This window comes from Megascapheus bottae, chromosome 19 (assembly GCF_031878675.1).
Source record: "Megascapheus bottae isolate mThoBot1 chromosome 19, mThoBot2.hap1, whole genome shotgun sequence".
Classification (NCBI taxonomy): Eukaryota; Metazoa; Chordata; class Mammalia; order Rodentia; family Geomyidae; genus Megascapheus; species Megascapheus bottae.
This window is the reverse complement of record NC_143527.1, coordinates 11,991,757-12,268,544: the sequence shown is the minus strand read 5'-3', so window position 1 is coordinate 12,268,544 and position 276,788 is coordinate 11,991,757. Positions and strand designations below refer to the sequence as shown.

At 42.4% G+C, this 276,788-nt stretch overlaps 4 protein-coding genes and 1 long non-coding RNA gene across 6 annotated transcripts; all 5 read right to left on the bottom strand.

Annotated features, from left to right (window-relative positions):
• Nucleotides 1–45,582: 45,582 nt before the first annotated feature.
• On the bottom strand, nucleotides 45,583–80,724 carry Fech (ferrochelatase). The gene is made up of 11 exons (XM_090353038.1): nucleotides 80,552–80,724; nucleotides 76,508–76,631; nucleotides 72,077–72,196; nucleotides 70,802–70,950; nucleotides 66,652–66,786; nucleotides 63,247–63,353; nucleotides 60,198–60,296; nucleotides 53,993–54,100; nucleotides 53,427–53,591; nucleotides 47,320–47,379; nucleotides 45,583–46,882 (listed from the first exon to the last, which is right to left on the bottom strand). The coding sequence occupies exons 1-11, from the start codon at nucleotides 80,589–80,591 to the stop codon at nucleotides 46,748–46,750; spliced, it is 1,242 nt and encodes a 413-aa protein (XP_090209164.1). The 5' UTR covers nucleotides 80,592–80,724; the 3' UTR covers nucleotides 45,583–46,747.
• An 8,069-nt stretch (nucleotides 80,725–88,793) lies between these two features.
• On the bottom strand, nucleotides 88,794–105,467 carry LOC150049641 (asparagine--tRNA ligase, cytoplasmic). Its single transcript, XM_090353037.1, has 15 exons — nucleotides 105,319–105,467; nucleotides 104,284–104,366; nucleotides 100,530–100,595; nucleotides 100,344–100,436; nucleotides 100,167–100,256; nucleotides 98,862–98,940; nucleotides 97,723–97,793; nucleotides 97,141–97,227; nucleotides 94,894–95,115; nucleotides 94,590–94,789; nucleotides 94,053–94,188; nucleotides 93,559–93,672; nucleotides 91,083–91,214; nucleotides 90,710–90,841; nucleotides 88,794–89,817 (listed from the first exon to the last, which is right to left on the bottom strand). The coding sequence occupies exons 1-15, from the start codon at nucleotides 105,359–105,361 to the stop codon at nucleotides 89,686–89,688; spliced, it is 1,680 nt and encodes a 559-aa protein (XP_090209163.1). The 5' UTR covers nucleotides 105,362–105,467; the 3' UTR covers nucleotides 88,794–89,685.
• Nucleotides 105,468–117,198: 11,731 nt separating this feature from the next.
• On the bottom strand, nucleotides 117,199–136,680 carry LOC150049640 (asparagine--tRNA ligase, cytoplasmic-like). The gene is made up of 15 exons (XM_090353035.1): nucleotides 136,540–136,680; nucleotides 135,504–135,586; nucleotides 131,951–132,016; nucleotides 131,765–131,857; nucleotides 131,588–131,677; nucleotides 130,266–130,344; nucleotides 129,155–129,225; nucleotides 125,998–126,084; nucleotides 123,272–123,493; nucleotides 122,968–123,167; nucleotides 122,428–122,563; nucleotides 121,889–122,002; nucleotides 119,396–119,527; nucleotides 119,024–119,155; nucleotides 117,199–118,171 (listed from the first exon to the last, which is right to left on the bottom strand). The coding sequence occupies exons 1-15, from the start codon at nucleotides 136,580–136,582 to the stop codon at nucleotides 118,040–118,042; spliced, it is 1,680 nt and encodes a 559-aa protein (XP_090209161.1). The 5' UTR covers nucleotides 136,583–136,680; the 3' UTR covers nucleotides 117,199–118,039.
• A 7,200-nt stretch (nucleotides 136,681–143,880) lies between these two features.
• On the bottom strand, nucleotides 143,881–239,884 carry Atp8b1 (ATPase phospholipid transporting 8B1). Of its 2 annotated transcripts, XM_090353033.1 has the most exons (28): nucleotides 239,567–239,884; nucleotides 202,576–202,778; nucleotides 188,797–188,894; nucleotides 187,461–187,574; nucleotides 183,980–184,078; nucleotides 183,806–183,867; nucleotides 182,966–183,038; nucleotides 182,790–182,860; nucleotides 180,351–180,433; nucleotides 180,068–180,226; nucleotides 179,705–179,793; nucleotides 177,710–177,900; nucleotides 173,172–173,380; nucleotides 170,754–170,797; nucleotides 167,925–168,081; nucleotides 165,124–165,312; nucleotides 163,894–164,006; nucleotides 163,096–163,260; nucleotides 162,144–162,255; nucleotides 160,593–160,668; nucleotides 156,683–156,815; nucleotides 155,575–155,863; nucleotides 150,829–151,052; nucleotides 149,157–149,240; nucleotides 147,234–147,479; nucleotides 146,787–146,925; nucleotides 145,096–145,226; nucleotides 143,881–144,257 (listed from the first exon to the last, which is right to left on the bottom strand). In XM_090353033.1, exons 2-28 carry the CDS (start codon nucleotides 202,754–202,756, stop codon nucleotides 144,036–144,038), a joined length of 3,753 nt encoding a protein of 1,250 aa, XP_090209159.1. In that variant the 5' UTR covers nucleotides 202,757–202,778; nucleotides 239,567–239,884; the 3' UTR covers nucleotides 143,881–144,035. The 2 variants fall into 2 exon arrangements, with proteins under 2 accessions (XP_090209159.1, XP_090209160.1); XM_090353034.1 differs by lacking the exons at nucleotides 188,797–188,894; nucleotides 239,567–239,884 and having other exon boundaries at nucleotides 202,576–202,704.
• A 10,476-nt stretch (nucleotides 239,885–250,360) lies between these two features.
• LOC150049638 (uncharacterized) lies at nucleotides 250,361–270,810 on the bottom strand. The gene is made up of 5 exons (XR_016538863.1): nucleotides 270,621–270,810; nucleotides 268,777–268,972; nucleotides 267,967–268,056; nucleotides 251,041–251,328; nucleotides 250,361–250,545 (listed from the first exon to the last, which is right to left on the bottom strand). It is a non-coding gene; the product is annotated as an uncharacterized LOC150049638 (long non-coding RNA).
• Between the last annotated feature and the right edge of the window lie 5,978 nt (nucleotides 270,811–276,788).

Below are 276,788 nucleotides of genomic sequence, written 5' to 3'. Positions count from 1 at the left end.
AGGTTGTGCTTTTGTAATAGATAAACAGGTGCGCTTAAAAAATGTATGTTCTTTTTTTTTTTTCCTTTCCCTCCCCCTTTGGATTTTATTTATTCTGGATTGGGAAAAGTTGCAGAATGAACCCAAAGTTTACAGTTTCATATTTTGCTGAAGAAACAATCTGTGTTCATTTGCTCTGTTGAAAAAGAATAATGATTATTTTCTACATTTGTGCTACTTGGCCTAAGCAATTACTTGTTCTGTGTTAACAGTGTAGTATTATAATTAGCAACTGCCAATCAGTGCTATAATTTTATGCATGAAGCTAAAAATTTAGCAGTGTGATGCATTGTGGTCTTAATAGCAACATTTTGTTTTCATTTTGAACTACTTCTTCCCCCTTTGGTTTGATGGACATTATTTATGCATGGGCGCCTATTGTTTGTTAGCCGTCGTGGAACAGTTGTGTATACATTAAACTGTGAAGAGTGTGCACAATTCATCCTCACACAGTGGTAATATTGGTTTTACTGGGAGATGTCTCACCTCAAAAATACCCTGAACATCCATTGGGATTTCAAAACAAGTCAGATTGAATCGGGTTCAAATTTTATAATGAGAAAGGTCATTCCAAGTTTGAGCTGGCCAACTTGCATTCTACAAATTGGATTCATCATAACCCAGATCTATCACTGTATCCAAGAGGGGTTTGATTGAAAAATGAACATTGAAAAGCAACCCACCCATGCCTTTTTAAAAAAATATATAGTAAAACGAGTTCTTTTGGCTTTATGTTCATACCTTCAAGTCTAGCTGGTAGGGTTTTACCTCGTGTCTATGTTTGAGAATTGCTACTTTTTTATTCTGGTTGTTTTCTTCGAGTGTTTTATTATCCCATAAGTCCCGAGTAAGAAACTCAAATGATATCAGTATCAGTCATTCATTCTGGTCTTCTTTTCTTAATCCACTCTTATGGACACATCCCCACCAACTAATTCTTCCAGTGACTGGATAAAAATACAGAGTCATTTCCCCAAATGCCACCTATTGGGGATCTGTCATGATTTTGTCCTCCCTGGAGAGAGACAATTCTGGCATACTCTGGACCTGCCTCTCAGTGTTATCCCTGTTTTATAAAGGGGAATAGAAGAGGAAGGTCTGAACCCATGTTGCTTCAAGGTCCCCGAAGTATTTGAGGACTTTATATCAAATATAGTGATAGTGGGTTGGACAAACATACTCTTATATTTTGGGTCCTGGTATCCATTCTCAACTTCCATACCTATCTCCAAAACCAATATGCTTGACATAAAGCCAAAACAACAACCAAACACGCTTTGTTTTGAATAGGAGAGGGCAAACAGGGAGATGATGGTGGTTACCTGGAAGTCTGCAATGGAAAACAGTGGAAATCACCAGACAGTAGAGCGTTCATAGTTTTGTCAATGAGAAAGCACTGCGAATGTGCTTTCATTAGTAATATGAGAAAACATTTTCATTTGGCCTTATAAAGTAGAGTGTGATAAGGAAGGCTTTGTAATATAGACTTTTTTATTTTTCCTTTTATTAATCTGCCAAAGATGGGAATAGATATGAGAATTTTAAAAATCAGCTTTTGTAAGACAGTTTGATGATTGTAATGGTGTTTTATCTTCCAGAAAGCTTTATGTGTGCTTCTGCAATAAATCAAAGCGATATTTGTTTCAGTAAATCCACCTCACAAAATCCTCATTCACAATAAACACAAACTGTTCCTCTTGATGCAGGTGTTGTAGGATCTACAAAGTTCAAGTGCATTTTTCCATCCAAAGAAATAAAAGAGGGGTGTCTGAGACACACGTGTACCCAGCCCCTTTTATTACAGGCAGTGCAGGGGTCTGGCTCACTGGGATTTGCCAAGAAAATTTGTCTTATGAAATTTGAGGTATATTTTGTTATGCCATTTTATGTCCTTTTTTGTTTTTAACTTGTGGAAAGTGATATGTTGAATCAAGTGTAAGCTGAGTTTTCCGGACAACTGAAGTAGCTACATTGTGAATGTTATTTTGTTATTAAAGGGTTTTTACTCAATGCTTTGTGCCAGTCAATGTCCTTTTACCTGGAGACACTGCTACCACATTACCTCAGTTTGGCTTAGTTTTCTTTCCTTCCCTCATTGGGTATACACGGGTCCAGCCTGGGAAATATATGGAAAGTTCTGGGCTAGCCAGTAGATTTAAGGTCTAAGGAAACGATCTCCATTTCTCTCAACTTTAAAGCAGGCTGGGCCCAATCTCTCTATCCTCAGTCTTTTGGGATCCTAACATTTCTTGGGAATCCTTTCAGGAGCACCTGCTAGCCTTCAGGCCAACCCTTATTAGCAAAGGTTAAAAAAAAGAAAATGGCAACCTCAAGTCATCTGTGACTAGCTAGATAGCCTCTAGCCAAGACCATAGCCATCGATTGTCTGTTTCTGAGCTGATCATCTTGACTATCTTGACTCACAACAAAGCCCTTCAACCAGAATGAGAGGCTCTTACATATCATCAGTCTCCTGTCTAGCTCTGTTCCACACACTATTTAACCCCATCTATAACTTTCAGAGAACACAGTTTGAAAATCAAGAGATGATATGGAGGAGAGTTTTCTAGTGTGCTACTTTTAGTTATGTCTTAGCTTTCCAATGAGTTGATTGGGAAACATTCAACATAGAACAGAAGGCCTCACTGTCTCTCCATGTCTGGATCCCATCTCACTGGGCCATACATGATGCCTATGCTGATGGCTGCACATACAGACAAGCTGGACCACAGATGCTGAGCCCCTAAGACATGCCCAGCAGTGCCTCCCACACCTCTGCTTGAAAGTCCTATTCAAAAAGTTGAGAACTTGTTTCTTTTTCCTCCCATATCCCTTGCTTTGGCTCAGTTTGACATTTATTGCCAGCAGTTAGTTTATTTTGTAAGAGAGGGTTGTTTTTTTCAGATTATGTCAGAAGTCTGCTACTCTGGGGAACCAAAAGGTGAGTTGCTGAAGACTACCTACCTATGAAACAGGTGATCACATTATTAACAAGTACTCATGTGAAGGTAAAAATAACGATTTCCTTCCTGAACTCTTGTGTTACATGAGCACAAATGGTGCCAGCAAATTTCTCAACTAAAACTTGAATTTCTGAATCAAAGACACAGTCTTCACACTTGACAAAGAGCTACTGGAATCTGGAGACAAAGATGGAAGTGATGGAGACATAATCTTGGTGTGAGTTTCTTTTTAAAAACTCTTGTCTCCAATCACAAAATCTTAGGTTTTCCCTCAGTCCAAGATCACTCTGCCAATCTAGAATGTCAAAAAATTTCACAGGCAAAGAATAATTAGAAATTAGCCAACATTCTTGGGGCCGGGAGTTTGGCCTAGTGGTAGAGTGCTTTACTAGCATGCACGAAGACCCGGGTTCGATTCCTCGGTACCACATACATAGAAAAAAGCCAGAAGTGGTGCTGAGGCTCAAGTGGTAGAGTGCTAGCTTTGAGAAAGTCCAAGGACAGTGCTCAGGCCCTTAGCCCAAGCCCCCCCCCCCCAAAAAAGAAAGAAATTAGCCAACATTCTAATGAGTTCTCTTCTTCCTGGATTTTTTTTTCAAAGAATTTGTTTCCCCAACTGCAGAGAAAAGACAGTAGCCATTCTTACTATTTAAATACTTCTACCCAAATTAATGCTTCATTAGAGTAGGTGCTGTAGATTATTTCTGGATCAATAAATTCATACAAGACAAACTGTCTTCCCACCAAAGTGAATCTTCAAGTATCTTCTTTAATCCAGTTTTGTTCTCCAGTCCAAGTTAGTCTTGGCTATTTTCTCCCATCAAGTCTTCAGTTGTATTTTATTTTGAATATTAAAAAGATATTAAAAACACCATTTAATTTTATATATTGCCAGTCCATTGACTGCTTTACAGTAAAGGGGACTGTAATGAAAGAAGGGAAAAGGTAAAGAAAGATGAAATTTGCCCAGCTCTGTTTAGACTTACAAAATGGAAAAGAGGTCCATTAAGCCATGGATAAATGACTGTAGAAGGGCCTCCTGTCAAAGCCCATATTCTGTCTCCTGCCTTTTAGACATCGGTTCCAGAAATCCAGTAGTAAAGGACTGTTCTAGCCCTTTAACCAGATTCAAGCAGGACACCTGGCTAGAGAGTTCCATGCCTATCTCTTGCTATTTCTTTGCCAATGCAGATATTACCTCTGAGAAAATCATAGGGGGGAGTTATTTTCACCATCGCTTTGACTTGTTTAAAATGAAAGAATGCACCTTTAAATGTGTACTCCTCAGAAAAAAAAAGAAAACCCACACACTGATCCACATTCTTATATTTTCTCCTTTACTAATATTCCCAAAACATTTTATGACCCAGATTTGGCATCATCTTAATGTGGTGAGTCTAACTGTGCAGAAAGATGCTTCCAGAGATGGCCAACAGGGTATATGTTCAGTGGCTGCCCTGAAATCTGTATGGGGATGAGGATAACACTTCATTTTCCAAGAGGTGCTCACCCCTTAAGAAGCTTTCAGTCTTTTTGTTTGAAAGATTCCTTTGAATGTTAGTTGCATTTTCAATTGGCTCATTTCCCACCCTGATGTTTTGTCTGCCACATTGCTTACACTGGATTCTTTCTATTTTTATTCCTATCATTAAATGGTAGTGCTGTATATTCTGCAATTAATGTCAAATAAACTGCTTTAATTCATGGACCCCTGGTTCAGTTGCCTTCTTTTTGGATAGAATTAAGCACTCTTTCTTTTGTTGCAATCCACTGTGATTTCTCAGAGAACAGCAATGCTGAACCGCATACTGAGAGTGCAACTTCTCTTCCTGGCAGGATGTGAGGCACATTTTTTTTAAATAACCAATGGATCTGTCATCTTTGTAATCAATCACAAAAGATTAAGGATGCTTCATAAATTACCTCATTCTTACCCTGTTAAAACTTTAGATATCTCCTATCCTACTCTTATCCTTATATAGATTGTCTGTCATCACAAGTGGCAAATCTGAAGGCAAATCATATTGTCACCCTATGGAAAAGTCAAGAATCAGAAACAACATGTTTTGTTGGGGGGTCTGGATAATCCAGAAAAAGGAGGAGTAAGCAAATGGAGAGAAGAAAGTTGGGAAACTTCAGTCATAGTATTCACCACATATATGTCAAAAATACAACCAGCTAACTTGAGCAAATTGCTGGGATTGGATGAGATGGGGAGGACAGTGGAAAGGATGACATTGGTAGGGCTGCATTGTACTCAAACTGACATGTTGAACTGAAGCTTGTCTCTTCAGCTACTTAAAGATGATTTAAACGAGGAAAGGATTGAAGTGAAAAAGCTTCATAGTCAACCTAGACTCTACCTGGAATTAGTTGGGTGACTTTTGAACAAGCCATCTAAATTCTCTGGACTTCATTATCTGCAACTGTACAAAGTCAAGGTCAAAACCTCCTTGACTTTCCATCAGCCTCCTTTCCATCTTTATTTGCCGCACATATTTGAGGACTTTATATTTTTGCATATGTCATATATTGGCTTATTATTTTCTGTAAGATAATGAGCTTCAGAGTCATTTGGTTCATTTCTAACTTACATATCCCCAACCTTCATAGGAGTTTCAAGTTACCCTCTGATCCAACCTACCTGAACTCAACCCACGAGGCACTAAGCCTCTTTGTATAGGCTAGGGGTATTCAGCTCTGGCTGCAGATCAGAATAATCCGGAGAACTTTGAAAATCACCTGATTCTAAGCCTATCCTGAACCAATTCATCTGCTTCAACAAAACTGAGTCTCAAATACTCGCGTAACAGTTTATGCTCCATAATCACTCTGAAACCTAGTGGTTTAAAAGAACAACAACTGTGTACCCTACCCCACAATGGCATATACAATATTACATATCTATTAAAATTCCAAAATAATATAATAATTTTATAAATTTTAAATAATCCTAAAATATAATAATTTTAAAACATTAAAAGAACAGTCACATTATGGTACACTATTGTACTGGTCATCAGTTTGAGTCAGCCCCCATTGACCAGCCACTCTGGTCTTGACTAGATTCACTCACATATCTTCTGTGAACAATTTGGTGGGCTGAGAGCCATCTCGATTATGATGGCCTTGGTTTGGACAACCAAACTCTTCTGGTTTTCATCTCCCAGCAGGCTGGGCTGGGCAAGGCAGGATTTTAGGATTCAAGGAAAGCACACAGACTCCCCTTGATGCTCAACCAAAGTCCAGCCCACTGACAAGGAGGAACCAGAAATTTCACTTCTTTTTTTTTTGACAACCACAAATCTTGATGTTCCCCCAAGGTTTTCTACAACCTCAATTTTTTTCTTTTGATAGTTAGTAGAGTAGTTACTAGAGTGTGAATTCTGGGGCTCATTCCTACTGAGCAGGTGCTCCATCACTCCAGCCACACCTCCAGCCTTTTTATATTAGTTATTTTTCAAGAGAGGTTCCACTATATACTTGAGCTGGCATGGACTGCAATTCTCCTATTTGTATTTCCCAGAATAGCTCAGATGACAGATCTATGCTTAGTTACTGTGTTTCCTCTGTAGCTGGTATAACAGGCATGTGCCATCACATCAAGCCATCAGTTGAGATGGAGTCTCACCAACTTTTTATTTTGCATAGGCTCATCTTGAACCATGATCTCCCAGTCTCTACCCCCCAAACATATAGGACTGAAAGCTTGGGGCACTAGGCCTGGTCTTGTGACCCTCAATTCTCACATTTGTCAACTCTCTCAGATGCCTTCATCGTATAGCATGCACTTATTTTACCTAACCAAAAAAACACAACCTACAGCCTGCAAACTTGCAAAGCAGATATCAGTCATAGACTGAGACATGGGTCCTATTCACATTCAAGGGTAGTGTATCCCTAGGGAATAGGGAAGGCTCATTCTAGAATTTTGACTGCTTCAACGTGAGATGTGGAATGAGGGGATTCCCTTCTGGGCCAATTTCATCCAGCTTCCTTTTGCTCTTTTCCTGTGCATTACCAGCAATGATACCTGGGGGGAAAAAAGAAAGAATAAGAGAAACAAAGTAGAAGAGAAGGGGGAACTAAGAAGACAGAATGAAATAGGGACAAACACTGTGCCAGTAGTAATATTGTAGAACCTAGAATGGTGAGAAAATTGTGTATTTCTGGAGCCTGTTTCCAGAGCTACACCAAAAGTGGTCACACCTCCAAATCTGCCTTCAGTGTTAAGTAAGACCCAAGATCACCATGAAGCCAACACTATGATGTAATGGTATGAGGATTTAAATTATCTAATATCTAAGGTGGATTTTTATAAACAATAGGAAGCTAAGTGGAGTCATGATGTAGACCTCTTATTTCTAGAAGCAGCCTCTACTACAATATGAATAGCTATGAGAGCTAGGCCAACTTCAGCACCACGGATAGTTCCCAAACCAGCTACTTTCCTACAATTGCTCTGGGCTGTTCCACTGCCTCTCCCACCCACTAGGTTACTGCCTACTCAGTATTTTTATTTTTTTTATTTATTTTTACTCTTTTTTTTGCCAGTCGTGGGCTTGAGCTCAGGGCCTGAGCACTGTCCTTGGACTTTCTCAAGGCTAGAGCTCTACCACTTGAGCCTCAGCACCATTTCTGGCTTTTTTCTATGTATGTGGTACCGAGGAATCGAACCTGGGTCTTCATGCATGCTAGGCAAGCACTCTACCACTAGGTCAAACTCCTGGCCCCCCTGCTCAGCATCTTATTAGCAGGTCCAGCAGAGAGAAAAAGGAGGTCATGAGTACTTGGTGGGTTTGAGTGGCCCCTAGGCTCCTCCAGCAGGAGACAGAAGGCTCAAGGGACAATTCACAATTCATTGTAATACTGAGGCTACTGGTCCCCAGCAGAATAACAGCTGTATCTTATGGACCAAATCTACCCATTATCCACCTGGATACTCTAAAACAGCTCCTTTCTAACAATGCAGATGGGAAAATAAAGAATAACTTTACTGTCTCTGTGTACAATGGAAAGCCTTACGTATACACATAACAGACAGAATGGCATCCAAGGTGAATGAAGTTATCAACTCTGGCATTAGTGCCTGTAACTCACAATTTACTATGTATTGTTTTGAGTTAAATACTCTTAATAGGTATTTGCTTTTGCTTATTTACTTTGCTTTTGGTTAGTTGGTTAGCAGAATTGGAGCTTGAACTCAAGACCTTGCACTTAGTAGGCAGACACTACCACTGAGCCATGTATCCAGCCCTGAGAAAGCTAGTTCCTTCTGAGATAGGGTCTTACTCCCTCTCAAGGTGTTGTTTGGGCCACCTATTTTAGGCTTCTCATTGTTGTGTAATGCCAAGTATATGCCACTTTGTCCACTCACCTTTTGTTGAGATGGAGTCTTAAAGATTTTTCTGGCTGGGCTAGCCCAGTACCACTGCACCTAGCTATGGGTTGAGAAGGTCATGAACTTTTCTCACCTTGCCTGAATTAAAATGCTCTCCTCCCATTCTCAGCCTTCCAACTAGCTAGGATTACAGACGTAAACCACATAACCTGGTTCTGTTTACTTTCATTCCCCAGCTCCCAAAGACAATCTATCTCTTGAATGTTTATGTTTGCATTAATTCTTTTTTTTCACTTGTTCATATCAGTGATCCTCAACCAGGGTTTATCCTCTGCTCCTTGTTCCATCACCAATATTTGGTGATGCTTGGAGATATTTTTGGTTGGCCAAATGAGGGAGTATTACTGGCATCTGGTGGGAAGAGGCCAGGGGATGATGGTAGGTACCTCACACTGCTCTGCACAGCCCCCAGCACAACACGTCCTCTAACCCCAAATGTCTATCCTTCAAGAATGAGACCCTCTGCTCTAGATTTACTCTCTTCTCCCTTACTAAAACTATTACTTTGTTTGCATATATTTATGTGAAATGTGTATTATTGGGTGCATGTATTTTAATTTATCTAATTAGCATCTATTTTAGACTATCTCATTTCTTTTAATTTTTTTTGCCAGTCCTGGGCCTTGAATTCAGGACCTGAGCACTGCCCTTTGGGCTTTCTCAAGGCTAGAGCTCTACCACTTGAGCCACAGCACCATTTCTGGTGTTTTTCTATGTATGTGTTACTGATGAATTGAACCCGGATCTTCGTGCATGCTAGGCAAGTACTCTACCACTAGGCTAAAGTCCCAGCCCCTCATTCCTTTTCTTATAGTTTACTCATCACCCTTTGTTTGAGGTCCATTTATATCACTGTTCATTCTGACTCATTCCTTCCAAACACTAAACAATAATCCATGCAGAGAATCAGCACATTGTACTCAACCACCATCCCCAGACATGGACCATCCACTTACATCACCTTCCTGTCACCAATAACATTGCTTCAGCAAAAATCCCTGTGCATGTCCTTCCGTGACCTGCCTGACAATGCTGTCAGATACAAATACCAAGAATGGGATTTTTGAGTTCAGTGAACCTGTCTAAAGATGGACAGCTGTTTGGAAAAGCTAGTCTAGTCTGTGCTCTTATCATCAGTGCAGGAGCCTCCGGGATCCTTCACTTAAAAAACATTCTTCCAGGCATGCCTCTCACCAAAAAAATGATATCAAGTCCTTATCACATTCTGGAAGAATTCATTAGATTTTTTTTCCCAGCTGAAAATATCCCTAGTAAGAGAAATAGAAAGAGGAGATCTGAGATTCCAATCCTTTGAAATTTCCTTCACTAGTGAATTTTCTGCCATCCAGCAAAGACATTCAAAATATCTTTCATTATTAAATTTCTGGTGGTGGAAGGTCATAGGGCTTGAACTCAGGGCCTGGGCACTGTCCCTGACTTCTTTTACTCAAGGCTAGTGCTCTATCACTTTGAGTCCTTGTGCCACTTCCAGTTTTCTGGTGGTTAGTTAGAGATCAGAATCTCGCAGGGACTTTTCTGCCAAGGCTGGCTTTGAATCATGATTCTCAGATCTCAGCCTCCTGTAAGAGGATTATAGGTGTGAGCCACTGGTGCCTAGCTGTGTTTTGGGTTGTTTTTTGTTTGTTTGTTTGGTTTTGGTACCAGTACTGGGGCTTGAACTCAGGTACTTTTGCTCTCATCAGCTTTTTCTATGCATGTCTGGTGCTTTACCACTTGAGCCCTGCCTCCATTTCAACTCTTTTTTTTTTTCAGTTAATTGGAGATAAGAGTCTCTCAAATTTGTCTTCCTGGGCTGGTTGCAAACCCCAATCCTCAGATCTCAGCCTCAGTAGCTAGAATAAAAGCCATGAGCCACTGGTACCCAGCCTTCATCATTAAACTTAAAAAAATACTTTTATAACTTCAAGTTGAAGGGCATTTCCCCCCTCGACAGTTTCAGCATAAATCCAGAGAACAAGCTAGAGGCTCCAAAGCAGAGAGAGCTTGAAATCTTCTGAGAGGCGCTCCTGCCTGGCCATGATTACTCATGCTTCTTTAGTCATCTGGCTCGCCCGCAGGATGAGGGGATCAATAAAATGATATAACCACAAATAACAGAAACCTATCAGTGATATATTAGCAAAGAGTGTTTAAAGGCAACTTTTAAAGATGATTCAATAACATTCTATGCCAAAGTTGGCTTGCTTCAATGTCCTAAAGCTAAAGTCCATCCCTACCAAGTTAGCCAGCTCAGACAGTGAGCCCTGACTGTCAGTCAAATGGGGCTGAGAAGCAGGAAAGGACCTTGAGGGACAACAGTTAGGCTGGCCAGACCACAGGCAGGCCCCAGAAGGGCAATCTACCACTAGTGGCAGTCATTCTGAGGGCCATATCCCCAGAGACGCACGAGGATGAAATCTCCACAATAAATAGCTTCAGAAGGGAAAAGTAGAGAATTTTGCAAAAACAAAACAAAACAAAACAACAACAACAAAAAAACCTTCCAGCTACTTTCTAGTAAGTGCTCCCCCTCATTTCCATCAAAATAGGAAGTCACCACTAGATTTCCTTTCCCATCCATTGCCGCAGGAATTTAGATGACTCAACTGAGCCTAACAAGCACCCAGGGGAGCCCAGATGAGAGGCAGAACACCTGCTCCCAGCCAGGTCCTGAGCATGATGTTAAATAAAGCAACAAAATTTATATACAGGGCCAGGAGTGTGGTGTAGTGGTAGAGTGTTAGTCTTGAGAAAGCTCAAGGACAGTGCCCAGGCCCTGAGTTCAAGCCCTGACACTGGCTATATCCTGACACTGGCATATATATGTGTGTGTGTGTGTGTGTGTGTGTGTGTGTGTATGCCATTCTAACTAGGCCTAGTATAAGCTATTTTTGCCATGTAAGGGCTACCATCAGTCATCATTATTGTTAGATTCTGACAATATTATTAGATAACAGAGCTGAGTGGCATAGAAACATTAAACCAATATACATGTAAAACAATACCAAAGTTATTGAGTGTATGAACACAACAAAGGGAGAATAAGGTCCATAAAGGATATTTAGTAATAGCTTACACTGTACAAAAGAGCTCTTTACAAAAGCCATATAATGAGTGATTGTTGTCTTTACTGTACTATGTTATCTCTCATCTCTTTTGCTGTCCCTTGGTTATCTCATATTTTTACAGTATTTTACCTTGTTATTTGATATATTGTATATATGCTTATTTGGTTATTTAAAATAGGATAGGGAAGGGGGGTAAACAAGATGAGGGGTGGGAGTGGGGAGAGGGAAATGGGGACCAAGACATGAGAAAGGGTATCAATGTTTGTGAAGTAATGCACCGTCTATCTGGTGAATATAATGTAACCCTTCTATTAATTACAATAAAAATATATGAAAAAAGATGCTCAGTACATGTGGTAGGTCACACCTATATGTAAGACAAAAGGAAATAGATGTATTCCTATGAGATAAGAACTACAATTTTCTTTCTAGAAAATAGAAAAGGAAGGCTGGGGGCAGTGGCTCATGCCTGTAATCCTGGCTACTCAGGAGGCTGAGATCTGAGGATCACAGTTCAAAGCCAGCCTGGGCAGTAAAAAAATCAGTGAGACTCTTATCTTCAATTAATCACCAGAAAACCGGATGTGGTGCTGTGCTTCAAGGGGCAGGGTGGTAGCCTTGAGCTGAAGAGCTCAGGGACAATGCCCAGGCTAAAGGGTAGGATGGTAGCCTTGAGCTGAAGAGCTCAGGGGCAGTGCCTAGGCCCAGAGTTCAAGTCCCATGACTGACAAAAAAAAGACAATAGGAAAGAAAGTCTCCCCTGCTTAGTTCTAAGCTAGTATGAGCCATAAAATATACTAGGTGAGATTTAAAAGATAAAATCAAAGCAATATTTTTAATTCTTTTAATTTTTATGTATTCATTTATATTTTTGTCAGTGTTGAGGCTTGAACTCTGGACTTGGCACAGTCCCTGGGATCTTCAGCTCAAAAGTAACACTACTACTTTGCCCACCGGCCACTTCGGGTCTAGTAATTAATTGGAGATAAGAGTTCCACAGACCTGGGATGGCTTTCAACTTCAATCCTCAGATACCACTGCTGCTTTTGTTCACCCATTGTCCCACTTTTCTGTGCCCCCTTACCCTCCCAAACACAAACTACAAACAAGACAAAAGGAAAAGACAACAAAAATTGCAACAACAAAATCTCATTTCTGTTTCTTGGAGTTCATTGTAAAACAGATTATTTTATGGGATCATATGTACATAGCTATTGAGCCTTTATGATTGTCTCCTAAGAATATCCTACTTTGGTATGGCTGTGTGACTGTTGTCTAGGGACCTGTATAATTTATCATGTCCAAATGTATTTTTTAAAGCATCCAGTGTGTTTATTTGTAGATTTATAGGCACACTGTAGTAATCACAAATGAGGAAAACAATGCAGCCTATGTTAGTAAAGCAGTATATTTAGCCATTCATTTGCTAATGCTAGGAAGGTTGGCCCAGGCACACATAATCAGAGCTACTGCAGATCATACCTTCCCTGGCAGATGTGATGCAGAACTGCCCTGCTTTCCTTCCACCTTGGGCCCTTTCAAGCCTTATCTCAGGAAGAAAAGGCTATTTATCCACTCACCACCCTTTTCAAGAAAAGTCAACATTTTAGCATTTGGACCCAGAATTCCCTAGATAGACCTTCATCTTCAACTCAGGGAGAAAAAAAATTATCAAATCAATCACACACACACACACACACACACACACACACACACACACACACACACACACACACACACACTGTATAAGGTAGAGCAGACCCTCAGCAAGATTTCAAAACAAGCATAAGTAATCTTTGATTCCCTTGCCTCTTCGGACCCTTTGGATTGATCCCTTTTCCCTCTGGACCCACTGGATCCCCATTGCCCCCCTTCCATCTTCAGTCAGCATAAAAATCACAGGCTAATGAGTAGCCAGGATTGCCAACTCTGTTGAGGACAGGAAAGGATGGAAGAGAGATAGCAAACCCTCTTTAGGGTGAAAAGAATCCAAGGAGTGTTGGTTGGCTAAAGCAATGATTATTTGTCTATTTACCTGTCATTTCCTGAGAACTTTAAAAGTTTCCTACCTCTGTGCTTCCACCCTGTGGAAAGTCAGTCATCATTGAACAGTGAAGAATTGATTCTGCCTCTGGGTGTTTCTATCAGCCAGTGGCTCCAGAGGCAGCTTTAGATTTGCATTTCTATCATGCCCTCTCAGGCTTGATGAAATAAGTTAACTTGTGCTTCCCAATTGCCCCATTCGTTTTCATAACACCTTTGGCTCCTTACAGTCCTAATCAAACTCCATTTTTGGAGATACTAGTCATTGCTTAGAAACTTGGGGAAGTTTCTGCTTTCTCCCTATGTGAACTTTTAGAAAAAGGTTTATTTTCCCCTCTAGGCTTATTTTACTTAGCTGAAGTCATTGGAGACAGCATAAACTTTGCATTTTTATCCCACCTCTTTCAAATGTGCTAGCACTGCACTTGAATTTCAATGATTGTGCTCAGTGATTTGCAATAGAGTATCAAAACTGCCGGAGCCCAGCACTTTCTCTATGGTAACAGCACTTACCATCTATTTACTCCTCAGACATACATTCATTTCTTTTTCCTCCCACAAATAATTAGGAACATTCTCATCTGAGTCTAGCACTTAGGTTAGTCACTGAAAAGAAACTAAATTGAAGACAATTCACTGTCTTTCAAAAGCTCCCTAACCCAAATGGGAAATCCAAATGGGAATAGAAGAACACACATAGTGTACTTCAATAACACCACAAAGTAATATGAGTGTGCCTTAAACCAGTTTTCTGGGATTTACATATATAGTTCAGGCAAAGGGCAGAACAAAGCCCCCATTTCAACATTACTACGATGGCTTAAAACATATTTGGATCCTCTGTAGGGTTAACTCCAGCATCAGTTAACAATCCAAAAAGAGCTGATACCAATGGCTCATGTCTGTAATCCTACTACTCAGGAGGCTGAAATAAGAATATCTCATTTAAAAGTCACCTGAAACAAGAAAGTCCATGAGACTCTCATCTCCAGTTAAATAACAAAAAGCCAGAAGTGGAGGCAGGCAAGGTGGCTCACGCCTGTAATCTTAGCTACTCAGGAGGCTGAGATCTGAGGATAGAGGTTCAAAGTCAGCCTGGGAACTAAAGAACCTGAGACTCTTATCTCCAATTAATCACTAGAAAAAAAATGGGAAGTGGGGCTGAGGCTCAAGGGTTAGGGTGGTAGCCTTGAGCTAAAGAGCTCACGGGAAGCACCCAGGCTTGGAGCCTAAGCCCCAAGACCTATGAAATAAATAAATAAAATAAAAGCTGAAGTGGAGCTGTGGCTCAAGTAGCAGATCACTAACCTTGAGCAATAAAGCTGAAGGATAGTGATAAGGCCCTGAGTTCAAGCCCCACTACTGGCACAGGGATATACACACGACTGTATACATGAATAGTAAGATGGAAATGGAAAGGGTCTGCTGGGTTCCACAAGGAGGTGTGCCTGAGAATCTTGGCCAGACAGTTCTCAGAGGGTGATGTAGATAGACAGCAGATTGCCATGAGCTAAAGGAATGGTGTAGGTTGAGGCATTGATGACTGAGAATGAACTCTTACTTCACATATACGCCCGAGTAATGAGACTTTCAAAGAATATATGTGTGTGTGTGTGTGTGTGTGTGTGTGTGTGTGTGTGTGTGTGTGTATTATAGGCACGTACAGGTATATTATTTCATATTGCAGGCCAGCATAACATTAGCTATATAATTGCATGGCACTCAAATGACTAATGTAAGCTCAAACGTCTTATTTAAAATATGTTGTATATTTAATTATGTCTCCCTAAAATTCATGGTTTGAAGTCTTCACCCTAAATATAGCTGTGTTTAGAGACAAAGATGTCAAGGGGTAACTAAGGTAAAATTGAAGTTAGATGGGTGACCCCTAAATCAGCAGGACTGGTGTCCTTTAAGAAGCAGAAGAAACAACAGGCTGAATAAGCCAAGAAAAAGCCCAGAGGAGGGGGACACAGGACGGGTATCTGTGAGAAAAGACCCAACTCAACAGCTACCTGCTGGCACCTTGACTTACTACTCAGAATTGTGAGAAAACAAATTTCTATTGTTTAAGAAAAAAATCCAGGAGAAGAATTCCCAAAACATACTTCCCTCTCTAACAAGACAGAGACGGTGTGGGTTACCTGTGATGTCACACTATCTGCAGCTCCAGCCCCTGAAGTACACTGAAGCATCTTCTAAAATGATTTCGCCAAATGCCATCTCTGAGGACCTAGATTTGTGAGGAGCAACAGCAGCAAAGCAAGCTGGGCGCTGAGTAAGTGTGATTCTCTCCAGGGTGAAGGGGCGTGTGCAGTCATACCTAAGCCCCAGTTCATGACAGCTAACTTTCCAATTGATTTTTTGCCTTTTCCTATCTGAGCTTGAAAATTGCTCCCATCACAAAACACTAAACTCATTTTTCTCGAGCTTCCTTGACCTAAGGGAAATTTAAAAAGGAGAGAGAAAAGAAGAAGAAAAGAAGAAGACAAAAGAAGAAAGCAAAACTGTCACAAGCAAGGAATGCTTTGCTCCCTCCTGAGATTTACATGTGACCAGGCTAGCTGCATGCATAATGTTTCCTTTCCCACCCAGGGTCTCAGTGAGCTGATTTTCTGGATAGTCAAGTCCCCAAGATTATTTGATTGCAGGTAAGTGTATAAACTCATTGTCCTATTCTTATATCTGTATCATGACTCAACAAAGACTTGTGCTACTCAACAGGGAAATTTACAGAAGCCAACAAGTCTTCATGCTGTCAAGATTTCTTCTGGCACTGCTCTGCTCCCACACCTATTCCTCTCTCTCTCTCTCTCTCTCTCTCTCTCTCTCTCTCTCTCTCTCTCTCTCTCTCTCTCTCTCTCTCTCTCTCTCTCTTTCTCTTTCTCCTTTACCTTGGTCTCTCAACTGGTCTCATTCCCTTCTCATATTTCCTTTCTGCTAAAACACAATGTCCCTCCCTTTGAAAGCCTTCAACTTCCTCACTTAGCAACAAAATAGAATCTTGGCACCATCCATGGGTACTCAAAGCTACTGAATGCATCCCTTCCCAGCGTCCCAGCCTCCTGCCCTACTTATTCTTTTTTTTGCCAGTCCTGGGGCTTGAACTCAGGGCCTGGGCACTGTCCTTGGACACTTTTTGCTCAAGGCTAGCACTCTGCCACTTGAGCCACAGCTCCAGCCTTTTCTATGTATGTGGTACTGGGGAATTGAACCCAGGGCTTCTTGCATGCTAGGAGAGCATGCTACCACCAGGCCACGCTGCTGGCTCCCAGCACTACCTATTTTTGTACCTGATGCTCCAAGCACACATTTTGGCCTAATTTTCCCTAAATGCCCCTTGCATCTTCCACATTTGCTCCACTGCATAGAACATTCTTTTTTCCACCATCTGCCGGCAGGAGCCTGTTCTGTTGGAAAGCAAGGCCCTGTGTCCTGGTTTGAGCTGTGGAAAGCCAGCTTCTGATGGAGCAATCTTCCATAGAGCAGCGTGAGTCCAGAGGCCTGGGTGGGAGGAGGTAGGGATTTGACGCACCATGGGAAGGCCCTCACACGTGCCCTGACACTTGGGCCTCTCAGTAACTAGCTTCTGAGAATGTTCACAGGTCACAAGAAGGATGCAAGGCAGGTGAAGGCAGATTTGGACCAGAAGCATGAGCCCCCAGAAGCCTGGGGAGCCCTTAAATTTTCTCCCACTCTTGAGGAACTGAATAATGATGCTACAAGTTTCTCCATTAAGATTCTAAAAGTCTCAAGGAAAAATTTACTTCCTCTTTGTGTCCATCTCATACACACACACATCAAAATGCTAAGATATATTCATATGCATATATATCAAATGCTGACATATGTCTGTCTGTCTGTCTGTCTGTCTGTCTCTCTCTCTCTCTCTCTCTCTCTCTCTCTCTCTCACACACACACACACACACACACACACACACACACACAATGGCCCTAACAAAAGAAGTCACTCTCTCATATGTGAGCTCCCATCTCTCTCCATGCCATCCTCCTTGAATGCTGATACAATATTTATTAAGGTTTAAATAGCACTGTTAAGTGCACATGTTGATTTAGAATGATGGACTGACTCAATGCAAAGAACAGGAACTCAGCCGCAGAGAAGGGACCCCCAAAGGACAAGTAGATATATCATTAGCTAAAGATCCAAGCTAGCAAATGTCAGCAGCAGGGAAGAACCATCCTTTAATTAGGACTTTCTTAACACCTATTGTTATCACTGATTTTTTTTTCAACTGGTTTTTAATAGACATATTTTTTTTAATTTACAAATTTTATCTATAAAATGATACATGGCACAAGATTACAAATTCAAACAGTACAGACTGGTGTTAAATGAACAATAAACTCTCCACACACAGTGCATACTTCAGAAGAAATTCTTTTAATCTTCTGTTCTTAATTCTTTGGACCCTTTACCACAATAATCCAAAATAACATACTGAGATCTTAATTTGGGGGCTCGGCAGCATTCAATGATATCAAATCATTGCCAGTCTTCTGACTGATGAAGAATGTAGTTCATTTACACGCCCAATCCTGTCTGCCAATTTTGAGTCTTATTTGATCTGTTAGTGTGTTGAACCTTTCATTAACTGCCTTCATCCTTTTTTTTCCTAGCCAGTTCTGGGGCTTGAACTCAGCACTGTCCTTAGGTCTTCCCAAGGCTAGAGCTCTACCACTTGTGCCACAGCACCATTTCCAGCTTTTTCTTTGTATGCAGTACCAAGGAATCAAACCCGGGTCTTTGTGCATACTAGGCAAGCACTCTACTACTAGGCCAAACTTCCGGCCTGCCCCCATCCTTTTATACAATACATACCTTTGTACTTATAAATAATGTATATTCTCCTCTATTTTAGGCTATCATTTTTACATAATATCTTTTGTCTCATCCCAAAGTAAATGAAGGAAGTTGTGCCCCTATATTTTCCCTTCTACCAACAGAATGCTCCCACCACCACATTAGCTGCAAAGTGCCCATTGTTGTATACATATCTCATGTATAAATATAATTAAATCTTAGTTTTGATTATGAAAATTGATACTTTAACTTTATTTATGTATACATAATTATGTATTAGTCATTGAAGAAATATGTGATATGATCCATTGGGGGGAAAATTGGATGTTATTATCTGATTCTTTCAAAGAACAATGTCCCAAGAATGAAGTCAAGTGGATTCTGTTATTATATTCCATCAGTTTTTAAAATCAGGCCATATAGTCAAGCACTGATGGTCCACAACCTGTAATCCTACCTGCTCAGGAGGCTGAGAGGATCACAACTGGAAACCAGTTCCAAACAGGAGAGTCTGGGAGACCCTTATCTCCAATTAACCACCAAAAAGCTAGAAGTAGAGCGGAGGCTCAAGTTGATCAGAACAATTCAAGAGCCAGGACTAGTGCACATGCATACACACACACACACACACACACACACACACACACACACAGAGTCCCTATTTCCACTTTTGTATTTGAACAAAGTCTTTCATCTTCTGTTTTTCCTTTTTTTCCCCTGGCATTTTCTATTGTCCTTTTTTTCCTATAGGGAGAAATAAAAATTAAGTCTTCCTCTCTCGAATTTCCCAGATTAGTAAGTACAGACCTTGAACTCATTCTCCAGCCAACATGGTTGGAAATTACTTTTTCATTGTATTTGGCTGAGTGCTGGTAGCTCATGCCTATAATCCTAGTTACTCAAGAGGCTGAGGTTTGAGGATTGCAGTTTGAAGCCAGCAGGAAAGTCCATGAGACTCTTAATCTCTAATTTACCACCAGTAAAACAAATGTAGAGCTGTAGTAGAGTGCTAGTGATAGGCAAAAGAGCTCAGGGACAGTGCCCAGGTTCTGAGTTCAAGCCCCACGACTGACAAAAAAAGACACATTCTTTAATAGTTTGGCTGGATATGAAATACTGAACTTGTTTATCCACCATTTGAAACTTAAAGACCACTATCTTCTGCTCTCCTGTGTTTTAATAACTAGTCTGTTATTATAGGCTTATTGTTTTGTTAATAATTCTTTTTGTGTGAATGTTGTATCTAGTGTGGTTGACATTTTGTCTCTTAATTTTTAATCTCATACTTTTCATCTTTCCACCATATTTTCTGTGCTCTTGGAGATTTTATCAAATTCATCTTCAACTGTTTTTTATTAAAGTTTTTGTTTTGACAATCCTATCTTTCACTTCCAATAATGATTTCAATTTTCTGAAGATTCTTTTTCAGAGTGTTCTGTTCTTGTTTTATAAATATATAATCTTGAATGTCTCTAAGGATTGTAATCAGATTTTTGAAAGTTCCCTCTATTTCTGAAATGTTTCTACCTTTAAGTTTTCTCATGTTAGTCTTCTCTTGGATGGCACTCATATTTATGAGTGAAACACAGGGATAATTAAAATAGAAAAACATGGTGGTTCCCTATAGGTAGTAAGTGATTTTATATTGCCTTTTTATTGTATTAATGGTTCAAAGGGGTTTCATTGTGATATTTCTATATAATGTACATTGATTATCTCATCCTTTCTATTATCTTTCTAAATCCTCTCCCAATGGGATATATTCTCACAAATAACCAGAACTTTTGCCCGAACCAAGTTGATGGTGAGCTTGGTTCTAGAAAGCTGATATGCCCTCATATCCCTTCCCTTACCCAGTAGCTGACATTTGAAAGGAGTTCGATTTAGGGGGATGGGAATCTCCTATCCTTCTATAGCCAGCTTAGTACATTCATAAAAAAGAACTTTGTTTTAGCTTATTGATTCACTCTCCTTACAGAACTCAGAATCTCTGAGCTTCTGATGTGTTTCTCTCTTTGACTCTTTGCTATTATGATGCTTCTGTGTTTACACACCTTCAGAGGAACTTGTGGGATTTTGTGCTCCTCTGCCATCCTGAACCAGGTTAGTCATCATTAAGAGAAATATTATTCCTTCTCCAAAGCTGTTGTTGGCCACAAGATAATATGGCTTGACTTTCAACTTTCATTCCTATGGTTTAATTTCTTTTCCTAGTGGTGGCCACATCATTGTTCTGTTTCTTTGATAAATGGTAAAACATCTCAATGGATGTTAAAGCAGAGTCCAAGCACATGAGTGTGACCCCATTTTCCAAAGTTGTTAACTTAGAGCATTGTTATAGACTTTCCTGACAATGAGTGTCTTGTGGAATGGAGAAATGAGGGCTCTAGGTTTGGTCATGAAGCAACAGAAGCAGTGGCCTCCCTGCAGTACCAGCATGGCATACAGGTAGACTGGGTTCTTCCCTTAGCCAGGGAACGTTCCAGAATGACTTTGGTGATCACCACCACAACGAAGACATCTCTGTTGTTTATGGTCTTTCAGAAGGTAACAATTTCTCATGGGATGAATGAGGGATTCCTGTGTTGGAATGCTATAAAAGGGCCCCTCTGACAAGAAGGACCTCATTACATGTTATCCTTTGACACTGTGCTTTATTTTTATTTATTTTGGTAGTACTGTAATTTGAACTCAGGGCCTCAGGCTTACTAGCAGGTGCAAAAGCAGTTGAGCCATACCTCCAGCCCCACCTCACCCCCCCACTTTGTTTTGCTTATGTTATTTTTCAGTTAGTGCCTCTACTTTTTGCCTATGGAAGCCTAGAAACTTGATTCCCCTACTTATATCTTTGATATGGCTTGGATGATAGATGCACAGCAGCTATTGGTTGAGATCGAGGTCTTGCTAACCCAGTCCCTGGGTGGCCTTGAACCTTGATCCTGCCAGTCTCTACCTCCTGAGTAGTCAGGGTTGCAGGAGCCAACATACCTGGCCCTAAATTTATTTCTTTATAAGTCACCTGTACTGTGCTGTGGTATTCAGTTACAGCATCACAAAAAGAATTGGACTCCATCCACAAAAGTAGTGGCTTGAGTATAGAGCTTAGACGAGATTTCCTGAGGGTCAGAGGGATCCACCCAGTACCCAGGCCACTACCTTCTCAAGTGACTACCAAGACCTCTGGACCCAGCATCTTGGTCCAATCCCAGATGATTTCCCATCTGGCAGGAGATACATGCCTCCAACTTGCACCAAAGCCCCAAAGTGCCCAGTATATTCCAGGCTCAAGCTAACGCCAAGGGACCCTAGGGCCCTGCCACAAGAAGGGTAATGGCAGGAAGCCATAATATATTAAAACAGTAGATTAAAACAAACAAGAGCATTTTAGACTGTATTACACATCACTTTCCTCACGTCTGACAACAGGAAAAAAAAAATCAAAGGCGGTAAAAGACAATCGTAGACCATAATGGTCTAATAACTTGGTGATAAAAGTGCTTGTGGGAGCAGCGTGGGAGGAGGCTGCTTCTGGTGCAGGCCTCAGAGCTCGCCCCCACGTCCACAGTGACGTGCTCAGAGGCATTACCGCTTAAGTGCTCGTTTAAGACTTCCTCAGCAAGCAGCGTCTTTGCTCGCTGGAGAATCATAATTAGGCCTCCATTGTGGGCCATATTCACACATTGTGCATCATCCTTAAAGATGACAGAAAAATAATTACCCAGAGCTAAGAGTAGATTTTAGATCTCATCATTATTCTCCATGAAAAAAAAAAAAGCCCACTTAATAATCCTCCTGTCTAGAGGTATAGCTTTCTGCATACTGAGCTATCTGTTTTGTTTTGGGCCTTGGCCTTGAACACAGGGTGGGGGTAAGGGGGGGTGAGAGAAGGCTAGCCCTCTACCACTTGAAGCACAGCACCAATTCTGGCTTTTTCTGGGTATGTAGTACTGAGGAATCGAACCCAGGGCTTCATACATGCTAGACGAGCACTCTACCACTAGGCCACACTCCCCAGACTACTTGGCATTTTCTAATCAAGTGAGACAAACTCCAGAAAAACCACAGATGAAGGAATTTGGGAATACATTTGCCCAGTGGTGATGAAATGTTTGGACTACTGTGTGTTAGGTTTTAAAATCAGTTTCATTTCCTAGTCTGTGTACCAAAAATAAATGCCATCAAAATATACAACTAGGCATGTTGGTCCCTGGTGAGCCCTCCTTTTTATCCTCACATGTCTCCCTACTGGACCATTTATAGCCCTAAAGTCTTGGCTCCGTGGGAGTAGCTTTCTGAGTCTTGACAAACAACTTGGCCCCTTACTCAGAATCTCCACTCCACATCTGTCCCTGTCTTGATCCTACCAACCCCATCCCAGCACCCAGTGGCTAGGACCCCCAGAGTAAGCATTCCACCCGGCTCAGCTCTCCAGGGGCTGCCCTTAAACTTGATTTCAGTCACCTTTGCTTTTTTTTTTTTTCATCTAAGCCTACCTACTGTCATTGCTTCATTTTTTTCTAGACTTACTTCTTTGGAAAAGAAGTATTTTCTAGATAGATGTTGGCCCTCCTGTGGCTTCCATTATGGCTTTTGGCTATATATTGCCCTAGCTTGCTTGGCTTTATTAGAATGCTTGGCTTTATTAGTCTGCTCTTCTGAAGCACACAACAGTCTATCCCAGTTCAACATATCTGTCATGGAATCAGGCCTTTGTAGCAGAACATCAGAGAGTCTTTCTTCAGTTGACTAAACTATTATGCAGTTATAATCCATTCTCTTCGTCCCTCAAGATTCTCAGCTCTCATCTACAGACCCAGAATAGTGGAGGGATAAATGGGAGTGGAAATTTCTAGACAGTGCCTAAATTTAATATCTACTGTTAATTTTTTTCCTTTAAGAATGATTTTCACTTACTCAAAATAAAACTGTTCCTTCCCCATCTTTATAATACCTGCGTAAGATGTGAATAGGAGCAGAGACACACAATAATGAGAGAGGAAAGGCAGAGGGACTTCTGACCTTCTGGTTAGCTCAGACCCAAGATAATCAATAACTGATTGAGCATGCCCATACACATTTTCTTTAAGCAAATGCTAAGCACATTGGAATTCATTTCCCCCTTTTCCTTCTCTTTTTCTCTATTAGCAACCAAAGCATTTGTGGACGATTTCATAGTTTGACAGATTATTTAAGACAGATTTATCTCCTTATTTTTGCAAAAGACGGTTATTTCCATTTTACTGATTCTAAACCTACATTGAATACATTATAAGCTAGTGAAACAGGCTTTGGACATAAGGGAGAAAGGAAGGATTTATTCAGCCCTGGTTTTAGGAAAACTGGCTGAGCTGGTAGTAGGAAATATGTAAATCTTCATCACCAATCATAAAATGAAATCAACTCCATACATATTGAAATTATAATACCTAAAAGATATAGAAAAGTATAAGAAAATATAGGTAGACATTGATCAAATTTCTACACTGAAAACATAAAATAATGCAAGAAGTCAATAAGAGGTATAGCATGTTAGAGTTTATATAGTATATAGGAGTCTACATAGCATTTTAGACACAATAATTTTATGCAGGTGCTAAAAAAAATAAAAGCAATAGACTGAAAAAATACTAGCTACATACATGACCAGCAAAAGGCTAACATTTTACTGTCAAGAGCACCTACACAAATCAATAAGGAAAATAAATAATAGGAAAAAGTATGAATAGATAATTTACAAAAGAAAAAATATATATGCCTGGGTAATACACATAAAAAGCTATTTGGCCATCAATGTAGTCAAAGGCATTAGAAATAAAGTCACCAAATATAGCTTCCTGCTTATCAAGTTAGCAAAAAATAGAAATATTGATAGGACCACATGCTGCCAAGGTGACACGAGAGGGGAATATAAATGGCATGACCTTTCCAGAAGGAAATATGGCCAGTGCTCCTCCAGAGCCATGAAGCACTTGTATTCTCCACCCTAGCGATGATTCTTCTCTAAGGATTTTTTCTAACAAGTAGCTGGAGATGAGGGCTGAGGTGTTTGTCAGGGCTTAGGGGAACAGCACTACCAGTAAGATACAGCAGCCATGATCATGGTGTCAAATGTGGCCCGTCTCTAAAACAGAATATTGAGAAGACTTCATCATTTTCAAATATTTTAATAGCAAGGAAAAAATGCCAATGTGATGACATTAAAGTGTGGAACACAAAAACTGTAAATAGTACAAGGAAAGTCTCTAATGTGCAGATGTATGCGTAGGGAAAGAATTGGGAAAGGGATGTTAGCCACAATTATCTGTAGTAGAACAATGATCCATAATTGTGTGTGTGTGTGTGTGTGTGTGTGTGTGTGTGTGCTTACACACCCATGTGCACATGTGAGCCTGTCTGGAGGCTTAAACTCAAGCCTAGGCACAGGCACAATCCCTGAGCTATTTTCACTCAAGGCTTGTGTTCTATTAACTGAGCCTCAGCTCTACTTCCAACTTTTTGCTTTGGTAGTTTATTAAAGAGAGTTTCATGGACTTTCCTGTCCAGGCTGTCACAGTCTCCTAAGTAGCTAGGATTATAGACATGAGCCATTGGTGTACAGCAATGGCATATACTTTTAAAAATCTATTTCTAATTTTCTACTATGAGAGGTATTTCTTTTATAGCAAGACAAAACAATTGAGAAAAGGTTTTATACTAATACATTTACTTTTTAATTTTAATTTTAAAGTATTTAATTGACAGAGATTGAATATATTGGTTTATGATATACTAGATGTATTATATGATTATTATGTGTTTACATACTGTGAGATTAAGTTAATTAATATATCCATCACTATTGGTAGGGGAGGCCTCATTAAACACAAAAATAGTAAGGTCCAGATGAAATGAGGGAAAGTTCATCAAAACCAGGAAATGGGTCAGATGGAACACAACGTATGAAAAATCATGACTCGAGTTGTTGCTGCCCTCTGAGAAATTTCAACCACGGTAGGAAAGACACAGCCAATCAATAGGTTCTGCAAAACAGGAAGTGGACAATCAAATGTAGCCTAACTAAAGACATGACCCCCACTCCTGACTGTCCAGTCTGTGCCCCTTTGGCCTGCTAGCTGCTTGTTGTGGCCCTCTAATAAACCTTTGTCTTGTTCTTCTGTCTTGGTAAATTACTTTCTCAGCCCTGATCTTGGTTGCTAATATCTATGACATGCATGCATGCATGTGTAAATTCACACATAACCTGCATACCTATCACATTAGTACTGTGTCCAACCATTGCTATCTGTTCTTCATACTGTTTCCTTTTTATTTTTTTTAATTTTGCTGGTCCTGGAGCTTGAGCAGCCTCCATGCTGTCCCTGAGTCTCTTTGTGCTCAAGGCTAACACTACCATACCACCACAGCACCATTTCCAGCTTTGCAGTAGATGTTGGAGATAAGAGTCTCGCAGACTTTCCTGCCCCAACTGACTTTGAACTATGATCCTCAGATCTCAGCCTCCTAAGTAGCTAAGATTACAGGCATGAGCCACCAGCACCCAGCCAAATTTTCCTTTCCACACTGGGTGTCTGACTAGCCTACATTTCCAGTTTCCTTTGCAATCAGGTGTGGCCAAATGGTAGCTTTGGTCCTTAAAATGAGGGTAGAAATAATGGTGCCTCCAGACTTCCAGACTCAGCTCATGAAACTTTCTACCCAATCCGTTGTTCACCAGTTCTTTCCTCATCCACTGTTAGAAGAGAAGAAATGGTAAACTCACTGAATATAGGAGCCTGGATCCCTGAACGACAGTGTATGAGGAAAGAAATCCCTTTTCCCAAAGAACTCACACTGGACAGTAATGTGGATAGGAAATAAACTTTCTAGGGGGGAACAAAAAGGGAAAACAGAAATGGAAGGCAAGTGAACAAATGTAGTCATGGTACTCAGTATAAACTATGTGAAAAATTAACAATGTAACTTGTGAGCAGGGACAGGAGGGGGAAAGTTGGGGAAAGTGAAGGAAGGAGTGACATTGTCCAAAAAGAATTGTACTCATTATCTGACTTATGGAATAGTAAGTACCTTAATAACAACAATAAAATTATAAATATATATGTATATATACTGTCAGTTCTGGAGCTTGAACTCAGGGCCTGAGCACTGATTTTGGGCTCTTTCCTCAAGGCTAGCATTCTGCCACTTGAGCCACAGCACCACTTGCGGCTTTTCTACGTATGTGGTACGGAGGAATCTAACTTGGATCTTCATGCATGCTAGGCAAGCATTCTACCACTAGGCCAAACTCCCGGGCCCCCAAATTATATATTTTTTAAAAAGAAATAAACGTTCATTGTGCTACGACACCAAGGTTTGAGGTTGTTTGTTGATGTGGTGATGCCATCTGAGCCTAAAGACTTCACTATTGTCCTATGGTGTTGGCAGATCATAGTCAGCTTAATAACCACTTTCCTGTCTTGGATAGTTCCATTGTTTCTAAATAATGCTATGATTATCTGAACAAATTAAGCTTTTTCATTTGCTTCTTCTGGCTTAGATGCACAGTACATTTCCCCAAAGGGGTATTAGCAAGGGAATTACCAATGCATTATCAGGGGATAAGCTCGTTCACAGCCCTTCATTCTCAATGGCCAGACTGCTCTCCAGGACACACGCGTGCGCACACACACACACACACACACACACACAGAGGCAAATAAGTGCAGTGTCAGCAAGGCATGCCCTTCCCCCATCCCAGCAAATACTGACCTTTATTATTTTTAGTTTGTTAATTCTGTGGCACCAATTAGGAAATGCTTTTAAGGTGATTTTACTGAAGCCATTTATACTTGGTTGGAAATCACTTTACTACAGAATATGTGGCAGATAATATTTTGATATACACCCCCTTTACACACTCACACACACACACACACACTTCTTCACCGTCTGGCCAGCCTCAGTGTCGGTGGCCACAGGGACACCCACAAGCTGTGCAGCAGGGAAGTGATGACATGGTAAAATGCAATAAAAGGAATTGAGCGTTCACTTCTGTGTTACAAAATCAGTGTGTGGAAACTCACAGAGGAGACTGGGGGGTACAGAGGAAGCATTCTGTGTTTCAAAGTCTGACTTTTGAGCCAAAGCTGCCTCGGGCTTGAAGGACTCAAGGCATACGGTTTAGACATAAATAATAGATTTGGAAGAATGCATGATCGACTTGAGCCAGGCCACTGTGCCTGAGGCTACATGAAGTTGCTCTGGACTGAGGCATGGAGAATAAGAGGAGGGAGTCTAAATGGTGGGTCCCCACGGCAGCCGTGTAGAACACTGGAAACAGGCCTCCTGCAGCCTGGCTTTCCACTGTTGGCTCATGTCCCTTTCCTCCATCTACCTCCTTGTCTCCCGTAACGACACACACAACAGATGGGGGCCTCACTTGAATCTTATAGCAGTTGCATGAAGGATGCTAGCAAAACCCCAGAGGCAATGCTAGTCTTTGAACCCCAGCATTTCCTTCAACCCCACTTTGCCACCTAACTGATGTTTAAGGCCACATAGCCACAGGCTAGACCTACCAAGGATGTATGCAGGGCCTGTATGTGTATCAGTCCTTCCTAGACTGCAGAATTCACTGGCGAGGGGTGTGGCTCAAGTGGTAGGGCAAGAGCCAATGAGCAAAAGTGGCAGATACTGAGTTCAGGTTATGGTCTCCAAATAAACCAACAAACCCACAACTCAGGAATTTAGGTGAAAACATCTGAGTAAGTAATATATGAACTACAATATGAAATGGTCCTTGTGCAGTTAGTCATGAATTCATGAAATCTCTAATCGGATGACCATGGGAAAGGTTTTTCCCTTTGTGGAAATTTCTTAATTTTGCACTCAGAGATAAGCATATGTACATACCCCCACTACTCCACAGGTCCCCTAAACCCCAAACACACACACACACACACACACACACACACACACACACACACACACACACACACACACACACACCACGGTCCTGAAAAGGCAGAGAAGATCAGGAATCTGGCACCAGCTATTGCCAGATGGCTACCCCTGTTCAAAAAGAACTGTGGGGCCTGGGTCTCTTTTTCATCTCCAAGGCCATTTGGCATAACCCCATTCATCTGTCAACTTCTGTGACCTTCATTTGATTCCCCGCTTGTGCCTGATTGTGGTGGCCAAACTGGATTGATTAGAGTTGTAGCCTTGTCATATTTTCACTCAAGAGCTAAACAAAGCATTTAAATGAACTTGTAGCCATGCTGACTGTCAGAATTCTGAAATTTGGTTACCCATTTCTCCCTTAGTCCCCTCATTTGGAATTATCACTGCTCTGTCTTCACGGTTGGTTAAAAAATGACATCATCAGAGTGAGTGAGTAGATGAATGTCCACCTCCATCCACCCATTCATCACTGGAAATCCTGGCTTCATTACTTGTGTGCCAGGCACGATTTCCCTCTACATCCCATAATTCATCCACGGATCTAATGAGCCAGGATTGAGTTTGTCAGTTTCCCCAGTTTTGACTGGAAAGGGCAACATTTTTTCTGACGCCCAGCCTCTTTTGGCCATGGAGAGGCAGCACAAAGAATAGGAGCGAAAGTCTAGGCACACTGTGTTCATTCATCATTTCTGCATCAAACCCTATGAAGGGCTCTCATCAAAGCAGGGACAGGCAACCCACACCTTTTCTTCTGCCCTGGGTCTACAGTCACTGCCATTTTTCTGAGAGTCACTTGGCCCCTCTACTCCGTTATTCCACTGTAATTGCCTTTGGTTCCTTTTTATGACACAGGAAGAAGCCTGGGAGGAGGTCCAGACATCTATCACCAAGGATCAGATCAGGCACATAATACCATGTTCCCACTAAATTCTCAAGGGCTTGTTCATTCATCCATCCCTTCCACTCTCCCTTCACCCATCCATCTGCTCACCTGTCCATTTGTCCATCCATTTATGTGATTCAGCAAATATCTATCACTTGCTTTCTATGTGCTAGGTAGTAAGTCAGATGCAGGGTTCTTTTTACCTGGGACTTGGATTTCATTCAGGTGTAATGAAGCCCACAGATTAGGAAAGAACCACCATGGAAAAGCTGGTGCCGCTGGGCACTGGTGGCTCATCCTAGCTACTAAAGGGGGCTGAGATCTGAGAATCAAGGTTCAAAGCCAGCCCAGGCAGGAAAGTCCATTTATCTCCAATTAACCACCAGAAAGTTGGGAGTGGCACTGTGGGTTAAAGTAGCAAAGCACTACTAGCCCTGAGCAAAAGAGCTCAGGGACAGTGCCCAGGCCTTGAGTTCAAGCCTCATGGCCAAAAAAAAAAAAAGTTAGTTCATTACTTACAGTTCCAAGGGGAATGGAGAATATCATACAAGACCACAAAAGGAAGTCCTTGAGTGAATCAGGAAGTGAACGAGTGAGACAAAAGCACAGACAAGAGCCTTGCTTATGTTCTTATGCAGAAGAATGGGTTTGGGGCAGGGGAAGCTACTGAGCGAGCATAAGACTATGTAATTTTAATCACTGGTGCTGAGCTAACTGGGCTAAAGGGCCAGTCCATAGTAGTCTGATCCCAGGTCTTGGGGTGATCTGGGGCAAAAGGATGGTGTCGGCGGCCTGTATCTGATGAAAGGGTGGCAGATGAGGATAGGGACTTGGGATTGGTTAGTTTGCATATCAAAGGCAATCTTACAGCCAAGTTGTTTGCTGTCTCTAGGAATTTGCTAACCCTGGCAGGGGCCAGGCCCCAATGTGTCAAAGCATCATAAAATATAGAAAACAGGAGCCATGATTAATAGATGGAGTTTCAAGAAATGATCATCTCTGCCCTTAAAGAGTTCACAGACCTTAATGTAAACAATTGCACAGGAATTATGCCAGTTACCTTGGAGATGTCAGTCACACACATAAACTTCACATTCTTGATAGAGGACAGAGAGATGACAGAGAGAACAGATCTAACTGAATTGGATTGACTTCTCAATAGCCAGGTTTATCCTTTATGACCCCCCCCAACATAGCTAAGGGGATGAGAGTAGACACTGGTCTCCACCTCAGCCAATCGGATTTGCTCTCTAGCACATCTGGGGTTGAGGTTCCACCTGTGTGGATGAAAATTATAAAAGGTAAACCCAGCAGTCAGGAGAGAGTCTGGCTCTCACCCTAGAGACCAGGGATCCCTAAGCCCCGCTCTACAAAGGAGTCATTTAGGAACTTCTAAGATGACTTAAGTCAGAATCACAACTCAGAGTCTCTGCTGGTGGTGTTTCAGCCTTTTCTGCTTCAACGTCCTTATCCCTGAAAACTCAGCTCTCCTGAGCCTGTGTCCCAGGAGAGCAGTGTATAATTGACAGGGCCTATGCTGTAATTGGTATGGATATTCTACATACCCACAGATGCATGGAGGATGGCATAGGTTGGGGGGACTTTTTAATCAACATTCTCCAACTAAACTTCTAATAAAATGATGTCCATCAAAGGAAGATGTGCAGTGCATCCAAGAAGTCAATACATCGATTGAGCCAGAGATGTTTTTAGAAAGGGAGATGAATAGGAAGGAGAGGGCTCCTAATTTAGCTGGAGAAGGGTTTCGGATGATGCTGTTGATATCTAAATATATAAATGTTTTCTTGCCCAGTAGTCTGTATGATTTACAGGAGGAAACAAAGCAAGACATGCACTGGACAAATAATACTGCACATGACCAGAAAGGAATGTTCATTCTGGTGTAGGCTGGGCCAGATTTTCCTGCCAGTAGAAGGATATCATCTGATTTTTTTAAGACAAGTAGGTTTGAGAGCAGTGAAGAAAGTTGACGATTAGTTCCTGGCCCTAGAGGGGGAAACCAAGTCTGTAGTTTCATAAAAGAAAATGATTCTTCCACTTTACTGAAAAACAGGTCGCATGAGGAGCTCTGACCTATCCTGAGCCTAAATTCTCCTCTTTTCATTCCTGCTTCCCTTCCCACAGGGTGACTTCTGTCCTCATGAAAACCAGAGGAACTCAAGGGCCTAACCTACCAAACACAAGCAAGCACAATGATGTGATAGGGGTTCTCTGATCACTCAGGCAACTACAAAGAGACACAGTTAGATGAGAGACTTGAGCTCACCTCTGAACACATGAATCCTTCCCAGGACACAGGTACATCAAACACGGCAAGCCTATAGGCAGTTCATAAACTGGGGCCCTCCCTCAAAACAGTTGTTCTCACAGGATGAGGTGGTTCTCACCTGAAATCCCCAATACTCAAGAAGTGGAGATAGGAAGATCATAGTTTGAGGATAGCCACAGCAAAAAGCACGAGACCCTATCTGAAAAATAATAAAAGCAAAGAGGGGCTGGGATTGTGGTTAGAGCAGTAGGGCATTGGCCTAGTAAATACAAGCCAAGTAGCACACAAATATAGAAAAAGGTACTCTCAGCAAATGGAAATAAACAGTACCATGGCTGAAGATGCTAGGACCCTCTTAAGCACTAGTTCTTAGACACCCAAGGCCTGGGAGTCATCCCAGCTATCTTTCTCTTAAAGCTGTTCCTCATTTCTCTCCCAGTGGCCTTCTGCCTCTCCAGTCCTCCCTCTCCATATCCCTTCCTGGACTCCCTTTCCTAGCTTTAGTCCACTATCTGTGGAATAACTGACTATCCAATTGGCCCTGCCGTGACCTTCAAAACTCAACCTCATTTCAGGACAGACCCCTTTCCCTCAAGGCTCAACTTCCACTCATTCTCTCCATCTTTATCCTTCCTTCACTCTTCTGGGGTAAGAACAACTAGGGACACATGAGTTGGAGCCCTGCCAGTCACCCTGTTCCAACACACACACACACACACACACACACACATACCACATACCACACACATACACACCACACACACACACACACACCACATACCACACACATACACACAGCACATACCACACACATACACACCACACACACACATACACCACATACCACACACATACACACCACACACACACACATACCACATACACACCACACACACATCCACACACACGCACCACCACCACCACATCCACATCCACACACACACACCACCACCACCACATACACATCCACACCACACACACACACACACACACACACACCCCACATACCACACACATACACACCACACACACATACACCACACACCACACACACATACACACCACACACACACACATACCACATCCACACCACACACACATCCACACACACACACCACCACCACCACATACACATCCACACCACACACACACACACACATTGTTCCCCTCTGTGAAATCCAGAACCCGACTCTTCTGACCTCTCTCCAAGGACATCCCTTCCCCCACTCCGGGTCCTGTTTATGGGCTTTTTTTCCACCATGGCAGTTTATTTGTAGCTAAAGGCTTTCAGCTCTGTTCAGCGTTTCTCCTTTCTGCTGCCGTGGAACATTTTCCATGCCACTAGGGAAAGCAAATGCTCCTCACATGCATTTTTGAAAGACCTTGGAAACCTCTGCATAAATCAGTAGGAGTTCGTTTATGGTTTTAGAATATTCTGGATAATTTATTTGGTGTCGACAATCCTGAGCCCTCGCCCTCCCCTTTTCCACCTGAGCCCTGTAGGGCTCCACTGCGTTCCCTGGCACGTTTGTTTTGGTTGGCCTGAAAGGCTAGCTGGCCACAAGGAGACTTTTATTATTATTCCAAATAGATCTTTCTAATGACCTGCTCTTCGGAGGTTTGATTCACAGCCAGTACTTCTTCCCCTTTTAAGAACCCAGCAGCTAATATAGAGCTCTTCCAAGCCACACAAGCTGCAGGTCTCGGGTTTCAGCCTTGCTCTGCCTTCCTTCCTTCCGGTGAGTCTGAACCCTGCAGTGTGGTGGCAGCAGGCAGATCCTCCCTGAACCTCCTGCCATTGCCTCATGGGCCACCATGGAGGCCAGAGAATGAACTAGCCAATGGTGACACAATGAAGCAAGAACACTTCGCACCTAATGGGTGCACAATGCTGTATTTGAGCATTCTTGACAACTCTGAGCTGAAGTGACCACACACATATACACACGCACCATTTTTTAACCATCAGTTGGCCCATGGCCACCCCCCAGGCAGCTCTTCTGACCGGGAGGAACACAGATTGCTGCTTTTGCTCTCTCAATATTTCCTCTCCCTTGAATCATGTGGCTAGGCCTTAAACTCCTGTCCTTTGAGGACAATCAGAATGACACCTTTAGTGTTTGCGCCTTGTTTTATGGCCTCATGATCTTGTGCCCTTGGAGTTCAAAGGTCACATCAGGCAGCAGGCCTGGAGGTTTTTGATGTAACCTCTGAACCCCAGAAAACAAAAGAACAGAGGCCCACAGAGACAATCCATCTAGAAATGATCCTATAAAGAATGCAACTCAATCAGCTCAGAGCATGCAAATCACCCAACATCTTCCTGGATTTGCAATGTTAAATCCAAACCCAGAGCCTGAAGAAGGGATACAAACCCCAGGAGCCCAATACATAAATCAAATCTTGAGAAAAGGAGAGAAATGAGTTTACAACCCGCTCAGTATGGAAGGATTTGCAAGATGTGATTTATAAATTGTTCTCTCCTCCCCAACCCCATCTATAAAGCACATGCTTCTATACATACCAATACCACACCACTACTGAAAACCAAGGCTTTCCCAACCATTACCCATGCAGAAGCCTGCAATGGAGAGGAATGGGAGGTTCATCAAAGGACAAGTGCTGGCCGGGAATTTGGCCTAGTGGTCAAAGTGCTTGCCTAGCATGCACGAAGACCTGGGTTCGATTCCTTGGTACCACATATATAGAAAAAGCCAGAAGTGGTGCTGAGGCTCAAATGGTAGAGTTCTAGCCTTGAGAAAGTCCAAGGACAGTGCTCAGGCCCTGAGCTCAAGCCCAGGACTGGCAAAAAAAAAAAAAAAAGGACAAGTGCTTTCTCCTTGTCTCTAGAGCCATTTTCCTAATAGACTGAAAACCAGTAGTGCAGGCCCAATAAGAAAGAAAGGAAGAAAGAAAGAAAGGAAGAAAGGAAGAAAGAGAACTAGCTGGATTCCAATGGCTCATACCTGTAATCCTAGCTATTCAGGAGAGTCAGGTCTGAGGGTTGAGGTCCAGTGGCTTTCTAGCTTGGGCAGGAAAGTGTGTGAGATCTTCAATTAACCAGAAAAAAGCTGGAAATGGAGTTGTGGTTCAAGTGGTAGAGTACCAGCCTTGAGCAAAAAAGCTAAGGGACAGTGCCCTGAGTTCAAGCTCCAGTATGGGCACACACATACACAAAAGAAAGAAAAGGGGGAGGCAGTGACGGGGGGGGGGGGGGGGGAGGAAGGGAGGGAAGGAGGGAGGGGAGAAGGGAGAGTAACAACTTGCCTTATAGGTGAAAGGGTGGCCCTACAAAAGAAGGTGACATTCTGTAGAACAGATGTCCCCTCCCACACTACCCAGATTGTCCCTCAACAGTCCTTAATACCTGGCACACATGTCCCCAGAGCAAAGGTCAGCTGGACTTGTGAATTGATGAGCTGCACTATTCAAACAGACAGCTGAGCGAGACTGTGTCCCTATTTTTCATGACTATTGAAGTTCTTTGTTTTGATTCTCTCTCTCTCTCTCTCTCTCTCTCTCTCTCTCTCTCTCTCTCTCTCTCTCTCTCTGTCTCTGTCTCTCTCTGTCTCTGTCTCTCTCTGTCTCTGTCTCTGTCTCTCTCTCTCTCTCACTCTCTGGCTCTCTCGCTCCCCCCCCCCCCCCGCAATAGAAAGACTAAATGTGTGTACCTGGATCTCCAGATGAGACGCTGATGTTGGAAAACAGAACTTGAGAAGTTTGCCAAGTCGTCTGTGGGAGCCAAAGTCCTGCTCAGGGTTCAGATGCTTTTAAGTGAAGACTGGGTTTGAAATTGATGCATGTACCTTTGCCTAGAAAATGTGAAGAATATATGTAGGGGCCCACAGCAAAAAAAAAAAAAAAAAAATAGGGAAGCAAGCAGATGAAATAGGATCCTAGGAAGAAAGAATCAGAATCAGAAGGTCAGAAGTCAGCTCTCTATAGCCTTGAACAAATCACTTCGCCCCTTGCCTGTAAATTCAGTTAAACTTGGGCTTTTTGGAGGCTTGCTCTGCACAGACCTGTTTATGGGCCGTGACATCCTTTATTCTGTCAAACAAAGCACTGTGTGCCTTCTCTGCTTCTGTGACTAACAGGACTAACAGGAATTCTACAACCTGTTTTCTTCCCAGGCAAAGCATAATTTTCCAAACGACACCTGAACAGCAAAATTATTTGTGTTCTTTTGGAAGGCTAGTATGAAAAATAGATAGGAATTAGCTGGGCACCAGTGGCTCATGCCTGTAATCCTAGATACTCAGGAGGCTGAGATCTAAGGAGTACAGTTCAAAGCTGGCTCTGGAGTTTTGGCTCCAATAGTAGAGCACTAGCTTTTGGAACAAATTGGCTCAAGGACAGAGCTTAGGCCCTGAGTTCAAGCCTCAGGACTGGCCAATAACAAAAAGAGAGAGATGCAAATTAAATTCGTGCTAAACTGTCCTGGAGAGTCTCTGCCAGATAAAGAAATAGTGTAGGCCTGCTATGGCTAGAAGCCTGGGAAACTGCTCCAACTTTGTGCACTGACCTTTAACACATTCCCTAAGAAGGATAAAGACTCAGGAAGAAAGTCCAGATGCCCAGCTCCCCTGCCCATAATAAAGACTGTTCCAGAAGACAGTCCCCACTCCCCAGTAGTCTTTCCCCAAACCATTCCCACCTCTCCTCCCTCCTAGTAGCCTATATTCCACTCCTGTGAGCCACTATATGGTTAGCGTGTAGGATGGTTATTGTCACTTGCCTGGAGTCCAGCAGAACCTGGAAGCTGATCCACTCACCATCAGTGGTGAGATCAGAGCTAACCAGGTCTTTCAGGACTCTAGCTCCCCATCCCTTTCCCTGAGGTGTAGAGAATGACACCTCTCTGTATCCTAAGCCCCAGAACCAGTGGCTGTGACTTGTTTTAGAACAAAGAATCTTTGCTGATTTTATCCAGTTAAGGCTCTGTAGTGAGGGGATGCTGGATTGTCTGAGTGGGACCTAAATCCAGTGACAAATGTCCTCATTAAAAATGAAGAGGATCTAGGCATTGGTGGATCACATCCATCGTCACAGCTACTCAGGAGGTGGCACTAGGGAGGGGCTGGAGTTCCAGTCTAGTCCAGACAAAAAAGTTTGAGAGATCCTATCTCTACCAGTGACTGGATGTGGTGTCATGTGACTGTCATCCTTTCTGCAGGAGAAGCATCAATAGGATGAGCTCTGTCTAAACCAGCCCCTGGCCAAAAGTGAGACCCTGCCTCAAAACCAAGGGAAGGAAGGAGGTTTTATATTTCCAGACTCCAGAATTAGGAAAGACATGGTGGCTTCAACCTATAAATCCTGGGGTATCATGGAGGCGTGGTTCAAGAGATAGAGCACTTTTCTAGCAAGCCCAATGGTTTGAATTCAAATCCTAGTATTCTAAAAGAGAGAAAGGAGACAGAGGGAGGGAGGGAGGGAGGAAAGCAAGAGAGAGAGGAGGAGGAAGGCCTGTAGATAATAGTTAAGGGACTCTAAGAAAGCTCCACTTTCTTCTACCCTTTTTCCCCCTTTCCAGTCTTAAGATCCACATATGTGCCTTTGCGCACGCGCGCGTGCACACACACACACACACACACACACACACACACACACACACACACAATGAACCAAGAGAGGAAGGGAAGATCAGTAATGAGAGAGCCCACTAATGGATTGGCTTAAGTATAGAACAACAGCCCATCACGGCTCTAGAAAATAATCAATCAAGCACTTAATTTTAAACATAAAAGTAAGCTGCCAGGAGACTGTTAATAGATAACCAAATAAATTAACAGTTGTAGGTGGGATCTGAAACCAGGTCAGAGTTTCCACAGAGCTCAGGAGCTCCATGCATATAAAGGGCCTCTCCAGCCAGGCACTTGATCTCATACTGTTTCAAAAGTGGGAAATCTCCTTTTAGCCAATATCCCTTCTCAGCGGGCCCATCACTTCAGGGAATTGTCCTTTGTGCGTCTTCCATAAATTTTATAACACCACTACTTTAAAATATTGATGTGCAACTTGGCCTTGGCCCAGGCCCGCAGTGGGTTAGCATGGACGTGAAAACCTTCAAGAGGGTATAAACAGGAAGGAACACATTCCCCGCTGACCTTCTGTAAAGGGACAATTGTGTAAGTGCAGTGGTTACCTGAACTGAAGCCTGCTTGGCTTTGATGGAAGGCTCTGACCTCTGAGAGCCAGCTCAGAGCTGTATGGGGACAGGCGGGACTGGAGACTCATCCAGGTAATGCCCAGGGACCTGCAGACTTGTGAAAGGGGAATGAAATCCATCATAATCCCCCAAATTGTTCTTACCAGAAACACAGCTTTTTCCCAATATTCAAAATCTTTGCAAAGTTATTGATGCACAAAAATCAACAACTTTGGAGTCTTGTCTTTTATCTCCACCCATGACCCTATCAGGACAAGTGACCAAAGAGAGAGAAAATAACCATCATAGAGAAAAGGGCAGGAAAGTGGTCCCTAGATTCCAGAGGGTTCCATGAGCACCCTGAGTTTAAAACATTCATTCCACTTCAAATTTCAGACTTGGCTCCAGATTTTGGAGTCTCCGTAGATACAAAATAAAATCCCTTTGTAATAATAAAATTCATTTTCCATCACATTCTTTGTGAAACAAAAAAGGCTGCAGAATTTAGAATTTTGTGCCCTAGAATATAATCACACGTTGAGAGAATATAACAATAGTCTGCTAATCAACTTAGCAAAATGAGTTGATCTTAACTCCATTAGGCTCTAATTCCACAGTGCTCACATCTCAAACACTACACAGCTACTCTGTTTAAGGCAGCAAGGGAACCGGGAGTGAGGGAACATTCCAGAACACACAGAAATGATTCCAACAAGGACTAGTCAGCAGAGTTAGCAGAGCTAACCTGTGCTGGCTCATGAGAGCCAATCATTAGCATGTCTTCCCAACTCTATGATCAGGGATAGCATGCTGGGAGCTTAGAATCTGCCACAGCGGGATATTTTCATGCTAAAAATCAACAGGTGTTAAAACTTTACTAGGAGGCCACTAGATAGTATTAGAAAAAAAAAAAAAGGTCTATATATTGAAATGAAGGACCACCTGTCCAGAAGCCTGCTTTAAGTAGGGTTACAGCTGCATAGACAAGGCAGGCGAGGAATGTTCTTTAAAAATGATGACATGACAGGGCTGGGAATGTGGCTCAGTGGTAGAGTGCTAGCCTAGCATGCATGAAGACCTGGGTTCAATTCCTCAGTACAGCGTAAACAGAAAAAGCCAGAAGTGGTGCTGTGGCTCAAGTGGTAGAATGTTAGCCTTGAGCAAAAGAAGCTCAGGAACAGTGGCCAGGAGGAGCTCAAGCCCCAGGACTGACAAACAAAACAAAACAAAACCTGACATGTTATTCCGAAAACCAGAGTTGAAGGAAGATATTGTAGCATATTTCTTGTGTGTTCAAACTTGCTGGAACCCAGTGACTGAAGCAAGACAATTTGGGGCAGGGCAGAGAAATGGCCTACTCACATCTTTTGAGCCCAAATCCTCATCAGACAATCCCAGCCCTGTGTCCAAGAGGGACCTGGCTCAAGCGAACAGCTTAGTGGTTTCTTTGCCCCCATCTCCCAGCTGGTCAGTCTTGGGCCATCTCCACTGGTACCCAATGAATATTCTACTTCTTCTGCCGTTGAGGTCAATCGAGCTGCAAGTGAAACATGATCCAGAGGTAATCTGATCCAGATGATGCAAAGGTGGATAGAAAATATAGGCAGAAGAGGATCACAATAGCTCAAAAGCTATGTACATGTGGTCATATAGGATGAGACGAAACAAAATGAACTCCAGGATATGGAAACAAGAGATTTATCTTTGTGATTGTTGTTCTTAATGTACTATGTTATTTCTTTTCTCATGAGGTTGCTGTATTGACTTTGTTACCTGGTATATTGTATAGACGCTTTTATTTGAAATAGGGAAAGGAAGAAGGGGAAACAAGATGATTGGGAGGGGTGAGGGGAGGGAAAGGGGGACAAAAACATGAGAAGGGGTACCAGTGTGGGAGAAGTAATACACCCACTACCTGACAAATGTAACTGTAGCCCCTCTACACATTACCCTGACAATAAAAAAGAATATGTATGTATATTTATGCGGAGGTTCCTGGGCTCTGGTGACTGATGCCTATAATCCTAGCTACTCAGGAAGCTGAGATCTGAAGGCTGCACTGTAAAGTCAGGTGGCGAGTGAAGTCCATGTTAGTGGAGCCGTGACTCAAGCAGTAGAATTTTAGCCTTGAGTTAAAAAGAGACAGATAGAAATAGTGTGGAGGTGGCGAGAAAGCATTCACTGTGCATATCCCTTAGTCTGGGGGAATCCCTATACAGTTTTTTGAGAAGAGATTTTAACCAAGAGCCATACTTCTGATCACTCTCTTGAAAACATATTCACATCTCAGGAAGACAAAGACAAGCTAGCCTTTCTACTGGACACCATTGTGGCTTAACTTGGCACTTGGCCTTTGGGGTTCACAGAGGAATCAAGCATAAAACTGGGGATCAAGCTCCGGGGGATCAAAAGATTACAGCAAAGGACAACCGTTTCTCAGGAACAGAAGAAGGCATTTCAGGAAAAGATGAATGGGAGCTGAGAAGCAGGCCTGTTTTGGTCAAGTTCTGAGAAAAAGGAAGTTGAAATTCACTGAGTCTTCTTTTTGCTTTTCTGTCACATAATGGATACAAGAAGGACACAAATAAACCTCTTGTCTGCAGAGCCTAAGTATGCAGCAGGACGGGTGTGCTTTTAAGGAAAACAGAACCCATACAGCCTTGAGGAACTGGGATGCTACAATGACATTGTTGAGGGGTCTCTCTGCTATTAGTGAGAAGCTTGGCTGCCTTAGGGGTCCACTAAAACCTGGGAGCTGAGAACATGGTGTTCCCTCAACACCACTGTCTCAACTGGCACAGCACCCCACAATCTGGTCCTTCAGAAGAAGATTGAGCATGAAGGGATGACTCCTGGCAAAGAAAAGCAGGAGCCTCGCTAAGAGTGTGGCCTAGTGGTAAGAGTGCTTGCCTAGCATGCACGAAGCCCTGGGTTCGATTCCTCGGTACCACATACACAGAAAAAGCCGGAAGTGGTGCTGTGGCTCAAGTGATAGGATGCTATCCTTGAGAAAGCCCAAGGGCAGTGCTCAGGCCCTGAGTTCAAGCTGGAGGAGGAGGAGGTGGAGGACAAGGATGAGGAGGACGAGGACGAGGACGAGTCGACGTCTCAGCTTCACCTTAACAATTAGTAGTTTCTGTTCCAGCTGCTGTGTGCACGCCTGGCTCTGGAGAATCTTCCTGATTTCACCATGGGAAAGTTCTCCCACTCAGCTTCTGATGGAGCTGCTGTTGTGGGATTTGCTTTCCAGGCATTTGTTAGTACAACTGGTGTGGGAGTTCGTGTTGGAGACAAATAATGGTACTAGAAAGATGAGCCCACTACATTTCTCTGGGGTGGCTTTCACCCCATACAGCGGTGATCAAGGATGCTTCTCTAGACAAGCAGGCTGGACAGCACAAGTTTGCCATTTGTACGTGTCATTTCCAGCACCTGCAGGACTATGCCTGGAAATGCTCACCAGCATTCTGCAGCCAGCAGCTAGCAATCTGCGAGCTAGATATATATGCATATGTGTGTGCATTGTAAATATAACTGGCTTGAAGTACACCTTTTATAAGTCATCATAAAATACACAACACTCTTTGCTATAAACTCCATATAGTCAGATTCTCAAAGCATGCTTTTGCTCATCTCACCAAGTTCACCTATGGCTGAGAACGATCAGCAAGTGTAATTCTGACATGAATCCTGCTTTTTTGTTTTGTTGTTCTCCACAATAAGTAATGCAAGTACAACTTCTTTCCAGATCAAAAACTTATTTGGATAAAACTGGATTATAGAATATTCCTCACAACTGTAATGTAATGACTATAGAGACAACTTTCAAACTGCATTCATATTTTCTCAATTCCAGATAACCAATATAGCAGTAAAAATAAATAGGATGTGATGGGTTTGAAGGTCACCTTTGCTTTGAATATAACTTAAGTATAGGTTATGAATGATGGAGGTAAACTGAAAGTTTAACTATCAGCTCATAAAACTGACAGGGCAGCCAATATAAAAATTGTTTTTTAAATAAGGAAATAAAAATATAGACTATGCAGAAGTTGGGAATGTGGCTTAATGGTAGAAGGCTTGCCTAGCACTCATGAAGTCCTAGGCTAGATTATCTAGTACACAGGAAAATTTGGAAGTGGTGCTGTGGCTTAGGTGATAGAGCTCTCTCTAGCCTTGAGCACAGAGAGGTTCAGGGACAGAGACCAGGCCCTGAGTTCAAGCCCCAGTACCAGCAAAAATAAATAAATAGCAATAAAATTACATTCAATTTGCTAGTTCTCAGATTTGCCACAAGATGCAATATTTTAATATTGCCAAGTGATTTAAATATGCATTCTTAAATACAAATTTTTAATATAAGCTCATTTACTTTTAGTAATTTGGCTGTTTATTGAATAATATTTAACATAAAATTAAGGATATAAACTGTAAATTTTGTCTTTTTTTTCTTGGCCATTATTTTTATGACCTATGTTAAGAGATACACTTTAGGATATACTTCCTAGATAGTTTGTAGTTTGGGTGTTTATATGTAGAAAAATAAATACTAGATGTATTAGATATAAACTACTGCCTTCTTTAATGTAATTTTGTTGCTTACTAAAAAAAACTTTTCTGCTCTCAAGATGACATCTGCTAACTTACATATATTTATTGCATAGAAACTATTTCTTAAGTCACTTTTTCTTTTTCCTTTTTTTTTTGTCAGTCCTGGGCTTGAACTCAGGGCCTGAGCACTGGCCTTAGATTTTCTCAAGGCTAGAGCTCTACACTTACTTGAGCCTCAGCACCATTTCTGGCTTTTTTTTTTTCTACGTATGTACTGAGGAATCGAACCCGGGTCTTCATGCACACTAGGCAAGCACTGTACCATGAGGCCAAACTCCCGGCCTTCTTAGTCACTTTTAAACAGTAATGTTTCATCTGAGAGAATGTTCATTTATGAATACTGATAATTATTTCAGCTGTTACTTAAATTATGCAAAAAATTAACCTCAATGTTAAAACAAAAAAATATGGAAAGGAAAAGAGAAAGAAAAAAGGAAAGGAGGGAGGGGAAAGGAAAGGAAGGGGAAGAAAGGGAAGGGAAGTTAGAGGAGGAAGAGGAAGAGGAAGAAAATTGCTTGTCCCTAGAAGAGCTACTGAAGGCTTTTACAAGGCCTCTCAATGACTGGGCACTTAGAACAAAACTACTGTGAGTAATGTTTGCAAAGCCTTTCTGGGTCACGACTTTAATTAACTGTTTTTAATTTTTAGAAATAATTAAAGAAATGATTAGCTTCTGTCTGCTTCAGAGGAACTGAATAGCCCTAGCTGACGGCACTAATTGAGGTATCCACAGGAAATCCTTCCTCAGCTTGCATGGTCTTGAAGAATTTCTCCTTTCTCCCTGGCACTGGGAGGCACAGTTAGCTGCCAGATTTTTTTTTCTGGTCCTGGGGTTTGAACTCAGAGCCTGGGCACTACCCCTTAGCCTTTGTGCTCAAGTCTATCTCTCTACCACATGAGCCACGTCTCGCTTTTTCTCAGTGGTTTATTGGAGATAAGAGTGTCATGGACTTTTCTGCTGTGGCTGGCTCTGAACTGTAATTCTCACATCTCAGCGTCCTGAGTAGCTAGGATCATAAGTATGAGCCACCAGCACCCAGCTTAGCTGCCACACTCTGACAGAGGGGTTTTCCAGGCCAGGGAAGAAATTAAAGATGCACATGCCTGTGCACATATTACATTTATTTAAAACAATTATCATTTATTAATTACAATAAAAAATACCAAAAAAATAAAACAATTATCATGTTCATTCTTTCTTACAGCCACCAGCTATAATTTTAGCCTTTGAGCCATAGCTATGCAATGCCCACTCCTTAGAACAGAAGGAAAAAACAGTGCAGAGACCCAGAGGTGCTGGTGTGGCCAGGAGCCCCCACACCACAGGCCAGGAGCAGCTCTTCCTGCTGGTCCAGCTTAGGCCGGGTAATACCCAACTTATTTTGGATAAGCTGAAGGGGATCAGATTGAGCTAACATCTCCCTCATGTGTCTTAAGTTACGGTTTCCTGAACAAGTTCTACATATAATTTAAGGGTACCGATTGCCAAAAACTACAAGTGGGGGGTTACTTGTTCCTAAATGACATGTCCTGCCACAGCAGTATATGACCTCAGGAGAGAAAGCAAGAAGGAAAAATGGAAAGAGAAATGGATGAATCTGACTTTAAGGTTGTTGCTATGAGATTGTCCTTCCTCACAGATATACCTTGGAGAATTTGGAGCAAAAAATTTCACATTCTCTTCCCACTTACTCTCCATTGTCTAGTTCCAATCATAAAGAAAAAGAAAAGTTAACGGAATCCCAGAGAAGCCTTCCACTCCAACCAGGGGGATTACTTGAGCCAAGGATGTGTATGCACTGAGATACTCACAGGGAAAGCCATGGATTTATTTATTTACTCAGCACCAAGTGGCCACTAATATACATTTAATGGGCTTCAAACAAATGAGTCCATTTCTGAGTGTAAACATGCCCTTTCATGCGGCTCTTTTGGAGAATGCTGCAAATGCACGGCCCTGTCCACACAATCAGCATGGCACGCTGAACTGCAATCGCACAGACCCTGCAAATCTTCTGCAGGGAGGACGCATCAATTAAAAATCAGGTCTAGACACAGCACAGCTTGAAGAAACTGCCAGCAGTTCATTGCTAATTACCAGGGCAAACATGAGTACTTCAAAGTTGACAAACAGGGAAACAATTCTCAGACTACGAGTGCTGAAAAAAGGTTTTATCAGCTGGGTGCTAGTGGCTCATGTATGTAATCCTAGCTATTTAGGAGGCTGAGATCTGAGGGTCACAGTCAAAGCCAGTTCAAGCAGAAAAGTCTAAGATTCTTATTTCCAATTAGCCAGCAAAAACCTAAAGTGAAGCTCTGGCTCAAGTGGCAGAACACCAGTCTTGAGCAAAAAAGCCAAGCAAGAGTGCAAGGTTCAGGGCCAAGAGTGTAGCCTAGTGGTAGAGTGCTTGCCTAGCATGCATGAAGACCCAGATTCGATTCCTCAGTACCACATACATAGAAAAACCCAAAAATGGTGCTGTGGCTTAAGTAGTAGAGCTCTAGTCTTGAGAAAGCCCAAGGACAGTGCTCAGGCCCTGAGTTCAAGCACCAGGATTAGCCAAAAAAAAGCAAGGTTCTGAGTTCAAGTCCCAGTACTGGTATATTCACACAAAAGAGTCCCACCAAATGCAAATGCTACCCTGGTGGGTGACCCTCATCCACCATGGTTATGTTCAAAGATGACTGCCTTAGAAGCCCAAAAGCCATAAGGCAATGATCTCAATAAATCCTCTGCTCCCATGAGTATCAGCATACTGTTGCAGACATCTCTGTCATTGCTGAAGTTTTGTTATCAAATGAAAAGCTTCAGATACCCTAGTAAGGGCTCTGTACCTTTTGTAACTTCTCCAAGCCAATACAGTTCCATCTCTAACAGAGCTGCAGGTGTGAGCAGAAAGATCACCAGCAGATTTCCTGATCCGGGGAGACTGGCTCCTGCCCCAGGCTACCAACCCAGAGAAGGCACTCCACTATGGGTCTGTCACCGAGTCCTTTCTGAACCTAATCTCCAAAAGGTTTTGGAAAAGGAAAGAGGAAAACTCCAAGTAATGTTTGTCATCTTTCCTGAGGAACACAACTAATAAAAAAATAAAGAAAGCCAACTGGAAAACAAAAGAAGTAGGTGTGATTCATATTTGAGGGCCATTATCACTGTAGAAAATGATTCACAGCACAGATGGCATTTTCTTTCTTCGTATTACAAGGTAAATTTCTCCTGCTTAATCATTTTAATCAGTTCTGATCTAAGAGACAGCATGAATCAAACAGGTTAAATCCTTAATAAAGTCATAATATTTATTAATCGTAAATCCTGAATATAGAAGATCTATGAATCCCTTAATTACTTCTACTTTATAAACTGGCTTTTTCAAACGATCAAAGAAATGCCTTTATTTTTTCCTTGAAGAACAAAGTCTCAGATGCCTTGAAAGAAAATCGTGATCATTACAAACTCCTCACAGATCCATCAAATATAGACCAGATTCTGATCCAACATCATTTCTGCATTTTTACAATTTTTCACTCAGAAATCCAAGGTGAAAATGACATCAAAAAAATCCACAGGAAAAGAAGGCAAGGAATGCCAGTCATAAAATAAACTATAAGTAAACTATAAAATAACTCCTAAACAACTATAGGAAAAGAGACCGAGATGGAGACACAGGGTGGAAAGACTCCCTGGGGCCCGGAGCAATTGAAGAGAGGAAGCTCATCGGTGGCATTTCCCAGCAGCCCAGTCTTTGGAGACCGGAAGTGGCAGAGCTTCCTTCCCTGAGGCACCTAAGTCTTCTCTATATATGTTAGCCTGCATGCCTGGAGAGTCTTCTGATGCCTGTGCTTCATTCTGCCTCTCCCCTCCCCCTCCTCCCATTTGGGGGAGGAAAGATGAGACTCACACAGCCACAATGACTAGTAACTGGTGGCTGCCACACAGACTCACCAACATTCTGTTACTTCTGACATAGGCAAAGAGCAGACAGAGTGCATACGTGTCTTGGGGCTCAAACCCCAAGGTTTGAGCATTTTAGGTGAAGGCTCTACCTCTTGGCTACATTGTCAGTTCAGCATTTCTTTTTTATATTTCACAAACTCATCTATGTCCATTTAAGAAATACTGCATGCATGAAGCTGTAACCAGATTCCAAGCATCTTACCAGCCCCCACAGATTACTCTGGGGTGGGGGGGTCAAAAGAAAAAAAAAACCTCTGTATATAAAAAGCAAACTCTGTATACAAAACAGATATGTGTCTCATAAGATAAAAAATACTGTTTTTTAATGTCCTCCTGGACATTCCAAACTAGTAAATCTCCCCAGAAAGGACCAAAAGTGCTTCTTGTAGGTAAATGCAAACAGAAACCCCTCGGTCAGGATAGTGGTCTATACCCCCAGAAAAACCACACAGCCTGTGCCCAAAGGCTGTGCACTGATGAACATGGCTCGCTTCTATCTCTAAATAGTGTCCTCCTCCAAATCCGAGGTGTCTGGAGGTTGGGCATTTGCCTAATCCCATGGGTCCTCAGACGGGGTCACAGCTGCTGGCCGGTGAAGAAGGATTTAGTCTCCCTGCAGACAGGATTTACACAGAGCGGACAGCTCAGAGTCAACTGCTTGGAGCACAGCTTGTTTGACTGCATGTGTGAGTGCACCAGATCAGCCAGGGCCTGCAAGACACAGGAGCATAGGTTCATGAGACGCTGTGGGCCGGCTGGTCCTGAGCACCCCCTCCTGCCTTCTGCCCACACCAGAGTCCTGGCTGGGAGATTCTTTTGTGAAATCGCCTGAGCTCAGTTTTATGACGTCTTCCTTTCCAGAATCTCCTCAGCAATGTTAGCAAAGGAGCCCTCCTCTCCCCACCCCTTCTACATTCCTTCTGAAAAGCAGATGTTAAGCTAGACATAGTTTGAGATGGTTAGAAATAGGAAAATTGGTGCTACCTACAGAGGAGAAAAGGGAGGGGGCAGATAAGATTCGATCTTATTTTTGTAATTAATTGGAACTCGGAATGTACTAATATGTGAGAAAAGCAATATTCTGCAAGAGTTTCTCAGAGGATTAGTCCTGGTATGTTCTACTAAAGTGCTCGCAACGCTGCAGATACCTTAGAGAACAATGGATTTCCATTAAGAGATTCTGCTCTTCTGATGTTTTCAACTCCACACTGAATCAAACGAGAAAGGGGGAGGGAACATAGACACATTTTATTTTCCTTTTCTTCCTTTTGTTAAAAAAAGCAACTGAGTATTACAAATATATATATATATATATATATGTAAACAAATAGATGCATAGATCCACATACACAAGTCAGCCTGACCTGGTGTAGCTGAGAGCTGGTAAGTGACAGTCTAGGAGTGTCACCTGCAACACAGCTCTTCACCTGCCACACCCTCTGCCACCAGGGTCCCCTCCTGCAGGTACTCTGTCTCTATGCTCAGGTTACTGGGATGGTATTCTCATGTGATATAATCATTTCTGTTCTAGTTTTCACCATTTTTCCCCTCACGTACATACTTACCAACTCTACCTAAGTACAATGTTGCATTAAATAAAATTTTTTATAAAAATATTATTCACGCTAATTGAAAGGACCTCCAGGATATTGAAACAAAAGCCATATAACGAATGATTGTTGTCCTTAATGTACTATGTTGTCTCTCATCTCCTTTGCTGTCCCTTGATTATCTCACATTGTTACAGTATCTCACTTTGTTATCTGATATATTGAATTTATTTGTATTTGGTTATTTGAAATTGGATAGGGAAGGGGGGAAAACCAAGACGAGAGGGGGTGAGGGGGAGGGTAATGGGTACCAAGACATGTGAAAGGGTATCAATGTATGTGAATTAATGTACCTTCTATCTGGCAAATATCATGTAACCCTTTTACTAATTACAATAAAAAAATATATTGTTCATTTGTGTTCTAGTTTTCACCATTTTTCCCCTCATGTACATACTTACCAACTCTACCTAATGTTGCTTTAAATAAAACATTCTGCTTGCTTGGTTGCTAAATGCCAAAACAAAAGAAATTAATTATAGGCGCTAACTGTATAAGGGATCTAGAATGGATCCAATGAACAGTTGGGTGCATGTATATATATATATATATATATAAAATATATGATACGTAAATACCCATATCTAAATGTGTGTGTGTGTGTGTGTGTGTGTGTGTGTGTGTGTGTGTGTATATATGAACTTTTTTACAGAGAGAAATTTTAGGAAAAAGGATTGGTCAGTAACATCCCTCTCTAAAACTATTCAGTTAATTACACTTAAATTACTGAGAACATCTACTTTTGACTTAGGTAACTAGAATTTTCTCTTTTCCATTGCTGATGAGAGAGCTTATCAAGTGATTGATTTTCTAGATTAGCATTAACATCCAGAGACAGCAAGGCAAACACTTAACTGACTGAGGAAGAGGCTATAGTTTAAAATTTTACAAATTTTAACAGTTCATGAAATGGCACAATGTCACTGGCAGCCAAACATGGTAATGCATTCCTGTAATCTCAACTTCTCCAGAGGAAGAGACAAGAAGATCCTAAGCTAGAGATCAATTTGGGTAACGTTAGTGATATTCTGTCTCAAAAATGAAATAAAGGTTGGCCGGGAGTTTGGCTTAGTGGTAGAGGGCTTGCCTAGCATGCACAAAGACTGGGGTTCAATTCCTCGGTACCACATACATAGGGAAAAAAAGCCGGAAGTGGTGCTGAGGCTCAAGTGGTAGAGCTCTAACCTTGAGAAAGTCCAAGGACAAGGCTCAGGCCCTGAGCTCAAGCCCAGGATTGGCAAAAAAAAAAAAAAAAAAAGAAAAATATAAGGACCAGACATGGCTGAGTAGACTGTTTGCCTAGCATGTACAAGGCCCTGGATTCAGACTTCAGCACCAAAAAACAAAAACAAGGAGGAAGTCATGGCAGCAGAATAACCCTGCTGGCAAAGGGCATTCTCTGACATCACTGCTGGGAGCCAATCAGTCCTCTTCTGGAGGGAATCTAGGAAAATACAGAGTAACTCGAAATGCTGGAAAAATGAAAATATTTATTATAAAGTGGTGTATAATAGAAATGCTTCAAAAATATCATATATACACACATGCATATGAATCAGAAATTTGTTAAGTTACAGAGACCTAATAAATATATCAATTTAGGCCCATGATATTTTTTTTCTAGTCATGGGGACTGAACTCAGAGTCTAAGCACTGTCCTTGGGCTTTCTCAAGGCTAGAGCTCTACCATTTGAGCCACAGCCCCACTTCTCGCTTTTTTCTATGTATGTGGTACTGAGGCATCGAACCCGGGTCTTCATGCATGCTAGGCAAGGACTGTTACCACTAGGCCAAATTCCTGGCCCTATGATATATTTTTCAAAAAGAAAACAGTCTCGGGCTGGGAGTTTGGCCTAGTGGTAAGAGTGCTTGCCTCGCATGCACAAGGACCCAGGTTCGATTCCTCGGCACCACATGCATAGGAAAAAAAAAAAGCCAGAAGTGGTGCTGTGGCTCAAGTAGTAGAGCACTAGCCTTGAGAGAAACCCAAGGACAGTGCTCAGGCCCTGAGTCTAAGCACAGAACTGGCAAAAAAAAAAAAAAAAAAAGAAAAGAAAAGAAAACAGTCTGGGGACTTACTGGTGGCTCATGCCTATAATCCTAGCTACTCAGGAGGTTGAGATCTAAGGATCCATTTTCGAAGCCAGCCAGGGAAGGAAAGTATGAGAGATTTTTATATCTAATTATATGCCTAAATGCCAGAAAGTGGAATTATGGCTCAGGTAGAAGTGCACTAGCCTTGAGCACAAGAGCTCAGGGGCAGTATCAAAGTCCTCAGTTAAAACCCCAGGACTGGCACAAAAAGAAAGAAAAAGAAAAACACAGGAGACCACAAAATCTGAAGAAAATATGAACAAAATATCATTTTTATCAAGCATGTAAAAGCTTAATGTAGCCAGGCACTGGTGTTCATACCTATAATTTTAAACTACTGAGGTGGTTGAGATATGAGAATCATGGCTCAAAGCCAGCCTTGGCAGAAAAGGCAATGAGACTCTTACTTCCAATTAGCTACCAGAAAACCAGAAGTGGCATTATGGCTCTAATTTTGAACAAAAAGCTCAGGGACAGAGACCAGGCACTGAGTTCAAGCCCTAAAATCAACAACAACAAAAAGAAGAGGAGGAGGAAAGAAAAGAAGAAGGAAGAGGGGAGGAGGAGAAGGAGGAGGAGGAGGAGGAGAAGAAGAGGAGGAGGAGGAGGAGGAGGAGGAGGAGGAGGAGGAGGAGGAAGAGAAGAAGAAGAAGAAGAAGAAGAAGAAGAAGAAGAAGAAGAAGAAGAAGAAGAAGAAGAAGAAGAGGAGGAGGAGGAGGAGGAGGAGGAGGAGGAGGAGGAGGAGAGGAGGAGGAGGAGGAGGAGGAGGAGGAGGAGAGGAGGAGGAGGAGGAGAAGGAGGAGGAGAGGAGAAGGAGGAGGAGGAGGAGGAGGAGGAGGAGGAGGAGGAGGAGGAGGAGGAGGAGGAGAAGAAGAAGAAGAGGAGGAGGAGGCGGAGGAGGAGGAGAAGAAGAAGAGGAGGAAGAGGAGGAGGAGGAGGAGGAGGAGGAGGAGGAGGAGGAGGAGGAGGAAGCAGCAGCCGGAGCCTAGTGATATAAAATGCATACATATTTAGTAAAAACTATAATCAAAATATCAACAGGCTCTCTCTAAGGAGTAAGGCTATGATTATGCTAGTCTCTATATTTCGCTGCACTAAGATTTTTATTATTTTTCTTATAAAAATGGCCATTTTTTGCTGGGCACTGGTGGCTCATACCTGTAACCCTAGATAGTCAAGAGGCTAAGATTTGAGGATTGCTATTCAGCAGCTGGGGAAGGACAGCTATGAGACTCTTACTCCAAAATACTCCCAAAAGCGGCAGTGACTCAAGTGGTAGATTAAGAGCCTAGAGAAAAAGAAACTCAAGGACAGACTCTAGGCCCAGAGTTTAAGCCCCAGGACCAGCACACCTAAACTCCTGAGTTCAAGCCCTGCCACGCGCACACACACACACACACACACACACACACACACACACACACACACACACACACACAGCCAAATAGCTACTGCTACTTTAGGGGAAAAATTTTTTTTGAGGTTAATTCATTTCAAATATATTAATATGTTTTAAACATATTCCATCTTCTCACGGAAATAATGACAGTTGGTGGTTTTCTTTGTCTCCTTTAAGGACTGGTTTATCAGTCACTAATACTCCCTGTTGTTAGTAGTAGCTTCAGCTTAATGGCGTGAATGGATGTAAACTTTAATTCAATACAGAAAAAAAAGACCTTTCTAAAGCCTTTTTTTATTTTTACATTCTTGTTATATATATATATATTAATTTTTATGGTATTGGGGATTGAACTCTGGTTCTTATGGTTGCTAGGCAAGTGTCCTGACTTCTAAGCCACCCTCTTCAATGAAAACTTTTGGTTTTTTTGCCAGTCCTGGACTTGAGCTCAGGGCCTGAGCACTGTCCTTGGACTTTCTCAAGGCTAGAGCTCTACCACTTGAGCACCACTTCTGGCTTTTTTTCTAGTATGTGGTACTGAGGAATCTCAGTGCTAGGCAGGTACTCTACCACTAGGTCAAACTCCCGGCCCTAGAACTTTTTCTTTTTTTTAAAAAGCAAGTTCACAACTAGCCAAGGTCCAGACAGAGGACACAATGGCATCACTGAAGGAAACCTGAGGATAATACTGAAATCTCACCTTTGACAATTACAACAGGCCTAAATTTAAAGGTGTTTGCCGATCCGATGCAGGCACCCCTGAACTTCAACCATTGTGTGCCCAGCATGGCACACTAATAAGAAGAACTGGCCCCAGTTCTGCTCCACCCCTTCATCCTGCCCTGAACCTGCACCCAGTCCCACAGAGGGCTGGGGCTCTGCAAGGCCAAGCATGGAGAGACAGAACCCTGACAGAGAATGGGGGTAGGGAGGAGGGAGGCCTTCCCAAGACCCTGTAGAAGCACAGACGTACACGAGAGGATTTTAAGGCTGGTCCTCAGAAAACCATGAGATAGGTAAACAATAGTTTTTCTCTACCCTGAACGACAATTCACATCCATCTTACATTACTAAACACCCAGAGTGGTATCTGGTATTTCAATCATCAGATTGATCACAACGTGATGGCAAACAGCTAATTAAGTAAGCACATAAAAGAGGTCAAGGAAATGACAATACATAGCACTTCCAGGTTTACTCTGGGCTCGGCTCTGAAATGACAATGGCACTACAGGTCTTGAAACCCAACAAGAAGTAGTATATTATCCCAAATAAAAATGACATCAGTGTACTTGGTGAAGGAAAAGAATTGTAAAACAGTAAACAGTCTCCCTCAGAATTAGTAACATGTACCATTATTCTTTCTTGGAGAAATTTAGGGTTTGTGTGCGTGTATGTGTGCATATGTGTGCATACGTGTGCACATGTGTATGTGTGTATGTGCATGCATGCACACCAAATACTGGGCCTTAAAACCCAGGGATGGCCTTGAGCCTTTTTTTTTTGCCAGTCCCAGGGCTTGAACTCGGGGCCTGAGCACTGTCCTTGGGCTTTCTCAAGGCCTACTGATCTACCACTTGAGCCAGAGCACCACTTACAGCTTTTTCTATGTATGTAGTACCAAGGAATTGAACCAGGTCTTCATGCATGCTAGGTAAGCACTCTACCAGTAGGCCAAACTCCTGGTCAGCCTTTAGCTTTTGACTGGCTTTTATAAGACTGGCATTCTACCACTTGAGCCACAGTTTCATCTCTGGCTTCACTGGTTAACTAGAGATAAGAAGCACATGAACCTTTCTGCCTTGGCTGACTTCAAATTGCAATCCTCAGGACTCAGCCTCCGGAGTAGCTAGGCTTCCAGATGTGAGCCACTAGCGCCTGGCTTTGAAATTAAATTGTTACTACTTTCACCTAGCATAGTAAACCATTAGGTTTAACAGAAACTTAAAAGTCCTCTCCCATGGCCGACACAAAGTCACTCGATTGTTTTGATTACTACTCAGATTAAGTAGTATTTGAAATGATGAGGATGCAACATGTGCCAGCGCACAGAGGAAACTGTGTTTCAAATGCACAATTTTCTGCTCTCTAATTTCTCTAAACATCCTTCTAAATCAAGTCATGTAGATGCTAGGCAGATGGGTGCACTTACCTCCTTGGCCAAGACTTGGGCGTACTCAATATCCAGCTCATACAGGGTTTCAATGTGGTCACTGGTAAACGCTATGGGAACCAAAAGGATATTCTTCCTTCCTCTTTCACAAAGGCCTCTGATGGCTTCATCTGTCTGAGGACCCAACCAGGGCACTGGACCAACCTATAGGAAAGGATTGATGTATCAATGCTGCTGTCCATAGCACATGGCTGGCCTCCACCCTAGGCATATACACACTGTTCCATCAGGAGCCAGAGCTTGCTTGACTGCATTTTAGTGTTACGACAAAAATTAAATCCTCCTAGAAGTTATCCAGGATAAATCAATAATCATTTCTGTCATTACAATTAATTACAAAAAATATTAAATCAATGAAAGTCTACTAGTCCCTGGCTTTCTGACCTCTATCTTACTTGCTTGTATAGTTCTTTCTGCCCATGGTGAGTAATCAGGTTCCAGAACTGTCTATCTCCATGAAAGAACCGAACCTAAGCATTTGATAACTGAGTCCTATTAGATGATCTCAACAGATGACTGCCCAAAAATACACAGAAACTACCTACCTTCGACTGCCAGACCAGTCGGTAGGGGTTGGAGTAGCCCAGCCTTTCCATGACTTTGTCAACGGTGGCGCCTACCTCCTGGGGATAAGGGTCGCCTCTGTTGACCACCTGCAGCAGACACACAATCATATTCAGCATCAACACCATGAAGGGCTCCAAGAGCTTCAAATCATTTGCTGACATGGTATGAGTGCCACACCAGAGTCCTTTCTGTCTTTGTGTTGCACTGATGATAATTTCATCTAAGCAGTCAAGGAGATTCCATGGTTTCATTTCTTCATCAGCCAAAGAGAACACTGCATACAATCATCCCCAAGGCCCTGAAGATGTTAAACTATTGTGGGAGATAAGCCTGCTCTAACCAAGGAAGATGGTTCTCTTTTTCTCTCTTTCCAGGATAGGTCAATGATTTTTTTCTCATGCTGGATAGGCCAGGCACTGGTAGCTCACACCAGTGATCCTACCTACTCAGTGGTCTAAGATCTGAGGATCGCCTGCAAAGCCAGCCTGGACAGCAAGGTCTGTGAAACTCTTGTCTCCAATCAACCACCAAAAAAACAGAAGTAGAGCTTGGTTCAAGTGGTAGAGCAATAGCCTTGAACACACAAGCTCAGGGACAACCCTGAGTTCAAGCCCCATAAGCAAAAAAAAGAAAAATAAACAAACACTGGATGGAAGAGTCAAAGGGAATGATTTGTTGTGCAGAAAAGAACGGATCATGTATAGAACTGATAAGCTTATGGTAAATACAAGTGGAACAAGAGGAAGCAGGAAGCAGATCATGATGGCTCACATGACAGGCACCTTCTACATTTTTCCCTCTTCACCCTTCCCCCAACAATCGATAGCAAATGTTTGATACATATCCTATAGGACAGCCTGTTAATGCCTGTGGAACTGTTCAGTACAAATTTTATTTTAGCTGCATCAATATTTCATCGTGCACTGACTCCCCAGCACCTTCACCTTGCTTATTTTTTTCTCTGTGACATCTCTTGTCTTCTAGCCTACCATACTATTTTCTTATGTATTATGTTAACTATCTTTCCTTGCTTTTCCCCAGGGACAAAAATTTTTGTCTGTTTTCTTCATTCCCATATCTAAGGTTGAACAATGCCTGGAATATAATAATTCTGCACAAATATTGTATTACCAAAATCAACAAAATATTTTGTGATTGTTTTTTAATGATTTGATAGCCACAATATATATATATTATATATATATATGTAGTAGAGATGAAAGAAATAGAAGAACAATAGGCTAATGATTGTAGAGCAATCTTGTATAGACAAATGGCCAATGTCTTTAGAACAACAAAAGCTTTGTATAAATCTCACAATATCACCTCAAAGATATCTTTAATTGCAAAGGAGAAAAAAATAGTAATTTTCCCATGAACACATGCAGCAAATGTCACCTTACCCAGTGACCATGGATCATATCACCAGAGGTTAAAGATAGCTATGTCATGGGTCCCGTGGGAAGCTGAGAAAGGCATTCTTACAAGGTGGCTTTCTGGCCAACAATGCATAATCACAATCTGATTATGGAGAGAGGTTCTATAACAGAACTGCAGTTCCACAAAACAATTCTCCCAAATAACAAAGGGACCAGAGTTTGAATGATTGTCATCAGCTGGAGGATACTAAGGGGACACGACAACTAAATGCAATGCAGGACAGTGGACTGGATCCCCTAAGACATTAGCATTAGGGAGAGCGGGTGAAGGCCATGGAAGCCACTTTTCTATAAGTCTAAAGATTGTTTCAAAAGAAAAGTTTAAACCGCCATTAGAAGTAAAATACTGAGGAAAGATCAGCGTTCTTTTCCCATCATCCACCATCTTCCCTTCCCAGCCTTAGCATTCCTCAGTCCACAGGCCCGGCAAAGCAGCAAGCTCAGTCTGAGAGAAGGAAAAGGAAGTGAAATTGAGGGCAACAGCTGGCAAGGCAGCACCTGGAATGTGCCTGTGCAAATGTTTCTTCCTGCCCTGCACGCATCTGTAATCCTATCTACTCAAGAGGCTGACATCGGAGGATCACAGTTCAAAGCCAACCTGGGCAGGATACATTCTCTGACACTTCAATTCTCATCATTCATAGGAAAAACACATGAAGGCCAATTTCATAATACAGGGAAAGATAATATGATCCTTTTAAAATTAAATAGACAGACCTCCAGAAGGGAGAAATGTATATACTGTAAATGCTGCAACGGCTTAGAAGAGGTGTAGGGGATGGAAAACTGCACAAAGCTTGACTTTGGTGACCACCAGATGGCGGTATGGAGCAGTGAGCAGAATGGCCCCCACAGTAAGGCTGGCCCATTAACATTAATCACACTAACAACTGTCTATCTGAACTGACCAAACTAGGTACTTATTCCAAGGCCTTCCATATGTCATATAGCACAAGAGCATGATCTTTCTTGCTTAAGAATACAACAATAGGCTAGGTGTGATGACTCATGCCAATAATGTTAGCTACTCAGGAGGCTGAGATCTAAAGATCTGAAAGCCAGCCCACACTAACAAATCAGTGAGAATTTATCTGCAACTAACAGTAAGAAGTTGGAAGTACAGGCATGGCTTCAGAGGTAAGAGCAGCCTCCAGCCTTGAGCAGAAAAAGCTAAGCAATGAACATGATTACACTGGTGCATTAGTGCAGGCTGGTAAATGTCTAGGAGTGGGATTACTGGGTCACAGGAAAGCTCTATCTATGTTTAGTTTTTTGAGGACCCTCCATACTGCTTTCCAGAGTGGTTGAACAAGTTTACATTCCCACCAACAGTGTAATACCTTCCCTTTTGGCCACATCCCTGCCAGCGTTTGTTAGTATTAGTTTCCTCCATAATGGCCATTCTAACTGGAATGAGGGGGAATCTCAATGTTGTTTTGATTTGCATTTGTTTTATGACCACAGCTGTTGAACACTTCTTCATGTGTCTGTTGGCCATTCTTATTTCTTCTTCAGAGAAGTCTCTAAGTGTTTGGCCCACTTATTGATGGGGTTGTTATCTTTGAAGATTTGTTTTAGGGGGATTGTTTTTGGTAAAATATACTGAGTATATTTTAGATATGAATCCCTTGTCTGATGCATAGCTAGTAAAGATCTTCTCCATTCTGTGGGCTTCCTATTTATCCTGCTATGTCTTTTGCCATGCAGAAACTCCTCAGTTCGATGAAATTCCATTTATCCATCCTTTCTTTGATTTGTTGTGTATTATTTACCACAGCTAAGACATGGAATGAGCCCAGATGTCCCTCAGAGGATGAATGAATCAACAAGATGTGATATATATGTATATATATATATATATACAACAGAATTGTATGCTTTCATCAGAAAGAATGACATTGTCCCATTCGTAAGGAAATGGAAAAACTTAGAAAAAATTATATTAAGTAAAATAAGCCAGATCCAAAGGAACATGGGCCATGTGGTTTCCCTCATTCGTAATAGCTAGAACATATCTATAAATCTACAAGTTAATCTAATGGATAGCAAAAGACAAATTATTACACTGGACATGATTAATTGATACTCTAGAAATTCTCACAGTAAGAACAAGGAGAATAGTCTTAGGAGAGGGTCACAAGGGCTCAATAGCTATGTGCATATGATCATATAAAATGATGCTTATCGAAATGAACCCCAAGAAGTGGAAACAAGAGGTTTTTATACTGTATGGTTTGCAGTTATTCCTTTTTCCTTTCTTTTTTTCCTTTGGCTTATTCCCTATTGCCCCTGTTTTCGGATTCTGTACCCTCTGTCTTGTATATAAGTTCATCTGATTTGGGGGAGGGAGAGGGAATCACAGAAACGGTGGGATAAAGGGTGAAATAATTTAACAGTGCTACTCCTTAAACACTATGTTGGAAATTAATTTTACAATCTGGGGGAGGAAGTTGGAAGGCAGAATGGGAAAAAATGAGGGAAGGGGTAACACTGTTCAAGAAGTAATGTACTCATTACCCTACTTACATAACTGTAAGCCATCTGTGCGTCACCTTTACAATAACATTTAACTTAAAAAAAAAGAAAGAAAGCCAGGTGCAATGGCTCACACCTGTAATCCTGGCTACTCAGGAGGCTGAGTTCTGAGGGTGGCAGTTCAAAGCCAGCCTGGGCAAGAAAGTCAGTGAGCCTCTTATCTCCAATTAACCATCAGAAAATCAGAAGTGGCCCTGTGGCTCAAGGGGTAGAGCGGTAGCCTTGAGCTGAAGAGCTCAGGGACCACACCCAGGCCCAGAGTTCAAGCTCCACAACCCACCAAAAAAAAAAAAAAAAAAGAAGGGCCTGGAGTTTGGCCTAGTGGTAGAGTGCTTACCTAACATGCACGAAGACCCGGATTCGATTCCTCAGTACCACATACGTAGCAAAAAGCCAGAAGTGGTACTGTGGCTCAAGTGGTAGAGCCCTAGCCTTGAGAAAATCCAGGGACCGTGCTCAGGCCCTGAGCCCAAGCCCAGGACTGGCAAAAAGAAAAAAAAAAAAAAAAACACACAGAAAAAAAGAAGGAAAAAAAAATTAAGCAAGGGGCCAGGAGTTTGGCCTAGTGGTAGAATGCTTGCCTAGCATGCACGGGCTCGAAAAAAAGCTGGAAGTGGTGCTGAGACTCAAGTGGTAGAAGGACAGTGCTCAGGCCCTGAGCTAAAGCCCAGAACTAGCAAAAAAAAAAAAAAAAAAAAGGCAAGAATTAGGCTCTGAGTTCAAGCCTCAGTACTGTGTGTGCAAGCATGCATGTGTGTATGTGTGTATGTGTGGGGGAGGGCACAAGGTGTGGTATTTTCATAACCTGTTATAATATGGTGGGAAAAAAAGTCTATAAGCAAACATGCTATATGGTCACCAGCAAACAGTGGTCCTCAGTTTTAGCAAATTAGAGACTGTAATTACTTCTGGAATTCAAATGGCAATATCAAGTTTTGAAGCTCAAAGAATCCAGCTGGAGAGTGCTTGTTTGAATGAAGGCTGGCTGTGCAGTGCAACTCACCAAAATCTGAGACTGAGCTGTGTTAAAGGGGCAGATAAAAGCACACTTCTTTTAGCTTTTTGTTAGGAGTTTTAAAATTACTTTTTGTTGTTGTTGGTCATGGGGCTTGAACTCTGGGCCTGGGCACTGTCCCTGAGCTCTTCAGCTCAAGGCTACCACCGCCCTACTCTGGAGCCACAGCCCCACTTGCCATTTTCTAGTGATTAATTGGAGATAAGAGTCTCAAGGTCTTTTGTGCTCAGGCTGGCTTTGAACCTTGATCCTGAGATCTTACCCTCCAGAATAGCTAGGATTACAGGTATAAGCCACCATGCCCAGCAAAAAATTACTTTGTTTTTCCAGTCCTGGGCTTGAACTCAGGACCTGCTCACTGTCCCTGAGCTCAAGGCTAACACTCTATCACTTTTGAGCCACAGTGCCACTTTGGCTTTTTCTGTATATATGGTACTAAGGAATCAAACCAGGGCTTCATGCATGCTAGGCAAGCACTCTACCACTAAACCACATTCCTAGCCCTAAAATGGTTATCTTTAAGTAGTTGTACAAGGGAGTACATAACATAGGCATAATGCATCTTGAACAATGTCACTCCTTTATCATTCTTCCCCACCTCTCCCAAACCCATCCATCCCTTCAATTTAACTGGTTCCGTTTTCATATGTATATATCAAATATTATGACATTTACCCACCCTTTCTTTCTTCATTCATCTTCTGTGTGCGTGTGTGTGCATGTGTATATGTATGCCAATACTGAGGCTTAAACTCAGAGCTTGAACACTGTTCCTTAGCTCCATTTTTTTTTTCTTTTGGTGATTAATTAGAGATCAGAGTCTCAGGGACTTTCCTGACTTAGCTGGCTTCAAACCTTGATCTTCAGATTTCAGTCTTTGAGTACCTTCAATTATAGGCTTGAGTAATTGACGCCTGGCTCTAAATTTGTCTTTGTTAGAAATCCTTGTATCTGAACATACTTTCCAGTTATCATTTGATCACATTAAGACAAGGTCTAATTATAATATTTTAATTTGAACTCATTGCTATGGGGTTTCAAGAAGTAAGCTGAATCAAGTTAAGTCTTCAATTATAGAGTTCATTCTTGCACTGGGCTTAGAATATAATGAAGCTGGGCCCATTTTACATATCAGAAAATGAAAACAACCCAATCCATGACCACTAGATCACCTAACAAAATGTTCTTACTTACAGACATTGGCAGCGAGTGAGCAGAAAAGAGAATAACCACTTCTCCTCTCTTTTCCAGTGGGAAATGGTCCAGCTCCTTCAGAATATGGTCAGCAAAGCACTAGGGGATATAGAGAAAGGTGAGGAGGAGTGAGAAGAAGGGGAGAGAAAATCTTTTTAAAATGAGAGCTATATTAAAAATCTCAAGTGCAAGCCTCAAAAGCAACAGAACTCTCTTTAAAAAAAAATAATAATTGCAAGCAGTACAGTCTCTTTGCTTTGGTTCATCATCAAAATGGATCCTAACGGTTTCAGGGGCCTGGGGAATTTGATGGGAAGCGTCTAAAGCTCACTAATGGCTCAGTGCAAATGAATGCTGTGAGCTGCGGCCCCTCGGGAAGAGCAGGGCACACTTCCAGATGCAAGGGAGACACAGATGGGAAGAAGTTGTTTTAAGACCTCTCATTTGCTCTGTTAGCAGGAAAACAGCTTACAGGGTCTTTCTAAATCCTCCTTACTTTGGCTTTCAGGCATATTACAGCAAAATACATTAGCCACAAACGGGAGAGAAATCAGAAAACACTCTATTTTTATGTCATCTTCCTCATCTAGATCCTCCCTGAGGAAGTCTTCCTCACAAGCTTCCTAGCCATAGGCTCCATGAAGCCCCATGGAATGCAGAGGAGGAAAGATGTGGACCTGGGGGCCATCTGGCCACATCAAGTGAACTGGAGCTAGAAGGGAGGCCCGCCCCCTCCTCTTGCTCCCTCCTCCTGCCTCCTCCATCCCCTCCCTGCTGAGTTGTCACTTCCCCATTCTAGGAGATAGGTGCTGAAATGTCTGATCTGAAGAGGCTTTCTTTCATCTCCCCCAGTAATCATTCTTTGTCATGTAACCTACAAAGAAAAGGCTACAAAAGATGGTAATGGGTTAGCTGACAAAACTGGAAGATGAACAGAAATTAAACTGGAATGTCAATGTTGAATGTGCGGATGCTCAGTAGCAACCATAAATTGTAGTTATGCAAGAAAATAGCCCTGATGTTGAGAAACATATACTCTGGGTTATTCGGGTTTAAAGCGTGGTGATGTATATACAACCCACTCTCAAGTGGTAATGTATGTATGTGCATGTATGAACACACACATACATATGTACACAAACATACACACACAAATATTTACATATACAACAGGAAAATGATAAAGTAGATGAGATAAATGTTCATTCTACGAGAATATATGGAGAGTTGCTTTTACTACTCTTAATATGGAAACTTTCTGGTATGTCTGAAATTGCTTCCAAATAAAGCAATTTAAAAAATCATAAAGAACTGTACAAATTTTCACTTGCTCATTTTTTTTACACTAGTGACCCACTATACTACAGGATATGTAAATTTCTCCCTTAAAGACAAGGAGGTATTATTGATCATTCTAGACCTCTCAAAACTTGATAAAGAAACACCAGGAGACACAAGACAGTGCCTATAATTAAAATTCCCTGTTGAGAGTTTATAATGCAGCCTTAGAGTAAAGGGATAGTATTTGATACAAACAAAAGCTATATTTCCTAGTAGTCTTTGAAGTGCTTGGGGACTTGGGACAACAGTATAGGTAAGAAGACCACTGAAAATATGACGTGGGACTCTGGAATATAGCTTCCTCCAGTCACTCCACTGGTGAGGTAAATCACCATATTCCTGGGAATGACAGTGAGATGACTATCTTGAGAATAGTCACTTGGGGAGGATCTAGCTTGAGGAAGATCACTACTTCCGACAATAGAGGTAGAGAGCAAAAGTAATACTTTTAGTTTTAAATCATGTTTTTGGCTAAGTTTCCAAGACAGGGTTTTAGTTTGATTTTCCATTTCCTCTCTTCTCTACAGTTTAGGTGGGTGTGGTTGTCAGCTCAGAAAGCTGTAGGTTAAGAACACTTTTCCATACTGGCTTGCCACAATCTCTAAGCCCTCTTCCACATGGAGGTGCCGTGGGCAAATGCTGCTTAAATCACCTAAAACACATCTGCGGGGTTTTCTGCGCATTCGGTGGGCTCCGTGCAGAATGAAAGAGGCAGCGACTCTCAGAGCCTTCAATCACACCCGCCGAGAGGGCAGATAAATGCCTCTAAAATTCCCTTTCATTTGATGAACACAGACTTCCTCAGTTAAGAGACTTTTCCATCTTTCTGCTTCCCCCTTTTCAAAGGGCTGAAGTTTAATGCAAATCTAATGACTCCCTCCATCAGGGCAGGCAGATGCTGCCCAGATTCCCTGGGTCCCCACACCACATGTCAGTGTTCCTCTCCACAAACAGAGCCCACAGGGGCAGGCAGGACAGGGGTGCCCTCGGGAGCATGGCAACCGGAAGGAGCAGAACCAAACACGACCCCCTTTTCTAAGAAAGGTCGTGCCTTTCACTTTTTACTTAAAAGTGTAGTTCCATGCATTAACCCTTTACCTGCCCACTGGAGGTGGGCTGCTCTGGAGAGGGCCAGTGGATTTTAGTGATACACAGCACCATCTAGTGGTCATGGACTTTAAGTGCCACCAAGATTTTCAAAGAATAGACATAGCTGAGATCATTCCAATAATAAAAATAATGAACTGGGAAAAAAAAAATCTAAATCAGTTCACGTTTCTATCATCGAAAATAACCCCAAATCTGAAACTTCCACTAAACAAAAAATGTATATGTACATTTTCCCAGCAGCGCTCTCAAAGCACAAGCGTTCAAAACCCACTGGTTTTTGAATTGTGATTTTAATTGATTTTCCTACAACCCAGCACCTCTTAATAAGAATAAAATAAAATAGATTGGTCAGGAGAAACATGAAACTTTTCCTGTGAAACGTTAAACTTATTTTCATATCCTAGGAACATGTAGATCTTTTGACATCTTAAAGGATTTGGAAAACAGGATGTTTAAGCTGTTTGTCAATGTCTGAATGCAAACGAGCTGTAACACCATGTAAAACCTTCCGTGTTCTATTTTCTCTCTTCCCAACAATTCAAGAATCTACTTTTGAAAACAATTCATAGAAGAAAACTCGGGTCACAGTGATGCTCACCTGGATGAGGAGGGGGTGTGTAGGCCACCTGTCAATCGTGCTCCACTTCATGGCAGGCTTCCTCCCCACGTCACTGTAGTATCTGTAGATGGCATTTAAGCTGCTGCCTGGAGCATACAGAGGGCCTCTTAATTGATACAATTCGATTATGGTGAAAATTTAAAAAAAGAGAAAAAAGACTAGAAAAGGCTATCACAGTAATTTCAGAGCAGGCATCTGATTCTATACAGAATCTCAGTCTAATTACAACCTTTCCAATACTCCAAAATGCATATAGATTTAACTAGCCTGCAAATGAAGATCACTAGAAAGCAATCCATCTCAACTGACTTTCAAAGAGGCCATTTCTAGTGAGAAACGTGAAGGCCATAGATTTATGAAATATAAGCAGTTATTACTTGCAGGGATCAAGTCTTTTGAAAGCATGTGAACAAAGATTTTTCCCACTCTAAAGGGAATCAGCCCCATTACAAAAAAAAAAATGTAGGGGAGAAGGAAATGAGCCATTATCTCCATGCTAATATCAGTAGTGGTCCATTCTAGCATAACTCTTTTCAGGTGCTTTTCTTTAGATGTTTTGTTTTACAAATCAATGTTATAGGCCGGGAGTTTGGTCTAGTGGTAGAGTCTTGCCTAGCATGCACAAAGACTCAGGTTCAATTCCTTGATACCACATACACAGAAAAAGCCGGAAGTGGTGCTGTTGCTCAAGTAGTAGAGTGTTAGCCATGAGGAAAACCCAAGGATAATGCTCAAGCCCCAAGTTCAGGCCCCTGGACAGGCCAAAAAAAAAGTTATAATGTGTGCGTGTGTGTCTGTGTGTGTATATATCTGTAATCCAGATCCAGAGGATTCTAGACACTTTTAATACGATGGAATATTTTGTGTTATAATGAAAGCTATTCAATGGCATTAGCATAAGGATTCTACCAGCATTCTTTTTTGTGTGTGTGGGTCATGGGGCTTGTGGCTTGAACGTGGCCTGGGCGCTGTCCCTGAGCTCTTCAGCTCAAGGCTACCACCCTACCCTTGAGCCAAGCCCCACTCCCCATTTTTCTAGAGGTTAACTGGAGATAACAGTCTCAGGTCCTACATATGATGTAAAAATCAATGTTAATAAATTCTTTAATAAAAAAAAGTCTCAGGTCCTTTTGTGCCCTTGCTAGCTTTGAACCTTGACCCTCAGATCTCAGCCTCCTGAGTAGCTAGGATTACAGGCATGAGCCACCACGCCCAGATTCTACCAGCATTCTTTATATTTTACCTGCTTCAACAAAATTCTCATCATTCTCTAAATTTTACCTAAATTTTAACAGGCAATCTAACAAAAGTGGGATTTATTTCTAAGTGAGAAATGGGAATTATGAAAATGTCAAGCCTACAGGATGACTGGTGGTGTTCACCTGAAGCAGTTATTTTCTGGGTCTAGGGAAGCAGGGCAACAGGAAACCATTCCCACCCGGCCTCTTCACCTTCCCTCTGAGACATTCCAACAGACCTTCTTACTGCCCATCGACTAGGTTCTCCACTATAAACCAGTAGTAAAGTTCCCAATTCAAGAGCTTTGTCAAGGGAAAGCCAAACTTCACCTCAACTGTATGCTCAGACTAGAATCTGTCTTTTAAAAGATGAATGAGTTCAATTTTGACAAATAGAATACAATGGATTTTGAGAACCAAACCGAGTACATTCAAGGGTCAAAAATAATCTCTGTAGAAATCAAAGCAGGCGCCAGCATATTCACCCACAATTCACCATCGTCCGTAGATAGAGACGAGTTTCAGGTGTACAAAAGGGTGTGAAACATGAAAACATTTGGTGAGAAGTAATGAAGAAGGGGAAAACAGGAGAAAGCTGCTACTCAGAGATATGCAGAAATGAATTAGCTCTGCGCCACAGTTTACGTCTAAACCAGAATACAAAACAAACAAGCCAGTGGCCCTACAGAATAAATGTGCTTCCCAAACACAGCCGCCACAGCTCAGAGTACAGACACCCACCGGGAAGCACCACAGGGAAAGTTCAAAACAATCAGTAAGTCCCAGCTGTGAAACAAACGCAAGAGATCCTACGCCTTGTAAACAGCCACCTTCTGAACTTAATTACTTTGAAGACCAGACATTTACATGTTGAGATGTATTCTGTAAAGCACGATTAAAAACAAAACAAAACAAAAAAAATGCTTAAAAATATCCTGAGTGTTGTGCTGGTGGCACACACCATGTAATCCTAGCTACTCAGGAGGCTGAGATCTGAGGATCAAGGTTCAAAACCAACTCAGGCAGAAAAGTCTTGTTTCCATTACCATTTGTTTACAATTAACCACCAAAAAGCCAGAAGTGGAGCTGTGGTTCAAACGGTTCAAGCCTCAAGCCTTGAGCAAAAACACTTAGGGACAACACCCATCCCCTTAGTTGAAGCCCTAGTACGTACGTACGTACGTGTACACACACACACACACACACACACACACACACACACACACACACACACACACACACACACATACACACACAAATTCAAAGATCTTACTTATTCGCCAAAATTCTATTACTAGAAATTCTGAAACGGTAGTAGATTTCTAGAACGAAGCACAATTCAAACTTTGGCGATGGGAGGTAAGCACTCATGCATTTTAACAGGTACTTTGCACCTATATTTAAGGTCACCACAGCACTGAATGCTTCTTCTAGTAGCTTTCTGTTTCTCTTATAGTTAGAGTAACATTAGTATCTAAAAGCAGATTGGGAGAGAAACTACACTGGCCTCAATCCTGAAACAATGCAAACAAATGTATTTGTGTGTGACAGAGGAACCTTACTAAGACTAATGATATCAAGATTGCCACATGGATTATTCTCCAGCCTCAGTTAAATACAGGGAGCCAGCAAGGAGTGATACTTTCCCAACCAAGAACACTGAGAGAAGCTTGCAAAAAGAACTCTAGACTTTAATCAGCAAACACCCCATAACTGAGTGAAGCAGCATGATACATGTTAACACCAATATTTCCCACACTGTATGGGCTTTTTGGCTTCCAAAATTAAAACAGCTATCACCTTTACCTTATTAATACAAAAATTAGAGTGGATATAAAAATGAGGTTGTACAACAAACCTAGAAGGTGGCTAGAGTCGCATTACTGATCCATTATCTGACTGCATTATCAAGCTGAGCATGCTCGGCCCTGCCTTCCACCTACCATTTGTAATTCTCAGCTGACTGGCCAATAATTCAAGAAGCAGATGAACCATGAGATTTCACATAGACTGCGCTCACAAGTTTAAAGGAGACAGGCTGGATTTGCCATTCAAATCACAAACAATTTATCTTTTCTTCGGCCATTAGACTCCCCAGTTTACTTTGCCAGGGTCATATCCACCTTCCCACTGTCTGACACCTTACCTGTGGTAGAGCAGCTGAACTGTGGATACTGAGTGAAAGCAATGGCCCGTTCTAGCCCATCTCTCTCCATCTCTTCAATTGCTTCTTCTGTTAAAGGATGGACATACCGGAATCCAATATAGTATTTGTGAGGAGCTATTAGGAGGCAAAGTGGAAAGTAGAAAGTATTAATCTTTATATAGATTCATCCAGTCACCAAGCATAATGGAGTGCCCAGAACAAAGGACAGTTAACCTAATTTCCTACAATGCTGAAAATGTAGACAAGTTCAGAATACTCTTTGGATCTTATCCATTCATTAGTTGGTACATGAACTTTCAGTCACTGTTTTCTGCAATCAACACCCATACCCACATGCCCTTACTTAACACAATGGCTCTTAAAATTCAAGCTGTTCTTTGTGTGGGGGGATGTGGGGGGTGGGGGAGCATACGTGCCAGTTCAGGGGCTTGGACTCAGGGCCTAGGCACTATCCCTGAGCTTTTGTGCTCAAGGCTGATATTCTGCCACATGAGCCACAACTCTACTTCCAGCTTTTTGCTGGTTAATTGGAAATAAAAGCCTCAAAGATTTTTCTGCCCAGGCCAGCTTTGAACTATGATTCTCAGATTTCCACTTCCCGAATATCTATGATTATAAGTATGAGCCACTGTTGCCCAGGTACAAGCTGCTATTCTTTTCGTGTGTGTGTGTGTCTGTGTGTGTGTGTGTCTGTGTGTCTGTGTGTGTGTTTGCTTTGCCAGTCCTGAGGCTTGGACTCAGGGCCTGAGCACTGCCCTTGGGTTTTCTCAAGGCTAGCACTCTACCGCTTGAGCCACAGCACCACTTCTGGCTTTTTCTGTGTATGTGGTACCCAGAAATCGAACCTGGGACTTTGTGCATACTAAGCAAGCGCTCTACCATAGGCCATGCTCCCGGCTGGCTCCCACAAGTTGTTATTCTTAATTCTGTTTTCCTCTTTTTGTTTTTTTTTGTTGTTGTTGTTGACAGGATGGCAGAGACTAAACAGATGAGCAATGGTGGCTCACACTGGTAATCATAGCTACTAAGGAGGATGAGAATCTGAGGAACAACATGCAAAGCCAACTTGAACAAGAAAGACTTGAGACTATTTTGCTTGTTCTGGGTCTTGAACTCTAGGCCTGGGCTCTGTCCCTGAATTTCTTTGCTTAATGCTAGTGTTCTACCACTTGGGTCACAGCACCACTTCTGGCTTTTTCTGAGCAGTTTATTGGAGATAAGTTTCATGGACCTTCCTGCCTGAGCTGGCTTCAAACAGTAATACTCAGAGCTTAGACTCCTAAGTAGCTAAGTTTACTGACATGAGCCATCAGTGCCTAGCAGACTTGAGATTCTTCTCTCCAATTAACCATGAAAAAGCCAGAAGTTGAACTGTGGCTCAACTGGTACAGTTTCAGCCTTCAACATAAAAGGGATAAGCCAGTGACCAGTAGCTCATACCTATAATCCTAGATACTCAAGAGACTGAGATCTGAGGATCTGAGGATAAAGATTTGAATCCAACCCTGGCAGAAAAGTCCATGTGGCTCCAATTAGCCATCAAAAATAAAAAGCTAGAACTGGAGTTATGGCTCAGATGATAATGTACTAGCCTTGAGCAAAAAAAGCACCAAGGACAGCACCCAGGCTTTGAGTTCAAGTTTCAGGGCCAGTACATATGAGCGCACAAACTCATGCAAACACACAATAGTATACTACAATGTTATTATCCAAAGCCTCTGTAGGGGCTACAATGAAGATTGTGCTAGCAGCAATGTTTAGGTTATAGTGAAGAAAATGACAAGGAATTCCCCCTATTTCATTTATAGATCTATAAATGAAAAATATTCCTAACAACTTGACCCAGGGAACCAAGAAACAATGTAACCTGTTACCAAGAGTAGAAACTAGGTGTTGGTAGACAAGAAAAGCATGTGCGTACATAAGAAGTGTGGTCAGAGTCAGTATGCTGTTTTGAGACTGTCAAAGAAAAAAGGAAGGGGAACCAACTTTATCATCTGCAGCTTTGTGACCCTCATGTGTGCCACATTGTATAAAAGAGATGAACTGTAGTTAAAACACACCAGAAACTGTGACCCGATAAGCTCCTAGTGACTGTTCAATGATTGCGTGTTTCACATCTGAACTGTCAACTGTCACAACACCACCGTCACATTCGCTGCCAAGCACCTCTTGGCAGTCCACATGAGGTTTAACAAGCTGATAGACATCGCTCTCTAATCTACAGCGCAATGATCCCATGAGATCTCTGGATACTGTGGGTCACCCAGTTTCTCATCAGTCTCTTTAGCTGTAGTCTAAGCACTGGGACTGAGGCATTCTCCGTATGGACTGAGGGCAGAGAAGGCTGCCCTTGCAGATAGAGGCAGGGTGAGGACCTCCTATCGAAATGTGAGGCAGTCAGCTAGCTACTCTGGAAAGCACAGATAATGCAAACGTTTACTTTAGAAAAAGGGGCATGGTGCTTTCTGACATGACCCACCCTGTGAAAGCAACAAGGAGACCTTCTGCCTGCCATGTGTCCCTGGAAGAAAGAGGGGAAGGGGGCCTTGCTGACATTTACCAACTCCACAACTAGTGGACACAGTCTGGCTACGTGAATTACTAAACACTTGATTCACAGATCTCTCCTGGTCTACCTCAAAGCAGTTGCTAGTACACACTTCGATGAAAACACAGAAAAGCACGATTTAAAATATCAGAATTTCACTAATTTAGCATGGACAATGGTTTCAAAGAGATGATATGATTCTCCAAGAGAAATATTTGATATAATGCTTTTTAATTGGAAGCACATAATTGACTCTGCACCAATAATGAGTAATAAAAGCTCACCTGGCTAGGGCTCATGCCTGTAATACTAGCTAGAAGAGCCAGCAGGATAGCCAGTGACTCTTATCTCCAGTTGACCAATAAAAAGCCGGAAGTTGTATGACATTCCTGGTGGCATGTCTTTAGGCACCTGACTTAGCTCAACTCCAAAAGGGAAGATAAAAGAATCTATTGCTAGTATCCTTGAAAATTAAATAAGATAACCCTGAGAGGCATCATTGTGGTACAAGACACATGGAAAATATTCACTATGTATAGCTTTTTCTTCTTATGCTAGTACTGGGGCTTGAACTTAGGCCCTGGGCAATATCATCTCTCAGCTTTTTTTTTTTTTTTTTTGCCAGTCCTGGGCTTGAGCTCAGGGCCTGAGCACTGTCCTTGGACTTTCTCAAGGCTAGAGCTCTACCACTTGAGCCTCAGCACCACTTCTGGCTTTTTTCTATGTATGTGGTACCGAGGAATCGAACCCGGGTCTTCATGCATGCTAGGCAAGCACTTTAACCACTAGGCCAAACTCCCGGCCCCATCTCTCAGATTTTATGTTCAAGACTCATGCTCTATCATTACAGCTACAGCCCTACTTCTGCTTTTTTTGATGGTTATTAGAGATAAAAGTCTCAAAGACTTTCCTGCCCAGGCTGGTTTTTGTTGTTGTTGTTGTTGTTGTTGTTGTTGTTGTTTTTGCCAGTCCTGGGCTTGAGCTCAGGGCCTGAGCAATGTCCTTGGACTTTCTCAAGGCTAGAGCTCTACCACTTGAGCCTCAGCACCACTTCCAGCTTTTTTCTATGTATGTGGTACCAAGGAATCGAACTCGGGTCTTCATGCACGCTAGGCAAGCACTTTAACCACTAGGCCAAACTCCTGGCCCCCAGGCTGGTTTTGAACCTAAATTTCTACCTCCTGAGTGGCTAGTTCTACTCTGTGTGTTGATCTAATTCCTAGGCAAAGAAAAAAGCCCTTGGAGTAGCCTCAGTCCCTTTCTTAAGGATTTCTTTCTAGCACAATGACAAATGTATCTTCAATTTCATTTCTGCTTTATAAACTACTTCGACTTCACCTTCACCTTCCTTTGAAACTAGTGTTCTCAGTTTTCCATTTGCTTATTTGTACCATTGAAAGTAATAGAAAAGGTTCTATAGTCAGAGGCCAAAGTCGTTCAGTAAAATGACTATGTGTGATACAGAAACCCACAAGTCATGAGTTGCTGATCCCATAACAGCATCTGGCACCTGACCTTGGTTTGAATGTAGTCACTGCCTTGAAAGAGCAAGCCCTGCACGTATGAATACATCCTCACCTGTGTCTGGGGAGAGCTCGTCTAGCAGCTTCACCATGCCTTCTCCTTGCCTGCAAGTCCACATCTTGATGGGGGATCCACCTCCAATCCTGCGGTACTGCTCTTGAATTTTAGGTGTTCGGCGTTTGGCAATGAATGGTGCCAGCTTGCTAAGTTAGTTAATATACAGGAAGTGAATTTTACCCAACTATAGCAACATCAAACATTTTCTACTCAATACACAAGATAAGCAAAATTTTAAGAAGACCCTAACAAGATCAAGCCTTTAAAAATAACCATGAGATCACCAGGCACCTGAGACTCATGCCTTTAATACCAGTATCTCAGGAGGCTGAGATCTTGAGAATTATGGTTCAAAGTCAGCCCTAGCAAAGTCCCTGAGACTCTAGCCAGCAAAAAGCCAAAAGTGAAGGTGTGGCTCAGGTGGTAGGGCACCAGCCTTGAATGCGAAATCTAAGCCAGAGCACAAGGCTCTACACTGGTATATAAGGGCACGCATGCACACATACACGCATACACGCACACACTCCTCCCCCCCCACGTCCTATTTCTGGATATAAGTGTTTATACTTGATTGATGATGGGGAGGGTGGAAAGCTAGGCAAAGGGGACACTGGCCTTTCACTATGAATGCTTTTATACTCTGCATTTTAGTCATATGTATGCACCTTTTTCAAAGAAAAAAAGAGGAAGAAGGAAGGAAGGAAAAGGAGAATAAGAACAAGCTATCATTAAGCACAAATGAATAATCATCATTGCTTTCCTGAGAGTTACTCAGCCATTAAGCGCCAAGTACAAATATATCTTTAAAAATCTTTAAAGGTACTTCAGCTGTGTCACGACAACTATGATTTCCAGGGCTCTGGGGAGGGAAGGGCTCCAGAATTTCTGCTTCTGACTGACATCACATCCTCATCTCCAACAGGATAACATGCTCATGTAACCACTACTAGATACATGTCCAAACCAGTTCACTCTTCCAACCAGAGCATTTAGGGGCCGGGAGTTTGGCCTAGTGAAAGAGTGCTTGCCTAGCAAGCACAAAGACCCGGGTTCAATTCCTCGGTACCACATACATAGCAAAAAGCCAGAAATGGTGCTGTGGCTCAAGAGGTAGAGCTCTAGCCTTGAGAAAACCCAAGGACAGTGCTCAGGCCCTGAGCTCAAGCCCAGGACTGGCAAAAAAATATATATAAATATATGATATTTATTACATAAAATATATATAATATACATGTATTTTTAAGTACAGATGTTTATACATCTCTTACTTACTTTTGGACAGGAAGTGTCATGAGATCTCTGTCCAAAAAGAGCCTCAGAAGGAAATCGTGAACTTCTCCAAGGGTTTCAGGGCCTCCCATGTTCAACATTAATATTCCAGTTTTAGGTTTCCTGGAGAAAATAAATGCAGCAGTGGATGTGTCACACATCTTATTTTCCTGTATGGAAGGAGCTTGCATCAGCTAACAGACTCTTCTACTGTGCATACAAAGGTAAAAACCTACAGGCCTTTCTGCTCTGCTCACAGGCCCATGTATGGAGAAGGTGGGAATCTCTCCGGCCAGGACTCTGATCTTCACCCTTCACTCCAGTTATGACTCACTGGACTCAAAGCATTTCCCTTTGTCAGTGTGAAAAGATCTGATTCTTTGCAGGAAGAGAATCAAAGTAGAAATCTAATATTGTTCTGTAAGGTCTAATGAATACACAAGTTCTTGATCTCTCCAAATTTCAGATTTCCTCATAGGAAATCCAGTGGCTATGTCAAAAACTGTGCAAGCCCCAATATCATCATTAAAAAAAAATAGGATTTCAGTGGATAAAGTACTTACTCCCTTAACATAATCTTACACACAAAAGTTCTGTCAAACCAAGGGCTGGGCGACAGTGGCTCACATCCCAGATCCTAGCTACTCAGGAGGCTGAGATCCCCAACGGTGACTAAATCAACCCAGCAGACAGGAAGACATTTCTTACTATATTCTAAAATGAATGCTGTTGCAATAACAGCTTTTTTGGCAATAGTAGCTTGTTACTGTTGGTACTGGGGTGCTGGGGTGGTAGTCAGGGCCTTGTATTCTTTCTCAGCTTTCTGCTCACAGCTAGCAATCTACAATTTGAGCCATACTTCGCCAGTCTTCTTTTTTTTTTTTTTTTTTTGCCACTCCTGGGCTTGAGCTCAGGGCCTGAGCACTGTCCTTGGACTTTCTCAAGGCTAGAGCTCTACCAGCCACTTGAGCCTCAGCACCACTTCTGGCTTTGTTCTATGTATGTGGTACCGAGGAATCGAACCCGGGTCTTCATGCATGCTAGGCAAGCACTTTAACCACTAGGCCAAACTCCCGGCCTTCGCCAATCTTCTTGTTGGTTGCTTTGGAGATGAAGTCTGGAGACCTTTACTGCCTCAAACCTTGATCCTCCCGGTCTGAGCTTCTGAGTAGTTACAAGCATGAATAACTAGTGCTTAGGTTCCACCAGTCCTTTCTGTGTTATTTATTGATTGTGTTAGTTATTAGGTTTGGGTTTTTGCCCAGGTGGTCTGGCCTATAGTCCTCCTACTTATGATTCTTCTCCATCCCCCGTTGTTGGGGATGACGAGAATGCACACTGTGCCACCTCTGTAGCTGGGCACCTCTGCAGCTGGGATGACAGATGTGTGCCGCTGAGTCCTACATCCACTCTCACTAGGGCTGGCCTTGAACCACAAAACCTCCTCCCAAGTAGCTACTTGAGACACCATGAGTGGCGTAACAAAAGGCAACTTTAACTGCCAATTTTAAATTAATTAACATTTGATAATAATGATTTTTCATATGGAAACCATGTTCTTGCCAAAACACACTGTTGGTGAATAAGGCAGACATCTGAATTTTCAAAGCAAAGTTTGTGAGTAAGGATCACGTTGTGGGGAAGGGAAAGGATACATGGTCGTGTGGTGGGGTGATCTAACTGAGAACCCATTACGAGTGTATCTGAGATCACTTTTCCATCATTATCTTACACGAGGATTTCTCAAGCCTGGTACAATCGATAGTTTGGGCTGGGCAATTCTGCCTTACAAAGGCTAGACTGTGTAAGATGTATAAGGTGCTCTGTAATGTCCTTGGCCTCTATTCACACTGCACCAAGTTGTGACAACCACAATGTCTCCAGACACTGTCAAAATGTGTCCTGGGAAGGAGAACAACCCGGTTGAGAATCACTGCCTTATTAAACCAAGTGGCGGAAGATATCAAGTGTTACAGAACTTCCTTTACACAGGAGTTCTATCTACCACTGGACTAACAGTGGTGTTGTTTTCTTGCTATCTAAAAATTTAGATGCATCACTTGGTGAAACTATAATCTTCCCTTAATCTTTCTACCTAGACCACCTGTCTTCTGATATCCTGCCTTTTACCCTCAAGATCTGTGATTCACAATAAATCCAGCGCATTTTCCCATGGATTGCTGCCAGTTAACAGATTACTGGTTAAGAAACCCCAGGCTAAAAAGACTTACCTAAGCCTAGAGGGTATCGATGTGCAAACGGGATTTAGAGCTATGTTTTTCATCTATAACACCTGAGCTCAGACAAGAGTGCCTTTAAGCAATGTTACTCTGCCCAGCTCACGGTTTTGCAAACCCACGCTGATGGGATACATGAAAGAGACGCACATGATTTGAAAATGCCCAAATACACATGCACTTAATTCAAAACTGTGCAGTGCATGAGGAATGGCGCATTAGTGAGCCCGAGGCCCCCTCGGTTCCATTCCAGAATGTGAAGTGTGAAGCTTTAGTCAAGGGCCTTCGCTTTGCCTCCGTTCCCTTTGTCTGAATGGAAAAGTGTACGCAGCAAAACGTATTTTATAATTCACTTGAAAAAGTTGAAATGTTTTGCCATTTGTGTATTCTAGGGCTCTCAAAACATGCAGCTTTTCCTTTGAACTATTAAGCCAATATTCTAATTGAGACAAGTTCACAATTAAAAAAAATATTATTCTACTCTACAATATCAGCATCAAACAAAGAAACAAAAATCCCCGCTTTTTATTAAACCTATAAGATTACAGCAACCTATGTATCTAATGCTTCCTCTAGAGCAATGTTTGGCAAACTACATACAGCCCCTGTACCAAATGTAACCATATAAATATATACTGCCTATTTTTGTAAATAAAAGTGTTATTGGGACACAGCTCTGCTTGTGTGCTTATTTGTTGTTACCTATGGCTGCCCTCACAGTACACAACAGTGGTAAGGAGCAGTGAACTAAAAGCATGGCCTACATAACCTAAAATTGTGTTACATACATTTATCAGAACAAGTCTATAGACCTCTGTCTAGTACAGTCTAGATACTAGTCTAGCCGCTAGTGTAGCTTAGGGTAAGAGTAAGCAACGTGGTCCTGTACCAGCATGAAGATGACAATACTCACCGCATCAACATCTCTACTATGGAAACACCAGAAAGAACATACGCCTGTAATCTTTGACTGGATCAATTAGTTATGATTTATTCAAGTACTCTGAAGCCATTAAGGTAGTGTAGAAGAATATCTATAGTTATACGATGATGTAGTAAATAATTGATAAAAAATATGTATAGGACAGGGAGTTTGGCCTAGTGGTAGAGTGCTTGCCTAGCATGCACGAAGACCCGGGTTCGATTCCTTGGTACCACATACACAGAAAAATATGTATAGTACTGTCACACGTCAGTAAGAACACACTCAGTGAATATTAATAGAGACAAAATACTAGACATTAGGATCATCATCTTTCAATCTTTGTTTCCCATTTGTGTTTTTCTATTAATTTTGAATAAATATGATATCGTTACTCAACAGAATCTATAGAATAATTTAGGTTTTTGTGGGGTGTTTTAGCACCACTGGGGATTTAACCTGAGGCCATACCACGCTAGGTTAGCACTGAGCTACAACCCCAGCAATCCTTTTATGTTTTTCCAATTTTAATTTTTGAAACAGAATCCCACTAAATTGTATGGGCTGACCTTAAATTCATGATCCTCCTGCTTCAATCTTCTGAGTAGCTGAGATGACAGGCCTAGCTTGATATTTGATTTTTACTTCGTTTTTAATACTTTAACATCAAGGCTATTTGTATTATTGACCTTTGCCACTGGGAAAATAGAGCAATGAAATCATTTTTCTACCAGAGTTCCAAATCAAATCAGTTCTTCAGCTTACAGTACTACCATTCGAGTCTCTTAGTGCTAAGGTGGTAAGAAAGGCCAGTGGGCAGGATTGGTGCCCGGCTTGGCATGCTGCCAGCCTGTGATGTCTGCTTTCTGCCTTCCTCACTAACTCCATCTTCTCAAAGGATAGAGTTGAAAGATGATTTGGGCCCTACTCCTAATGCCCTAATCCCAATCAAGCTCAACTGGGCAGTCAATCAATGAACTCATGATCGCAATAAAAAGCAGCAAACACAAAATAGGCAATAGGTAACATCTTCTAGAAATCAATTTCTCCCATGATTTGCAGACTGCATTTAACTAAATGTCTTTAAACAAAAGCCTGCTGGTGTTTAAAACTTGTAGTTCAACAGCTATTTTATGGAAACTAAGAAAATAATACACTGTTCCCTAATTTTCCAGCCTCTCCCAGAACCTCCACTCCTAGGTAGCATATGTCCATTGGTGTTCACAGTCATAAAGAGTAAGAAAAACTTTTCAGTACCTAAAATTGGATGCATACCTCTTTTCTGGTTGAACTTGCGGCGTTGTACTTTTGGCCCGATGGGCTGCCTCTGTGGTGGCTGCCGCTGTTGTACCCAATTGGCACTTCCATGGCTGCTGGGCCCTCGAGCTGCTGTGCACCACTGTGACAAAATTAAAGTGCTAGCATGAAATCTAGCTAGAAAGTAATTTCTTTTGAAGAGGCCCTCAGGGCATAATTCCTAGCTTTAAATTTTAAAGATGTGATAGCAGAGGTAAGATTTGTAGCATTTCTCTGCAGGAGGGTACCAGCCTCTGGGGGTATGAAGCAGAGGCTTCTGCCCCAGGATGGCTATAGAAGGACCTGCAGGGAGGCATCGTAGAAGCCACACACACCTCCCTTCTCTTGGCTGCAGAGTTTGCTATGAGCCTTTGCAAGAAACATGGCACATTTGCAATGTTACTGATGGCAGGATCACACTCGAGGAGGAAAGGTGAGCAGCCCACAAAAGAGGTAAGGAGCTGCTGATTTAGGAAGTAAACATTGGGCCAGTTTCCATGATCCACAGATCACATTTCTGCTTCCAAGCAGTCTCTAGAAAAGGACCAGTACTGGAAGTCCTAGTACTGCCTTCGACCGTGACAAAGGGGCCCATGTTATGTAGGCTCTGTCTGGAACTCCTCTTACAGCTCCCCCTCCCCACATGGCATATACAGTCGACACAGTCTCCCCCAGAACCCACATCCAAAACAGACCAAGATCCCAGGCCCCAAGTATCAACTGACATTCCCCACAATCCCCATGATAAGCATCTGTGTAATTTTCCTTCTTCTATCCATGCTGCTGGAGACAGATGGAGCCAGCTGTGTACGCAATTCTTGACCTACAGGTGCCAGGAAAGACCTGGTGGTGCAAAGAGAAGCAAGAAAGCCTAAAGGTCAACTATGCCAAGTCTTCTGCATTTCAAAGTTAGAGAAGTCACTCTTCCAAAAAGATCACTAGGTAGGTCAATTTGTCCATGTTATAGGATGGAACATATTCCTATTTCTTAGCTTGCTAGCCTCCTTATAATGTACATTCCCTGTGGATATGCTTCACCTGGGCCACAACAGTTAGAGAGGAGCCTGGAGTAGCCACCTCAATCAGAGTCCAAATGCTGTGCTTAATTGTAGCATGCAGTGAAACAACTCTCAAATACAGTGAGATGACAATGAAGCCTGCAATAAGAACAGAGCTGCTGAGGAGGGCAACACGGGACAGTGTTGCCACAGAGCAAGACTAGTGAGGTGAGCTGTGCTTTCTCCCATAGTATAAACACTAGCTTTCGTTTCGTTTGTAAGTTTCATTCTAGACAACTGCAACCATTCTCACTGTTTCCTTTTTTTGATTAAGTATTGGCAGTACTGGGATTTGAACTCAATGCTTCTGCTTGATGTTTGATAGACAAGTGCTCTCCCACCTCTACAGCATCTCAAGCCCTTTTGATATTTTTTCCTCTTTCATTACTTTCTTTGAATAATTAATTGTACACTGTTGCTTTCTGCTATTAATATGCATTAATTAAAAAAAAAAAACGTGACCCAAGTCTTCTCAGAAGCTGAAGCTATGGCAGTCTCTTGTTTTCCTCTCTCAAGTTTTAGCTTTTGGACAACCAATGTAGCCCAGCCCCCACAGTAAAGGGCTCTAAGAAACAAAAATCTGATTGAGCATCACAGTACCCAAGATCAATCCCTGTGCATGACAGCACTTCGTTTATGTGGAAGTCAAAGACCTGAGACTGGTAATTGGTCAGCAAGTCACCAACCACACCCTGGAATGAGGGATTTACTTGCCTCAATGGAGCGGCAGTCTGTAGGGTGGAAGAACTTGCCTTCTGAACTTTCTTGATCCCTACCAAAGACAAGTCTGGCACTGCTGGACCAGTATGAAATTCCCTCCGGCTCTAGGTATACCTTGAATACACTATAAGCCTGAGAACCTGCTTTGTCAAAACTAAGCAAATCTAACCACTAAGATCACTGCCGTTTGTGATTTTTGCTGCTTTAATCTTGGTCTGAAAGTTAATGGGAAGGGAAACATACTGGTAATACCGAAGCAAGCTTTTCTCTAGGACGTGAAGTGACAATGCTTCATGTCCTAGAAAAAAATCTTCCAATCAGGAAGACATTTTCCTTAAACCCTGAGACTTGCGCAAGCTAAATTCCTTTCCTGACGGTTTTTGACAGTTAATTACTTTTCTTGATGTCAATCTGTGAAACAAATAATACACTGCTTCCAAAGTGGTTAAGATGAAAAGTTTTTGATTCATCAGAAAGTTGTAGATCAGATAGATGCTGGTAGCTCATGCCTGTAATCCTAGCCACTCAGGAAGCTGAGATCAGAGGATTATGGTTCAAAACTAGCCTCGGCAGGAAAATCCATGAGACTTTTACAAGTGGGTAGATTGCCATCCTTGAGATAGAAAGCCAAGCAAACAAGCAGGGTCATGAGTTCAAAGCCAGTACCAACAACAACAAAAACAAAAAATTGTAGATCAGACTAATTCTTCAACAAATATTAGGTTCTATGTCAGAACTACTGCATGTTCCAAGGGATACTAATGACAAACAAGGAAAGGGGATGAGCCTCCACCACAAACTGTCCAAGTTCAACAAACAGAAAAAAAAAAAAAGACACCTCAACTATTTAAACAAAATCATCTCAGCTACTGAGGAGGTGCAGCTTGAGAGGACCAAAGTTCAAGGCTATCCCCAGGTAGAAAACACTACATCTATATGAAAATAATTAAATACCAAAAATAGCTAGAGGGCCCTGAGTTCAAACTTGAGTATTTGGAGATGTGGGGGTAGGGAATGAAGTTCAATTCCTTTGTAGATAAATTATAACCCAGAAAATGATGGAAAAACTAAACACCAAAGCATATGAAGCTACAGGTAGCCACTTATAATGAAGACAGTTAATGCATGGAAACTTTTATTTGGCTCACACCTGTAATCCTTAATACTCAGAAGGCTGAGATCTGAGCATCATGGTTGGAAGCCAGCCAGCACAGAAAAGTCCCCCTGAAACTCTTTATCTCCAATTAACCACTCAAAACCCAGAAGTGGAGTTGTGGCTCAAGTGGTAGCATGTAAGCATTGAACACCAATAGACCTAGGCCTTCAGTTCTAAACCCCACACTGACACTAAATAAAGTAATACATCAGTCTAGCCTTTTAAAGATAATGCCTTTGGTCTGTCCATGTCCTTAGTAAGCTGATGCTCATTATACCTTTAGTCCTTATTCTCTAATGGAGGCATCTGTCCCATAATACAATTTCAGAGTGGATTCTAGCTAGCAGGGGGGTCACACTGATAAATTAAGTAATTCCTCTGAAATGTAGTTAGATGCATACAATCAGGGTTTTCTTTGTGAGAGTCTTTCACATCCATAACGTTAGTGATGGGACTCTGTGTGCCTACTGGGTGCCACCTGCCTGCGTCATCTTCACGCAAGCCTAATCTTCACGGCAAGCCTATACTTTTCTCCCACCCAACCAGGCTGGGAACTACCATCAGTGTGTCCTTGCTTACTGTGGTCCCAACCAGGTATGTCCCCTCAGCTCACCGAGTGGCCAGAACTTACATTCATGACCTGTACCAGACACATGGGAGCCTCTGGGAGTGGAGATGTGGCTCAGGCTTGAGTGAAAACGTCATGTTAGGGAGTGAGGCCCTGAGTTCAAGTCCTGCTCCTGTCACACTCACACACACACTCGGTCCTGCAGGATGTCCCAGGTGGCAGGCCTTTCACACACCTCCCTCCCATAATTTCACCCAGCAGTCCTGCTGTCACAGTAACTATGGTCCTAGAAATCCTGCCACCGCTCCAGGACATGGCTGACTGTCGCCTCTGGAGCCCAGGACCCCCCCAGAGCCCCTCCAGTGGGCTCGGCGGCCCTTCGAGGGGGCGGATGTCCGGTCCTTCCTCACGGGCGGTTCTTCTCCACCTCTCCCGCAGCCCCGGAGGCGCAGCCTGCTGCCCACCACTCCCGCGGACACGGGGACCGCAGCCTCGGCGCCCGCCGTGGACACGCCACTTACGCGGACCGCGGAGCAGCGCAGTTCGCAGGGCCGCAGCCATGTTTGCGCCGGCTGGAAGTATTTCCGGGGTAGCGTCGGCCAGGAACGCGGGATCCTCCCGCTGCGGAACCCTCGGGAGTCCACCGAGCCCGGTAAGGGCTCCCCACGGCGTTCGGGGCCTTATCACGCGTGGCACGCCCCCACCCTCACCGCGCGCCCTCCCATTCGCTGCTGGGAGGGGGCGTGGCCTGGAGAAGGCACGCCCCTCGCAAGGAGCCAGCCCATTCGCTACCAGCATACAAGTCAGGCCTTGGGGGTGACAGGCAGGGACACGCCCCTCTCCTGAACCTGGACTTCCGGCTGGGTCTGGGAGACAGTCTCCCTCTGCCTGAGCTGGGCCTTTGGGCAGAGCTAGTGGCCGGGGGTTGGGGGGAGGAGGGCCGCCAAACGAAAGTGTGCAAAGTGTGCAAAAGTCCTGCCAGACTCTTGCTGCCAGGACCTTCCAGTTTCATCTGCCAGTCTGACCAAGATAAGTGCAGCAGCCGTGATTCAGCAACTTCCTGGATATTTCCATTTTCATCACTTCATGTGAGCTGTACTTTTGCATTCCTCCAGTCTGCAATTGTGCACAATAGAAAAAAGGATGGTTCTATATTATGCACTTACATAATGTTTCCGTTTCTCTGCGGCAGCACCTCTCTGAAGCAGATTTTAAAAGTGAGACCACAAAGTGAGCTTGAGAAGTGAAAAAGTGCAGGGCGCTGGTGGCTCAGGCCTGTAAACCTAGGTAGTCAGGAGGCTGAGACATGAGAATTGTGGTTTAAGCCAGTCCAAGTGGATAAATCCCCCGATATTTATCTGCAGTTAACCACCAAAAAGCCAAAAGTAGAGCTGTGACTCAAGTGGTAGAGCAGGAACTTTGAGTGAAAAAGGGAAAGTGCCTGTGTCCCAAGTTCAAGGCTCACTGCTAGCCCCCAACGTCCATTTAAAAAAAAGTGAAGACTAGGCAGAAAAATACCTTTCTTGGAGGAAGTAGCAAAGTGTGTTGGGATTATTTCTATCCACTTTCTCAAGTTAGCCATTCTGTCTCTAACTTGCACACAGAGCCAACGCAGAAGAAGCACATCTCTGCTATCACCAATTATACACATTCCTAGACGGCTGCCGGCTCATTCTACCCATATATGTCCAAAACATTTTAGATTATAAAACCAGAAAGGACCCATGTATCATTCATTCACTGAAACAATAATGAGCACCCACTGTGTACACTGGGAAAACAACAACAAAAAAGCAATGGACAGACCAGCTCAGAATCTTATACTAGGTTTGGGGAGTGAGAGAAAACAATCAGAACACGTATGACTTGCATTAAGAAGAATGAAGCAAGGCAGGACAGATGAGAATGGGAATTGTAATTTGAAACAGCAACCAGTGAAATCTTCATTCATGTTTAAGCGAAGGCCTCAAGGAATTAAGGGACCTGTCTATAAAACATTCAGGGAAGATGGAGCCTAGATCACATTGAAAACCAGTTTTCTGTAGCTCAAAGATGTGCCCTTGGTTGAAGTAGTTTGCTTGTTAAAAATAGTCCCTATAACACATCACAGTCAACATGTGGGCCCATCATGACACTTCTTGTTCTCACTGGGCCTTGGGCTCTGTGAGTTTCTACTCAGAATCCTACCTCTGTAAGTGAGGTAATACCTTGCTCACACTGGGCATAGCTAATCACACTTCTGTGCTTGTGTCCCGTGGCAGAGACCAATGAGGGCCCCATCACGTCCTTTGAGAAGGCAGGGAATGAAAGCATAAAGTACTCTTTCCTGGGGGACTTCAACGGACTCTTACTCCTCTCTACAGATCCTATACTCTATTTTCGTTTTCAATAAACTCCCTTTTTTACTATAAAAAAAAATGGAAGCAGAGCACCAGTGGCTCATGCCTATAATCCTAGCTACTCAGGAGGCTGAGATCTGAGGAACACGGTTTGAAGCCAGCCTGGGCAGGAAAAATCTCTGAGACTCTTTATCTTCAATTAACTACCAGAAAACCAGAAATGGAGTTGTGACTCAAAGTGGTAGAGCAGTAGTCTTGAGTGTGAAAGCATGGGGATAGCACTCAGCGTGCTTGGGCAGGGATGGGTGGGGCCGTGAGTCCTCCTTATAGCTATAAAACCAATGCAGAATGGCAAATTAAATGGATTGCAATTTATATTCCCTATCTAATCTCCAAATCCAAACATGACGTTCCCTAAGAAGAGTACAATACATTGCTATACACTTCACTCATTCTTGACTTTTATTACCAAAATTATATTGCTGCCAGTTGCCCTTTTTAGATGATCTTTATGAATACTTTTCTATCTGAAGCCAAACCTATTTTTCTAAATAAACTCCATAAAAAGGCTATAGAGTTCACATTCAGAAATGCTCTGCAGAATGAATAGGCAAGAGAAGAAAAGGAGGAAAGGCTCAGGAGGTTAAGATGTCTAATCTCATAGGAGTCTTTATCATCTCCAGAAGGCCCTGAATAAGGCACTTGTCCATCCTGGGCCCTGAGGCCCCACCTGCTAGGTGAGATAACAGGGGTGGTTAGTCTCTCCCAGGGGAAGCTGATAATTAGTGACAAGGCAGAAAAGTGTTGATCTCACAAAAACAACTGCTAGAACAGGTTAAACTTGGATCTGACCAGAGAAAGATATTAGCAAGCATGCTTTATTACATATATCAATATAGTAACATTTTTAAAAACTTCACATGTTTCATTTTGTTTACATTTTATTGACTTAAAAACTCAAAATTTTTCTTCCTGATACAGGTCTTATGTATAATGGACTCATCCATTATAACCAAGAGTACCATATATCCAACAGAGTACCATAACAGTTATTACACCTACCTAATAACTTCGTGTGTGTATGTGTGTGTGTGCGTGCATATGTTAGTCCTGGGATTTGAACTCAGCTGTCCCTGAGCTCTTGTGCTCAAAGCTAGCTCTCTAGCACTTGGCCACAGCTCTGCTTTCTGCTTTTTGGTAGTTAATTGGAATTGAGTTTTATGGACTTTCTTGCCCAGACTAGCTTTGAACCATGATCTCAGATCTCAGACTCCTGAATGGCTAGGATTGCAGATGTGAACCAACAGCACCCAGCTCTATGACTTCTTTCATACAAACATAAAATACAGCAGCTGTTCCATGAGCAATTTTATTATGTTCTTATGAAATGAAAACAAATAAAATGCACTTTGCATAAGTCCTTTGTAAAACTTGGAGAAAAAACAGGCCTTAATTCAGAAATGCAGATTCAATAAGAAAACTGGGGGGCCGGGAGTTGGCCTAGTGGTAGAGTGCTTGCCTAGCATGCATGAAGACCCGGGTTAAATTCCTCGGTACCACATGCGTAGAAAAAAGCTAAGGCTCAAGTGGTAGAGATCTAGCCTTGAGAAAGTCCAAGGACAGGGCTCAGGCCCTGAGCTTAAGCCCAGGACTGGCAAAAAAAAAAAAAAGAAAAGAAAACTGGGCAAAACCCTAGAAAGGAATAAAAAATTTGTACAACTATATGGGAATTACACACACACACACACACACACAGCACATTTGTGCATTTTTTCCAGTTTACACATTTTGAACATAATTATATACCAATTCAATTAGCAAACACAAGGCTAAAAGACAGTCTCTGGGCTGAGATAAGAGGTACCACTGCCACAAGGGAGAGGGTTTTTCTGAGCCTGGGTGACTTAATTAGTGAATAAAGCACTTGCCTGTCACAGTCAACATTGAGTTCAGCCTGTGATTGTAAATAAAATGAATTTGTTGGTTTCACCTCAATGCTTCAGGGAAGGAGGGGGGGGAAGCAAAATCCCCCAATTCATTATTTGCCATGATTGACACTTCTGAGCTACACAAACTAAATTTAGATTTACTGTTTCCTTAATCAGAAAAAGAATGGGGAAAGGGGTTTCACTGCAAGAGAAACTGGCTGCGTGTGACAAATGGTAAGCTGTAATGATTACTCAGAGAAACCCAATCGATTGTCCCAATTGTGGGGAGAGTCACTCAGTCCAGCACGTGGCAGGTACTGGGTATGAGGCAATGAAGTGGACAGTCTATCTTTATAGGCCTGACATACTAGAAGGAAGCAGGCAATTTTCTTATTAAAAAAAATACACACAGTATAATTACCAGGTATGACTAGGCAAGAAGAAAACCATGGCCAAAGCTGCTGGGTTTTACAGCACATGTAGACGCCATCGCTATGACAAGGCAAGAGACAGCAGGAACACTTAGTACGAAGGGAGACCGTGTGGAGGAGGGCTTTGAATAGACAGGTCAGAAAATGCTGGGATATATTTGATGTTTTTGTTTCCTAGAACTTCTGTAGAGTTATTACACAAACTAGGTAGGAGGGACTTTTTTTTTGGCACTTCTGCAGGTTAGAAACTCCAAACCAAATTATCAACAGGGTCACGTGCTCTCTGAAACCCAGAGAACCTTTCTTTCATGTCTTTCTGGTTTCTAGTGGTGTGTGGTGACCCTTGGCTTACCAGTCTTGTCTGCTTCTATAGTCATTCAGCCACGTCCACAAGCCATCCTCCCTCTCAAAAAGACACCAGTCATATTGGATGCAAGGCCCACCCTGATACCACCATCTTAACTCCATTACATCTGTAGTAAAGACCATTCCCTATTTCTTTTTTTTTTTTTTTTGCCAGTCCTGGGCTTGAGCTCAGGGCCTGAACACTGTCCGTGGATTTTCTCAAGGCTAGAGCTCTACCACTTGAGCCTTAGCACCACTTCCAGCTTTTTTCTATGTATGTGGTATTGAGGAATTGAACCCAGGTCTTCGTGCACACAGGGCAAGCACTCTACCACCAGGCCAAACTCCCGGCCCCACCATTCCCTATTTCTATGCAGTTATTAAAGATGAGAATGGCAACACCTTTTAGGGGGACACAACTCTAATTTGCAATAAGCTGGCAGAATGAGAAGGGAGACTAGGAGGCCATGTGGCCTGAGCAGAGTGAGTGGGTTAAGAGGTGGTAAAACCAATGTCTGGGGACAGAGGACATTGCAGGTGGTCAAGCATCTTCCGAGTGGCCCTTCTTCTACGAGGCATAGACCCCCAGCTTCTGAAGGTCCCATTTGTGCTGTGGAGAGGGGGGACACGGAAGCTCCTGGGTTGGCATTAGGAAAGGTTCTATGACCAAGTACACTGTGTTCCCATTTATGTATTACCTTCTTCCTCCTTTTCCTTCAGCACCAGAGTTCAAATCCAGGGTCTTGTATTTACTAGGTAATTCAATCACTGGTCTACATTTCCAGACCATTTGTTTTCACAATACTATGATGCTCTAGGACTGACATAGGATCTTTTTTTTTTTTTTTTTGCCAGTCCTGGGCTTAAGCTCAGGGCTTGAGCACTGTCCTTGGATTTTCTCAAGGCTAGAGCTCTACCACTTGAGCCTCAGCACCACTTCTGGCTTTTTTCTATGTATGTGGTACTGAGGAATTGAACCTGGGTCTTCGTACATGCTAGGCAAGCACTCTACCACTAGGCCAAACTCCCAGCCCCTGACATAGGATTTTATCCTTGTCAGACAGGTGGTCTAACACTTGAGCTATTTTTATCTCCAGCTCTTCTTTTTTGCTGTTTTTGGAAATGGAGTATAATGAACTTTTCCTCTATGTACTGGCCTTGACTGGGATCCTTCAGAGCTCAGCCTCTGGAATATCTAAGATTGTTGGTGACTATTGCTAAGCTTCTGGCTATTCAATGACAGTGATTTCCCTCTCAGACTCTATAGCAGCGTCAGTGGTAGAAAGGTCCTTACAGAACTTTCTGGTTTGCCTCTGTCAGGAACTAGGGATCTCCCTGTTCTTTAACAGGTCGCTGTTGATAGGGTTTAGAATCCTGAAGGAAAAAAAAGTAGCTGTACAACTGAGGCTGGTATGGATGGCTCAGGCCTATAAATCTCAGAAGGCTGAGATCTGAAGACTACAGCTTGAAGCCAGCCCAGGCAAGTAAGTGAGACTCTCCAACTGATCACCAAAATTCTGTAATTGGAGCTGTGGTCAAGTGTTAGAGGGCTAGCTTTGAGCACAAACGGTCAGACAGAAGCCAGACCCCAAGTTCCAGCCCCATTTGTACACATGCATGTGCAAGCATGTACACACACACATTCACAAATTTACAATCAAAGCAGTCACTTCGATCAAGCTCTGGACAGATGGACAATTGGCAACCTTCCTTGTCCTTCTGTGTCTTCTCACAGAAAAACGTATTTATTTGTGCTGCACTCACACCGATGTCTGGTCTTATTCTCTATCTTCCTGTTTTGTGATTCAGTGGATCTAAGATAACAACAACAACAAAAAAAAAATTTGGCAGGCCCTGAGCTTAAACTCAAGGCAAGGGCACTGTCTCTGAACTTCTTATACCAAAAGTTAGCCCTCTACCATTTGGAGCAAATTTTTCTTTGGTAATTAATTGAATATGAATCTCACCCAAGCTGCCTTTATCGCAATCTCCAAATCTCTCTTTAGTGAGTAAAGATTACAGGTCCAGTCACCAATGCCCAGAGATTACTGACCACCCTTATGTCCCCAGTATAGACATGAAAGAAAAAGAAGTATAAGCCAGCTGGGCGGGATGGCTCACACCTGTAATCATAGCTACTCAGGAGGCTAAGATCTGAGGATCAAGGTTCAAAGCCAGCCCAGGCACAAAAGGACTCCAAAAAAACCTCTAGAAAACACGAAGTGGGGCTTGACTCAAGTGTAGGGCAATAACCTTGAGCTCAAGAGCTCCAGGACAGTGCCCAGGCCAGAGGTAGGGTGGTAGCCTCGAGCTGAAGAGCTCAAGGACAGCACCCAGACCTAGTTCAAGCCCCATGACCCACACAAAAAAAGTATAAGCCAAAAAGGCCTCAAGTCCCTATTTCCAACTGTCATTTCATCTTTAGTTACAAAACAGTCTAAAAAATCTAGCATGTTTTAAAAAAATGAGGACATAAAAAAAAAATGACAAAGATAAAGGACATCACGCCCACCTGTGCACTCCACACCTTCAACTATGCAGTCAGCAGACAATAGACCCGTCAGTAACAACCGTGTTCCAGGAGAAGAAATCCATTCTGACACCTAAGAACTGAGTTGTATTGGCTGGAAAGTCTTTTGGGTAACTCTGGTTGATGCCCAAAGCACTGAGCAAGTATCATACTGGAAAAATGTATACTCAGTACTTTTCTATGGTAGTTATGGAACTGGGCATTTCTCTATCAAAGAGAGATCAAGCTATTTTAGGTCAAATCCAAATAAAGTTACTGGATAAAAAAAAAATTGACAAGGACCCAAAATTCTAATTTTTTTTTATTTTTGGGGGAGGGGGTCATGGAACTTGAACTCTGGGCCTGGGCGCTGTCCCTGAGCTCTTCAGTTCAACACTACTGATCTATCACTGGAGCCACAGCACCACTACCAGTTTTCTAGTGGCTAACTGGAGATAAGCTCTGACTGTAGTGCCCACGCTGGCTTTGAACCTTGATCTACAGATCTCAGCCTCCTGAATAGCTAGGATTAAAGGTATGAGCCACTGGTCTTGCTAGAATACTAATTTTTTTTTTAATTGTTTTTGTTTTCTTTTGAGTTTTTAGTCAGTTGTGAGGCTTGAACTCAGAATCTAGATGCTGTCTCTGAGCTCTTCAGCTCAAGCCTAGAACTCTACCACTTTGAACCACAATGCCACTCTAGTTTTCTTGTGGCTAATTGGAGATAAGAGTCTCCTGGACATTCCTGCCTGTGATAATTTTGAACCGGAATCCTCAGGTCTCAGCCTCCTGAGTAGAGCTACCCGGGGATTACAGGACGGGGGATTACAAGAATGGGTCACCAGGACCTAGCCTATATATTCCCTTTCGGTATAATGTGGCATACATATGTAATACTAATACTTAAGAGGAAGATCAAAAGTTCGAGGCCAGCCTAGACTACACAGTACAGTAAAAAAAAAATAACAGGAAGAGAAGACATGTCCAAGAAATGTACTCATTACCTAACTTATCTAATTCCTTTGTACATCGCCTTTATAGTCACAATTTAAATTTGTTCTAAATTCCATTTCCCTATCTTAGTACTTTAGTAATATCTACTAAATTTAACAGTACCTCATTTACATGAATACTTAAAGATTAAAAAACTTGTGAAATACGTACTAATATGACATAGACAACACCCTCTCAGGAAACTGAGGCAGGAAAACTTTGTTTTAATAAGTATTTATTCATTGCCAGAAATACAGCCTATTGGGAATACAAGATTCATATTTGGGAGAGAGGCCACTCCATAAAAGCTGAGAGTCTGAAAAGTAGAGTTGAGATAGGATATAAAGACATGGTATTCAGACATCTCTATAGGTTAAAATCTAGCTGCAGAGTTTTTGTAGTGTATTCATTCTTAATTTAGCAATCAGCAGGCAAGAGAAGAGGTGTCTATCTTTATCTTGAATCAATGCTCAGAATAGTACAATGAATCACTGAAATATTCCTCCATCCAATTCATGCCATTTCAAATGTTAAGACAATTCCATTTTTATAAACCTTTCCATATCAATTCATATGCCTCCACTATAAGCATAATATGAATACAGCAAAGGTTAGTAACTGATGCAGAAGACTGTGGTGGTTACATTCTAATATCTCTTGCTGCAGTGCACTCTGATATTAGCAGATTTTACTTCAATATTACTATTTCCCTCCAAGATGTTAGCTTTGACTCACTGATACAATAAGATGATATAAAGGATACCAGTTATATGTAAAAGGACAGAAAGATTTTTAAATCACTAGACTAGCTTAGACCATAATTTAAGCTGCATATTGTATCTGATAGTGATTAGAACCTATAGTGGCACAAGATGCTGATCTATCCAGATCTAGTTCCATGTCACATACTTCCCCCTAAATATAAATGTTATCTCTTCCTAAAGCAACATCGTCATTTGATAAAGTGGGCTCAAGTTGATGATAGTAGAAATGGAAACAGAAACAGTTAGAAACAAGGGAAGATTTGATTTTAGCATTTTGGTTCTTTTGAGAGGCGTGCTGTTCCGTCCATGAACTGTATTCTTTTCTTCATGTCACAGGAGGAAATGGTTATGGCTTACAGCGCTGCACAAACCGAGGGTACAAGCACACGTCTCGGATATGATACCTATTCAGAATCCATGTGAGGAACCGTTCCAAGCCCAAGCCATATCCTCCATGGGGGCAAGTGCCATATTTTCTCTGGTAAATAAGAGAGACAAGGTAAATGCTTTGTTTAGAATTTTATCTGAAAATGTTAATTTTTGTACAGGGAAATGAAATGTTGTGCTTTGGTTAAGGATTCAATCTACTGCCAGGTGCAGTAGCTCATACCTGTAATTCTAGCTACTTAATCTGACAACCATGGTTCAAATCTAGGAGATTCTTATATCAAACTAACCAGAAAACAAAACAAAACAGAAACAGAAACAGAGGAGAGGAGTTGCTCAAGGGAAAAAGTACCAGCTTTGACAGCTTTTATTCTTTTTTTCCACTCCTGGGCTTGAGCTCATGTCTGAAATTTGTCCTTGGACTTTCTCAAGGCTAGAGCTCTATCACTTGAGCCTCAGCACCACCTCTGGCATATGGTACCGAGGAATCGAACCCAGGTCTTCATTCATGCTAGGCAAGCACTTTTAACACTAGGCCAAACGGATTTTTAAATTTTCCCTATTTTTTTTTTTTTTCCCACTTGTGGGCTTTGAAATCAGGGCCTGAGCGCTATCCTTGGACGTTTTTTAGGGCTCTAGCACTTGAGCCTCAGCACCACTTCCAGTTTTTTTCTATGTATATGGTACTGAGGAATTGAACCCAGGCCTTAGAGCATGCTAGGAAAGCACTCTACCACTAGGCCAAACGCCCGGCTAGCTTTGACAGCTGTGAGCAAAAAAGGTAAGCAAGCGCTTGAGGCCTTGAGTTTAAGCCCTAATACTGGCACAGAAACAAAATGAATTCAGCCCATAATCTATGTGCCTTCATAAACCCCGTGTAAAGAAACGATATAGTATGAAATTAATATAATCTTATTTACGACACAACTAGAATATTACCACTATGAAATTAAATACAACTCATTCAAATACTGTTTTTTTACCTGATCCGTGTACCAGTAGTAGGGAGTAGGATCAATTCCCTCCCTCTTGTAGCCTGCCAGAATCTCCTCACTGTCCCAGATACGCATAGAGCCTCCCACAATCTCCCCAACATTGGGCATCAACACATCCACCTGTAAATATAAGTGGAAAAAAAAAAAAGAACATATTCACTAGTAGACATTAACAGTGTAGCATTATGTAGAGCTTCAGTGAAAATTACTACTAAGCAAGTACAGTTAAACTAAAGCACTTCTTAAATTACTGTCATTCATCTTAGATTTGTAAAATATTTGCCACGAGCAGTAGCATTCTAAATGGCAGGTCCCATTCCCTTAAAAAGCATAATTGTTATACGCTGAGTTATAAACTGACAGATTCAGTAAGGCGGGAATCCTCTGGACATCGCTGCATATAGAAGGACTTGATCTCCACAGGAAATCGACACAGCAAGATTGGTTCATTAATGGTGTCTGTCATCAGTCTCTCAGGAGCTTCTGGGATATCCTGAGTGTTGAAACAAGACTTCATTAACATCGATGAACCCAAACATATGAGACAGAAATAGTTCTTTTCCCATACACCATTCCTTACTTGACAACTCAAGAGTATTTATGATCCACATATGTATTTGTACATATATGCATTTGTAACCTATTCATAACCCCTATGTATATAGATATTTCTACAAAATAAAATTTCTTTCAATAACAAACATTTCATTAATTCACACAGCTAAGATTTGCCTCCTGCTTCAGTCTATCTAAAACACTGTGTTATGTTAATGAAAGCACACCAAGATCTCCAATTAAATCTGTGGCTCAAAAATTTTCATCCATGGCCACTTTTATCAAACTCGAAAGGGAATGTGGTTCACTTACTCTCAAGGAACAGTAGGTACATGCTCTAGGACACCATGGATCTACATTTATACAGAGGACATCATTGACCTCACTGATCTGTAAGTTTCTACATGGCTTGTTTGTTCATAGCTGACACTGGGCTACCAAGTAACTAAGGCCAAGCTACTAAATGCTGCTACAACATGAAATAACCAGGAAATGCTAGAGGATGAAGCAAATGGATCAGTTTTTCTCAAACCACCATTTAGTAAGCCACACACAGATTCATGTCAAAACTAAAAACCCCTGCCCCACTAATAAATGACTGAGAGAACTGAACAAGAGTCACAAATTTGTGTGAGATCGGTATTGGAGCTGAACAATCATGTTCCACGAGGTTCCTGGGAGGGCAGAGCTGAAGGAGACAGAAGAGCTTCGTCTCTTAACTTACATTTGTCTTCCATCATGGGATTCTGTGGCCCATTAACCTGGTGGAAGGTCTTAGCACATTCAGGAATGCCTGTGGGCCTCAGGTGCAATGGACTCCCATATAAAGAGGGTGTCCCGTCCCATGGTCCTTGCTTGGTGTCTACCTCATGTAGTCCCCATGACTTTGTCAGGAGGAGGTCACATACAAGGTAGAAATGAAGAACTGAGAGTCTGAAGATGGACCCACTGAGTACACAGCAGGTCAGGGTAGAGGTGGGAACTGAGTTCTCCAGGGGTGTGGACACAGACTCCAGAGCTGTGTTGGCTCCACTCAATCATGTACTGCTTTTCTAAGCACAAGCATACCACAGATTTCAGTTCAAAGCTCAATATTTCAGTTCAAACTTGTGTGCCTGCACACCACAAACTCAACTCACAAGGCAGCAAGGGTAATTTAGAGAGTCCTGCCTGCATTTTGCTTGTCCTCCTTATAAATTCTTACTAAAACCCAAAGCAAAACTCTAGTTAGCATCTGACCTGAAAAACAACTAGATCTGCAAATGTTACATTAGGAGTGAATGAGTAAATGTACAGTCCTGGAGTACAGGAATAATCCATACTCCCAGGTACATCCAGATTTCCAGCCTCGGTTGATCTGGGCACCAGGACATCTTCCTCACCTTTCCACATATATTTGAGTTTCCTTCACAGGAAGGATTTTGATTTCCTTTTTTTTTTTGGTAGGTCTTGGGGCTTGAACTCTGCCTAGGCAATGTCCCTGAGCTCTTCAACTCAAGGCTACCACCCTTACCCTTGAGCCAAGCACCACTTCCTATTTTCTAGAAGTTAACTGGAGATAAAAGTCTCAGGTCCTATTGTGCCAGGGCTGGCTTTGAACCTTAATCCTCAGATCTCAGCCTCTGGAGTAGCCAACTGTAAGCCAGCTGATTTCCATGTTTTTTTTGTGCTAGTCTTGGGACTTGAACGCAGGGCCTAGGTCCTATCACTGAAGCTTCTTTTTGCTCAAGGTGAGCACTGTACCACTTGAACCACAGTCTTTCATGAGTAGTTTACTGGAAGTGAGAGTCTCATGGCCTTTCCTACCTGAAATGGCTTCCAACCACCATCCTCAGATCTCAGCCTCCTGAGTAACTAGGATTACTCATGTGGACCACCAGCGCACAGTAGGAAGGATTTTTAAATCATTATTGTGAAGAAATGAATCCCCTTAGAAAAAAATACTTTTTCAGGAGAAAGCAAGCGTGTGTGTGGCAACATTTTGCATGTAATTTCAAATATTTCACAGCCTGACAGATATCCCTGTCAGACTGGAAGCTAAAGAGCAATCATGATAAGCAAAGTGGGCTAAAAACTCCACTGATCAACAGTGGCATGGTACGTTTCTAAAGTTCCCTATGATGAGACAGCAAACAACTCCAAGAAACTGGTTCTGTGATCATTTGTGGGGGACAAGGAGAGGCTTCCTGCATTACTAGTTAACCAATCAAGGGCAGCAGTCCACGTAGGCTAAGCAGCAAACAACCTCCTCAGAATCAATGAGGAGAAAGGTATGACTATACCTCCCCAAATTCATAGAAAGTCCCATCTTCTTTCTTTACGTTGTGTTCTTTCAGCCACACAATAGCATCTGAGTAGTTCATCCGTCTAAAAGGCCTTTTGGGGGGCTTGAAGTTCTACAGTTAAGAAGGAAAAAAAAAAATCACAATATGTATAAAGAAACCACCACACTAATGCCCATTCCTGCCAATTTATCACTTAAATTACAAAGTTATTTCAGATTAAGAAACAACATACGTACTCCCTGTGACTTGCTAAACTAAATAAAGATAATACCAGGCAGTTGGGCTGTGAGCATGGCTCCATTGGAAGAGTACCTGCCTATTTAGTGTCAGGCCTGAGTTCAAACCCCACCATCAACACAGAGGCACATATACAGGCACACACACGCATGCACGCAAACACACATAACTTGCTTCAACTCAGCAAGCCATCAACAGCTATCTGTAGCTATCTAGTGTGATGACCCCAATATCTTTCACAACACCCCACCTACCGGGTTGAGGTCATACACTATGCTGCCTACTGGTGATTTCAGGATTCTATCAACCACGTCGCACACCAAGTCCTCCAATCGGTTGAGGAGGTCCTCAAACGTCAGGAAAGGGCACTCGGCTTCCACATGAGTATATCTGAAAAACGAGACACTGGCTCATCACCACTCTTCTTTTACACTGTTTGTCTCCAACAAAGATGTGAACATTGGCAAACTGCTGAAGTGTAAACTTTGAACATTTCTAGCTTACTTCCAACACCAAACATCAGTTAGGCTATGATATCCTTTTTGCTCCTTGGTGAGTAACTTCTAGTTGATTCTTTCACACACAAGGACCAACGCTAAGTGAAAAACAAGACCTTAACTGTGGCCTAAGAGGTGAGGCAACACACCACAACACAACAAAAGAAAACCTATTCTTCCACTACCCTCTGGATATATCAAATGTTTTCATATAAACTTTATTGGCCTGTATAAATTCTTCTTCCCTAAAGATACTGTCTAAAAAGAAATGGAAGCATAAAGACAATTTCATACTCAGAGAGATGCCTTCGTGTTCGGGACTGTTCTGCTCTGTATGACTGTGCAATACAAAAAACATCTCCCAGGGCTGGCAGGCAGGTTTCCAGGTACAACTGAGAGGACTGGGTCAGAAATGCCTCTTCCCCAAAATAGTTGAGCTTGAAGAGCGTGGATCCGCCTTCCACCTGCGTCTGCACTAATGTCGGGGGAGTGACCTGTTCACAGGAAAAGAGGCCACGAAGTTCTGCGTGAGCATCCCTCTGCTGGTTTGCAAGGAGCAAAGAAGCATTGCTGCAAAAGCTGAGTAACACACACTCACCTCACAGTACCCCCTGTCAAAGAAGTGATCCCTGAAGCACCTGGTGACCATAGACCGCGCTTTGAGGATTTTGGACACGTTTTCTCCTCGGATCAGCATGTGCCTGTTGTTGAGCTGCACATCAACGTCAGACTCTTCATTGATCAAGTTATCAGCTCCTCCAGCTGGGGCTAGCCCCACCAGTTCCCAGAAGTCACAACTCAGCTCATGGCCCCCCGGAGCCTACATTTTAAAAAGCAGAGTAGAGAAACAGACAGAGCCAGAGAGAAATTAAAACTTACACAACTGGAGGCTTAGGTACAAATTTTTGGGAACCTCTTACTTTGGGAAACTTCATCAAAGACACAAAATTTAATCTCCTATCAATATTTTAGCATTCAATAGTTCAGAGCAAATACATACGTAAAGGAGAAACAAACTAGAAAACAACTGTCATCCTATAGCCTGTAGTAACTACTATTATTACTTTGTATTTTTCTAGCCCTTGCCTAATGTTTTAAGGCTTGGCTCACAGTAGTTACACTGTGGTGGGTGTTTGTGTAGTCTAACTTCAAAAATTCCCCTAAATAATTCCACTAAAAGCAATTTATTTTAAGAGCCACAACACATTCATGGAATATACAGTTATCTCAGTGCCACATATTAGATAGAAAGAAACATAATAACAGTCACTCCATTCTGCATCACATAATTTCCAAGGGAAATTCAGTGAACTTAAATGAGACACTTATTCTTACCAAGGCTTTTTTATACAACTTGACAGCTTGCTTACCACATTTCTTGTCAGAGAGGGCTGTTTGCTCCCTCTTGTGGTTAGCATGTCACACCAGTTTTCCTATCACAGCAATTACTTGAGGTCTAATTACCAAGAGATAACTGGAACAGAATTAGGTTATGTTTATATGCCTTTGGCTAAAGAACAAGTTGCTCTGAATACAACTTGAGTTTAATTTTTTTTTTTTTTAAAGAGGCTTTCAGTCGTGTTAAGTCAAGCTCACAGAGACAAACAGCTCAGAGAAGATCTGCAGAAGCTAGATCTGCAGAGCAAAGCATTAAAATACACTGGGCAGTGGTAAATTATACAGGAGTCCAGGCATTCACATTAAGACCAAAAGAAGATTCTCTTACGGAAGGAACACTAAGGTGCCATGCCTATGTGTGTTACATAAAATAATATTTTTGAAAATGAACTTGATGAAATGGGAACAAATGGCTTTTGTTTTGTTTACTTTCTGCTCTGTTCATTTACCAATAAAGGAGGGGAAGAGAAATGGAGGGACAAAGAGTAAAAACATGTAGTAGTGGTATTCACTAGATTTTATGTTGAAAATGAACTATACAACTGTGGGTAGAGATGAGAAGGACGCTGGGACATAACTTATGTAACTATAACTCCTCTGTACATCATCTTTATGACAATTAACAAAAAAAAAATTAAAGAAAAATTAAAAAAAAAAAAAAAAGAACCCAGGGCTGGGAGCATAGCTTAGGGGTAAAGTGCTTGCCTAGCATGCATGAAGCCAAGGGGTCAATTCCTCAGTACTACATACACAGAATAAGTTGGAAGTGGTGCTGGGTCTGAGGTGGTAGAGCGCTAGCTTTGAGAAAGCCCAAGAACAGTGCCCAGGCCCCAGTTCAAACCACAGTAATAGGGGAGGGGAGGCCCTACTATTAAAAACACTGTTCACAGTTGTATAAAAAAATGTTCATTTTTTTTTTTTCACTTAAAAAGAAAATTTCAAATTCTGTTCTGAGTTCATGTTTGCTTGGTCTTTCCGTCTCTCTCCCTCCCTCCCCCCCTTCCTTCCTGTGTTTCTCTCCCCGTTCTCTTTCTTTCCTTCCCTCCTTCCTTTCTTTTCTGTCATGCAGCTTTAACTCTGGGCCTGGGCATTGTCCCTGAATCTTAAGCTCATGGCTAGCACTCTTACCACCTATGCCACAGCACCATTTTGGGTTTTCTACTGATTAATTGGAGATGAGTCTTTCAAATTGGAGATGAACTTTCAAACCCTGGCTGACTTTGAACAGCAATCCTCAGATCTCACCCTCCTGACTAGCTTGATTATAGGCATGAGCCAGTAGTGCCCGGCCACTGACTTTTTTTCTTACAATTTTCTGATAGGTTTTTCTTTCAACCTAAATGCAAAATTATTCAAAGACTCAACAAGCAGAGTACACAGGAAGACACTGCAGAGCAAAGAATTAAACACACACCCATTCACCTACTGGGAAGGTCAACCCACTTACCTGTTTGCCCTTTGGAGTAAGATTTAGCATGCCATACACTGCCACACTGCTCTCTGTGGACAGGACCACTCCATTGTAACACTGACACTGCAAAAAAAAAAAAAAAAAAAAAGTCCAAATTAACTGATTCATGCTGATGATAAAATATTCTCATATATATATAAAATTACAGTGATTATTACAGAGAAGTTCTCTGGTCAAATACCAATAACCACCAGAAAACTGGAAGTGGTGCTGTGGCTCAGGTGGTATGGTGGTAGCCTTGAGCTGAAGAGCTTAGTTTATGAAACTCTTTTTACTTCCAATAAACTACTCCGAAAAGGCTGGAAGTGGCATCGTGGCTCAAGTGGTAGACTGTTAGCCTTAAGCAAACTGAAACTTAGGGACAGCAGCCAGGCCCCATCCCCCAAAAAAGAAATTATTTATGATATACACAATGATATTTTTCATCTAGGTACTGAGAATGGATATAATGAAAGTATAAACACACATATAGATCCTAAATTCCCCAAACTAAAAGAGGACCCAGTTGGGGAAAACAAAATCTCTTATTTTCAGCCATAAGTAAGAGAAAATATTTACCAAGTTATCTGATAAGACACACTGAAGATAACCTGTACCATCACGCAACACTAGAAACATTAAATTCTTTCCTAAAAAAAAAAAGGAAACAGAAATTTAGTCACTACAGAGCATTTTTTCACTATTAGATGTCAAGGAATCTCTAAGGCTAAGCATGGAAACTCAAACCTCTCAAAGGGCCCCTACCCCAAGTGTTGTTCTCTGATAATACTGCTATGCAGAGTCTTAGTCCAACATATTATTTACACTGTAGTGTACTTTCAAATCTTTTGTTGTGTTCATAATACACAGGATATGACACTAGACAGGAACAAACTGTTCCAGCTGACTTCCTTCTATGCCCAGAACAGTGCTGGACACAGAGTAGGAGGTGCATGAGTCCTGTTGAACAGAAGCACTGTTTTCCAAACTGGTGCTAGTACTGGGGCTATAACTCAGGACTTCAACTTCTTGCTTGATGTTTTTGGCTCAGGCAGTGTTCTCCTACTTGAGCTAGATCTACGTGTTTGGCATGATGCTGGTTAGCTACAGCTAAGGAGTCTCATGGACTTTTCTCCTAGGCTGGCTTTGAACCAGATCTTAGCCTCCTCAGTAGCTGGGATTACTTTCATAAGCCACCAGGATTTGACTTTGTTTCTTTTCCTCAGAGATCTAACAATCACTTAAAATGGAAAAAAAAAAAAAAGTGCTAAAACCTAATAAAATGACAAAAAAAAAAAAATCAGGACCAAGGAAGCAGAATACAAACTATGGTCAAATTTCAGGATAGAATTTGACCTTCCTTTTATATATTTCCTGTTCATTAAATAACTGAAATTCAAACTGACAAAGCAGATCATTGTAGTTCAAATACTTAAAATTCTATTTAAAAAATGTTTAAGCTTTCAGAAGTCCTATTACATAAGAATAAATTTAGGACATAAATGACTACATCATTAAAAAAGCATACCCCAAACTAAGCTCAAGTAAATGGTTTTAGGTTCATCTGTATCCATGACCAAGGTTAATTAAAATAAACAGGGAGTAAAATTGCATCTCTTTAAAAATTTTGCTCAGGAACAAGATGGCGCCAAAAAACCCAGGGACCCGGCCTAGGTCTCTCCCACAAAATAAAGAGGGAAGAAAAGTGTGCTACTCACCTTGTCTTCGCAGCCTGTGAACCCAGCCAAACACCTTCACTCTTTGCCCTCTATAGGCTTCTAGTGCACTGATCTTCACCTGTCAAATCAAAGTAAGTAATCTGTCAATAGTCATATCGCTTATCACATACCAGTATTTTTACTAATATTAGATGGACTATAGCAAAATTAGAAAAAAAAACACAAATAGTGCATAATTGAAGGCTGTCAGCTCTACTACAGGTTAGCCAAAAAGAATCAGCATATGGTAATGGTTAAAAAGAAAATTCAAACTTTTTTTTTTAATCCTTGCACAACTGTCACTGAGAGACACTCAGAAATTTTTCACATATTCCTAAACAAAGCCATTAATTCAAATAAAAGTGATTTGTCCTACATGAAGCACCTGTTCCCCATAGCAGCAAGAATCTTGGCCACAGAACTTCTTCTGTAACCTCAACACACACTGAGATTGGGAAGCTAAAGTGTAGTTTGAAAGGAGAGGGAGATATGTAGAGATGAGTAGAAGAAGGGAATGGTAACTATATGGCTCAGACAACAACCCCATTGTCCAGGAACTACAAAAAATATGACACCAGCAAAGAGATTCGGTAACTCAAACCATGTGTTTATACAGTCAGGCAATCTGTTTACGTTCAAAGAAATCACGTAAGGAGTGACAAAAAGAGGGAAAGGAAGGAAAGAAGGAAGGAGAGACAGTAGGGAAGGAGAGGATTCTCAATTTTGTAGAATCATACTTTTTACATTTAAAAAGAAAATGAAAATCACCAAATATGGGTGTGTCTAATGCTTATAAGCCTGGCAATTTGGGAGACCAAGAATTCTGGACCATGAGTCAAAGCCAGTCAGTCAGGGCAAAAATATGTAACCAGAAACACAACTCAGGTGATAATCACCAGGCATGAGTGAAAAAGCCATGAGAAAATTTGAATTCACAGCCTGTTTAACACACACACAGGCACACACATTCAAGCAAAACTGAAACTGAAAATCATAGATTTTGACCTTCATATTTTATGGTAGAGAAACTGATATTGGAGATTTTCATATCACACAAGGATATACACAGCAGCTAGGCTGGAACTCCACATCAGTCATAATATGCTCAACTCCACAGTAACATATATCCCTCAAGAACCAGCCTCCTAATTCTAAACATTATTGTCTATCCCTTCTAAACACACACACACACACACACACACACACACACACACACACACGATCATTGAAACATGACTCTCAAGCTCCAAAATAATCACAGCATGTATCCAAGGCCATGATACTGGAAAGTATAAACATACTTACACATTTTGGCTCTGGAAGACTTGGATCATTCTCAATAGTAATCTTCTTTGCTTCTTCCAGGTTCTTTTCTCTCCGCAAATTATCTTCTGCCTAATTTTAATAATAAAACAGTTTGTCAGAAAGGGTTTTGGGTTTTGTAACTTTAAAACTGTATACAGAAACAGATTCATTCTTCACCTCTTTCTTCTCCTGGGATTCATTCTTCATTTGCTCTCTATGCCACATTTTTTTAATATTCTTCATCTGTGATTTGGAAATAACATCCCACCTCTAAAGAAAACAAGCAAGAACCATAATTTTATGTACTGATGAAAATTCACTCACAAAAACTACTTCTGGACTCTTTGTCACTGATAACCTTACCTCATTTTCTTTCTGTGAATCCACATAAATGGTAGGAAATGGTTCTTTTCCCACTGTCATCAAAGCCTTAGAAAGGGAGAAAAAAGAAAAAGGGTTTTAACATTATACAGTACTGGGGGCCGGGAGTTTGGCCTAGTGGTTAAAGTGCTTGCCTAGCATGCACGAAGACCTGGGTTCGATTCCTCGGTACCACATACATAGAAAAAAGCCAGAAGTGGTGCTGAGGCTCAAGTGGTAGAGCTCTAACCTTGAAAAAGTCCAAGGACAGTGCTCACACCCTGAGCTCAAGCCCAGGACTGACAAAAAAAAAAAAAAATTATACAGTACTTAAATCAAATAAACTTCAACTGAGGCAATTTCAATAATCTAATACATGACAAGAGCCAAGGAAAAAGCATAAGACAAAAGGGGAGGTTAACAAGTGACTGAAATGCAGGGTGCTGCTGCCTGAGTTTCTCTGAAGGTGTTTGCTCCACGGGCAGCCTCAAAGGCCCTATCAACAAAAAGCCAGGTGGGGCTGCATAGTGTGCAGTCTACATGCTCAGGCACCACAGAAGAAAGAGGTGATTCTAAATGTCCACAGGGACAAATGCCAAGAACAGAGAAAGCCAGCATCAAGACACAAGTATCTAAAAAGCATTCTGTACAAAACCAGGGAGGCATGAAAAGGCAAAGCTCCATTACATTAAAGAAAAATTCAAATAAGACCACATTGAATCACAGTAGGCATTGCTGTATACTATATACCACTGAATATTTATAGGATATTGTGGCTGTGTTTTTAAATAGCTGAATATAAAACAGGATTACCTTACTGCTTCAAATATTTTTTTCTTTTTGCCAGTCCTGGGCTTGAGCTCAAGGCCTGAGCACTGTTCTTGGGCTTTTCTCAAGGCTAGCACTCTACCACTTGAGCCACAGCACCACTTGCAGCCTTTTTTTATGTATGTGGTACCGAGGAATCGAACCTGGGTCTTCGTGCATGCTAGGCAGGCACTGTACCACTAGGTCAAACTCCCGGCCCCAAAATGGGATTTTCTTTTCTTTTTCGCCAGTCCTGAGCTTAAGCTCAGGGCTTGAGGACTATCCTTGGGCTTTTTCTAAGTATGTGGTACCAAGGAATAACCCATGTCTTTGGGCATGCTAGGCAAGCACTCTACCACTAGGCCAAACTCAGGCCCTGCTTCAAATATTTTTTTAAAGTTCTCAAGTTAAGTCAAAATAGAAATGTAGCTAAGGGCCAGTGCCTCAGGCCTGCAATCTTAGTTACCCACTCAGCAGGCTGAGACTTGAGGATAATGGTTCAAAGCTAGTCTGAGGCAGAAAAGTCTTTTCTATTCTCCAATTAACCATGAAAAGCTAGAAATGGAGCTGCTGGCTTAAGTTATTAGAGCACTAGTTTTGATGAAATAAAGAAAAAAAATGTAGGGGCCAGGAGTTTGGCCTAGTGGTAGAGTACCTGCCTAGCATGCATGAAGGCCAGGGTTGAATTCCTCTGAACCATATATGTAAGAGAAAGCAGGAAATGGTGCTGTGGCTCTACCACTGGAGCCTTGAGAAAGCCAAGGACAGCACTCAGGCTCCGAGTTCAAGCCCAGAGCTGACAAACACAAAAAAGAAAGGAAACATAATGGATTATCCCTTCAGTGGTAGTATCTGAAGCTCATCCCAGGCTACCCAACTTTTGTCCCTGTTGGGCTCCTGCCTTTCCTTTTCTTCTTTTTTTTTTGGGGGGGGGGGGTTGGCCCTAGAACTCTGGGCCTAGGCATGTTCCTGAGCTCTGAAGATCAAGGCTACCGCCCCTCACCCTTGGACCTGGATGTTGTTCCTGAGCCCTTCACTGAAAGGCTACAACCCTACCCCATTAACCCCTACCCATTTTGCCTAGCCCCACTTCTGAGTTTTATAGAGATTAATTGAAGAAAAGAGTCTCTGGTCCCTTTGTGTCCAGGATGGCTTTCAACCTTGATCCTCCAGCCTGCTGAGTAGCTAGAGTTACAGGCATGAGCCACATCACCAGACATCTCCTGCTATTTTCAACTACCTTGTTTCATTTCAAAGTAAAACACTGAAGACCATAGAGTTAGGAGAATTTCACAGGGATAAAAACAAGGCAAATTTGACATCAGCTAGTTTTACTCTTTGAAAGAGGCTTAATGACACCCCAATTCTGATTCAAGTTACACAAGGTAGAATTCTGCTTCAAACAAAGCAGAATTTTGCTTCTCAGTACTCCACAAGAGGAAGGAATGAAATAGGGAAGGAGCAATCTGGAATTTGTTACACCTAGGTACTAACCAAAATATTTTTCCTTTCTTTCTTTCTTTCTTTTTTTTTTTTTTGGGAATCTGGAATTTGTTACACCTAGGCAATCTAACCAATTTTTTTTTTTCCTTTAAAAAAATTTTTTTTTTGGTGGCCATGGGCGTTGACCTCTGGGCCTGGGTGCTGTCCCTGAGCTCTTCAGCTCAAGGCTGCCGCTCTACTCTTTAAGCCACAGGGCCACTTCTGGTTTGGGATGGTTAATAAGACATAAGAGTTTCATGAACTTTCCTGCACAGGCTGGCTTTGAACTGTGATCCTCAAATCTCAGCCCCCTGAATACCTAGGGTTACAGGCATGAGCCATTGCACCTGCCGAAGAATCCTTTTTTTTTTTTTTTTTTTTGGGCAGACCTAGAACTTGAACTCAGGGCCTGGGCACTGTCCTTGCATACTTTTTGCTCAAAGCTGGCGTCCTTCTGCTTGAGCCACAGCAACACTTTGAGACTCTGCTGAATATATGGTGGAGGAATTGAACCCAAGGATTTGTGTATGCTAGCTGAGCACTCTACCACTAGGCTACACTCTCAGCCCCTATTTAACCAAATTGCTACTCTATCATACTCTTTTCTATCACCCTAAGATGGTGGGCATAATGACCTCAAAATATCCTCTACTAACTTCAAGATAATCTGATGAGCAAGCTAAAAGACACTACACCCACACACAATAAAGAGCTGACAACTGCACAAAAGCTGACTGGAAAGAAACTTAAAGGAACTAAGAGCCAGCAACTAAATTCTGGAAGAATCTCCACCCATTCCCAAAATTAGCCTGCATGCTTTCATTTTCACACCAAAGGTCTGAGATGTTGATCTGTGAGTTTATTTAAGGGGGAGGAGAGAAATGAATTACTTCAGTTATTTTCCTTCTTCATCCCACTCTTGTTTTTTTAGGTAGGGGGAGGGGTCAAGGAGCTTGAACTCTGGGCCTGGGCCCGGTCCCTGAGCTCTTCAGCTCAAGGCTACTGAAGCCATAGCCCCACTTCCCCTTTTCTAGAGATTAATTGGAGATATGAGACTCAGGATCTTTAGTGCCTAGGGCTGGCTTTGGACCTCAATCCTAAAATCTCAGCCTACTGACTAGCTAGGATTACAGGTCATGAGCCAACTCCCCAAGCTACATCTTGGCTTGTACTCAGAAGCCTCAGCACTGTCCTTCAAGTTTTTCTCCAGGCTAGAGCTCTACCACTTGAGCCACAGCACCACTTTCAGCTTTTTTTTTTCTCTGTATGTGGTACCAAAGCACTCGACCACTAGGCCAAACTCCTGGCCTTTCTTCAAACACTCTTAAAGCAACAAATCTGTAAACATTCCTTACTTTCACTTCTATGAAACTTCTTTTCAACCAAGAAAAAATTTTTTCTGACAAGCTACACCTCCATACAAGTTAGTAGTAAACACAGTCATTTTCCTAAAGAGAGGGTATTTTACCTTTAGGCCTGTTTTAAATGGTTTCTCCTTGGTTCCATCTCCAGTGGCATCACTGCCCTCTCGATCTGAGACATACAGCTCCGCTGTTTTTAAAAATGAGAATAAGTTATTAGTTACTCACCAGGAACTGTGACCTTAAACTTCAAGCAAGCTTATCCACAGGCCTCAGTTCTTTACAAAGTGCTACCGTTCAAAACAAATTAACCACGTAATTATCTTCCAAATACTCTATTCCAAGAATATCCACCTAAACACAAGGTTTATAAATTAAGCTTTTCCAAAAAAACTTCTACATTCTTTTCACTTGTGAGTCTGCATCTACCTACTCAGGTCACTTACTTAGGAGGCCAGGGCTTTGACATCGGCCAAATTTACATGGTTGAAGTCTTGGGATGTTGTATATTAAAAGGTGATAATGTAGAAAGGGACATTATGCATGCTTTAGTGCTCTTTCCTCCATCTCTACAACACAGTATTCGTCTAGAAGGGCTGTGTATGGACAGAATAAGAACACACACACACAATCGGCTATCCCAATGCCAATGACAAGATGGGCAGCATTCAGTCTTTCCCTTTCGGTTTTGAGGAAAGTCGGATCACGAGGCAGACGGCCTTTCAGGACCGCAGAAGTTGCATCAGCCGAGGCCTGAAGTCTTATCGTCTACCCCAAGCCTGCACCCGGAGGAGGCCGTCTTGGATCCGTCCCTGGAGCCCGGGGGAAGGACGTGCCCACGTGGGGAGCCCGCGCAGAGCCCCGGGCTCGGGGCAGGCACGCGTCTGTCACGGTGAAGCAGGCCCGAGCGGCCGCCGCCGGGGACGCTCGGGGACCCGCGGGGCTCGGCCAGGACCCCGAGTCCGGGTCCGGCTGCGTCCAGGCCCTCGCGTCTCCCCCACCCCACCCCACAGTCCCACACGGACCCGGGGGTGGGGGATGCGCCCTAACGATGAACCAGGCACCAAGGCCAGCTGGATTCCAGGCGGATCAGGTCTTTACCGCGGCAGGAACCCCGCAACCCCACGCCTAGAGCCACTCACCCAGCACCATCCCGGCGGTGGCCTTCGTCACCTCCAAGGACATCCTGCCGAGCGCTCCGCAGCCGGTCCCCGCGGAGAATGGACGCGAACTCTGCAGCAGGAGCGTGCCGTCTCCCCGCCCACGGCCCGGGCTGGTCCAGGAACTCTGACGAGCTTCCGGGCTCCGTTGGGGGGCCGGAGGCGGGCGGGCGGCGCCGGCGCGGCCATGTTGGACCCGGGCATGCGTCACTTCCGGTCCCTCCCTCTGGTCCTCACAGCCCGCTTCTCTTCTTCCGGTGCTGCCGGAAACTCTACCCCCGCCGACGCCGTCCGTGAAGGGAGCTCATGGTGAACAGCTGCCACGCTCACGTCACTACTCCTCCGTGCACTCACTCTACCCGGTGTGGAGGAAGCATGCGGGGACAGTGGTCAGTTAGGTGGACACAACACGCTCTTTTATGCAAGGAATGGAGGAGCCGAGTGGCCTCCAGGTGGACTCCGAGTTACTTCCGCCTTCCCCTCCAGGGACCCTGCCCACCGACTTCCGGTTCCGGAGCCGCGCTCGCCCCCCATGCGGTCGGGCGGTGGACGCTGCACTTGCGGCTGTGAGGGAGCCAAGGCGCTGGTTCGTTTCTGGAGCAGATGGGTCCATTGCCCAGTGGTGTAACTGTGAACCAACTTCGGGGCGAGAGGAGGCACGGGGTGGGGGTTCCCTAGGTGTTCTTCCCCTCAGCCTCGCCCTGCAGCGGGGCCTTCACAGTGCACTCAATGGCGGTGAAGGAGGAATGGACAAGCTAAGAAAGTCCCTGTAGGCCCACTTTGTCCCACCTTGTTCTGGGAAGTGAGGACGTTAGGGTCCAGTGGTTATGGTATACAGCTATTCCAGGAACACAATTAATGTACATAAATTCCAGTAACTGGCCTGTTTACAGGGTCCAGCGGTCACCAGGACTCAGCAGTTAGTCACCTACACCCAAAACAATCAGAAATATACTCATGAATCAAACTAAATGTTATCCCATCATGAGCCTGTAGCTGTAACTTGTTCGTCCATGATTATAAAAGCTGTGTAAAATCTTGGTTCAGGACCTTCCAACTGGTAATAAATGACCCTTGCCCCTTTGCTTTGGCCTTGGCCTCTGGTGGTTCTTTTGCGATCCTAGGAGTTCGGGTACAGCATTTGGTGCCTTGGCAGGGAACCCCCAATCGCACTCAGACGCCTGGTCAATGGGTCTTGGTAAGTGGGCCGGCTTAGTTCATCTCTGTGTATTGTCTATATTGTCTGGTAATCTCGGTTGCCTGCAGGTTCTGGATTGGTTGGCAGAAGTCCTGGCGAACTGGGCCAGGGGGAGATGCCCCCTGCGCCCTCGGGGGGTCTATTATTAGGACGTCTGTGCTGCCACTGTCCCTCTGTCTGATAGTCCCACCCAGGCTGTGTTGGGGGAACTGTTACTAGGATGGCCAAGCTGGGACCTTCCCTCTGTCTGACCATCCCTTCTGGTTATCAGCCTGGGCGCCCATGCCTATGTTGTTTATGCTGTTTGAGTGTTCTGTCCTGTTAGATTGTCTCCTGTCACGTTAACTGCAACAGCTAAAATCCTGGAGATGGTAGTTTTACAATTGGCTGATGCTCTCCTGAATGACCAGAGAGAGCTGCAAGGGAAGGACTCAATTTGAGCGTGGAAATTACAAAAGTAAACTAGCTTACACTCTGCAGTGATACTTCGGGCCCCTTGAGTGGAGTTATTCAACCTGTCAGACTATTGCAGGAAATCCCCACCCCTACACTTTCCCCTGGAGAGGCTGCTGCTGCCAGAGCAGGAGCAGGGGGAGGGGGAGGCGCTGGCGACTCTGCCAACTCCTCTTGGTCTTTGCTGTTTCTCTTTTAGTTTCTCTTTCAGTTTGGGCACACCCTGCCGAGATGGGTCAAGTTCAAAGCTTGCTCTCCTAATGGCACATGCCTCCAGAGGGCACCTTCGGCCTCCCCATAATTCAGAAGGTTAGGGAAAAATTTTTCTTACTGGGACAATCTGGCCACCCCAGTCAAATTCCTTACATTCTTGTTTAACTGTTAATCTAGATTTGGCCTTGCAACATTTTAAAGGTTCTAAAGAGAAAATTTGGGGTTTACTTAAAGGTCTCTGCTTCTCTGTCTTGTTTTGTTAGATGTTTTTTTTTTTGGTCTGGTACCCGTCCTAAATGTTTTGTTAAATGTTTTTATGGATTCTTGTTTTTTGTGTCCTTGTCACTAAGCATTTGAAAAAGCTTCAGCCCTACTGGAGTAGGTTTGGAGCCTGGTACGGCTCCTCCCACTCAGCTGCACAATCTGGAGACAATTGGTGGCAGGACACAGGCATCAGTCCTGGTTCCTGTGGGTTTAAATTTGGTCCTGTAAACTGTCATGTGAGATGGCCTAGTCAAGATTGGAAAATGACTAGAGTCATGCTCTAGGTGGGCTAGATCTGACACTGGAAAACTCCCACCAGATAATAATTTCAACTAAGTTGCCTTGTAAAAGTTTTGTTTTGAGGGGCCGGGAGTTTGGCCTAGTGGCAGGGTGCCTGCCTAGCATACATGAAGACCCAGGTTCGATTCCTTGGTACCACATACATAGAAAAAGGCTGGAAGTGGTGCTGTGGCTCAAGTGGCAGAGTGCTAGCCTTGAGAAAAGCCCAAGAAAGAAAAGAAAAGAAAGTTCTCACCTGCAAGAGTAAGATTGGCAAAACTCTCTTGACACTAAAGCTTCTGAAAAATGAACGGCCGATATTAATTTTGCACGCTTTCAGATCTTTGAGTATGAATGTGTGTGAATGAGTGTGAGAGAACATGTTCAAGGTTAAATTGTCAGCACGCTGTGTAAAATAATGGGTAAGTTTATACTTGAAAACGCACTTGGGTAAATCTAAGTCTAAACTTTAAGAAAATCATTAGGTTTGAGAGGTTCAAATATCTCAAAGGATCATTGCATTGTTTTAAAGTTTCTGAAAACTGCATTATTTGGTATTGTAAAGCATAGAGTTGTTTACATTGTAAACATTGTATCTTGTTTAGCCCAGAGGCATTAAGGGAAGGCTACACAGAATTTTTTAGCCCAGAGGCATTAGGGGAAGGCTAAGAAGCCAGACTCTAATGGCAGGTCTCTCCCAGCTGCTGCTCCCAAGCCCACTAATTTGGTATATGGCAAGGTATATGCTGTCCTACAAGGTAAGACAGAAACTCCCTCAGGGTATTTAGAGAGATTAATGGAAGCCTTTAGGCAGTTCACTCCCCTGGGAATCAGGCAACTGTAGTTATGCCCTTTGTTAATCAAGCAGCCCCAGATATTAAGAGAAAGTTACAGAAACTAGAAGACCTGGAAGGAAAAAAAAAAAAGCATTCAAGATTTTGTGAGAATTGCTCAGAGAGTTTTTAACAAGAGATGCTCCAGAAGAAAGACAGATAAGAGCCACAGAAAGGATGACAAGTTATGCCGGGCTCACTCATTATCAAGGATTTCCAGCCTCTAACTGCCCTCAACCCAGCCTCTCTGCTACCCAATCCAGACTTAGCAGCCTCACTCCCTGACTGCACTGAGATCTTGGCCCAAGTGCACGGAGTAACAGAAGATTTGCAAGATAAGCCTCTGCCAGACTCAGAGATTGTCTGGTTCACTGATGGGAGCAGCTTTATGCACCAAGGCCAGAGGTATGCGGGGGCTGCAGGAGTCTGAATACACAGAGAGGGGGCTCCTCACAACTGAAGGTGGAAAGGACCCTTCTAGATCATTCTGACAACGCCCACCAATCTCAAGGTGGACAAAGTGGCCTCCTGGATCCATTACACCCACGCCAAGCCAGTGGACCCGTTTCTGGACCTCATTGAGCTCTCAGTGGAAAAGACGTCCAGGAGGATTGATTAGACTAAGAGCAACCCTTTAAAACTTAGGTTGTGCCTCCAAAAACTGTAACCATGCTTGCTTTCCTTTTCACGACTTTTGCATTTGCTTAATTCAAACCCACACCAGCCCCAGCACATCACATGGGCCATTGTGAACCCCACAAATAGGCAAGTTATCAGTAGCACAACAAAGGAGGAAGCACACCCTCCACATGGTGGCCAGAGGTAGAGTTTGACCTGTGTGATTTGGCCCCTTGCTCTTGCTAATATTGGCCCTGATTGTAGGTCCCTGTATAATTAATAAATTAGTTGCTTTTGTTAAGGATAGGATTAACACTTCAGCTTATGGTATTAAGAACACAGTATCAGTCCCTAGGAGGCCAGGAATTGTGAGAGATTATTCTGGTCTATAAAGCTAGATCCAAGATTGGATCTGAAACACAATTAATGTACATAAATTCCAGTAACTGGCCTGTTTACAAGGTCCAGCAGTCACTAGGACCCAGCAGTTAGTCACCTACACCCAAAGCAATCAGAAATATACTCATGAATCAAACTAAATGTCAAACTAAATGTTATCCCATCATGAGCCTGTGGTCGAAACTTGTTTGTACACGATTATAAAAGCTGTGTAAAATCTTTGCTCGGGACCTTTCAGCATCACTGGCAACAAGTGCTCGGAGGTCTGGGTTCTAACTCGTAATAAATGACCCTTGCCCCTTTGATTTGGTCTCGGCCTCTGGTGGTTCTGTTGGGGTCCCAGGAGTTCGGGTACAACACAGGGAGCTCTGAGGCGATCAGAAAATGGGATGTTTAAACTGAGAATTATCATTATGATGAAAGTATCCATTTAGCTTTCCTTTTTTCTTGTGGGTTACATTTACGCACACATTTTCTAGGTAACATACCCAGAGAAGCTTTCATTTCCATCCTGCTTATGCTTGTGAACTCTTTATATTCATCCTTAGATAATTAAAAAATAAACTCCTTGGATGCAAACTCTTTAAGCATAAGGAATAATTAAGGTTCCGAAGCCGTCTTGCAAATACAGAGAACTCTCTTTTCTGGTTCCCGGGACCATAATCAAATCCCTTAAGTTCTCAAACTACAGAGGTTTTGGTCACACAACGATAAAAACCCTTCGCTGGAAAAGTGTGAGGATGGAGAAGGATCAGGAACACAAAAACGCCCGGTCTAGGCCTGACCCTCAGCAAGTCTACTAAATTCTAATGCAAATGCTATTGATGATCATTTGCTGTTCTTTCCAGTGATCTTGCAGCTAACTATTGAGGGCTTCCTACCTTCCCCATCCCTCACTCTCAGAAGCATCCACAGCAGTCCCCCAGCATGAAAGGCCTCAGGCTCTCTGCACACCCTTCCACTGCCTCAGCTCTCAACAAATGGTCTGTGTTCTATTTGAAGCCATGTTGCCTCCCTTCTAGCACAAGTAGTGTATTCCCTAGTGTCTTCTGGATTCCTCACACCTCCCAGTCACTCCAGTCAGGGCAAATAACATCATGCACGATCATGCTTGGAGTTGTTCTTGCTTTTCTCTTACATCTTGTTAGGTACTCACACTTGAAATCCCAGTTGCTTTATTCTTTCCCCTAGGTTGTGTTTCCTGCTCTCTCTGTTGAAAGTTGCCATGACCTTTCTGTTAATTTTACACTTTTCTTTGTATCCTATTTTCTGGAAGAATCATACACAGTATGAACACTTATTTTCAGTACCAGTACTCAGTCATGAACTTCAGTAAATGTTTTCACCCCCAATCAATGTGGGTGTACACACATACACACACCCACACCCACCACCCACCCCACATACAGAGACAAATTTTGTAAATTTTAAAGAGGCCTTGTGGATTACTCAAAGTATTTATAGTCAGAAGATCTTGATGCAAAATACTTGAACCAACCTTCTACTTGTGGAAATTGTTTTGTTACCAACTTTTTTAAAAAAAAAAACCTTTTTCAGCTTCTGGTCACACAGAAGTTAAATAAAGAATTTGAGGATAGGTGGGAATTCCCCAGTGGGTGGTAACCAGAAACTTACTGGACTTCCCTAGACTGGTTTCTTTATTACACAGTTTGGCTCAGCAGAACTGTTTCATAATGAAACTGAAAGTTGACTCCCAGTGGGAAAATTGACCTCTGTTCCACAGGTTGATTTTTTTTTTATCCCCTGGGAGAATTCATTGCTGATGATAAATATTACAATAAAAAATCTCCTCCCCTGTTGAGTCCATCAGAAAGATCTAGTATATTCCATCTACTGATGGAAAAGATAAAGTTAGACATTCTTAAAGTAACGATAACTTTTGAAACTATTCATAATATTAAGAACATCAGGATTTGTTTCTAAACAGGAGACTAAAGGAACATTGTTATTTTTTTTTTTTTTTTTTTTTTTTGCCAGTCCTGGGCTTGAGCTCAGGGCCTGAGCACTGTCCTTGGATTTTCTCAAGGCTAGAGCTCTACCACTTGAGCCTCAGCACCACTTCCAGCTTTTTTTCTATGTATGTGGTACAGAGGAATCGAACCTGGGTCTTCATGCATGCTAGGCAAGCACTTTAACCACTAGGCCAAACTCCCGGCCCCAACATTGTTATTCTTTATAGCATATACAGTTAGTTTGGAAGGAGAATCCTATCCTAAATTTGGTAGGAATGCTTCTAGGTTTTCTAACTATCATGCTTTGTCTCTGTTATAATGGATATTTGTTATAGATGCTTACAGTATAATTTTGGATTTTTGAGACAAAGCTAGTCTTGAGCAAAAATAATCAGGGGCAGAAGCCAGGGCCCAAGTTCAAGCCACAGAACAGAACAAGAAAAACATGTTTATAACCATGAAAAGAAAGTCAACCAAGAGAAGAAAAAATTGGGTTGCTGTTCCAGTTAGAAATTTGTGTCTAAGGGGAAATCTCAACTGGAAACAATTTGTGATTTGAGCAGGAAAAATATTAATGAACTTTTGTGAGGCTTTTTGCTTTATTTTGTATTGCTTAAATTTGTGAAAAATTGCATTTTAAAACTATCACTCCCAGGTCTGGGAGTTTAACCTAGTGGTAGACTGCTTTCCTAGCATGCACAAAAACAAGGGTTCAATTCCTTGGTACCACATACATAGAAAAAAAGCTCAGGCCCTGAGCTCAAGGCCCAGTACTGACACAAAAAAGTACTATCCCTATAACCTGTTTTAATTCTTTCATATCTTTCTACAGATTATTTTTTGCTTCTATTGCACTGATAATGGGGCTTGAACCCCAAACTTGCACACTGTCCATGAGCCTTTTTCCTCAAGGTTAGCACTCTACCACTTGGGCCATAGCTCAACCCGCATGATAAGGGTCAATGTAATTTTCCTTCCTTTATCCATGCTGCTGGAGACAGACTGGAGCCAGCTGTGTACGCAATTCTTGACCTACAGGTGCCAGGAAAGACCTGGTGGTGCAAAGAGAAGCAAGAAAGCCTAAAGGTCAACTATGCCAAGTCTTCTGCATTTCAAAGTTAGAGAAGTCACTCTTCCAAAAAGATCACTAGGTAGGTCAATTTGTCCATGTTATAGGATGGAACATATTCCTATTTCTTAGCTTGCTAGCCTCCTTATAATGTACATTCCCTGTGGATATGCTTCACCTGGGCCACAACAGTTAGAGAGGAGCCTGGAGTAGCCACCTCAATCAGAGTCCAAATGCTGTGCTTAATTGTAGCATGCAGTGAAACAACTCTCAAATACAGTGAGACGACACGGAAGCCTGCAATAGGAGCAGAGCTGCTGAGGAGGGCAACACGTGACAGTGTTGCCACAGAGCAAGACTAGTGAGGTGAGCTGTGCTTTCTCCCATAGTGTAAATACTAGCTTTCGTTTCGTTTGTAACTTTCATTCTAGACAATTGCAATCATTCTCATTGTTTCCTTTTTTTAAGTATTGGCAGTACTGGGATTTGAACTCAATGCTTCTGCTTGATGTTTGATAGACAAGTGCTCTCCTACCTCTACAGCATCTCAAGTCCTTTTGATATTTTTTCCTCTTTCTTTCATTACTTTTTTTCCCCAGTTACTGGGGCTTGAATAATCCAGGACCAGGGTGATATCCCATAGGTTTTGGGGGGTTTCTTGCTCAAAGCTGGTGTTCTACCACTTAAATGACAGCTTTACTTTCAGACTTTTGATGGTTAAAGAGTCTCACAGACTTTTCTACCCATATTGGGTAGCTCCACCTCCTGAGTAGCTAGCATTACTGGTGTGAGCCATGAGCATCTATCCTAATTTCCTTTAAACCACCCCACACCACTCTGTGGTCTGGTTTCTCCAGACCACAGAGATTTCCCTTCATCAATACTGTTCACATTCCCAAAAGAGTCTATTACAAGATCTTGTGCTGAGCTTTGCATTTCCAGCTTGGCTTAATAAGGAATTACTAAGTACTAAGCCAAGGTAGACATAAAAGATTGTCATGAAGATTCTTGGTTGCACTCAAATGAAGTCTCAAACCAACACACTCATTACATTAGGCAAGCATAGTTCTGAACTACATGATGAGAAAAGCACAGAAAAGTCCCCCAGAAACTCTTTATCTCCAATTAACCACTCAAAACCCAGAAGTGTTGTGGCTCAAGTGGTAGCATGTAAGCATTGAACACCAATAGACCTAGGCCATCAGTTCTAAGCCCCACACTGACACTAAATAAAGTAATACATCAGTCTAGCCTTTTAAAGATAATGCCTTTGGTCTGTCCATGTCCTTAGTAAGCTGATGCTCATTATACCTTTAGTCCTTATTCTCTAATGGAGGCATCTGTCCCATAATACAATTTCAGAGTGGATTCTAGCTAGTAGGGGGGTCACACTGATAAATTAAGTAATTCCTCTGAAATGTAGTTAGATGCATACAATCAGGGTTTTCTTTGTGAGAGTCTTTTACATCCATAACGTTAGTGATGGGACTCTGTGTGCCTACTGGGTGCCACCTGCCTGCGTCATCTTCATGCAAGCCTAATCTTCACAGCAAGCCTATACTTTTCTCCCACCCAACCAGGCTGGGAACTACCATCAGTGTGTCCTTGCTTACTGTGGTCCCAACCAGGTATGTCCCCTCAGCTCACCGAGTGGCCAGAACTTACATTCATGACCTATACCAGACACATGGGAGCCTCTGGGAGTGGAGATGTGGCTCAGGCTTGAGTGAAAACGTCATGTTAAGGAGTGAGGCCCTGAGTTCAAGTCCTGATACTGTCACACTGACACACACACACACACACACACACACACACACACACACACACACACACACTCGGTAACATGTGGGTCTCGCTTGTTCCACATTTACCTCCAGAAAACACCTGCCCCAGCTGCCCTGGGGAGGGTCTTGCAGGATGTCCCAGGCTAGGGCATAGCATGTTGTGGTGCTCCACGTGGCAGGCCTTTCACACATCTCCCCTCCCATAATTCCACCCAACAGTCCTGTTATCACAGTAACTATCGTCCTAGAAATCCTGCCACCACTCCAGCACAAGGCTGACTGTTGCCTCTGGAGCCCAGGGACCTCTGCCATGTCATAAAACCCTCACCAAGCACCCGCCCATTCGCTGCTGAGAGGGGGCATGGCCCATAGAAGATACACCCCCAGAGAGGAGCCAGCCCATTCGCTGCCAGGATACAAGTCAGGCCTTGGGGGGGGGGGGTGTGACAGGCAGGGACACGCCCCCCTCCTGAACCTGGACTTCCGGCTGGGTCTGGGAGACAAGTCTCCCTCTGCCTGAGCTGGGGCTTTGAGCAGTTAGTGGCCAGGGCCCCCAAACCAAAGTGTGCAAAGTGTGCAAAAGTCCTGCCAGACTCTTGCTGCCAGGACCTTCCAGTTTCATCTGCCAGTCTGACCAAGATAAGAGCAGCAGCCGTGATTCAGCAACTTCCTGGATATTTCCATTTTCATCACTTCATGTGAGCTGTACTTTTGCATTCCTCCAGTCTGCAATTGTGCACAATAGAAAAAGGGATGGTTCTATATTATGCACTTACATAATGTTTCCGTTTCTCTGCGGCAGCACCTCTGAAGCCGATTTTGAAAGTGAGACCACAAAGTGAGCTTGAGAACTGAAAAAGTGCAGGGCGCTGGTGGCTCAGGCCTGTAAACCTAGCTACTCAGGAGGCTTTTGGGGGACACAACTCTAATTTGCAATAAGCTGGCAGAATGAGAAGGGAGACTAGGAGGCCATGTGGCCTGAGCAGAGTGAGTGGGTTAAGAGGTGGTAAAACCAATGTCTGGGGACAGAGGACATTGCAGGTGGTCAAGCATCTTCCGAGTGGCCCTTCCTCTATGAGGCATAGACCCCCAGCTTCTGAAGGTCCCATTTGTGCTGTGGAGAGGGGGGACATGGAAGCTCCTGGGTTGGCATTAGGAAAGGTTCTATGACCAAGTACACTGTGTTCCCATTCATGTTACCTCCCTCCTCCTTTTCCTTCAGCACCAGAGTTCAAATCCAGGGCCTTGTACTTACTAGGTAATTCAATCACTGGTCTACATTTCCAGACCATTTGTTTTCACAATACTGTGATGCTCCAGGACTGACATAGGATTTTATCCTTGTCAGACAGGTGGTCTAACACTTGAGCTGTTTTTATCTCCAGCTCTTCTTTTTTGCTGTTTTTGGAAATGGAGTATTATGAACTTTTCCTCTATGTACTGGCCTTGACTGGGATCCTTCAGAGCTCAGCCTCTGGAATATCTAAGATTGTTGGTGACTATTGCTAAGCTTCTGGCTATTCAATGACAGTGATTTCCCTCTCAGACTCTATAGCGGCGTCAGTGGTAGAAAGGTCCTTAGAGAACTTTCTGGTTTGCCTCTGTCAGGAACCAGGGATCTCCCTGTTCTTTAACAAGTTGCTGTTGATAGGTTTTAGATTCCTGGAAAAAACAAACAAACAAAAAGACTGTACAAATTGGGATTCTTGAAATAGGGGGTAGGGACTAAGAAAATATAAAATAGACAAGATTTGCCTGCTGGCTGCAGCACCACAGCACCACTTCGTTTTCTAGAGGCTAATTGGAGTTAAGATCTCTCTGACTTTAGTGCCTAGGCTGGCTTCAAACCCCAAATTTCAGAACTCAGCTTCCTGAGTACCTAAGATTAAAGGTATGAGCCACTGTGCCTATGTTTAAAAAAATTTTTAGTCAGTTGTGGGGCTTGAACTCAGGATCTACATACTGTCTCTGAGCCTAGAATACTACCACTTGAGCCACAATTCCACTTCCATTTTTCTGGTGGTTAACTGGAGATAAAGAGTCTCCTTGAGGGGCTGCGAGTTTGACCTAGTGGTAGAGTGCTTGCCTAGCATGCATGAAGACCTGGGTTCGATTCCTCGATACCACATACATAGAAAAAAGCCGGAAGTGGTGCTGAGGCTCAAGTGGTAGAGTTCTAGCCTTGAGAAAGTCCAAGGACAGTGCTCAGGCCCTGAGCTCAAGCCCAGGACTGGCAAAAAAAAAACAAAACAAAAAAAACGTCTCCTTGACTTTTCCACCTGTGCTGACTTGGAACCGAGATCCTCAGGTCTCAGCCTCCTGAGTAGAGCTACCCAGGGACAGGACTGAGGATTCTGGAAGTAGTTACCCGGCCCATGTACTCCCTTTCAGTTTAATGTGGCATCCAGATGTAATGCTAATACTTAAGAGGAAGATGAAAAGTTCGAGGCCAGCCTAGACTACACAGTACAGTAAAAAAAATAACAGGGAGGGAAGACATGTCCAAGAAATGTACTCATTACCTAACTTATCTAATTCCTTTGTACATCGCCTTTATACTAACAATTTAAATTTGCTCTAAATTCCATTTTCCTATCTTAGTACTTTAGTAATATCTACTAAATTTAATAGTACCTCATTTATATGAATACTTAAAAGATTAAAAAACTTGTGAGATACGTACTAATATGACATAGACGGTACACTCTCAGGAAACTGAGGCAGGAAAACTTTGTTTTAATGTATTTATTCACTGCCAGAAATACAGCCTATTGGGAATACAAGATTCATATTTGGGGGAGAGGCCACTCCATAAAAGCTGAGAGTCTGAAAAGTAGAGTTGAGATAGGATATAAAGACATGGTATTCAGACATCTCTATAGGTTAAAATCTAGCTGCAGAGTTTTTGTAGTGTATTCATTCTTAATTTAGCAATCAGCAGGCAAGAGAAGAGGTGTCTATCTTTATCTTGAATCAATGCTCAGAATAGTACAATGAATCACTGAAATATTCCTCCATCCAATTCATGCCATTTCAAATGTTAAGACAATTCCATTTTTATAAACCTTTCCATATCAATTCATATGCCTCCACTATAAGCATAATATGAATACAGCAAAGGTTAGTAACTGATGCAGAAGACTGTGGTGGTTACATTCTAATATCTCTTGCTGCAGTGCACTCTGATATTAGCAAATTTTACTTCAATATTACTATTTCCCCCCAAGATGTTAGCTTTGACTCACTGATACAATAAGATGATATAAAGGATACCAGTTATATGTAAAAGGACAGAAAGATTTTTAAATCACTAGAATAGCTTAGACCATAATTTAAGCTGCATATTGTATCTGATAGTGATTAGAACCTATAGTGGCACAAGATGCTGATCTATCCAGATCTAGTTCCATGTCACATACTTCCCCCTAAATATAAATGTTATCTCTTCCTAAAGCAACATCGTCATTTGATAAAGTGGGCTCAAGTTGATGATAGTAGAAATGGAAACAAAAACAGTTAGAAACAAGGGAAGATTTGATTTTAGCATTTTGGTTCTTTTGAGAGGCGTGCTGTTCCGTCCATGAACTGTATTCTTTTCTTCATGTCACAGGAGGAAATGGTTATGGCTTACAGCGCTGCACAAACCGAGGGTACAAGCACACGTCTCGGATATGATACCTATTCAGAATCCACGTGAGGAACCGTTCCAAGCCCAAGCCATATCCTCCGTGGGGGCAAGTGCCATATTTTCTCTGGTAAATAAGAGACAAGGTAAATGCTTTGATTAGAATTTTATCTGAAAATGTTAGCAGTAGCTCATACCTGTAATTCTAGCTACTTAATCTAACAACCATGGTTCAACTCTAGGAGATTCTTACATCAAACTAACCAGAAAACAAAACAAAACAAAACAGAAACAGAGGAGAGGAGTTGCTCAAGGGAAAAAGTACCAGCTTTGACAGCTTTTATTTTTTTTTCCAGTCCTGGGCTTGAATCATGCCTGAAATTTGCCCTTGGACTTTCTCAAGGCTAGAGCTCTATCACTTGAGCCTCAGCACCACCTCTGGCTCTTTTCTATGCATATGGTACCGAGGAATCGAACCCAGGTCTTCATTCATGCCAGGCAAGCACTTTTAACACTAGGCCAAACTCCTGGCAAAATGGATTTTTAAATTTTCCCTATTTTTTTTAATTTTTTCCACTTGTGGGCTTTGAACTCAGGGCCTAAGCGCTATCCTTGGACGTTTTTCAGGGCTCCAGCACTTGAGCCTCAGCACCACTTCCAGTTTTTTTCTATGTATATGGTACCGAGGATTTGAACCCAGGCCTTAGAGCATGCTAGGCACGCACTCTACCACTAGTCCAAACGCCCGGCTAGCTTTGACAGCTGTGAGCAAAGAAGGTAAGCAAGAGCTTGAGGCCTTGAGTTTAAGCCCTAATACTGGCACAGAAACAAAATGAATTCAGCCCATAATCTATGTGCCTTCATAAACCCCGTGTAAAGAAACCATATAGTATGAAATTAATATAATCTTATTTACGACACAACTAGAATATTACCACTATGAAATTAAATACAACTCATTGAAATACTGTTTTTTTACCTGATCTGTGTACCAGTAGTAGGGAGTAGGATCAATTCCCTCCCTCTTGTAGCCTGCCAGAATCTCCTCACTGTCCCAGATACGCATAGAGCCTCCCACAATCTCCCCAACATTGGGCATCAACACATCCACCTGTAAATATAAGTGGAAAAAAAAAAAGAACATATTCACTAGTAGACATTAACAGTGTAGCATTATGTAGAGTTTCAGTGAAAATTACTACTAAGCAAGTACAGTTAAACTAAAGCACTTCTTAAATTACTATCATTTTTCTTAGATTTGTAAAATATTTGCCATGAGCAGTAGCATTCTAAATGGCAGGTCCCATTCCCTTAAAAAGCATAATTGTTATACGCTGAGTTATAAACTGACAGATTCAGTAAGGCGGGAATCCTCTGGACATCGCTGCATATAGAAGGACTTGATCTCCACAGGAAATCGACACAGCAAGATTGGTTCATTAATGGTGTCTGTCATCAGTCTCTCAGGAGCTTCTGGGATATCCTGAGGGTTGAAACAAGACTTCATTAACATCCATGACCCCAAACATGAGACAGAAGTAGTTCTTTTCCCATACACCATTCCTTACTTGACAACCCAAGAATATTCATGATCCACATATGTAATTGTACATATATGCATTTGTAACCTATTCATAACCCCTATGTATATAGATATTTCTACAAAATAAAATTTCTTTCAATAACAAACATTTTGTTAATTCACACAGCTAAGATTTGCCTCTTGCTTCAGTCTATCTAAAACACTGTGTTATGTTAATGAAAGCACACCAAGATCTCCAATTAAATCTGTGGCTCAAAAATTTTCGTCCATGGCCACTTTTATCAAACTCGAAAGGGAATGTGGTTCACTTACTCTCAAGGAACAGTAGGTACATGCTCTAGGACACCATGGATCTACATTTATACAGAGGACATCATTGACCTCACTGATCTGTAAGTTTCTACATGGCTTGTTTGTTCATAGCTGACACTGGGCTACCAAGTAACTAAGGCCAAGCTACTAAATGCTGCTACAACATGAAATAACCAGGAAATGCTAGAGGATGAAGCAAATGGATCAGTTTTTCTCAAACCACCATTTAGTAAGCCACACACAGATTCATGTCAAAACTAAAAACCCCCGCCCCACTAATAAATGACTGAGAGAACTGAACAAGAGTCACAAATTTGTGTGAGATCGGTATTGGAGCTGAACAATCATGTTCCACGAGGTTCCTGGGAGGGCAGAGCTGAAGGAGACAGAAGAGCTTCGTCTCTTAACTTACATTTGTCTTCCATCATGGGATTCTGTGGCCCATTAACCTGGTGGAAGGTATTAGCACATTCAGGAATGCCTGTGGGCCTCAGGTGCAATGGACTGCCATATAAAGAGGGTGTCCCGTCCCATGGTCCTTGCTTGGTGTCTACCTCATGTAGTCCCCATGACTTTGTCAGAAGGAGGTCACATACAAGGTAGAAATGAAGAACTGAGAGCCTAAAGATGGACCCACTGAGTACACAGCAGGTCAGGGCAGAGGTGGGAACTGAGTTCTCCAGGGGTGTGGACACAGACTCCAGAGCTGTGTTGGCTCCACTCAATCATGTACTGCTTTTCTAAGCACAAGCATACCAAAGATTTCAGTTCAAAGCTCAACATTTCAGTTCAAACTTGTGTGGCTGCACACCACAAACTCAACTCACAAGGCAGCAAGGGTAATTTAGAGAGTCCTGCCTGCATTTTGCTTGTCCTCCTTATAAATTCTTACTAAAACCCAAAGCAAAACTCTAGTTAGCATCTGACCTGAAAAACAACTAGATCTGCAAATGTTACATTAGGAGTGAATGAGTAAATGTACAGTCTGGAGTACAGGAATAATCCATACTCCCAGGTACATCCAGATTTCCAGCCTCGGTTGATCTGGGCACCAGGACATCTTCCTCACCTTTCCTCTTGATTTTGATTTTCTCCATATATATTTGAGTCTCCTTCACAGGAAGTATTTTGATTTTTTTTTTTTTTTGGTAGGTCTTGGGAATTGAACTCTGCCTAGGCAATGTCCCTGAGGTGTTCAACTCAAGGCTACCACCCTTACCCTTGAGCCAAGCCCCACTTCCTATTTTCTAGAAGTTAACTGGAGATAAAAGTCTCAGGTCCTATTGTGCCAGGGCTGGCTTTGAACCTTAATCCCCAGATCTCAGCCTCTGGAGTAGCCAGCTGTAAGCCAGCTGATTTCCATGTTTTTTTGTGCTAGTCTTGGGACTTGAACGCAGGGCCTAGGTCCTATCACTGAAGCTTCTTTTTGCTCAAAGTGAGCACTGTACCACTTGAACCACAGTCTTTCATAAGTAGTTTACTGGAAGTGAGAGTCTCATGGCCTTTCCTACCTGAGATGGCTTCCAACCACCATCCTCAGATTTCAGCCTCCTGAGTAACTAGGATTACTCATGTGGACCACCAGCGCACAGTAGGAAGGATTTTTAAATCATTATTGTGAAGAAATGAATCCCCTTAGAAAAAAATACTTTTTCAGGAGAAAGCAAGCGTGTGTGTGGCAACATTTTGCATGTAATTTCAAATATTTCACAGCCTGATAGATATCCCTGTCAGACTGGAAGCTAAAGAGCAATCATGATAAGCAAAGTGGGCTAAAAACTCCACTGATCAACAGTGGCATGGTACGTTTCTAAAGTTCCCTATGATGAGACAGCAGACAACTCCAAGAAACTGGTTCTGTGATCATTTGTGGGGGGACAAGGAGAGGCTTCCTGCATTACTAGTTAACCAATCAAGGGCAGCAGTCCACGTAGTCTAAGCAGCAAACAACCTCCTCAGAATCAATGAGAAGAAAAGGTATGACTATACCTCCCCAAATTCATAGAAAGTCCCATCTTCTTTCTTTACGTTGTGTTCTTTCAGCCACACAATAGCATCTGAGTAGTTCATCCGTCTAAAAGGCCTTTTGGGGGGCTTGAAGTTCTCCAGTTAAGAAGGAAAAAAAAAAATCACAATATGTATAAAGAAACCACCACACTAATGACCATTCCTGCCAATTTATCACTTAAATTACAAAGTTATTTCAGATTAAGAAACAACATACGTACTCCCTGTGACTTGCTAAACTAAATAAAGATATTATAAATTAGTGGCAATCATTAGTGTCAAATTTTTGTGTTTAAAATACCAGGCAGTTGGGCTGTGAGCATGGCTCCATTGGAAGAGTACCTGCCTATTTAGTGTCAGGCCTGAGTTCAAACCCCACCATCAACACAGAGGCACATATACAGGCACACACACGCATGCACGCAAACACACATAACTTGCTTCAACTCAGCAAGCCATCAACAGCTATCTGTAGCTATCTAGTGTGATGACCCCAATGTCTTTCACAACACCCCACCTACCGGGTTGAGGTCATACACTATGCTGCCTACTGGTGATTTCAGGATTCTATCAACCACGTCGCACACCAAGTCCTCCAATCGGTTGAGGAGGTCCTCAAACGTCAGGAAAGGGCACTCGGCTTCCACATGAGTATATCTGAAAAACGAGACACTGGCTCATCACCACTCTTCTTTTACACTGTTTGTCTCCAACAAAGATGTGAACATTGGCAAACTGCTGAAGTGTAAACTTTGAACATTTCTAGCTTATTCCCAACACCAAACATCAGTTAGGCTATGATATCCTTTTGCTCCTTGGTGAGTAACTTCTAGTTGATTCTTTCACACACAAGGACCAACGCTAAGTGAAAAACAAGACCTTAACTGTGGCCTAAGAGGTGAGACAACACACCACAACACAACAAAAGAAACAAAACCTATTCTTCCACTACCCTCTGGATATATCAAATGTTTTCATATAAACTTTATTGGCCTGTATAAATTCTTCTTCCCTAAAGATACTGTCTAAAAAGAAATGGAAGCATAAAGACAATTTCATACTCAGAGAGATGCCTTCGTGTTCGGGACTGTTCTGCTCTGTATGACTGTGCAATACAAAAAACATCTCCCAGGGCTGGCAGGCAGGTTTCCAGGTACAACTGAGAGGACTGGGTCAGAAATGCCTCTTCCCCAAAATAGTTGAGCTTGAAGAGCGTGGATCCGCCTTCCACCTGCGTCTGCACTAATGTCGGGGGAGTGACCTGTTCACAGGAAAAGAGGCCACGAAGTTCTGCGTGAGCATCCCTCTGCTGGTTTGCAAGGAGCAAAGAAGCATTGCTGCAAAAGCTGAGTAACACACACTCACCTCACAGTACCCCCTGTCAAAGAAGTGATCCCTGAAGCACCTGGTGACCATAGACCGCGCTTTGAGGATTTTGGACACGTTTTCTCCTCGGATCAGCATGTGCCTGTTGTTGAGCTGCACATCAACGTCAGACTCTTCATTGATCAAGTTATCAGCTCCTCCAGCTGGGGCTAGCCCCACCAGTTCCCAGAAGTCACAACTCAGCTCATGGCCCCCCGGAGCCTACATTTTAAAAAGCAGAGTAGAGAAACAGACAGAGCCAGAGAGAAATTAAAACTTACACAACTGGAGGCTTAGGTACAAATTTCTGGGAACCTCTTACTTTGGGAAACTTCATCAAAGACACAAAATTTAATCTCCTATCAATATTTTAACATTCAATAGTTCAGAGCAAATACATACATAAAGGAGAAACAAACTAGAAAACAACTGTCATCCTATAGCCTGTAGTAACTACTATTATTACTTTGTATTTTTCTAGCCCTTGCCTAATGTTTTAAGGCTTGGCTCACAGTAGTTACACTGTGGTGGGTGTTTGTGTAGTCTAACTTCAAAAATTCCCCTAAATAATTCCACTAAAAGCAATTTATTTTAAGAGCCACAACACATTCATGGAATATACAGTTATCTCAGTGCCACATATTAGATAGAAAGAAACATAATAACAGTCACTCCATTCTGCATCACATAATTTCCAAGGGAAATTCAGTGAACTTAAATGAGACACTTATTCTTACCAAGGCTTTTTTATTCAACTTGACAGCTTGCTTACCACATTTCTTGTTAGTGAGGGCTGTTTGCTCCCTCTTGTGGTTAGCATGTCACACCAGTTTTTCTAATCACACCAATTATTTGAGGTCTAATTACCAAGAGATAACTGGAACAGAATTAGGTTATGTTTATATGCCTTTGGCTAAAGAAAACAACTTGAGTTTAATTTTTTTTTTTAAAGAGGCTTTCAGTCGTGTTAAGTCAAGCTCACAGAGACAAACAGCTCAGAGAAGATCTGCAGAAGCTAGATCTGCAGAGCAAAGCATTAAAATACACTGGGAAGTGATAAAATTGTACAGGATTCCAAGCATTTACATTAAGACCAAAAGATTCTCTTACAGGAGGAACACAAAGGTGCAATGCGCCTATGTGTATTACATAAAAATAATATTTTTGAAAATGAACTTGATGAAATGGGAACAAAATGGCTTTAGTTTTGTTTATTTTCTGCTCCGTTCATTTACCTATAAAGGAGGGGACAAATAGTAAAAACATGTAGTAGTAGTAGTATTCACTAGATTTTATGTTGAAAGTGAACTATACAACTGTGGGTAGAGATGAGAAGCAAGCTGGGATATAACTTATGTAACTATAACTCCTCTGTACATCATCTTTATGACAACTTCAAAAAAATTTTTAAAGAAAAATTAAAAAAAAAAAAAAAAAAGAACCCAGGGCCGGGAGCGTAGCGTAGGGGTAAAATGCTTGCCTAGTATGCATGAAGCCAAAGAGTCAATTTCTCAGTACCACATATACAGAATAAGTTGGAAGTGGTGCTGGTTCTGATGTGGTAGAGCGCTAGCCTTGAGAAAGCCCGAGGACAGTGCCCAGGCCCTGAGTTCAAAGCACAGTAATGGGCAAAAAGAAAAAGAAAGCCAGATGTGGAGTGGGGGTAGGGGGAGGGAAATAGGGACCAAGACATGAGAAAGGGTATCAATGTATGTGAATAATGCACCTTGTATCTGGTGAATATAATGTAACCCTTGTATTACAATAAAATATATATATATATATATATAAAAGGGAAAAAAAGCCCTACTATTAAAGACACTTCACAGTTGTATAGAAAATTTTTATTTTTTTTCACTTATAAAGAAATTTTCAAATTCTATTCTGATAGTTTCATATTTGCTTGTTCTTTCCTTCTCTGTCCTTTCCTCATTTCTTCTTTCCTCCCCCCTCCCTCCCTTCCTTTTTTTCCTTTGTGTCATGGGGCTGGAACTCTGGGCCTGGGCACTGTCTGTGAACTCTTTAGCTCATGGCTAGCATTCTACCACCTATGCCACAGCACCACTTCAGGTTTTCTATTGATTAACTGGAGATGAGTCTCACACAAAATGTTGTGCCCTGGCTGGCTTCAAGATCTCAGCCTCCTGAGTAGCTAAGATTATAGGCATGAGTAAACACGCCCATTCCTCAGTACCACATAAACAGGTGTACTATGACTCAAGTGGTAGAGCATTGGACTTGAGCAAAACCAGCTCAGGAACGGTGTCCAGGCCCTGAGTTCCAAGCCCCAGGACTGGTCGTTACAGGGATGAAACCAAGCTGAAGTTTAATTACCACTGGAGTTGGAGATGTTTAGGTCTGGAGTTCTGTCAATACTATTATTTCAGCAAATGGGCTAGTTGCTCAGTACCATGAGATTTCATATATTGTAAAGAGCTGCACCCTATCTGACAGCTTTCAAATTTGTAAACCACATGTTTTCCATCACGGATATGATATGAAGCAGGATGAAATCATGACCAGATGCAACTCTCTACCTTGGGCTACCTAACCCTGAGACATACAAAATCTATTTACAGATAATGAAAAGGAAAGGAACACTACATTAACCAGTACCTCACATTTGCATATTTACAGGCCCAACAAGCAGAGTACACAGGAAGACAGTGCAGAGCAAAGAATTAAACACACACCCATTCACCTACTGGGAAGGTCAACCCACTTACCTGTTTGCCCTTTGGAGTAAGATTTAGCATGCCATACACTGCCACACTGCTCTCCGTGGACAGGACCACTCCATTGTAACACTGACACTGCAAAAAAAAAAAAAAAAAAAAAAAAAAGTCCAAATTAACTGATTCATGCTGATGATAAAATATTCTCATATATATAAAATTACAGTGATTATTACAGAGAAGTTCTCTGGTCAAATACCAATTAAAAAAAAAAAAAAGGAATGTGACTCGGGTGCTGGCAGCTCACACCTGTGATCTCAGCTACTCAGGAGGCTGAGATCTGAGGTTCAAGGTTCAAAGCCAGCCCGGCACTGAAGACCATGAGACCCTTATCTCCAATTAACCATCAGAAAACTGGAAGTGGTGCTGTGGCTCAGGTGGTATGGTGCTAGCCTTGAGATGAAGAGCTTAGGGACAGCTCCCAGGCCTAGAGTTCAAGGCCCACAACCAAAAACACCAAACCAAAACAAAAGGAATTGTGGGGCAAGTCACATCAAGGGTAAAAGGCCTACCTAGTAGCCCAGTGCTCACTTCCTGGTTTTGGAGAGCCAACCTGCCTGTCTCCTGGTTGGGAGGTTTGGCTATGGTTGTGAAAATAAGGCTACCTCAAACCCGTGGATTGGCCTGGCTGCCCTCTCTGACCGCATCTACCTCCCCCTGTCCTGCCTACTTTTGTGTTAATAGACAATCCTGCTTCTTACTTTAGCCCCTGGTATCTTCCCATTAAACAAGTCTGCTGTGACATTCTCCCTGGTGTGTCTGTGTCTTCCCTCTGGAGAAGGGAGGGCTGGGTGAAGGCAGCCAGCCGGCCCTATCCTTTCTAAGTTTCGTCTTAGTCGCGGCATGTTCTCTTTGCCCTTCCTGCTGGTCAGGAGGCAAAGAGTGCTAAAAACCTCGACAGAATGACAGTGCCACTAATTAATATTAAAAATTGCTTTCTTAAAAAAATTTTTATTGAAGAATTTATTAACGTAGAATTTAATCAAAATTAGGCTAAGGATTTGTATGTCATAGCAACATTTATTTATGAAATAAAACATTATGTCTATAGAGTTATAGGTTTTTATATCTATATAGTTATGTTCATATTTAAAAATTGCTTTTTAAAAATTTCACCCTTTGGAAGAACTGGGTTTTGAACTTAGGGTTTCCCTCTTAGTTGCTAGTCAGCTATATCATGGAGCTATGCTTCCAGGAAGAATATCCTTTTTTTAAAAAATGAGATTTCTGTCTATATTTCACTAATAATGAGTCCATATGCTTTTAACTCTCTCTGGCCAAAGGTTTATTGATTAATCAAAGAGAGATAATGTTTACTACACAGAACAAGATTTTGTGAGTAATGCAAGTAAGACCTACTTACTGGGAAGGTAGCTTATTTGGCTTACTGAGCATACACTGAAAAATATCCATTTTAATGGAAAACGTGCCATAACGCTATGTATTATACAATGTTTCCTTCCTTTCTTTTTGGTACCAATACTGGGATCAGTGCTATCCTTTACTGTTTTCACTCACTAGGGCTCTATCATTTCACAGTGGAGCCACAGCTCCTCTTCTGGCTTCTTCTAGTCAACTGTAGATAAGCGTCTCAACAGACTTGCTTGGCCAGGGTGGTATCACACTGTGATGCTCAGATTTGAACCTCTTGTGTACAATGGACTATAGGTATGCAGAGGCTGTGATGCTCAGATTTGAACCTCTTGTGTACAATGGACTATAGGTATGCAGAGGCTCGTGGTTACTTGTAACAATGACTCAGACATACAATGGTTGTCCGGTAAAATCATATTGCCCAGGATCATTCGCATGGCTGAGTTTGTAAAAGTATCAGGAAAGCCCTGATACTCACACGGAAGGTTGCTTACCAGAACATTTTCAGAATGAAAGCCACACATGAAAGAAACATATGATTACAGGAAGACACATGTGTATATGTAATGTTCGTGCCCACTTTACATACATAAAGTATATATACCACTAGTTCTCATTGCTTTGAAATACTGAGTTTTTGCCTTTACCCATTTTTTGTCACACAGTAAATAGAGCTCACCTACATTAAGAGGAACTATACAAGAAAAAGCCAACAAGAGCACTGGTAGGATACGACCACTGCACATGCAAACCCTCTAACCAGAAAAAGGCAAGTGGGCACCACAAGCTTCCTGATCAGATAACCAATTGGAAGAACCCAGGTCTGCACAGTAAGTAGTGAAGTCAAAAGTAATCAAACATGACTCCATTCTACAGAACACACAATGTACAGAGGGATGAGTTAAATGATACTACATCCAGAGAATCTGGATCTCCAATAAGAGAATTGGGCAGAAAAAAGAAAGAGAATGAAAAGAGCACGTAGCATAAGTCTGATGTTGGTTCAAACAACCTTGAGCCAGGATTAGTCATCCAACACTGGTCCTGAGGATGGGTGGTAATTTCTTCTTACACTGATCGGTCTATATTAGGCTTGGGGAATGCTCCATAGCAGAAATTCCCTCCCCTAGCTATATTAAGACCTAAGTAACATTTTGAAAATATTTCTGAAGCAGGGTGGAATGGCTCATGACTGTAATCTTAGTTACTCAGGAGGCTAAGATCTGAGGATCAAGGTTCAAAGCCATCTTGGGCACAAAAGGACCTGAGACACTTATCTCCAATTATCCTCTAGAAAATGGGAGGTGGGGGTTTGGCTCAAGGTAGGGTGGTAGCCTTGAGCTGTAGAGCTCAAAGACAATATCAAGTCCTGGGGTGGGGGTGGAGGTGGGAGTTTTGAGCTAAACAGCTCACGGACAGAGCCCAGGCCTAGTTCAAGCCCCAGGACCCACAAAAGAGAGCCAGTCAGGCAACTCTGTGAGACTCTTTACCTCCAACAAACTTCCTCAAAAAAGGCTGGAAGTGGCATTGTGGCTCAAGTGGTAGACTGTTAGCCTTAAGCAAACTGAAACTTAGGGACAGCAGCCAGGCCCCATCCCCCAAAAAAGAAATTATTTATGATATACACAATGATATTTTTCATCTAGGTACTGAGAATGGATATAATGAAAGTGTAAACACAAATATAGATCCTAAATTCCCCAAACTAAAAGAGGACCCAGATGGGGAAAACAAAATCTCTTATTTTCAGCCGTAAGTAAGAGAAAATATTTACCAAGTTATCTGATAAGACACACTGAAGATAACCTGTACCATCACGCAACACTAGAAACATTAAATTCTTTCCTAAAACAAAAAAAAAGGAAACAGGATGTCAAGGAATCTCTAAGGCTAAGCATGGAAACTCAAACCTCTCAAAGGGCCCCTACCCCAAGTGTTGTTCTCTGATAATACTGCTATGCAGAGTCTTAGTCCAACATATTATTTACACTGTAGTGTACTTTCAAATCTTTTGTTGTGTTCATAATACACAGGATATGACACTAGACAGGAACAAACTGTTCCAGCTGACTTCCTTCTATGCCCAGAACAGTGCTGGACACAGAGTAGGAGGTGCATGAGTCCTGTTGAACAGAAGCACTGTTTTCCAAACTGGTGCTAGTACTGGGGCTATAATATAACTCAGGACTTCAACCTCTTGCTTGATGTTTTCGGCTCAGGCAGTGTTCTCCTACTTGAGCTAGATCTACGTGTTTGGCATGATGCTGGTTAGCTACAGCTAAGGAGTCTCATGGACTTTTCTCCTAGGCTGGCTTTGAACCAGATCTTAGCCTCCTCAGTAGCTGGGATTACTTTCATAAGCCACCAGGATTTGACTTTGTTTCTTTTCCTCAGAGATCTAACAATCACTTAAAATGGAAAAAAAAAAAAAAGTGCTAAAACCTAATAAAATGACAAAAAAAAAAAATCAGGACCAAGGAAGCAGAATACAAACTATGGTCAAATTTCAGGATAGAATTTGACCTTCCTTTTATATATTTCCTGTTCATTAAATAACTGAAATTCAAACTGAAAAAGCAGATCATTGTAGTTCAAACACTTAAAATTCTATTTAAAAAATGTTTAAGCTTTCAGAAGTCCTATTACATAAGAATAAATTTAGGACATAAATGACTACATCATTAAAAAAGCATACCCCAAACTAAGCTCAAGTAAATGGTTTTAGGTTCATCTGTATCCATGACCAAGGTTAATTAAAATAAACAGGGAGTAAAATTGCATCTCTTTAAAAATTTTGCTCAGGAACAAGATGGCGCCAAAAAAACCAGGGACCCGGCCTAGGTCTCTCCCACAAAATAAAGAGGGAAGAAAAGTGTGCTACTCACCTTGTCTTCGCAGCCTGTGAACCCAGCCAAACACCTTCACTCTTTGCCCTCTATAGGCTTCTAGTGCACTGATCTTCACCTGTCAAATCAAAGTAAGTAATCTGTCAATAGTCATATCGCTTATCACATACCAGTATTTTTACTAATATTAGATGGACTATAGCAAAATTAGAAAAAAAAACACAAACAGTGCATAATTGAAGGCTGTCAGCTCTACTACAGGTTAGCCAAAAAGAATCAGCATATGGTAATGGTTAAAAAGAAAATTCAAACTTTTTTTTTTAATCCTTGCACAATTGTCACTGAGAGACACTCAGAAATTTTTCACATATTCCTAAACAAAGCCATTAATTCAAATAAAAATGATTTGTCCTACATGAAGCACCTGTTCCCCACAGCAGCAAGAATATTGGCCACAGAACTTCTTCTGTAACCTCAACACACACTGAGATTGGGAAGCTAAAGTGTAGTTTGAAAGGAGAGGGAGATACGTAGAGATGAGTAGAAGAAGGGAATGGTAACTATATGGCTCAGACAACAACCCCATTGTCCAGGAACTACAAAAAATATGACACCAGCAAAGAGATTCGGTAACTCAAACCATGTGTTTATACAGTCAGGCAATCTGTTTACGTTCAAAGAAATCACGTAAGGAGGGACAAAACGAGGGAAAGGAAGGAAAGAAGGAAGGAGAGACAGTAGGGAAGGAGAGGATTCTCAATTTTGTAGAATCATACTTTTACATTTAAAAAGAAAATGAAAATCACCAAATATGGGTGTGTCTAATGCTTATAAGCCTGGCAATTTGGGAGAGCAAGAATTCTGGACCATGAGTCAAAGCCAGTCAGTCAGGGCAAAAATATGTAACCAGAAACACAACTCAGGTGATAATCACCAGGCATGAGTGAAAAAGCCATGAGAAAATTTGAATTCATAGCCTGTTTAACACACACACAGGCACACACATTCAAGCAAAACTGAAACTGAAAATCATAGATTTTGACCTTCATATTTTATGGTAGAGAAACTGATATTGGAGATTTTCATATCACACAAGGATATACACAGCAGCTAGGCTGGAACTCCACATCAGTCATAATATGCTCAACTCCACAGTAACATATATCCCTCAAGAACCAGCCTCCTAATTCTAAACATTATTGTCTATCCCTTCTAAAAACACACACACACACACACACACACACACACACACACACACACACACACACACACACACGATCATTGAAACATGACTCTCAAGCTCCAAAATAATCACAGCATGTTTCCAAGGCCATGATACTGGAAAGTATAAACATACTTACACATTTTGGCTCTGGAAGACTTGGATCATTCTCAATAGTAATCTTCTTTGCTTCTTCCAGGTTCTTTTCTCTCCGCAAATTATCTTCTGCCTAATTTTAATAATAAAACAGTTTGTCAGAAAGGGTTTTGGGTTTTGTAACTTTAAAACTGTATACAGAAACAGATTCATTCTTCACCTCTTTCTTCTCCTGGGATTCATTCTTCATTTGCTCTCTATGCCACATTTTTTTAATATTCTTCATCTGTGATTTGGAAATAACATCCCACCTCTAAAGAAAACAAGCAAGAACCATAATTTTATGTACTGATGAAAATTCACTCACAAAAACTACTTCTGGACTCTTTGTCACTGATAACCTTACCTCATTTTCTTTCTGTGAATCCACATAAATGGTAGGAAATGGTTCTTTTCCCACTGTCATCAAAGCCTTAGAAAGGGAGAAAAAAGAAAAAGGGTTTTAACATTGTACAGTACTTATAAATCAAATAAACTTCAACTGAGGCAATTTCAATAATCTAATACATGACAAGAGCCAAGGAAAAAGCATAAGACAAAAGGGGAGGTTAACAAGTGACTGAAACAGGGTGCTGCTGCCTTTCTCTGAAGGTGTTTGCTCCACGGGGAGCCTCAAAGGCCCTATCAACAAAAAGCCAGGTGGGGCTGCACAGTGTGCAGTCTACATGCTCAGGCACCACAGAAGAAAGAGGTGATTCTAAATGTCCACAGGGACAAATGCCAAGAACAGAGAAAGCCAGCATCAAGACACAAGTATCTAAAAAGCATTCTGTACAAAACCAGGGAGGCATGAAAAGACAGTCTTGAAATTCTTTCAGTAAAATACTGGCCAAGTATACAAAAGTCAAAGCTCCATTACATTAAAGAAAAATTCAAATAAGACCACACTGAAGCACATTAGGCATTGCTGTATACTATATACCGCTGAATATTTATAGGATATTGTGGCTGTGTGTTTCAATAGCTGAATATAAAACAGAATTACCTTACTGCTTCAAACATTTTTGTGAAACTTTTTAAGTTATTAAGTCAAACAAATGTAGCCAGGGGCCAGTGCCTCAGGCCTGTAATCTCAGTTACTTACTCTGTAAGCTAAGACTTGAGAATAATGGTTCAAAGCTAGCCTGAGGCAGAAAAATCTAGAGACTCTTATCTTCTTTTCTTATCTCCAATTCACCATAAAAGTTAACACTCAGGCCTGGAGTTCAAGCCCAGGGCTGACAAACACAAAAAAGAAAGAAAAAAAATATAATGGATTATCCCTTCATGGTAGTATCTGAAGCTCATCCCAGGCTACCCTACTTTTGTTCTTGTTGGGTTCCCTACCAGCTGTCCAGCTTCTCCTGTCTTCTATATTTTTGGTGGTGGGGGGTGGGGTGGTTGGGCCTTAGAACTCTGGGCCTAGGCGTTGCTCCTGAGCTCTGCAGATCCAAGGCTACTGCCCCCCACCCTTGGACCTGGCTGTTGTTCCTGAGCTCTTCACTGAAAGGCTACAACCCTACCCCCTACCCATTTTGCCTAGCCCCACTTCTGAGTTTTATAGAGGTTAATTGGAGAAAAGAGTTGCTGGTCCTTCTATGCCCAGGATGGCTTTCAACCTTGATCCTCCCACCCTGCTGAGTAGCTAGAGTTACAGGCATGAGCCACATCGCCCGGCATCTCCTGCTATTTTTAACTACCTGGTTTCATTTCAAAGTAAAACACTGAAGACCACAGAGTTAGGAGAATTCCACAGAGGTAAAAACAAGGCAATTTTGACATCAGCTAGTTTTACTCTTTGAAAGAGGCTTAATGACACCCCAATTTCTGATTCAACTTGCAGAAGCTTGAACTCTGCTTCAAACAAAGCAGAATTTTGCTACTCAATACTCCACAAGAGGAAGGAATGAAATAGGGAAGGAGCAATCTGGAATTTGTTACACCTAGGTACTAACCAAAATTTTTTTCCTTTCTTTCTTTCTTTCTTTTTTGGGAATCTGGAATTTGTTACACCTAGGTAATCTAACCAAAATCTTTTCCTTTTTAAACTTTTTTTTTGGTGGCCATAGGGGTTGACCTCTGGGCCTGGGTGATGTCCCTGAGCTCTTCAGCTCAAGGCTACCGCTCTACTCTTTGAGCCACAGGGCCACTTCTGGTTTGGGATGGTTAATAAGACATAAGAGTTTCATGAACTTTCCTGCACAGGCTGGCTTTGAACTGTGATCCTCAAATCTCAGCCTCCTGAGTACCTAGGGTTACAGGCATGAGCCATTGCACCTGCGGCAGAATCTTTTTTTTCCTGGACAGTCATGGAGTTGAACTCAGGGCTTGGGCACTGTTCTTGCACACTTTTTGCTCAAGGCTGGCGTCCTTCTGCTTGAGCCACAGCAACACTTTGAGACACTGCTGAATATATGGTGGAGGAATTGAACCCAAGGATTTGCGTATGCTAGCTGAGCACTCTACCACTAGGCTACACTCTCAGCCCCTATTTAACCAAATTGCTACTCTATCATACTCTTTTCTATCACCCTAAGATAGTGGACATAATGACCTCAAAATAACTTCCACAAACTTCAAGATAATCTGATGAGCAAACTAAAAGACACTACACCCACACACAATAAACAGCTGACAACTGCACAGAAGCTGGCTGGAAAGATACTTAAAAGGAACTAAGAGTCAGCAACTAAATTCTGGAAGAATCTCCACCCATTCCCAAAATTAGCCTGTATGCTTTCATTTCCACACCAAAGGTCCGAGAAGTTTGATCTGTCAGTTTATTTTTTTAAAAAAGAGACAAAAAAAGAGGAAAGTAATGAATTGTTCCAATTATTTTCCTTCTTCATTCCATACTTTTTTTTGGGGGGGGGGGGCGAGGTGAGGGATCAAGGGGCTTGCACTCAGAGCCTGGGTCCTGTCCCTAAGCTCTTCAGCTCAAGGTTACCAGGCTACTACTTGAACCACTTCTGATTTTCTGATGGTTAATTGGAGATAAGTGGCTCACTGACTTTCTTGCCCAGGCTGGCTTTGAACTGTCACTCTCAGATCTCAGCCTCTTGAGTAGCTAGGATTACAGGCACGGGCCACCAGTGCCCAGCAACCATTGCCCTAAAAGGTCATCAGCCCCAACTGCACATCTTTGGTAAACACCCAAGGGACTTCATCTTCTTGTCACCTTTCCCGATCCTGGAGACTGAACAGGACCTTGCATTTGGTGGGCAAGAATTTTACCATTTACATCACGCTGCTTAAGGGGAAATGAAATTCTGGGATTAACCTGCAGAAGGTCTCACAATTACAGAAGTCTAGTCCTTATATTAGCAGAGCTTTCTTATATCTTTTATCAACTGCAAACTCAATATTTATCTAAGACTTTTTGGGCGCGGGGTGGGATGTCATTGGGCTTGAATTCTGAACCTGGGCCCTGTCCCTGAGCTCTTCAGCTCAAGCCTACTGGAGCCACAGCCCACTTCCCCTTTTCTAGAGATTAATTGGAGATAAGAGACTCAGGATCTTTAGTGCCTAGGGCTGGCTTTGGACCTCAATCCTAAAATCTCAGCCTACTGACTAGCTAGGATTACAGGTCATGAGCCAACTCCCCAAGCTACATCTTGGCTTGTACTCAGAAGCCTCAGCACTGTCCTTCAAGTTTTTCTCCAGGCTAGAGCTCTACCACTTGAGCCACAGCACCACTTTCAGCTTTTTTTTTCTCTGTATGTGGTACCAAAGCACTCTACCACTAGGCCAAACTCCTGGCCCTTCTTCAAACACTCTTAAAGCAACAAATCTGTAAACATTCCTTACTTTCACTTCTATGAAACTTCTTTTCAACCAAGAAAACATTTTTTCTGACAAGCTACACCTCCATACAAGTTAGTAGTAAACACAGTCATTTTCCTAAAGAGAGGGTATTTTACCTTTAGGCCTGTTTTAAATGGTTTCTCCTTGGTTCCATCTCCAGTGGCATCACTGCCCTCTCGATCTGAGACATACAGCTCCACTGTTTTTAAAAATGAGAATAAGTTATTAGTTACTCACCAGGAACTGTGACCTTAAACTTCAAGCAAGCTTATCCACAGGCCTCAGTTCTTTACAAAGTGCTACCGTTCAAAACAAATTAACCACGTAATTATCTTCCAAATACTCTTATTCCAAGAATATCCACCTAAACACAAGGTTTACAAATTAAGCTTTTCCAAAAAAGCTTCTACATTCTTTTCACTTGTGAGTCTGCATCTACCTACTCAGGTCACTTACTTAGGAGGCCAGGGCTTTGACATCGGCCAAATTTACATGGTTGAAGTCTTGGGATGTTGTATATTAAAAGGTGATAATGTAGAAAGGGACATTATGCATGCTTTAGTGCTCTTTCCTCCATCTCTACAACACAGTATTCGTCTAGAAGGGCTGTGTATGGACAGAATAAGAACACACACACACAATCGGCTATCCCAATGCCAATGACAAGATGGGCAGCATTCAGTCTTTCCCTTTCGGTTTTGAGGAAAGTCGGATCACGAGGCAGACGGCCTTTCAGGACCGCAGAAGTTGCATCAGCCGAGGCCTGAAGTCCTATCGTCTACCCCAAGCCTGCACCCGGAGGAGGCCGTCTTGGATCCGTCCCTGGAGCCCGGGGGAAGGACGTGCCCACGTGGGGAGCCCGCGCAGAGCCCCGGGCTCGGGGCAGGCACGCGTCTGTCACGGTGAAGCAGGCCCGAGCGGCCGCCGCCGGGGACGCTCGGGGACCCGCGGGGCTCGGCCAGGACCCCGAGTCCGGGTCCGGCTGCGTCCAGGCCCTCGCGTCTCCCCCACCCCACCCCACAGTCCCACACGGACCCGGGGGTGGGGGATGCGCCCTAACGATGAACCAGGCACCAAGGCCAGCTGGAATCCAGGCGGATCAGGTCTTTACCGCGGCAGGAACCCCGCAACCCCACGCCTAGAGCCACTCACCCAGCACCATCCCGGCGGTGGCCTTCGTCACCTCCAAGGACATCCTGCCGAGCGCTCCGCAGCCGGTCCCCGCGGAGAATGGACGCGAACTCTGCAGCAGGAGCGTGCCGTCTCCCCGCCCACGGCCCGGGCTGGTCCAGGAACTCTGACGAGCTTCCGGGCTCCGTTGGGGGGCCGGAGGCGGGCGGGCGGCGCCGGCGCGGCCATGTTGGACCCGGGCATGCGTCACTTCCGGTCCGCGGAGCGGCGGGCCTTCCGGGGCCGCTTTGACTGCGCGTGCGGCTCGAAGACCCGTCCCCCCCCTCGGGTCACCACATCCATCCTCTCTTCCTCCAGTGCTGCCGGAAACTCTGCCACCCCCCACGCCGTCCGTGAAGGGAGCTCATGGTGAACAGCTGCCACGCTCACGTCACTACTCCTTCGTGCACTCCACCGCGTGTGGAGGAAGCATGCGGGGACGGTACCAGGGCAGAAAGCCGCCGTACTACGCTGGGTGAAGCCCGTTGTAGCCCGGGGTCGGCACCTCTGTCCGGGACGACCCCGGGTGTCGGGATGCCCACCATGAACGCCCTCAGCCTCCCTACACGGCGGTCTCCGCTGTGTCCTGACCGGCGGAACGAACGGTGCCGTCCTGGCGAAGGACCGCCCCCGTCTCTTCACGGGTCCTCCTTCCGCTACGTCTAGCTTAGAAGGTGCCAAGGCTCGGCCCTGACGCCCACGGGCCTCACGTCCGCCGTGGGGAGGGCGGGTGAGGAGCCGACCCGGGTTCCGGGAAAGCGAAACCGTGGGCTCCAGGTGGACTCCGAGTTACTTCCGCCTTCGCCTCCAGGGACCCTGCCCACCGACTTCCGGTTCCGGAGCCGCGCTCGCCCCGGTGCGGCCGGGCGGTGGACGCTGCACTTCCTGCTCTGAGGGAGCCAAGGCGCTGGTTGGTTTCTGGAGCAGATGGGTCCATTGCCCAGTGTTTTAACTGCGAACAAACTTCGGGGCGAGAAGAGGCACGGGTCTGGGTGAACTCTTCATATTCATCCTTAGATAATTAAAAAGTAAACTCGTCGGATGCAGACTCTTTAAGGTTAAGGAATAATTAAGATCCCGAAGCCAGGTGCTTTGCAAATACAGAGAACTCTCTTTTCTGGTCCCCTGGACCATAATCAAATCCCTTGAGCTCCCAAACTACAGAGGTTTTGGTCACACAACAATAAAAACCCTTCGCTGGAAAAGTGTGAGGATGGAGAAGAGTCAGGAACACCAAAATGCGGGGTCTAGGCCTGACCCTCAGCAAGTCTACTAAATTCTAATGCAAATGCTATTGATGATCATTTGCTGTTCTTTCCAGTGATCTTGCAGCTAACTATTGAGGGCTTCCTACCTTCCCCATCCCTCACTCTCAGAAGCATCCACAGCAGTCCCCCAGCATGAAAGGCCTCAGGCTCTCTGCACACCCTTCCATTGCCTCAGCTCTCAACAAATGGTCTGTGTTTTATTTGAAGCCATGTTGCCTCCCTTCTAGAACAAATAGTGTATTCCCTAGTGTCTTCTGGATTCCTCACACCTCCCAGTCACTCTAGTCAGGGCAAATAACATCATGCACAATCATGCTTGGAATTGTTCTTGCTTTTCTCTTACATCTTGTTAGGTACTCACACTTGAAATCCCGGTTGCTTTATTCTTTCCCCTAAGTTGTGTTTCCTGCTCTCTCTATTGAAAGTTGCCATGACCTTTTGTTAATTTTGCAATTTTCTTTGTATCCTATTTTCTGGAAAAATCATACACAGTATGAACACTTATTTTCAGTACCAGTACTCAGTCATGAACTTCAGTAAATGTTTTCACCCCCAATCAATATGGGTGTACACACATACACACACCCACACCCACCACCTACCCCCCACACACATACAGAGTCGTAGACAAATTTTGTAAATTTTATTTTTTTTGTCTTTTTTTTTTTTTTTTTTTTTTTTTTTTTGCCAGTCCTGGGCTTGAGCCAGGGCCTGAGCACTGTCCTTGGACTTTCTCAAGGCTAGAGCTCTACCACTTGAGCCTCAGCACCACTTCCGGCTTTTTCCTATATGTGGTACTGAGGAATTGAACCTGGGTCTTCATGCATGCTAGGCAAGCACTTTAACCACTAGGCCAAACTCCCAGTCCCTGTTACCAACTTTTTTAAAAAAAAACCTTTCTCAGCTTCTGGTCACACAGAAGTTAAATAAGGAATTTGAAGATAGGTGGGAATTCCCCAATGGGTGGTAACCAGAAACTTACTGGACTTCCCTAGACTGGTTTCTTTATTACACAGTTTGGCTCAGCAGAACTGTTTCATAATGAAACTGAAAGTTGACTCCCAGTGGGAAAATTGACCTCTGTTCTACAGGTTGACTTTTTATCCCCTGGGAGAATTGATTGCTTATGAGAAATGTTACACTTGAAAAACTCCTCCCCTGTTGAGTCCATCAGCAAGATCCATTATATTGGGTTTACTGAGGGAAAAAAATCCAGGTAGACATCTTGAAGTAATGATAACTTTTTTGACTTCCCCAAAATCCATCCCCTATAGGCATTTCCCATCTTCATGGCAAAGGAATACTTAAGACTGGGCTGTAAATTCCCTGATGCAAGCTCAGATTGCAAGAGCAGTTAAACCAGGGGGAGTTACCAGAATTCCTCCTTCACCCAACTCCCTTGGCCTGCCAGGAAACTCCCTCCCTTTCCTTTGTCAGCCAGTGCGCCAGAAGCCCACCAGATGATAGGTCAGTTCAAATAGCAAAAGTGTCAGTGGTTGCCCCAGCCATCACTCAAGTATGTTGGGATTCCATTGGCCACATGTGTATGGCCAAGCCCAACCATATGGCTGGTGGCCTATAAAAGTAGCTTGTGGACCGGGAGTTTGGCCTAGTGGTAGAGTGCTTGCCTAGCATGCACGAAGACCAGGGTTCAATTCCTCAGTACCCCATATACATAGCAAAAAGCCAGAAGTGGTGCTGAGGCTCAGGTGGTAGAGTGCTAGCCTTGAGAAAGTCCAAGGACAGTGCTCACGCCCTGAGCTCAAGCCCAGGACTGGCACACACACACAAAAAAGTAGCCTGTAAGAGTAGGTGGGGTCGCTCTCTCACTCACATCTTCGAGATGGCCCTGACGGGTCAGTACGATTCTCGATGCTAGGCACAATTTTGTGTCATACTCGTTCCTTTGATCTCGGACCCTAATATTGGGGGACTGGACCCTAACAGAACTATTGATAATATTAGGAGCACAAGGATTTGTTTCTAAGCAGGAGTCTAAAGAACATTGTTATTCTTTATAGCATATACAGTTAGTTTGGAAGTAGGACCCTATCCTAAATTTGGTAGGAATGCTTCTAGGTTTTCTAACCATCATTCTTTGTCTCTGTTAGCATGGATAATTGTTATAGATGCTTACATATGATTTTTAGTTTTTGAGACACAGCTAGCCTTGTGTGAAAAGAGCTCGGGGCAGTACTGTTATGGGGTCAAGAGGGAAAAAAATCCAGGGAGACATCTTGAAGTAATGATAACTTTTTTCACTTCCCCAAAATCCATCCCCAGAGTCCACCTCACAGAGATAGTCTCATATAAAAAGGTGAATTTATTGGGGAAGTAGATCGTGAACTGACCGGCCAGGGACACAGTCCAGACTCGGGAGCTGACACTGTGACCCTGAGCAGCTCTCATGCTGGGTTTTTAAGTGCAAAACCCATGTGGTTGAACCTTGCCACACACAGGTAGCCAATGGGATAGTTACATACACAGAGGGACCATAGTCAGTTCCGGCCACATGCAGGTAGCCAATAGGGTTACAGCCCAGTCTTTGAATTTACCTATCACCTTAGTTGGAGTTGGTGCCCAAATTGGGAAAGTCTCCACACAAAGCAGGCCCACCCCCACCCAAGCAGATATCCCTCCTCATGGCGGGTGGGGAGAAGGTCAAGGTTGCCCCTCTCTGGAAGGGCAAAGTTGGCTGGGCTGTACCACTGTCGACCTTCCACAATGGGGCGGGGAACTCTTAGGCATTCTGGATTGTGCCAGTCCCTGTTGCCCTTAACACTCCTTGCTCCCTTAACAGTACTCAGGTCCTGTGTTCAAGCCCCAGAATAGAACAAAAATAATATTTGCAAAAACACAATGCCACTGTCTGTCTATAAGCATGAACAGGAAGTCATCCAGAAAAGGAAGGAATTGGGTTGCTGTTCCAGTTAAAATTTGTGGCTAATGGCAAGTCTCAATTGGGAACAATTTGTGATTTTGCCGGAATAATATTACTGAAATTTTGTGAGGGTTTTTGCTTTATTTTGTACAAATTTTTGTACAATTAAAAATTATCACTCCCTATAACCTGTTTTAATTCCTTTTGTATCTCTCTACAGATTCTTTTTTGTTTGTATTGTGGTGTTCTCTGGGCTTTACCTCAGGACTTGGGCACTGCCCCTGAGCCTTTTTGCTCAAGGTTAACACTACCAGTTGGGCCATAGCTCAACTTCCTTCCTTTTTTGTCAGATAAATGAAAAGTCTCAGGTTCTTTCTTGATCTGGATAGCTTCAAAGCAGTATCTTAAGGTCCTCCTTAGTAGGTAGGACTATATGTCTGAGCCACTGGCACCTGGCATCTTTCTACAGATTTTTGATAAAGGTATGAATGTATTCTTTCCATTATACCTTCTTTGAGCCTGGCTACCACCCTCTTTCTTTGAAACAACTACCTGTGAACAGACAATCTTCTTCTTGGCAGAAATCACTGTTCCTTGAGGTCAAGGTGTCACTTGTCGCCAGATGCCAGTCACCTACCTGTTTTGTACTTAGATCATTACCTTTAATGTCTCTTAGCCTCAAACCTTGGCCTCCCATTTCCTCCTCCCTCCTTCTCTCCCCTCCCTCCCTCATTCCTCCTTGCCTATTTTCCTGACAAATGTTTATCATGAATTTCAAATTTATCTGCTTACTACCCCCTTCCTATTATTCTGGCTCCAAAGCGTTAGGGTGATGTGGAAAAGGTGTCACCTCTCTCTCTAGAGCACTCTACACTCTATGGTACCCTCTGCCTCTGATGCTAATAATCACATTTTTTCCCAGTCACTTTCACCCTGGCATTTACTACACTGTTTCTGATGTTATTTCTTACCAGCACTGGAGTTCTTTGAAAAATCCTTGGGATTCTTTTTGTCACATACTCTACATTTAAAGTTGCTTCAAGTCACTATTTTAGGAATAGAGGTATAGCTCAATGCTTAAGAGTGCTTCCCTAGCATGCTTGAGTCCCTGTGTTCATCCACTAATACTGCAATATATAGAAATAAACAAAAATATACAAGATATAAGTATAGTTAAAAGACTATAGTGCCGGAGATTTTACTAAAGCATTTATTTTTTAAATAAAAATATACATTCAATCTTAGATTTACAGCATATAGAAATAATTTATCCAAAGCAATTTCATTTAAAATTGTTAATATTGCACCCAACAGTTAAAGTCTTTGACACATTTGCATTGCCAACCTTTCCCACAATTCAAACAACAAAAAAAGAGAAAAATCTGAAACTGATATAATTACATAAACTTTTTTTGTAAAAAAAAACAATACAATTCTATTTACAAGACAACATTGTAAACTTTCAGAAATTTACTTCCAATAGCCATACATTCTTGTATTATATCTACAAAATGCATTACAAAATTAGAATTCAGTTTTCCTCTCCTGCATGTATAAAGATGAAGAATACATCTTATGATTACCTCATATATTCAAAGGGACTGATTTGAGCACTTGTAGCTTAAGAATAGGATGGAAATTACCCCCAAAACTGCAAAAAATAAAATAAAATGAAAAGGAATAGAAAGAAGGGTGGAAGGAAGGCCAGAGAGAAAAGGAAAAAATGAAGGAAGGTGATGGAATGGAGAAAAGAAAAGAAAAAAGAAAGTTAAGAAGAGTTAGTGTAATCCTACTGGCAGGAAACTCCATGAGACTCTTATCTCCAACCAACCACCAAAAAAAAAAAAAAAAAAAAAAAAACAGCTGGAAGTAGAACCCCAGCTAAGCAAGCAAGAACACAAAATCCTGAGTTCAAGCCTAAGTACTAGCATGCGTGTACATGCAGGCACACACAAATATTGTCAAAGGGAATCACAGCTCACTTAAAGCATTCTTCTTTTCTGTAACTTTCAATTCACGCATTGTTGTACACATTTCTGGGATACCTTGTGATCTCCTCCTGCTTTTGTGTGTGTGTGTGTAACTGAGGACCAGAACTCAGCCATATGGGCAGCCAGCCATGTGATACTTTAATATGTGAATAACTGTGGAATCTCTACTTGTTCAAGCATTTGTCATGTCTTTGTCATGAAAGCATTCTAAATTCTTTTAGCATTTCTAAAATAAATAGTACTTTACTATTATCTTTTGTTACTCCCATTGTGCCACAAATTGTGCCGGAATTTATTTCTCCTGCGTATATGTAACTTAGTATCTATTCGTAATATTCTCAGCTTTGAAAAACTATTTTTTTTTGAAGTTCCTAAGTATTTAGATGATCTTAGAAAATGAGGGTAAGGTGTCAAATCACGTGTACTACAGGCAGTCGCTAAAACACACCCCCAGGGAAAAGTCTGCAATGTGCTCTATTTAACCTGAGAAGCCCAAACCAGACTAGCCATACACTTAAAAACTTCATAATTTTTCTTGACTGCATGTAAGGGCTATGCACTCAGCTTTGAAGAAGCCCTTTGGAGCCCTCTGGTTTTCAGGTGGTGAATATTCATCCCTCTAACCCGGGGGGCAGCGTGGGGTCGGGCGGGGAGGGGGCGCGCTGAGTCCTCGCGGGCAGGAACACTTCCCTGTAACCCTTCACACTCGGATTTAATCCCCTCCTCCTGGATGGCGAACTTGAAGCAACCATAACCCACAAAACCAGCAGGACAGTCGCTTCTCCGGGCTTTGCTATGGCTCCAGAGCCCAACCCCGAGTAGTTTGTTGTGTGGTGTACTGCCTTTCCGTTAAAAGTAAGTCCTGAGAATCTTTAACATAAAAAAGAAAGAAAACAATGGTCATCTCCCGGGTTCCCGGGCGTCCCGGCTGCGGTGGGCTCCCGGGCGGGCGGGCGGGCGGGCGGGCGGCCTGGCCATCCCGGCTCCGGTGGGCTCCCGGGCGGGCGGGCGGTCTGGCCATCCCGGCTCCGGTGGGCTCCCGGGCGGGCGGGCGGCCTGGCCATCCCGGCTGCGGTGGGCTCCCGGGCGGGCGGGCGGCCTGGCCATCCCGGCTGCGGTGGGTTCCCGGGCGGGCGGGCGGCCTGGCCATCCCGGCTCCGGTGGGCTCCCGGGCGGGCGGGCGGCCTGGCCATCCCGGCTGCGGTGGGTTCCCGGGCGGGCGGGCGGCCTGGCCATCCCGGCTCCGGTGGGCTCCCGGGCGGGCGGGCGGCCCGGGCCATCCCGGCTCCGGTGGGCTTCCGGGCGGGCCGGCGGCCTGGCCTTCCGGGCTCCAGGCCCTCAGCTGTCCCCGGTGCGCCGGTACTCGGCCGGGCCGTCGGCGATGCCCTCCAGCGGCGCGCGCTTTCGGCGGATGCTGCGCCCGGAAGAGATGAGGTCCGCGTAGCCGCGCTGGTGCGAGAAGGCGTAGGCCGAGCGCCGGGAGGACGCGCCCCGCCGGAACACGCGCTGCCGCTGCTTCCACTGCTCCTCCGCCTTCAACCGCTTGCGGTGCTTCTGGATCTGGAGGACCCGAGGGCGCAAGAGGGGCGCCATGAAAAGAGGTCTGGGAGGCCTCGCGGGCGTCGCCCCCCTGCAGGCCCCACCGCGGGCGTCGCCCTCTCCAGGGGCCCCGTTTGGCTCCCCCCACCCAGGGGGCCCTGAAGGTGCCCACCCGGCACCCTCTTTTGTCTTTATGCCCCCCCACCCCCATTTTGTGGCTTGTGGGCCTTGAACTCAAGGCCTGGGCGCTTTTCTGCTCTACCACTTTGAACCCCAGCTCCTGTTCCACCATGGCTCTGCGTCTGACTTTTTGGAAGTTCATTGGAGATCTAATGAAAGTCTCCCTACTTTTTCCACCAGGGCTGGCTTCATAACCACCATCCTTAGATCTCAGCTTCCTGAGCAGCTACAATTACAGGCCTGACTCACTAGCATGCAGCCAGGGGTTCATTCTGAAACCCTCCTGTGTGTGTGTGTGTGTGTGTGTGTGTGTGTGTGTGTGTGTGTGTGTGTGTGTATGTATGTATGTATTGGAAGCTGCACTTAAAAAGACAGTCAAAAACATTGTTAAATCACACTCCCTGTGAGTCTCCAGTCAGCATATGTCTACAAGGGACCCTCAGAGTGCGGGAGGACATATTTCTAACTTATCACTTTTTTGTTTTCCTCCCCCAGTCCTGGGCTTGAGCTCAGGGCCTGAGCACTGTCCTTGGCCTTTCTCAAGGCTAGAGCTCTACCACTTGAGCCACAGCACCACTTCTGGCTTTTTTTTTCTATGTATGTGATACCGAGGAATCGAACCCGGGTCTTGGTGCATGCTAGGCAAGCCCTCTACCACTAGGCCAAACTCCCGGCCTACCTTATCACTTTCTGATGGCCAGATGGTCATTGACAAGAAACGGATGGCAACCACGGGTAGTAAGCACACTGCCACCGTCAAGATGATGGTCAACCAAATATACGGCTGTCTCAGCGCATTGGAAGCCGTGCCTGGAAAGAAATGGGGATTGAATCACAGGAGAATGTTTACCCTAAGAGCAGAGTTTTATGTTCTATCATCCATAAATGGGGGATCTGTAGTGAATTTTACAACCATATTGGGTCTCCCAGATCATTCAAGGGATGAACCTTTGAAATGGGATTGGACAGGGGAGGATCAGTTCTTTTCAACAACCAATATGCCTAAAGAAACAAATAGAGAAAAATGTGCATTTGTTAACACTCCTTTGATCAGAAATGCAATTTAGTGCTGTGTAGCACAGTAGTGTGTATCAGGCCTTAGCTTCACCTCAACACATCCATGAGCATGTGTGTGTGCACGCCCATGTACACACACACACACACACACACACACACACAGCAAAACTGAATTGTGTTTGAACAGGTTTGAATAGAGTTTGGCAATTTGTCATCTATTTCATAGGATTTAATTATTGACCGTATGACTATGTTGTTTTCTATCAATTTGTTTATTGTTCTGCATACATTATTTCCAAAGATAGGGCTAACTTTTGAGCTCTAGGATTCCAAATTTTCTTGATGTTTTTTATATTTAGCAAATTTAACAGTTCTTTGGGCTCTCTGGTATTTTGGGGGTATTTTTGGTGCTGGTCCTTGGGTGCTGTCTCTGAGCTACTTTTGCTCAAGGCTAGTGCTCTACCAGTTGAACTACAACTCAATTTCTGGCTTTTTTGGTGATAGACTGGAAATAAGAGTCTGATGGACTTTCCTTCCTGGACTAGCTTTGAACCTCAATCTTAGATCTTAGTCTCCTGAGTATCTAGAATTACAGGCATGAGCACTGATGCCTGGCTGGTATGTTTTCATCGTAGATTACACAAGTAGAAAAACCTGGTTAAACCATATGAAAAGTTTTATAATTCATTATACATTTAAGATACAGTTAAGATACCTAACTATTTTATGGAATTATTAACAATAGATAATCAATTTCCAATAACCTACAAAAACTAAATTTTATGGAGGGAAAGAGGAAGGGCTTTTCTTAGTCTTTTTATTTAATTTATTATTATTTATGACCTAACTGGGCCACTTGCTCTCTCTTGACTTTTTTTTACTCAAAAACTGGTACTCTGCCACTTAACTCATAGCCTCACTTCTGGCTTTTTGCTGGTTAGCTGGAAAGAAGAATCTCAGTTCGGAGTTGGGGGCAGAGGAGAGAGAAGGCAGGGCTAGCTTCAAGGCTTACTTCAAACTGAGATCCTCCGATCTCATTCTCCTTAGTATTTAGGAATATAGGCTTGAATCACCAGCATCCGTTTTTTCTTGGCCTTATAATTTTTCAGCTATCCAATTTCACAGAATCACAATTGTACTTTAATGCTATCTTAATTTGTTACCACCCTACCAACTCACCACCACTGATTTCCAGTGAAGATATGAATCTTATGTAGCAATAATTTACCACATACATATATTTATCATACATGTAATTAATTCATTTAAAATTTTTACCGAGAAATTAAGTTAACACCTAAGCTAGTGATATTTATCTATACTCTTATCTTTGGGAATTTCCAAAATACCAACCTGTAAATTGAAATGTAGACGGAAAGAGAACATGTATTCCAGCACTATGAAAATCAAACATGATGCCAAAATAAAGTGCAATGCTTCCAAAAATTGAAAAAGCATTCACAAAAGTCCAGTAAGAAGTATCCAAGCCAATCTGTTGGGAAACCAGAGAAAAAAAACAGAGCACTCATTTTGGGGAGTTAGCAAGAAAGAAAGGATCTAAGAATTCAGAAAATGGAATCTGACGATGTAGTCATGATTTGGTTTGAGTACAAAACAATCAGAAACCAAACCATCCTTGATTCAGGCAGGAAAGAAGAAGTGTGCATGGGAAAGGGATGAAAATAGCATTCTTACCTTTTTTTTGTGAGGTGACAGGCTTAGTTGAAGACCAGCCTGTAGGCTCAGCCTGTATGCATACAGGTACCAAGATACCAGATACAGTTGTGGAAAGCCACATACCTGGAAATTGACTGTTATTACTAGCGCCGAGGCAACAGTGACCGCAAAGGACTGGTAGTCCGAAGGGGCCTCTCCATCCTGTCCCACGGTTTGCAGATAAGCTCCAAGAGGTATGAAGAAGAGGACCAGCGATGTTAGGATCCCATGCAGCAAGCTGACAAAGAATCTCTTATAGTTGAATAGTAAGTCCCTTTGTCCCACCATGTACAACCGAGGAAAGCGAAGGCTCAGTTTGTCACTCACATCCTTCAGGGGAAAATAAAATTAGAGTGATACATGGCCATGCAGTATCTGCTGTTAATGTTTCAAGAAGCAATCCATAAGCAAAATGACATTTCCTATGCATGCACAGAGATCAGCCTCATGGCTTTAGTTCACTGATACTTGATATTTCACTCAGAGGCTAAGCAAGATTTTATGATTTTACTACTTATAAAAGGAAAAAAATAACTAATGGTTAAAATGTAGGAAGGACCAGGAGGCAATGTTTCGCACCTGTAATCCTAGCAACTTGGAAGGCTGAGATCCAAGGATTATGGTTGAGAGCCCTGGCAGGAAGGTCCATGCGACTCTCTCTCTAATAAAACGACCCAAAAAGCTGGAAGTGGAGCTGTGCTTAAAAGTGGTAGAGTGCTAGGCTTGCACAAAGGAAGCTCAGGAGACAGCACCCGGACCCTGAGGTCAGGGTCCAGATCTTAGGGCTGGCATCCATGTGCACACTTGTACATATACATACACACGATATAGAGAAGATACAATATACAGTACTTCAAATGCAGGGCGAAAGTGGTCACATAAAAGTTAATATATTAACAATAAGTTAATAATAATATGATAATGATGGTGATAATTGTTTTGGTGCTGTACCAAGATTTGAACTAGTACCTTGTGCTTTTACTTGGCTTTTTGTCATTTCTTTTAGGTTTGAGACAAGGACTAACTTCTTATTGGAATCTTTTTTTTTGCCAGTCATGGGGTTTGAACTCAGGGTCTAGGCACTGTCCTTGGACACTTTTTTTTCTCAAGGCTAGCATTCTACCACTTGAGTCACAGCTATACTTTCGGCTTTTTTGAGTATTTGGTACCAAGAAATGGAACCCAGGGCTTCATGCATGCTAGGCTAGCACTCTACCACTAGGTTATGCTCCCAGCCTCTGTCTTGCTCACTGGCTAGCACTCCAGCAACTGGGCCATGCCTCCCACTCCTCACTTGGCTTTTTTGTTCATGGGCTGGAGTTCTCCTGACTCATGCTTCCACTTCAAGATTTTTGCTGAATAATTGGCAATAAGGGTCTTGTGGAATTTTCTACCTAGGCTGGTTTTGAACCAAGATTCTCAGATCTCTACCTGCTGAGTAGCTAGGATTACAGGCGTGAGCTAATGGTGTGACCAGTTAGTTTCTTTTTCTTTTTCTTTTTTTTTGAAACCAGTCCTGGGGACTGAACTTAGGGCCTGAGCACTGTCCTTGGGCTTTCCTCAAGGTTCGTGCTCTACCACTTAACCTATAGCATCATTTCTGGCTATTCTACATATGTGGTACTGAGGAATCAAAATGGGGCTTCATGCAGGCTAGGCAAGCACTCTACCACCAGGCCAAACTTCTGGCCCATGGTTAGTTTCTTTTTATTAATCAAAACAGTTTCTCTAAGAATACCTTTTAGATGAAATGTAGATTGGTTTGGCAATTAAACATATAAACATTGGAGAGTGTTAAAATTTACATGTAATATGAACCTGAAAATTTACATGCAACCTAAAAATGTACATGCAAGCTGTGAATATACAGACAGCCTATGCCCCGAGTGGGCATTCTAAAAGCAACAGATGGATTCCTGCAATGTAAAGGCAGAAGAATGTGCTGAGGACCTTTCGGTAGTCCACTCTGATGGTGCTGGGTGCCCAGGAGCTCCAGCATATTCTTACCTGGTCGAGCAGCCCCATGAGGAGCACCGGCAGGCTCGAGTACAGCACGTTGTACAGCGTGATGAACCAGTCCTCATAAGCGGTCTGGGGAGGGAGAGGAGGTGACAAAGGCTTTGTTATGTACCGACACTCACAGGATTGTCCCCAAAGGGGGAACTCTTGAGTAATTAGTCTTCATCTACTCCTTGGCAGGACAGAAGGTTGCTTCTGTGCAGTGGACAGAACCACAGGCCTTCACAGAAATACCACCTTCTCCTTCCCCTGACATAAATGTGTGTGGGGGGGAATTCATTCTGGCTGTGTGCCAATGGCTCATGATAATCCTAGCTTTTCAGGAGGCTGAGATCTGGGGATCAAGGTTCAAAGCCAGCCCAGGCAGGAAAGTCTGTGAGACTCTAATCTCCAATGAACCATCAAAAAGCTGGAAGTAGAGCTGTGGCTCAAGTGGTAGAGGACCATCCTGAGCACAAAAGCTCAGGGACAGTGCACAGGTTGTGAGTTCAAGCCCCAAGACCAGCACAGACACACATACCAAAGACTATTCTGATTAATAGTGCTAGAAGACAAGTCAGAATCCATCATTTAATAATCCTTTTTATTAATGAATTCAAATACTTAAAACTGAACTAGGATACTTTAAGCTTTTTGGATACTTAAATAAAAACACAGGCTATTTTAGAAGCACAAGGACTGTCAAGTTTTATGTTTACTTTTATTTTGCAAGGCCAGCGTTTTCATGAAAATATCTTATAAAAACATCTGGCTGAATATAAACAAGATGTTTCTGGAAGGGACGAAGAACACTGTGCACACATCATCCCTCAGGGTGGGGTAGGAGAGGAATTAACCTACAGGGATCTGAATTATGTGCAGTCCCACCCCAAATGGGCAACCCAGCCCTGTTCCAAGGCTTCCCTGGCCTCCGACCTGAGATTCCTTCAACCCCAAAGCACAGTAGTACCAAAGAAGGTTCAAGAGCCAAAGGCACAGACGTTAGTTTATTTTTCACTAATGATATTTTTCTGCTGAATCATTTTGGCATATTCAATATATACTACCCCATTTCAATAACAAAAAAATAATGAAACAACAAATGGGTTCATGATAACAGATTTACCATCATCCATAATTTCTTTTTTAAAAATTATTTTGGCAGGGCCAAAGACCTGGGTTCGATTCCTTGGTACCACATACTTAAAAAAAGCCAGACGTGGTGCTGAGGCTCAAGTGGTAAAGTTCTAGCCTTGAGAAAAATCCAAGGACAGTCCTCTGGCCCTAAGCTTAAGCCCAGGACTGGCAAAAAAAAAAATGAAAAAATGAAAAAAATACATAAACAACATAAAGTGTCAGAAACATTCTAGAAATATAAGCTATAGCCTTAATTATGTCCTCAACTATCAGGAGACGGCTGACACTGAAATAAGGATACCGGGGACATACAGTAACACTAACGCTTCACGCACTGCTCCACTTTCAGCCTTTTGCTGGTTACTTGCACAAACTTTTGTGTTCTTTCTGGCTTTGAACTTCAATCCTTACATTTCAGCCTGCTAAATAACTAGGGTTATGCAATGAGCTACAGCACCTGACTAATTTGGTTTTCAGAACAAGTCTTTTCTTAATATAAGAACTCTACTCAATACAAAATGCTTTCACCACCCCGTTATATTACCTGTGCTGAGTAGCCATTGAAGAAGGAATACCAGAAATGAACTAAGGTAAATGCAAAGTTTTTATAAAAGAAGTATCGTAGGAACTTGCACATCCTTATGTAAGACCACCGGCCATGCACCAGCAGCAATCTCTGCAGGTATCGGAATTGAGCAAAGGAGTAATCGCTGGACATGACGGCTTGCATCCCTTCTTGTCCACTTATCCCAACACCAATGTGCGCAGCTGCAGAGCAGAGGGAGAAGATATTGTGGATCAGGAGCTGCTTTGAGGCAGAGCATTAGATGACAAAAATGTCTCCATAACCAACACAATCTATATATCTACACCTGTATGTATATTTATATACCTACATAGAGATATTCATGGAACAATATGTACAAAAGCTCTTGCTCACTTCCCTCACCCCCTGTTCTTGGACCCAACACCAGGTAATAGTACAGTTTGCTATACAAAGCTTGTGGTAGAGCATCCTCAGATATTTGCAAACACCTTTCAGGTAGGTGGTGAATTCCATTTGGATTGTCTGCCCAGCTCACAAACGATTCCTTTCACTCACAGGTGGGCCCCAGGCACCCCTCACATGTCTCCTTGGCCACAATACACTCAGCTACTTGAAATCTATAATGGATATTGCAAATTGACTCACCACTGTAATTCCATACTTGCTCTAACTGGAGAGGTGTCAAAGCAAATACAAATCCTACATTTCCCAGACTGCTTTGCAGCTGGGCTCTCATGGAGAAGTAGGTTCACTGTTTATCCCCATTGAGACTTGGAAGCAGAAGTGAATCAGAGCCCTGCACCACTGCCTTTTGTGTATTTGTGCAGCAGAATCCATTATCCAGTTGCCCATTTACTGACAGGCAATTACAAAGATGTATTATGGAGAAGCTCTTTAGATGGACCTCCAGGTACTCAGTCTAGAATCTGCTTCTTCAGGCCATCCAGAGCTTTTGAAAGCACCAGAGGCCCTGTGCTGGTCTGTTCTTCCTAAAGTAGCTACAGAGGACTGTTTACTCTTCTGACTTTAACCTACAGAAAAACCCATGCTCAGCCCATCAGTATCACTCTTGGGATTAACCAATCAGTGTCTCTTTTAGGATTCCAGAATTCATATTCACAAGTGCTTATAGCTAAACATTTTACTTAAATTCATGATGTAAGGTATGAAGTATATTTCTGAAAGTTTTTGATAGAGAAATAAAGTAGAGAGAGAGAAGGAGCAGGGCAAGCAAGCAGGCAGACACAGAAACAGACCCTGGGTTTCCACTGCAACTCTGGGTCCTGATTCTAGCATCTTCCAGAGGTCTAGCTTATTGGGCAGAACAAAGCATCATTGTATCTTTTTAACTAATCCATTCCACCACTGCCCTCCTCCCCATCCATGATAGATCTGATTGTCTTCCAAGAGAAGACAATCAAGCTAATCAAGAGCTTTTTCAGGAAGTTTCAAGAATGGGCAAAAATTACAATTTTATTCCTCCTTCCACTAGTCACTAAAGAACATTTTTTTTAAAGTTCGAGAATAAGGAATATTACCCATGTCTTTAAAGTCAGGAACATAAAGAGCAATAGAGAATTTAGAGAAAATGTGCTAGAGAACCATCTATTATTACTCAGACTCTGAGTGGTGACTGCCAACTCTAGTTTCCAACTAGAAAAAAAAAAAAAACAACTTCAAACATCCTGTTATAGTTGGAAACATAAAGTCTGGAAATTTCAAAATATATTTGTAGCAGTGTGACCAAACCTATGTTTTTTATTTATTTATTTATTTAAACATATATATATATTTTTTAATTTTTAATTTTATTTTATTTTTGCCAGTCCTGGGCTTGAGCTCAGGGCCTGAGCACTGTCCTTGGACTTTCTCAAGGCTAGAGCTCTACCACTTGAGCCTCAGCACCACTTCCAGCTTTTTTCTATGTATGTGGTACCGAGGAATCGAACCCGGGTCTTCATGCATGCTAGGCAAGCACTTTAACCACTAGGCCAAACTCCCGGCCCCAAACCTATGTTTTTAATTACACTTCGCAGTTCTGAAAAGAAGAAGACATTGCATCTCATAGGCTATTTATCATCTTTTCAAAACATATAAATAGTCCTTATGACCAGCTTTGGTTGCCAAACTTCCTTCCTCCTAAACCATGTGGTCTTCTTTCCTTTCTTGAACAAGCCACAAAAGGAAATGAAAACCTCTCTGGGCTGTCAAGGCTGAGCAAAGGAATTCCTGGTCCAGGCTCTGGTATCCAGGCTTTCATCCTTTAATGGAATGGGCTATGCACAGTACTTGAAGTGAGTTTTGGCATTGTCCACAAGGTAAATGGTATCCATGGAAGAGCTGCACTATAATGTACTACTGTGTTATTCCCCAAATTCTCAGCACAGGCTCCTAAACTGTCTTGAATTCCTGCGTGCAAAAATAAACCATAGTTCCTTCAACAACTGGTTATTTCTACAAGGCTTTATTGTCTCTCTTTTTTTTTTTTGGTTGGTTGGTGGTAGGGCTTGAATTCAGGGGTCTTAGTACTATCCTTAAGTGATTTTTGTTTAAAGCTAGTGCTCTACCACTTTGAGCTGCAGCTCTACTTCCACTTTTCTGTGATTCACTGGTGATAAGGGTCTCATGGACATTCTTGCCCAGGTTGCCTTTGAACAGCCAGCCTTAGATCTCAGCCTCCTGAGTAGCTAGAATTACAGGTGTGAGCCACCAGTACTCAGCTTGCTTTACATCTTTATCCATCTTCTCAGGGCTCATGCAGATGGTGAGGATCTAAGGCCAAGATGTGAGAACACCCCATAAGCTGGTAGGACGGTCTCCGAGAGCCTAGAATCCTTGCTAGAGGTTTCCATTCTCTTCCATTCCTACTAGACAGTTCTGCTAAACATGAAACATATTAGCCGATGGTCATTGCTTTTTGTTGTTTATTTGTTTGTTTCTTGCTTATGGCAAGTACTCTAGCCATAAGTTAGAGTGAAGCCACAGCTCCATTTTCAACATTTTGATGATTAACTAGAGATAAGAGTTAGACTTTTCTTCCTGAGCTGGCTTCAAACCATGATCCTCAGATTCCCAACCTTCTGAGTAGTTAGGATTACAGATATAAGCCACTAGAACCCAGCTTGGCCATTGCCGTTAGCACCCACATTCCACTCTACTTTTCCTGTGTATATAGTTGGAAGATGTTTATAAAGTATAGAAAAGAAAGAAATACTATTTGGAGAACTCAGTCCCCCACATTCGTCTCAAATAGATGTTCCAGAAATTATATATATATATATATATATATATATATATATATATATATAAACATTTGGCATACAGCAGAGCTTACTAAAGAATGGAAAACAATTTAAGAAAAATGAGCCTTGTGTGGTTTGTATGTGTTAACTTGGCTCTGCTGTCTCACTGACAAAAGGTAAACTCTGAGGAACAATTTTTTTTTTTGCCAGTCCTGGGCTTGAGCTCAGGGTCTGAGCCCTGTCCTTGGACTTTCTCAAGGCTAAAGCTCTACCACGTGAGTCACAGCATCCTGAGGAACAAAATTTTGAGTCACATCAATCACATAAATATGTAAGTCAAAATCTTTTCCCATCCTAATGCCTAGAAATCTGCATTACAATGCATAAAAACAATGTTTGAGTTATGCATCCATCTTAGCACAGGTAGTTACATTAAGGGTACTCAAGGTAAAATAAACTACAGCTGAAGAGAAAAGAGACTGATGTAATTCAGAGCAAGAAGTGTCATCTGTGTAGTAGGACAAGTACATGCAAAAAAAGCAGCAGGGAGGAATTATACCGGCAGATAGATGGCGACAGATATATGCATTGATAAAACAGCAAGAAGACATACGTCATATAGATGACTCTTGTCGAGAAGATAAAGTTGGAATATTCTTAGTATATACCAAGGAGGAGGAGAAGAGGGCTCTAAGGAAAGAAAGAGACAGACCCATCATGAGTCACAAAATAGGCTAGTAAAAATCTAGTTTTATATAATGTATTCAATTTACCCAACTTAAGAAGACTTCTGCATCATATGTATGTATATATATATATATATGTATGTATATATATATTCATATATGGTCATGTAACTATTTTTTGTCAGTCATGGAGCTTGAACTTGGGGCCTGGTGCTGTCCTGGAAGTTTTTCATTCAAAGCTAGTGCTCTACCACTTGAACCACAGCTCCACTTTCTGGTTTTCCATAGATTTACCTGTCTTGGGCTGGTTTCTAACCACGATTCTCAGATGTCAACCTCCTGAGGAGCTATGATGACAGGCATGAACCACCAATGCCCAGCTTTTTTTTTTTGTGGTGTCAGTACTAGGGCTTGAAGTCAGGGCCTTGTACTCTTGCTTGGCTTTTCCACCCAAGATGGGCACTCTACCAGTGGAGCCACCTGCTGGTTAATTGGAAATAAAGAGTCTCTCCAATTGGTATCCCCAGGCTGGCTTTGTAGCTTCACCTTCAGATATCAGTCCCTGAGCAGCTAGGAATACAGGCGTTATCTACCTGCACCGAGCAGGACTCATCTACTCATTCCATAGTTACCACTGGTGGGTCTGCCTCTTTTCCCACACAGACAGAGCCGTAGGAATGGTGAACTACACCTTCAATACGTATCTGCTGTATGAAAACCTCAGCAGTGAAATCTGAAAACAGTGAACCCCAAACCTTCCTGTGGTGTCTTCTCTTAGCAAATTGCATCTCAGAAACCACCTGTGTACAACTCACTTTTGATCATGTTGACATCATTGGCCCCGTCTCCAATGGCCAACGTGATGGCCTTCTTGTACCTCTTCACCAGGTCTACCACCATGGCCTTCTGCTTGGGGGTAACGCGGCAGCAGATGACGGCGCTGCACTCACAGGCTAGGTCTACGAAGTTCTTCTGCCGCTGCTCTTTCCTAGCTTCAAGGATCCTCTTACTTTGAGTCCGCATGCGCCGCTCCTCTTCTGTCCTTGGAAATTTCAGCTTCAGTATCTTACTTCTCTTGGTCTTTTTCTCTAGAAGAATTTCATTCTGTGAAATCAGAGAGGAAAAACATTACAATCTCTTGGGCCAGGAGTTTGGTAAGAGTGCTTGCCTAGCATGCATGACAACCCGATTTCGATTCTTTGGTACCACATACACAGAAAAAGCTGGGAGTGGGGCTGTGGCTCAAGTGGTGGAGCACTAGCCTTGAAAAAGATCAAGAACAGTGCTCAGGCCATGAGTTCAAGCCCCATGTGTTTTGTTTTATGCTTTTTTTAGGGGGTTTGTTTTGTGTGTGTGTGTTTGTTTTGCCCATTCCCAGGCTTGAATTCAGGGCCTGGGCACTGTCCTTGAGCTGCTTTTACTCAAGGCCTGCACTCTACCACTTGAGCCATAATGTAGCTTCTGGCTTTTTTGTTTATATGGTCCTGAGAAATTGAACCCAGGGCTTCATGCAATGCTAGGCAAGCACTCTACCACTAAGCCACATTTCCAGCCCCCGCTTTAGTTTTTATAAGAATCCCACCATCCTTGAGCCTTATGCAAGGTGCACTTTGTGAGTTCTGTCATGGATTATACTGTTTTAACTATGAAACATTTATGGGGAGAATTAGAAAACACAAAACTCGGTGAAGAAGAAAATGAAAAATTGCCCATTATTTGCTCTGTCGCCACAATCACTGTTACCAGTGTTGGTTTTCTAGATTCAGACATCCCATGATACTTCCAACCTGGAAGATTACACTTGTGTTTATAAGCTAAGGGATTTTGGTTGGCAGCTAATGAACATACAAAGCCATCTAAAACTGATCCAAAATAAACTCATTGTATTTGAACCAAAGGCGCAGGCACAACAGGGACACTTACCAACCAAGAACCAGTGATTATTAAGGCACGGTTTTCACCAGTTGGAAAAAAAGGTTCATTTATAGGTGGTGCAAATTTTGCATATACACCACCTCTGTTTCTCTGGGTTTTCATCCTTTTGTGAAGAAGAGAACTAGGCAGAAACAAGTTAAAAGTACTTAAATTAGAAGACTATAAAAGGCTCCAAACTATAACTGTAACATTTTTAAAATTATGATTTAAAAAATTGTGTGAAATTTACCATCTCCATTTTTTATTGTTTTGCCAGTCTTGAGGCTTGAACTCAGGACCTAAGTACTGTCCTTGTGCTTGAACTCAGGGTTTGGGCACTGTCCTTGGGCTTTCCTCAAGGCTAATGCTCTACCACTTGAGCCACAACACCACTTCCAGCTTTTCCATGTATGTGTTATTGAGGAATCGAACCCCGGTCTTTGTACATGCTAGGCAAGCACTCTACCACGAAGGCCAAACTCCCAGCTCCTGAACACTTTTCATATGTAGAATGACATAGTGTTTTCTTTTTGTAATTAATTAATGTCACTAAAATTCATACATACCATGGCATATGTCAGCATTTGTTCCTTTTTTAAGAGCAAACAATATTCCCCATGTACTACGTTTTTGGATATCCACTCATATATTAATGGATACTAGGTTGTTTTACCTCTTGACTACTGTGAAAAATGATGCTATGAACAGGGTGAGCGCTAGGGCGCATGACTCCGCTGGTTGACCAACAGCCCAGCAAAGCCCTGGGAGTTCAAGGCCCTCACTATACAAAGATTAACTAATCAAAAATGCATAAGCATATGTATCTTCAAGATCTTGTTTTCAGTTCTTTTGAGTAACCACCCAGAAGTGGGATTGCTGAATCATATGGTAATTATATTCTCCTTTTCTTTTTTCAATCTAGGAACTTCCATATTGTTTTCCACAGTGGCAGCACTATTTTACATAGCCACCAACAGTGTATGAGTGTTGTAATTTCTCCACAGTCACACCAATGATTCTTAGTTTTTCTTTTCTTTTTCCTTTCTTGAATACAGCCATCCTAATGGAATGAGATCATACTTCCTTGTTATTTTGAATTCTGTGTCCTTAGTGATTAGTGATACGGGCCAATATTCTACTTGGGTGCCTGCCATTTATGTGTCCTCTTTAGAGAAATGTCTTTTTAGAGTTCTTTGCTAATATAAACTCTTCCATCAAGGAGGCACCATTTGCCAAAGACATCCAAATGAAGATATAGTTGCCACGTGTTTAAAAGCAGCAGAAGGAATGAAAAGCAGTCTTCATCTATATTATAATCCTCTACAACTACTGTTTGTCAGGAAAAAGACAAGCTCTTATTCCCACATAAATAAAATATGTCTTCTTTTGAAAACCCTTAGAGGTTTATATGCACAAATTATTGTCAGACTTTTCTATAATAGAAATATTCTAGGGTGGAAGAGGTCTTAAGGATCTTGTGCAATTGCTTCCAAGTTGATAGGAAAACTAGAACAAAGACTCAGCTTTGGGCTTTGCCCATTTCACACTCATACACACACACACACACACACACACACACACACACACACACTTTTCACTTTTAAAAACAATTTCTCAACGTTGGCACAGATGATCTCTAGGAATAGATTTATTCTCTGATGCAATGTGGAATTTACTGTAATATATGTATGTTCTAAGATGGTGAGAGCATCCCAGGTCTCTACCTACTAGAAGACTGTGGCATTGTCCTCCCCTGGGGAGAATGACTAAAAATACTTTTACATTGCATGAAGATCCCAGGAAGGCAGACTTGCTCTTATTGAGAAATTTGCCCCAGAAGATGACGTAATAATAATCTGCCTTCCCCATCTGTATGTGCACATGTGTGTGAGTGTATGTGCATGCATGTACGTGTACATCAGTACTGGGAATTCAATTCAGGGCCTTGCACTCTTGCTTGTTTTTTTTACTCAAAGATGGCACTCTACCACTTGAGCCACTCCTCCACTTAGGAATTTTGGTTGGTTAATTGGAAGTAAGAATCTTTTGGATTTGTTTGCCTGTGTTGAGGTCCTCATGTATCAGTCTAGCTTCTGCATCAATTTTGCAATCACTTTTAAGTTAAAAATGAGTGATTAGGCAAATCATTAAAAGGCTAAGAGGGGGAAAATTATATAAAATTATCTATTTAAGACATTTTATAGGAATTCTCATTTCAGGAACCATCTAGAAAGATGTCTTGTTTCTATTAAGGAAAATTTGGCAAAGGACATGATTACAAAATTTCCTAGTTATATACATTTTCTCTTGATTTTTTAAATATTTGTTGTTGTTGTTGGTGGTGGTGGTCACGGGACTTGAATTCTGAGTCTGGGTGTTGTCCCTCAGCTCTTCAGCTCAAGGCTACCACCCTACCCCTTGAGCCACAGCCCTACTTCCGGTTTTCTGGTGGTTAATGGAGATAAGAGTCTCACATTCTTTAGTGCCCAGGCTGGCTTTGAACTGAGATCCTTAGATCTCAGCCTCCTGAGTAGCTAGGATTATAGGCATGAGCCACTACACTCAGCTACATTTTATCTTTTAACTTATTTTAGGGGCTAATCTCTAACATCCCCAACAGAAAAACTAGAAATTGATTAAGTACCCTATCTGTCACAAAGAAAGAAAGGAAGAAAGAAAAAAAACAAAGACAGACAGACAGACCATATGGTAACTAAACAAATTACTTGCGATTAAGAATTACTTAACATGGTAAGCATTTCTTTATGCTACTTTGAAAAACCTACAAACACAAAGAGACATGGTCTAACAGAACTGAATGTGATTATAAATCCAGTAATTTTGTCTAATGTATATAAGTACCTAATATACTAATATAATTTGCAAAGACTTTACTGTCATTAGAAAGAAGACTAATAAAAACCATCAATTTATTCCTCATCATAGGGGGAGGAGCAATGTATACTGACATCTTAATTTTACTTACTGCCTAGGAAGTGCCATGAGGTAAAGCTTAAGGAGTACTTGAAACAGTTAGGCCTTCAGTAAATATGCCATGGTTGCTACATGCAGTTTATAGCTTCTAATAAGACATGACTTTTCCATTATATGGTTCCAGGTCTGCTGTGATTGTGATTCAGGATTAATCATTATTCCAACATAAGCTAAGGTATTTATTTGTTTGATTATTTGGTTTGTGCTGGCACTGGGGCTTAAACTCCAGGCTCTTACGCTCTTTCTTGGCTTTTTTCGTTCAAGACAGGCACTCTACTCCTTGAGCCAAGCCACCAATTCTAGATTTTTTGATGCTTAACTGGAGATAAGAGTCTCTTAGATTTGTATGCCTGGGAGAGCTCTGTATCATGATTCTCAGATCTCAGCCTCCTGTGTTGCTGAAATTATAGGTGAGGGCTACAGGTGCCCAGCCTAGCTGAGGTTTTGAAATGTCAGGCCTGTGTCTGTAACTAGGTTAGTTTAGTTCTTGATGTAACCTATGTAAACTTTCTAGAATGGGGTATAGTCTATGACTTATCTACTTATTTGTTCATTCATTCATTCTTCTACATTTGTTTCTCTTTGAAAAACAAAAATCCTTAGAAAAGGCAGAACATGAATATGATCCCTACTAATTTGTTAGTGGTATCACAGGCTCATTTCCTTTTAGAGCAAACAAGCACTGAAGATTTCTTAGGAACTGAGATCCCAGGTTTCTCTAGACCAAACTCTGCTGGCAATGAACTGAGCCTCGGTAACCTGGGCTGCTGCTGTTCTCTGCCCTTACTTGCACATCAGAAAACCTCCCTAGACACATGTTCCAGCTGCTGATTCTCCACATCTGCTGCCTTTGGCCTCTATTCGTGACTTTGAAGAAAGTGCTGCTGCATAACACATCACTTTATGCTACTAGCCCACCACTTACTTGATATCTTCCCCATAGCAGACAGTGGTGTCTTCTGTCAGAAGTTCACAAGCAAATCCTATATTTTCAGCAGTTTCTACAACAGAGAACATTGAAGTCACATGTCATTTCTACTTTGGAACTGAATCTTCATCAACAGATTGAGAATCCACTATCTGAAATACTTGGGATCAGAAGGGCTTGAGATTTTGCATTATAGTAGAATTTGGAGTATTTTCATATATACAATGAGTTATTTTGGTTTGGGGTTTTTATTTTGTGCCAGTTTGGGGGCTTGAACCAAGGCCTTGGGTGGTGTCTCTTAGCTTTTTTGGGGTCACGGCTGGTATTCTACCATTTAAGCCATAGCTCCATCTCCACCATATTTTGGTGGCTAACTGGAGTCTCACAGGCTGGCTTCAAGCCAGGATCCTTTGAACTCAGCCTTCTGAGTAGTTAGGATTACAGACCTGAGCCACCAATGCCTAGCAATGAGATGTCTCTACGTGTATGTGCATGCGTGCGTGCACGTGCATGCGTGCATGTGTGTGTGTGTGTGTGTGTGTGTGTGTGTGTGTGTGTGTGTATTACTGAGATTTGAACTTAGGGCTTTGCATTTGCTAGGCAGGTGCTTGATACTCAGCCAGATGTGCAGCCCTCAATAAGACAGATGAGATCCATGTTTTTCATATACCCTCATAATGTGGCCTAAGGGTAATTTTGCACAGTTTTGTACATGTACATTTTGACTGCAATCTATCCCAGAGGATCAAATGTGAAAATTTCCACCATGGCACCATGTAAGTAAATGTTCAAAAAGTTCCGGATTATAAGTATTCTGTATTTTAGATTTCAAGATACGATAATCGTGACTTTTTCAACATGAACATTACCAGATTCACCTAAAATACCATTTTTCTGTAGCAATGGACAGAAATCATATAAAGAAAAAGATTTTTTCCTGTTCTAAAAAAGTGAAAGTCAATTATTATTAGTAATACTTAGAGATGTAATAATGAACTGTGTTCTCTTATCAACTATATAAAATAATTATTTTGATGAATCAGTGTTCATCAAAATACTAAACATGCAATCTGGGTGTGGTAGCATACACCTATAATTTCAGCACTCAGGAAGTTAAGGGCAGGAAGACTGTGAATTCTAGGATAGGCTATATAGTGAGAGTCTGTTTCAAAAACAAAAAAACCAAAACTAGCCTGGTGCAGTGGCTCATGACTGGAATCCTAGCTACTCAGGAAGCTGAGATCTGAGAATCTCAGTTCAAAGCCAGCCTGGGCACTAAAGAATGTGAGACTTTCATCTCCAATTAATCACTAGTCTAGTGATGGGAAATGAATGCTGAGAAAGAAGCTATACTACTTAAGGACTATAGAGTGGGACATGGTAAGGGTGGCTGGATAAGAGAAAGGCTTTTAAGAATAGCTAGCATCTCCCCACCAGTAACACAGCCTGTGTTTGTGCAGGATGAAAAGTTTAGGTTATCTTGGGTAAAGAAACAGCAGTTCCAAATATTTGTATTTAATAGATCCGCTCGCCTACACAAAGAATTACCCTTTTTGTCTCCAGTGAGCACCCAGATCTTAATGTCAGCTTTTGCAAGTTTGGAAATGGTTTCTGGAACTCCATCCTGTAGTTTATCTTCAATAGCTGTAGCTCCCAAGAGCTGGATTGAGCATTTGAAAAAGCAGAAAAAAAAAAAAGAGTTAGAAAACACGTATTTTTTGTTTATGTTTCTCTTTCTTCTTTTCTTGTGTAGGTACTGGGGCTTAACTCAGGGCCTCCCACTGTTGCTTGGCTTTTTCTGCTGAAGGCTAGAACCATAGCTCTACTTCAGGCTTTTTGCTGGCTTGCTGGAAATAAAGTCTCTTGGATTTGTCTGCCAAGACTGGCTTTAAAACTGGATCTTCAGAGCTCAGCCTCCTGAGTAGCCAGGGTCATACCACAAAACATTTTACTTAGAAAGGACATATTTAACTATAACACCTCTGTACATCACCTTTATAACAAAGAAAAAATATACATTTACGAAAAAAGAAAGGATATACTTTTGTTTTAAGCTTTTACAAAAATAAGCAGTTTCAATAATTCTCCCAATGAAACAAATTGCAGGTTTGTTGTCTAGCATGCCGGAAGGGCCAGGTTCAATTCCTTGGTACCATATACATGGAAAAGGCTGGAAGTGGTGCTGTGGCTCAAGTGGTAGAGCTCTAGCCTTGAGAAACCAAGCTCAAGCCTAGGACTGCCAAAAAAAAAAAAGTGACACGAAAATAGTGAAACTGGATCAGAACTTCTTCAAATTTTTTTTCTCTTTCCTGTTCAAAACAGTAATTTTCATTCTTGTGGAATAAAAGAAATTCAAACGATATAATTTCTTTGTGCCAATTCTGAATGATAAAGTTAGAATTATCTTTTAAGTATGGGATAAAAAAATGTAATAAATGAAATAAAAATTCAATTCGGCTTAGATTATCAAGAGAAATAAGTTATTAAGGTGAAAACTCACAATTAAGTCTTTTTCAATTTCTTCATACACTTTATCCAGAGCTTCGTCCCGGTTGGTCACAGCCACACTGGCAGCCATAAACTTTTTATTCCATTCTGCAAATTCTTTTTCTCCAATTTCCTTGTAGCAAAGGCAGAGGGTTCTAAGGGTTTCACTTGCAAAGATCTGTTTTATTTAAAAGACAATCCACCCCCATGCAAAGAGAAGTTATTTTTAAGTAGTTGAAGATCAAGTTAGAAATCCTACTTTGAAGTAATATACAAAGAGAATTTCAGAAGGGACCAGGGCATTTGATTCTATGGAGTGATAAAACTTGACTTAATAATAGACCTTTCCTTTCTACTCTCCTTCCTTCTCTCCCTTTCTCCCTCCCTCCCTTCCTTCAAAACTAATGATCCAATAATTCACTGCCTTATTAACCCCTGTTGTACTGAAATGCTCTCTTTCCTTCATTCTTCATTTAGTAGTTGGTAGAGTTCTTGGAGGCCATAAAGCTATCTTAGGCTATAGCTTAGAGCAATTGTAATGCACTCAAGGTCAGTGGGAAGGAGATAGGCAGTCTTCCCTTGCTTTGTTCCTGCAGCCTGGATGCTGGGAAAGGGCTCTAAGATCATTTCCTAGGATGCTGAGGGCAGGGGCAGAAAGCTGCCTAGCTGACCATATTCCTACTTTGGTGTTGTTTTTCCCCAACAATACAACAGTGAGATTAATATATATATAGTTCCAACATGATCTTAACGAACAGTACCAGAGACTAAGTTCTGAATCTAGAGCAGAGAGAATAAGAGAAACACTTACATCCAGGGCATCCTGCGTCTCCTGCTTGGTTGGATTCATTTGATGTAACCGTTCATAAATTACAGTGTCAGCTCCTTTACAATACAGCCTGATGCTGCCTTCTGGAGTTCTCACTGATAGTAAGGAAAGGAAATCCATGAAGTTTAATTGTGAATTTTCTTTTTCTTTTGGCAGTACTTGGGTTTGAACTCTGTCCCATTTGCTTGCTAGGCTAGTACTCTACCATTTGAGTAATACTGCCAGTCTGGTGTTTTGCTAGCTAATTAGAAATGGAGCCAATTTGGTCCATAGACCTTTCTCTAGCCATACCCACCAACAGAAATCTTTCCTATAACACCACCTTTAATTCTCAGACCTGGATTTGACTCCTGTGACCAATTTTTTGTATGTTTTTGATCTGTGCAGTCATTTGACTGTGGTATGTGCCTCAGGATTATCTAGATTTTAAGTTTTCCAATATGGCGAACTCACCTTTAGAATCTTAGCTAATCAGAAGGCTGAGAGCTGAGGATCAAGGTTAAAAGCCAGCCTGGGCACAAAAGTCCATAATATTCTTACCTCCCATCAACTGGCATAAAACTGGCAGTGGAGGGTGGTTCAAGTAATAGAGTATCAACCTTGTTAAAAAAAAAAAGCTGGGTGTGGTGGCTCACACCTGTAATCCTAGCTACTCAGGAGGCTGAGATCTGAGCAGAGACATAGCATCCAACTAAATTTGCTGATTGTGTGTGTGTGTGGGGGGGATTAACACGTGTGTGTGAAGGTTCTTATTTCCCTAAAAAATTTAGGGAAAAGGAACATTGGGCTTGTAAATGTATTCTCCAATGATTTAAAAGATACAAATCTCTATATAAGAGATATTGGCAAAGAAAAACAAGGCGATCATGAGGGAGGGTTTTTTCCTACCATCCTTACAATTTTTCTGTGAGGTTGAAATTAATTCCAGTTAGTCATGGAAAACTGTTTTGACACGGGATGGGGTCATCCTTCTCCACTTAGTGGCCTGTGGTCAAAAGGTACGACTGACACCTAAGCACAGAATTCTTCCCCTCCTGTCCCTCAAAGGCGCCTTGGGCACCAATGTGACCTTCCACAGCAACCCATGGCTATTCTAGAGTAAGACACTTTGAGAATGGTCCATTCATTCATTACCTGCTTTCACTTGATGCCATCGAATTGAATGGGGGGCAAAGGAAGGCAAGGACTCAGAGACTGAGTCTGAAGACCTACCAATAATAGACATCCGCTTCCTGTCACTGTTGAAATCTAAGATGGCCAGAACGCTGTAGGTCCTTTCTGTGCCCATCTCACTGATGGTGATGGTGTTCTGAGTCCTGGCGAGGAAGACAAAGCCAAAGTTCCTGGCAGCGTTGACCAAGGCTCCTTCGTCAGGAGAGGCTGCCTGGTAGTTGATCTGACCTGCCAACAGATGCAGGAGAGAAATGCCAGCACAGATGTGAAATGGGGCTGAGGCCATCCTGAGTTCTGGGCCGCAGCTCCTCTGCAGAGACCATAGCACCACCCAGAAAACAAAGGTTTGGCCAAAATAAGAATGTCTTAAAACCTGGACGTTTATGTTGGATAAGTAGCAAATAGAAACTGAAAATAAAAACAGCGAGCCAAGCCAAGTGCGGTGGCTCACATCTGTAATCGTAGCTACAAGGTATGTTCACTGAATTGTTTAATGATAAATGATCCAGGAAAACTTCAAGAATTGTTGCTATTGTTGTTGCTGGTCATGGGGCTTGAATGCAGGACCTGGGTACTGTCCTTGAGCTTTTTTTGCACTCTCACTTTGAACCTCAGCTCCACTTCCAGTTCTTTGGTGGCTAATTGGAGCTAAGAGTCTCATGGACACTCCTGCCCAGACTGGCTTTGAATCACAATCCTTAGATGTCAGCCTCCTAAGTAACTATGATTATAGGCGTGAACCACCAGTACCCAGTTTCAATAAAAATCAAAAAATACTTGGCCTACAAGACTTTCTATTACCTGCATAAGTATTCTCCCTCAAAACATAAGTCTTTCCATAGCCAGTGAATTTTTACATAGAAGGTCATTCAATGATGCAACCTGGTATGAGGAGGAGGTAGGTCATGGGTGTATGGGCAGCTTTTCCTACAAGAAACTACCTGGAAGAGCAGGAAGCTCCAGGGTGAAAACCCATAGGTAGTATTAAAATTTCCCACTTTTTCCCATTAATAATAGGATATTTTATTCTCATTATTATTGACTTTTGTTTTTATCTTCATCACTGTGTTGCCCAGGTTGGTCTCACACTCCTAGATCCAACCTGGGACTGTACAGAAGGCAAACAGTTTACCCAGAGCTAAGTAAGCAGCAGCAAGGACAAAGTATCTCCCTTTACAACTTTAGTTGGCTCAGTCAGTGATCTCTCACATAATATTGACACCAAACTTATTCCCAACAAAAAAGGGAAGAAAATCATAAAAACTGGTGAGGTTTCTTTGCATGAGACAAATCTATTGGGAGCCAGAACCTGGATAAGTTTATCATCAAAGGAAAAGGAAAACCCTTCCATTGTGCTCTAGTAATATAACCACAGACTTGTAGGCCAAGAGAAAAAGAGAAGAACTTTCTAGATTTGTTCAAGCTTCATCTTAGGGTTTCAGGAAGAAACTTAGAATAATAATCCTCTGAAGGAAACTGTATGCACTGTACTTTTACCTTTCTTTACAGACTAATCTGTTTATTATGAAAGCAAAGTAAATAAAAAAGTTGCGCAGCCAGGCACCTAACTTCCTGTGTAGCTAGGATTACACATGTGAGCCACCAGCATTTATTCTCACATGTTCAACTTTCATGTATACTTCTTGAGATTTCATATCTGGTGTTGTGTGTGTGTGTGTGTGTGTGTGTGTGTGTGTGTGTGTGCGTGCCTGTCCTGGGACTTGAACTCAGGGCCTGGGTGCTATCCTTGAGCTTTTATGTTCAGGGCTAGTGCTCTACTTCTACATCTGGCTTTTTTGGTGGCGACTGGAGATGAGTCTCATGGACTTTCCTGCCTGGGCTGGCTTTGAACTGTTTTGTATGTTTAATATGAAATATCAAGGAGGCTTATCAAGAGGGAGTTGAATATGATACAATGGCTAAAATAAAACTTAGAAAATAAAGTCGATGGCGTGAAGATGAGCTGTGCTTCATTAGAGATACATGGACAGAATTATTTCATTCTTTCTACAAGATGCATGCATACATATATAATTTATTGTATCAGTATATGATAAAAGCAAATCATTTTTATTAATATTAAATTTTAAAAAGAATTTTATAAAAGAATGTGAACTCTAGCTGCACCTATTTCTATAAAAATTCCCATTAATTATTATCATGGAATGAAAAAGGCATGTTAAGAAGGCCCAAGCTTTAGATGATGCAATTTTAAGACTCAAGTATGTCTGAATCTAGGAAAGAAAAGCAAATCTCTGAAATCTTCATGTAGGAAGTGTTGTTGCAGGTTAATGTCCATCTGTGATACAGATAAGGCTTGATTTTTATATTCCCAATAAACAGAAATAGTATGGCAGAAAGACTTTGGTTCTTCTATCATAATTCAAGATATTCATTAAAGATAAAATTTCATTTCCAACACGATAAACACATGTAGTTATAACTGAATCACTTGTAAACTTACACAGACAGGAAGCTCCTTTTATACTGGGACTATAGCTCAGTGGCAGAGCCTTATTATAACCAAGGCCTTGCTTTCAATTGGAAAGAAGTAAGGGTGGAAGAAGGGAAGGGAGGGAGGGAGGAAAGGAAAGACGGAGGGAGGGAAGGAAAGGAAGATCATGAAGAAGGGAGACAGAGGAGAAGGAAAGGAAGGGACTAATTCCATGATTCATTTCAAATAGGATGTACAGTAGGTGCTCATAAATATTCATTGCTTTAACAAATACGAGACAGACTTTTTGTAAGTACAACTTGATATTCATTTGAGTGATAAGCGTGAGTCATCTGCGAACTACAAAATTGGTCTCCAGTATGTAAGATGCCAGAGAAATGCTCACCGCCAGTTCTCTCCACCATGACTGTGTGGCAGACCGCAAGCAAGAAAAAAAATTGTCGGACTTCAGGCTCTTTTCCTGACTGGATTTGTTCAATCAGATAATGGTCATGAAATGCTAGTTTTCCATCAGCAAATATATTCCAGCTAAAGTCAACTTGCTGAAAGAAACCGAAAAAGGAAAGACAATATGTTTTAAAAATAATTGTAGATTAAAACTGAAACTTCTTTGAAGCCAAGGTTGTTTTTTTTGTTTTGTTTTGCTTTTTTTAATAACAGTGCAAACATAACTTTATCTGTAATATAACTTATATCAGTCCATGTGTCTTTTTTTACTCAGAGCATTTTGATAGAACCCTAGATGGCTAGGGACAACTTTCTGAATATGGTTTTCAAATTTTGTTATCATACTTGATTTTTTTGAAATGTGAACAAATAAACTATAAAACATTTAAATCCCCTTTATTCTGTCCAGATGCTTGTCATCCTTTTAGACATTGTGATTTAACATTTTAGATCTTAACAGGCATCCATTATGAATTCTGATAGAGAGATTATATCTGTGGCGACTTGCTGAACCTCTGAGTCAAACCATTTGTACCCAGTGCTCCCGCCAAATCCTGTGAGGGCAGGACTCAAGAAAGGAAAATGCTTCACACTAATGGAATCTCAGGTTGTTATTGCTTAGGATAAATTTACAGAAGAGACACATTTGGCTTGACATCCCGGAGAGCTGAGATCTTTTAGCCATGGGCTCCTTATTTCCTCCCAGTCTTTTACACTACTGGTTGTTGTTTATAATCCTCCTCCTATACTTTTGCAGACTAACCTCAAGTCACTTCATAGACAATCTTTTATGCAATTATTGTACAGTATGCCATATTACTAACTAAACTCTTATGGATTATTTGTAGGTCTTTTGACCACCGCAATATTAGCAGGTATTTCTTGTTAGGAGCAAAGTTTTGATGACTCAGTTTGATCTTTCCTCTTCTTTTATCTGTCCACATTAATGCACATTAAAGTAATCTTTCTCCCCTGGTTATGTATTAATTAGTCTACAAAAGTTTTTAGAATACATCTTCTTTATCTAGGCTCTTATTTTATTTCTGTTATCCTTTTCTTAATTCTTCTGACTTGACTTCACATCTCTTATTGATGAGATTGCGGCAGACTTTTTTTTTTTCTTAAATATGATTCATTTCTCCATCATCACAATTAGTGGTGCCAGTTTAAGTGATAGATTTCAAAACACAACTCAACAAATGTAAATCTAACTATCTAGCAGACTCTTGCAGACTCTTATTCACAAAGACAGCATAGATAGGTTCTCTTCCTCCCATCTTGAATAGCCTTATTCTCCAAAAGTTATTTCACCACAGCTGTACTGATCAACACCAGTCCTGAGGCTTGAACTCAGGGCCTAAGTGCTGTCCTTGGACTTTTTTTTTTTTTCTGGGTCATGGGGCTTGAACTCAGCCTGGGAGCTGTCCCTGAGCTCTTCAGCTCAGAGCTACTTCCCTACCCCTGGGCCTGGGGGTTGTCCCTGTGCTCTTCAGCTCAAGGCTACCGCCCTACCCTTGAGCCAAGCTCCAGAGGTTTTCTCTAGAGGTTAACTGGAGATAAGAGTGTCAAGTCCTTTTGTGCCCCGGCTGGCTGGCTTTGAATCTTGATCCTCAGATCTCAGCCTCCTGAGTAGTTAGGATTATAAGTGTGAGCCATCCCACTTGCTTCCTTGGGCTTTTTTCCAGGCTAGAGCTCTACCACTCAAGCCACAGCACCACTTTCTATGTATGTAGTACTGAGGAACTCAGTCTTCGTGTATGCTAGGCAAGCACTCTATCACTAGGCCAAACTCCTTACGCTGCTTTTTTTTTTTTTTTTTTTGTGCTAGACCTAGGGCTTGGACTCAAAGTTCAAGACTAAGACTAGTATCCTACTCCCTTGAGCCTCAGCTCCATTTCTAGATTTTTTTATTATATACTTTATTGGTGATAAGAGTCTCACAGACTTTCCTGCCTAGGCTGGCTTCAAACTGTGAGCCTCAAATCTCAGCCTCCTGAGTAGCTAAGATTAAAGGCGTGAGCCACAGGCACCTACCTGGCTATAGTTAAGATTTTAATTATGCAAAACTCACTCAGAGACTTTAGCACACTGCAAAACTTAGGAAGTTGATACCAATCTTAACATTAAAAGAACCATGTGGGGGGTGGAATCATGTCCTGCAAACAGATCCAGTTGCTATGGATTTGATCTTATTTGGAAATGGTCCTTGCAGATGCAGTTACACCATCTACAGTCATACTGGAATAAAATGGATGCCTGGAAAGACTCACATACAGACACCTAGGGAGAACACCATTTGACAACAGAGGGAGAGATTTTGGCTTTGCTTCTATAAGTCAGGGGCCCCCCAGAATTTCCAGAAATGTCAGGAAAGATCCAACCTTAGAACTTTCAGAGAAAACACCATTTTTTTTTTTTGTGCCAGTCCTGGGGCCTGAACTCAGGGGCTAACTGATGTCACTGAGCTCTTTTGATCAAGGCAAGTGCTGTACCACTTGAGTTATAGCTCCACTTCTGGTGATTAATTGGAGGTAAGAGTTTGGCTTCAAATTGTGATATCGGATCTCAGACTCCTGAGTCACTAGGATTGCAGACCTGAGCCACCCCTGCCCCACAGAACACAGCATTTAGTACGTTGATTTCAGGCTTTTGCCTACACCACTGTAAAAAAAAATCTTATTGCTTTAGACCACACAGTTTGGGGGAATTTTATCCAGACAGCTTTAGGAAGCATATCCCCAATCACTCCTTAATTTGCAGGACTCACCTCTATCTTGCTATGACTGTGTTGAGAAGCATCTCGATGGTCTCCTGGGAAACAGACAGGACAAAACAAGTTGAGTATCCATGGCATTCAAAGACTCTGCCTACCTTGTTCATATCCACAGTGGTGGTGATTTAGATGTCATCGACTACTTTTAGATATGGTTTTCACACTTTCCAAGGGTTGGCAAAAAGTGAAAAATAACAAATATTTACAAAATATCTATGATCTAGCTCTTCACAAAATAAGTTTGCCATCCCGGTGTGGGTTTTGAACAGTCCTTTTGATCTAAAGCACATCCTTTGAGATCCTCTAGCTAACCCTCCTGGAAGGGACTGCCATCACCATGGGAACCACTTCCCACGTCCCCTCTTCTTCACTAATGGACAAACACACCCACCAATGAAAGTCTTCCATAAGTGGAAGAATATACGTGTGCCTATCTTCTTAAAATAGTTGTATTGTCTCTAAAAGTTAAAGACCTCAGCTGGGGCCAGTAGTGCTCCTCTCTAATCCTTGCTGTTCAGGATCCTGTGACCTGGGAGATTATAGTGCAAATCCAGCCCAGGCAGAAATACCCCTAAGACTCTATTTCAAATTAACCTAGCAAAATTATGGACTAGAGATGTGAGTCGAGTGGTAGAGTACTAGCCATGAGCAAACAAACTGAGCAATAACATAAGGCACTGAGTTCAAGCCCCAGCAGAGCTGGCAAAAGAAAGCATTAAAGGACTCTGAATACAGTACCAGCCTTAGCTTTTTAAAAAATATATAAATCAAAGATATATTTCAAAAATTAGAATGATTGTCAACTTCAAAAAACTTGTGAGCTCACACCTGAAATCCTAGCTACTCAGGAGGCTGAGATCTGAGGACTGCAGTTCAAAGCCAGTCCAGGCACAAAAGTCCATGAGATTCTTATCCCCAGTCAACCACCAGAAAACCAGAAGTAGCAATATGGCTCCATGTGGTGGAGCGGTAGCCTTGAGCTGAAGCACTCAGGAACAGTGCCCAGGCCCAGAGTCCAAGCCCCATGAACGACCAAAAAAAAAAAAAAAAAGAAAAAAAGAAAAATTGTGAAGGATCAAGTATGGTGGTTTATGCCTGTAATTTCAGCTGCTTGGAAAGTGGAGATGAGAAGATTGTGGTCCAAGGGCAGCCTAGGCAAAAGTGAAAAATAAGCAAAAAGCCAAAGGATTGGGTGTGACTCAAGAATTAGAATATTTGTCTAAGCATAAGACTTTTTTTTTTTTTGCCAGTCCTGGGCTTGAACTCAGGGCCTGAGCACTGTTCTTGGACTTTCTAAAGGCTAGAGCTCTACCACTTGAGCCTCAGCACCACTTCCGGCTTTTTTTTCTATGTATGTGGTACCAAGGAATCGAACCTGGGTCTTCATGCATGCTAGGCAAGCACTTTAACCACTAGGCCAAACTCCCGGCCTAAGCATAAGACTTTGAGTCTAATCCCCAATACTGTATTATTAATTAGTTAAGTCCTAAGTAAATAAATAGTGGTGAAACACAGATTCTACAAAATTTATTAAGATAACCATTGTTAGTGGCATTAAGTACAGGTATATTTTTGTGTAAGCATAACCATCAATGTCCAGACTTTATCTTGCATAATTAAATCTCTACACCCACTAAACACTAATTTTCCACTGTTCTCACTCCCAGCCCCTAGGAGCTAGGAGCTAATACTCTGTCATTAGGATTCATTCTACTTTTGACTACTCTAAATGAAACCACAGACACTGGCCTTTGCGTGTGTGTGTGTGTGTGTGTGTGTGTGTGTGTGTGTGTGTGTGCACATGTACGTCTCTGTGATCAGCTTACATTACTCATCTCAATGCTCCAAGCATTCTTCCATATCATAGCACAGATACAATTCCCTTCTTTTATAAGGCCAGATAATTCCCACTATTTGTAAACAGAACATTTTGCTTATCTGTTCATACATGGATTGGCACTTTGGTTCTTTCTTCCTTTTGGCTATTGTGAATAATGCCGTGATGAACCTGGGTGCACAGATCTCTCTGGGTCTTGGTTTCCAATTCCATTCTCTGCCCAGGCTGGCTTCTAAACTAGATTCTCACATCTCAGCATCCTAATTAAAGGAGTATAGGCATGAACCACGGGGACCGAGATGGCTATTGCCATCTGACTGTTGACCTCTACCATACCCGTGTTCCTAACTGTGCTTAGGATAATCTTTGGCATTGGTCTAGAGATGCCCATAGTCACATGACTGCACAAAACAAGGGCACCAGTAACTCCGGGAAGGAAGACTGTATTCTAGCCAGTACTCAAGGATGATTCAACAGCCAACTGTTCTGCTATTTCAGAGCCAACGTACAAGGCATGCGTAGTTATGAGCTTGATCTCTGACTTTTCTCTTTTCCTCTCAATCCTTTCTACTCACCATAGATTTGTCCATTGATACAGCATTTTTTGAAGGTCATGATATTTTGAGTGAGTGTCCCCGTCTTATCCGAGAAGATGTAATGGATCTGCCCAAGCTGCTCATTCAGTGTGGTGGTCCTGGCCTTTGCAGGTGTGTCCTTCTCAGAATAGTACATCTGCAGGTCCCAGTTAATGAAGTAACTCTGTCCTAGACGAATCACCTCCACGCTGGAAAGAGAAGAGTACTTTCCATGAAATCTGAGTAGCAAGTAGTGCTTTTTACCCTTACCTTTTTTTTCTTTTAAGAAGTACCAGGGTTTGAACTCAGGACCTTGCACATGTTAAGCAGACATTCTACACCTTGCGCCACACCCCCAGCCATGATTTGCTTATTGCGATATTCATCTTGACTGTCAGTTTGATGGAACGAAGAGATGTCTAGGTGATTATTGTTAAAGCACACCTCTGGGAATACTTGTGATAATTTTTTTTTTTGTCAGTCATAGGGCTTGAACTTAGGACCTGGGTGTTGACCCTGAGCTTTTCTGCTTAGGGCTAGCACCCTACTACTTTGAGCCAGAGTTCTACTTCCAATTTTCTAGTGGTTATTTGGAGATAAGTAGCTCATGACTCTTCTTCCCAGGCTGGCTTTGCATTGGGATCTTCAGATCTCAGCTTCAGAGTAGCTAGGATTACAGATGTAAGCCACCAGCCTGTGATGGCATTTTTAAGAAATTAGATCCCGAGGGTTCTGATCTAATCAATTGACTAATCTTCTAGATTTATAATAGGAATAGCATTGGTGGTGAAAGGTAGGAAACAGTCCTAGTTAGAAAATGTAGGTCACAGGGCCCGTCTTTGAGCAATATATCTTGTCCTGGTCCCTTTCTATATTTTCCTTCCTTCTCTTTCCTTTCTCTTCCTAGATATGCTATTTCCTGTCCACCATAACAATCTCTTCCTCCCTAAATATGCTGCCACAATATTGTTCTGCTTCATCACAAAGAAATAAACAGCCAAGTGACCACATACTGAACTGTCTGAAACTGTGACTCAAAGCAGATCTTTCCTTTTTAAAGCAGTTCCTTTCAAATAAGTAACCTACTTATCTATTGCTTTGGTCTGAACATGAATGTTCCTCTAAAATCCATACGTTGAGACATAATCTCCAATTCAACAACATTAAGGAAGTAGGTCTGTTCCTAGAGCAAAGCTTTCATGATGTCTATAAAAGGGGCCCAGGGGAGGTGCTTTCCCCTTCTGCCCTGTGAAGACCCAGCAGAAAAGGTGCCGTCAAAACGAAGCTGAGAGGATCCTCACTAGACACCAAGTAGGCTGTCCCTGGATCCTGGACTTTCTTCAGGAGTATAACAATAAACTCCTGTTCTTCATGTGTTACCTAGCTTGAGCTGTTTTGTTCTCTGTAGCCTGAATAAACTAAGCCACCTTTAAGGAGATAAGCCAGTGCCACAGGCCATGTGTACAGCGTGCACATGTGCTTTTGACCAAATATACCACTCCCCAGCTTCAATGTCCAGATGATTTCACATCACTTGTGCTCTGTGATAGCACCTTCTGAGTGTGACTTCCCCCATCCTTCTGAGCATGTCAATCCATGGCCAGAGAACTCTGTTTAGAACACATAGTCTGGGGAATAGTGACATAATGACCCTGCAGACAGCACCCCAGATGTATCATCCTTACTCTCTCCTCCCTCCCCATCACACTGAGACAAGTGAGATGGTCTATTCTCCTTTGTTACCAATTGTAGGGTGAACAGCCAGGGGGTGACAGACCCCTGTGTAATCTCTAACAGAATGGTCTTTTGTGCACAGAAATTCTAAACTGTGTGGAAAAAGTATATTTATTTTTCTATTTTCTTACAAGTTGTAGATGCTCAAAAAAAGACAATCTAAAAGGATCATTTCAGATTTAAAACCAAGGAATTCTGTACACTTTTGGGGGTGGGATGAGGTGGGGATAGTATGTTGAGAACCTTTTTTTTCCCCCCAGTCCTGGGACTTGAACTCAGGGCCTAGGCACTGTCCCTGGGCTTTCTCAAGGCTAGCCCTTGAGTCACAGTACCACTTCTGGCTTTTTCTCTGTATGTGGTATGGAGGAATCAAACCCAGGGCTTCATGCATGCTAGGTAAGCAGTCTACCACTAGGCCAAACTGCCAGCCTTCAAGAGAATCTTTTTATGTAGCCCAAATTGTCCTTATTTTTATAATCCTCCCGCCTCAGCCTCCAAGTGTCAGGATAACAAGCATGTACTAACACACCCAACTACTACCTCTCAGGCAGAGCACAGCTTCTTACACATCCAGCAACTGGAAGATGCCCTGACACCAAGTTTCATAGAAAGGAGCTTAACTCTCTCTCCCTTCCATCCATTGGTCCTATTGGGTACCAAACACCATTCTAGGTATGGAAGATACAACAGCAAATGAAGCACATGGACTTCTTGTCTTGTAGGTTGCATTCTGGCAATGGTAGGCCAATAAAACACCCAGGAAACCTACACTTTATTGGGTTCTGGGTGTTCTCTGTAGAAAAATCAAAGCAGGGGAAGTAGAGATAGAGGCCAACGTGAAAGAGAAGTGATGAGCTAAATAAGGTGAACTAAGAGAGCCTAGTATAATAAGATGACATCCCCACTAAGATCTGAAGGAAATAAAAGAGCAGCAAGTAGCTATCTAGAGAAGACTGTTAAAGGTAGAGATAGGAGAAGGTATAAAGGTTTGGTGGGAGGAAGAACATAAAAGGGCCTGGGGGGGCAGGAGCCCAGGGGAAGTGGGCTGAGGAAAAGGAGGAAGAGACACTAATAGAGTGCTGAACCCTATATTTTCCTGGGCCTCTGGGGATTCTGTGGCCATGATGATTTTATTCTGAATGAGACAGAAAGCTATTTTGGAAAGGAAGATTAATTAGGAGGTTCTATCTGGAATAACTTGATATGATGTCTGATTTTGAAAGACCTTTCTTTCTTTCTTTTTTTTTTTTTTTTGCCAGTCCTGGGCTTGAGCTCAGGGCCTGAGCGCTGTCCTTGGACTTTCTCAAGGCTAGAGCTCTACCACTTGAGCCTCAGCACCACTTCCGGCTTTTTTCTATGTATGTGGTACCAAGGAATCGAACCCGGGTCTTCATGCATGCTAGGCAAGCACTTTAACCACTAGGCCAAACTCCCGGTCCAAGGAATTGCATTAGTCCCATGATTCCACTTTTTAAATTCTCAAATGACACACAGGATACTATATATTTCATAACACACATTGAAAGCGTTGGACAAAATCTATGTAGTACATATGAACACTCAAATCACAGGGGGTATTACTTAGTTTCTTTTCAAGTGGCTGGAGGACAAATGACAGCCCCAGGGCCTTCCATCCCAGAAAGAAAGCAATAGTAATTACATGTAATAAAATTAAAAAACAAAACAAATGCCCATGTAATAAAATTAACATAAAATAAATGCTGCTAATTACAGGTGTGTGCTGTGAGATCTCAGGTACCTCAGGGCTATGACTGAAACCAAAAACTCACTCTGGCTGCTGGATATATTACAAGGCACAGTTTTTCCCTCTCCTAGTCCCCCACTCAAAAAACCCTCTTAAATCCAAATGGACAGTAGCAGTGAACACTGATATAAAATAAAGAAAGAATAAAAAGAAAGGAGAAACATTCTAATATCATCAAATAAGGTTATTGATACTTGTTAGTGCCTGCCTGCCTGCCTGCCTGCCTGACTTCCTTCCTTCCTTCCTTCCTTCCTTCCTTCCTTCCTTCCTTCCTTCCTTCCTTCCTTCCTCTTCCTTCCTTTCTTTTCTTTGTTTTTGGTGCCAGTCCTGGGGCTTGAACTCAGGGGCTGGGAGCTGTCCCTGAGCTTTTGCTCAAGGTGAACACTTACCACTTAAGACAGATCTCCACTTCTGGTTTCTTTGGTAGCTTAGTGGAGATAAAAGTCTCAAAGACTTTTCTGACACGGCTGATAGTTTCCAGCCTATGTCGACTTTATTGTGACTAAAACTGCTACTGAGAAGAGGAACCTTTGGAGAGGTTGAAGGAAAGCGGGGACCTTCTTTCTCATCAAAGGTTAATGGCAGGAAGGTGAGTACTCTGATTACAAGCTTGGATGTGACAGGTGTATGGCAGCAGATAATAAAGAAGGCTTTAAGAAGGACGGGGAGGGAGGATCCTAAAAAGGGCATGTCAGTTTTTTCATGACATGCTACATCTTCCCCTTTTCCTAGGTGCTTTTTGAAGCTTGAGCTATGGAACCCACTGAGAAGAATAGGAATCACACCAAGCGAATAACTATTGCCTTTGACCTTGGCATATCAGTGACTTTATCTTTAGTGAGGATTAAGATAGGTGGTACCTGGCACAGAGAAATACTCAGCTGTTCATTTCCTTTTGCTATCTTACCCTTAGTTCTGAAGCACAAATATTTTCTTGTTTCCTTTTGACCTTTGAAACTACAGTAACCCCTCACATGAAGTCGCGAAAGAGACCACAGTCTCTCCTGGAGACAAGACGCCCAGGGGAGGGCAATCATACCTGACATAGAGAGAGATGGGTACCATGGTGTTCAGCACAATGATGTAGCCCCAGAAATTCAGGAATCCCTGGTAGGAGGGCGTGGCATTCTCTCCATCGTAGAGGTACCAAGAATAATTGCCAACTTGTGCTTCCCAATAAGCATGGCCAATGGCGAGGCCAGCAGAAAGCAGAATAAGGACAATAAAAATCTAGAAGACAGGAAATATCGAAACGGATTGACGTCACAGGTGAATTTCCAACCCCATGCATGTCACCGATGCTCATGGACTGTATGCAGTACTGTCATGCTTGAGATTTAGTAGACTATAAATTTTATGTGTGTGTATATCTATATCTATATTTATATCTATATTTGTATATATCAGCCAGGGGTTAGTGGCTCATGCCACTTACAAAGTGGAGATGTGAAGATTCTGGTCTGAAGTCAGCCTGGGCAAAAAAAATCCCCTCCATGGGACTCTTACTTCCAACTAATCAGCAAAAAGCTAGAAGTGAAGGTGTGGATCAAGAGCTTGTCTTCTCTGTGCCAAGTTGCTTTGCGAAGATGAGCTCTTTACAAGTGTTCTACACAAGACCATGACCTTGACCATGACTACGACCATGGCCATGCCACCATAGGTGAAGAGGTCAAGTTCCAGCAAAATTTTCATGAAATTTGATAGCAGGGGAGAAAAAGGAACTGTTTCTTAAATGATTATATTACTGTTAGATGATATTCAATATCTGTATGCAATTAAATCTAAGTTCCTACAAGTTTACATAATCAAACTGAAATATTTGAAATGTAACTCTCATAAGGATGTCAGAGAACTGCTCAATATGTCATCACCAGTGTCACAGAAGACCCGAGACTGCTCTCCTCAGAAGATCTGTTTGTGTGGTTGGCCTTTGGCATTTGAATACATCAGTTTGGGGAGAGCTTCCTGGTTTTTTATTTCTTATCTGATATGAATGGTCCACTGAACTTAAACATGTAAACAACATCATGTACGCTAACCACCTGCATTGCTTTAGGAAGCCTTAGAATGCTGGTGCCTGCCAGGAAGGTGGTGCCAACATAACCAATCCTAGGTAAGAGACTCTAATGATCTTTTCTGGATGACATGACAGGCACATCATCACAAGTCATTGCTGGGATGTGGGGTCGGGGAATTGACTTGTGCGCGACTCCCCATGGGAAAGGACTCTTAGAAGCTATATCTGATTTCTTCTGAACTTTGCCCCATGCCTGGTATTCTTCTGGTCTTGTTTTTAATCTTTGGCTGTAATAAGTCATTGCTGTGAGCAATCCTGTGAGTCTTTCTTGTCCAGCTTCAAGCTCAGACATGGTTTTGAGGCCCTTCCATTTTAGAAGGTTAGTATTTGGAATATATGAAGTCATACTGTATATGCTACACCCAAAGAAGAAAGATGAGGAGAAGGGGGAGGAGAAATGGTTGAAGTTCACATTTATGAGAAACACTCTTCTAGAAAACTAATCTACCTTATATTTCATTTGGGATCCTAGACCTGTTAAATAATATGCCCTGCTTTTGTTTTTGTTTTTTTTTTTTTTCCATTGCTAGAGCTTGAACTCAGTCTGGGAACTATCCGTTAGCATTTTTGCTCAAGGCTGGTACTCTACCACTTGGGCCATGTTTCCTCTTTAGCTTTTCACTGGTTAACTGGAGACAGGAGTCTCACAGGATTTTCTAGTAGGCTGGCTTCAAACTGCAATCCTCAGATCTCAGACTTCTGAGTAGCTAGGATTATAGGACTGAGTCATTGGTACCTGGCTTTCTCTGATTTTTAACCAGTCATGTTCCAGCCACCAAAATACTCATAGGGTGCTGTCCTGCTAGAAGTATAGCATTTCTGAACTCTGGGGCCTAAAGCACCGAAATAATGTTTTCATCTGAAGAGATCGGATTTCTGTGTACTAGGAAAACATAAGAAAATTAGAACAGAAGACAGCAGTGTAACTCTTCTTCTACTGAAATGGAGAATAAGTACCGTGTACACCATGTAGTTCATCAAGTAATCGATTTTAGTCCTTTTAAATCGGGTTTTCCCACTATTCTTCATTATCTTCGTGTCAGCACCTAAGAACAGAAAATCCAAAGTGATCCAATCGTTCGTTTCTTTCATGGTAACACAAAACGTGCTGTGAGTCAAACATAATTCATGGTCACGGCCATGTTTCAGTGAAACGTTATTTACACAAAAAATTCATGATAATCCATAGTTGGGGGAAATCAATAAGCATATGAATACAATTATACTTGGCTTTGGTGGAAAAAGCCCCCCATAATTTTTTGTTTTCAATAATAAATGCTCACAGCAGATCAATTTCCTAACAAAAAATCTCAAAAATACCTGCAAAAATGACCAAACCGTGGCAAATGTCAGTGTTCCTAATCACACAGCCTCGCAACAGAATTTTATCAGCATCCAAAGGAAAACTTCTGTTCCTCCAAAACAATGTTCCCACAAACTTATCCAGCCGGTTGTTTGGTTCTTCACATTCAATAAAGCCTTTTAGGAAACAAAGGGTTAGAAATCAATCACATCCAGAAGATTTTTTTCTTTCTGGTTTTAACCAACAACTAAAGTAATCAAGTAAGTAACATGTAAAATGTCAGACATATTTTGGACAAACCATCAAATGCTGCCAAGTTATCTTCTCTTTGGAGATATTGATCTGTGATTTCCAGTGCCATTTTGAACTTCAAATTGGTTTCTCTGAACCGACGGGTGGGAGGGAGGAAATTAAATGAGCACATGTTAGAACTACAAGAACATGAAGAAAACTGAACAAAGTAACATTAGGCAAACCCGAAAGTAAAAGCTGACATTAATTTCTTCTATCATTACCATTACTGTTTTTCCAACACTAGAACTTTTGCTCAGGGTTTCACACTTGCCAGGCAGTCTACTGCCGATTCATGGCTCTATCCTTGATTTTCTGTTTGTTTGCTTTTGTATTTTTTTGTTGTTATTGCTGGCTTTTGGAGGTAAGATCTGTCTTCCCACCCCAGCGTGTGTCTGGACTGCAATCTGCCTATTTTAAAAAGGGAACATTGCAGACAGGATGCAGGCATGGGCCCCGTGCCCAGCTTTTCCTTACTGAGATGGAGTCTCATGGACCGTTTTGGTCTGGAACCTTGATCCTCCTAACAGTCTCCGAGTACCAGGATTCCAGGTAGGAGTCATAGGTGCCAATATTACCTGTTTTTAAACACTATTCACAGGTAACTTTTTGGATTTTTTGGTGTGATTTGGGTTTGAACTTAGGGCCTTGCCCTTGCTTACTACTCCAGCCATACCTCCTGGTTCCCTTTTGTTTTAGTTATCTTTCAAAAAGGGTCTTTCATTTTTTTTTTCCTGTGCACATTCTCAGACTGTCCTACTCCTCTCTCCCAAAGGGAGTACAGACATGAAATACCATGCCCCAGCATTCTTTTTTTTTTAAGTGTGCATTCATTGTATGAAGGGGTTTTACTGTGGTATTTCAGATATGCATCTATTGTACTTTGCTCTGAACAACTTTTCCTAACACTTTATCTTTCTCTAGCTTTTTTGTGTTGTTGCTTTTTGGAGACAGAGTCTTGGTAACTCTTTTACCTGGACCTTCCTTGTTTTGGCAATCCTCCTATCTCTGGCTCATGAGCAACTAAAATTACAGGCATACCCGATTAAACCTGGCTGGCTCCGTATCATGGAATTTTTAAGTTTGGATGAGGTTTTTTTTTTTTTTTATCCCTAGAGTATAATTCCAGACTGGGGAACTACTGGTTTCCAAAGCAATTGATATTGTGCCAGTCAGGAGAAAAGTGCCACAGTCTTTGTCCTCATTAACCCAGCCTGTTGTTCTAAACCACTGTGTAAAAAGAAAAAAAAAGTAACTTCTAATATTTCACCACTCTAAGATGTAACGAACTTAGCTTCTTCAGAGAGTATTGGGTCACATGTTGGTGACAGATAGTATGATTCAGGAATGAAGGGAAGTGGGCTGCTCCAATCCCACTGAAAGGAAAGAAGGTGTGTGGGGATGCGTGGAGTAGGCCAGGACTTGTGCTCTGGGGGGTGGGGGCGAGGCTACCTTCTGACATGCGCCCTGGGGAACAAGGCTGCCTTCGCACAGAGGACTGATAGGAATCCTTAGGACTCCATTAGAATTTTTTCCCTATTAGGAAGTTGACTAATGGCAATTAACTCGACTGGCTTATTCTGCCATGGTACATTAAGATTTCATCTTCATAAATCTACACCTTTGTAGAATCTACGCTATTTGATGCCAAGACGGAGTTGTCACCTGGCCTTAGAGACAGCAACATCAACTGTTGAGTCATGTGGCTTCAGCCCTTCGTGAAGTGAATGACTCCCTGGGGGGACAAGAGGCACAAGGTCCTGATGGTCACTCTGGGTGATCTTGGGTAGACAGCCTCAACTTCTTGGGTCTCAGTTTCCTCACACTAATGCAGAAGTCATAATAATTAATAATAATTAAATGAGCTAATTAATGAGTACTCATTAATTCTATTGAAAACTGGCCCAAATTAGAACTATTCTCTTTTAAATTGTAGAGGAAGAGCTAAAACCAACAAAGAGAGAATTCAAAATTGTCTAGTGGAAAAGACTTTAAAAACAGACTCCTTTCTTTGAGATAGTAATTTGGGCATTCGTGCCTATTTGGCTTGGTCATTGCTCAGCAACTTAAGCTTTCACTAAGCTATCTGACACATGGCTGGTGCTATACTAGAGCCATACTGTTATTCTTTTTCTTTTCTGGTCAATTGAAGAAGAGAGTTGCATGGATTTGTCTGTTGGGGCTGGCTTCCAGTCCTCAGATCTCAGCTTCCTGAGCAGCTAGGATTATAGGACTGAGCCATCAGTGCAGCCCTGTACTGTTGCTGAGAGGTGGAGACAGGCAGGCTGTGAGAGCTCCACTTCATAGCCTTTCCACATGGGATGCTGGTGGAGTTCTAGAAGGTGGCAGAGGCAAGGCCAGTTCTCAGGGTTTCCTGTCTGGCATCTGCAGATCCTGAGGCAATGATCCAAGGCCAGCTTTGAAAAAGGCCATCTTCAATACACTCACCCATCTAGTTCGGCTGTCTCCACATAGCAGAGGCTGTTAGGCTCAGAGCTGGATAGCAGCAAGATGTCCGCCTATTCAAAGCAAAAGACATGGGTGAAACAGAGACCCAGTGTGGATAGAGTGAGGCTTTGGACCATAGGAAACAGGAATGAGAGAAGCAGGACTAATTCACTTACGGGGATAAAATCATTTTTTTTTAGACGGATGACATCACCAACTTGAACATCTTTCCATTTGGTAATTTTGAACCTAAGGGTTAAAAATAATGTGAGTTTAATTTTTTGACGTTTCAAGCAAGGGAGTTATTATTAATTAACAATAACGAGTAATCATCATCAGTTTCTGGAGATGGAGTTCAGAGATTCTGGAAAATACATAAATCAAGTCTGCTAGTTTTTTTTTGGCCAGTCCTGGGCTTGAGCTCAGGGCCTGAGCACTGTCCTTGGACTTTCTCAAGGCTAGAGCTCTGCCACTTGAGCCTCAGCACCACTTCTGGCTTTTTTCTATGTATGTGGTTCTGAGGAATCGAACCTAGGTCTTCGTGCATGCTAGGCAAGCATTCTACCACTAGGCCAAGCTCTCAGTCCTAGAAGGTGATTTTTAAATGCTGGACCCACATGCAGTGATCATGAGGGTGGAATTATCCTCAGGAGAAGCAATGGTGATGTGAAGACTTTAGTGTCAAGAAATGTTCCTGGGGGCCAGGATCTAGAAAGAGAAATCATTTCTGCTGAAGAATTGAGAAAGATGTCAAGACATCCAGCAAAGCCTTGAAGGAAACTGCCAGATGTGCTGATAGTTCAAGGTGGAGATGTGCTACTAGCACAAAGTCCAGCTGGCCATGGCACATCATCCAGTGTATATACAGCGTGGAGATCTTGTAAGTTAAGAGGTGCTTAGGAATTACAAAGTTAATACATTTGTAGGCTTCTACTACCTAATAGATAATGCTAATTATGTTCTCTAAGCCCATCTATTTATGACACCCTTGTAGCTCCTTGAAGGACACAAAGTACCTGCCATCCTTAATGACTTCACATGTCCGGTTGTTGATTTCCCTGTCCATTTTGTGTCGAGCCTTTGAAAGGAAGATGAGAAAACTAGTTTTAATGAGCTCAATACCTAGTGTATTAGTGCCAGACTATGATAAGCTCGGAGCAGTGATTGACAACTATATGCGACATTCTTACCACATCATCCACCAGGTCTTTGATGGCAGTGATGCCTAGTACCAGAAGTAGGGGCACGAGTGTGGTGTACCATGCCAGGGTGGAGATCTGAGGAATTGCCTAAAAGAAAGAAAAAGGTCTTACAGAGTTGCCCAGGTAGATTTCTAAGTTACAGATCACATTGCTAATGCTAAGTTTTCCAATACTAATTTCTTCCACCATTCAAGCTGCAAAAGCACATAGGAAATGGCATGTAAGGCATCCAGTCAGTCTCTTCCTAGCTCCATTCTCTTTTTTTTTTTTAAGTTCTTTCTTTTTTTTGCCAGTCCTGGGCTTGAGTTCAGGGCCTGAGCACTGTCCTTGGACTTTCTCAAGGCTCTACCACTTGAGCCTCCGCACCATTTCTGGCTTTTTTCTATGTATGTGGTACCAAGGAATCGAACCCGGGTCTTCATGCATGCTAGGCAAGCACTCTACCACTAGGCCAAACTCCTGGCCCCTAGCTCCATTCTCTTCCTGGTTCTACTCTGTATCTCTTAGAATACAGCCAGGAGTTAGCCATCTTACTGTGACCAACTGGACATCAAGGAAGTTTTGTCACATGCTACCTAAAAGAGAACTGCTCTGAATGTTTTATGAAAATCATAATGAGCTGAAGGGGAGTGAGGGAGGAAGTGGTCCTTAATTTTAAGGTAGATAGGCTTTACACAGTAGGTTGCTCGGCCGGTGTTTCCTGGGGTGGGGATGGGGGTTGTCCATTGATTCAGGCAAAGATGGCAGCAGGTACCAGCAGCTTCTGCACACTGCCATTTGTGGGAGCACTTGAAGAATGTCATGGTCACTGCCACTGGTCCAGCCAAGGAAAGAGCTGGCCTTTGAGGATGCTTTCTTTCCATCAAAACAAGCTTCCAACCTGGCTCACGTGGCTCACAGAAGCCTGTAATGCTAGCTACTCAGAAGGATAAGATCTGAAGATCGAAGTTCAAAACTAGCCTGGGCACCATAGTCCTTGACTCTCTTATCTCCAGGTAATCAGCCAAAGGGCAGAAGTGGAGCTGTAGCTCAGATGATTATGAGTGTCAGCCTCGAATGAAAAAGCCGAGTGAGAATGTGTGTTAAGCCTCAGTACAGGCTTGAATAAAAGCTTCCCAGTTTGAATGAACAATTAAGAAGATTGGGCAATGAATTTAACAAAGATCTCTTGTAATCATTCTGTAAAGCATTGGGCCATATCCTGTAGGGTTCTATGAAGTTAAGCTCCTGGATGCAACCCTACCCAGTTCCATACATAATGGCTTTGAGACCTTCAGCAAGTTACTCTACCTTACTTGAAGCCTCTTGTCTGCAAAAGGAGATTATGCTGGCACTTAACTCTGAGATGTACAGGGATTAAATGTGCATTACTGTAAGAAGATGCAAGGAAAGAGTTTGAGTGAATTATTTCACCCTGATATGTATTACTGCCCCATAAGGGAAGTTAATTGGGGAACAGAGAAGATGAATCATTTCCCAAACATCATGAATAAAGTGATCTCTCCTCTTATCTACAGAAGGAAGTCAAGAGACCCCCCAGAAGCACCTTACAACTCCCGGCATGCACATTTGCACACACCTGTCTGAACATCTGCCACTGAACAGCAGTACCACATTCTAAACCAAGTCTGAAGGTCTTGTGTTCCAAATCTGCTGAGTACCCACTCCCCCCAGCAGCCCTTCCTTCACGCATACCCCATCCCCCTCTCCTGTAAAACACACAGCTACCATTTTATGAAGCCTTAATGGCTGAATTCTATCAGTAGAACTGTTTTGCAAATCCAACGTTTATTGCAAAAATCTGATAAAGTCAAGTAGATGTTCAATAATTTATGACAGATACCAAAGGTCTGTTCTGAGCACTAACTGAAGTGCATAGAGTCCCTTTGATTAAAGCAACTATTCTAACACAGATGAAAGTCTTGCTCTCAAGGTAAGTGGATTCTTTACCACAATAACAAGAAAAATTAGGGCTGGGCATTTGGTAGAGTGCTTGCCTAGCATGCACGAAGACCCAGGTTTGATTCTTCAATACCATATACATAGAAAAAAGCCGGAAGTGGTGCTGAGGCTCAAGTGGTAGAGCTTTAGCCTTGAGAAAGTCCAAAGACAGTGTTCAGGCCCTGAGCCCAAGCTCAGGACTGGCCAAAAAAAAGAAAAGAAAAGAAAAGAAAAATCAGTGAAGAGATGGTCTTTTCTACTGCAAAGCCACTTCACAAATAACATAAGCTCTATGACCAAAATATTAAAGTCAGTAATATTCTTGGGGATATTATATTTACTTAATAAAAACAAAGATAGGCTTCATTTGAGGATTCAAATTCTTTTATGAAGTGAAGGTTTTAGTTTTATTCACTTTAGGGATTTAGTTTTGAACATGTAATTATGGAATTAAGGGTTTTTGTTTTTGTTTTTGCTCATGGGGCTTGAACTTTGGGCTTGGGTGCTGTACCTGAGCTCTTCAGCTCAAGGCTAGCACTCTACCACTTGAGCCACAGCCCCATTTCCAGTTTTCTGGTGGTTAATTGGAGATAAGAGTCTCATTGACTTTTGTGCCTGGGCTGACTTTGAATTGCAGTCCTCAGATCTCAGCCTCCTGAGGAGCTAAGATTACAGGTGTGAGCCATCGGCGCCTGGCCTGGAAATCAATTTTTGAAAAATAGAATTAATGTAGTATTTTTCCCCTTTTCTTGTTCAAATACTAACTGAGCTGATTCTGTGGATGAGGTGGTATTCTCTGCAGAAATTCTTTTTTTTCATATATTTTTTATTGTAATGAACTGAAGGGTTACATTATATTCACCAGATAGAAGGTGCATTACTTCACAAACATTGATACCCTTTCTCAAGTCTTGGTCCCCATTTCCCTCCCCCCACCCACACCCCCATCTTGTTTTCCCCCCTTCCCTATCCTATTTCAAATAACCAAATAAGCATATATACAATATATCAGATAACAAGGTAAAATACTGTAACAATATGAGATAACCAAGGGACAGCAAAAGAGATGAGAGATAACATAATACATTAAGGGCAACAATCACACATTATATGGCTTTTGTTTCTATATCCTGGAGGTCCTTTCATTTAGCATCATCCTATATGGCCTTGATCTTAATCTGATTAAGGATACTTTCTTTAAAGAAAACACTTTCAGGCTAGTGTCAGTGGCTCATGCCTATAATCCTAGCTAAGATATGAAGCTAGCCTGGACAGGAAAGTCCATTAGATTCATCAACAATTAACTACCAAAAAAGTTGAAAGTTAGGTTGTGGCTCAAGTTGTAGAGTGTTAGCTTTGAGCAGAGAACCTTGGATAAGACCCAGGCTCAGAGTTCATGCCCAGGACTGGCACACAAACAAACAAAGAAAACACTTCCAAGATTGTCCATACCATGTGACCACAACTTAAATAGTACTAATGCATCATAACTGCATCATGACTGCCAGGAGATTTCAGATATCATTACCTGTAAAGTAAGTAGGATCAGGAAATAGAAATTGGCTGCTCTCTTAAACTGCTCAAACAAATTCATGGGTAGAAAGGTAAGTCCATTGTACTTGTATGTTTTAATTGCATTGTTCTGTTGGAAAAAATAAGAAAATCACTGTAAGTGATACATCAAGTTTATATACTTGCAAAAATCACTATATTAACCTAGGGATGTAATCCATCTTTTACGCTTTTAATTGCAGGCAGTCTTGATATCATGTCTTAGAGTTTATATCAGAGAGAGAAACAAGACACGAACAATGGACGGTCACCTCCTAGAAATTGCTGTCAGGTGTCTTGGTCAATTGCCTGGGATGAGGGTAGATGTTACACAGCAGAGCAGGAAAAGGACACTTTCATGAAGAAGATTGGAGGCTCCTGTATAATTAAGTGTAGAAGACACTCTTGGGTCCCTCATTAAGACATGATATGTTCAAATCCTGACATTAACACTTTCTAATGGGATTTTATTTGGATGTAGGGTCTTCATACTAGATTAGGGCAAGTCCTAAGCTGGTGACTGGAGGAAGGGGGAATTGAGTATAGTCACACAGGGAGTTTGACTCCTGAAGGCAGATTGAGGTGATGTGTTTACAAACCAAGCAAGGCTAGAGTTGTATCTAATTAGAAGTTAGACAAGACTCATTCTGACAATCTCCAGAAGAACCCGTCCAAAGAACCCGTCCCTCCTAACACCTTGACTTTGGGCCCCATCACTAGGAAATAACATATTTCTTCTGTACTAAGTCACCCAATTGTGGTACTTTGTGATAGCTAAAAGATGTATCATTTGAGTTCACATTTAACAGGTATTCTTTGTCATAATTCAAAGAAAATAAGCAATTTTAGCTTAAATATATACATGTACATGTTTTATATTATATATGTGTATATGTTTATATATTATACATAACATTTATATATGTCATATATATATACATTTATTTAAAATCTCCAAATCCAGCCAGAAGAGAGAGAGAAACATATAAAATTCATTTCCAACTTATTGTTTGCAAACGTAGGGCTTCTGTGACACCATTTGTTAATCTTTCATAAAATATTTCAAGAGGGCTCTGTATTCCCACAGTGAATATTTTAATCTACATAAATCTGATTTGTTTTGTCTTATGTCAATTACCCACCTTCAGGGTAGTTAAGCTTCAAGAAAGATAATGTTGTACAGAGCCCACAGGGATTAGCAATACCCAAGGCTACGGGTTACTTGGAAGTAGGTGTTGCATGAAGTAGATATGCATGATAGGGTTAGGAGAATGCTGAGCTTTTATAAAGAACAATTTAGGAAATTGACTTACCGCATATTTACTCTCCTTGAAACAAAAGAACTTGGTGTTCATAAAATGGGGTTGTTCATGGAACTTCCGGTCATTTGCTTTGACTTGCCATGTGCAGTCTTTAAAAGAGAAGAAGACAGGGTCACTGCAGTAGGAATCTAATTGAAGTCATGAGTGAATCCTAATCTAGGGCAGCACATGTCTTTATCCGAAGAGATGCTGTGGTGATGATAATATGAAGTTAGTTTGTAGGACAGCCACCTGCAAGCCATTGATGGAGGCCTGGATGGATCTGCTCTCACAGTCTGCAGAACTGAACCCACTGACCAACACCTTGACCTTGAACTTCGGGCCTCCAGAACTATGAGAAAATCAACTTGTGTTGATTAATAGCCCTATCAAAATAAGAGGATTTGATCAATTGTTCCTTCGGAATTCTACAACAAACAAGAATACTCCATATATAAATGCCAGAGATCCAGAAGGTGATAGCTAAATCATTTGTTTGTTAATCTCATGGATTTGATTTGAAGTATTTCCATTGTATTCAATGTTCAGCGCTTTGAAGTCCTGTCTCAGGTCAGCTCTATGCCTGTCTTTCCCTGGTGACCAGTGCCTGTCACTTTCTAAGTTCAGTTCATGAACTTTTCCCAAGTTCAGCTCAACACACCACACCATGCCACACCAGTGGGCTCAGTCCATTTCACTGCAATGTCCAAATCTCAGGGAACTTAGAAAACCAACACTGAACTTAGAAAGTTCAACAGTTTCCTCAAACTTTCCCCTCCACACTATTCTCACTAACCTGATTCTTCCTAGGTGGTGTCTCCAACTGTCATTTGAAAAGGTTTTGTTGCTGTTGTAGTCTGTTTGTATGGTGTATGTGTGGGGTTTGTATGGTGTGTGGGTATGTATGTGTGTGTGTGGTAGGGCTTGAACTCAGGAGTTTTGGCTCTCACTTGTTTTTTCATTCAAGACTGGCGCTCTACCACTTGTGCCATACCTCCAGTTCCTGCTTTTTACTGGTTAATTGTATAAGAGTCTTTTGGGCTTTTCTGCCTGGGCTGGCTTTGAACCTCAATCTTAGATCTCAGCCTCCTGAATAGCTAAGAGTCTCAAGGACCTTTCTACCTGGGCTGGCTCTGAATCTCCATCTCAGATCTCAGCCTCTTGAGTAGCTATGGTTACAGGTGTGAGCTACTAGCTTCCTCTCCTGCTTTAGCAGAACAGTTCTCAACGCTGTCAAAGTCTCTCATGTGGACCTCCCTGTGTGTGTACAAATCACATCACCCGCCCTTTCACACTGTGGCCAACTCCTCACTTTGCCTGTCATCCTGTGTAGAAGTTCTTAGTACCAACTCTACCCCTGAGCCTGATGCCAATGGATTCTTCCTGCCATTGCCACACACACAGGCATGTCCACCAGTCTCTAGACTAGAATGGCTTAGACTCTTCTGAATCCTTCCACTAGTGGTTTCAGGAGATAAATATGCTTTCTCCACACCCCAAAGTATCTTCCATGTATCTGAGAAAGACACAGCTGCATAGGGCACTGACCAGTGGCAAGCTTCACAGGTAACTGATATTTTTATTGTTATAGCCAAAGATATGTACAGGCTTCAAGAGAAGGAACCTAGTTTTCTCTGAAGTTGTTGTAGACTGGTGACCACCTCACCTGGTGGCTCTGCCCAGCATACCCTTCAAAGCCCATGATGGCTGGGCACTAGTGTGTATGGTGGTGGATGTGAAGTCAATAGTCTCTTGATATATGTGAAAACACGGGTCGTGTCAGCTCTTCTGCCAGTCCGGATTCAGCTGCTCTAAATAGTTGTGGCTGCATGATTGTAGCAATATTCCCCTTGGACAAGTCTTCCCTCTGGATGTGGTGAAGAGCCCAGTACAATATTCAACACACAGCTCTGCCTCTGCCTTTGGATCCTCCAACTCCTCATCTTATTTCCAGGACAGTCACCTTAACCCAACCCCTACAACACAGCAGCTTTGATCCTTGTTGCCACACACGATGCACATGTCTTTATCCTCGCCTTTGTTGGCTGCCCCGAAGGGCAGGGCCATTCCACACTATTCCCTTAGGGACTCTCCCTCCCTCCCTGTCCCCCATCAAAAAGAGTGTGGAAAGGAGGCACACGTATCCTGAGCATGGGCAGAAATCGGGGCATCCTCTGCCACACTTTCTCTCCATCCCAGCCAGGCCAGTCATAGAGACAGCAACGGTCACTACTGGCCACTGTGGCTCCTCCCCTCTCCCCGGATGGCTTCCTGGAGGAGACTGGAGAAGGACAAGCTCATCCTTACGTCCCTTACACATCCTCCCTATATAGGCTTTACACTCAAAATCTACTTCTGAATAAATGGGGAAAGCAAAATTCATGAATAGGGAGATTGGGTGCCTATTTCTGAGTTGATCACTTCCTGCCCCAATCGGTGATGTATCAGTGGAACTCAGTGTCAAATGGGAATTTAAGATCTTCCATCACAGACATGACTCATTGGCAGCCAGTGCATGTCTACTGAGAAACAGAAGCCCACTTCCCTGTTTCGTCTGTCCACCTCCTCTTGTTGGCCCTACAGCTAACGTGTTAGAACTTACTATGTTGCAGGCATCACGACAAGAAGTTAATGTCTCCACGGTACAGAGAAGGGAGTTGAGGTGCAGGCAGGGTGAGCAAGCTGACTAGCTGAGTGCTGCTGGCTCTCTAGCACAGGCTAGACCTTCCCAGCATGGAAAAAGTCACTCTTCCAGCAAGCATAGACTTAGGATGACCACCAATGGAGACAAGACCAACCCCTGTTCATTGCTGTCCCAGGAATGGAGACAAGACCAACCCCTCTCCATTGCTGACAGGAAGGTACAGGCGTGTGACTACCCTGGAGGCTCAACACAAAGTTATCATCTGCTTGTAGTGAAAACTAAGAAAACACCTCCAGGTATTAGGTTAAAGATGTGTGTACATAAATTTCCCCAGCTGATATGCAGGCGGGTGTGTCATGTCAAGAGTTTTAGTGAAGAGGCCGGGAGTTTGGCCTAGTGGTAGAGTGCTTGCCTAGCATGCCCGAAGACCCGGGTTTGATTCCTCGGTACCACATACATAGAAAAAAAGCCAAAAATGGTGCTGAGGCTCAAGTGATGGAGCTCTAGCCTTGAGAAAGTCTAAGGTCAGTGCTCAGGCCCTGAGCTTAAGCCCAGGACTGGCAAAAAAAAAAAAAAGAGTTTTAGTGAAATAAACAACTGGTATGGTACGACTATTTCTGGAGATGGAAATATATTAAATAACACTTATAAATAAAGGACTCTAAAATGCTCAGGGTTTTATGTTTATGTTTTTTTTCTGCATGCCAGTACTGGGCCTTAAATTCAGGATCTAGGCACTATTCCTTAGATTTTTTTTTCTTTTTCTTTTTTCTGCAAGTGGCAATCTACCAGTTGAGCCACAGCTCTACTTCTGGTGTTTTTGGTGGTTGATTGGAGGTAAGAGTCTCATAGACTTTTCTGCATGGGCTGGCTTTGAACCTCAATCTTGAAGCCTCAGCCTCCTGAACAGCTAGGACTATAGGCTTGAGCCATCGTGCTCTGCTACATGTGTGTGTGTGTGTGTGTGTGTGTGTGTGTGTGTGTGTGTGTGTGTGTGTGAGATATTTTTGAGATAGGGTCTGGCTATGTATCCCAGGTTGGTCTCAAATTCATAATCATCCCATCTCAGCCTCAAAGGCCAGGATTACAGCAGTGTGTCCGGACTAGTGGTTTCTTTGGATTCACAGAGGACACGTGACACCTCCTAGTCACAAGTCCTCTAGAACATGCTGAGTGCACGCTCCTAAATTTCAGGGGGGCCACGAAGAAAAATACCCAAGATTCCCAGAGAAGAAAGGATTCCTAAAATCCATTTTAGGAATATTGGGGGATGGGGGATGAGATAGAGCATGGAATGTGTGCCTGTAATTCTGACATAAATGAGGTAGAAACAGGAGAATTGACGTTCAAAAGCAGCTTGGGCTACATAGCTGGATACTATTTAAAAAAAAAAAAGGAAAAGAGAGAGAGAGAGAGAGAGAGAGAGAGAGAGAGAGAGAGAGAGAGAGAGAGAGAGATATCAACAAGCAATACCAAAATACCCAGTACGAAAGACTATACCATCCTGTTAATAACATAGCAAGCTTTCCTACCTTTCCATTAGTCCTTGCCTATAGCTCTTTAAATTTCTTAATAATAAAGCTCCCAGATAGAAGCGACTTTACTTGACACAGTGCCACATCCTGATCCCAGATGTCTTTATACTGATGCTTCACATAGAGGGCAGTTTCTGATCTCAAGTCAGAGCCAGTTAACGGCTTACCAGAAATGACCCAATCTCTTAATTTTACACATTTGATAACACCTTCAGGGGAGCTTGAGCAGGTACCCTTATGTGCGAAAACCACAAAAACAGTTCCGCTTAATTTCAGATTGCATTCAAATAATCAATAACCCTAGTCCCAGATGGCGCTTCTTAGTTGGCCCCACTGAGATGAGTCAGCACTCACATCTTCTGATTCTTGCCTGAGATTTGAGCTAGCTGTTTAAATAGCACTTTCATCAGACACCATTAAACACGTAGAAATGGGTTTCTGTGGTCAAAGTACATTTGCATTCCTCTCTCAGACATGATGGTGCATTAAAAGTTCTCAGAAGTCCTGATGTAAAAAAAAGAAGTCTATTTAATCTGTTTATTTTTCATCTATTTGTTTACTTTAAAATGTTTTTAAATTTAATTTTATTATCAGAGTGATGTGTAGAGGGGTTACAGTTACATTCATAAGGTAGTGAGTACACTACTTCTTGAACACTGTTACTCCTTCCCATGTTTTTCTCCCACTTTTCCTCCCCTCACCCCCTCCCAAGTTGTAGAGTACATTTCCAACATATTGTCTTGTGAATATCACTGTTAAAACGATGAGACAAAGGATAATCTGGCTTTTTCAAAATGCAACCACAGACATTTTTATTTAAAAAAAAACCAGAACAATTATTACTAAAAACATTGTTTTTGTTCTCTAATTTTCTCTACTGTTGTTTTAGAGGTGATATACAGTGGGGTTACCTTTACATAAATAATAAGGATGTTACCTTTCACATAATATTGTCATCTGTTCCCTCAGCCTCTCCCAGTCCTTCCATCCCATCTCTACCAGCAAGTTGCATAGTTCAATGTCCAGTGCACATCACTGCTGCACTTTCTAAGAATATTATTATTACTAAGGCATGCTTCATTAATGTGCATGTTTTGGGGAAGGATAACAAAAGAGCACTTGAAGCCATTCAGCTTTTTCCTTAAATAGGTACTGAAGGCTGACTTATTTTACAGAACTTTCTTGGGCACTTGGACCACAGGCTAATTAATAGAAAAAAGAAAGCACGCGATCCCATTTTCTAGAATGGAAATATTAACAAAGGAAATACATGTAAATTTCTCAGTATAAAACAATGTACCTTTCTAATATCTTTCTAGCTAAAAGCTAGGAAGATAACTAACCAGGGCTGAGCCAACACAATCATAAAGGTGAATGGCCAGACATGCAATTACCATTAGCCACATGGCTCCATAGTACCTGGCTATCTACAAATGCTTGTGTCATCAATACACCTAAACACTGCTCCATAATGTCCAAGTGCCCCCAGTTACCAATTCCTCTGCTCATTTTCATCTGGAATGGAAGGCATCTTAGCTGTGCCACCATCCTCTTTTTGCTGGTTCTGAGTTCCCAATAATCAAAAACCTGTAGCAGTACAAATCACAGTAAACCAGGGGTGCCAAAAGGTCAAAAGCCTCACCTAAGAAGAAGAACAACCTGGGAGAACGCACAGAACTAGAATATAGTTCATATAAAGTGAAATTCCATGAGAAAGGGTATCAATGTATGTGAAGTAATGCACCTTCTATCTGGTGAATATAATGTAACCCTTCTATTAATTACAATAAAAATATATGAAAAAAAGTGAAATTCCAACCAATGGCTTTTCCAGAGATTAAAAAACTACAAGTTCAAAGAGTAGTGCAATTCTTCATGGAGGTAACAATTTCAGTCTCACAATCACTAAATAATTGTCAAACATAAAGACTCTGATGGCATGGTGGATTGAGAAGATAGCCTCTGTGAACAGCAATTCATCTGTGTCTCAAAATTTAAGATACACACTCATACATGGACTATGTACTCCCTCTCTAGACATTACTTCCATTTCCACTCTACCTAAGCAAAGCAGAAGTAGCAGAAGTGGTGTAGTCCAGGGCTATTCAAATGCAGTTGAGCTTATCAGAAAGATTAGAAACAAACCAAATGCCTACCAAGGGCAGCTGGTTAAACATTCACACAAAGAAAGCCTGAGCAGTCAGGGGTAGAAAATAAAATGGCTCCATATGAATAATGGGGTAATTCTTCAAAGTATATGGTAAAGTAACAAAGACAGAAGACTGGCACATGCAATCGTATACTCTATGTGTCTGGAAGGACCTATCAGAAACTGGGAAGAATATTTTCTTTCTGGAAGAGAAAAATGCCTGGCTAAGAGATAAAAGAAAGGGAGGTCTCATTTCCACCATGTAGCCATTTATTCATTTATTTAATTTGTGTTAGTACTAGTACCTGAGCTCAGGGACTGGATGCTATTCCTTAGCTTTTTGTTCAAGACTAGCACTGGTGTTAGGGCTCCATGACTAAGAGTTTTTCACTTCTGTTTGGGTCATAAATGACATTAGTAAAAGAAACAAAACAAAACAAGCTTTATGAAATGGAACACAGCTTCATTATCCCTCTTCCCATTACTAATTAGCACTCCATTCAGGATCTCTCTTCCTCCTCACCATGATTTACAAGCTACCAGTCACACTGACAACCTTCAGGCTAAAGTCACAGAGAAGGAAAGTAAAGACCCAGAGTGGAATTTCCCTATGTGGTATGCACCAAAATTAGAAAATGCATCTAATTTAGTAGAATAGTTCCTTGATACAGTTCATGGACTTCCGAGATCTCCATTTCCCATGGACCAACTTTATCTATGTCTTAGTTCCAAATACAAAATTAATTTATAGATGCTCTAGAGATACAGAACTTGGGTCTTAGATTCTTTCTGGTGAGGTCGTACTGTCATCAAGTGTCTGATGGCGCTGGTATCACTGAAGCCACATCCCATTGGACACTCATCCAAGAGAGAATGTCCTTCCTCTGTCCTGATGTGCTTGTGGTGATGGCTTGAAACACTTCCCCACTTCTAAATATCCCACCTTAAATATGTCTGCTAAGAGCCATTTAGGTTCTGAACAAAGTTCTCAATGAGAAGACTTTTAGAGTCTGAGGATTACTGAGATCTAATAGAAGTAACTACTTCGGTAACCTAGCAACACAAGAGGGAAGCAGATGAGGCAAGTGAAGAAAACTCTCATGTTCACCTCCCATCCCAAGAAACACAGACACTCATGGAGGGCTGTGTTGGATTTGTACATCGGAAGGAAGGAGATACAGGAGGAGGAAGATGAGAGTGTGCTGGGAAAGGCTATGCAAAAGCTCAGACACTTCAGAGAAAGGGGCAGGGGGAAAATGATGGTTGATAAAAGGTTCAATAGACTTGACACCTAGGTTAGCTTTTCCCTTGAAAAAAGTCTGACTGGTAGGTTGGTGGGGCAGTTCTGGGGAGGGAAGGGGTAGAATCCAGCAGAATGGGAGGATGTGACGATTGATAACAGGGATTTATAGGCTTGGCTATGGGAACAGGAGACAGCACCCTTTGTGCAGAAAGCAAGATTCAGGACAGGGATGCGGGTGGATGTGTGAGCCAGCCAGAACTGGAAGATAACTCAAAGTCACTTTGCACAATAGGAGACACTATATTCATTCTGTCCCTAGGCTTAGAAGAATATGCGAGAGCTGGGTACCAGTGGCGCATGCCTATAACCCTGGCTGCAATCCCAGGAGACTGGGTTCTGGAGGACTGTAGTTGAAAGCCAACCTGGGCAGAAAAAACCAAATGCCTCCATGTAAAAACAGCCATCCAGAAGCTGCCTGAAGTTGGTCACATAGGTCTCATGCCTCCAATCCTAGCTACTTAGGAGACTGAGATCTGAATATCACAGCTGGAAGCCAGCCCGGGCAGGAAAGCATGTGAAATACATCTTCAATTAGACGCCAAAAATCTGGAAGTGGAGCTGTGGTTCAAATTGTAGAGTACTAGCCTTGATAAAAAAAAAAAAATAATAATAATAATGGACAGCACTTGGGCCTTGAGTTCAAACCTCAGTATGGATACAAAAATTAGAAAGAGAAAAAGGAGGAAAAGGAAGAGGAGGAGGAGAAAAAGACAGAGGAGGAGGAGAGGGAGGAGGAGAGGAGGAAGAGGAAGGGAGTAAGAGGATGAGGAGGAAGAGGAGAGCCAATTTGTATGGTCCAAAAACATCTTTCCATAAACTTTTAGAGGATTTCATCTCTGAGCCAGTTCCTGACTGGTGTAGAATCACCTGAAGAGTTGGTGTGGAGACAGTAGGATTTATAGGATGGTAATCTTTCAGCTGATGAATCTGAGGCATCTCTACTGCACAAAAGTCAGATACTTTCAGGCCAGGAATGTGGCCTAGTGTAGAGTGCTTGCCCAGCAGCCAGAAGCCCTGTGTTCAATTCCTTAGTATCATATACATAGAAAAAGCCTGAAGTGGTGCCATGGCTCAAATAGCAGAATGCTAGCCTTGAGCAAAGAGTGTCCAGGGATAGTGCCCAGGCCCTGAGTTCAAGCCCAGGACTGGCAAAACAAAACAAAACAAAACAAAACAAACAAAAAAAAGAAAACAGCAAAAAACCCTAGGAAAAAAATGTCAGATACTTTCTTTGTATGTTAATGGACAACCTTAAACTCCAGAAGAGACTAAGACCTCCCGGTTTTTACCCTTGCTGGTAGAATTGGTGTTCTCATGCATACATCAAGACACCAGCAAGTTGGTTCAGTAGCAAGGAGACATTTCCAACCGGTTTTGTTGTTTTATTTTGTTTTTCTGGTGCTGGGGCTTGAACTCCCTGGACCTCTTTGTCATCACTTGAGCCACAGCATCACTTCTAGCTTTTTCAGAGTAGTTTATGGGAGATAGGAGTCTCATAGACTTTTCTGCCCAGGCTGGCTTCGAACCAAGATCCTTATATTTCAGCTACCCGAGTAGCCAGGATTACTGCGGTAAGCCACGGGTACCTGGCTCCAACAGTTTCCTTCAACCTTGGCTCAAGATAAAATGAAGGTAAAGTTACTTCACCAAAATCTGGGGCCTTATCTCTTCCTGCACAGCACATTCTAACAGCATGTTTGTACTTGTTCTTGATTCTTAGAGCATACAATAAAGGTCCTTCAAAGGAAAAGCAAGTTCAAGGAGTCTCTCAAAAAACTTGCTTAACACAAGTCTAACACAAAAGCTCAGTTGCCTGGGGGTATATTCTTTCTTTAAAACAAGAAAAGCAACTTTCTGTGTGACAGAGATGTCATGAAAGAGATGACTGTGCTTTGTGTACATTCCAGTGCTGCTGCTGGTATGAGGACTGGGTTCTGGGATTGTTCACACCGATAGTACCTTGAAGGGTCACTAAGGCCTTGGTGTCCTGAAGAAGTGAATTCTTTGAAGGAAATTACATTTGCTGTCCAATGACAAGAAAGACAGATGAGCTAGGTTCAGTGGCTTACACCTGTAATCTCAGGAGGTGATCAGGAAGTTTTGAGGTTCAAGGCCAGCCTGGGTAAAAAGTTAGCAAGACTATATAGCATCCAATAAACTGGACATGGTGGTATACATCTGCCTTCTGAGCTATGAGAAATAACAAATCAGAGGATCATGGTCCAGGCCATCATGGGAACAAAAGTAAGAATCTATTCAAAAAAATAACTAAAACAGATAAGGCTGAGTTATGTTCAAGTGTTGGAATACTTGCTTATCTGGTGCTGATTTTAAACCCAAATACTGCCAAAAAGTAAAAAAGACATAATGATTTTTAGAAGGAAAAGTCAGGGTGACACCAACGTGGAAAATACTAAAAGGAAAGCACACAAACCAAGATAGAGGAGAGGACAGAGAGGAGGGGAGAGGAAGGTGGAGAGTGAGGGGAGCCAGTTGGGTAGAAGAGAAATGAGAGAAAAGAAGTCTAGCAATTACTAAAGGTCCTTTGGGCAGACAAGAGGGTCAGAAGAACTGTGTCAAGCCAGGCAAAGACACTTCACTAGAGTTTTGACCAACAACATCTACCAAAAAGTCCTCTAGGAACATAGGTTATCCTTGGAAAAAGACCAAAAGACTAAGAAGAGACAGGATCAAGACCAAGCTCTTCCAGTTCCCAGATGATTATGGTAAAAAGCAACACAGCAGATGACTGGCAAACGGATGGAGAGAGGCAGAATGGGAAAAATCCAGAAGCAACCATTTCCACCCACTACGTGCTTCCCTGTGGTTTCTGTAGGTACCCAACCCCAGGCCCTTCGCTGGTGTCCTCAGACATTCATCGGCTTGCATGGCACTAGCCCCTTGGCAAAGTTTACCCTTCACCCCACAGAGCCAGTTTTCCTGCCAGCTCACCAGCTATCTCAGATCATAGAGATTCTGAGGTTGTGACAGGAAAAGTGACACTCAGGAAAGAATGAGGAAGAAGCATGTTTTACTTACTCTGGGCAATCAACCAGAACTTTCTTGCTAACTTGTTGAGCTACTTTAGCTCAGTCCCTATTCCGTTGATATCCAATCTGGATGTGTTGTGACAGAGGCCACCTTCTTAGATTGGCAATGATACCCTCATAATTTCACTCAGTGATCATGACTTCAGTGCTTTCTGTATTGGGACACAGATCTCATATAAATAATACCCAGAAGTCACATTTGTGAGTAGTGGTGGTCTCTTTAGGAGAACCCTCAGACCTCTGTCACTGAGGCAGTAGTAAAACTCCTGCCATACAGAGGGACTGCAGAAGGCTGGTCTGATCAGAATAGGAAGAAGAACCACTAGAATCATTTTAGAATCATTTTCCGGCTTACTAGTTTTCCTACAGAAAATAATTGTCCAGAAAACAAAAAAGGCTCAATGATACAAGAAGAAAGGTGACATTGATTAAGATGTATTATACTCATAACCTGATTTATGGAATTTTAACTTCTTTGTAAACTACTTAATACAATTTTAGAAAATGAAAATTCTGCAAAAAAAAAGGCTCAATGAGAAGTAACAACATAGGGGCAGAAAATGTCAAAGAGAAAAGGAGGATTATAGAAAACTTCTAAGAGTACACATGCCAGTAATATATGCTACTTGGGAGGCAGATACTGAGAGGCTATCATGAGCAAAAAGTAAAAAAGATTCTGTATCAATAAACCAGGTGTGGTCGCATGCACCTGCCATGCCACCCTGGAGGTTTAAGATAGGAGAACAGCAAATTGACACCAGTCCTTGGCAAAAAGAGACCTTACTTGAAAAATAACTGAAACAAAAAGGGAGAGATTTAGGAGAAACCAGGGATTATTCTAACCCAGCCTAGGCCATAGAGCTGGTGGCAGTCAATGGAAAAGGAAGATTTCCAGATAGACCTGGAATCTGAGCCATCATGGAGTAAAGAATTTAACCTGCAAACTGGAACAAATCCCAGCTTCTTCAGACGAGCCACAAGAGGCCACATTTTTGTGCCAGGAAAGGAGAAGCATAGGAAAAGCCACAGGAAAAGGCATGATGGTGGAAGTAAGCCATGCTCTGTTGTCCTAAGTGACCTATAGTCCAAGGCCACTTTCATGCAACATCAGAATTGAGCGCATGCACTGAGGAGTGCAAGGCCCACAGAGCTTAAAATGTCCTTTCACATTAAAAGATCCTGGCTGGATTTAGTCAGGAGGCAGGAGCTGAGGCAGAATGGATCCTCATGATAAACAGAGATTCACTAAAAAAACAATTCCTGTTAGAGAACCAATGCTGTTTTCTATTCACAAATGACTAAACAAAAAATAGGGAGCCTACAGAGCCCTCCAAAAAGTCACACAGCCTTTAGAAAAAATATGTTAAGCTGGGTGCTAGTGGCTCACACCTGCCTATAATCCTAGCTACTCGGGAGGCTGAGATCTGAGGATCTCAGTTCAAAACCAGCCAGGCAGGAAAGGCTGTGAGCCTCTTACCTAAAGTTGGCTACCATAATATCAGACATTAAGGTATAGCTCAAGTGATAGGGTACTAGCCTTGGAATGAAAAGCTAAGGGACAGCACCCAGCCCTTGAGTTCAAGCCCCAGTATTTTTTTAAAAAGGGAATATGTTTAAAGTGCTAAGATGTTCAAAACAATGTTCTGATTCCCCCAAAACACATAGTCCAGTGCTTTTGAGAGGTCTTTGGGAGGCTCTCACTGAATGGCACCCTGGCTCTAGTAGACAAAGAGACAAGAGATAAATTTAGGGGCCAGGAGTTTGACCTAGTGGTAGAGTGCTTGCCTAGCATGGATGAAGACCCGGGTTCAATTCTTCGGTACCACATACACAGAAAAAAGCTGGAAGTGGTGCTGAGACTCAAGTGGTAGAGCTCTAGCCTTGAGAAAGTCCAAGGACAGGGCTCAGGCCCTGAGCTCAAGCCCAGGACTGGAAAAAAAAAAGAGATAGAGAGATTTAGAAATGTAACACTGAATGATTTCCACATTTATTTGAGGCTGCAGTAGGGATTGTGTGAGGTAAGCGTTCATTCACTTGTGGGCATTTGAGCACACACATTACAATCCAACATACAGGTATAATTTCTTCATGATGAGTCCACATTGGCTATAAACGTATGTATGTGCGCAGGTGGTTCTTTATATAACGTATGCCAATAATTTAATGATAACTTACATCTAAATTCTGATTAATATGTATGTTCTTTAAATTCCTGGGTGCACTAACCGGCAATTTTTTTTTTTTTTTTTGCCAGTCCTGGGCTTGAGCTCAGGGCTTGAGCACTGTCCTTGGACTTTCTCAAGGATAGATCTCTACCACTTGAGCCTTAGCACCACTTCCAGCTTTTTTCTATGTATGTGGTACCGAGGAATTGAACCCGGGTTTTCATGCATGCTAGGCAAGCACTTTAACCACTAGGCCAAACTCCCGGCCCCATAACCGGCAATTTTTTTCATATACAACTATTGAAAAAATATACACGGAGCTCAGCCCTGTAATCCTCTAATCCTAGCCTCATAGGAGGCTGAGATCTGAGGACCATAGTTTGAAGCCAGCCTGGCCAGGAGAATCTATGAAGATTCTTATCTCCAATTAACCAGTAACAAGCTGGAAGTGGAAGTGTGGCAAAACTGCTAAGCAAGAGGCTGGGAGTGTGGCTTCGTGGTAGAGTGCTTGCTCAGCATGCACAAAGCCCTGGGTTTGATTCCTCATACACAGAAAAAGGTGGAAGTGGTGCTGTGGCTCAACTGGTAGAGCATTAGCCTTGAAAAAGCTCAAGATAGTGCCTAGGTCCCGAGTTTAAGACCCAGAACTGGCAAAAAAAAAAAACCCCAAACAACAACAACAACAACAAAACACCTCAAAAACAACAACAACAAAATCAAACCCCAGTTTTAAAACACACCCCCCCCCAAGGTTTTCTATTTCTCCACATAACTCGTCAGATGTCAGATATAATCTGCCATCCCTGCCAAACCAAGGATGCTGGGCTCTTGGAAGAGCACTTGTGGACCATGCACACTGGACCAGTCACGTGGCAGGAGTTTGCATCACCTTCCGTGTGAACATCGAAGATGTGGTATGTTATCTTCAGCCCTTCTTGCCCTTACCTTTTCTGAATGTCTCCCGGTTTTCCTCTGCTTCTCTGTTGATCTGATTCTGCTGTAGTTCAAGGTCAGGCCCCTGCTCCTCAAGTTCATCTTCAGTTTCATCGTCGCTGTAAGGAACTACTTCATCATTCGGCTGAGAATCCTCATCGAATGTTGTTTCTGAGTCTCTCTCTGTGCTCATTCTGCTGGCAAAGGGCAGCCACCTAGTTGTAAATGAAGGGAGACCTCATTGAGTTATGATTCTTGTCCAGTTTGAGGCTGTCTCTTGTCTACATTCTGTTATGACATCCCTTTCACAGCACATCATCTTACATACATGTAAATATTTCTGAAGAACTCCAAAGATCAACATATAAACAAATACAAAACATTTCAAGCATTTGTAATTGGTCAAATGCTTAAGTAAGAATTTAAATGTACACTGGCAAACATTTTAAAGTGTGTGTGTGTGTGTGTGTGTGTGTGTGTGTGTGTGTGTGTGTGTACTGGAGCTTGAACTCAGGGCCTCACATTCTCACTTGGCTTCTTCATTCAAAGCTGGAGTTCTATCACTTGACCTACACTTCATGAGACTTGAACTTTGGGCCTTGCGCTGCCCCTGAGCTCTTCAGCTCAAGCCTAATGCTTTGCCATGTGAGCCACAAATCCACTTCAGTTTTTTTTTGTTTTGTTTATTTTTGTTGTTGTTGTTGTTTTGGTCATTAATTGGAGGTAAGAGCCTTATAGACTTTAGTGCCCAGGCTGGCTTTGAACCACCATCCTCAGATCTCAGGCTCCTGAGTTGTTAGTATTACAGGTGTGAACCACTGATACCCAGCTTTTCTCTTTTTCTTTCTTTTTTTTTTTTTCCTGGCTAACTTCGGTTGGTTTTCTGTTTTCCCTCCCTCCCTCCCCTCAGTTAATTGGAGATAAGTCTGACAGATTTGTGATCCTCAGATCGCAGCCTCCTGAAAAACTAGGATTACTGGTGTGAACTATGAGCACTTGCCTAGCAAAAAAGCTCAACGGAAAAAGACTAAAAATATTGAACTATGGTTCACACAGAGAAAGTACTGTCTGGTAAAAGGGCTTTATGACACTGATATAGTCACATTTATTTGCATTATGGGTGTTCATGGAGTTAAATTTCTACTATGGATTTCTGACAGGGTTGGAAAACTTCTGCATTAAGAGATATGGTTCCTAGACCTAGCGCTAAATGGTTCACTCTTATAATAATCTTCACTACCCAGGAAGCTGAAATCTGAGGATTTCGGTTTAAAACTAGCATGGGCAGAAGAATCCAGGAGACTCTTATCTCCAATGAGCCAGCAAGAAGTAGAAAATGGAGGTGTGGCTCAAGTGGTAGAAGGTGAACCTTGAGCAAAAATCAGAGGGGGCGGAGATCCAGATCTGATTCTTGATAATGCCAATAGGCTGAACCTTTGTTTCTGTAACACAATTTAAGTACACCCTTAGATGGTCAAGAATTAATAATGACTTTCAGGGCACACTCCCTGGCCTTCCTATCTTCCTGTCAGCACCTACTCTTCCTATCTAGAATTGATTTGTGTATCTACCACTGCATAAAGTGGTTCTGCACAAGGATACTCTGAGTTATATTTATATTGGGAAAATATTTACACAAATACCTCAGGTTGCTTGAGGAGAGCTGTGCAGCCTTACTCTATTTACACAAGCATCACCCAGCTGTGCACTCGGTATTGTAACTGATAGTGGCTCACATTATTTAGTGCTAACTGCATACCAGGCTCTGCATTAAAGGCTTTGTGGATATTGTCCCTTTGAAGCTTTCTTCCATTACTCTGATGAACTGTCTATCTCCCAACCCCCCCCTCAATATTAAAGTCTCCTTCCACTAGTGGCATTGAATGGACATCTGTAAGACTGGCCTACGGACCACTAACATCTCGTTTCCTTCCAGACACTTGCACGAGTCACAAGAATACACACTTGCTTTATTGTTTACCACTTGCCTCTCCCTCTAGACCACAAGCTCTAGGGGAACAAAGCCCAGCCTAAGCAGACTTAATACCTCACAGATGGCATCCAGAGAGTTCTGCCATGGTGGACTTAGATCCTACCCCCTACCCACACATACTCCAGATATCAACTGATTCCTTCATTCCATACCCCAACTAGGACAGTCAGCATTCCATCACTGTGAAAAGCTACCTGTGACAATCCTCTGTAGAAGAGGAAAGGTTTGCTTTGGCTCAGAGTTTGGAGGCTCCAACCCCAAGTTGCTTGTCTTGTTTATCTAAGCCCATACATCACGGCTGGGAGCACATCGCAGAGGAAGCATGTTTATCTCATGGTGGCCAGGAAGTGAAAGAGAGATAAGAAGAGATCAGGGTCCCAGTGTCCACTCAGGGCATGCCAGCCATGTGATCTAACTTTGTTCTATCAGACTCGGTTTCCTAGAGGTTTACTACATCCCAATAATGACAGAGGGCAATCCAGCTCCAAACTATAGCACCTTCTTCAACATAAGAAAAACCTAAGAGAGCTGGTATGGTGGCTCACGCTTGTAATCCTAGTTACTCAGAAGGCTGAGATCTGAGGATCAAGGTTCAAAGCCAGCCCAGTCACTCAAGTCCACGAGAGTCTAGAAAATGGAAAGTGGGGCTTAGTTCAAGGCTAGTTTGGTTGCCTTGAGCTGAAGAGCTCAGGGACAGTGCCCAGGCCAAGTTCAAGCCACATGATGCCCCCCCCCAAAAAAAAAGAAAAGAAAGAAGAAAAAGGAAAACCTAAGAAAATAAATAGAAAACTTTAGTCAAATAAATCAAACTTTATATAGTCTATAGGCAGATCTATCCTATACCAGTGAGTTTTAAAAGATAAGAGGCTTTTAAATGAATATTGCATAAATTGATCATGATTCCCTAGATTTTTTTTCTTCTTCAATTTGTTTGTTTTTCAATGTTTGAATTCAGAACCTCAGGGCCTTGTACTTTACTAAGCGGATGCTCTGCTACTTACACCACATCCCAAGCCTTTAAAAAAAAATAGTTATTTTTCAAATAGAGTCAGGATTGTGCCCAGGGCCAGTACTGAACCATAATCCTCCTCTATCTATAATTTACGGATTACAGGTACATGCCAGTATACTTTGGCTTATTGGCTGAAATGAGGTTTTGCCAACTTTTTGCTTGTGCTGGTTTTAAATATGATCCTCTCACTCTCCACCTCCCCACATTAGGATTTGAGACCATCATGTCCAGCTCCTAGGTACTTTTGAGCCGAGTGACATGAGAGTCACAGAGGTGATGAGAGAGTCAGTGGCGGGGGCGGGGGGAGGGGGGAGTGTGGTGGGAAGGATTTTCAAGAATGAGAATATGGCTAGAATATAGACTTGAAGGAAGAGATATACAATGGACGGACCAAGGTCCTAGCCCAGGGGTACAAGGCAAAGAGTACAGGAGGCTGGCTGGGATAATCTCCCCTAACTCATGTTGCCTTGACACCTTTCATTTCAGATACTGGGGATAACACTGAAGGAACTACCAGGGGGAGAATGTGGTCAACACAGTGAGGAACTGGTGGAGGGCAGAAAATGGGATGGTGACTGCAGGGCAGGAGGGTACTCAGAAGTTACCAAGCAGCTCCTGGCCACAGTTTATCATCTGCAAAATCATGTGGCTCCATTTTCCTCTTATCTGCCTGAGTCACAACCAGCAATAATACTCAGGGTAGAAAGCCAGCCTCAGCAAGAGGGAGTAGGGTGGAAGTAGGGTGGGGGTAGCTTGATGTGCTTAACATCAAGACAGGGTGGGGCTATCATTTCTTTGTCTGGAAAACTAAGAGAAAAGAAGCACACAAAAGACAAGAACTGTTCCCAGAGGATAATAATGCCAAAACTCCCTAAATGTTTATTTTGAAGACTCAGCCTTAATCCATTATGGACTTTTATAATAAATAACAAAAGTTACCAGGCGAAAAATTATTGTTATTTTTTTCCATTCAAGCTTCATCCTTACTGATTAGGGATAATGGTTCCATATTTACTCCAATACTACTGCCACTGCCATTAGGTCTTAAAATGTGTTACTGACAGATATAAGGAAGTAAAACCACTAGGGCGAAATAAGGTTATGGAGTTGACTTAATGTTAGAAGAGTCATCAAGCTATTTATGTAAAGATTACACTACAGAAAGATGTAAGAATTGACACAGTTTTCCAGAACTAAGCATCAGCTTTAAAACTTTCCATCTCCAAAGAGTTTATAACTTTTGTCCAGATCCAATATAAACAGCTTGTTTCAAAAAATGAATAACAAAAACAGATGTGGTAAATAAGTAAGAGGCACACATGCATAGAAAAGATTACTCTTGCTGGGTACTCATGGCTCACGCCTATAATCCTTGCTATTCAGGAGGTTAATTTCTGAGGATCTTGGTTCAAAGCCAGCCCAAGCAGACAAATCCAAGAGACTTGTCTCAAACTAATCAGTAAAAAGCCAGAAGTTGAGAGGTGGTTTAAGTAGTAAAATATAGGCCTTGAACAAAACAACTAATAAAGAGCCCTAAATTCAAGCCCTACTACCAGCAGAAAGAAAAGGAAGAAAAAGAAAAAAGATTGCTGTTATTAATGAGCAATGAAAACATGACACTATTTTTTCCATAGTAACCATATTCAGTAGTGGCATTTAATGCTGAATCTGGTAAAGATGAATGGATTCTCTCTCTCTCTCTCTCTCTCTCTCTCTCTCTCTCTCTCTCTCTCTCTCTCTCTCTCTCTCTCTCTCTCTCTCTGTCAGACACACACACACACACACACACACAAGACAGCAGCAAAAACATTAGAAATGTCTCTAATACTGAATGGAGGGAAGGTAGAAATAAAAATTGCACCCTGTGGCTGCAGGTTTGTAAGTAAAACAAGGGGCTAGAAGTGTATTGAAGTAGTAGGGTATGAGATCAGTCCTCAGTACCACTGGATATACATACATATACATACACTCTCTCTCTCTCTCTCTCTCTCTCTCTCTCTCTCTCTCTCTCTCTCTCTCTCTCTCTCTCTCTCTCTCTTTTTTCCTGGTAGTCCTGGGGCTTGAATTCAGGGCCTGGGCACTGTCCTTGGACACTTTTTGCTCAAGGCTAGCACTCCACCTGAGCCACAGTGCCATGTCCAGCTTTTTCCGTGAATGTGGTACCACAGAATTGAACTCAGGGCTTCATATATGCTAAGTGAGCAGTAGCCTGAGCTTTTGGCCCCAAACACACATTTTTAAAAAGAGCATTGCACTAAGAGAAGATTCTTAATCCTTTGCTTTGCTTTTTAAAATAATCTGCTGTTGATAATGCCCCTCCAGTCCTTATCTTCCACAAGTGGGGAACCTTATTTCTACCAAGGGCCATTTCAATTATCCACTCAAGCAGAAAGGCACAGTCAGCCAAGGAGAAATGTTACCTGTCCATCCAGTCATGTATTAAATGGGCTCAAAGCTTTAGTAGACCCTCAAGCCCATACACTCCCTACACCTGGGAGCAGTTGCTTGTATGTGAGGCCCAGTTCAAGAGCTCCTTCTAACACATCTAAAAGGAAGGGAATATTCACGTCTTGTTAGCTTGGAAAAACTAGGTATTTTTGACCAGTTCTATTTGCCTTTAAATCCCATTTGATCTGTTATAATACCGTTCAATGTGGGGGAGAAAATTGTAGCAGAGTATCTGGATAATGATTGTCTAAGCTTTCTTGATAGTCCTTTACAAATGACTACTAAAACAAAGACAGGCTTCATCCAGAGGTGACCTCAGAGTACAGGGTACGGATGCTTTGCATGACAGGGTAGGAGAGATGCAAATTATACTTTTCCTGTGCATTCAAATGATCTCATTTCATGAGGCCTGTACTGCCTTCTCCACCCAGAGCCTTTGCTGGTAGATAGTCTATGAAATTCCCCAAGCTGCTCACTTTCACTATAAATCCACTGGTCTCTCAGATGCCAGTGACACAGATGACTTAAAAAGTTTGTTAGCACTTCTGTAATGGTCCCACCCAGCCCCTCTTTAATGATCCAGATTCAATGGAAAATACAAACATAAATACATTTCATGGTGCTTGGTGCATCAGATATGAGCAGAGCACCCACCTGATACCTTTCTTAGACTTACCCAGGGATCCCAGAATGTCTCCAACTGTTCCACAAAACCCTACTTCTCTTTCTATCTAAAACTTAATATCTTCCCCAAGTCCAGATTCCAAAAGTCTAAGGGATAAGGGCCATATCAATTATTTATGTCACTGTCTGCCCTGCCGACTTTAAACCTGTTTAGATTACAAAGTTTTTGGAGACAGTAAGATTCAAGCCCTCAAGTTTTGGACCAGATCAGACTGCAAAACTCATGGATAATATTTCTCTATATGCCCCATGGAAATAACAGGAAGTTGGAAGATCTGCCTGTTGAGGATTTCAAACTTTGAGCAAAAGATTGTGTTAAAGTGTCTGACACATGGAAGGATTTTTGGTAATGCTTATAATTCAGAGCCTCTGTAGCTCTAAATGGTTCTGTGGAGAGCACTTTCAGAGGATTGAGTACATGCTTATGAATGGGGCTCTGTACTAAGCATTAGACATGCCTTATCTTATTTTATTTGGCCAGGGTCAGATTATTATCATCCTCTTCTACAGATGAGGACACTGACATTATGAGAGGTTTTAAGTTCTTGCCCAAGGACATAATCGTGGTACCAAGAATAAAATTCCTTATCCAAAGTTCATCCTCTTAATCACTTGTTGCCTTAATTATACCTAATAACATCACTGTGAGGTAGGCTGGAGAAAATATAATTGACTCAATTTATAGCTAGGAAGACATATAGTTAAACCTCACAATGGAGCTAAAATCAGTGCTCAGAAATCCTAACACCTTCACATTTCCCCTCTCAAGGGGTTTCCCCTGTGGAACCTCCATAAGGAAATAGAAGTATAAAGAAGGATATAAGGTGGGTAACAGTGGCTAATGTTTTTAATCCTAGCTAACTAATCATCAAAAGGCTGCAAGTGGAGCTGTGGGTCAAGTGGTAGAGCACTAGTCTTGCAACAAAAAGCTAAGGGACAGTGCCATGTCTTCATTTCAAGCCCCAGTACTGGCACACGTGCATACACATGTACACACACACATACATGCACAGATGTGCACATGCATATGCAAAAGGAAGGAAAAGAGGGAGGGGAGGGAAGGAGGAAAAAAGGGAGGGAAAGAGAGAGGGAAGGAGGGAGGGAGGAAGAGACAGGAAGAAGAAAAGAAAAGGACATAGATTGTTACAGATGTCGTTGGGTCATATGAAGTCATTGGTGGAACCTAATCCAACAACTGACTGGCAGGCAGGGGTGGGGAATGTCCAGCCCAGGGGCCATATAAGGTCCTTCCTTTTATTCATGACCAGACAGACACATATGGTTCTTGTCAGCCACTCTTGGCCATCAGCCTGCACTGCTGCTTTTGTGTGACCCACCAAGGTTATAAATATCCAAATGGCCATTGGCAGAAAAAAGGTTCCCCACCCATGTGGGGGATTTAAACACAAAGACAGATACAAAGGAGAGCAGGAGTAAAGCGTGGAACTGGACTACCTCAGGAAGCTCCAGAAGCACTGTGGCCCTCTGAACAATCTGATCCAAGACTTCCAGCCTCTAGAGCTAGGATGCATTGCATCTCTAGTGTTGTAAACATTTAGTTTGGGGTATTTTGTTCATTGCTGCTCTTGGTAGCTCACCCTGCATGTACATTTAAGTTTTCAGAGCTTTTAAATTTACCAAATTTCTACAAATACACAGTGTTATAGTTAGGAACTGCAAATGTGTTGTCCTGTCTGCAAATTCAAATTTTATCTGGCCCCGTGACTGTGTACACAAAAGGAAATAGGAAAAGCTTTGATATTGTTTTTGTTCATGTTTTTGTATGGTTTTGTTTTATTTTTTCAGCTTAGCAAGTTATATGAGTTATTTGAAGTAAATAACCTGAAAAAAGAAAGGGCTATTTAATAGCATAAGAACTGTCTGGCTGCTCAAAGGCCTCTCAAATACTAAAGCCTAATTCAGGCCTTATACAAACATGGATTCTGATTTGTATTTTTAAAGAAAACATTTATCCCTAAAACCATCCAACATTTATGAAAACATTTATGGAAAAATTGAAATATTTGAGGGCTTTGAGAAGGTGCTCATAAAATAAATTTAAAACTCCACCTTCAACACATAGTCATAGAAAAGGTGCTGATTCATTCCAGAACTTTCTTCTGTTATTTCCTCCTATCACCATTTGCTTTTCCTTTAAGATCTCTGTGCATACTTCAGAAAGCAGCTGAACACTGTTGCCAGGACTTGGGTTTGAGTGAGCTGAACCTATCCTTCTCTCACTTCCAGACAAAGGCATGTATAATACAGAGAGAATATATGCTCTTTAAACCTTGAGGTGAGGCTGGGAGTTTGGCCTAGTGATAAGAGTGCTTGTCTAGTATGCATGAAGACCCAGGTTTGATTCCTCAGTACCACATATATAGAAAAAAGTCGGAAATGGTGCTATGGCTGCAGTGGTAGAGCTCTAGCCTTGAGAAAGCCCAAGGCCAGTATTCAGGCCCCGAGTTCAAGGCCCAGGACTGGCAAAAAAACAAAACGAAACGACAACAAAAAAACCCTTGAGGCGAAGTAAAATGTAGAACAGCCAACCAAATATATTTTAATATTTTTGCTCTTCTGTATTTTCTATTTTCTTTATTTTTTTAATGTTTATTATAAAGACAATACTCAAAAAAAGATTATATACAGAGAAGCTACAGTTACACAAGTCAGGTAAAGAGTACATTTCTTTTTGGACAATGTAACCTCTTCCCTTTGTCTCTCCCAGTTTTCCCCTCCCATCTCCATCTACAAGTTCTACAGTTCATTTTCCACATAGCGTCTGGTGAGTATTATTTTCTCTTTTCATAGACTTCAACTCTTATCCCTTGCCAAATGAAAATTACTTTCTTGGATGCAGACAATCCCAAATGACAAAGGAAAAATACTTCTTTAACCTCGCTGTTATCATCTTATTTATAACTTTTACCTTATAATTACTAATGCTAAGTTAACTCTTGCAATAATGTAATAATAATGTAAAAGTTAGGCAAAGAAATCTGAGTTGTCAGGAAATACAGACTTGTATGTAGGAAACAGCTCACTCTCATTGTCCTGGTAGGTCTGGGAAGGAAATAAGCTCTGGCAAAATTGTCTAGAGAATTCTCCTTCCAGTTAAGTCAACTACTGTCTACCAGGACTATCTTCCTGAGCAAAACCTCAGGAACTGGCTTGAACTTGCTATTTCAACATGCTAATCCCCTTGATTTCCCAAGGCTGTTTTCATAAAGAAAGGAAGGAAATGAAATTAGTGTAAGAATGGACAATCATCAAAGGAACTGAATAATCTTCAAACTAGTACACCCAAGCCAGCAACAAACTTGAGAATCATAACTGAAAAGGCCTTCAAATGTCACAGGGACATTTGAAGATGGCTCACACCTATAATCTAGCTATTCAGAAGGCTGAGATCTGAAAGTCAAGGCACAAAGCCTTCACTTAAACAGAAAAGTCACATACACACACACACACATACACACAATACTCCAAAAATATTATGACCTAAACTCATATACCCTCATGTTTGAAAATATTTCAGAGTTGTGACACATGGTCTTCTCTTGGCACAGTCAAGCCACATTCAAGAGCCAAGACTGGCATTTGGCCACTATCAAGGTTTTCTCCCTTAAGCTTGTCTAGTGAGACAGTCTTTGTGCTCAATCTGGGCATTTGCCCCACCCTGTTCAGAGTCTATGCCTGCCCTTTCCTCCAGCATCTTAGAGATCCATCCCTGGTGAATGTACAGCTTGCTTCTTCCAAGTCTAACCTCTGCACTCAGTAAACAAGATGGCAATGGTGCATGTGTAGATTACTCTATTACATGCCCCAAATGCTTGAGACACCTGAAATATAGATGATCAGTAATTCTGCTGCCTAGATCAAATGTCATTATAATTCAACACATTATGAAATCAGAATCAGCGACTTGTGGCCATCAATGAGCTTTTTCAACTTGTGATTACAGGCTGTTACTATTCAATCATTTCTGTTGTGTTCCATTATGGAATTTCCTACAGTTTCACTCCTGAAAAAGGTGACCCACTGGCCACACGTAGAGTCCTTCACAGACACAAAGATGTCTTCATTGCTTTCCCAGATCCTTAGCAGCACACTGGATGGCCTTGTCATTGGCCCTCAAACATGGTGGCCGTTTTCATCTCTTAGAGAGAGTAAATGCCAAAGGCTAATGATCACACCCTCTTAAAATCAAGATATGGTGAAGACAGATAGATGCAGGTGCTAAAAATCCCAACTCTCCTGTTTAACTGTTCCCAGGACTTACGACAAAATGTCCTAACTAAGCCTCTTTTCCTTTACTTTAAAGATGGCCAAAATGCCTCTTATATTCACCCCCAGGGAGGAGCTTCTTCCTTCTTCTTCCTTCCTCCTCCTCCTCCTCCTCCTCCTCCTTCTTCGTCTGTCAGTCCAGGGGTCTGGACATTGTCCTGAGCTTTCAAGTAGTAGTGCTCTACTAATCAGCCACAATGCCACTTTTGGCTTTTTCTATGTACGTGGTACTGAGGAATCAAACCCAGGGCTTTGTGCATGCTAGGCGAGAACTTTTCTACTAGGCCACGCTCCTGGCTTTGGGAGCTTCTTCACATGTAAAGCTCTGAGCGACGCTCACAGTAGCTGGGACTCATATACCCAGTGAGTGAGAATTTGGTAATAATACATTTTATTACAAATGAAGTAAGACATAGAGACATCACAAAATGCATAGCATTCCCTTCCCTGTTGCCTCAATAAAAGTCTACTCTGTGTGATTCTAAGTCTAGAATACTTGAGAACCAAAGCTTCCAAGTGAAAAATGGAATCCGCAAATAAAAACAATAAACAGTGACCTTTCTATTGCACTTCAGTTTGTAAAGGACTTCTCATGCAATTAAAGAACTGGAGCTATACAATGTTACTGACAAGCAGACATTTTTTGTTTTTCTTCAATATCTTTGCTACCCAGAAGTCTGTCTGACATACAGAAAGGTTTTTGTTGTTGTTGTTGTTGTTGTTGTTTTTTAATGGTATTAATAAGGGAACACCAAATAAAGAACTGAGTTCAGAATTCAGTGTTGTACCCCAGCTCTCAGAGTCCATGGAGGCAGGAGAATCTAAGCCACTAAGTTTTATGCATTGAATCTAAGCCCTGAATCTTTCTCCCTCCACATCTTGCCTCCACAGTTAGATTTCAGAGTAAACAAACAAACAAAACAACAAAGGGGCCGGGAGTTTGGCCTAGTGGTAGAGTGCTTGCCTAGCATGCAGAAAACCCAGGTTCGATTGCTAGGTCCCACATACATAGAAAAAAAGCCAGAAGTGATGCTGTGGCTGCCGTGGTAGAGCTCTAGCCTTGAGAAAGTCCAAGGACAGTGCTCAGGCCCTGAGCTCAAACCCAGGACTGGCAAAAAAAAAAAAAAAACAAAACAAAACCAACCCCCCCCCCAAAAAAAACCACCCAAAATCAAAACAAAAAACAAACAAAGAATACCAACTCAGTGAAAACAAGCTGGATGTGGTGTCACTCATTTGTAATTCTAGCACTTGGAGGAAGGAAGATGGTGAGTTTGAGGCCAGCCTGGGCTCCCATAGCCAAGACCCTATCTCAAAAAATGAATAATAAATTTCAATTTAATTTTACAGAGTTTAACTTTCATTTATTGTAATTTAAAATAAAACAACCTAACAAAGACACACAGAGAGAAAAGATACAGCTAATAAGGTAACCACTCCCATCAGATTTTTCAACTTTCCTTAGAAGGCTCAGCAAGGAATTTTCTGTGATTGCATCATGGTATGCATGAACGAACCAAGCAAAATTTCAAAACCAGATTAAACAGAAAGCTGCACTGGCTGAGTTTGCTTAGGGGGAGGGAGAAGGTAAATGACAGAAACAATCTCAGCCTTGGTCATGAAAGTGGGTGGGGGGTATCATTGCACTGGTAGTTCTGCTTTTGTTTAGGTTTGAAATTTTCCTCACTCCAAGCAATCTAACTAGTAGCATCACACAGGCAAATCCATGAACACCAGATCACGAGTAACACCTGTGTTCAAGGGAGACACAGGCTCCAAAGGGACCACAGACAGACTTTGTGCAAGCCATAGGCCCACCCGAGGACTCCAGTATTGTGCAAACCCAATTTTATGTTTCATTGACTCAAAAGGACATGAAGGAGAAGGAGGAGGAGGAGGAAGAGGGGGAGGAGGAAGAAGAGTCCAAAACATCAAAAAACATTTAATACTGGACCGGGAGTTTGGCCTAGTGGTTAAAGTGCTTGCCTAGCATGCATGAAGACCTGGGTTCGATTCCTCGGTACCACATACATAGAAAAAAGCCGGAAGTGGTGCTGAGGCTCAAGTGGTAGAGCTCTAGCCTTGAGAAAATCCAAGGACAGTGCTCAGGCCCTGAGCTCAAGCCCAGGACTGGCAAAAAAAAAAAAAAAAAAAAAAAAAAACATTTAATACATTGTCTTGGGAAGGATGAGCCATTTCTTTGGGGATAAACATATTTATGATGTGGGGGGAGGGTGGTACATGAGTGCATGTATGTGTACTCATTTGTGTGAATTACACCAAGACAGCCAGGCAGATGGAACCAGGTGTTTCTAAGTATTTGCAGAGGTAAACCAAGTGACTGAGCAAGCTGGCTCTGGGAATGATGCCCTCTGTCAAGCAGAGAGAATAACAGCAGAAAAGATAAATATAAAACCAAAAATGTAACTCCCCAGTGGAAAACAATGGTGATTCAGCAGTTCCCATTGACTATCTTACGTGGTCTAATTTATTATATTATTATTTGTCTGTTTCTTTCATCTTTGCCCATTACACTCTTGAAAAGATGTTGGAATGTTGACTGAAAATTTTTTAAACTAGATAATGTATAAATCAGCTGTAGAAATTAATTTTAATCGTGTGATGTATCTACTGTTAAATGTCTTTTTTTTTAATCCTTTTTTCCCCCCTTAAGATGTGTAATGTTTCCTAAACCCTGGCACTGGTCATTCTCAGCTGTGAAAATGAAACTTGTATTTTAAAAATGAATGTCAATTTCAAGTGTATTTGAAATGGTTCCTCCAAGAAAGAGATTTGTAGACTATTGGAATTAAAAAAAAAAAAAAAAAAAAAAACATCCGCAGAGGAAGTAGCTGCCTTTGGAGAAAATAGGAAATGGGTCTTGATACGTTATCTCAGAGTAGCCCTTTTCCTAGGGCACCGTGGAAAACACAAATGTGATCTTCAAGTATACCTCTTCCCCAATTTGGGGAGGAAGGGACTCAGTTTGCATCTTTTTTGTATGTAAAATAAAATGACTTACCTTAAAAAAATACTTAATATTTAATGCAAATGTTACCCCAAAAGGTAATCTTTTGTGAGGGCTGTCCTGTATGGTACATTTGCAGGGGAAGCGAGAGCTGTTCTAGGGTTTGAACCCATGGCTTTATACTCTCATTTGGCTTTTTTCATTTGTAGAAGGCACTCATGCTACCACGGGAGCCACAACTCTAGTCTAGACTTTTTGCTGGTTAATTGGAGATAGAATCTCATGGACGTTACTGCCCAGGCTCGCTTCAAACCTTGTTCCTCAGATTCCAGCCTCCTGAGAGGCTAGGATCACAGGCATGACCCAACAGCTCCCTACTGCTTTCTTGTTTTAAAATTCATTTCAGTTTAAATATTGTTCCAATTTAGCACATTTAACTTTCCCCAAAGTGAAGGAAATATCACCACCAACTCCACTTGAAGACTGAGGCCAAGAGAGAGTAGGTGGATTGCATAAAGCTGAAATAGGACAAAGACTAAAATCTCCAATTACTAACATCATTTTACCAGCCCAACAGTTTCTCCAGCAGGTCCATTCTAACTCCTCAGACTAATTAAGTAACAGTGCAGTGAGTGGCTCAGTTTACCACCTGTACAAAAGAATAAAATAATAGTGCCTGCTTTTATGGTTATTGGTTTGTATAACAGAATCTTGCTATATAACCCTCACTGACCTTGAACTCACGATCTTGACTCTGCCTCCTGAGTGCTGGGATTACAGGTGTGTGATTCCACACCCCCTCTGTTGTGGTTGCTAGGAGGAGCAAATGACTCAATATACTCAAAGCTCATAGAATGGAGCTTGGTTCAAAGGAAGGCACAATAAATATGGAACCACATCACCAACAGTGACACTTTAGACCAGCTGAGATGTTACTACAGCCCACAATAGAGCTCAAATTTACCTTCATTTGTTGAATCATTGATAGGAAGGGGAATGCCCAGCTCGTAACCCCCATGCTGAGGCCACAGGAAAATGTCACCCTAGTAGTAAGAGAGACATTAAATATTTTACTCCAGCAGCTGCTCAGGGCCAAGCCACCTGTGGTGTATCCATTACAACTTTCTGCTCATCTTCTGAAGCACATGGTAAAGCTCAGCCTCTCCAACTAAAAATACAATGCAAACAAAAGCATCTCCTTGTCAGAATCTTTGCATAATGAACGCATGTGGGATTTTATTTTTTTTTCTGAAAGAAAAAGTGTTATGTTTTTCAGAAAGAGAATGTGTCTCTCCATCTGACACCTCTGCCACAATATATGGTGTATCTCCTGCCAATAAGAGACACTCTATACCAGCCAGACAAAAATAGTCTTGGGTTGTTTATCAACGATGTGTCGTAAACTGGAGAACCTAGAGCTGAACATATTATACATGCACGTGTGACACTTCCATTGGCACTGCTTTATGAAACTCTGTTTATGCCAGTACTCTATGTAAGTAGATTTTCTACATTATATAACTACATTGATATCTGGAGAAGAAAAGATTAGGGAGAGGCTAAAAATTCTAGTCCTCCCCCCAACATATAAGAAAATCCTGATCAAATGTTTTCTGGCTTGGTAATTTCATATCCACTGTTTCATCAAGTTAGTTTTGTGATTATGTGCGTGTTTAGTGATTGATTATTCATTATCTGTGGTTTCCTGGCCTGTCTCCCTACCTGGTCAGCTGCTGATAAGCCTCCCCCTTCTCCCTCCTTGCCCCCCATTTATACAGGCCAGCTCCCAAACTTAGGTTTTAACTCTTAGCTGTTTAGAAAGTGGGTAGAGGTGCCCAATATTCTAATCATCTCCAAGACAGAGAATGCTACATCCTCTTCTGTCCTCTACGGAGTAAGTACCTGGCACTGCCAGGGCAGGCAGCTGTGGTGACTTCCCAAGTGCTTGGATATCCACTCCTCACTCTGCCAGCATGCCCTTGTACCATCTCCCCAACACAGTGTTAGAAAGAAACTACACAGCCTGTAGCTGCCCATTGGTGAAGCTCACCAAAGGGTTTCTTACATTTTGTCTCATTTTTTAAAATCTGTTGATTTTGAGGGTGAAAATATATCAGATTCTCTGAAGTCACATTTGGCCAAGGTAACCGTCAGAGGGAACTGGTCAGGTTCTCTTCCTGCTTTTCCATTTTACATCTGAAGATAGCATCTTACTCAATTGTGGTTTCCCTGAACAAACTATGTTTATTTAATGATGAAACATACGCCTGTGACTCACATCTATAATCCTAGCTACTTAAGGGGCGGAGACTGAGGATCAAGGTTCAAAGCCAGCCTGGGCACTAAAGTCCATGAGACTCTTATTTCCAATTAACCACCAGTTAATCACCAATTAATCCTTGAGCTGTGGCTCAATGGGTAGGGTGATAGCCTTGAGTAGAAGAGCTCAGGGACAGTGCCCAGGCCCAAAGTTCAGGTCCCATGACCGACACCCCCCCCACACACACACAGAGAAAAGCATCTCCCAATTGCTTTGCTAGTAGCACCACACAAAATAGTCCAGGGTTTCTTTGTAATTGTACATCTCGCTTGGCACCTGAACTTCTTAAGACTAAGCATGTAAACTAAATCCCTTGATTCCTTGTATTCTTTCTTCTTCTCCCTCTTCACTGTGGTAATGGGATTCATTTGAGGTAGAATTTGGCTTGTTCACTCCCTTTAGGTTTAGAGTCCATCTTCTTGTCTTCATTTATTTAAATTATTATTTTTATTATTATCATCATTATTTTTGTGCATACTGGGTCTTGAACTCAGGGCCTAACATTCTTGATTGGCTTTTTCACTCAAGGCTAGTACTCTATCACTTGAGCCACACCTTAATTGTTAATGAGAAATTAATTGTTAACTGGAAATAATAGTCTCACAGACTGTGACCCTCAGATCTCAGCCTCGTGAGTGACTCAGGTTAGAGGCATTAGCCACTAGTGCTGGCTTAATTTTTTTTTTTTTTTGCCAATCATGGGGCTTGAACTCAGGGCCTGAACATTGTCCTTGGGCTTTCCTCAAGGTTAGAGCGGTACCACTTGAGCCACAGCACCACTTCCAGCTTTTTCTATGTATGTGGTACCAAGGAGTCAAACCCAGGTCTTCATGCATGCTAGGCAAGCACTCCACCACTAGGCCAAACTCCAGGCCCTGGCTTAATTTTTTGAATGTCAAATAGTAACATGTTCCACAAAGCCAAAACACAATCCTTCCCCTGAGTCCCCCTCCCTCATCACATAACTGACTTTATTGTTCTCTTTTTATTTTTCTTATGTTTCTTATATAAACATATTTTTCTTTTTTTTTTTTTTTGCCAGTCTTGTGGCTTGAGCTCAGGGCCTGAGCATTGTCCTTGGGCTTTCTCAAGGCTAGCACTCTACCACTTGAGCCACAGCACCACTTCTGGCTTTTTCTATGTATGTGGAGTGCTGAGAAATCAAACCCTGATCTTCGTGCATGCGAGGCAAGCACTCTTACCACTAGGCTAAACTCCCAGCCCCCATATTTTTTCTTAGAACACAAAAATAAATGACATGTGCTCTTCTATGTTTTGCTTTCTTCTCACTTAATTTTTCCTGTAGATAACTGGATGTAACTTTTCAGAAATCTGTTTAAAAAGAGTGATATATATATGTATATATATATATATATATATATAGAGAGAGAGAGAGAGAGAGAGAGAGAGAGAGAGAGAGAGAGAGAGAGAGAGAGGGAGAGAGGGAGAGAGGGAGAGGGAGAGAGAGAGAGAGACAGACAGACAGACAGACAGACAGACAATTCCCTCAAAATACTTTGTAAAGAGATCCATAGATCCCGCAATGCTTTCCTTCCCTTTGCCATTCTCCATGACAGAAGTCCTTTCAGGACCCAACAGGACCGGTATATCACTGCCACAAACTTACTAATATCCAGGTAAGGTAGTTACAGCTTTCTAGGCCCTCCACTAGGCATAATTCAATCTAATAGGATGGGTGCTTTATGGTAGGATATATAATGATTGCAACAAGGTAAATATTCACTCAGAGGGAGTAAATAGATCACTCACCCATAGACTACTCAGTGAATTTCTCCTGACAGATATCTGGCAAGTCGTGACATAAAAGAAATCAGGAAACAAAGGCACCTGGATGAGTTAGAACAATTAATTGTGGCCACTACTGTGAAGCCCACCCACAACCAAGTCTGCCCTTTCCATGCCAACACTGCTCAGTCTTCATTTGCTCTGCCTGGCACTGCTCTCAAACTCCCTACTGAGAACTGCTAGGAGACTCCCTCACTTTCTCCCCAGTACTCACATTCAACAGCTAGCACGCCAAACCCTGTAACAGCAACAACAAGGGTTGGTACTTGGCTTTTTTAAATTGCTCAACCTTTCCAAAATAAAAAAGTCAAGCTAAAACATAACTAAAACTGATTCCCTTATTTAAATCTTCAGCACAAATTAAACAATGAGAACTCTTACAGAATATCTTAGTTCTCATGTGCGTTTTTTGTTGTTGTTGTTTTGCCAGGGCCTGAGCACTGTCCTTGGATTTTCTCAAAGCTAGAGCTCTACCACTTGAGCCTCAGCACCATTTCTGGCTTTTTTCTATGTACATGGTACACAGAGGAATTGAACCTGGGTCTTCGTACATGCTAGGCAAGCACCCTTACCACTAGGCCAAACTCCCAGCCTCATGTGCATTTTTTTTTTTCAAATGCCCACACTCAATTTTGGGAGAAACAAAGAAAGTTGGCTTGCTATTTAAACAGCCTCATGATGAGGATAACTTGGTCCTGGACTGGTCTTACCCTAAACAACATGTTATGGGCAGGTGAGAGTTTCTGATGGATTTAGCACTGGCACGAGGAGATCACATGCCCGTACCACTTGGCCAGCCCCTGTGACCAGGAATGTCAGTCCTCTGCTCCTTTAGTACAGAAAGCCTGGTTGCGGCCGGCTTCCCTGCTGCCTTGGGGATGTGCTCAGGGATTCTTAGCACCCTTGACACCTTACCTCCCCTGCCTTCCAAGTCCTCACTCATCGCTTTCCCTACCACCCTCACACTTCTCCTGATCCACGTAGGGATGACATACCCCTCAGGACACCCATCTGTCCCAGAATGCAGCTGCACCCTATGGAGGCTCTGCAGTGATTGCCACGTGAACAGACCCCTGGAGGACATGCAGGTGGATGTGCGCACGGATGGGCCAGGTGGAGGGTCAGACCTGGTACTCCAGGCAGGGGCTATGGCATTTGCCAAGGTCTGGAGATGAGACCAACATGTCGCTTGTTCTTGGAACGGAGACTCTGGGAATCAGTAGAAGTGGGACGGTGGTAGGGAAAGTGATGAGTGAGGATCAAGTTGTCCTGTCGGGCAGCTCCTCGCCATGAGACTGTTTAAATGCACTGCCAGGATTCAGTGAAAAGCTAGTTCTTTGGGTGCTCTTGACATATGTCCAGTGTTCAACAGCCATGTGTGGCTAATGGCTAGACATATCCAGTTTGTTTTTGCCAGTCTTGGACTTGAGCTCATGACCTGGGTACTGTTCCTTATTTTGCTCAAGGCTGGCTCTCTACCACTTGAGCTACAGTTAAACTGCTGGCTTTTTTTAATTGCAGAGCCTCACAGACTTTCCTGCTTAGGCAGGCTTCAAACTGCAATCCTCAGGTCTCTGAGTCTTGAGTTAAGAGTTAGGATTATGGGTATGAGCCACCAGTCCTCTGCTCAGGCATCTTGATTTTAGTGTATGAAGCCAGCAAGCAATTGGCATAAGCCTCCATTCATAAAAACATACAGCTCAAACTAGTTAGGAAAAAACACTTCAGGCTATAATGGTTCACAGTAGCAATTCTTCCTAATGTGTATTCAAGCTACAAATAGCCTAGATACTTGTGTAAGGGGAGATAAGAAATATTTTTTCAAGTCTGAGAAGAATTCTAGAATGACATTCTGCAAAGCCTCTTCTAAGTCCTAAAAACAGCTGGCCACAGACATTGAGGAAAGAAAAATGTGCCCATGATTAAAATTCTAAAAGTCCAATTTTTTTTTTACTGCCAAAAAAAAAAAAAGTGCTAATGCCGGGTGTAGTGGCTCACGCCTGTAATCATAGCTACTCAGGAGACTGAGACCTAAGGATCAAGATTCAAAGCCAGCCTGGGCACAAAAGAACCTGAGACTCTTATCTCCAATTAACCTCTAGAAAATGGGAAGCGGGGCTTGGCTCAAGGGTAGAGCGGTAGCCTTGAGCTGAAGAGCTCAGGGCAGTGCCCAGGCTGAGTTCAAGCCCCATGACCTACCCACCCCCACAAAAAAAAAGTGCTAAGCTTTTAAAGCTTTCTCTATTGTGTATTTTACCTACGTCCTAAGTCAGTATGCTGGATTCAAAATATCACATTAGCTAATCCTTATTTAGAGTTCTAAATATAAAAGGCAAAATGATGGTGGCATGCCAAGTCTGCCAACAGCTCAGTGCCAAGGACAGAGTGGAAAGTAATACAAGGAGGAAATGAGTTATGCTGTACAATGAAACACACACCCAAGACTCAAGTTTAACCCCTGGGCAGACCAGCAACAGCTATCATTGCAACAAGTGATAAAGTCCATGAAGCAAAAGCAGCAGGGAATGAAGAAATCACAGCTGTTCTTCTCCCCTAGCCAACCGTGAAGGAACACAGAAGCCTGAAGAGGAAGAGCCTGGATGAACAGGGTGGGTTTCTAGTGAAGGAATGGTCTTCTCAGGTTGCCTAGGGGTTCTAGCCCTAGGTGGCTTTGGGACACATTCTCACATAGGCCAGACACAGCCTCCTCTCAAATCTTCTGACTCAGGCAATAGGAGGGCAAGGCTATCTCAGCAAAGAAAAACCCTGTGCCTTCAATATTCCAAATCTGGGACCAGCTGACAAAGCCGGCCACGCCCACCCAGCCCCTAGGATGTCCTGACTCCCTTTTGCCTTGTACCTCTCCCCCTTGGTCTGTCCTGCCAGGAGATCAAGATACAATCAGCAACCTCCTCAGTGCTGTTAAGCTGCCAACTACAGCAAATCCCAAGTTCACAGCCATTCACCTCAACGTGTCCAGTTATTAAGGAGAGATAAAAAAGACAAACAGCAGTAATTTAGCAATGCCTCTTTGCCAGAAGATGGACTTGCAATTTTTCTAAGGAGGAAGTCTGGACTTGAGGCTGGTGACAAGTGATGAGAGAAGATACTCATCTTTGTTCCTAGGAATCTCATAAAGTCAAATAGACAAACTACCTGCTTTTACAAGCTAGGTTAGGACTGGCTTGCACATGTATAAGATTTTTTGTTTTGTTTTTGTTTCTTTGTTTGGGTACAAGTTCTGGGACTTGAATTCAAGGCTTTGAACTCTTGCTTTACTTTTTCTTTCACTCAAGGGTGGTGCCCTACTACTTGAGCCAAAGCTCTACTTCTCAGTCTCCTGAGTAGATAGGATTACAGGCATGAGCCACCAGTGCCCAGCCAGCATTCTACAGTTTTAGTAAGCATGATATCCAGGGTTTTCTTTCTTTCTTTTTTTTTTTTTGTGCCAGTCGTGGGCTTGAGCTCAGGGCCCGAGTGCTGTCCTTGGACTTTCTCAAGGCTAGAGCTCTACCACTTGAGCCTCAGCACCACTTCCGGCTTTTTTCTATGTATGTGGTACCGAGGAGTTGAACCCGGGTCTTCGTGCATGCTAGGCAAGCACTCTACCACTAGGCCAAACTCCCAGCCCAATATCCAGGGTTTTATTAAGCATCAGATTCTCTGTCCCTATTTCTCTCTGTCTGTCTCTTTCTCTGTCAATCTGTCTCTCTCTGTCTCTCTCTTAGTACTAGGTATGGTGAATGTCATATTACCAACCCAATTCCCTGACATACTAACCTCTCAACTTTTGGGTCCTTCAGTTTTATTTTTTTAGTTACTGAACAACCTGAGGGTACCATGTTTTCCTTACCCAAGCTTCCAAAACTCAGGCTAAGGAGTTATTGTAGGCCAGAGCACAGTGAAAGGCCCGTCTCAGATTTTCCTTTCTAATGAGCTATCTCTGTGGGTTATATGGGTGGCTCAATCCACTCACAGTGGCTGGATGCACGGGTGGAGCCTCCTGTCCAAGTCTGTTGGAATTTCTGACCTTGGAAACCGATCAGCTGATCAGAACGTACTCACTTTTCAAAGATACCAGTCCAATCAAACGAGATAAGTGCGTTCTCTAATAATGTCAAGGGGCATTGCTTAGCAGTAGGGTTGACAACCAGAAAATACTCACATTCCAAAGGGAGCACAGCCAGAAGTGGAGAAACACCTGAGAAAACAACAGTCTCTACCTCAGAGGGAAAGAATAGAAAAAGTCCCAGTTCCCTCGACAAAGTCATGATAAAACAAAACAAAACAAAACAAAAATAGGCATCAATTAGGGGTGGTGTCACACACCTGTAATCCCAGCCCATGGGAAGCTCGGGCAGAATCATAAATCTGAGACCAGCCTGGACTATACAGTGAGACCCTGTTTCAAAAAAAATAAAATAAAAGACAGAAAAATCCATAATGTTTATCTTCTGGAGAAGTATGTTATATTGGTTTAACTCCACCTACACAGTACTGAAAAGCCTCCCTAAACCAATGCTAACCCAAAACTAAAAGTCAAACAATAACCCAAGAACAAGACCTTTCCAAACTTTCTGACTTCAAGCCTGTGATTTTGCTAACAGTTAAAATTAGCCTAAACGAAAGTACCTCCTATAATGCAAAATTTCACTGCTTACCCCCCAAAATCAATGCAATAAGCAAAGTGTTAGTAATATATAAAGATAACAGATACATAGAAATGATAAAATTATATAAAGTATAAATAAGTATATAAAGGATATACATTAAGTATATAGCATATATAAAGTGTATAAATAAAGCAGCCAGGTACAATGTCTCATGCATGTAATCCCATTTAGGAAACTATCTGTAAGATGGTAGCTTAAAGCCAGAGAGTTCCTAAGACCCCATCTCAACCAATAATAAGCTGAGTACACTAATGTGTGCCTGTCATCTCAGCTGCAGAGAAGTGTAAATATAAGTTTTATGGTCCATACAGACCTTGGCAAAAAATGAGACACAATCTGGAAAATAACAAAAGCAAAAAGGGCCAGAGGGGGTTGGCTACATAGCACGTGCAATAACCTGAGTTCACATGCGAGTACTGTGAAAACAATGTGTGTAAAATATCTAAAGGATAGAAATACATGAAAGATGTAAGTTATATAGAGTACATAAAGTACTTGGCTATATAAGCTTATAAGATACCTGGAGATGAAGATAGAGGAAGACATAAAACATGGGCCATCCGCATACACCTGCAACCATGAAGAAGTAGTGGTGGATACCTAACCAGAAACGACCACATCAATTAGATCTGATGGTCAGAGGAGGCTGAAGGTCAGAGATGGCTTTGGTATTGGGCCCCAAGGGCGAGTGGGTCCCAATCAGATTGGGAGGTGGGAAGTACCAGGAAAAAAGTCTCTTTAGAGAGGAAGCCCTAGGAGCAAAGGCTGTGAGCAGCCTGAGGATCGTCATGATTGGGCTGGAATTACTGAAGTGCTCCTGGCAGAGACTAGCAGCAGATGGGGGGATGGAGAGGATGGTTGGAATAAAAGGCAGGAGAATAGGCCAGCTTCAACAAGGACCACAGACAGAGTTCTTCCAAAAGTAATGCACAATACACAGTCAACCCTACTTGAGCTCTGGCACAGGGCCCTGTTGGGGTCATGCAGTACCTGTCCCTGTACCCAACTTCCACAGTAACCACAAGGGGTCAGTCCCCTGTCCGTTCCACCTTAGCTCAATGTTTGTATGTGTGCACATGTGTGCACCCGTTGGTACTGGGGCTGAAACTCAGAGCCTCCCACTCTTTTTCAGCTTTGTCATTCAAGAGTGGGCACTCTATCACTTGAGCCACCCCTCTACTTCCAGCTTTTTGCTGGCTAATTGGACAAAGACTCTCCTGGCTATGCCTGCCCAGGCTGGCTAAGAACTGTGAGTCCTACAGCTCAGTAGGTGAGCCAGTGGTTCCCAGCTAAGGTGATCTTTTAGGGCAACTCTACCTTCCAACACATAAAATATTCCCAGAGGAAGGGACCTCTGCTTCTGATAGTCATGGAGGCCTCCAGCACAAGAGCAGAGCCAACACACAAGATGCAAAAAAACACAGACTTGTTGGCTGGATGGCACCTAACTTTTGAGGCCTTTCCTAGTCACCTGTCCCAAACAGTCAACCCCCACAGTGTTGACTCCCCCACATCAATCTATTATCTTTACAGGACATACATCATTAATGTAATAAATGTTTCCCAGCAGTACTGGGAATCTGAGAGCTTGTGTGTGCTGGGAAAGTATTCCATCACTGAGCTACTCCACCCAGCCCTGCTAGAACGCAATACCACATGAAAGTGTTTTATTCCGTCTCTCCATATGAGAATATAAGCTCTGAATGGGTAGGGATCTTGTCTTTTTTCTCTTTGCTGTATTCAGATTATCTGGAAGCACCTGGCATATGGCAGGTACTCAAATATTTGGAGGAGGGGAAAAAGGGAGGGAGGGGAGACAAAGGAAAGGAGGGGAAAATGGAAAGCGAATAAAAGAAGGGAAGAGGGGCCGGGGGTTTGGCCTAGTGGTAGAGTGCTTGCCTAGCATGCACGAACACCTGGGTTCGATTCCTCGGTACCATATACATAGAAAAAAGCCAGAAGTGGTGCTGTGGCTCAAGTGGTAGAGCCCTAGCCTTGAGAAAATCCAGGGACGGTGCTCAGGCCCTGAGCCCAAGCCCAGGACTGGCAAAAAAAAAAAAAAAAAGAAGAAGAAGAAGAAGAAGAAGAAGAAGAAGAAGAAGAAGAAGAAGAAGAAGGGAAGAAAGGAAGAGGAAAGAACAGAAGGAATTCTCACTTCATATTACCAAGGCCACAGATGAATGGCCTCCCTTAAACATTAAATAGTACTTCCTAGAGCTAGCGGAGTGAAATAATTAAACAATCACTTAAAATCTACTCACCCCTATGTTTCTTTAGTCAAAATGAGGGGATAATTTAGGAACTGTGTTGGAACAAGTGCACTGGCTTCAGTCAAAGGCAGCTTAAGTCAAAAATCATCCATGTCTAATACTACTGCTGGGATGCTTTGGTTTTTGTTGTTGCTGTTGTTCTGAACAATAAATAAAAGGGATTGGCCAATCTCACTATCAGGCATGACACACCTGATGTGTATACATTGAGACTCAGTTCAAAATGGGCACTGATGGCTCACACCTGTAATCTTAGCTATAGAGGAGGTTGAGATCTGTGGGTTGCAGTTCAAAGCCAGCCCTGACAGAAAACTCAGTGGTTCTTATCTCCTATTAACCATCAAAAAAGCTGGAAATAGAAGTGTGGCTCAAGAGTAGAGTGCTAGCCTTGAGAAAAATACTTCAGGGTCTTAGGGTCAGTGCCTTGGCCCTGAGTTCCAGTCTCAATACTAGCATGAAGAATGAGGAGGAGGAGAGGAAGTAGAGAGGAGGAAGAGGAAGAGAGGAAGAAGAGGAGGAGAGGAAGAGGAGGAGGAAGAAAGAAGATGAAGAAGATAAGATGATGATGACCACAACAATGACATTCACTCCCTCGATAGCAGATGCTTCCCAAAAGAAACAAAACTGTCACCTGTGTCCAGTCAGTGGCTGCCCAGTTACATCCCCCACCCCACTTGATGTGCTTGATATGCCACGGCTGTAATGATAATCCCTCAATTTCTTAGTCCTCTCAATTTCTTAGTCACTTTCTTCTAAGGTATTTACTGCTCTTCATATACTGTGCCTTAGGCCCCACCATGCTTGAGAGTTAATTATCTGCCTAATCACCCTCCCTTTGCAGAAAGAAAACAGAGATACAAACAGTAAGGATATGTGGCAAGGGTTTAGGGCTAGCCAAAAGGGCTAACTCTTCTGGCAAACCAGGATTTCTGGACCTGCATCCCACTATACACAGCCACAGGAACAATAGAGAGAAGTAAACCAATGGCTCTACTTCTATGCATTACTTTCCTATGCATTTCTTTTCTCAGGAGTCACTCTCCACCAACCAGAGTCCCCTTACATTCTTAAAGGTCCAGGAGCAAGGCAGAGAAAACAAGGCAAGGCAAAGCACAAGTAGCTCATGTCTTCAATCCTAGCTATTCGGGAGGCTGAGATGTGAGGACTGAGGTTCAAGGACAATCTGGGAAAGAAAGGCTGTGAGACTCTTAGCTCTAATTAATAACCAAAAAATAAGTAAAAGCCAGTAGAGCTCTGATTCAAGTGGTAGAAGACTAGCCATGAGTAAAAAACCTCAGAGACAGTGCCCAGGTCTTGAATTCAAGACCCAAGACAGACAGACAGACAGACAGACACACACACACACGGTGCTGCTGCCCCATGCATGTAATCCACAGGAGGCTGAGATCTGAAATCACAGTTCACCGCCAGCAAAGACAAGTGTATCTAAAAGACTCCTATCTCCTGTCTTTCAGTCAAAAGCTGAAAGCAGAGCAGTGCCTAAAATAGTAGAGTAGCAGCCTTGAGCAAAGCAACAGAGGGTGAGTGTAAGGCCCTGAGTTCAAACCCTAGTACCAGGGCAAAAAGAAAAGACAAGATGAGGGAGGGAGGGATGGGAAGGAAGAACAAAGGAAAGGAAGAAGGGAGGGTGAGGGAGGGCAGGAGGCAGTTAGTTTTGGTCAGAGTATGTACTCCATGGCAGAACATTTGCTTGGCATATGTAAAGCATGCTGGCTTCTATCCCCAGCAATGAAAAACCAACCAATAAACAATAGCAACAACATAACTTTTCACAGGATGAAGAGTTCTCAAGTAGTCATTTCTGGTCACTGTGCTTGCCCCCCAAAGACAATACACTACTCAGTAGAACTCGCTTAAAATCAGTGCACCTGGATGTTTCTGTTCAAAGACATGTATCACCAGCGGCTCCTCAAAGAGAACCCCAGAACTTCATTGTGACACTTCCTGTTTCTTGAAGGTTTTTTAGCCATTCCTTCAATTAAAGTTCTTATCTACTAAGCAGAGGACAGAACCTATCTAAGGTTTCAATCTGTTCTGTATCTACCACACTCCTGACACAGGAATTGATGATCAAATTTCACTTTCATTTGTTTTGTGGGGAGGTGTTGACATTTTTAACTGCACAGACTGGCTCAAGCAGGTTAACCTTCCAGGCTCTAGTCTCAAAAATAAATAAATGGGGGCTGGGAGCATAGCCTAGTGGTAGAGTGCTCGCCCAGCCCTGGGTTCAATTCCCGGGTACCACATACACAGACAAATCTGGAAGTGGTGCTGTGGATCAAGTGGTAGAATGCCAGGCTTGAGCAAAAAGTATCCAAGGATGGTGCCCAGGCTCTGAGTTCAAGCCCCAGGACTGGCAAAAAAAAATGAAATCAATCAATCCATCTAGACAATAACAACACATAGGGGAAAAATTGAAGCATGTAAATATTTTATGTTGGAAGACTTCATCAAGAAGTAACAAGGCTAATTCTTTTGTCCTTACTGATGATGGTTGACACCCAAAGAGTTTGTATTAGAAAGAGCAAGTATCTTACATCTCTGTCCCTGTATTAGTTATTTACCACTGCCTAACAAATATCCCACAGTTTAGCAGTTCAGAACGTAAGCATTTTCTGGGTAAGGCTCAGCATCTCTCACAAGGCTCCAATGAAGCTGGTGACCAAGCTAAAGTCATCTGAAAGTTCAACTCAGGGAGGATTCAATTCTAAACTACTCCAGGGGTGGTTTGCAGGATTCAGTTCCTCTGGGTTGGCAAGCGGCCACTCCAGTTCTGTGCCACGTGGGTCTCTCCATATGGCAGAGCAGATGGTAGCTGGCTTGTCTCTGAGTCAGGGAGCCAGAGAATTTGAGCAGGGGGAGCAAGCCTACTCCATATCCTAGCCATAGAAGAACCCTATGTGGCTCTGACTATAGTCTTCTTTAGAAGAGATCCCAAGGCCTGACCATTTAACCTCCCTGGAAAAGATTATGTGGAAAGAAAAGACACCACTAAAGTACACTTAAGCAGACACTCTTCACAGGACCCAAATATGGTCAAAACACAGCCTGGGAAAGCTTTTATGGAATAAGCGTAGGAAGTGTAGCAATAAAGAGAGAGAGAGAGAGAGAGAGAGAGAGAGAGAGAGAGAGAGAGAAATTACACAAGAATGTAAGATGCTTGTGCAGCATCCAAATTTGGTCAAAAGTAATCAGGGAACATATTTATAAAGCATAAGAATTCTAGCAGCAAAATGAAAACCAGAGAGATTACTTCACTCAAAAGCAGTTTCTGGAGTTGCAAAGAATTACAATCACTGGCACACAGAGCTAGAAGGCTGACAGAGGGGCAAAAATAAAATTGAAAATTAACTAAAAATCTGAAATTGGCATCCGCTAAGACCTACTGTTTACTTTTTTGTGTTTTGGCAATGCTGACCATCAAGTATCTATCTTATTTTCTGTGGCAATTAATGATTAATACTTAATTGTGTAATAAAAGGAAAAGGAAATATTCAGTATGTCAAACACTCTTCTTTCTGCCACTTATTAGAGGACTAAACACTGGCATTAGGAAGCTTCCATGAGGCACCTGACTCAAGCTCATATTTCCAATTCTCATGTTATTATGACTCTCAAATCTCAAAGGCTTCTCTATGAACATAAAATTATTTTAGAAGATACCAATCGATAATTTTTAAAATCTGAAGTTGGGAATAAAGTAAATCAAACATCTATTTTAAGAAAGCTTTTAGTGACTTTAAAAAAATCTACAAAGACTAAGACATATTCATTTTATGTTGTTTTGGTTAAAAAAATTGTTTTTTTGTGCTGGTCCTGAGGCTTGAACTCTAGGGCTTAGCTTTTTCACTCAAGGCTGATGCTCTACTCACTTGAGCCATCGCTGCACTTCTGCCTTTTGGCTGGGCTGGCTCTGAACCTCAATCCTCAGTTCTCAGTTTTACCCATGGCTGATGCTCTACTATTTGAGCCACAGCCTTCTAGATGGCTGGTTTTGAGAACCTCGGGCCTCAGTCTCTTGAATAGTTAGGGTTACAGGTATGAGTCACCAATGGTTTCAATTTGTGATTTAAAAAAAATATATATATTTTTAAGTGCAAATGCATACAATTATAACTGCTTTCAATGCAGCCAAAGGTCTTGTAGGCCTTTGGCTGTTAGAACAAAGAAGCTCTCTGGCTGGCTCCCATATCCTTCTACACAACAGCTGTGAGGAATATCCTGTTGTATGTTTACATATATTCACACTGCTTTGGGAATTTAAGAAAACTTTGATGGGCTGCCTTCCAGTGCAGGCTGGGCAAATGGAGGAGCCCAGAAGCAAAAGAAGTTTTCTGGGAAGATGGAGGAAAAGGGAGTCACAATTACTTGGCAGTGACTACAGCATAGTGTATTTTTTGCCAGCTGTATTCTAAGACTGGCGAGAGTTCATTTAACTCCAAGAAATAGAGTTGCCTGAGTCTAACTTTCTGCATCTCTCAAAGTCTCTTAACTGTTTTTTATTTTCTTGGCAGTTATGGGGTTTGAATTCAGGGTTTGTGCTTATTAGAGCCCTGGCCCTATTAGTCCCTAGCTTCAGTCAATTAAATTTTAGCCTGATGGAAATAAGAGCCTATACAACAGGTGAAAAATGTATTCTGTGGGTGAATTCAATCTAATAGAAGAGGTGATTTCACATTTCTTTTTCTCTTTCATTATCTAGCATACCCAGCCTTCCTCCTCTTCCGGATTAGAAAATGACTTCTATGTGCTAAGAGTCCAGGGTCAGTGTCCTGGCCCCTGATTTTTGCATTACTTACAGAGATAGACACATTTAACCTTGTTTCAGCAATGTGTGTCTGATGCGGAGGAGGGGAGGAAAGCTTGGTCAATCCTGGTTGATCAAACAGGTGATATTTTGGGATCCACTATCTGCGTAAAAAATCACTTGGAAAGGGCCAAAGGTGTGGTTTAAGTGCTAGAATGGGAAGCCCTGAGTTCAAATCTTCATATCACTGATATAGATAAATGATAGCTAGCTAGCTAGCTAGCAGACAGACAGACAGACAGACAGACATAGAGAACATCAGAAAAAGAAGGGCTATAGGACACAGGGATTTTTGCTTTTTCCAAAGCTTGTATGATTGATCTAAACGTGCAGCAGCCGTAACTGGTTCCTAGTCTAGGATAAATAGTAATGTCAATCTTTGCTCTTGTCAACATATAGGTTACTTAGTTCATAGCTTCACTGGAGAAAGTTGATTCAACCTTTGTGTGGAGCATTTTGGAACCAGGGTGCAGTTTGGAAGAAAAAGGGGGTCAAGGTTCAAGTTCAAGGTTCTGGCTTAAACAGCAGCTAGATAAAGTCAACTTCCAAACTGGATGGAGAGTTTGGTTCTCCTGGGCTAGGTTTGAAATGTGTGGGAGAACGGTGCCTAGGCTCGAGGCTGGTGGACTCCAGCATCGCAAGGGGGTTCCTGTCCATTGTGAAGATCAGATTTCTCAGCCTCAGCACTACTGACATTTTGGACAGGACATTTCTTTGTTGTGGGGCTGCCCTGTATTTCACAGGATGTTTAACAGCCTCCCCTGAGTTGGGATATTCTAAAATGTCCTACTCTAGAGTAAAACCTGCTCTAGTTGATTAAGTTGATCATATCTTCAAAAAGGGGCCAGGAGTTTGGCCTAGTGATAGATTGCTTGCCTAGCACAAGCAAAGACCCGGGTTCGATTCCTTGGATATATACATATATATATATATATATATATATATATATATATATATATATATATCTCCTGAAGTGGTGCTGTGGCTAACGTAGTAGAGCACTTAGCCTTGAGGAAAGCCGTAGGATAGTGCTAAGGCACTGAATTCAAGCACCTGGACGGGCAAAAAAAAAAATAGTAATAATACCTTCAAAAAGTTTCTAAATAAACAAGCATTTGTCTTTACTATGAAAAAATTCACTTCAGCTTCCTCCTATTCTGACATTGACAAGCACCTAAAACTGACTGAATAAAACTAGGCCCAGTGTTGAGTTTGGCTTTGCCTTTCCTATTGGTTAACAACTGGAGTGATGTGAACCCCCAAATGCTCTCAAGTTCTTAAATTTTATCCCTTGTCCTTATTTACTTTTTTTTTTTTTGCCAGTCCCTGGGGCTTGAACTCAAGGTTTGGCACTGAGATTCTTTTGCTCAAGCCTAGCACTCTATCACCTGAGCCACAGTGCCACTTCTGGCTTTTTCTGTTTTTGTGGTATTGAGGAATAGAACCTAGGACTTCATGTGTGCCAGGCAAACATTCTACTACTAAGCCGTATTTCCTGCCCTACCCCTTATCTTGTGACAATAACAAACTCAAAATGAAAGACTGATGAGAGTTAGGTGCTAGTGGCTCACATCTGTAATCCTAGATCTTCAGCAGGCTGAGATCTGATGATCAAAGATTAAAGCCAGCCCAGTCAGACTTTCCATTAACCACCAAAAGCCAGAAGAAGAGCTGTGGCTCAAGTAGTAGAACACCAGCTTTGAGTAAAAAAGGTCAAGAGCAGCTTCAAGCTCTGAATTCAAGCCCCCAAACTGCCCTCTCCTCTCCACAAAAAAGAACACTGAGGAGTTGGAGATGCTGGCTGTTTTTACCCCCACGAAAATATTTCACAGATCAAGGTCCCAGAATGCCTGAGGGTCTCCAAGTGCTAGGTGCAAAGATATCTCTAGGCAAGACCCAAATGAAGTCCTGAGACTCACTAGAGTCCATTTCACCCAAGTAGATCCTAACTTAAAAAAAAAGTCCCTGGTATGTTGTAGCACTTGCAAAGCACAGCAGTAGTTACCAACATTGGGTGCCAAATCAACTTTCTGCTCGTTAATACTAAGTCTCTGTTTTTGCTTGTGACCTTGACTAAGTCTAAGAGCTTGGCAGTTCTCTGACAGCTTGCCCAAGGAATGAGCACTATAAAGTTCACCTAATTAGGCCACAGTAGATTCCTTTTAACAGAGGGTCAGTACCAAAAAAAAGCAGGCAATAATTGTTAGTTCCATGTTGTTCAATGCTCTCCCTCTCTCTCTTTCTCTCATAAAACGTGTTTCATAATGGCAGCTAGCACCAGTGTGGAAACAGGCCTGCTTCTGACATCATTGTTTAATGTGTGCCTGAAGAACAGCACTAAAGATGAGGCCTGCTCTGGGCTGGCTGCATCATGAATGAGCCTTACAGAGGGGCTGGGCTCTCCTAGGTTAGATGGTAGCCTGGAAGAAACACCGACAAATAGAGCAGAAGGTACAACAGAGGTCAGAGATGTCATATCCCAGGCCTGCTTTTCGCTTTTCACCTACTTAAGGTGATATCACTATGGTATCCTACTAATAACTCCTCCCTCCCTCTTCTCCCCCCCTTTCCTTCTTTCTTTTCCTTCCTCCCTCCTCCCTCCCTCCCTACTTCCCTCCCTTTCATTCTTCCTTCCTGGCTTTTTTGGTACCAGTACTGGGACTTGAACTCAGACTATGGGCACTTGTCCCTAAGCTTTTTCCCTATACTACTTGAGCCATAACTCCAGTTCTGGCTTTTTTGGTGTCTGTGTGGGGGGGTGGGGGGTTGTCAGGCTTGACCTCTGGGCCTGGGCACTGTCCCTGAGCTCTTCAGCTCAATGCTAGCCCTCTACCACTTGAGCCACCACGCCACTTCCAATTTTCTGGTGGTTAACTGAAGAGTCTCACAGACTTTTGTGCCTGAGCTGGCTTTGGACATGATCCTCAGATCTCAGCCTCTTGAGTACCTAGGATTACAGGTGTGAGCCACCAGCACTTGGCTTAACTTAGATTTTGTGCTCAGGTCTGTTATGCTACTACTAGAACCATACCTCCACTTTGAGTTTTTTTTGCTTATTAATTGGAGATGAGAAGTCCTTCAAATGTGTATGCCAGGGCAGGTTATGAACTGTAAACCTCTGACCTCAGCCTCCTTGGTAGCTAGGATTACAAGCATGAACCACTGGCACTCAGTCAAAAGGGTATCATGCACAAAAATCTGTCATGTACAAAAAGTAATGCATGCATCTGGAAATAGGAAGAAGTGAAGCAATGATACATATTACCAAGTGAACAAGTCTTAAAGAAACATACTAAGTGAAAGAAGCGCATGAAATATCAGCGACAGGCAAACCCATGGAGAGTGAGAGTGGGTCAGGCCTTGCCCGGGACAATGAGAAGACAACAGTATAGGGATTTTTGCAGGGCGATGGAAAGGTTCTAAAATGGATTGTGGTTGCACAACTCTGAAACTATGCTTTTAAAAACCACATTGAATTGCACACTTTTACAAGGATTGATTACTTGGCACATACCTGGTATCTTAAAGTTGGTTTGTAAAGTATATGCAAGCTGAACACTGGTGGTACAGACCTGTTACTAAGGAAGCTGAGATCCGAGGCTTGAGATTTGAAGCCAGCCTGAGCAAGAAAGTCTATGAGACTCTTATTGTCAATTAACCAGCAAAACGCCAGAAGGGGAGCTATGGTTCCAAGTGGTAGAGCACCAGCCTTGAGTGGGAAGGAAGGAAGCTAGGAAGGAAGGAAAGAAGGAAGGAAGGTAGGGAGGGAGGGAGGGAGGGCATCTATATAAAGCTGGGGAAAGCCACATCTGAGGAATTGGAAAAGTTTGTCTTTCCATTCAAGCAAAGGATAGCAAAGGGGATAGAGAGTAGAGGGCTGGGAGAAGCAACATCTTTTGAGTTGCTAAGGGCAGCCTACTTCCTCCTTGCCTGATGCCCTGTGGGCTGTCTGCAAACCATTCCCCTTTTTAGCAACCCCTGCCCTTCCAAACTTGGAAAGCACTCATCATAAACACAGTTCAAGTTCTCTGAGCCAAACCTTATATGTCTATTTCTGGGAAGCTTCTTTATTATTTACTAGCAGTCATGTGAACACAGCCCAGGAAATATACAGCATTCAGACACTCATATTTCCCAGATTTTCTAGCTCAACTGGATTTAGGTAAAAGTTGAAAAAAAGTGATTTCAAACACAGCCTGCCCTACATCAAACAAACCTTAACTCTGGTAGAATAAAAGTCATTCAGGAAAAAAAAACCCAAAGCTATAAAACAACCGTCCAGGAAAAACTTGAAGCTATCAGCCAAAGGTCAGGTTCCACACACACTCCATGTAGACTCACAGGCTTTCAACCTGCTGATGGAGAGCAAGTGTCCTTAGTCACCGAGAGGCAGTCAGCAACAAGGGTGACCAGCCGCTCAGGACTCAGTCCTTTCCCCAGACTGACACACAAGTGTTTGGTTCATCTCTGTCCCTTCAAGTACAAAAGCACTAGAGTTGGAGACCCACGAGGAGCACAGGCCCTCAGAACTGGAAGTGACCCCAGGGGCCTTCCAGGAATGGATATCCTTCACAGAAAAGGATAATGTCCAGGAGAGAGGAGACACCTGACCTACTTCTTTACCAAAGAATTAAAAATCCAACTCAGGCCTTCTGTGATCCTCTGTGACATCTGTGAAGCAGCGAAGTAATCCCCTGGTACAGTTGAAAAATACACCAAGAATCTCTGTCATTGGCAACAAAGTGTAGAGGCTCCTTTTAAATGTCTAAAACTTCCAGGTGCTAGTAGATCACAACTGTAATCCTAGCTTCTTGGGAAGTTGAGATCTGAGGATCATAGTTCAAAGCCAGCCTGGGTAGTAAATCTGTGAGACTCTTGTCTCTAATTAACCACAAAAAGCCAGAAGTGGAGGTGTGACTTTAGTGGTGGACTCCAGCCTTGTGTGAAAAAGCTAATGGACAGTATGCAAGCTGTGAGTTCAAGCCCCAATACTGGTACAATACATACATACAGTCTAAAACTAAAAAGCCAAGGCAACTGGTATATTCATATCTCTCTAGAGGTATAAAAAGAACCAGCATTCAGTGAATAATGCTTATAAAAAACTAACAGAACTTAAACTGGTAAGCTGATGAAATATTTGAAATATCCCAATGTGTATGCTTAGCAGGTACAAGGCTCTGAGTTTCATCCACAGTAAAGAATAACAATAAAACAATAATAATGATTCAAAGCTAGCCCAGACAAAGAAGTCAGTGAGACTCTTTTCTCCAATAAACTCAGAAAAAGCCAAACTGGTGCTGTGACTCAAGTGGTAGAGCAGTAGCCTTGAACTCAAATAAGCTCAGGGATAGCACCTAAGTGCTGAGTTCAAGCTCCTGGAGTGACAGAAACAAAAATAACAATAATAGTAACAAAAACACACATCAAATACCTGGCCAATATCTACTATTTTTTTATAGGCCATGTCAAGGGCCTAGTGGGTATTAGTGGCAGAGTGCTTGCCCAGTATATACAAGACTATGGGTTCAAGTGACAGCACTGCAGAAAATTAAAATAAAAGCATTATCAGTCTAATAATGAAAACAAGAAAGCAACATTCAGATACCTCCTATGTAGAAAGGACATTCACCTATTCTGTCATGGAATTCTTTCAACAACCCCAAAGAGATTGATAGTATATTTTAATCCTCCCTGTAAACCATTTAGAACATTTAAGAATCCTTCAAAAATTATACAATTAGTAAGAAAAAGAACTGCAATCTGTGGGAATCTGAAGCCATATGCTCTCTACTAGTCCTTGCTTTAAATGGAAGAGAGAGACACAGGAAGGGAGTGTGGATGGGAGGAAAGAAGGAAGAGGTTCCAGGGCAGCTGTGTTAAAGTCCCTGATCCTGGAAATCAAGCTGAGCATGGAGCCACTTGCTTTGCAAAATCATTGTTTTAAAACCTCCACGGATAAAACAAATCTGCACAACACTCTCTCTCTCTCTCCAGCCTACAAAAGGAAGGGATAGCAAGTGAACACAGATGCCTGGCATCCTTAAAAATTCTGAAGGAAAGCTTGAAAATGGCTAGCCTAGGAGGAATTTATGTCCACGCGTAAGAAGTAAGCCACAAAATCATTTGCCTCTTAGTAAAAGAACCACTAAAAATGATCAACGCACAGCCTCCAGAAAATGATAATGGGGCCAAGCGGTTAAGGTTTCTCACAAGGAACCTCCCTACCTAGTGAAAATCATTAGAATGCCCCCAGAGGACCTACTGCAGGCGGGTGTGACGTCTCCCCCAGAACTTAATCAGCTAATAACCATCCATCATCTTTTGCACAGCAGATGTATGGATAACAGGCTCAACAATAGACCCAGAAATAATGAATGGTGTTTCAGAGCCTAACCCACAAGTGTGCTCCTTCAGATGATGAAGATGAGAGCTTCTCCTTCATGTTCTGTGGTCCCTCTTTTATAAGGCGCGTGTCAATGGTCACTTCAGCACGCGTCATCTGTATCCAAAAGCGGGAACCACCTAATGTGTCCCTAGGTGGTCTCCACGCATGTCATTTTTATGGCCACGTTTAATGTTGCAGAGTTGCCGAGCACAATATGGACGGCCTCGCGACCAGGAAGATGAGAACGAAATCTTTTCTCACTCCTGAAGGTCCGGCAGCTTCCAGGAACAGAACTCGGGGGTGTCAGATGTCCTGAGCTCCCCAGGAAAAGGATGGAAGACCGCCTGGGGCAGTGTGCGCAGGTCCTGGGGCGCCACTGGACATAAAGAGGGCCTTTCATGGTCGCACCCCGGGTTTGGATCCCGTCTGAGGCTTTGGGTCGTCTCCCCCGCCACACACACACACCTCAAGATTCAGCTCTACCACCTGGGTCTCCCCAGGCGCGCTCCCCCCTCGGACTGGTTGGCCCCACACCCCGGGCTTTTCTTTCACTCTGGACCGGGCCGTGGGGTTGGAGAAAGTGGGGGAGCGCTCGCCAGTCCCTGCCATATGGCCGGCTGCCCCCCGGTAAATTGCCCTTCTGCCGGAGAGAGGTGACACGGCGGGCAGCAGACGGGGGAGGTCAGAGAGCATCTGGCGTCGGTGTTGGTGGACCCGACCCTGCAGCCACCCGTCCCCCAGTGCCCGGCGGGGTGGGGTGGGGGGCGGCCGCTAACCCCGCCGCCGGGACGACGGGGCTCGCCGTCGGCCTCCCCTGCTCCACCCCGACCCCCAGGTGCGGCCGGAGGCCGATGGCGAACCGATACACCTGTGCGTCGGCCCCCGGAGGGCGCCTGGGCAGAAACCTCGGGAAGACTTCCAGAGGGCCGCTGGCTTCCGTGGGGGCCGCCAGGGGCACCCCCAAGGGGACAAACGCGCAGCCCAGCCTAACCCCGAGGCTCGACCCCGGGCGCGGCTCGCAAGTCTCTTCACTGCCCCCGCGTGCTCCCGCCTCCCCACGGGTGAGGATCCCATGGACCGCTCCACCGAGTTGCCAGGCTGGCCGGCCGCGCCTCCTGGACCCGGAGGTGCCGAAGCTCCCGGTGCCCCCAACCCAGACCCCACCCCTGGCACGGCCGGGAAGCCCCTGGGCGCGCACAGCTGTGGCCACCGCACCCCCGTAACCCTGGAGTCCCGCGGCCGGAGGGCGATCCGGTGAGCCGAGGGGCCCCGGGAGGGTGGCACGGCGTGGGAGGTCGGGGAACCCCGGCGCAGTGCCCTTCTTACCTAGCGCTCGCTGGGCCCCGGCTGGGGCATCCGCCGGGTGCGCGCCGCTCCGAGCTTCGCTGCGCACACCTGGCCGCCTCCCGCCCGGCCCCAGCCCTGCGGCCGAGCTAGCGCTGCATGGCGCTCCGGGGCTGGCGGGGGCCCCGAGAAGGAGCGTGTCCAGTTGGCGGCGACTGCTCCGGCTCTCGCCACTTGCCAATGGCTCCCCGCCTTCCCCCGCCCCGCGTCCCGTGCGCCCTTCTTTAGCGGCCGCCCTTTTTCCCCGGCGCTCGGTCCGACCGGCCAAACTGGTTTCTCCGCTCCAGGGAGGAGCTTCCAGGTTTCCCCCCTGCAGCCGCGATCTGGGACGAGGCTGGGGCTGGAGTCGGGGGCGGGCTCCACGATCCGCCCTTCCCTCGGCCCTCCCCGGGGGCGGAGAGGGGCTCGCTGGCCGGCCGCGCCCCCGAGCGCCCCGGCGACGCCGGAGCGCCCCGTCCCGCACGGCCCAGCCTGGGACCCCGCAGCTCCGCTGCGCTCCGCGCTCTCCGGGCCGCAGCTCCCACCCCACCCCGCCAGCCGCGAGTCGCTTTCCCGCCCTCTGCCGGCTCGGCCGCAGCCCGGAGAGCTGGCAGGGTCCTGTCGCGCCCGGGACCTGAACTCGCCGAGTAAGAAGAGCTGCGCGCGGTGTGTGCCAAGTCGCGGTTCGCGGAGCCGAGGCGGGGGCGGGGAGCCCCCAGTGGTTGGCATTCAGGCGTTTGGGGTCGGAGGGGGCTAAGCGGCGTGGGCCGGCGAGCGGTGCGGCTGGCCGAGGGTGGCGTGGGACTCGCTGCTCCCGGGCCGGTGTTCGGGTTCGTGGGTAGCTCGGTTTGCTAGGCTCTTGCTGCACTCCTACTCCGGACACGCATGGGACGTGATGCTCAGCGGTTAGAGCGCTTGCCTAGCACCCTGGAGCTCAGAGGGGATGGAAGTGGGGGTGCTTAAGTGTGTGTGAGAGAGACAGAGACAGAGACACAGAGAGTCAGAGGCTCATAAACAAATACTAGTTATCTGCCTATCGGAGAAGCCCACTGACTAAGCGCCTGGAGTTCAGATCCCCCCCCCCCCAACTGGGCCATTAGAGAAGCTCAAAGAGGGGTGGGTGGAAAGCACCCTCTTCTAGGGAGAGGGCCGTTATTCTAAGGGTGGCTCACTGATCTGACTTGCATAGTATGAAAGGCCCAAGTGATGTTTAAACAGCTTCCTTTTCCTTGGTTGGTCTTGATAGGTGTTGCTAATCAAGTCATTTCCTCCTTCCTGGCCTCAGTTTCTTCATCTGTCACTTGAAGATGGTCTAGGTGATCGTAGGGATTGGTGCTGATACTTATTTCTGAACTGACCAGCACAGGGAAGAGGGGCTGTGTTGTGAGAGCAGGATGTGGTCTGTGGCATTGAGTTAACTAGGCCCCTGAAACCCCCATACTCAAGGCTTGGATTGATCATGATCCCGCAGGGACGTGAGCAAGGCTGCGTTCTAGAGAAACGACTGGGACTAGATTAAAAGAGCTAAGGATGAAGATGCATGAAGGAGCTTTGCAGGGGCTGCAGTGGAGGGTAAAAGAGGAGATCCAGTATGCATTTCTGGGGTAAAAATGGTCAGGGCATGGAAGGGCCAGAACTTGCAAATGATTGGCAGAGTGCTGCAGAGGAGAAGAGCAAGTTCTCAAGGCTGAGTGAAAGGTGGAATAGGAAAGAAACCACTTTAGAGGGTTCTGGCCCTGTGGGGAGAAATGACAGCAAACCTGGGACAAGATAGGATGCTGTTCTAAAGCAAGGCTTTCCTTATCGCTGTACTACAGTGGGCTAAATCTGTACAACAAAATATCACCCAGAAGAGACAGTACACCTCCATCTATACGCAGAGCTGGGAAAGTCCATCCTGCTTTGATCACAGCTGTGCAACCACTAGGAGAAGGGAGAAAGGGGGAAGTTTCTAAGGCAGTCTTTTCCTCCCCTCTTGAGGCTGTATTAAAGGGAGGTATGACCAGAGAGGCACAATAGGTATTGCTTCAAAGACTCGTTCTTTCAAGAATTTGCTATTCCATATTGACTGCAAGGTGTCAATGCTGGTCTGTTGTTTGGAAAGTCAGTTAACCAAGCAGATGAATGATATCTGCTATCAGCAGCAGGGAAGGGGGCCCTAAAGGGTCCTTCTGAGTTGCTGTGAAAGCTCTGTACCCTCACATAAGTGGTGTTTATGAGAGCACACAGATAAGAGTTTATCAACTTGTACACTTAAGATTTATGTATTAAAAAAGTAAAGTACTGTCTGGGAGCATAGCCTAGTAGTAGAATACATGCACGAAGAGCTGGGTTCGATTCTTCGGTACCACATACATAGAAAAAGCAGGAAATGGTGCTGCGGCTCAAGGGCAGAGTGCTAACCTTGTGAAAGCTCAAGGAACGTGCCCAAAGGCCCTGAGTTTCAAGCCCCATGACTGGCAAAATAAATAAATAAAGTACCATGTCTGGGAATTACACTTATTGGTCAAGCACTAGCTTAACATGTGCAAGGACCTAGTACCAATGACAACAAGAAATCCAATTTAGTGATACAACCTATAATTCCAAGACTGGCAAGGGTGAGACCAGAGGATTACAGGTTCAAGGCCAGCCAGGGCTACACATGGAGACACTACCTCAAAACAAAGCAACAATACTAATATTCAGGCAGGGTTAAGAGATTAGAAGATGAGACAGTTTTTAAAACAACATGTCAAAACAGGCTTCATGAAGAATAGGAATTGGAAAAGATTTTCAAGGAGGTGGACTTTCATCCTAGATCACATGCTGGTATGAAAATCTGTCTTTCCTGGAGCCCACCACACGAGATGAGGACATGTTCAAAGCTCATGGGCTCACTCAAATGTCCTTGTCCTTATCTTCTCTGAAGGGATGATGCCTAATTTCAGGTCACCTTTTCTAGCTCAGTTGTCACTGAACATGTCTTAGCAATCCAACAAGGGTTAATTTTGAAATTTGCTTTACATAAGTCACTGAGAGCTGGCTCTTTGTCCTGGCAGAGCCCTGGTCCTACCCACCTGAGCAGTTCCTTTCCAGAGTTCTCAAGTGGCATTGAATGAACATTAGCATTCATTACAAGGCTCCCACTCAATAACCACTCTTTCTCGTGCAAGCTGCAGGGAGTATATAACAAAATTGCTCAGAATGTCATTTCTGAAAGAGGGAAGCAATGCATTTCAGTTTTTGCTGTTTATAATGTCCTGCAACTATTTCTTTTGTTTGATTGCTTTTGTGGTGATACTGATGTGCAGTATGTGTGATATTGCTATATGCATTTACCTGATGTAGGGAGATTGCTCCAAAAACGAGTTCATATGTACTGAAATTGTATTTCCTAGAATCTTTTCACTACAGGGTGAAATGGCTAATGGATAAGAGATAAACTTAAAGGAAGTGATACTGCCTGTGCCCTATTCTCTGCCTATGCCCAGTGGACATTTAAGCTAAAGCACTTAATGACAAACAAAAGGTATTTGGACCACACTTGCAACTTTAAATTGGCATTCAAGAACTCCTTTGGAAGGTAAATTCTTCACAACCATTGTCGAGACCAGCTCCAGAATTTTTTTCTTTTTTGATTGTGCGGTCTGAACTCAAGGTCTGGGCACTGTCTCTGAGCTTTTACACACCAGGCCAGTGCTCTATCACTTTGAGCCACAACTCCATTTCCAGGTTTGTTTTTTTTTTTTTCCCTGCCTGGGCTAGCTTTGAACTGTGATCCTCAGATCTCAGCCTCCTGAGTAGCTAAGATTACAGACGTGAGTCACCTGCACCTGGCTGAACTGTAGAATTTCATTTTGTTAGAAAGGTACTGGAGATTGAGCTGAGGGTTTGTCTAAGCTGAACATATACTGTCTATCAGGGTGCTATGCTCTCAGCCCAGAGGGTTTTAAACATGATAAGAAGATACCTTTTATAGAAAACTGTCATTACTTCAAATATCTGCCTGTTTCCTTTTAACTGATTTTTTTTAAAAAAACAGATACAAATGATATAATCTGTTGTCATTGACACATGTATCTTTCCATTTCCACTGAGTTACACAGCTTTCTACCTCCTTTATTACAGTATAACAAGTACCTCCACCTCCTCCTCTGCATCCTTTTCTTCTAACTTTTTTTTTCCCCCAGTCCTGGCTTGAGCTCAGGGCCTGAGCCCTGTCCTTGGACTTTCTCAAGGCTAGAGCTCTACCACTTGAGCCTCAGCACCACTTCCAGCTTTTTTCTATGTATATGGTACCGATGAATCGAACCTGGGTTCTTCTTGCATGCTAGGCAAGCACTCTACCACTAGGCCAAACTCCCGGCCCCTCTTCAAAGTTCTATAAAAACCAAAAAAGTGCCCGGCGCAATGGCTCACATCTGTAATCCTAGCTACTCAGGAGACTAAGATCTGAGGATCTAAGTTCAAAGCCAGCCTGGGCACAAAATGACCCAAGGCTCTTATCTCCAATTAACCTCTAGAAAATGGGAAGTGGGGTAGCTCAAGGGTAGGGTGGTAGCCTTCAGCTGAAGAGCTCAGGGACAGTGCCCAGGCTGAGTTCAAGCCCCATAACCCACACAAAAAAAATGTATTGCAGCTGGGTGCTGTGGCCCACATCTGTAATCCTAACTACCCAGGGGGTAGAGATTGGGAGCATCATGCTTCAATGTCAGAAGAGGAACAAATGTTCCTGAAATCCCAATCTCACCAGGTCATTCAGGTCTCATGCTCACTGGTGAGCATGTGCTCTACCATTTGAGCCTCACCTCCCAACCTCCCACTGCTTTTTTCTTCAGTTCTTTTTTTTTCTTTTAAGTAGGATCTCAAAGTTATACCCAGGTTAGCCTGGGCTTTGATCCTCCCATTTATGTTTCCTGCATAGTTGGGAAGACAAGGATGTTGAGAATAAGTCTTTGTATAGAGCATTGCTCTGCCACTCCAGGTGCTGATCGGTTCTTGCAGAGTAAGTGAATGATCCGCCTGGCTGTCGTTGCCAATAATCGTGTGGTGTTTTATTCTGCTGCCTTAGTGGTCTGTCATTCTTAGTTCCACAATACCAGCCTGGCTTTTGGAAATAGCTCATTAACACAACCCCACTGTTAAAGGTTTCTGAAGCTTATTTCTTTCCAGGTTATGGTTTGCCTATCTTTACTTCCTTCTGTAAAAAGTGTGCCTGTAGATATTTTGTTTGTTTGTTTGTTTGTTTTAGAAATTAGATCCAGGTAAGATTTGAATAGCATTCAGATTTTTCCAGAAAGGGCCAATAGTGTCAATACTGCCTTCCCTGTTTTCCTAAATTTCCATTCTGCAAATTAAATGCAAAACCAAACAATAAGAAACAAAACAAAGCATTTTTTCACTTATCAAACTGACAAGTTTGGAGCCGGGAGTTTGGCCTAGTGGTAGAATGCTTGCCTAGCATGCACGAACACCTGAGTTCAATTCCTCGGTACCATGTACACAGAAAAAAAAAGCCGGAAGTGGTGCTGAGGGTTAAGTGGTAGAGCTCTAGCTTTGAGAAAGTCCAAGGACAGGGCTCAAGGCTCTGAGCTCAAGCCCAGGACTAGCAAAAAATAAAATAAAATAAAATAAAAACTGACAGGTTTGTCTGTGTGTTGTTATTCTAAAGATATCAATAGAAGCTAGATACTGTAATCCTCAGTACTCAGAGGCTGAGATCTAGCCTATCATGGTTCCAGGCCAGCCTGTGAAGCAAGTATACTAGACTTTGGCTTCAAAATAATCAGCAAAAAGCTGAGCTAAAGGCATAGCTCACATGATAGTGCACCACCCTTGCCAATGTGAGACCCTGAGTTCAAACTCCAGCACCAGCAGAAATTAAGATAATAAAGGTAGCAAAGGAAAAATCCCAACTCAGATTCAGACTCTACTATACACCCTATCCAAATCACTTATGACATCAGCATCAGATACATGGGGGCACCCCTTCAGTACCATCAGTTCTGCAAAAGATAGATGTCTCTTAATTCAATTTCATTTAGTTCTGATGCTATCTGAGGGAGTGTCAGTTCCACAGATTGACTACTCAGACCCAGGTCTGCTGCCCATCTACCCTTAGGCACCCTTCTACCAGTGCTTCTGGTTGAACAGCTAAAAAACCAGGGCTCCCACAGTCCCCCTTTTACATGCTAATGATTCACTACAGTGGCTCACAGAATCCAGGGAAAATGTATTGACTCATTTATGATAAAGGATATTGACTCATTTGTTACAATCGCCATAAATAAAGTGGCCAGGCATGGTGGCTCACACCTGTAGTCCCAGGTAGAGATTGGTAGAGCCTTTATTTGAAGCTAGCCTGGGCATTAGCAAGCTCCCATAAGCTGGGCAATGGCACGTGTCTGTAATCCTAACTATGTGGGAGGCATAGGTAGGAGGATCTTAGCCCAAGGCCAACTCCCAGCCAACATGTGAAATCCGACTTGAAAAATAAAGTAAAAAGGACTAAAGATATAAAAATTATAAAATGCCTGCCAAGCAAGCATGAGGCCTTGAGTTCAAATCCTAGTACTGCCAGGGTGGGAGACAAAGACACAGAAACAGAGGCAGAGAGGCAGCGACAGAGAGCCTGATGAAAAAGGACTTAACTTAAAGCACTCACCCCTTCGCCCCCCACCCCGCCACTCCCCAGCCATATCTTGTGACTGTCCTTGCTGCATACCTCACTGGGGCATTTCTTTCCTGCTCCCCCAAGCCCACCCTATGAGCAAACACTCATGGCTTTGGAAGAGATCCTGAGACCAAGGCCCACATATGCTGCTAGCACCCCTGACAGACACAGATGCTGTTGAAACCTGGAAACTCCCCAGTCAAAATGAGACTGCTATCTCACTTGCCTGTATCTCACTCCGCTTCCATCTGTCCTGTCTGCCTTCAGTTCCTCAGCTTAATATTTAAAGATTCCCTACTTGTAAGGGGGATGAAGGAGACTTGTTTTCTGTTATTTCTTTATTCTGATACCCTCATGACTCAGTTTCCTGACAGAGACAGAGAGAGGATGCAGGGTTTCCTGTGTCCTCAGGATCTCCTCTTTCTGAGGGCCTTCTTGTGTTCATCTGCATAGAAGTTCTCTGAATTCTGGCCTTTTGAGTTTTCATGGAGAACTTCATCACATAAAGACAATATTATATATATATATATACACATATATGTATGCACATATATAGGCTCACATATATGTGTATTTATATGTATGTACATGTCTCCTATCACATCGTCAGTGTGAATGAGGAAGCAAGCAGGTATATAATGTTAGTAGGCTTGCAAGTTAAGTTATGTAACTTCTTTGGAAGAAAAGTCCACAAGTATGTAGAAAGTTCAAGCATATGCACCTCTTGTATATGATCTAAGCATGGACAACTGTGAAGAAAGGTAATTGTACAAAAGGGTTATGCTAACAGACACAGCAGAGAAACCAAGCCAGGCCTGTCTGTTCAGATTCTTCTGGCCTCCTCTGTGCAACATTCCTTTCTACCGATACGGGGCAGGACCCTTTCTGACGTGGGTTTTTTTTGTAAGTCAACATAGGTCATTCAACCTCTTTGGGCCAGCTCTAAGACAGAAAAGTGGGGGAAAAACAAGCGTTTCAATAGTTTACCTTGAGAGAAGAGAAATTATAATTTTTAAGATCTGTCTTAAAGAAGAACTTAACGATCCAGGAACCATGGAAGACTATGTGTGCATATATACATGTATATATTTATATGTATATGTGCATACATGGATGGATATACATGTGTATATGTGCCTGTATACATGTGCACACATGTATGTGTGCATTTATATGTGTGTCTCATATCACATATATTGTCAGTGTTGATGAGCAAGCAAGCAGACATGTAAGGTTAGCAGGCTTGCAAATTATATGATTTCTTTGGAAGAAAAGTCCAGAAGTATATACAGGGATATACACCTCATGTCTCACGAATTCACATCTAGAAATGCATCCTAGAGATCACCTGCATATTTGTACAAAGATGACCATACATGCATCTTCCTTCCAGTATTTTTTCTGTTGATACATATTATAAGTGGCATCAAAGTTCATTAACAGAAATTATATCCATATAACATTATATCCATATATTAGACTACATGATAATAATAATGTTATTCTCCATAATAAGTTACACCCATATAATATCTTTATAAAATGCCAGCCAAGAATTTAATAAAGACTAGGGAGATGTAGTCCTGCTGCTGTTTGAGCCATCTCCAAGATACATATTATATAAGATAATGCCAAGTACAGAAGAGTATGTGTGCACAAATAAATACATGGGTTATATGTTTATAGTGTATATTTATATAACATACAAATAAAATGTCTGTCGAAAACATCGCATACATAATGTTTTATCTATATTATCTATATTTTATATATAATATTTTTATATATTTTACTTTTTTGCCAGTCCTAGGCTTGAACTCAGGGCCTGGACACTGTCCTTGGACACTTTTTGCTCAAGGCTAGCTCTCTGCCACTTGAGCCACAGTGCCACTTCTGGCTTTTTCTGTGTACAAAGCCCAGGGCTTCATGCATGCTGGGTGAGCACGCTAACTCTAGGCCACACTCCTGGCCCTAACCTGTTTTGTATTTTTATATATAGCTTTGTTGTTATATATTTTCCATATGCATCTATTATATGTGATGCTTTTATGGGACAACCTGTTTTGGCATCTTTTGTTTCTGCTAAGAGGAAAGAAAGCATTGGAGAATGATAATCCACAGGACACATATGCATCATACATGTTTGAATATATTTTGTTTCCATAACTTTTTTTTCTGGTCAGTTATAGGGCTTATACTGAGATGGGGAATCTGTCCCTGAGCTCTTTTGCTAATGACTAGAGCTCTATCACTTTGAGTCCCAGCGCCACTTCCCATTTCCTGGTGGTTAATTGGAGACAAGAGTCTCACAGACTTTTCCTGCCTGGGCTGGCTTTGAACCATGATTCTCACATCTCAGCCTCCTGAGTAGCTAGAATTACAGGCCTGTTTTCATAAGTTGATGTCATAGAATTTTGGGCCAGATAGTCCAAACCATAGTTTCATTAGATTTTGATTCCAGTATTATGATCAGATGCTTGATGTTACATGATTCCCCATACTTTGTGTGTGATCGTTTCTCACTTTTTAGAAGCTTTCCCTCTGGTTCTAAAATTGTGCTGGGCAGCTGGCAAGTGAAGTTTAACATGACAGATCACAGCTAAACCACAGGACTGCAAATTTAAAACCCAAGAACCACGCATAAAATCAAGCGAAAAGCTAAACAATGCAACTAGTACTATACTCAGAACAAACTGATTTTCTGAATACTTAAGGATTGGCTCGTCCATCAACTCAGTGCTCTGATCTTCTTTTCCCTAGGTTGGAGGCATTCTCAAGACATCTCACTTCATCTGTTTAAAACTAGCCGAGTCTCTTTTGTCCATCCATGATTGGAAGTACATTCTTGCATCCAGCATACACACACACACACAGGATAGTAATACTACTAGTGCTAGAGCACTTGCTAGCATGCATTAAGCTCTGAGCTTTATTCCCCGGTACAGTAACACACACCCACACACACCCACACCCACACACCCACACACACACACACACACACACACACACACACACACACGCACGCCCTTTTAAGATGTGCTTCACTGGAAAGTCATCTTTAAGTCCACTCATATTCAGATATGTCTGTGGAACACCTGACCCAGCTGCTCCAGTTCCCTCCCGTGAGTCAAAGCTTACTTCACTTCCTCAAGTCCCTGCATTTAAGTCCTGGACAAGCGTGTTTCCTATGACTCACCTGAAATAAATGAATTTCTCACAAATGTAGGCAATCAAACGCTGGTAGATCATTGTGCGTGCCTTGTCCTAGGCAGTGCTGTGTGACAGTGACTTGTCAATGTTTATTTTCGGATATTTTTATATCTAACCTTTCCCCCAGTAACTTGAAAACTATACCCCAGGAAAACAGGAGACTCAGGAAATAGATGTTAGGGAAATTGACAGGCTTAGAGTACCAAGGTCCATCGTGGAAGTATTTCCAGAACTTAATGACACTGTGCCTGATTTCATGTTCTTAATTTTGTAGTGTGTACAGAAAGAACACCATCCTCTCTCACTTGCACAACCTTCAGGCCCCAAGAAACTGGCTTCACAACTGGGGGATCCAGAGCCTCAGCCTCTCCTGGCCTCCCCTCTATCCTCTCAGAGGATTCCCGGAGGATTCTATCTTTAGAGGAACAAAGATAGAAAACAGTTTATAAGTTAGCACAATTTACTGGAGGAGGCCTCAGGAGACAGTACTGGAGGCCTGGCCAGCTCCCAGCTGCTCACTTGCCTTGGTCAGGTCACTTGGCCTTTCATAGACTTTGTTTCATGATCTATAAAATGGCTATGTGTGCACCCTTCTGCTCACCAAACGTATTCATATATATCCAGAATATATATATATACTTTTCCACAGATAAAACTATATGTATATTATATATTCTTGTATATACATATTGTATATACAATATACCAATACATACATATTTTATACATACACACGTATGTTTACTCAGGAATCAGTTATATGACAATGTACAGTGTCAGTCTGCTTTTCTCCACCCAGTACCCCCATCCATGCTCTTGCTTTCCACAGTGTAAGTCATGATCTGTAGCTGTCCAAGACATCATGATAATGAATTGATGTTCTTTTGAAAGAGGCAGACAGAGATCATATTCATATAAGTTTGATTCCAGGATATTCTTATGATTTTATTTCTATTATTGATTACTGTTTTCAATCTCTCACGGTGCCTAGGTTATTAATTAAACACCAGTGTGAGTAGGTAGATGAAGGAAGAGGCATCCATGAGATTCCATGCTATCTGAGGCCTCAGGAATCCACTGGCAAGTCCTGAAAGGCATCCCTCAGGGAACTTCCACACTGAAAAGAACAATGACAAACACCTTAGTATCAGCCTTGGTGGGTTGTTGTTCCGCCCACATTGAGGGGAAGTGGAGGGGTGGCCTGCCAGGAAGCGTCATCTCAGGGTTCAACCTGGAGTTGTTGGGGAAGGAGGCAGAGACCCAAGCTTGAGCAACTTGAAAGTGATGGGGCCCCAGGGCAGATGAAGTCATCTCACACTGACAGGCTAACTCCCCGCTCTCCTGGCCCCTGCAGCCCTGCAGACACAGCCTGCCCCCACAGCACCTCCCTCAGGACAACCTCCATGCCTGCTGCTGAGACCAGAAAACCTCTGCAGTCCCCTGTGGCCCAGCCTGGGACACAGCTGAATGAGCTGAATGCTCAGCAGAGCAAGACATAACACAGGCAGTCACAGGCCAGGGAAAGACAGCTGAGATGACAGAGGAGGGGCCCCTGACTCATTCCTGGAAGTCCCCAAGGGCTTCTTGGAGAAGGTGGCATCTAAATAAAGACCTGGGGGATGAGTAGGAGTTTCTGTCCCACCCTCAGTCCCTGTTCAGGTGACAGATCTGAACTCCACACCGCAAAGGTGACAAGGAGCTGGCTTTAGCTTCCTGTCTTGGAGCTCTGCAGTCAGAGCCGTCTCATGTGCTGTCAGAGGTCAAGAGTCAGGGATGGTGCTTTCTCTTCCCTGAGGATGCTGGGGTCAGGGGATACCATGGCATCTTGGTGGTCATGTCCACTGGATACTCTGGCAGTGAGCAGCAACGTTTCCAAATGTGGAACCTCTTTTCACATCACCTTAAATATATAAATACATATCTGTGTAGAAGATTATTTCTTTAGTTATTTTTTAAGTGTATTCTTTTTGGGGGGGCGTGTGGAGCAGAGGAGCTGGGACTATGATCCTTCTACTTACACCTCTTGCTTAGCTGACACGAGACAAGGATATCCCATACCCAGATTTCATTGGTTGAGGAACATTTTTACCACAGCTGATCTCAAACAACATTCTTCCCAACCTCTGCTTCCTAAATATTTACAACTACAGACATGAGCCACAGTGCTTGGTCTTTAATTTGTTGGAGATTGGGTCTAGACTAGCTTCTGCTTCCCCAAGCCTTAGATGGAAACTTTATTGAGATGTAATTGACCCACCACTCAATTACTTGTTTAAAATGATTCAGTGGCCTTCAGTGTGTACATAGAATTGTCCAAACATCTCCACAAACAATTTTTGAACTTTTTCATTATCTCAAAACCCCAGGCCCTTTAGCTGTTACCTCTCAGTTTCCTGGCAACTACTCCTGGCAACATCTACTTTGTCTCATTAACTTTCCTACTCAGATCACTTTGTCCAAATGGGAGCACTCAACACTGCTGTCTTTCCCTTAGCAGGATTTAGGGCCCATTTATGAGTGTGTTCCCTGCTACTTTCTGTGGCTGAATAATGCACACATACCATTTGTCACACACGTCAAGATAGGTAGCATATGGCCAAACCCAGCTCTGTATAAATGATGATATTTGTTTGTTAATTTGTCCTAAATGTGTGAACACCATGTGACACCTAGGCTTTTGTATCCCCAAATGTATACTTCACCCCATGTTTCCATCTCTATCACCAGCCATTCTCATGGGCCAGGGAACTTCCCAAAAGTAGGCTGCTGGTCTTGAACAGTGACCTTATATCCCAAGGTCCTAGAATAAAGACAAATCTCCAGTGACTAATGGCCCCCTTCTAGTGTGTTATCTTCTCCATCAAGGGTCACAGTTTCTCTTTGGCTCTAGTGAAGGTGATCGTTTCTACAGCCCCCTCTCCAAATCACCTCCTGTAACAGTCATTCAAATTGATATCCAATTAATACCTGCCTAGTAAACAGGTCACCTCTTAACAGATTTGTCCCTTCCAAGAGAAGAGACAAGCCCTCTTAGACCACGTCATAGTGTGTGACTCTCAGTCACTTCCTTCTCTTTGTAGAGCTTGACCTGGGCTGATGGGACATTTATTTTAAACCCGCCAGGCTGTGGGCTCTTGCCAGGAGAAAAATTGTCTAGATCTGCTCTGGATCTCTTCACAATGCCCAGAGTGCGAGTCCAAAATACTCAACTTCATAGCGTTCCTACAACCAGACACTTTTACAAACACTTGCCCATGTCACCCTTAGCCTAAGCCTGTGGGTGAAGGAATTATTAGCTCCATCTTCCCAAGGTGATCAATGAAGCTGTTGTAGTATAAGTAAATAATTTGCCCAGAGGTGTTGATAGCAAAGAGAGAATTCCATGTCGGTTCTATAAGTGGCTCAAGCCTGTAACCCCAGCTACTCAGAGGCTGAGACCTGATATTTATTAATTATATATATATTTGTAATTAATAGAAGGGTTACATTATAGTCACCAGATAGAAGGTCCATTACTTAACCATCATTGCTATCCCTTCTCATGTTTTTGTGAGATCTGATATTTACTGGAGATCTTAGGCTGATTCTGGTATACAGAGCACACATTCCTCTCATTGAAGACACAAGGTGAATCCTTGTGCATAGACGTAGAATAAATACATAAAAGGAGCAGCAAGGTGGAAGTTTTATGCTCATTTAAAGCATATGGAAGGATTGAGAGGATGTGTGAGGATACTGGTACTGTACCTTGGAGGGGGTGCTGGTATTTGAGACTCACTCCAGTACACCACCTAACTGGTACCCTACCCTACCATTTGTCAGGGTGGTTCCCATGTGGAGACAGAGCACTTCCTTTGGAATTTTCTTGCATTGTTTTATGTAGGGATGTCAGCCCTTTCATTTTAGTCCAGCAATGCATTTATGGCTCATTTCCTCTAGGGGAATTTTTCCTTTCTTTTTAAGGCAGTAGCATCTCTATCAGGAAAAAACTGGTCCCCAAGGCTGTCCCATGGGGTCAGCTACTTTTACATCCAGGTCATTGAGGCATTTCCACAGAAAGCTTCTCTGTCACTTTGAGGTCACCTGAGTGTGTATGAGCCAGGCTCATCAATGATATCATCCCCCTGGATCTGGCTCAGCAACTTGGAACTTTGTCACAGGTGTATGTCTGACTGCCTGCTAATAGACTTACGTCACTAACGATTCTGTTGCAAGCCCTGAATTACCCAGCGAATATTCAATGGGAAAAGTTTGAATGATTGGGCTTCCTGGCTGTAGGGCAGGGTCATCTTTATAAAACCTAGTCCTTAAGGGAAGGGATTTGAGCCAATCCCTACATTGTGTTAACTGTGAAAGACCCTGGATGGGTTTCTTCTGTGTTCAAAACAGATTATTACTGTCTTTTTTCTTCCTAAGATACATTTCCTACAAATGATATATCATGTTATCATAATATATCGTATGAAGCCTTGACAAGAAAAACAAAAGCTGGTGGATGCCAGTGGCTAGTTACTAGCTAGACTAGTTACTTGGGAGGCTGAGATGTGAGGATCATGGTTCAAAGCCAGCCTGGGCAAGAAAACTCAGACTCTTATTGCTTATTAACTACCAACTCTCCCCCACTTCAACTCTCCCCCCAAAAAGACAGAAGTAGAAGTAGAGCTATGAATCAAATGGTAGAGTATTAGCCTTTTTTCCCCCCCAGTCCTGAGGTTTTAACTCTGAGCCTTTTTCTCAAGGTGCTATAAGTGCTCTACCATTTGAAACCCAATGCCACTTACAGCTTTTTCTGTGATTTAATTGGAGATAAGAGTCTCACTGATTAAGAGTCTCACTGAGCAGACTTGGAATTGTAATCCTCAGATCTCAGTCTTCTAAGTAGCTAGGATTACAGGTAGGGGCCACCAGAGCCTGGCTAAAGCATTAATCTTGATCTCAAAGGTTCAGGAACAATACCCCAGCCTTGAGTTCAAGCCCCAGGACTGGAAGAAAACAACAATGTCAGTGACTCATGACTGTAATGCTGGCTACTCAGAGGCTGAGATCTAAGGGTTGAGAGTCTAAGCCAGCCCAGATAGGTAAATGCATGAATCTCCGCTCCTCCCCCCACCCCTCCATCTCTGTCTGTCTCTCTTTTGTGGGTCATGGGGCTTGAACTCTGGGCCTATGCATTGTCCCTGAGTTCTTCAGCTCAAGGCTATGGCCCTACATCTATTTTCTAGTGATTACTTGGAGATGAGAATCTCACTTACTTTAGTGCCTGGGCTGGCTTTGAACCATGAGCCTCAGATTTCAGCCTCCTGAATAGCTAGGATTACAGGCGTGAACCACCGTACTCAGCTCCATGAATCTCTTATTTCCAAGTAACCAACAAAAACTAGAAGTGAAGGTGTGGCTGAAGTGGTAGAGAGCCAGCCTTCACATTTATACAATGTGAAGGCTGCACCTCAGGCCCTGAATTCAAGCCCCAATACACATACATAGGCACACACACACGAGTGCTGACATATGGATATATGAATGTATTTGATGCTATGTTAAGCAAAATAAAACAGATTCTGCTTTTGAACAACAGGAGACCAGTATGGTTGTCACTCGGAGAAGGGCAGGGGCAGGGATGGGCCAGATACTGCTGGGTTCTGCTGCTATGATGAGAACTGTTTATTTTACTTGAACTGTGGTATTTAAACTGGGCACAACATGTTTGGACTCAACAAAGTAAGTCACTTGCTGTGAAACTAACTTCCAGGAATTCCCAGAATGTACCTGTGTAGCTAGCAAAGCTGCCAACAGGTCAGATAGGTTTAGAGTCAACAGGAGGAAGAGTGACTACAGTCTCCCTCTCTCAGAAGCCCTAATTTTTCTCTTTTACTTATGGATTCTCCTTTCCAAGTTGGAGGGTCTTTTTCCTGTTAGCCCTGTACCTGCCACCATCTTCTTGGTATACCCCGTCATCTTTCACTTCTCTGTAGTCTCACCTTGAATTAACCACTAATGTGCCACCTGATGAATAGAGAAAAAAATGTTTCTAAATTACTCATTCTTCATTCTGAGCCCTGAATCACTATTGTGATTTGAACCAACCCTTCCTTGCAGTATGTTGTGAGTACACATGAAATTCCAGCTAGTGGACTTGAGAAAACAAATAAACAAATAAACAAACACCAATGGGTTCAACTTTCAGACATGCCTTTTACCCTTTAATTATTTTATATATTTATTTTGTCAGACTTGGGGCTTGGACTCGGGGTTTGGGCACTATCTCTAAGCTCTTTTGCTGAAGGCCAGCTCTCTACCACTTTGAACCACAGCACCACTTCCATTTCTCTAATTGAGGATAAGAGTCTCATGAACTTTCCTGCTCAGGTAAGCTTTGAACTGTGATCCTCAGATCTTAGCTTCCTGAGTAGCTAGGATTACAGGTGTTGAGCCCCTTTAATTCTTCTTGCAAGACGGATGCAAATGAATTGACAGAATCTGGAGCAGTCACACTGGATCAAGAGAAAATGAAAGCCACATGTTGAAGACACATACAACTAGAGAAGAATTAGAGGCCCTAAAACTATTCCTAGCATGGCTGATATTGCTATACCGCCTTAGATTTTTATGTATTAGCGTCATAAACATCCATCTCACTTAAGCCAATGGCTGACATAGTATTCCAATTAATGCAGCCATCAAAAGGAAAAAAAAGCCTGTGGAAGGAAGGAAGGGGTGATGGAAGGATAAAGGTCAAATTCTACTAATTTCACAGTTTGACTCAAAAGCAACCATGACTTTGAAGATTATAGTAACTATAATGAATTCAGAAAAGTAAGCAAATTCCTTGAGTACAAATGCTTTTCATTTCGTGTTGTCTCTTGTGACTGGATGGACCATGACTCACATGTGTGCTGATAGACATCTCCTCTCAGTGACATCCGCTGTTGGGGTGAACGTGGGTACTTTAATCTTTCTGTCTGTTCTTCAGAGACTCACAGCCATTATATTTCACAGGCTCAAAGGCCAATCACTGAGGTTTCATCTGAGATTGGATCCCATGTCTGGACTGTATGATCTTATACAGCAGATACTCCACAGACTTGTCCCAGTGTGTAACTCCTTATCTGCCATATCAGAATTGCATTGCAGGTGAATGTCTGTGTGGGACTTGATCAAGCTGGAGTTTGTGTTCCATGTGGCACAGCCATGGGACCAAAAACTGGAGGCTGAGCGTCAGATATCTTGGTTTCTGACAGGAAGATGCAGTGACTCCAGTCCGTGGGGTACTGTCTGGGCTTCCTGTTCTTGGAAGAGTGGGGCTTATGGCTCTTGACTTAAAGTCTCCTTTGTAGACTTCAAGAAGAAGAGAGAGGCCTTTCTCAGGGAATGGCAAGAAAGATTTACAAGTGATATTTTAGCTGGTAACCCCACTGGTAGCTACAGAATTGTTTTCATGTACATCAATCTCCTTCTATTTCTAAAGTACAACCCTTAGCTTAATCAGCTGGGGAAGCAATTGCCAAAATAAGTACAGTAATAGTAAGATCAGAATAAAGTGTAATTTCTCAAATTCCTGGGAAGTTTTTTGGCATGAAATATTTTCTTCAATACATGTATATTGGGCCTGGAATTTTGCCTAGTGGTAGAGTGCTTGCCTAGCATGCACAAAGCCCTGGGTTTGATTCCTCAGTACCACATACACAGAAAGGCCAGAAGAGGTGCTGTGACTCAAATGGTAGAGTACTAGCCTTGAGAAAGCTCAAGGACAGTGCCCAGGCCCTGAGGTCAAGCCCCAGGGCTGCTAAAAAAAAACCAAGTAAGGTATTGATGATGCATACCAATAATCCTGTGGCTTGAATTCACATTGAAACTTAATCCCCAAAGCAGCAGCAGAAGTAGAGCCATTAGTGATTAGGTTGTGAGAGCTCAGCCTTCGAGGATGTATTAGTGGCCACTGACTTCCCTGAGATGTCTGTAGGTGTCTCTAGCTGTAGGAGGAAGTTGGGCTTCTGTTCCCTCCACATGGCTCTGGGTGACTTGACTGAGCCTCTCCTTTTGGTAGGTTAAGGGATAGAGAAGAAAGGGATTCATGCACTTCTCCCTGTGGTGGAGGAGCAACTTACGGGGCATGACACAAAAAAGAAAGCAGTTACCCTGCCCAAGTAACTTGCATGAGAAGACAAGGCGCTGGAAGATGCTGAAAGAGACTATGAAGGAAGGAAAGCATGATAATCAACAATGTGAGTTTGGGGTCAAAGATGTGGATTAGTGTCCCCTCACCACTGAATGTTGTTCAGCCGAAGGAAGGAACTTATGACACACGTAGATGATATGCAAAGACATTATACTAAGTGAAATAAGCCTGTCCAAAAAAAAAAAACCCGACTGTATGAATCCACTATTAGGGGGCCTCTAGAGCAACCAACTGCAGAAACAAGAATAGGAAGCACAGTGGCAATTACTAAGAGTGGGCAGAGCTGGAAGAAGGGAAGTTGATTTTCAATGAGTATAGAGTTTCAGATCTTTGTTTTTAAGTTCTAGAGATCTGTTTCCCAACCATGCAAGCATGTTTAAAAACTATAGAAGTGTAACTTTTAAAATAATTAAGAGGTCAAGTGCCAGTGACTTGGCTGGCAGCTGATGGACTTACGGGAGGTGATTGAATTCTGAGGTCTCTGGTTCATCAGTGGATTGTGAAACTGATGCATTCATGATTTTATGACATTATTGGGAGGTGGTGGGAGCCATAGGAGGCAGGGCCTAGGGTATCTTATGTCTGTGCTTGTCACTGTGCTTACTGGTCTCCAGGAAGTGAACAGCTCTGCTTGATTGCACTCTCTCCTTCCTGATGCTTCTGATAGTAAGGGAGACAAGTGGGCCGAACTCTCTGAAACCATGAACCCACATGAACTTTTCTTCTCTTAAGTTCTTTTCCTCAGTTAGGTTGTCACAATAACAGGAGCAAACTCCAACAACGTAACTCCGAAATCAGAAATGTTACCTTTAAAACACATGGGATGAACACTCTACAATATAGCTGAGCTAATTTTTTTTTTTTTTTGCCAGTCCTGGGCTTGAGCTCAGGGCCTAAGCACTGTCCTTGGACTTTCTCAAGGCTAGAGCTCTACCACTTGAGCCTCAGCACCACTTCCAGCTTTTTTCTATGTATGTGGTACCGAGGAATCGAACCTGGATCTTCGTGCATGCTAGGCAAGCACTCTACCACTAGGCCAAACTCCCGGCCAGCTGAGCTAATTTTTAATCACATATGCTTGTTTTTAAAAATCACACATGAAATGGGAATTCTTTTTTTTGTCAACAGCATTTGGATATTAGTTGGATATTTGTCACCTCATTTGCAAGGCACACAAAATCATCAATACAAACAAACAGTCCCAGACAGCCAGTGAGAAACACGAGAAGCCTATGTGTGGACCAGATGACTGGGTTGGACATTCCTCAGTCATGCCACTTCTACAAAGAAGCTAGAAAGAAGCTTTCTGCTTATCCTAGAATAGTACCTATGGACTGACATGTTCTGAGCTATTAACATTCATGACTTAGAAAGGGTGCTTATCATTTCCTTTTGAGGTTGTAATTTTATCTATTTCAAAGGCTTATGAGAGGAATCTTTGGCCTGTTCACTTTTTTTTGGTGGTCATGGGGCTTGAACTCTGGGCCTGGGCTTTGTCCCTGAGCTCTTCAGCTCAAGGCTATTGTCCTACCCTTGAGCCATAGCCCCATTTTCTAGTGGTGAATTGGAGATAAGAGTCTTATGGTCTTTAGTGCCTGGTCTGGCTTTGAACTGTGATCGTCAGTTCTCAGCCTCCCGATAAGCTAGGATTACAGGCCATGAGCCACTGCTCCCGGTGGCCTACTCACTTTCAATGTCTGCTTTGGAAGCCATCCAATGCTAAATTGCCTTGCTTCTTCTTGCAAGAGAGCAAATTAAAAAAATATAAACTTTTTCTACTAACTAATCTGAAGCAGATTCAATTGTGATATAGAATTTTATACTGTTTCAACTGTGTGTGTGTGTGTGTGTGTGTGTGTGTGTGTGATTATATGCATGTTAGGCATGTACCCTATCACTGAGCTGCATCTCCAGGCTTCAACTTATGTTTTCTTTTGTCAGTCATAGGGCTTGAACTCAGGGCACTGTCCCTGAGTTCTCTTGCTTAAGGATAGTACTGTTTTCTACTACTTTAAGCCACAGCATCACCTCTGGGTTTCTGGTGATTATTTGGAGATAAGAATCTCACTGACTTTCTTGCCCACACTGGCATTGAATTATAATCCTCAGATCTCAGCCTCCTGAGTAGTTAGATGTACAGGTTTAAGCCCAAAGCACCTAGCTTCAACTTCCTTTTAATGTGTATGTGTGTACATGTGTGTGTGCGTGCACACTCAGGCACACATGCTGGGGTGGAGTGCTTTCCCTAAGTTTCTTTTGCTCAAAGCTAACACTACCATGTGAGAAAGAGTTCTATCTTCTGCTCTTTTTTTGGGGGGGGGGTAGTTTATCAGAGATAAGAGTCTCATGGACTTTCTTACCTAGGCTGGCTTCAAACCACGAGCCTGAGATCTCAGCCTTCTAAGTAGTTAGCACTATAAAGGTGAGCCACCAGTGCCCAGCTCAACTCACATTTAAATCCCTAAGCAAACAGTCAGTTCTCTTCCTGCTTGAACTAGGACCTATATACCAGCTGCTTTATCAGTTTCCCAGGTAATGATGTTTCATTATCAGGGTTGAGGGTATTTGTGCAGCTGGAGAGGGGTGGACTTTGTGCATGTAGTGAAAAGATTTGAACTTCATTGCACAATGTAAACTAAAAAAAATTGGAAAAAAGCAGAAAGAAATCTGTGGGACCAAGGACTAGGAAAAAAGATTTTAGGCTTATACCAAGACCAAAATTCTTCAAAGGAAAACTGATCAATTTTCATCAAAATTAGAAAGTTTTGCTTTGCAAAGATTAGGGGGATATAAGTGAAAACTAAGGAGAAGCTGGAGAAAATATGAAAGTGGGATATGGTGGTCCATGCCTGTAATCTATTGAAAGCAGGGATTGAAAGGATTGTAGTTTGGGACTAGTCTGGGCAAAAAATTCGCACAACTCCATCTCAGTCAATAAAAGCTGCTCATAGTGGCATGTGCCTGTCATCCTAGTTACTTAGGGAGCCTAAATAGAAGGATGAATCGTGGCATAGGACAGCCTTGAAAAATAAAATCAAGAAACTAATAAAATAACAAAAGAGAAAAAGACTGGAGGACATAGCTCTAGGGGATTACTTAGAGCTAATCAGCTCAAATTTTGAGAAACTTGCAAGACATAGAAGTTCTAGAATTAGAACCAAGTAACCACCTTGTAAGAACAATTTTCCTATGTAAAGTTCTGTTCATAAGAAAGAAGGGGAAAACAATGAATCTGTTATCTATGCAGAAGGCACTGGCATTAACCTATATGACAAACTGTGCATGGAGGCTTTTGCTGGGTATTTGCCCCAGACTGGCTGGCCCCATATCTTTCTTTATTGTAGTAGGTACAGTATTTAAGCCCGAATTGAAAGTCATCTCTGAGATTTCCTCAGAGATGAGATCTTCCTGGTTATCTAATATATGTGTCTTAGGTGTACACGTGAATGAATTTGCTTGGTTTTCTCTTGTTAATCTGTCTTTTATTAGTGGGGTCTATTCCCACTAAGGAATGTGAAAAGTACAGAGTATGTCTTTCCTCTTCTGTAAGCACAATATAAAATGGTACAGCTTCTCTGGGCCCAGGAGATTGTACTATGGTATTCACCTTCAAGAAATAGAAACTTACAACCAAGTACCAGTGGCTCATGACTGTAATCCTGGCTACTCAGGAGGCTGAGAGCTAAGGATCACAGTTTGACATCAACGCCAGCAGAAACATCCATAAGAGTCTCATCTCCAATTAACCAGCAAAAAGCTGAAAGTGGAACTTAAGTTATAGATCACCCTGAATGAAAAAGCTAAGGGACAGCACCCAGACCCGAGCTCAAGGCCCAGTGCCAATACACACACATGCAAATAAATAAATATACATATGCAAAGCATATACACAAGTATTTATAATTGCTTTATGCATAAGAGCCAACAGAAACAATCCTTCACTGCATAACAGTTAAACAAACTGGAGTATTGTCAAGGAACACTACTCAGCAATAAAACAGAAAGAACTTTAATGTACAACACTGATGTACTGATACCCACAATGCACAAAGAGCACTGATGTAATCAACTGGTTGGGCTTGATAGATCTCAGGAAGTCTAAATAGAAAAAGCCAGACCCGAAAGCTACTATCCCCATGATTCCTTCCTTCCCTCCTTTCCTTCTTTCTATAGTTCTTTGTCTTGAATTCAAGGACTGGGTGCTGTCCCTGAGCTTTTGAGCTCAAAGAGAGTGTTCTACCACTTAAACCAAAGTTTTACTTGCAGCTTTTGGCTTATTAGTTGGAGAGAAGAGTCTCAGATTTCCCTGCCAGGCTAGGTTCAAATCAAAATCCTCCGATCTCAACCTCCTGAGTAGCTAAGACTTTAGGCATGAGCCCCAGGTGCCCACCTTTAAAAAAATTATTATTCCCTTTAAATAACATTCCTGAAATTGCAAATTTGTAAATATGGTGAACAGAAGAGGGTTTGCCAGGGACTAGAGTCTGGACATTGGTGAGGGAAGTGGGTATTGAAGGGCTGAGAGAGGCTGCCTTGTGATGATTGTTCACTTGTTACCTTAATTGTGTTGGTGATTACATGAAGCTTTCACCCAAAGCAAAGTTGCACAGAACTGCCCGACACTCATGTGCTTATAAAATGGATGAAATCTGAATGATCTCAGTGGAGCATATCAGAGCATATCAATGTCATTCTTACAGTATTGGTATTATGTTACAGCTATTTAAAAATCTTAACACAAGGGATGGCTGGAGGAAGGCACATGACACCTCTCTGTATATTTGCTTTTGTTGTTATTTTATTATGATGTTGTTCTGTTTTCCAACTTCTTATGAATTTGTCACTATTTCAAAAGAAGAAACTAAAAGAACCTGCTTTTGGGCATGTAATATAAAATTATCTAAGGATACATATGTATATTGTATGTTATACATATATTATTGAAGTGTATATATCCACATATATTTCAATAATTTACACATAATCTTAGTTTGGTTTGGTGAGTGCATCTACTTAAAGACAGATTCCACCATCAAACTACTATGTTCTCTTACTGAATAAAAGTTTTAGATGATAGTCATATACTGTTCTATGGTTATCTAGGTTTTGACTAGATGTTTAAATATGTTTGACTAAGTGCTGGTTTGGGCACTGGAAGTACTTCTGAAATTTCTCATGGCAAATCTGGGCCTTGTGATTCTAGATGACTGAGCGGAGGTGGAGGGTCATGAAGATTTTTCATGATAACTTTTATTTCCTGAACGTGTCCTTTGATGTTTTTCTGTATTCATCTATGCATATTTTTGTGTTGTATGTGCTGGTTACTTGGGCATCCACTCAGGGCCTGGGCATGTTCCTAAGATTTTACTCAAGGGTGACACTCCAGAAGGAGCCACAGCTCCAGTTCCAGCTTTTTGATGGTTCGTTAGCCTCACAACTTTCCTATCCAGGCTGGTTTTTGACTGATCTTCATATCTCAGCCTTTCAAGTAGCTAGGATTACAGTGTGACTTACACCTGGCACTCTGCTCTATTTGTAATGCTTTTATTGCTTTCTCTTGACTTAATGCTTTGGCCAAGAATTTAATAAGCACAGAGATAAATATGTACCCGGTCTTGTTCCTGGTTTTGTAAGAAATAGTTTCAGGTTTTGTACCCACTTAATACAATGTTGACTACAGTTTATTATATATAGGTTTTTATTATAGTTTCATAATAAAACATTTGAGAGGTCTTAACCTTGTGGATTAGGTTTATTTCTAGATATTTTAGCTTTTGAGGCTATGGCAAATGGAGTCGTTTTCCTAATTTCTTTCTCAGCCTACATTTTTTTTTGTCCATTTGAACTATGGTACAGCTTGATTTAGATTTATTTAGATTTATTGACCTTCTTTTGTCTGGATGATCTATCTCTTGAGAAGATGCCCCATATGGCTCCGTGCATAATATCTGTGTTGAGGAAAATAGCTTGCGTACTGGTGGCTCATGCCTATAATCTTAGCCACTCAAAGGTCTAAGATTTTAGGAATGAAGTTTGAAGCCAGCCCTGGCAGACAAATATGAGAATTATCTCCAATTAACCAGAACAAAAAACCTTAAGTAAAGGTATGGCTCAAGTGGTAACAGAAAAAATAAGCAACAACAAAAAAAGGCAAGTGTAAAGTTTTAGGTGAGAAAAGAGCACACGAAGAAATTAGGCAAGTAGAAGAAAGTTTATTGGGGTACACTCCGTGGTGAACCCCCTGGTTGGGATCAGAGAGACTGCACCTGATCTGGTTGCAGTCTATGAGACCACCAGAAAACCAGAAGTGGTGATATGACTCAACGTGGTAGAGCAGTAGCCTTGAGCTAAAGAGCTCAGGGACAGAGACCAGACTCAGAGTTCAAGAACTGCGACTGACCAAAAAACAAAAAAAGGCAATAGCTCAAAATCTGAGCCAAATTTCCCCTTCAGGAAGCACTGTTTCATGGTTTAGTTACATGGAGTGGAGTCAATTGCAAAACTGCACTACTGCAAGACATTACAAGACCATGCCATTGGTTTAAAACAAGTCAGTAGTAAAAAGGATAGTTAGAAAATAGTAAAAGCAGGAAAAAATATTAAGACCGCCTTAAACTGGCTGTGGTCAACATGGCTGAGTGACAACTACTAGGTGTCTTTTGTTTCATGGTAATGACATCTCCCTGTTATTAGCCTTACAAAATGGTATATCCCACCATGCATCTAATACTATGACACATCTAAAAACCCCATATAAGGTCAGAAAAGGGGAGGAAACCGTATCCTCAGAGAATCTCAAAACATTCTTGGAATCCCACTAACTTCCTACTCATAAACAATCTTCCTTCTCATTAGAGTGTGTCCATCAGACAACATCCAAAGTCCTGATGATTGTTTCTTGAGAAGCACACACACCCTTTTTTTTATTGTCAGGATAATGCATAGAGAGGTTACAGTTACATTCGTCAGGTAGTAGGTGCATTACTTCTCACACATTGCTAGCCCTTTTCATGTTTTTATCCCCATTTCCTTCCCCCACCTCCTCCCAATCATCTTGTTTCCCCCTTCCCTTTCCTATTTCAAATAAACAAATAAACGTATATACAATATACCAGGTAACAAAGTCAGATACAGTAACAATATGAGATTAACCAAAGGGCAAAAAAAGAGAAGAGAAATAACATAGTACATTAAAAACAACAATCACACAGATAAAGCTCTTGTTTCCATATCCTAGAGTTCCTTTCATTTTGTCTCATCCTCTATGACCTTATATATCTAGGTTTTGTGCTGTTGTAATCCTCTGCTAGGAGAGTCCTAGATGTGTGCTAATTATTACAAATGAGGGAAACCATAGTATGCTTTGTCTCATCTCTGAATCCTTTCTCTGATGGTGAGAAAAAACAGGTAGAGGTCCCAAACTGCCACCTGCCCTGTCTTTGCAATGTCTTCTGCTTTCACCCAGAGACAACAAAATCACTATATCGAGGGTCTTTAGGCTGGGTTAGAATCCTGCTTCTTGACTTGTCAATGCAACCCTTCAGGTGAGTGGTTTGGATGGTCCAATAATCAGTCTTCACAAATTGTACAAAAAGTAAACTAATATGAACTAGTTAATATCAACTGTCTTTCTCCCACCAAGTGTACCTTCTGAGAAGCCCAGTGTAAATCGTATTCATTTAGGGCCATCTTTTCCCCATGTGGCTAGAGAGAAAGCCAAAGCGGCTGACTGAAATTCTTAGGGACAAAGGAGAGAGATGAGCATTTTCCAGTGCCAGGCTATTCACCCAGTAAGCTATGACAGTCTCATCAACAACCAACACCTTTCACTTGTTTTCTCACCCTCCAGGAACACTGTGAGCTGCCAGGGTCTCCTATTAGTAAGCCTTGGGGAAAAGATGGAGGAAAGAGGCTGTGTTCTCATCTGGGGAGTAATAATTGCACAGAACTCTAAAATGAGCTTTCTAAGGAATCACCTGAGCAGTGCTTGAATTGATAGAAAATATCCACCCCACTGTACTTGCCCTAGAGTTCCAGAAAATTTCATTTGCTTCTCAAAGCTCAGAGTATTTCATCTGACCCCTGCTCGGTAGGAGAGGCTGACCAGCCCAGGCTCTCCAGTAGAAGTTCAATTCAGATTAATTTGCAATGGTTTAGCGTATTTATCATCAGTGCGGGCTTCTTAAGTCTTCTATGTTGATGTAAAACAAAGTGATTTAAATGTATAAATGCTCCTGTTCCCAGTCGTAAATCAAACTTATTCAGACATTTGTCTTCAATGTCCTCATTAGTTTCTACATTCTTTCTAAAAAATCTGTCCTTTTAGCCCAGGGCAGGAGCTCTCACCTATAATCCTAGCTACTCAGGAGGCTGAGATCTGACGTTTGCAGTTCAAAAGCCTAAAAGTCCTTGAGATTCTTATCTCCAATTAATCACTAGAAAACAGGAAGTTGGCTGTGCCTGAAAGGGTAGGGCAGTATCCTGGAGCTGAAGAATGTAGGGACAGCGTCTAGGCCTAGAGTTTAAGTCCTACAACTGACCACCCCACCAAAAAAAATCTGTCCATTTGTTCTGTCACATTTTTCTAAGACCTTTACCATTGTCTTCCATCCTGATTCTAACTTTAGTTTTCCCTTTAGAAGACTTCAACATATTTATAAATGATTCCTATGTAGGAATTAACCCTTGTGCACACTTGAAGTTCTACAATGCCCTTTTATTTTTTAGGCAGGGTCCTGCAATGGGCTGAGATTATCGGTACATACTACCGTACCTACCTCCTGAAGTATCTTTCAATCCCTGCCACTCATTCTCTGCTCATCCACTAGTTGCCATTGTTAGGGTCCAGTCCTCCAATATTAGGGTCCGTGATCAAAGGAACAAGTCTGACACAAAAGCAGAAGTTAAACAGAGTTCTATTCCGCACCTAGCATCGAGAATCATACTGACCTATCAGGGCCTTCTCTAAGATGTGAGTGAGAGAGCGACCCTGTCTAATCTCACAGGCTACTTTTATAGGCCACCAGCCATGTGGTTGGGCTTGGCCATACACAGGTGGCCAATGAAATCTCAACATACTTGAGTGATGGCTGGGGCAACCACTGACACCTTCGCTGTTTGAGCTGACCTATCATCTAGGTGGGCTTCTGGCCCACTGCTCTGCCAACAAAGGAAAGGGAGGGAATTCCCTGACAGGCCAAGGGGGGTTGGGTGGGGGAGGAATTCTGGTAACTCCACTTGGTTTAACTGCTCTTGTAATCTGAGCTGTTATCAGGGAATTTACAGCCCATCTTGAGTCAAGTACTCCTTTGTCATGAAGATGGCAAATGCCTATAGGGGATGCATTTGGGGGTAAGTCGGGAGGGATCCCTTCAGCTATATAATCCTCAGCCTCATTCATTTCTTAGAATGATGTCCCTCCTCCAGGCCAGAACTAATCTACCCACCAAATGACTCCATATTGAGCCAGGAAGTACTATAAGCTAATTTAGGGCAATACTGGAGATTTAACCCAGGGTTTCACATATGTTACACACATATTCTACCAGTAAACAATGCTTCAGCCCCTACAATGTAATATTAAATACAAAACTTATAACATAGTATATGTAATATACATAGATAATAAAATAAAGCAAATGTTTCACATAGGCTAAATTGTTCAAGGACATTGTACTAATCACATGAAAATATAACCCATAAATTAATATTATTTATGCAAAACAATACTATAGAAGTCCATTCCAGGGCTGGGAACTAGCCTAGTGGTAGAGTGCTCGCCTAGCATGCACGAAACCCTGGGTTTGATTCCTCCGTACCACATACATAAGAAAAGTCAGAAGTGGCACTGTAGCTCAAGTGGCAGTGGCAGAGTCCTATCCTTGAGCAAAAACATGTCCAGGGACAGTGCCCAGGACCTGAGTTCAAGCCCTAAGCCTGGCAAAAAAAAAAAAAAAAAAAAAAAAGTCCATTCCATTATTTTATCATACTTGTTTTCAAGTAGATGGAAAGAAAGATGGTAATCACCAAACTCCCAAAAGCCTTTGCAAAGTCTCATTCACGTTTCCTAATTCATTGAAACTACCTTAGACCTTCTGGAGACCTAGAGTTCTCTCCTAGCTCAGTAAGTACATTGCATTGTAGAAAGCATATTACTAAAGCCCAATTAATTTGGACTAATGGTTGTGACATTTGCACCTACTGAAAGAAGGTTGATTGATTAATTTATTGTAGATATTATATCTGATAGTAGTGGTCTTGCCTTGTAAACCTAGTTTAATAGTTTTAAGTCATAATTTAAGGCTGTGTATCATTCAAAGAAAGCCAGACAATGCATGGATTATATTAAGACAATCATACTACCTACTACTGCCCAAGAATTGGTTCTTTGCATAGCTGACCACATCCATATCCTCATTATTTCCTTTGCACTCTCATGTGAATATTTCTGGGCTGGAACACAAAGAAATATACTTTAGAGTTGCGTTTTAGTTTTTTTGTTTGTATGTGTCATTAATGGGGCTTAAACTCAGCACCTGGACACTGTCACTTAGCTTTTGTGCTTAAGGTTGATGGTCTACCACTTGAACCACAGCTCCATTTCCTGATTTTTGGTGATTAATTAAAAGTCTCACAGACTTTTTCCTGCCTGGAATTGGTTTGAACTATGGTCCTTGTTTTCAGTCTCCTGACTAGCTAGCATCATAGGTGTGAGCCACCAGTGTCCAGTTTAGAGTCATATTTTAAATTAATTATAAAACTTTTGACTCCTAGTGTTAGTGAGAATACACATAGAAGAAAAGTAATGAGTCGGGGGGCGGGGGGCATAGCCTAGTGGTAGAGTGCTTGCTTAGCATGCAAGAAGCCCTGGTTCAATTCCTCACTACCACATACACAGGAAAAGCTGGAAGTGATGCTGTGGCTCAAGTGGCCTGGCCTTGAGCAGAAAGTGTCCAAGGAATTCAAGTCCCAGGCCCCGAGTTCAAGCCTCAGGACTGGCAAAAATGAAAACAAAAAAAGAAAAGCAATGAGTTGGGACATGAACACAGCACAGAAGAGAGACCCGAAAAGGTCACACTGTAAAGCATTTTCTGTATTTAAATTAATGAATTGAGTGAATGTATTGGGTATTAAGAAAGAAAAGAAAACCCCACAGCCAATGAGTAAACTCACCAAACAGGGCAACCTTGACTTTGGAACCTAGTGCCCTCATCACTGCCTCTGAATGCCTTTTTTGTTATTCCCGGTTCTCCTGCAGATGTGCTTGATAACAGGTGTCAAAGAATTTGTTCAAGTTTACAAGTTCAGTGCAAATAAAGGCCACCTTCTTTTCCTATTGCTCTTCCTCCATCTTCTCTCCACGAGTAATCTGAGAATAGGAAGGCAGAAGGAGCATTGCTCAGGAGAGGCAGGAGTCAAAAAAGAACTTGACATGACAAGTGGGATCCTTGCCATGTTTAATTATTTTTTATTTATTTATTTATTTATTTTGCCAGTCCTGGGCTTGAGCTCAGGGCCTGAGCACTGTCCTTGGACTTTCTCAAGGCTAGAGCTCTACCACTTGAGCCTCAGCACCATTTCTGGCTTTTTTCTATGTATGTGGTACCGAGGAATCGAACCCGGGTCTTCATGCATGCTAGGCAAGCACTCTACCACTAGGCCAAACTCCCGGCCCCTAATTATTTTTTTTTTAAATAACTAAAACTCTCTCTCTTTTGGCTCAGTTGGTGCTTTCACACTAGAGCCAGGACTCCAGATCTGACAGTCTCTCCTTTAAGGAAAAAAATAATATGCATGAGACTTTGGGTTTGATCATTAGAACAACAAAAAAAAAGAAAGTATATTTTTAATATTATACCATTATATTATTTTTCTGGTTTCAAAAATTAAGCACATTTGTTGTAAAACCTAAAATACATGTAATCTTTTGCCCTTGCCCTTGCCTCCCCCCTTCTCTCTCTCTCTCTCTCTCTCTCTCTCTCTCTCTCTCTCTCTCTCTCTCTCTCTCTCTTTCTCTTTCTCGTACACAGAACAAAAAGAAATAACTAACACATCTGTAAGTCCCACTTGGAAAGAATCTAAGTTAGCCTTCTCTATGCTCACACAGTACAAGGAGTGAGTTCTGATTGTGTGGCAATACATCATGTTTTTTGTTTTGTGTTGTTTTTTACATGGGATATGTTATTCCATATATTTGGTGGCTATAATCACAGCTTCCCTCTTAAAACTGGCCCACTTTATAAATGTGGGCCTGAAACCAACAGTCCTGTTTTTATACACATGTCGTGATCTCATTCATTTGGAATTCTGTTAGCTGCAATGAAAATCACATATCTCCCACAGGTGGCTTTTTGTGTGTAGCAGGGCCCAACAGAAGCTTAAATAGCCTGCAGTGCGTACTGTGCTCTATCATTCTGAATGGAAGAGGCTGGGTTGGTTTATTTCTGTTCCCCCAAACCAGAAAAGTTTAGGAAATATTCTGTTACACTGGTATGTGTGTGTACACAAGAAACAGACATTTATTAATGATTTACCTGAGCTGATTTTACTTCCTCTATCGTTGTTAGCTTTGCAGTTTCTACCTCTCCCCTTCTTTATTTATTTATTGGTGACAGTAATGGAGCTTGAATTCAGAGCTTCCTGCTGTCCCTTTGCATTTTCACTCAAGGCTGGCACTCTATCGCTTGAGCTGGCTTTCTCCACCACCAACCCCGGGGGTGATTAATTGGAGCTAAGTATCTTAGACTTTGCTGCCTGGCCGACTTTAAACTGTGATCCTCAGTTCTCAGCCTTCTGAGTAGCTAGGGTTACAGGCGTGAACCACAGTACCTGGTTCTTCTCCCCTTTTTTAGTTAGCACGTCCATCTAGTGCCTATGGCTTTTCCATGCCTTTCCTGTTTTTACTACTTCATTCATCTCAGCCTGATTTTCAATTCAATCAAATTGCTTTCAATTTTATCTATGATGTTTTAGATTTCAAATTCTCTTGAGTGTAGAGAACACAAGATTTACTTCACCTTTGACAGGTCTCCGGCCCTCCTGGGGCTGCAGAGGGCTCTAGGCCAAAGGGAGTAACACGACAGGCACCGCTATGACAGGACCCACGGCAGGAACAGCAGCAAAAGGTCAGTGGTGACTTGTGGGTCACTTCATTGGTCTTCGTACTCTTCCCTTACTAGGCCTCTTTCTTTGTCTAGCCCATGAGATTCTCTGTCAAGAATAAAAAGGTAGGGGCCAACAGTTATCTTTGAGTAATTTATTAGTTTCCTGTGGTTACCATGACAAAATGTCACACACTGGATTTAAACAACAGACACTTAGAACTGGTAGTATGGCTCAAGTGGTTGAGTACCTATTGCCAAGCATGAACCCTGCCTCTAAATCCCAGAAAACAAAAGAAAAAGGAAGGAAGGGAACAAAGGAAGGGAATATAAAGGAAAGGAAAGCAGGAGAAGAGAAGAGAAGAGAAGGGAAAGGAAGGGAAGGGATGGGAGAAAGAGAGAAGGGGGGGAGGGAGGAGGAAAAAAAAGAAGAAAGAAAGGAGAAAAATAGATCCCGAATCTATCATTTCGCAGCTCTGAGATGGCAAGAAGTGCAAGGCTAAGGCAGGTTTGAACTCTCCAAGGCCTCTCTCCTGAATCGGAAGGTGTCAGCTTCTTGGGTGTCTCTAGAGTCAGAGGGCTGCTCATTGTCGGTGTCTGTATGGAATCAAATTTCTTCTTGCACCAACACAGGGCAGATGACATGGGTTCCCTGCAGCAGCACCATTTGTTACACTTAATTACCTCCACGAAGACCTTGTGTTCAAATGCAATCATATTCTGAGATATGAGGGGGTTAAAACTCACCATAAGAATTTTTGAGGGGACACAGGAAATATAACCTTATACTTCATCTTTACTCTGTCATCCCCCTTATCCACCATGGTTCTACACAAAGATTCAGGGGGAAAAAAAAGAAGTATTCTAGATATGAGTTTTACATAAAGATCAGGAGAAAGGAATGGAGTGGGGGACATTTTTAAGTGGTAGTAAATATGTCTACTGTACACAGGGTTCTCAATTCAATGCCTAGTCTTGCTAAAAAAAAATCAGAACAAAAATTATTTAAAAAGTAGAAGAGATGAGGAGACAAAAGGAGAGAAGGAGAGGGAAGAGGAGTGAGACCACATAAATTCATAGGAAACCAAGATAGGCCAGAATTCATGCAACCTGAGAAAGAAAGAAAAAACAACTAAACAAACAATTAAGGCTAGCACTCTACCACTTTCAGCCACAGCTCCACTTTCATCTCAGTACTTTCTTAGTACTGAGACAAGAGTCCGCAGTGTCCTCACAAGCTGGTGAGGTGGGCAGTGCTAATCACAAACCCCAACACAAAGCAAACCCCCAGAAAAGGATGACAGTGATCCAAGCAAAAACCTTGATTCAAACTTGTGAATCAGAAGAGTCAGATGTAGTCACTGACTTGACAAGCACGGACCATGAACAACATGCCAGGTTTGTGCTAAGTGGCGGGAAGGTGCCAGGAAAGGCTGACATGTTCCTGAGCTCAGTGTTCAAGCCTACTGGGAGATGGAGACAAGATGACCAATGGCACCTCAAGTGACAAGGGCTGCAGTAGCCAGAGATATGCCTAAAATATCAAGGGTGGACTCTAATCAGACTCTGGGAATCATGGGGGAAACCCCCCTCCATTGTAGAACCTTGTGTAGTGGCATACATGCTTATAATATCAGCATTCAGAATGTGGGGGCAAGATAATTGAAATTATGAAGCTTCTCTATGTAGACACTTTCAAAATACAAACCAAACCAAGACACAAGACAAAAAAAAATAAGCCAAACAACAACAACAACAAATACACCAACCAACCCAGTCCAGTGTCACCAGACTTCCTCTCCAATGGAACCGCTTCTGGGGTTTGGGGAGTTCTGGAAACCCAGTACCAGAACCCCCTCCTGTCTTCAGTCCCAGCATAACGATTTTGCAGAGGAAGGAGGGTTAAACATTTATAAGGGATCCTCTTTCTTGCCCAGGAAGGAGAAGGTAGAAGTCGCTCTGAGCTGGGTCTTGCACCATCGGGGAGTAGCGTACAGTGATCTGCTTTAACACTGTGAGGGAGAAGAAGGAGAAGAAAGAATTCTTTCCAGCACTGCCAACCAGTCTCCTTGAACAAGGCACAATTGCTTTAGGCCTCAGTTTCCTCTTGGGCAAAGCCAAAGAGCAAGTTAAACCCCTATGTTATTGTGAAGAACATTTATAGAAAAGGCAGTCATTTAAGAAGCAGTGTTTACTATGGGGTCTGATAAAAGAACATCAAAAGCTCTGATTGGCACTATTGCAATATTTGTTCCAGGACTAATATTTGTATATAGAGTGAATTGATACTTGGTTTGTTTTTCTTTTTTATGCTGAACTCCAAAGCTCAGGCAAGGAGAATAATTCACTGAAGAAGGGTCATCAGCCTGATCATGAGGCAACTGAAATCCTTGTTCCCAGCTCTTACTCCTGCTCACTAGCTACATTTCCATCTTGCTTATGCCCATCCTGGTGAGTTTTCAAAACCTATTCTCAATGCTTTGAAAGGCCAGCGCCAGGGGAAATGTATGCAATTGAACAACACAATAAACAGTAAACACCAATCCTCTCTTTCCCCCAATGAAAACCCAGTGGTCTTTGAGAATGTTCTAGTGCAGACTGCACTTAGCTGCTAATATTCTTCCACTAATGGCCAATTCACTTTCGGCAATCAGGATGCAAGCAAATGACCTAATAATTTTTTTAAGAACAAAGAGTCCAATAAATGGATTGAAAATTACCCCATTCTCTGTAAGTAGCATTCTCGGGGGTGAAATTTCAAATTGCTAATGGCCAGAATATTGGGCAAGTGAAGATTTTCCTAGTGAGCGACCAGAGCAGGTGACAAAAGATAATGGCATTGGCAAAGAGGACTGGAAGCTGGGAAAATTGGGTCCTTTGGTCTACGGTGTAATTTGAGCCTTGGAGTGGTTACAATCGGAAGATTGCATAGCCTTTATTGAAGAAGTCTGGAAGCCCCTTTCTCAGTGATTGCTATTTGTCATCTGAAGGCCGGAATCAGACACTGCAATACTTGAATCTAAAATTTCAGAGTAAATTGAACAAAATCTATCAATTTTCCAGGAAAGATACATAAAAAAAAAGATTTGTCTTTTCACATTGATCTTGTAAGTACTTCTGAGATGTCACCTGACTCATGATAGTAAATAGCAAAAATGAATGTAACAGTATGTGAATTGAATAAATTCTATACAAAAAATGTTTTAGCAAAATGAAAAACTAAAGCTGGGCCCTAGTGGTTGACTCCTGTATACCTTCCTAGCTACTCAGAGGGCTGAGAGCTAAAGATCATGGTTGGAAGCTACTCCAGGCAGAAAAGACTCTTTACCTCCAATAAACCACCAGAAAGTCAGAAGTAAAGCTTGGGTTCAAGTGGCAGAGTGCCAGCTTTGAGTGATAAAGCTAGGAGATAACATTTAGGCCCCCAGTTCAAGGACCAGTACTGGCATCCTCACACACACAAAAAAAACCAGTGGTGGGTGGGGGGTAGAAACTGAAGCTGGATGGTACAAAGTAAGCAAGGTAATTATGGAGCTAAAACCAATTGTGGGGGTTCTCTTCCCCCCCCCCTCTCTCTCTCTCTCGTCAGTCCTAGGGCTTGAACTCAGGATGTGAGCACTGTCCTTGGGTTTTCCTCAAGACTAGCACTCTACCACTTGAGCCACAGTACCATTTCTGGCTTTTGTATATATGTGATATCCGAGACTTCGTGTATGCTAGGCAAACACTCTACTACTAGGCCAAATTCCCAGCCCATGAGATCATTTTTATGGAGACAGAAGCTAAAGCATTGTATTATTTGCCAAATTTTTATGCAATCCTTCCCTTCCCTATTACCAATCACCCTCTATTCTAACCAAAAGAGAGACAAAAGTCCACTTTTTTTAAATCCTACATTGTATTCTAGTTGTGTCTCATTTTCCTGTTTTCCTTTATATCAATTTTCCCAAAAGACTGTTTCAAATTCTCCTTCCCTCTCTTTCATTGTCTCAAGCATCAACCCACCAACATAGCTTCTATTGCATCCCATAGACAATCCCTAGTCCTCACTTTATTGATGATGAAATGTTTCAACCAGTGGGCACTGTCTCTTTCCTAAGCAGTTTTCTTCACATGGCTTTCATGGTACCTGGTAGAGTTAGACAAACCATTATCAGCTATTTCTGCTTCCTCTTACAAAAGAAGAATTCCCCCTCTTTCTTTTCCTCCTCCTCCTCCTTCTCCTCCTCTATGATAATCCCTTACCATATTGTGCAGAAAGCAAAAAGTACCAGGCCTGGAAAAGTATTGGCAAAAATGTCACATTTAAAAATCACAAATTGGGCCAGGAACTTGGCCTAGTGGTTAAAGTGCTTGCCTAGCATGCACGAAGACCCGGGTTCCATTCCTTGGTACCACATATATAGAAAAAGCTGGAAGTGGTGCTGAGGCTCAAGTGGTAGAGCTCTAGCCTTGAGAAAGTCCAAGGACAGTGCTCAGGCCCTGAGCTCAAGCCCAGGACTGGCAAAAAAAAAAAATCACAAATTATGTACATAATCACATGTACATGTTCTGTAAACTATATCATATAAGGTCATAAACAGATATAAAACCATGGAAATTTTCCTTTATTGGACAATTAAAGTAAGGGCAGAATTCATTTAAATTATGTAAGTATTGTTCTAAAAATTGTTTAGGAACAAATATTCAAGTGAATTAAAATGGTAATAATTTAGATAGATAATAGAAAGCCTTTCCCAGACAAATAATGGAAAATGGGAGAGGCACAGTAGTGTACATTAATGTTACTCATTAACTAGAATTGGAGCCCAACATCATCAATTCAGTTAGTCATGTGGTGGGTACATTATTTCTCTAACTTTGATACCCCCTCTCATGTTTTTGTCCCCCTTTGCCTCCCCTTCCCCCTTCCAGTCATCTTGTTTTCCTCCTTCTCTTCCCTTCCCTTCCCTATTTCAAATAGGGAAGGTATACAGTATGCCAGTATATAAATTCAGATACAGTAACCTCATGAGATTAACCAGTATATACAGTATATACAGTATGCCAGTATATAAATTCAGATACAGTAACCTCATGAGATTAACCATAATTAGAAAAAAAAAAGAGAAAAGAATGCCTAGTACATTAAGAACAGCAATCACAAGGACTTCTCTGAAGAGGTAATAAAAATGGCCTATAGACACATGACATCTCTGGCCATAAAAGAAATACAAATCAAAACAACTCTAAGATTCTACCTCACTTCAGTTAGAAAGGCCATTATCAAGAAATCTTATAACAAATGCTGGTGGGGATGTAGCCAGGAGGGATCGCTACTATACAGTTGGTAGGAGTGTAAACTCATTGAACCACTGTGGAAAGCAGTATGGCGATTCCTCAAAAGACTAACATAGAGCTCCACTATGACCCAGCAATCCCACTCCTTGGCATTTACCCAATGTCCAGAAACAAGGGCATACTAAAGCTACTAGCACAATGATGTTCATTGCAGCAATATTTACCATAGCTAAGATATGGAACCAACCTAGATGCTCCTCAGTAGACAAATGGATCAAGAAGATGTGGTATTTATGCACAATGTAATTCTATGCTGCCATCAGAAAGAATGACATCACTCCATTGGTAAGGAAATGGAAAGACATGGAAAAAATCATATGAAGTGAAGTAAGCCAGTCCCAAAGGAGCATAGGCTTTATGGTTTACCTCATTTGTAATAATTCGTACACATTTAGGATTCTCCTAACAGAGGATCACAATAGCTTAAAAGCTGTGTATATAAGGTCATGCAGGATGAGACTAAACAAAATGAAGGCTGGGTATTTTTATACGAGGATAGTTTAATCTTCTATTTGTTCTCAACAAACTTTGTCACACCAGCTCCTATGATACTAGAATTGTTGGCCTTGTAGAAATTTAGAAATCTATCTTAATTCTGTAGTGAAGGCAAAACCTTACAGATACGTAGAATTTTCTTATGAGCTTGGCATATACTAAGAACTTGGCTATGTGCAATCAATCATTGGGGAATAAATCACTCTAGAATTGTGCCTGGTTTCCTGCATTGAACTAGAATTGTGTGAG

Bases quoted from the DNA above. Each gene is read 5' to 3' on its own strand.
- Fech (XM_090353038.1), bottom strand. From the start codon at position 80,591: ATGGCTGCGGCCCTGCGAACTGCGCTGCTCCGCGGTCCGC. The intron at 60,297-63,246 runs GTGAGCATCACT...TATATCCCCTAG, and splicing joins CACACCCCCTCCTCATCCAG to TGCTTTGCTGACCATATTCT. The intron at 46,883-47,319 runs GTATCTGCAGCG...TGTGTCTTGCAG, and splicing joins GAAATCCATTGTTCTCTAAG to GCCCTGGCTGATCTGGTGCA.
- LOC150049641 (XM_090353037.1), bottom strand. From the start codon at position 105,361: ATGTCCTTGGAGGTGACGAAGGCCACCGCCGGGATGGTGCTGG. The intron at 97,794-98,861 runs GTGAGTAGCACA...TTTTTTTTTTAG, and splicing joins TCACAGGCTGCGAAGACAAG to GAAAGAATTTAATGTTTCTA. The intron at 94,189-94,589 runs GTATGAAATTGT...CTCGTTTTTCAG, and splicing joins ACACGAAGGCATCTCTCTGA to ATATACTCATGTGGAAGCCG.
- LOC150049640 (XM_090353035.1), bottom strand. From the start codon at position 136,582: ATGTCCTTGGAGGTGACGAAGGCCACCGCCGGGATGGTGCTGG. The intron at 123,168-123,271 runs GTGAGTGTGTGT...TCCTGTGAACAG, and splicing joins TTGACAGGGGGTACTGTGAG to GTCACTCCCCCGACATTAGT. The intron at 122,564-122,967 runs GTATGAAATTGT...CTCGTTTTTCAG, and splicing joins ACACGAAGGCATCTCTCTGA to ATATACTCATGTGGAAGCCG.
- Atp8b1 (XM_090353033.1), bottom strand. From the start codon at position 202,756: ATGAGCACAGAGAGAGACTCAGAAACAACATTCGATGAGGATTCTCAG. The intron at 183,039-183,805 runs GTACTTTGTGTC...TTTAACCCTTAG, and splicing joins GAAGTCATTAAGGATGGCAG to GTTCAAAATTACCAAATGGA. The intron at 144,258-145,095 runs GTAGGCCGGGAG...CGGGTCCTCCAG, and splicing joins GGCCATCAGAAAGTGATAAG to ATCCAGAAGCACCGCAAGCG.